Source organism: Schistocerca cancellata, chromosome 3, assembly GCF_023864275.1.
Source record: "Schistocerca cancellata isolate TAMUIC-IGC-003103 chromosome 3, iqSchCanc2.1, whole genome shotgun sequence".
In the NCBI taxonomy this organism is placed as follows: domain Eukaryota; kingdom Metazoa; phylum Arthropoda; class Insecta; order Orthoptera; family Acrididae; genus Schistocerca; species Schistocerca cancellata.
The window spans coordinates 153,705,592-153,991,628 of record NC_064628.1 but is presented as its reverse complement, the minus strand read 5'-3'; the positions used below and the strand labels follow the sequence as shown (position 1 = coordinate 153,991,628).

The following is a 286,037-nucleotide window of genomic DNA, read 5'->3' as shown; positions in this document are numbered from 1 at the left end:
TTTTCTTTTCTATGATATTCACAAATTATTATTGTCTCCTCCATGATTTTAGTTCTCCATGACTTTCCATGAATTAAAATTGCCTACAATGTATCAGTGAACACTGCACTGTTGAAAAGTTTTTTTTTTTTTTTTTCCATCTGCTTCTCATTGAGCTCGTGTAGCCGAGCTGAATTTGCATGCGGACAAGGTTTATACAACAAGAGCAATACTTGGGAAATGGGAAATGCTCACTGTTCTTTTGATGATGGCCATTTGAAAGCATTGGCAGGACCATGGGGTATAATAAACAGGGTGTATACGACACGGGACAACCGGAAGATCCAGGAAAAACCTGGGAATTTTATCATCCGGGAGAAAACTGGGAAAAACCCGGGAACTGTTTAGAACTCTGGGAATTTTTCATTGTTTCAGTTTTCAGTTAAATTTTTGTGATTTTGACTGGTAAGAACCAGTACTCTAACAAAGGATATTACTGTATCCCGCTATTACAGAATAATGCCGCAGCAACAAAACGTGGACGAGAGGAAAAAAAATGAAAACTTAAGTTGCAAAGGAAATGCGCCGTATACAGCAACAAAACACAGTGCTCATACAAGCGTCTGCCAACAGCAAAGTGTGTCAAAGGCTTTAGGAAGACTATAATGTACCTCCTTTCACTTCTGGTTACAGAAGTATGGCTAGGCGCCACTACTTAAAATCGCCCCGGTTTGGAAACGTAATAAATCTGGCGCTGATGCCCAGAGCAGTCTGAGTTGTGGTGGTGAGATGGGTCGTCTCCATGTGACCTGTGTTTACGTTCAGTGATTTTGTTGTTTCTTCTTCGTTTATTGCCCTCACGTGAAATGATAACAAACGGATTTTTGCGGCCAGGAGTTATCAAATTAATTAAAATACGTTCGCATAATTACGGAAGGCTAAAATATGTTATTAGTTTTAGATTTTATTTACGCTTTCCTGACAGTCGAGCATTAATCGCCTTGCAGAACTATGAAGTTATTTTTGTCGGTTTGCTAAAGAGATTTGTGTTTCATTAATCTTTTCTGCTTTATTTGAAATGAAGTGTTTAATTTCACATTATTGGCTAATTTCAACTGTTCGCTGCATTTCAAGTGCACATATGGCACTATGCCATAATAAAGAACCAGACATGAGATAATACAGTATTGGTACTCCAGGAAAATTTACATACGAATCTGGACATATGATTGTGCTTTTTAAGCCGAATGATGCATTTTAGTATGGTTCACGAAATTCCGATGCTCTTTAAGTATCCTCTGATGTCTTGTTTCTTTTATGACATAATGTAAGATCTTTTAATGTTTTACACGTACGAACATATGCGTTTCCTGCGTCATCGTAGCTGCATAAGCGCGGTGACGCCTATTATCTGGCGCTCTCTTCCAACTGCTGAAACGAACCTATTTCTAACAGGTCACAGGAAAATATTGCGAATGGTGGTTTGAAAAGCATTACATTCAAACCAAATTTCCTTTTACGCAAGATGAACTATGTGCAAGAATGTACGATGAATTTCTTAAATCACAAAGCGTTTAACTCTCATTTAAAAATCAACTCTTTGAGGACGACCATTTAGAAGAATTTTGAGCCCTGAAGATCAGACATTTACATCGCTATTAAAAATTTTACTGGCACATTTGTGTGATGCACCTTAAAGTGTAACACGAGCAAAAAAGATCAACATTATATGTGGAAGCTTAGCTTCTCTTCCAGCTTATTAATCTTCGAGACCACTATTATATGTGAATGCTATGTATATTAATTTAAACCATTAACTTTTCTTATTTGTGTGTTCAAAAGCGCATCGCAATCTCGATTTCAGTGCTTCAGAAAGTGACATGCTGTGTTTGATGGAATTCAAATTTATACCTTCGTAATACTGAAATATGCAGCGTACATGTTGCTGCACATCAAAGGTCTTTCAAAACGTGTTTTCCCCCCTGAGTTTCATTTTCTAAAGTGCCGGGAAATTCTACGTTGGTATATAAAACCATAAACATTCAAACAATTGATGAGTTTTACAGTGCCGAGGAAGAGTATAATGTCACTTAACGCAGAAAAAGTGTATTTTCACCCGGGAGAAAGTGTATTTATAACCGGGAAAAATCTGGGAATTTTTTTTCCTTGTCCACGTATACACCCTGATGAAGGATACGGTTATATTTTGTAGCTCATGAGAGACACTTATCATCTGTCCCACACACTACTGATTGTCATATACACAAGAAATGAAGTGGCTCACTACAAAGTCTATGAAAGTATACTGTATTCTCTGCATTCCACACACAATAACAGGCTGCATTCCATGGAGAACCATTCTTGCAACGTATGTGCCACTACAGGATGCAACGCAGTAGTGACGTGATTGAAGTCCTACCACAGGCTTCATAGCAGACCACTCTTCTCTCTTTTTTAAACACAATCCCCTTAATGTACTTTCATTTAGAATTACAGAGATTCATGTTTATTAATAATGTTGATAGGTGTGTACAAATCCAGTAGCATCTCTTATAGCATCAACAGCTTCATGCTGGAAATTAAACCTTGTTGCAAGATGTTTACAGAGACCTCCTACCCCATCACATGCACTTTTTCCATGACCTGTTGCTGAAAATATCCATTTTTTTCTCTTAATTCCTATACTACAGTGTTGACCACACTCATAAAACTGAAAGTGGTTTTTAATATGAGATGCTGCACCGTCAGTCACATAGATATGTTTAGGAAATGCACAGGCTCTAGATGCTACACCATAAATTATTATGCTGACGGTGTAGCATGCATGTGCACACTGTCATGAATTAGATCATCACTTACAATAGCAGAACAGTATGATGTTCCAAGGAAGTGAGCAACACATGTGAATATTGATACCTGTGATGTGTGCCAGACATAACTTTGAATTTCATTTTGCAAAGCAACAGACCAGTTCCCAGCAAAGTTGAATTGAAGAACTAATGTGTCAGTATTCTGGGATGTGGCTGGTTTTACTTCTGCTATGGCATCTCTCTGAATCCTCCAGATATATTGGTGATATTCCTTTCATGACCCATTGTCTAACCTCTGTGAAAAAATTTCTCTGGCTCCACCAACTGTCTTCTCTCCCACAATGCATAGGTTACATTATTGTCAGTATCCTAAAGGTGTAATGCTTCAACAGTCATCACTTCAGCAGCACCAGAAAACATTGCACACACCTGTACCCAACATTTGTCTTGTGGCTCTTGACATATACCCAGAAGTGTCAGGTCCATCTCTGTGTACTTCTTTCCTGTGCCACTGCTTATTGCAAAACAAACAAGTTTCACATTAGTGCAGTAAATACATTTGCATACTTCCTTCACTGCCTGGAATTTTACCCATTTTGGTTGTAAGAAATAGAATTTTGTGAGACCAATTTTTAAATTCGTGTGCTCCTTTTTCATTAGGAGATAAGCTTCTCTTATTAACCTTATCATATATCTCTTTATCTTTTTAACCCTTTCACTAACAGAGATAACATCAACCTAGTTAGGGTTTCGCCTGTTGCAATGTTTGTCATCACTTAGGTAATAATCCAGAGCAATAGTAAGAATACCATCTTGCACTGGATGCCCACAGTAAGAATCCGGGCATACCCAAATACCGTCCCAACTCTTTATTTTACAAGCTTTTGAAATCAAATAATATAAGGATGTGGGTATGTATTTCTCTATCTGCTGCCTAGCATAGCTGCCTGGTATCAGTGTCTGTAACCGAACTCAGTACAAGTGGCTGCCGAGATAGCCGTATTTAGGTTTTGAAGCCAAACATCACATTTCATGCACATATTACTATGTTCAGGTTCTGCACCAAGTGTGTCTACATTATGTATTTCACAAAGTTTTGAAGAACTACTTGTGTAAAACTTGTTTCAATTTCTTCCACTTTTCTTTTTACATACTGTTTTCTTCTTGTGCTTCTTACCATTCCTGAACGTTTAAGGTGGGATATAGTAGGGGCTACAGCAGATGCGCTAATATTCAATGCATCAACAATTTCACACCCAGCAATATAAATATCTGCACTGTCTTCTTCACTTTCTCATTTGGGTGACAGTGATCATTCAGGTGGCTTGTCACAAAATTTCTTCTTGCAGTGAGTGTAGCAGTTCCTGCACAATACCGTTACTTGAGGACCAAGATATTTCTGCAGTACCTCTGACAGATTTCCAACAACTGTGAAGTATTTTTCTCTTTTCCCAAACATCACCTTCTTGTGTCTTTCTTCATAGTCCACACACCTCACTCTTACACTGCTGTATTTCCTCACTGACATTGTATCTAACAAAAAGTTCAGACAAGACACAAAACTTGATGCAGAATAGTTGCTCGTTTGTTATAAACAGAAGAGCACTGGGCACAGTGTTGCCAACATGCATATTTTACACTAGAAATTCAGTGATGTGAAATCTGCAGAACGTTGAAAAATTTTTAATACTTTACACAGAAAAATATTGCCCTCTGTGTTTGCACTGACTACTAACGTATTAACCAAACAATATTTTATGTAATTCTCAAAAGTTGTTGGATGTGGTTTTTCGAGTAAATCGTTAATAAAAACTCAAAAAAATGCAATTTTTTACATTTTTCATAATAAATATTTGTATAGTATAGATAACTGGAGCAGAGAAGATACTGCTTATAATTACATCAGTAGTATGTGGTAATATAACAGAAAAAATAGCGTTCTGTGACTTTCCAAATTAAAAAAAAATTATTGGAAAAATTAACTTAAATTTCATATTTTCATCTAAAATTTGTAATTTAAAAGAAGCCCATTAGTGTGCAGGCTGTCAACTAAATTTCAAGACACTAAGAGAGCTTTAAAGCAAAAAATCTGCCAGGTCTCCAGTACTTTTGATTTATTAGTTACTTTTTTTTGTTCTCTAATGTTTTAAGGGTTATTTCAGAAAGTAGATTTTTCAAAGAGCCATACCATTTACAGAAATTAAGCTAAAATGAAAATACTTTATTTCTTAACACTTGTCATGTAGAGGTCTAACATATATTTTTTCAAGAGAAATGCATGACCACAGGTTGACATGACCTGTATGATTTGAGATGAAATCACCCAGTAGTGTTCTGAATGCTCTGCTATAAATGCCATAGCTAATGTGAGCATTAAATGGGATCGTAGCAAGTTGTTTAGTGAATTTCGATTCCATTTGTTGAGTTGTCGTTGCTGATTGTGATGGTAAGTGATAAATTCTGCATAAGCAAGTGAGGGACATAATTTGCAGGATACACACTTCTTCAAGCTGAAAGCATAGGCATGCACATACCACAACTGTCACTTGGAACCATCAACAATGCAATCCCTGTCTGTGCCTCCACATGCGCAAACCACCATTGTTCATGGGTCGGAGTGTAGTAGCATCAAAGCAAAATCGTACACCCCATTTATAAAGTGGAGTAGCATGTGATCATTCATTTTCTGGATTTTAAGTAGATCTGGACTGAGTTGATTGATTTGTATGACAACAACGCCTCATCATATGATATAGTGGTTAGATGGTACAGACTTTTCCAGAGGGGTCAAAGAAATCTGAATTCCAAAGAAAGAATTGGCAGATCACCTCACTGTGAAAAACTGTAAAACACAAGAAAAGCACTAGTGATAATAGCCTGGTGTATTCATAATCATGATGATAGTGGAAAAAGTGAAACCAGTTATGGATCCATTTTCAGCATCTTGCACAACATACTGAACATGGTGAAGGCCATGACCAGCTGGGTTCTGCAACAGCCCACATCCATTCAAAAGGCCCACCAAATGAAGGCGACAGTGGAAATGTTGCAGCTGTGTCAGGCCAGTCATAATGGCTTCATAGCTGCTTGATCACCCTGAGTGCCAGGTTTATCTCTATCACTTGAAGTAAAGGAGCACAGCAAGCAGCATAAATGCGAATTTACAGCTGCTGAAAAAAGTGAAGACACAACCATCATTGAACAAGTTGATGCCAAGAGATTTTTGTGTGATACTATTAGAATATGTTTGTAAGGGGCAAATTGCCACAAGCAGTAACAGCTTCCAGTGAGGTAAACAATATGAGTGAGTCCAGCTACAGAGACTAGCTGCTGTGTAAAAAGAGAGGAATGGATAATGTAGACAATTTTAGACCTATTTCTACGCCATCAGGCTGTGTATGTAAGGATAATTGATCATTTTATTTCACACGATTTGCTATCAAGAGTACAGTTCAGCTCTATAAGCCCTTTAACAACTGAAAATGCTATATTCTCTTTTCTCTGTGAGTTACTGGTTGGGTTAAACTAAACATTTTGAATGCTAGGCCTATTTTTTGATTTAACTAAGGCGTTTGATTGTGTTGATCGCAAAATATTGCTCCAGAAGTTGGACCATCATGGAATACGAGGAGTAGCTCACAATTGGTTCACCTCTTACTTTAGCAACTGACAGCAAAAGGCCATTATTCACAGTGATGAGAATGGCTGTGATGTGGGGTCTGAATGGGGTACGGTCAAGTGGGGGTGCCCCAGGGATCAGTGTTGGGGCCACTCCCATTTCTTATTTATTTAAATGATATACCCTCTAGTGTTACGGGTAACTCCAAAATATTTCTGTTTGCTGATGATACTAGCTTGGTAGTAAAGGATGTTGTGTGCAACATTGGCTCAGTTTGAAATAGTGCAGTTCATGACATAGGTTCAAGGCTTGTAGAAAATAAACTAAAGCAAAATCACAGGAAGATGCAGTTTTTACAGTTTCTAACACATGATTCAACAAAACCTGATGTTTTAATTTCACAGAATGGGCATTGTTGTTGTTGTTGTGGTCTTCAGTCCAGAGACTGGTTTGATGCAGCCCTCCATGCTACTCTATCCTGCATAAGCGTCTTCATCTCTGTATCTACTTCAACCTACATACTTCTGAATCTGCTTAGTGTATTCATCTCTTGGTCTCCCTCTACAGTTTTTACCCTCCATGCTGCCCTCCAGTACTAAATTAGTGATCCTTTGATGCCTCAGAACATGTCCTACCAACCGACCCCTTCTTCTAATCAAACTGTGCCACAAATTCCTCCTCATTAGTTATGTGATCTACCTATCTAATATTCAGAATTCTTCTGTAGCACCACATTTCGAAAGCTTCTATTCTCTTCTTGTCTAAACTAGTTATCGTCCATGTTTCACTTCCATACATGGCTACACTCCATACAAATACTTTCAGAAAAGACTTCCTAACACTTAAAACTATACTTGATGTTCACAAATTTCTCTTCTTCAGAAACGCTTTCCTTGCCATTCCCAGTCTTTATTTTATATCCTCTCTACTTCGACCATCACCAGTTATTTTGCTCCTCAAATAGCAAAACTCATATACTACTTTAAGTGTCTCATTTCCTAATCTAATTCCCTCAGCATCACCTGATTTAATTTGACTACATTCCACTATCCTTGTTTTGCTTTTGTTGATGTTCATCTTATATCCTCCTTTCAAGTCACTGCCCATTCCGTTCAACTGCTCTTCCAAGTCCTTTGCTGTTTCTGACAGAATTACAATGCCATCAGCAAACCTTAAAGTTTTTATTTCTTCTCCCTGGATTTTAATTCTTACTTCAAATTTTTCTTTTGTTTCCTTTACTGCTTGCTCAATATACAGATTGAATAACATTGGGGATAGGCTGCAACCCAGTCTCACTGCCTTCTCAACCACTGCTTCCCTTTCATGCCCCTCAACTCTTACAACTGCCATCTGGTTTCTGTACATATTGTAAATAGCCATTCACTCCCTGTATTTGAAACCTGCCACCTTCAGAATTTGAAAGATAGTAGTCCAGTCAACATTGTCAAATGCCTTCTCCAAGTCTACAAATACTAGAAATGTTGGTTTGCCTTTCCTTAATCTATCCTCTAAGATAATTTGTAGGGTCAGTATTGCCTCACGTGTTCCAACATTTCTTCAGAATCCAAACTGATTCTTCCCAAAGTCAGCTTCTACCAGTTTTTCCATTCGTCTGTAAAGGATTTGTGTCAGTATTAGTATTTTGCAGCTGTGACTTATTAAACTGATAGTTTGATAATTTTCACACCTTTCAACACCTGCTTTCCTTGGGATTGGAATTATTACATTCTTCTTTAAGTCCGAGGGTAGTTTGCCTGTCTCATACATCTTGCTCAGCAGATGGTAGAGTTTTGTAAGGGCTGGCTCTCCCGAGGCTATCAGTAGATCTAGTGGCATGTTGTCTACTCCCGGGGCCTTATTTTGACTTAGGTCTTTCAGTGCTCTGTGAAATTCTTCATGCAGTATCGTATCTCCCATTTCATCTACATCCTCTTCCATTTCAATAACATTGCCTCACAAACATCACCTTTGTGTAGACCCTCTATATATTCCTTCCACCTTTCTGCCTTCCCTTCTTTGCTTAGAACTGGTTTTCCATCTGAGCTCTTGATATTCATACAAGAAGTTGTCTTTTCTCCAAAGGTCTCTTTAATTTTCCTGTAGGCAGTATCTATCTTATGCCTATACTGTTATTTAAACTAGTTGTCACTTGACAGGCAATGGGCTGCAGGGCTCATTTCACCTCAAATCGTTCCGCACGCATACTCCCAGATATTTTACAGAAGTAACTGCTACCAGTGTTTGTTCCACTATCATATAATATTACAATAAAGGATCCTTCTTTCTATGTATTCGCAATACGTTACATTTGTCTATGTTAAGGGACAGTTGCCACTCCCTACACCAAGTGCCTATCCGCTGCTGATCTTCCTGCATTTCGCTACAATTTTCTAATGCTGCAACTTCTCTGTATACTACAGCATCATTCGCGAAAAGCCGCATAGAACTTCCGACACTATCTACTAGGTCATTTATATTTATTGTGAAAAGCAATGGTCCCATAACACTCTCCTGTGGCACGCCAGAGGTTACTTTAACGTCTGTAGACGTCTCTCCATTGAGAACAACATGCTGTGTTCTGTTTGCTAAAAACTCTTCAATCCAGCCACACAGCTGGTCTGATATTCCGTAGGCTCTTACTTTGTTTATCAGGCGACAGTATGGAACTGTATCGAACACCTTCCGGAAGTTAAGGAAAATAGCATCTACCTGGGAGCCTGTATCTAATAGTTGGGTCTCACACGATCGCTGTTTCCGGAATCCATGTTGATTCCTACAGATTAGATTCTGGGTTTCCAGAAACGACATGATGCGTGAACAAAAAACATGTTCTAAAATTCTACAACGGATCGACGTCAGAGATATAGGTCTATAGTTTTGCGCATCTGCTCGACGACTCTTCTTGAAGACTGGGGCTACCTGTGCTCTTTTCCAATCATTTGGAACCTTCCGTTCCTTTAGAGACTTGTGGTATACGGCTGTTAGAACGGGAGCAAGTTCTTTCGCGTACTCTGTGTAGAATCGAATTGGTATCCCGTCAGGTCCAGTGGACTTTCCTCTGCTGAGTGATTCCAGTTGTTTTTCTATTCCTTGGACACTTATTTCGATTTTAACCATTTTTTCGTTTGTGCGAGGATTGAGAGAAGGAACTGCAGTGTGGTCTTCCTCTGTGAAACAGCTTTGGAAAAAGGTGTTTAGTATTTCAGCTTTACGCGTATCATCCTCTGTTTCAATGCCATCATCATCCCGGAGTGTCTGGATATGCTGTTTCGAGCCACTTACTGATTTAACGTAAGACTAGAAATTCCTAGGATTTTCTGTCAAGTCGGTACATAGAATTTTACTTTCGAATTCAGTGAACGCTTCACGCATAGCCCTCCTTACGCTAACTTTGGCATTGTTTAGCTTCTGTTTGTCTGATAGGTTTTGGCTGCATTTAATCTTGCAGTGAAGCTCTCTTTGCTACCGCAGTAGTTTCCTAACTTTGTTGTTGAACCACCACTGTGCGATTTGCTGGGGGGGATTGCCCCTCCTCTGCATCAGACCATCCCCTCCTCTGGTTTTAGTTTATGCACCCCAACCTGGGATGTTTATTTCCCACGCACTGGAGTAAAACTTTACATATAATTTAAATTTGTGGAGCCGAATACTGAAAGTTTTTAGTAAGTCTTAATATTAATACTATTAATATGTTTCAGTTTTCTAACATCAGCATAAGTACAGCTTTTCACAAATGTGCCTCTACTTTTTGAATTCCTCTCGTATACCTGTATGTAGATGATTATGTAAGCAAGCTTTACCTATAATGTACTTTTAAGGATATAACAAGGGATGGCTTTTCTGCTAGTGCATACGCGTAAATAGTGAGTTTCGGCATTAACATCTATTTATAAATAGCTGTTTAACAATGCGTAATGCCACGGTCCAAGCTAGTAACATATATAATTCTACTAAACCCCTAAGACATCCCTCCCACTGGTAAAAGCACAAATCGCATCCTGTGAACCACGGTGGGTTTTTCCCGTCCCTCACAGTTGTACTCGGCACGTACCTGTCTAAAACGCATTTTACGATTGCTTTGAACTTTTTCCATAAACACTCAACATTGTCAGTGTTGGAACAGAAATTTTCGTTTTGATCTGTTAGGTAGTCTGAAATCTGCCTTATATTACTCTTGCTAAACAGATAAACCTTCCTTCCCTTTTTATATTCCTATTTACTTACATATTCAGGGATGCTGCAACCGCCTTATGATCACTGATTCCCTGTTCTGCGCTTACAGAGTGGAAAAGTTCGGGTCTGTTTGTTATCAGTAGGTCCAAGTGGTTATCTCCACGAGTCGGTTCTCTGTTTAATTGCTCGAGGTAATTTTCGGATAGTGCACTCAGTATAATGTCACTCTATGCTCTGTCTCTACCACCCATCCTAAACATCTGAGTGTCCCAGTCTATATCTGGTAAATTGAAATCTCCACCTATGACTATAACACGCTGAGAAAATTTATGTGAAATGTATTCCAGATTTTCTCTCAGTTGTTCTGCCACTAATGCTGCTGAGTCGGGAGGTCGGTAAACGGAGCCAATTACTAACCTAGCTCGGTTGTTGAGTGTAACCTCCACCCATAATAATTCACAGGAACTATCCACTTCTACTTCACTACAGGATAAACTACTATTAACAGTGACAAACACGCCACCACCGGTTGCATGCAATCTATCCTTTCTAAACACCGTCTGTGCCTTTGTAAAAATTTCGGCAGAATTTGTCTCCGGCTTCAGCCAGCTTTCCGTACCTATAACGATTTCAGCTTCGGTGCTTTCTATCAGAGCTTGAAGTTCCGGTACTTTCCAATGCAGCTTCGACAGTTTACACTTACAATACCGATTGCCGCTTGGTCCCCGCATGTCCTGACTTTCCCCCGCATCCTTTGAGGCTGTTGCCCTTTCTGTACTTGCCCGAGGTCATCTAACCTAAAAAAAAACCGCCCAGTCCACGCCACACAACCCCTGCCACCCGTGTAGCCGCCTGCTGCGTGTAGTGGACTCCTGACCTACCCAGTGGAACCCGAAACCCCACCATCCTATGGCGCAAGTCAAAGGCTTCCTCTGCAAATATTGCTTCAATCAAAATATACCAGATGAATCAACACTGTGTAAGGGTCTACGGATAGCGCGCCGCCGTACTGTACGTTAACACGCACTCGCCAGCCGTCCTGTCTGGAATGCTGACAATTTTCTTGGTCAATAGACGCGCGTCCGGGCGCACTGCGACGGAGAGGAGAGTACGCGACTGGCCGCCGTCCGCAGCACGCAGTATTAACTAGCACGGCCTCGGGCGCAAAAATGTCTCTTTTTTTAGCTCACCATGGAGCCTTTCGATACGACCGTAATTAGCCGGTGTTAGGATGTCAGACACGGTGATGATGGGTGCGCGTAGCGTGCGTGTTTTACAATCCGCCTTTGTTAATAAAACTGTTTAAACATACTTCTCGTGTTTGCGTATTGCTGTACCTCAACGACCCACCGCTTACAAATCCTTGACAAAATATTCGTGTAATCATCATCCGAGGCAACAACACCAACTACCCACTTATAGTTGTGGTGTTAGCATGGGGTTAATTATGGAAAATCTACAGTCCTGAAGATGTGCAGTACAACGTGAACTTCGAGCAGCAGCAGTGTGAACATCTTCCGACTATGCGGGACGTCCAACACTGGAATTCAGGTTGGTCTACTCCAGTTTGGCTAGAATACGAAAGACAGTGATGAATTTTTATTTTAAATTTGAGTGCCTCATTGGCGTTAACTTAGACAAAATGTCGCAATCCAGTCAGAGTAACGTTGTCGATCTACAAACCGTTATTAATGAACTGCAAGGAGAGATTCGGCAGTTAAAAGCAGAAAGAAGCGAGTATAACATTCCGAGAGACTTGGAAAATGATAGTTCATGCAGTACAGGTACAACTACAATAAAGAATTTTTCATTATTGCCATAAGTACCAGTGTTTAGTGGGAAACCCGAAGATGATGTGAAAGTGTTTTTTCGTAAACTTGAAAGTGCCACCCCGTTAGGATCATGGACAGATTCCGATAAGCTAGTGGTTGCCAAATTAAGAATTCAGGGAGCAGCACAAGATTTCATTAGCGCGGAGCCTACTTGCATGAAAACAAGATTACAATGAGTTTAGAACGATTGTTGTTCAGAGATTTAAACGCAAAAACGCGATCAGATTTTACAGAGAGCAGCTTCACAGTTTGCGAATGCGACGAGACGAATCTATCGAGCAGTTTTCTAACAGAATCCGAAACATCAACGCTCAAACGTACGAGTTAGTAGAAGATGAAAATGAAAACCGTATTCAGTTGTTCGAAGCCGACCAGATACATTCATTAATGGGTCGCACGGAGAGGAAGTAAGCAAAGCTGTCTGATTGGCGCGATGTAAAACGTTTCAGGAAGCAGTAGAATCAGCTGTTGGTTTCGTTGAAGCACTAAGACGACCGAATGAGATGCAGAAACAAGAACGCAGAGTTTTCAACACAACGTTACAATGCTACAGATGCAGTAAGCTGGGTCACAAGCGTAACGATTGTAAAGAGAATCGAATCTGCTATCATTGCGGAATGCAGGGTCATGTTTCTAGAGATTGTTGCAACAAGAAGAAAGGTAATGTGAACAACAGACAATCTGCCAGGTCTTTAAACGAGTACGGGTACATACGCGCCACCGCTTAGTCCGTCACTTGCCAGAGACAGTGATTCCTGTTAGTTCCAGCGAAAATCAGACAGAAAATGACTTCATGATAGGTGCTGTATATCGTGGGAGAAACTTCAAACTACTTAATGACACAGGAGCACAGACTTCATTAATGTGGTGTTGCATAGATAAACGGGATAAATTGAAACCGCCACTGTTAAAAGTGCCAGGGTTAAACGAAGGAAAGCTACATAACTATGGAGAAGTTGACGTAGAATTAATTCTTGGGCAAGGCCAGAATGAAGGTGAAAATAAAGATAAATACACAGTAAGTGTGCAAGTAGTTTCAAACAACGAAACGCGTTATGACAGTGTACTTGGATTTGATTTCTTGTCCGCTAACGAGGCAGAGAGAGATGTTTGTCGCAGAAAGAAAGATCAGACTAGGCCGTAGCAACTACAACCTAGGAAATCGTTGTTCAGATTCTACTCAAAGGAGCAGCAATACTGACGTTAAGGGAATGGACCACCCAAACGATGTATCAGTTCAAACCGTCCGAGTCGATGTTCAAATTGATCAGCCTCAGCAAATTCTCAAGGGAGCAGGAAAGACTATCTACGTTGAAGTTAAGTCACCCCGATGCAAGGAGGGTACTTTGTTATTAATTGATCGATCCAAGAATAGTGAGTTATTGGATAAAATGCATTGTTATGTTGTTAGAAGTGTATGTGTCGCTACAATGGTGAGACAGAATGTCGCAAAAGTCCCGGTTACAATAACGAATATGAGCAAAGAGGATGTTGTTTTGCCACGAGGAACGAAAGTTGCTGAAGTGTCGAAAGTAAGTAAAAGTCACGTAATACAAATTGCAGATGATGTAACAAATGCTGCAGTTATAAACACAGATTTTTGTAACAGTACCGCAAAATTGCAACGAGGAGACGAAGTTAATAATGAACTGAAGCGCAAGATTTGGAAAAAGATAGAACATTTGACAGTTGACGAACAGAAGACCAGTTCACAGTGCATCCAGATGATCAAGCAAAAACTTCATTTGTAACAGCAACAGTAGTATACAAGTATCTTCATATGCTGTTTGGACTTTGTAATGCTCCAGCTACATTTCAACGCCTAATGGATTCAGTTTTATGAGTCCTCACCCCAGCACAAGCACTTGCTTACCTTGATGATCTAATAATTTTTGGTGAAAACATGAAGCAGCATACTGAGAGACTACAAGCTGTTTTTGAGCGTATAAGAAGCGCAAATCTGTCTTTATCAATAGATAAATGTCATTTTGCACAAAGTAAAGTTAACTATATTGGCCATGTTATAACCAGTGAAGGTGTTCGACCTGATCCAAAATTAATTGAAGATGTAAAGGATTTTCCTGAACCACAACATTTGAAGGAACTACTATCATTCTTGGGATTGTGAACTTCCTACAGACAATTTATAGCCAGTTATGCGAATATAGCACGTCCAATGACGCAGCTACTGAAGAAAGGAGTCACATTTAATTGGTCAACAAAGTGCAAAAAGGTAATGGAAGAACTTAAAACTGCTCTAACCACAGCCCCAGTGTTAGCCTATCCGGATTTCAGTAAACCCTTTATTCTTTCAACAGATGCATCCAATTTTGCCATAGGTGCAATCTTGTCTCAAGAAGTTGATGGTCATGAACATCCAATATCATTTGCTTCCAGACAATTAAACAAAACAGAATGTAATTATACTACTACTGAGAAGGAGCTTTGTGCTTTGGTTTTTGGTATAACACATAACAGATGTTTCTTAACAGGAAGAGAATTTACCGTTCTTACAGAACATGCCGCACTTAAATGGTTAACCAAGTTCCAGATTAACAAGATGAACATTAAGACTAAGTGAGTACCAATTTAAGGTTATTCACCGACCTGGTAAACAACATGTGAATGCTGATGCAATTAGTCGAAAAGTCAATGTTTCTGTTACAATGAGTCGAGAAGAAGAGTTAAAGGCAGCTCAGGAAGAAGATCCACAATGCAAATTATGGAAAAATGATCAACGTTTTGTCGGAATAGATGGATTATTGTATAAAATCACTAGTAAAGGAAACCGCATAGTTATTCCAGAAAGCATGAAAGAGCAAATCATGAGAGAGCAACACGATTCTCTATTATCAGGACATTGCAGTAAAAAAGAAACAAACATTAAAATAGCTCAAATGTTTTGGTGGCCGAGCCGCAAAGCTGACGTTTTAGAGTTTATTTCGCAATGTGATTCCTGTAAGAGACGGAATGATGTGGGAAAAAGCAGAGCACCATTGCAAGAACTGCCAGTAACAAGTGAATGAGTAGGACTAGAAATCGTAGGACCGTTGCCTAAGACTCAAGGTGGAAACAAATACATATTGACAATGTTAGATCATTTCTCTAGATACCTTCTCATTATACCAATACCTGATCAGAGCGCTGAGACTGTAGCTAAAGTTTTTGTAAAAGAATGGTTTCTTAAGTTTGAATCACCATTAAGTATAATTAGTGATCAAGGAACGAATTTCATGAGTGAACTACTTAAACAGACTTGTAAGTTCATGCAAATAACTCAGTTAAGGACTACACCAGCACACCGTGATGGAAATGGAAGAGTCAAGCGAGTCCACAGAACAATTAATAAACTGGTTTGCCATTATGTGTGCAGCAAACATGACAATTGGAATGTCTGTTTACCGTAATTGGTAAGTTGTGACAATGCCAAAATGCACAGCTCAACTGGCCTAAGACCACATGAGATCGTCTACGGAAGAAGAATGCATTACCCTTGGACTTTGGCACGACAGACTGCCGGAATCAGCAATAAACACGTAAGGGATCTAGCACGCAAGCTACAGGAAGTATGGAGGGGAGTGAAACAGCGGAATCATCAATCCTTTCTTCAGCAAGCAAGACAACACGACCGCCAAGCACCAGTGCCACAGATCGAGTTGGAAATCTTGTGTACCTGAGCAACGTGGTGTTAAAGAAGAGTCAAGTCAAAAAGTTTAAGAAGTTTTCGAAAGGACCATATCAATCTTGGAGGTGTTGTCGCCAGTCACTCTTAAGTTCCAAACTGTCCTTTCGTTCGATTGTCATCACGTCAGTCGTGCAAAGCCATTTCTGGGTATAGTTCCTGTAGTGTCGCAAGACGACGAGGACCGACCGAGAGGCAGACCTGCTGCTCTCAAACCCAGGAAGCGAGAATCGCGAGGTCGCACTCCAGACTTCGAGGCTGAGGCATCGCCATGTTGCGAGCGATCCTGTTCCAGATACCCCTACAATCTGCGTAAACCTGTGTAGCGTGTGATAGTGCAATGCATGTGTTTATTTCAGCCATGTGCTTATGTGAATGTGTTGTGAAAATTTAGTATTGAAGCTATTGTGCGAGTGCACATGTGAAACTAAAGCTTTTATTCCACAGATTACCACCAGAAACTCATTTATTTTATGTTCATTGTTAACTATAATATTTAGAACTAATTAACCATGTTCATTTTTATTCTAATGCTTGCTATGATAGCGTATTCTAATAATGCTATAGTAATAGTACCATAGAGTACAGGTGTTTTGTTTGAACTGCGATCAGACATGATAGTTTCAACAAGTAATACAAAACTTCTCCTCAAGTATAATCTGAGTGAAATCCAGCAACAGTTCAGTTCTGTAAAGAAGCCAATTGACCTAATCTGTTCTGTTAAGGGTCATGATACAATTTCGGAAATGGGTATATCTTGGTATAATAACTGGATCACAGCCAAAATGCAGGTAGAGTCTACATTTGCTTATTATGAACAAGAGATTTACTGTTTCTAAAGCTTTTACCACACAAAACTTTAATTAGGCTTAAACGGTTTGATTTTGGAGGGAGTATCCTTCGTACTGTATTGTGTACTTTAACTAGTCGAGATCTAATGGAAGTTAAAGGCAAAATATTAGCTCTTGAACAACAGTCCAGTACAGATTCAACTAACCTCTCTAATGAAATTATCATATTAAAGAATATGCAAAGAACCATTACTAACCACAGAGTTTTCATTGAGCAGATTTTAAAGCAGTTTATCTCGCATTTCCACGTACTTCTAATGAAACGAACGCAGATATCCAAGAAATAGTCCACGGATTAAATGCTTTGAGTGCACACTTAGATTTAAACACTCTTTTGTTAAGGATTACTGATAGTTTATCAAATGCTAGAATTGATGCCCTTAGAACTGCCTTAGAAAGTAGTTCAAATGATTGTTTGGGCAGTGTACTACTACATCCCGAACAATTTTTGGAGATCCTACTATCAATTGAACGAAATCTAGATGCAACATGTACTATGATTTACCCTGTTAACTCTTACAATTTATATGTTTACATAAGGATAATGATTGAAGATGAATTAACTGTTATTGTTTCTGTTCCCATTGCTAGATCAAAGAATAATTTTGAAATTTATAAGATCTATACTTTTTCTGTGAAATGGAGACAGGTAGGATATTCATGTAAAGTATGTACTGAATTATTATCTACTGATCAGCAAGGATTGAAGATATTTTGTGTCCCTAAATGAAAATGATTTGCATATGTGTAAACGTAGTCGTAAGTTAATTTGCCCTGAAACAGGAGTATTCTTAGACAGTAGAGTGTACAGCTGTGAGAAAGAATTGTTTATGAATCATCCCCCAAGAGATGATTGCCCTAGAATTTTAACGCATCTTTATCATCCATTTCTTAAACGATGTTCTGAAGGTATAATTTTCGCATTTAACTCCACCCTTGATGTCACATTTACATGTAAAAACTATGATACACCTGAGCTACCCTTTACACTAAAATTGAACAATAGTGGATTAATCTTGAATGCCACATATTGTGATTTATAATGTGAACTATTTGATATGCCTAGTGTATCGAAAACTACATTTCATGCAACTGGACATTTGCCATTAACGAGAATGTTATCTGTTTATTACAATGATTCATATATATCAACTTATGGGAAGCATTCCTTATCTAGTTTTTCTGAAGACAATAATTTAATTAGGGACATCCATGAAAATGTAATCTCTTCCAATAATGAGCTAAATTTCATTGAAGCAGCAAATAGAATTAAGTCCTTCGATTCCTCCAGTAAGGTTAATGCATACTTGATTCTCAGTATTGTGTTTTTATTGCTTTTATTAATTTGTCTTTTGTCAACAGCATTTGTGATGTATGAAATTGTCACCTTGAAGGCACACTTCTCTGTACTGAATGTTACTGTGTCTGCAAATGAAATATATGTTGCAATGCCTTCTGATGCCACAAATGGCGGAACAGATTCATAACGCCCAGGAGGTCGTTTGAGCCACCTATGGTTGGGTCGTTTGAGCCACCTATGGTTGGTCTTTTTCTCTGGGGAGAGTGATGTAAGGGTCTACGGATTGTGTGCAGCCGTACGTTACGTTAACACACGCTCGCCAGCTGACTTGTCTGGAATGCTGACAATTTGCTTGGTCAGTAGACGAGCGTCCGGGCACACTGCGGCGGAGAGTACGCGACTGGCCGCCGTCCGCAGCATGCAGTATTTACTAGCGCCGCCTCAGGCGCGAATATGTCTCTTTTCTTAGCTCCCCATGGAGCCTTTCGATAAGACCATATTTAGCCGGTGGTGATGATAGGTACGCATAGCATGCCTGGTTTATAATCTGCGTTTGTTAATGAAACTGTTTAAACATGCTTCTCAGTGTTCGCGTATTGCAGTACCTCAAGGACCCACCTCTTACAAATCCTGACAAAATATTCGTGTAATCATCATCTGAGGCAACAACACAAACTACCCCTTATAACTGCATAAAAATTACATACCGACAGTTTACGTAAATGATTTGGAAGAAATATGCAATGAACTCAAACACAGCATTATCTGGATTTCATTTGATGAAACTATTGACACTTGTGGCTGTTACATTGCAAATTTAATTGTTGGTGCTTTAAATGAAGAGCCTTCTTCCTATCAAGATGGCGACGCATATAGATGTGGTAGTAAATCGGTCCATAAATTGCGAGTATTTAGCGTCAATGAGGTGCAAGTTATGCGACAAAATCGTATCAAGTGGCATTAGAATTTGTTCAGTGTTGCATATTTGGTATCATTCGCAGTGCTTCGCGAAAATAAATCAAGAAAACATCTCATGTACGTGTGGAACAAAGTGTAACGGACGTCTGGCAGCGAGTGAAATGTGCCGCGCAAATCGTGAAATCATAGTACTCGAATCACTGCAGAAAGAACTGAAAGCCACAAGAGAACATGCTCTGTTGTTGGAAGACATTATTAAAAGTCTATCTGACCCATCACATAAAGAACTCGGTCAACTTCAAGAGTACAGTGAACCAAAGAAATGTGCAAGACCTAAATTTGTTTCCAGTGCGTTAAAAGTTCCGTTAAGAAATCGATTTCAACATCTTATTACGGATTGTGAACTTAAAAATGTTGAAACAAGCAACTCACACCAAAACTACGAATCGGAATCGGCGGACAGGAAATTTACAAAGCGCAATAAGTCAGTAAAACGTAACTGTCTCGATATTGCAAACAAAGTGACTCCTAAAAACTTTAGTAGGCCTACAGTTTTGCTTGCTGACAGCCACGGAAGAGGAATTGCAGGAATTCTTCGTTTCCAGCAGGATCTCAATGTGACAAGTGTTGTGAAACCTGGAGCAGGTCTAAAAGAAGTTTTGAAAAGCTATAAAAACAATAATCACGTGACACAAAGTGAATGCATTGTAATATTGGGCGGTGCAAACGATGTATATAAGAATGAACTAATAGTAGCAAACAGAGTGCTAAGAGATGCGCTACGTACAACAGAGGATCAAAAAGTTATTGTTGTAGGCATTCCACACAGATATGACCTTACTGAATCTTCTTGTGTGAACAGAGAAATCCAAAAAGCAAACAGGATGTATGAAAAGATCTGCAAGACCACTTAAAATGCTTTTTTCCTCAGTATTGACGATCTTGAAAGACAGCACTTCACAACACATGGTATGCATTTAAATAAATGGGGCAAATCGCTGCTCAGTCAAAAGATCAAAATGGTAGTGGATATTGTTTCTCCTAGATGTAAGAAAAGTGATCCTATTCCACTACCACTGGTAACGGATGCCTGCAAAGTATCTTCCCTACCATGTACTCCAGTTGCAGCAGTAACACAACATCAGGTATCACTGATTACAAAAGAATGTGCTGGGAGAGAGGAAGCTGTAACTACAGTTACAACAGGTAGAACACCTCATTCAGGAACAGCAAAAGTGGCAGCATATTCAGCAACAAGTGTACCAACAGGTGATCCAGCTGTCCATTCTGCAGCAACATTTGAACTACCTACAGTGGGAACCCATCCACTTAGATCATGCCATGAACAAGAAGATGCGAAGAGACCTCAAAGAGTAGAAGCAGTATCAAGTGTAGTGGGCAAACGGAAAACTGTACCTCCAATACGTCTAAATGATTTTTTAGTAGAAGGCAGCAAGGGGAAGAAGCCCATAAAATAAATAGTGCCAGAGATTTAATAGCCTCTCAGCAAAATAGTGCATATGTAAAGAAAGACAGGTTTGGTTTTATAATCTGTTATCTTAACATTGAAGGAGTAAGGGATAAAGAATTTATTGTCAATGACTTTGGATTAGAAAATAAGTTTAATATCTTTTGTTTAAGTGAACACTGGGCTAGAGAGAGTGAACTTACATTTATTAAATTTGATAATTATATTCTAGCCAGTAGCTACTGCAGAAAATTGCATTTAAGAGGTGGTGTGGCAATATATGTTAACAAGTCACTTAGCGGTACATTCAATAGATTAGATCTAGATTTTCTGTGTGATGAACAGAACTTTGAAGCTGCTGGCATAGTAATAGACAGTTTTAAGTTAGTTGTAATTTCCCTGTACAGGTCACCTAAGGGTATAACCAATGTATTTTTAGAAAAACTGGACCCGCTGTTACATGTACTTACAGATACTAGATGGATACATTATGATATTGTGATAGGTGGAGATGTGAATGCTGAATTCGATGTCACAACACAAAAACGTACTGTCACTGAACTCCAAAACCTACTAAGACAGTGCAACTTACATTCAGTCAATAACAAACCTACAAGAGAACATGCATGTCTTGACAATATTTTTGTAAATTTTAAAACAACAGAAGAATCATGTTTTGTGACAGTATTTCCATATTCTGATCATGATTCAGTATCTTTAAATTATACAAGTAGGTTCCCTCTTGATAAGAGTTATGTAAATAAGCTTGTCCCAGAAGTTGTGGTCACTAGACCCGTCACAGATGAGAAAATTGACAGGTTTCGTACGTCCCTTTCTAACAGAGATTGGTTTGGCCTGTGTTATGATGAGACACATTATACTCTAAGCAATTATCTGCCAGCAAAGGTACTATTTGATAGGTTTCTCAAAGCATTTTTGGGACACTTTAATGACTGCATACCAATAAAGAAATGCAAAGTAACTGACAGAGTCCTAAAAGCAAAAGTTTCAAATAGACAAAATACATGGTATACAAAAGAGCTGTCTACTATGAAAAATCAAGTTATGTTGTTGTACAATATTTATAAAAATCTGAAAACCGACCATGCTAAACTAGCCTATGTTAGATCTAGGAATGAGTACAAAAAAGCAATTGTGGAAGCCAAACAAGCACACAATCTCAGAAGTATTGAGAAATCCAGCAATAAGTGCAAAGCAGCATGGACTCTAATAAATAGTGTCGCCAAAGATAAAAGAAGTGACAAAATTAGTATCTCTCCCCAGGAATTTAATGACTTTTTTATTAAATCAGTTGAGGAAGTAGGAAGTGCTATAATTAAACCTGAAATCAGCTCATCACAGTTGCTGTCAAAAAATATTGCTAGGTCATCAACAAACACAAGTACCTTCAATTTTTCTGAGGTCTCACCTGGTTTTGTGTTAAGAATAGTGAAGCAGTTAAAATCATCAGACAGTGTAGACATATACGACCTGTCTTGTAACATGCTTAAGAAAGTAATAGACTGTATAGTGTACCCCCTAACATATTGTATAAACAAGTGTATACTGGAGGGGTTTTTCCCTCATGAGCTTAAACTGTCTAGGGTAGTTCCAGTACATAAAAAAGGAGATAAAAATTCTGTCTCAAGTTACAGGCCAATATCCATAGTCCCAGTTTTCTCAAAAGTTCTAGAATGCATAATTTACCAACAATTATCTGTTTACTTTGATAACATAGGATTAATAAGTGGATCACAGTATGGCTTTAGGAAAAGCCTGTCAACCATTGATGCCATAGACAATGTTGTTAAATACATCCATCAAGTATTTGAAGATAAATGCTTTGCCCAAGTGACTTTTTGTGACCTAAGCAAAGCCTTTGACTGTGTAGAAAATACACTACTACTCGAAAAAATGGACTTTTACGGTGTTAAAGGTAACAGCCTTAAGCTATTAAGATCATATTTACAAAACCGTAAGCAAGCCGTCTGTGTTGGGAAAGAAATGTCCAGTATAGAACAAGTTGAGGTAGGTGTTCCGCAGGGATCCGTGCTGGGCCCTTTCCTTTTCCTAATAATGATAAATGACCTGCCATCATTTATCAAATCCAGAACAGTACTCTATGCTGATGATACAACATTTCTGAACAGCAGTAATGATCTTAATAGCCTTAAAACATGTGTTACAGAGACAATTGAGCAAGCTTCACTCTGGTTTAAAGCAAATGGGTTCTTGCTTAATGAAAGCAAAACCCAGCAGATGGTATTTAGTTTAAAAGACAAGTTTCCATCAGATGATCCTAGTTGTGTTAAATTTTTGGGGGTATATTTGGATGATAAACTTTCTTGGAATCCACATATTAAGTATATTAGCGGTAAATTGTCTAGGGTAATCTATTTGTTAAGGCAATTAATGCACTGTGTACCTAAAAATTATGTTAGAGTATCTTACTACTCATTTTTCCAAAGCATCATATCCTATGGCATTATTTTATGGGGAAACTCCACTTGTGTGCATGATATACTATTGCTGCAAAAGAAAGCTATTAGGATAATTACAGGCTCACCATACAAGGCTCATTGTAAACCTTTGTTTACTCAACAAAAAATCATGACAGTAATAAACCTATATATTTATTATGTTTTAATCTACACAAAAAAGAACTTACCTAAAGTAAAACGCAGGGCAAATATACATTGTTACAGCACTAGGACAAACAGCTCTATCTATACGCCCTACCACAGACTGTCAAAATCAGTTAACAGTTATGAACTTATGGGCCACAAATTTTTTAACAAACTTCCACAAGGTATACAAAATTTACCAGAGCAACAATACAAACAAACACTTTATGACTGGTTAGTTGTAAACCCATTCTACAATGTAAAGGATTTCATGACCTGTGATATTAAACTGTAAAGTTCTTAACAATTCTGTCCTTCTATAGCATGTACTGTACTCTATTGTATTATATGTATGACTTTGTCTATTGCTGTAATGGCTTAAAGACAATAAAATTATTATTATTATTATTATTATTATTATTATTAGTGGTTTGCAAAAAACTCCAAAAAGTAAATCTTTCTACGATCTCTAGATTTGTGAATGAGGGTATTAAAAAATATTTTCAAGATCTTCTCCAGATGAAAGGATGTTTGTGTTTGTTTCAGATGCTGCTCCCTATATGATCAAAGCAGGAAAAGCCCTCTGAGTATTTTATCCCAATTTGATTCATGTGGCGTGCTTTGCTCTTGGAGTACATCACCTAGCTGAAGAAGTAGCGTACATTCCACGTTTGTGAACGTAAATAAACTTAATTAATCCACAAAGAAAGTGTTTCTAAAGGCTCCTTCTCGCATCAAGACCTACAAAGAAAAACTACCAACTGGGCCCTTACCTCCCGAGGCAGTGGTGACTCGTTGGGGTATGTGGGTCGAAGCTGTGTTGTTTTACAATGAACATTTCGAGGCCATTACAAGGGTAGTAAACGAATTCAATAGTGGTGAGGCTTAGGCAGTTCGCCAGCGCAAGGTAGCTTTTAATGATTCTGGTATTAAAAAAGACATTTCTGTGATTAGCACTCATTTTTCCCAAATACCTGCAAGTATTAAAAAGCTTGAAACTCAAGGTTTGGCGTTGAATGAATCTAATCAGTTAATGAATAAAATTACTCTAGTGGACTCCTCATTGCCAGAGGTATTCCCAAGAAAACTTAAAGAAAAGTCTGAAAGCATTTTAAACAATATCCCAGGCTTTGAACCCTCATGCCGAATTGATGGCTTTATTAATGGGATGGATGAACATTTATTAGAAACAATAAGTGTAAACATAGGACCCAAATTCAGATACTGCCCAGTTACCTCAGTTGATGTTTTGAGTAATCGAAGACACAATCTCACTACCAAATATTTGGAACAGCACTTGGTCGTTCCCCCCCATGAACCATGGACCTTGCCGTTGGTGGGGAGGCTTGCGTGCCTCAGCAATACAGATAGCTGTACCGTAGGTGAAGCTACAACAGAGGGGTATCTGTTGAGAGGCCAGACAAACATGTGGTTCCTGAAGAGGGACAGCAGCCTTTTCAGTAGTTGCAGGGGCAACATTCTGGATGATTTACTGATCTGGCCTTGTAACACTAACCAAAACGGCCTTGCTATGCTGGTACTGCAAACAGCTGAAATAAAGGGGAAACTACAGCCGTAATTTTTCCCGAGGGCATGCAGCTTTACTGTATGGCATGCAGCTTTCCTGTATGGTTAAATGATGATGGCGTCCTCTTGGGTAAAATATTCTGGAGGTAAAATAGTCCCTCATTCGGATACTTGGGTGGGAACTACTCAAGAGGACGTCGTTATCAGGAGAAAGAAAACTGGCGTTCTATGGATCGGAGTGTGGAATGTCAGATCACGTAATTTGGTAGGTAGGTTAGAAAATTTAAAAAGGGTAATGGATAGGTTAAAGTTAGATTTAGTGGGAATTAGTGAAGTTCGGTGGCAGGAGGAACAAGACTTTTGGTCAAGTGAATACAGGGTTATAAATACAAAATCAAATAGGGCTAATGCAGGAGTAGGTTTAATAATTAATAAAAAAATAGGAATGCGGGTAAGCTACTACAAACAGCATAGTAAACGAATTATTGTGGCCAAGATAGACACGAAGCCCATGCCTTCTACAGTAGTACAAGTTTAGATGCCAACTAGCTCTGCAGATGATGAAGAAATTGATGAATTGTATGATGAGATAAAAGAAATTATTCAGGTAGTGAAGGGAGACGAAAATTTAATAGTCATGGGTGACTGGAATTCGAGAGTAGGAGAAGGGAGAGAAGGAAACATAGTAGGTGAATATGGATTGGGAGTAAGAAATGAAAGAGGAAGCCATCTGGTAGAATTTTGTACAGAACACAACATAATCATAGCTAACACTTGGTTTAAGAATCATGAAAGAAGGTTGTATACATGGAAGAATTCTGGAGATACTAGAAGGTATCAGATAGATTATATAATGATAAGACAGAGATTTAGGAACCAGGTTTTAAATTGTAAGACATTTCCAGAGGCAGACGTGGACTCTGACCACAATCTATTGGTTATGAACTGTAGATTAAAACTGAAGAAACTGCAAAAAGGTGGGAATTTAAGGAGATGGGTTCTGGATAAACTGACTAAACCAGAGCTCGTATCATAGAGAGTTTCAGGTAGAGTATAAGGGAACAATTGACAGGAATGGGGGAAAGAAATACAGTAGTAGATGAATGGGTAGCTCTGAGGGATGAAGTAGTGAAGGCAGCAGAGGATTAAGTAGGTAAAAAGACAAGAGCTAGTAGAAATCCTTGGGTAACAGAAGAAATATTGAATTTAATTGATGAAAGGAGAAAATATAAAAAAGCAGTAAATGAAGCAGACAAAAAGGAATACAAACGTCTCAAAAATGAGATCGATAGGAAGTGAAAAATGGCTAAGCAGGGATGGCTAGAGGACAAATGTAAGGATGTAGAGGCTTATCTCACTAGGGGTAAGGTAGATATTGCCTACAGGAAAATTAAAGAGACCTTTGGAGAAAAGAGAGCCACTTGTATGAATATCAAGAGCGCAGATGGAAACCCAGTTCTAAACAAAGAAAGGTGGAAGGAGTATATAGAGGGTCTATACAAGGGCAATGTACTTGAGGACAATATTATGGTAATGGAAGAGGATGTAGATGAAAATGAAATGTGAGATACGATACTGCGTGAAGAGTTTGACAGAGCAGTGAAAGACCTGAGTTGAAACAAGGCCCTCGGAGTAGACAACATTCTATTAGAACTAGTGACGGCCTTGGGAGAACCAGTCCTGACAAAACTCTACCACCTGGTGAGCAAGGTGCATGAGACAGGGGAAATACCCTGAGACTTCAAGAAGAATATAATAATTCCAATCCCAAAGAAAGCAGGTGTTGACAGATGTGAAAATTACCGAACTATCAGTTTAATAAATCACAGCTGTAAATACTAACCCAAATTCTTTACAGACAAATGGAAAAACTGGTAGAAGCCGACTTCGGGGAAGAATAGTTTGGATTCTGTAGAAATGTTGGAACACGTGAGGCAATACTGATCCTACGACTTATCTTAGAAGAAAGATTAAGGAAAGGCAAACCTGCGTTTCTAGCATTTGTAGACTCAGAGAAAGCTTCTGACAATGTTGACTGGAATACTATCTTTCAAATTCTGAAGGTGGCAGGGGTAAAATACAGGGAGCGAAAAGTTATTTACGATTTGTAGAGAAGCCAGATGGCAGTTATAAGAGTCGAGGGACATGAAAGGGAAGCAGTGGTTGGGAAGGGAGTGAGACAGGGTTGTAGCCTCTCCCTAATGTTATTGAATCTGTATATTGAGCAGGCAGTAAAGGAAACAAAAGAAAAATTCGCAGTAGGTATTAAAATCCATGGAGAAGAAATAAAAACATTGAGGTTCACCGATGACATTGTAATGCTGTCAGAGACAGCAAAGGAGCTGGAAGAGCAGTTGAATGGGATGGACAGTGTCTTCAAAGGAGGATATAAGACGAACATCTACAAAAGCAAAACGAGGATAATGGAATGTAGTCGAATTAAGTCGGGTGATGCTGAGGGAACTAGATTAGGAAATGAGACACTTAAAGTAGTAAAGGGGTTTTGCTATTTGGGGAGCAAAATAACTGGTGATGGTCGAAGAAGAGAAATTTGTTAACATCGAGTATAGAGAATAGAAGCTTTCGAAATGTGGTGCTACAGAAGAATGCTGAAAATTAGGTAGGTAGATCACATAACTAATGAGGAGGTATTGAATAGAATTGGGGAGAAGAGGAATTTGTGGCACAACTTGACAAGAAGAAGGGACCGGTGGGTGGTACATGTTCTGAGGCATCAAGGGATCACTAATTTAGTATTGGAGGGCAGCGTGGAGGGTAAAAATCGTAGAGGGAGACCAAGAGATGAATACACTAAGCAGATTCAGAAGGATGTAAGTTGCAGTAAGTACTGGGAGATGAAGAAGCTTACACAGGATAGAGTAGCAAGGAGAGCTGTATCAAACCAGTCTCAGGACTATAGACCACAACAACAACAACTTGGTCGTTTATGTTTACGATAGTTGAAAAATGTAAAATAAATTGCCAGTGAAGCTTTGGTCCAACAGTATTAATTAAAAGTTAACGCTGTCCAAACAAATTCATGATGGTATGTTATTGCTTAAATAAAATATTACGGAGTTTTTGAGCGTGTCCCTCCGCATTCGATTATGGGGGAACTCACCTGGAGGTAGATATTTTTTCAAAATGCAGAAAAAGGCAATACGCATAGTATGTAATCTAAGACATAACAAATCGTGCAGACACCATTTCAAAACAAATGGCATTATGACACTGCCCTCTGCTTACATTTATAACATCGTCTTATTTGTCAAGTCATACCTGTTAAATAATGACTGCACACTAAAATTCAATGGAGATATTCATAACTATGCAACAAGGCAGCAATCTGACCTACATATGATTCAGTCCAGAACTACCTGCTACCAAAAAAGTGTATTAACTGTTGGGATACAAATGTATAATAATTTACCCAATGAAATCAAAGCAACAAAGAACCCAAGAGCCTTCACACATAAGTTAAAAAAATATCTCTTGGACCATTACTTTTATGCAGTTGATCATTTTTTTGAAAGGGGTTAAAAATGTAAACAATATGATAAATGTTCAATTAGGTCTGAAAATTATATACTGTGCATGTCTATGAAATATACTGGATTATTATATACTGTGCATGTCTGTGAAACACACTGGACTACTTTACTATTACATTTGTATTGGCTGTTTGTATTTTACCATACAACATTTGTATTTACTGTTTTGTTAAAGATAGCTAACTTCCTCATTGCAAAATAATGTAAAATCAATTTATTAAATATTACTTGCAAATATGTTCCCTTGACCTGTCCAATATCGTATGTACAACCTTACAATTCTATGATTTGTATTAACTGTTTTGTTTAAGATAGATAATTTCCTTGCTACAAAATAATGTAAAAATCAATTTGTAAAAATTACTTGTAAATAGCTCTCTTGACCTATCCAATATCATATGTACAGCAGTACAATACTATGATTGCCTGGATCAATAAAAATACAATACAATACATCTCGAAGTTGGTTCTGTACATATCGATTTTTTTGCTGCGACTCACTTGCATCGCATCCGCTTGTTAACTGACAAAAATAGCAAAGAAAGAATGATTCTTGAAACACGGTATGCGTCCCCATTTTGCAAATTTATAGAAAATAATCCCAGAAAGGCCCCCCTTCCTAACCTCTACCAGAAAGTATTCAGAAAATGATATCAGCGTTCTAAATGCTCCCATTTTTCGCATGGTCGGCGCTCTTCCTTGTAATTGATACACACAGGATGGGCTTTGAGATACACTGCACACAGTAATTACTATGTTTTTTAATTATTTGATGTTTCCTATTTCGACACTTTTCATGGATTTTTAACGTTTTTTATGCATATTTTATGGTTCTTATGATGGATATAATCCGGTCTCTACTAATTACGTATTGCACGCAAAATTCCTATTTTCGTTTCGTTCCAAAACTAAATTCTTAATTCGACATTCGAACGATTGTTCATAAAGATTCCTTAAATTAAGAAAACATAAAGGTTTAATTTTATAGGACAAAAATGAAAAACCAGATACTCTTCATGTGGACCACAGTCTAACATATGTTAGACTGTGATGTGGACTATGTCCATTGTTTTAAACCACAGATGTAGTCTCACATGAACCAGAGTGATAGATGTCGTAGAAAGATAACAACAATCATTTTCACAGCATTGAGCACACAATACAAATGGTGCTTGTTTACATTTGCCACTGTACCATTACAATACGAACCTATCAGGACCAAAGACCTTGTAAAAAATAACTAGACTCACTGATGGCGCTGCAGTCGCGGGATAATTTGAACCTTCGGCTGGACGCCATTATAGTGGTTGTAGTCTGATGTGTTGTGTAGTACTGTTGTTTATGAAGACCCTGATTCAACGTTGTTTATTTGCTGGGGCGTACATACAGTATTTGTTACTCGTAATTCTACTGCCTGTACGTTCCAATCAAAAGAAGTACAATGGTGAAGAGTTGTGCAGCGATTAATTGTACAAATAAATTCGAGAAAGGAACGAATATTACATTTCACAGATATGTGGATATTTTAAGTTGTTTTGTATGTCAGTGCACTTGCTTAGTAAATATTTTTGTACCACGGTATTAGCATAATGTCTGTGCATATATTTGCAGGTTTCCTTTCTCAAAACCACAGCTGTTACAAAAATGGTTACACGCTGTCAGAAGGCAAGATTTCCGACCGACAGAATACCATTTTATATGTTCCGATCATTTTGAAGAAAGTTGTTTCCTTGAAAATTACGTAAATCACAGAAAGCTGAAAGATGATGCTGTTCCATCCATCTTTCGTTTTCCAGACCATATACAGTAGAAGATAAATTTTTCTTTGTGAACCACATTTTATTTTAACTATAAAAGTTCAGTTGCAAGCAACACGAAATTTGAGTTAGCAGGTTTTTTATCGTTATAAAATGCAACTGTGTGCGTGTAATTGTAATCGGATTTCACAACTTCTCTCGATAGAACAGTTGTTGAGTTTTATTTATTATATGAAAAAACCACACATATAAACTGAAGTGTACATCTTCGAAAGTAAATATTGTGACTAATGCGATACTGGATGCCTGCCTGAAGTCTTGTTTGTTGTAACTGGCTGATCGGTAGTGTTTTCATGGTCTAGGTTAGGTTGAAACTTGATAATTTGGTCGTGAGTTGCCAAAGCACTACGCCATATATAACGCACTTTTCGTCATAAAATCTAAAGCAAGGTAGAGTCAGAAAATATCTATTAACATAGTGGGCAAATCTTCGAGTATTTTGATGCATTTGCGTACATCTATCGTAAATGAACTACGAAAAATGCTAGGGGTCCAGTGCATAACTTTTAGCTACGGCAGATTCCATGTACTACGTAACATAAATTCATAAACAGTGACTAGTTGCTGTTTGTTCATAAATTAAAAACTATATTGTAGTAACATATTTAAATGAGGCATTATGTTTGTGACATAACTCTAGGGAAGGCATTTTATAACCATAAGCGATGTATAAACATTCGAAATCCGCGCGTCAGTTTACCACTCTAATGGCCGCCGGCCAGCTATTCAATTTGTCCGCTCTTCACAGTCGACCACTCGTGCGGTTGTGGGGGCCTGATCAGGACTGACCTGGATCCAAGGATTTTTAGCGAGAAATAACGAGACTGTTAAACTGCCAGACGTACTGGAACTAATGCAAGCAGCTTTTTCGCATGTCACTGCCGAACGCTGGGAGGGTACAGAACGGCTCATCGTAAAAGAAGAGGAGAAAATGCGGCACCTGGGTGGCTTCGTGGATTCTTTTGTTGTTCGACTCGTTATCAACGTAGCAGATGACAGTTGCAGAACTGAAATGTATTTCTCGGATTTGGATGAGGAAGAAGCTAAGAGGTTACCAGACGACTGACTGTAATTAATACCTTAGTGGCTTCAGTATTCAATAAAACTGTGAAATCCGTGCAGTATGATTTTGCATTACATATAGCTCTCTCAGAAAAGTTACCCTGTGTTTAAGCATTGCTCTCATATGCAAGAAATTCAACCATACTCTTGATCCTACCTTGAACATGGTTCTGTTCTCGTTTCCTCGTATAAGATGACGGAGATGTTGTGTGTACAAGTGAGTAGTGTTCCTGCGAAAAACGAAAATAATATCGGTAAAAGTACAGTGTGTGTGAATTGTAAGGACGAAATTATTAAGTTAAATGAGGGTATTTCTAGCCTTCAGCAAATCGTGTGTATTGAGTAGTGAGATGTCAGAACTTCGAAAAGAAATAAGTGAGTCATTAATCAAACAAACGGCCAGTTCTCTTCCGCAAAAAAACTCTCACGAGTGGACAAATATACCATATAAAAACAGAGGTGTGGATACAAAAGCATCACCAGGGAGTAAAAACACGAAGCAGTTGGCTGTTAAAAACAAATTTCAAGTTCTTTCCGTGAGTGAAGAGGCGGATTTAGGCCTAACATCGGTAAGGGAACATGAACTTTTGAACAAACTTTGTAATCAGAATGGTGATACAGGCTCTGAGTTCAGCATTAACGCAAACAATGAAGGTGCGATATTGAGCATGCCCTCTATTGTACATAATAATGGGGCATCTATTGCACGTAGTAATGAGAAAGACACTATCAATCAAAACGTACAACAGTGCAAAGACGAAAGTAATGTATTATTTTTAACGGACAGTCACGGCAGAAAAATGACGAGACTATTCAAAGAAAACACGAAATACGACGCAACAGGTTTTGTGAAGCAAGGAGCAACAGCAAAAAACATCATTGGTGTTGATTTACAAGACAAAATGTCGGGGAAAAAATGACTATGTCGTGGGTATAGCGGGTGCCAATGATGTTGCGAAAAACGAAGCAAACAACTGTCTCACTGAACTAAAGAAATTCCTAGAACGCAGTAAACAAAAAAATACGATAGATGCAACATTACCACACAGATATGATCTAATGTATCACTCGTGTGTAAATAAAGAAATTCGTAAAATTAACATTAAAATAAAACAGATGTTTCTTTGTTTGGAAAATGTAGCGTCCTTGATATAGGCAAATTGGACAGATGCCAGCATACCAAACACGGAATGCATCTAAATTATGAAGGAAAAAACGTTGTATGTAAAATGATAAAAGAAATCATTGCGAACAGAGAGAGAGCGAACAGAAAAATTCCATGTACCGGTATGGGACCAGTCTCAGCAAAAGAAAAAGAAGCATCCTCAAAAGCAGCAGAATCGTCAGTGGCGGAACCAACAGCTAAAACAGCATTTTCAGCGGTAACTATTGCCCGTCCTACACGCAACAGAAAACAAACTCAGCGTTTTTTATGGTGAGTAACACGAGAGATGAGGATTCAAAGTTGCGTGAAGCATCTCTCTCGTGTGTTCAATATGAGTTTTCCACACCCCAAGCAATAGTATCAACTAATGTACTGAAAAAAGCTACTCCTAGCAAACATCGCGCAAATGCAGAGGTGAGAAAAATCAAACTTTGTCTTTATTCCACCAAAATATATGTAGCCTCAAGAATAAAATAGACCAGTTGCTAATAAATTTAAAAGACGAGTGTGAAAGTGAGCCTGATATACTGTGTTTCTCAGAACATCACATTATGAATGGGATCCACATGATACAGATTGAGAACTTTAGTTTAGCTACTCATTACTGTAGATCTGTTATGGAAAAAGGTGGTTTGGCAATATTTATAAAAAATAATATAGTGTATAAATCCCTAGATTTAAGCAAATACTGTGATGAACAACATTTTGAGGTGTGTGGCATTGAGTTAACAGCAGATAGTGCAACTGTTATTGTTCTGGCTGTTTACCTGGAAATCTAAATGTATTTCTAAGACAAACGGAATCACTTCTGGCCCACCTATGTAGGAAAACTAAATCTATCATTGTTATGGGTGACTTCAATGTGGACCTTTTAACAGAAAATAGAAACAAGACAGATTTTGAACATTTAATGTACTGTTACAATTTAGTACCACTTGTGAACACTCTAACTAGAGTAACTGCCAGCTCTAGCACTTTAATAGATAATGTATTTGTAGATAAGGATATTTGCAATAATTTAACCATGAAAAATATTATAAATGGTCTCTCTGATCATGAAGGGCAATTCCTCACTCTAAACCAAATGAATGTACAAAGAAAAGAAAATTTCATTTGGAAAACATTTAGGATTATAAACAGACACACCACTGAAACCTTTAATCAGCAATTACGGCTTGTGGACTGGTCTCCTGTATATGCTACAGTTGATGTTAATTCAAAATTTAATATATTTATCAATGAAGTTACAAGCCTTTTTGAAGAAGCGTTTCCTAAAAAATCAGTGAGAGAAAACGTGTTCAAATCTGGAAACAAGCCTTGGATTACTAAAGGCATCAAAATCTCTTGTAAAACAAGAAGAGAACTATATGCTGCAGCCAGGAGTTCAAATGATAACAGTAGGATTACACACTACAAAATCTACAATAAAGTTCTGAATAAGACAATTTAGGCAGCAAAGAACAAGTGCTTGAAGGCAGAAATTGACAACTCGAGCAATAAAGTAAAAACTATCTGGAAATTTGTAAAGAAGGAAATGGGGAAAAATGCAGTTTGTAGTGAAAATATCCAAATCAAAAGTGAGGGTAATCTTGTTAGCGATCCAAAAACAGTTGCAGACTCATTCAACTACAATTTTTTAACAGTAACAGAAAAAATAGGTTTACAAGGGTCCATGAAGCAAGCCATCAATCTTTTGAAAGCTAGAGTACCTGGTTTAGTGCAACACATGAAGGTAAAAACAGTCACTGTTCAAGAAAGTGAAAGAGTTATTAAATCCCAGAAAATAAAAACTCTGCTGGAATTGACAACATTTCTAACAAATTATTAAAATACTGCTCCAGCCATGTAAGTAAAGTCCTTTGCCACATTTTTGATGCATCACTTAAGCAAGGAATAGTTCCTGAGAGGCTTAAGTACGCAATTGTAAAACCGCTGTATAAGAAGGGGGATAAGACGGATACTGCTAACTATAGGCCAATATCACTACTGACAAGCTTTTCAAAAGTTTTAGAGAAACTAATGCATGCCAGGATAGTTAAGCATCTCAGTGAACACAATAGCTTCAGCAAAAGTCAGTTTGGATTTCGGAAAGGTTTCTCAACAGAAGATGCAATATTTGCATTTACTGGCAAACTCTTGGAATCTATCAACAAAAAACTGAAAGTGATTGGCATATTTTGTGACCTAACAAAAGCATTTGACTGTGTAAATCACCAAATTCTTTTACAAATAGCTGCACATCTCGGTATAAGTGGTGCAGCAGGGAAATGGCTCGACTCATATCTGTCAAACAGAAAACAAAAAGTTGTAGTAGATAGTCAAGATGGTGTCCCAATATCTTCAGAATGGGGTACCATCACATGTGGAGTGCCGCAGGGCTCAGTTCTGGGCCCCCTACTTTTTATTATATTTATAAGCGATCTTCCTCTCTCTACGGAATATTGTAGATTCACCATTTTCGCAGATGACACTACACTACTTATTGATAATTCGGAAGATAAGCTTGAGGTAACGGCAAATAAGGTTTTAAATGAAACGGTGAACTGGTTCAACATTAATGGTCTTATTTTAAATTACTGTAAAACAAACTACATTCAGTTCCCCAAAACATCCAAAGATGAGGAAATATTTGTAAAGGTAGGTGAGCAGACAATAAACAGGGTAGATACCTAGGCTTGCATATTGATAGCAAACTGAATTGGTCCAACCACATCGTGGATCTGTGCAAAACACTAAGTTCAGCAACATATGCATTGCACATTGTTTCTTCTTATAGGAATATGGAGACCATGAAGTCATCGTATTATGGTTACTTTCATGCAATTATGGCATTTGGAATTATATTTTGGGGAAATCAGCCACTGGCTAAAAAAGTACTGTGTGTACAAAAAAGAGCCATAAGGATCATGTGTGGAGTCCATCCTAGAGCCACATGCAGGAATCTTTTTAAGAAGCTTGAAATACTTACATCCACTGCGCAATATATATTCTCATTGATGTGCTTCATAAGGAAAGAAAAATCCATCTTTAAGCTGAATAGTGCATATCACAGTCACAATACTAGAAGGAAACATGATATCCACTATGAACAGCCAAATCTAAGTATGGTGCAGAAAGGAGTCCATTTCAGTGGCTGTAAGATTTTTAATGCTATCCTTTCAAGAATTAAGTGTTTGATAGATGATGATCTCCTGTTTAAAAAAACCTTAAGGCAGTTCCTATTGCAAGGATCATTTTATACATTAGAAGAGTTCCTGAACTACAGTGTTTAACATCTCTTGTATTGTAAATTGCAAATATATGCCCAAATTTGTATTTGTAATACTGAATATTTTTATTGTAAACATATATTTTGCAATATTTATTTCTTTGTAACACTTATTATTTTGTAATCTTTATCTCTCTCTAAAACGTATTTTTGTTGTGGGACCTAAGTTACTGTTGACTGATTTTTGTTTTGTAATCTCTATCTATATCTAAAATGTATTTTCTTTGTAGTGGGACCTAAGTTACTGTTTACTGTTTTTGTTTTGTTTTAAATTCTGGCCAAAAGCTTGTAAAATTGACACGTTCCATATCCTGTGATACTGTCACAACATGGATCACCGGAACAAGAGATAAATAAATAAATAAATAAATAAATAAATAAAAAATTTGAATTTTGTAATTTCCATTATGGTTGGATAGGTTAAATGTTTCTTGTTCCTGCAAATTATTAATTGACCTTTCGTTCTTTCTTCCTCATATGTCATAAAATATGCAACAAAAATAGTTATTAGTACAATTTCGATCTCCAATAATGGATTCTAATTTTTATTTTACTTATACGTAACATTTTTCGAGATCGTGGTCACTGTTCAGTCACCATTTGTAAAAGTATGGGAAAAGGATTTGGAAATGACAAGGGAAATGTTATTTAAAGGGTTTAATAATTTTTTAAGATTATTCTGAAATATATTATTGGATAAAGGAGGAGTTTTGGCAGTCTGAACAATCACTGTAGCTAAAGAAAAAAATTGAATAATAAGATTTCGGTATGAATACATAGCTATAAATATTTAAAATGTTCTTATATTCCTTCAAAAAGATTTCTTATACCTCTTCAATGTTGCGCTGTCGTGTTGGTGTTTCCCTCCATTATTACTGGTGTCCTTGCAGGTACTCACGATCATCCAAACGTTTATTACAATGTAGGCTACTTTCATGGACTAATAAATAAATATTCAAACAACTTTTTAAAACTGTCCCGAATATATTTTCACACAAAACCTTTATGTAATACATTCACAAGGTTAATAATGCTTGGCATGCGTACATATGCTTCTGGTCTCTTTCAGATCTCAACACACAAATAGACAGCAACTAATTAATTAGTGCATGCTGGACTGCTCATTTATAATCATTTCTGGCCTCGCTGTCTTTTATCGTTGTCACAGATGTTGTCCCTATCCAGCGGCAAGAGCATGTTTTTTCATTGACTTAAAAATTACTGCTACAAGACCCATCAGATGATCACAAAGTATCAACAGAAGGGGCTACGTTTGATGCTCATCATAGTGAAGAGGATGAAGCAACATGACAAAAGTAAAAGGATGCACCTCTGCCACCATACAAAAGACCAGTGACAAGATCTAGATCCAAGGTGCCATAGTTGGTTACAATGAGGACTTCTGAAACAGCAGGTCACTGTTTGCCTATGAGAGGGAGCAGTGCCACGAGCTGTGGTGCCATTAGTATTGTGTTGTTGTTAGCATCACTGCCTGGCACGCTGCGGGTCACCAGTTCAAAACTGACCACAGTCATTATTTATCATTGCGTATTTGTCATTTCTGGAATGTTCTTCAAGTATCTTATATCTGTGTTTCTATATTTGTGACTCTGGCCTTGGCAGCCAGTGTATATGTTCATGTGTGTGAGATGCATTTGCATGAATGCATGTATCTATATTGTGTAATTTGGATGAAAGCGTATTGTGGCTGAAATCTTGTTTAACTGTCTTTTTGTTATGCCTATCTGCAACTTAACATCTTCACTATATTGTGAGTAGCAATCTACCTTTTTAATAATATTGTCATTATTCTGTCCTGAATTTTCCATTGTTATATTTGTACTATTTGTATATCTGAAATATTCAGTGGTTGTATAATTTTAGCTTCCTAGAATGAGTGATGTTTGTATAAATAACTGCAATCTTTGTCTGGAAGATCAGTTATTTTCTGTCTTTACGTTGGTGTTCTAATAAATGTGCTTTCAGTGCCAGGTGTTGTTCCATTGATGATCCAGCTCTGGATTTGGACTTCAGGATGGTTGCTGTAGTTGCAGTAGGTACAGTCGGTAGGTGTGGGGAGGAAGTGGAGAGGAGTGGAATAGTGGAGAAATATAGAAAGAAAAAAGGACTAGTGGATGCATTGGTGGAATAGAAGGCTGTATTGTAGCAGGGAAGGAGGGAGGTGGGTGAAGGTCAGGGACTAATGGAGGTTGAGGCCAGGATGTTATGGATATAGAGGATATATTGCAGGGAGATTTACTATATGTGCAATTCAGAAAATCCACTGTTGTCAGGAAGAATCCAGATAGCACAGGCTCTGAAGCAGTCACTGAAGTGAAATATGTGTTGGGCAGCATGTTCAACAGCTGGGTGGTCCAGCTATCTCTTGGCCAGACTTTATTTGTTGCCATTCATGTAAACAGACAGCTTCTTAGTTGTCATGCACACAGAAAGCAGCACAGGGCTTGCAGCTTAGTTTGTAGGTCACAAGCCTGTTTCACAGGTATCCCTGCCTTTGATGGGGTAGAGATGCCTCTGATTGGACTGGAGTAGATGATGTTGGGAGGGAGTATAGTGCAGGTCTTGCATCTAGATTTGTCGCTTCAGCATGATTCATGAGGTAAGGAATTGGGAGCGGGTGTGGAGTAAGAGCAGACAAGGATATTGCATAGGTTGGGAGCGGAGGAGCGGTGGGATGCCACTGTGGGACGAATGGGTGAGGTAGTGAGTAGGATATTTCTCATTTAAGGGACAATGAGACATAGCTGAAACCCTGGCAGAGAATGTGATGCATCTGCTTCACTCCTGTGAGTACTGAGTCATAAGAAGAGTGCTCTTTAGTGTCCAGTAGATGACTGGTGGCACAAGGAATGGGACATCTGTTTCGGGTCAAGATTGAGTTATTTCTGTCTGTGAAGGCCTCAGTGAGATCCCTGGTGTATTTGAAGAGTGACTGATGTTCACTGCTGGTGCAATGACCACAGGTCATTAGGCTGTATGGAAGGGACTTACTGCTCTGGAATGGGTGACAGCTGTTTGAGTGGAGGTATTGTAGGTGGTAGGTAAGTTTGATGTGGATGGAGATACTGATGTAGCAATCTCAGAAGTGGAAATTGACAAGGAAGGTGGCTTGTTGGATGGAGGAGGACCAGGTGAAGTGAATGGGGGAGAAATTGTTGAGGTTCAAGAAGACTGTGAATAGGATGCTACCACCCTCAGTCCAGATCATAAAGTTGCCATCAGTGAGTCTGAGCCAGATGAGAGGTTTGCAGTTCTGGTTGGTTAGGAAAGATTCATCTGGACAGCCCAAGATTAGAGACTAAAGCAACAGAATACTATATAATGGGTGGAGAACAAAGCATAGAACTATAGATAGAGAGATGCCAAATGAAACATATTTGGCTGTCAATAGAGCAATGTGTGAACTGCTCAGTGACTACTCTAGCAGAATTATGACAAATAATCTTTCACAAAGGCCAAAGAATTCTGGTCATGTGTAAAGTCGCAGATAGGCTCAACAAAAAGACTGTCACAAATAAAGCTTATGGCCAGCAAAGCCTTCATCAAAAATAGATGAAACACAGACACACTCACGCAAACAAAACTCTCACACACGACTGCAGTCTCAGGCAACTGAAACCACTCTTCGAGCAGCAGCACCAGTGCATGATGGGAGTAGCGACTGGGTGGGGGTATGGAGGCTGGGATGGGAGTGGCGGACAGTGAAATGCTGCAGGTTAGACGGAGGGTAGGCAAGAGGTGGGTAAGGGGTGGGGGATAGCAGAAACGGAGAGAAGTAGAAAGGCTGGGAACGGTGGCGGAATGAGGAACAGAGAAGGGGCTGGGTGTCATGCCTACATAGAATGCAGCACATTGGTTGCAGCTTAGCTTGTAGGTCACATGACTGGTTGCACAGGTAGACCTACCTTTGATGGGATAGGTGATGCTTGTGACAGGACTGGAGTAGGTGATGGTGGGAGGAGGTGTGGGGGCAGGTCTTGCATCTAGGTCTATTACAGGGGTATGAGCCATGAGGTAAGGGATTGGAAGGAGGGATTGTGTGCTAATGGACGAGTATATTGTATAGGTTCAGTGGACGGCAGAATACCACTGTGGGAGGAGTGGGAAGGATAGTAGGCAGGACCATTCTCATTTCAGGGCACAAAGAGTTATGTACGGAGTACAAAAACCCCAATCATCTGAAAACCAACTCACACTTTTCTCACATAACATACTGTAAAATTTGGATCAATGCAGTTAAGTAGATGCAGCATTTCTTGATTTCCAAAAAAACATTTGACTCAGTACCACATCTATGCTTAATATCAAAAGTATGATTGTACGGGGGGTACCATGCAAATTTTGTGACCGGGTTGAGGAGTTTTGGTAGAGAGGATACAGCAAGTTATCAGATAGAGAATCATCAACAGATGTAGAAGTAACTTTGAGTGTGCTGGAGGGAAATATATTGGGACCCTTGCTGTTCATGTTGTGTGTTAATGCTGTGGACAATTTTAATAAAAAGTTCAGACTTTTTGCAGATATGCTGGTGTTGTATTGTATTGTATTTTTGTATTCTATTTTATTGGTCCAGGCAATCATAGTATTGCACAGTTGTTCATATGGTGTTGGACAGGTCAAGAGAGCATATATACAAGTAATTTTTACATTATTTTGTGGTGAGGAAATTATCTATCTTAAGCAAAACAGTCAATACAAATCATATTGGACAGGTCAAAAGAACATATTTGCAAGTAATTTTTCATAGACTGATTTTACATTATTTTGTAATGAGGAAATTATCTGTCTTTAACAAAACAGTAAATACAAATGTTGTATAGTAAACTAGAAACAGCCAATACAAATGTAATAGTAAAATAATCCAGTATATTTCATAGACATGCACAGTATATAATAATCCAGTATATTTCATGGACATGCACAGTACATAATTTTCAGACCTAATTGAGCATTTATTATAATATTGTTTACAATTTTAACCCCTTTCAAAAAGATGATCATTGCATAAAAGCATTGGTCCATGAGATATTTTTATAACTTGTGTGTGAAGGCTCTTGGGTTCTTTGTTGCTTTGATTTCATTTGGTAAATTATTATACATTTGTATCCCAACATTTAAAACACTTTTTTGGTAGCAGGTAGTTCTGGACTGAATCATATGTAGATCAGATTACTGCCTTGTTGCGTAGTTATGAATATCTCCATTGAATTTTAGTGTGCATCATTGTTTAACAGGTGTGACTTGACAAATGAGCGATAATATATATGTAAGCAGAGGGCAGTGTCATAATGCCATTTGTTTTGAAATGTTGTCTGCATGATTCGTTATGTCTTAGATTACGTATTATTCGTATTGCCTTTTTTTGCATTTTGAAAATATATCTACCTCCAGGTGAGTTCCCCCAAAATATGATTCCATAGTGTAATGTAGAATGGAAGTAAGCATAATATACATGTATGAGAACAGATTTTGTGACTGATTTTTTGAGTATCCTTAAAATGTAATACACAGTTGATAGCTTTTTTAGATATAATTTGTGTGAGTCTCCCACTTAAGATTTTCTTCAAGCCATATGCCAAGAAACTTGACAGAGTCCACACACATAAGCTCTGGGTTATTTAGAATCACATCAGACATTTTTTGTTTTTGGGACGAGAGTCTGACGTTGATGTATGTTGTTTTCTGTATATTTATAATCAGTTTGTTCTCATTGAACCATTTGCTGAGTGACGACATAGGCGGTTTAATTTTTTGGTTGTGGTCCTCTGTATCAGTACCTGTTATTAGTATACTCATGTCATTGGTAAATAGTGTGGTATGTCCTGTAGCAAGCTTTGTGCTTATGTCATCAATGTATAGCACAAACAGTATGGGTCGCAGAATTGAGCCTTGTGACACACCATATCTAATAGGCATTGTGTCAGAGGTGTGGACAGTACATTGATGGACGGTTGTATTCTTTTTTTCAAAATTAATTTCAACTTTTTGTAATCTCTTTGACAGGTAAGATTCTAACAATTTGTTTGCAATTCCTCTTATACCTTTATTTGCTAGCTTCTTAAGGAGTATGGTATGGTCAGTTACATAGGCTTTGGATAAATCTAAAGAGATACCAGTAGAGATTTCCTTATTATCCAGTGATTTTAGGGTTTTGTTGAGATACTCATAAATAGCTGTGGCAGTCATCTTTTGTTTTCTAAAGCCATGCTGGTGTTTTGTTAATAAGGATAGTATATTAGTAAAGTCTTCCAATCTGGTGTAAAATAATTGTTCAAATATTTTTGAGAATGAGCTGAGTTGTGCTATGGGCCTGTAATTGGCTGCATCATTTTTAGAGCCCTTTTTGTGAAGTGGAGTAATTTTAGAAGTCTTTAGTAGGTCAGGGAAAACTCCATTTGTAAAGATGCATTTATTATGTGGGTTAGGGGTTCTACAATGGATTCTCCACATTTCTTTACAATTAAATCAGGAATGTTGTTACTGCCACTGGAGTACTAATTCTTTAGTTCTTTTATAGCTGTAAGCACTTCAGTATTGGAGACTTTGTGAAGAAACATTGATGCCTGTACTGGAATGGTTTCCATTAGTGTTTTGTGTTGAGTAATTGATCTGTGGCAGTTTTTCTTTATCAGGTTTTCTGCTATTTTGCTAAAGTAGTCATTAAATTCATTTACTATTTTGTGGGGATCTGATGTGACTTCATCATTTAGGTTTAGTTTTAATGTTTTGTTTATAACATGCTGCTTACTGTTTGTTTCATTTTTTACAACTGTCCACACTATAATGAAGTACTCTCTGAGAGAAGCTGCATAGATATTCAATCTGATCTTGATAAGATTTCAAAGTGGTGCAAAGATTGACAGTTTGCATTAGTTCAAATTGTAAAACTGTGCATGTCACAAAATGAAAAGATATAATATCATGTGACTATTAATATCGAAGAGTTACAGTTGGAATCAGTAATTTCATACAAACACATGAGGAAATCAAATGAGCACATAGATTCAGTGAAGGGTAAAGCAGGTGGTAGACTTTTGTTTAGTGGTGGAATAATGGGGGAATGCAATCAGCTTACAAAGTGTAGTGCATATAAATCACTCATGTGACCCCAATGTAGAAAATTGCTCAAATATGTGGGACCCATACCAAATAGGATTGACGGGATGTTGAGTGTGTACAGAGAAAAGTGGTACAAATGGCCACAGGTTTGTTTGATTCATGGGAGAGTGTCACAGAGATGCTGAAGAAACTGAAATGGCAGAATCATGAAGACAGACATAAACTAGGCTGAGGAAGCCTATTTACAAAGTTTCAAGAACCGGCTTTAATGATGACTCTAGGCATGACACAGTCCCTCACATATCACTCTTATAGGGATTGTGAAGACAAGATGAGACCAATTACAGCATGTGTAGGTCATTTAAGCAGTCAGTCTTTTCACACTCAATATGTGAATGAAATGGGAAAAGATCCTAATAACTGGTAAAGTGGGAAATACCCCCTGCCATGCATTACATGGTGGTTTGCAGAGTACAGATGTAGATGTAGATGTAGAAACTGAGCGGGATAGTGCAGTGGTTAGCATGCTTGGAGGATAGTGGTTCAGACCCACATCCAACCATCCTGATTTAGGTTTTCTGTGATTTCCCTAAATTACTTGAGGCAAATGCTGGGATGGCTCCTTCGACAAAGGCCATGTCCACATTCCTTCTCCAGTCTTCCCTAATCTGAGCTTGTGCTCCGTCTGTAATTACCTCGTTGTCGATGAAACATTAAACACTAATCTCCTTCTCCATAGATGTAGAATTAGAAATAGGTTAGGATAAGATGGTACAGTGCAGGTACCAATTGCTGTACAATGTATTTGTTTGTAGCCATATTATACATGCTATGATGAAGTACTATGGGTGAGTATATAGTTGGTCACAGTGACCAAGAAGGAGGTTGTCAGTTTGTGGTCAGTCAGGCATTGGAATGGTAATGTTCAAAAGCAACAAGGTTATGGGCATTGGGACTGTTAGTGTGGTGGATGATGGAATTGACAGTCATGAGCAGGCTGTTAAGTGGTAAAGGTGTATGAACTTTGGTGTGTTAATGGAGAAAATGGTGGTATCTTTTATACAGGAAAGTAAGTTATTTTTAATAAGCGGAAAGTGTTGTTCCATAAGGGCAGAGATTCTGTCTGAGGGGCACAGCAACTAGCCACAATAGGGCATCCTGGGCAGTCGTATTTATACACAGGGTGTATCAGAAAGAATCATCCGATTTGGCACATCTATATTCCTGAAACCAATAAACATATGCAATGAACTTTGTTTTTTGATGAGTGGGGGACTCAGAAAATACCTTTTCAAAGGTGTTCAGTGTGCCCCTCTGGAGCTGCACTTCATATGTCAGTGTGGTATTCAAATTTTTCCTACACTGCAGTGAGCATGTCATGAGTTACAGCTTCCACAGCTGCTGTTATGCGATGTCTCAGTTCATTCATTGTTGTTGGTAACAGAGGCACATAAACATATCTTTTATAACCCCCACAAGAAATAATCACATACAATCAGCTACAGTGACCCTGAAGGCCAGTACTGTAAGGCTGAATCATTTGGTCCAGTATGACCAATCCATCATTCAGTAATCCTTTGATTCAAAAATTCTTGCCCTTCCAGATGCTAGTGTGCCACTGCCCCATCCTGTTGGTAAATGAAGTCATTTGAATCAGTCTCCAACTGTGGGAAAAGAAAGTTCTCAGCCATTTCAAGATATGTGGCTCCTTTAACAGTGTTCTCAACAAAGAAAAATTGGTGATACACCTTTTCCCATGAAGCTGCACAAAATACATTAAATTTTAAAGAGTCCCTCTCATGTTGTATAACTTTATATGGTTGCTCCATATCCCTTATTCTCAATACCAAGTGTGGAAGAAAACTGTCATCCTCCATCTTGCCAAGAACGAAATTACAGAACTCCACATGTTGTTGTTTGTCACCTCCACAAAGAGTTTGCAGTAGCTGAATTTTGTATGGTTTCATGTGTAAATATTGGTACAACACATGCCAGATGGACATCAGGGGCATGTTGAGCTCTTGAACTGCTCGGAAAACTGATTTCTGTGGACTTCTTGTGAAACAATTGTGGATATCTGTGTCAGACACCCAGGAACGGTCTGATGATTTGCCTTTAAGCAAACAACCTGTTTCCTGGAATTGTTCATGCCATCCTCTAATGCTCTGTGCTGTAGGAGGATCCACACTATACCTAGTATGAATGTCATGCTGAACATTTATTACTGACCCTTATGGCACAAAATGTAGAACTCAAAATGCTTTCTGTTGTCCTGACACCATTTTTACTGGAACTGAAGTAGGTGCACACTGCTGCTACCTAGCGGGAACCAAGTAAAACTCGAGAGTTTGCTCTTTCCTACAGTATGTTGTACACGAACATATCTCAAATAACATGATAGTTATGATTTTTTTTAAAAATTGGATGATTCTTTTTGATACACTCTATATTTTAGGAAGCATGTATAAGGTAGGAGAGTGGGGAGTATTTGGGGTGGGATCAGGGACTCAGGGGGAGGTTCTGGGATGTATCTAAGGATCTGAGGAGGACTGGAGATCCTACTGAATTTCTGGGGTGGGGTCACTGTGGCCAGGGCTTATGTGTGGCTGTATCTGACAGCTGACAAAGTCGTTCTGCCAGGTAAGCCATGTGGCTCAAAACACAGTAGTGAAGCATTTGTTTGCAGGTTGTTTCTACACAGTTGTATCAATGTCTTCTCATTTTTATTAGTTCCTCTATGTGCAATGAATTCATCAATAATTTTCCTGAGTTTTCTGTTTTTTCCTAACTGTGCACCAAAACTGCCCATTAGAATTTTCATATGATTTTGTTGAATTTTGAAGATTATATTTCCTATCACATCTCATAACCTGTTTACTTTTTTTTGTTTTCTTTTATTTTTATGGCTGAACAGCATACATGCTTCAATTAGCGTGTAAATTTTATTTGCACATTTCAAGGAAATTGTCATCAATCTGTTATCCACAGGCTTTATGTTGAACATGGAACTAAGAACGTTTCGTGGAACTGAGAATGCAGCGCACAGGATGAGTGTATTTTTAAGAATTCTTTTGTCTGTTTTACTTTGGACCAGGGATTTCAAAAATCCGTGGTGGTGTCATCTAACAGTTTTGCCTATTGAACAGCTAAAATATTACATTTTTCATTTGTTAATTGTTTCTCCTAGTCTGTAGAGCTTACACGGCTTTAGTAGTGAGTTGATGCTGATGGTACAAAAGGAAATTTTGAGTCTGAGCTTGTGTTGGCCAGAAGATTCTGATTTTGTATATAGTGTCTCAGTGTACTGTGCTCAAAATCTGATAAACTAGTTGTGCCATTGATGGTGGAGAATGTGTTGCTGCTTGCAGTAATTTTGTGATTATTAAAATGCTCCATTGTTGTACTTGGAATTACAGGGTTGAGTCTGTAGAGAAAAAAAAAAGTTTAATTGTGGAGGGGTTAGTTCCATACCTGTGGAAAATGGGAACTGAGCACATTGTTACTTGATCCAAGTTACAAGCACAGAGGGTTTTGTTAAATGAGATGCATGTTCCAGCCACCACACTGAGATACATTCCATCTGCCTTCACCATTAACATCTTTTGCTATCACTATAGCAAAGGATCTTCACAGGGTTCTGTTACTTGGACCAGCTGAACCTTCTTTTCACCCTCCTCCTTCGTCAACACTTTCATGATAAGGTCCCCTGGCTTCATGATTAGTGAAGTAGAGTTTTACTGTACATATAATCAGGAAAAAACTTTTCATTTAATGTTGTCAGGACAATCACTCTCTCCTGATCATACTTTATATAAAAATCATCTCTTTCTAGTGTCATTATGGTAACTTGTAAGAAGTATATATTTTTTACAGTGTTTGGTAATGCTTAGAGACTAAAAAGAGATGCAACTAACTGAAGGAAACAGGAAAATAAACTGTTCAGAATTTGTGAGGAACCTTAAAAGTGATAAAATTCAGTACACATATTATTTTTTGTTTACTAATATTGTCATTTAATTTTATATACACATTTTTAGTACAGCATTTAAGTGTACTTAACAGTTTGTAGCTCTATATACAGAAATTAAGTTTTTACTTTATGATGCATCATAAAAAATGACAGTTGCTGTACATTAAGAAAAAATAATTATCAGCCTTACTCAATGTCACATTACACACTGACTGGCAATAAAGAATTATTGTTTCAAGATAATGGATCCCTCAGGCAAGGGGAATGGATGTCCATGTTCATATACTGTCTTCCCTCGAACAACAGTCCGCATAACCATTCCATCCAGCTGCATTCCAAGGTAAGGTGTTGTCTACCAAAAGACACAAAATTTTTATTGATCATTGTACATGCAGGTGTTATAAAGATTACTCAAAAGCCATCTTTGTTCCCTTTGTATTTTTAAACAGAAATTTTGGAAATTCTGATAATTTAGAAAATATATTTTTGATTGATTACTGAGAGCCACTTCATGTCACATTACACAAAAAAGAATAAAATGTAGAAATATAACTGATGGAAAAATACATTTCTCTGGTCTATAGGTCATAGTTGTAAGTAACAACTGAATGGAACAGCTAAAATTCAGATTCTACAATATTAATATGCTGAACACAATTGATCACTAAAAGCTTAGTTCTCTTAATTAGACAAATCAGTTTGCAATTTCTGACAGAAAAACAGATCTTCCCAAGAAAACCTATGACAATTTCTGCGAATTTATTTGAAAATAAGTGTTCACAGACAGCTGTCCACATTGAGCATGCACAGTATTTTGTTACCGATTGTACATGCCATCAGAACATTAGGAATCAAGTGCTTGTGCCAGTGCATGTGTCACTTTAATATATCAACTTCCAGTGTGAAGTTTCAGTGCACTGCATCTTAGTGTGAATTTGTTTCATTTTATGACTTTACATCATGTTTCAGTTGCCAAATTTCTCATTTTCCTCTGGCTCGTGCATTTCTTGTTAATTTTTACATCCAGGTACAGTTGTTCATTTACTCATTCACTCCCTCATGTTCTAATATCACAAATCTTGATATTCTACTAATACTCTACTCAAGGACAATGTCAGCTATTTTCCCCAGTCCTTAATAAATGCTCTTAGATCCAATTATAAATGAACTACATTATATGAAATAGTCTGAGATTAGCAGTAATAATACTATTACCTGCAAGGTCATCAATATACAACCTGAACAGCAGGAGCCACAAAACATTGTGCTGGGGCACGTATGAAGTTACTTTTATATTTGTCAATGACCGTCCGTGCAAAATAACATACTGCATCCCCCTACCTAGAAATCCTCAGTTCAATCACAAATTGTGTTTGATACCCTTATGGTCATAGTGTCATTAATATGCACTATTATGACAGAGAGTTAAACTGTCTGGATGCCAAGAAATGCATCTACCTGACTGCCTTGATCTATGGATTTCAGGATGTCATATGAGAGCAATGTAAGTTGGGTTTTGCATGTCCAAGATTTTCAGAATCCACACTGGTCAAATCATTCTGTTCAAGATATCACATATAATGTTATGTTCCTGGGTTTTACAACACATGTATTCTAGTGATATTGATGGCAGTTTTATGAATCACTTCTTCTACCCTTCTCAAAAAAAGGTGTCACCTGTTCTTTCTCCCAATCACTAGGACAACTTTTGGTGTGAGGCTCTGTGGTATATTATGGTTAGTAATGCCTGATGTTGTCAGGAATGGAGAAAGCAATCTTTACGTAATTTAGCATAATTTATTATTTTAATTCTCTTATGTAAATTCAATCTAAAAAATATTAAGTTTAACATATTATGGTTAACCAAGTGGCTAAGTCGACTGTCAATGTTGTGTAGAATCTGATATAGATTTCATCCGTCCCTGAAGCTCTATTCAGTTTTAATGATTTCAACTGTTTCTCAGTGACACTTATGTGTACTACTTCTCAACTCTGCAGTAGTTAGAGACTTAAATTGTGGCATTAGTTTTGGATTTTACTTTGTATAGGAATGCAAGGAAAACTAATTCAACATTTATACTTTTGGTTTGTTGCCTTCAGTTTCAGTACCAGTGCAATCTGCAAGTATCTGGACACTAACTTAGGTGTGCTGACAGTCTTTACATTTGACCATAGCCTTTTTTTTTGTGAGAGGTCTTTTGATAAGATTCTGGTGCAGTATTTGTCGAAGGCTTCATGCATTGCACATTTGACAGCCAAATACATTTCCTTGAGTATCTATCTGCAGTCCTATGATTTGGCCAGTAGTCACTGTTTTTTACAATTTCCTTTACTCAGACTGTATGCTATGGAGATACCCTCCCATCATGAACTGTTGTGTTAGGTACATAACTGTACTGTTCTTGGTCAAGTTTATTTATTTTTATTTATTTATTTATTTAGCACCTGTATTATCACATTCATGATATTAGACTTGTCAAAGTTCAGAATAGTATAAAATATTACATATTTACATCATGTACAAAATCTTATCATTAGTATCAACACATCTTTATAACAAAAACATTATTCTACTTAAGTAGATTATAAAATTATATACATACATACAGATACAATAAAAGCTAGCAAAACCCCTTGGTTGATTTTACTAAAATATTAAATACCAGTACTTTAGTTAACTAGGCATAGTAACATATGGCACAAAAGCTAGTTCCATAATTAGATACATACATGGATGAAGGAAGTTTGGTTTTATCTAGGAATGGTTGATAGTTATGAATTTTTGTGTAGAGAATTATGAAGCAGACCTACAGATTTGAGCAAAATTCCAGGTATTCATTAATGCTGTAGAAGCTGTTGTTAATTAGTAGATATTTTAGTTCTTTTTTGAATGTATTAATGTTTGGTATTTTTTTATGCTCTCTGGCAATGCACTGTACAGAATTTTTGGTTTGTAAACAGCACTGTCTTGATATATTGATTTTCCATGCACATCCCTATGATAGTTGTCCCTGTTCCTTGTTTGATAATTGTGGATCTCACTATTCAAAGCTGAAACTTGAAGGTTTTTAATGAAGCAGATGCTTTTATCTGCACATACACAGACACAAGCAGACATATGTCTGTTTGTGTCTGTGTATGTGCGGTTGGATATGTGTGTGTGTGCGAGTGTATACCTGTCCTTTTTCCCCCTAAGGTAAGTCTTTCCGCTCCCGGGATTGGAATGCCTCCTTACCCTCTCCCTTAAAACCCGCATCCTTTCGTGTTTCCCTCTCCTTCCCTCTTTCCTGATGAAGCAACCGTTGGTTGCGAAAGCTTGAATTTTGTGTGTATGTTTGTGTTTGTTTGTGTGTCTATCAACCTGCCAGCACTTTCAAATAAATTTATACATACATATTTCTTATTTTGGCCTTAATTGTGTAAACTATTTAAATACTTTCAGATATTTACATAGTAAATAAAAATTCATCAACACTATACTAACAGTTCTGTACCAAGTAGCCACTCACTGCAGATCTGAATTTCAGTAAGCCAGTTATTGCCTTAATATTTTTAGGTAGTTTGTTGCACAGTTTTTTTTTGTGCTTGCAGAGATCCTTTTTGTGTTAGTGTTGTATGTGCAAACTGCACATGTGAATCTTGATCATTCCTTGGGTTGTATGAGTGGATATGTTTGTGTTTTGGAACAATTTTGTTGTTGTTGACTATGATTTTCCTTATAAACATTATTGTTTCTAAGATATATGGACATGGTAATGAAGAATATGAAGCTTTTTAAATGAAGGTTTGCATGAAGATTGAGGTCCTGTACATTTCATAGCCTCTATAATTCTCTTTTGTGCAATGAAGCAGCTTTTGGTGGACAGTGAATTACCCTAGAAGTTAAACATTGTCTTAGCAGAGATTCTGTTTGGGCTTAGTACACATTTTTTTGTGACTTGCATTGATGTGCAGCCAGAAAGAATTTTAATTCTATAACAGGGTGTATAGAACCTGGGACAACCGGGATAAACCAGGGAATTTTTTCATCCAGGACAAAACTGGGAAAAACCCGGGAATTTTTTGGAATTTCAGGAATTTTTCATTGTTAAAGCTTTCAGTTAAATTTTTGTAATTTTGACTAGTAAGAATTGATTCTCTAGCAAAGAATGTAACTGTATCCTGCTACTGGAGAATGATTCTGCAGCAATAAAATATAAATGAGAGGAAAAAAAGTAAAACTTTAATGGCAAAGGAAATACCATTTACAACAAAAAAACACCCTGCATGCACAAGCGTCTGCAAATAGCAAAAATATGTCAAAGGCCTTAGGGTGAAGAGTATGTAATACTCCTTTCTATAATAGTGACGTCACAACTGTTTACATTAGGTTCGTTTGACCAGTTGCCAGTGCGCTCATGCGCGTCCTGCTACTTGGAATGTAGCTGTTGGCTGTATCAGCAGTAGCAGCAAGCAGCCAGATGCTAACAAGAAATATTTTTCTCGTGCACCCTAGTTGCCAGGATCGCGCATGTGCAGAGTTGTCTAAGTTGTAGTGGGGAGGGGGTTAGTCTACACGTGACCTGTGTGTGCGTTAAGTGTTTTCGCTGTTTCCTCTTTGTTTACAGCTCCCATGTCAAATGAAAACAAAACGGGTTTCTATGGCCGGAACCTATCAAGTGAATTAAAATACATTCACATAATTATGAAGGGAAAAATATATTATTAGTTTCAGTTTCCTGATTTTATTTTATTTCCAAGTTATTAGCAGTCAAGCATTAATCGCCTTGCAGAACAGTGAAGTTATTTTTGTCAGTTTGCTAAAGAAATTTGGCTTTATTAATCTTTCCGCTGAGGCAATCAATTTATTTGAAACGAAGTGTTTCATTCCACAATATTGGCTAGTTCCAACTGTTTGCTGAATTTCAAGTGCACATTTTCATCTTACGCCCCCCTATGCCATATGTCGCTGAATTTGAAGTGCATGTTTTCATCTTCTGCCATGTATGGCATTATGCCATAGTAAAGACCCAAATATGAGATAGCACAGTACTGGTACTCCAAGAAAATTTACATCCCATAAATAACACTGAAAAACTAAATATCAGATGGGACCTACTTCATTGTGAATCTGGAAAAAACCAATGTGCACTTCAAGCCGAATTATACATTTTAGTATGATCTATGAAATTCCGATGCTGCTGGAGTACCTCTGATGTCCAGTTTCTTTTATGGCGTAATGTAAGCTCTCTTAGTCCTTTATACATATGAACATGCGGGCTTCCTACACCACTGCAGCTGCACACATGCAATAATGCCTTTTTTCTGGCGCTTTCTGGCAACTGTTAAATCGAACCTATTTCTAACAGTCTCAGGATAGTATTGCGAACGGTGGTTCTAAAAGCGTTACTTTCAAAGTTGATTTCTTTTTACGCAAGATGAATTATGCTACGTGTGAGAAAGGGGGCGAATTCCTTAAATCACAGAGCATTTAAAACTGAACACTTTGAGGACCAGCCTCTTACAAGAATTTCGAGCTCAGAAGACTAGGCATTTAAGTCATTATTTTAAATTTACTGGCACAGTTGTGTGATGTATCTTAATGTATAACACATGCAAAAAAAGATGAATATTACATGCAAAAGGTTAGCTTTTCTTGTATCTATTCTATGTATATTAATGTAAACCATTAACTTTTCCTTCGTTGTGTGTCTGCGCTATGTAACAGTGATCTTGCTATTGGCTGACTATAACACATCTCCTATGCTCTGAATACCTGCTGTCATGGGCTGGTGAGATCACATGGTATGAGATATGAGTGGTTTACAAAAGGACATTGCAATCTCAATTTCAATGCTCCAGAAACTAACATGCTCATTTTGGTGCAATTCAAATTTATACTTTCGTAATAAGAAAATATGCGGTGTATATGTTGCTGCACATCGAAGGTCTTTCCAAAACTTCTCTCATTTTTTTTTTATCAAAAGTCTTTCCAAAACTTCTCACCCAGTATTTTTTTTTTCCCCTACGCCAGTGTATAAAACGTTAACTATTCAAAGGAGTGATAAGTTTTACAGTTTCGAGCGAAAAATCTACAGAAAACCTATTGTCACTTAGCACGGAAGAGATGTATTTTTACCCAGGAAGAAGTTTATTTTTTTAAATGGGATATCTGGTAAAAATCTGGGAATAATCAGGGAAATTTTTTTCCTGGTCCACGTATACACCCTGTATAACAAATGGTATTTAATTTACTACTCAGATGTTGTGTACGGTTCTGCCATCCTAGGTCATCTTGGATCCAAACTCTTAGAAATTTGGTGCTATTTACAGTTTCAGGTCTCTTGCCTAACAGCTCTATGATTGCAGTTAGAGGCTGTTTACTCTGCGCTGTGTGTAGATGCATAGTACTTGTTCTCTGGTACTCAGGATCTTCATGACATCTGTTGAAATGGCAGATTGAACCATAACTGCTCATACTATCAGAAATAAAATTGTAAAAGCATTCCAGCACATCTTTAAATGTTGGTAGAGTTCGAGAGCTGAAGTAGAAATACAGATAATTACTGACATATATAATGTATGTCTTTAAGGAGTGTCAGATGAGGTGTAGAAAGTAATTCAGGGCTTGATGTGAATGTCGTGTGACTAGGGTCTCCTGTCGGGTAGACTGTTCGCCAGGTACAAGTCTTTCAATTTGACATCACTCCGGCGACTTGCTCATCGAAAGGCTTGATGAAAGAATAAAAGCCTAGAGCTGACAGTGTTTCAATAGAAGTAGTTACATCTGAATCAAAGTCAAAGGAATTTCAAAATTGTCTAGAAAGGAATACAAGTCCTAAAACCTGGAACAGTGCTGTAATTGCTTTGGTTCAAAAGAAAAGAGGCAGACATAGGTTATAGATGTATCAGCCTCCTGTTTGTAATTTACAAGATATTCACCAAAATTATCCTAACAACATAGAAAAAGAGAGTAGGTTGTGATCAGGTTTAGAAATGAATGTAGCACTAAGAACTATTTGTAAGTTTTGAGTAAAATCATAGAATGGAGCAATGAATATAAATTAACATTTTGTTTGGGATTCATAGATTTTGAGAAAGTTTTTGACTCAATTTCTGCAAAGTATGACCAAACAGTCCATGAGAAACAAGAGAGTTATTCAATGTAAGTTAACATACTGATGAATATGTACATCAATTCTTCAGTTTTCATTATACATCATAAGGATACCAAGAAATTCAGAATTGAAAGAAAAGTCATGCAAAAGACCATGTCACCAACAAATATTCTCAGCAGGAAGTTTTTGCATCGTTTGTGTGAGGTAACATAGTAGAAATTTGTGTTAGTGGAGTATTTCTGAACCACTTTCGTTGTGCTTTTGGTGCACTAATTACTTCTACTGCAGATAAACTTCAACAATAAATGGAAATTTAATGCTGCAAGTTTTAAAGTAGGCCCAAAACCAAATATATAGGACTAAAGTAATGTTAAATGATCACACTGAAAATAAAATAATACAAATTAACAACAAAGTCATAAAACCAATTGACGAGTTTCTGTATGTAGGGCAGTTGAATACAAGAAACTGACTGACAGCAAAAGAAATAAGTAGAAAAGTAACATGGTTTGATGTGCCTGTTGTACAGTAAACAGTTTCCAAAAAACTTATGATGTGTGTGAAAAGGAAAGTGTGCAGTCATTGTGTGTTTCCAGTTTTGCAGTGAGACATGAACTTTTATGAAAAAGCTCTTCAAAAACTAAAGGTTACTTTGGAACAGTGGAAAGATGAATGGTGAGGGTTAATAGGACAATTTAACAAACAAATGAATTAGGGTGTAGCTTGGAGTGGAATATGTAATAATGATAATAATGAAAATGAAATGTAGGTGGATGGAATAGGTACTGAGGTGAACAGATGGCAAGTGATACAAGGAAGTCCTCTGTCTTGATTCCTAGAGATTAGAAAAGATCGAGACAATGGTGTAGTGAAATACGGGTAAATGGTGTTAGGAAACATACAGGAGCAACATAGATGAGTATAGAAGAAGAGCATACTGCATGAAAAGATTAGAGGAGTCTTTAATATGGCAGTGGAAGGCAGATAGCTGATGATATGTGCTGTCACACTTGAGTTCTGTCACAGTGGGGTGAGCAGTTATTTGCAGGGAGATAGAATGAGATAGAGAGGGCAGGAGGGGCTATTGAGATAACAATATCAGTGTACAGTGTACAGAAAATATTGTACCTTGAAGTGATGATTTTTGTAGAACTGGGATGATAATTGGTGGATCAGTTCCCAGTTGTGATTAAAGAGGCTTTACCATGAGCCCCTGATGTATGTAATACAGATAGTCATTAATAAACATACTACTTTTGCAAACAGTTTATACACTTTGCACCTACCCTGAGTGCTATATAATGTTTCTTCCTGATTGTGTTCACATGAGATACTTCAACCATCTCTCTCAGCTTTCAGTTGAAGCATCATACTTCAGCCACTTCCCTCAGAGTTCAGTTGAATCATCAGCTGTTGTATCTGTTAACCTGTTGGTTGTAAGAGCCAGTTCCCCTACAGTAGCTAAGCACTTCTTTGTGTGTTTTCTCATGACAAAAACAATTTGTATCCTTTACTTCTGAATGAAATAATGAATACACTGATCATCTGAAGTATCATAAGCAGACATAACCAACAATGAGATGAGGCAGTTGCCTACCAGTGTGTCATTGTATTTCATTCCATGCGCCTCTCTTTAGCGATGCTGTACTACCACCAGTTACTTGTTTGATGACAGTTTTCTGCACTGTCCTGGACTGTTTTCTAATCTCAGAGCGTGAAGAAGGAACATATTTTCATACAGCTGTGCTGGTCTAATCCGCAAGGTTCTGTGGTCTGTTTCTGTGGTAACACACACATGTTATCACCTTGGCTAGCTGGCACTTCCACTGCCATGGAAGCAGCTGTGGTTTTTTTTTTCTCCTGTACCAATCATGTTGTCAGCACTGGTCCAGGAGACAGCAGACCTGTACTGGATGCTGCAGTCTCTAATTCTGTGCAGGACTCATTCAAGCCATCACTACGTGCTTGCTACACCATCACTAGGCTCAACATGGGGACCACCACCAGAAGGCATCACTGTTTGACAGGGCAGGACTTTACCAAGGCCTGTGTGTGCTGGCACTGACCAGCATCACTATGGCTCACTGAGATACCAACTGCCAGAATATAACCTGGAGTGATGTCTTCCCTGGGTAGCTGAGTGGTCAGCACGACAGAACGTCATACCTAACACCTGGGTTCGACTCCCGGCTGGATCGGAGATTTTCTTCTCTCAGGGACTGGGTGTTGTGTTGTCCTTATCATCATCATTTCATCCCCATTGACATGCAAGTTGCCGAAGTGGCATCAACTCGAAAGACTTGCACCAGGTGAATGGTCTACCCAATGGGAGACCCTAGCCACATGGCATTTCCATTTCCATTTACCTGGAGTGATCATTTGTGTCATTCTCTCATTTGCACTGTTTATGTCCATTAATAGTACTCAGCTCTCATGAACTGAACTTTGCTACAATCTTAAACTGTTTTTTAATGTGTTCTTTGTACTTGTATTTGTAATGACTGTGATGTACCACGAAGTTTGTATTGTTATTAAGCTGTCTAACTGTTGTGCATACTTTTCACATGTTCTTAGTTACTACACAAATGGTGATGAGGACATTTTGAACTTACATGTGTGTCTGTGTCAAGTGCTACAATGGAAATGAATACTTCAGTGGAAATTGTACTCCAAAACCTACTGCAACAGCAAGTGGAGGACCAACAACACTGGAAAAGACAGCAGCAAGGAAACATGACCGTGTTGGAAGAGGCTAATGCAACTTCTTGCCAAATAGCAACAATAGTCAGCCCATCTGCTGCTTTTTCCAGCACGTGATGAATAGGCCAAGGATTGGGAGGCATATGAAAATGGTTATGGTGACATTTTGCTGCATTCAAGGTAATGAGCGATGACATCATTATAGCTCATTTTCTGTTGCAAATTGAGCCCCACACATGTTGCTTATTGTGTAGGTTGGCTCCCCTCACGGAACAGACATTGCTGTCATTCAAGGAAATGTGTCATTTACTAACGACATATCATCACTGCCATTTCCATATGATAACTTCTAGGGTTGAGTTTTATCAATGCAAGAAGCAATCTAACCAGATGTACCTTGGTTAGCCAGTAGAGCTATAGGACCTCAATAGGAAGTGCAGATTTGTTACTTCAAAGTATAAAGAGTCATATGCAGATACCATGATCAGTGATACAATAATTCATTTGACACTAGATAAAGAGACCTCCCAACTGCCATTACAATTTGATAACCCCACTTTCAAAGGAGTTCTAACACTTGCCCAATCATTTGAAATTTCATGAGTGACTGGGCACCATTTAGAGTCACCGAGTGAGGTGTTGCAGTGGTTATCACCCGGGACTTTCATTTGGGAGAACAAGGGTTCAAACATGCATCTGGCCATCCAGATTTAGGTTTCCCACAATTTCCCTAAATCGATACAGGCAAATGCCAGGATGGTCCCACTGGAAAGGCAAGGCTAGTTTCCTTCTCCATCCTTAACACCATCTGAACTTGTGCTCCATCTCTAATGATCTCAATGTCAATGGGACGTTAAACCCAATGTTCCTTCCTCCCCATTTAGAATTATGGGCAGATGTAGCTGCAGTAACCAGTGACTATGGCAAGTGCTCACACTATATCACATCCAGTAAGGCAGAAGCAGCACCAGTGCAGCATACCCATAAACATGCATTGGCTTATCCATGTCACCAGCGGCCTCAAGTGAAATCTACCGCTCACTATCCACTTCCATCTTGTCCTGCCTGTTTCATCAAACATGACTGTATTGACTGTCTGAATCATTGATCTCAATGCAATAAATGTAAAAAGTAGGGGCACATTGTGACAGTGTATAATTCAATGTCAGTTCATGCCACAATGCAATGTGGGTAACCAGTGGATTTAAATATTATGCCTGGTGTGCAGAACCCAAGAAACAGTGTCAAATAAATGATTTATAGCTGTGAGCTTTAACAGCAAGCCCATACAAATGTAAGTAAATACTGGCACAGCAGCATCTCTCATTAACACTTATATGTATCTGCACCTCAGTGCCCCAACTTTGATAACCAGTACACACAGGCTTGTTAGCTACAACAAGCAACAGGTCCCCACAAAAGAACTATTTACAGTGGACACTGCTTACAAAAGTGTGATGCATCAATTAACATGTCTTAGTGGTTAACAGTATGTCAGCTGAGGTTTATTCGGGTTAGGTGTATTCACAGCTTTCAGATTTACAGTTTCATACTGAACAAATATGATTTCAGTACAACTGCCATTCCAGGCACTAGAAGGCTGCAAAGGCTTTTCCAACATTTTTCAGCAGGGCTATGCGAAACTAGAGATTTCAATATTCATTTCACCCTGAAACCATGAGCACAACCACATTTCTTTTGGGCACAACTTGTGGGGAATTTGTTTTTTGTGGAAGTTGAAATATACCATGACTGAACTAAAAGTATTCTTCGAGTACCATATTAGTTCAAGAGCAGAGAGAGAGTCTGATAAATTCCCTTAACCAGCATTATTCTTTGGAGAAGTAGTTTTTGGAGATCGATCCAGAGAAGAAGATCAGCTGTGTATACCAAGTAAGTCAAAGTATGGGTGAGAGGTGGGAAGTTTGCAAATGAGCTCCACATCACTTCTTGTTGTCTAAAGCATTAGAACTTGGTGACTGGTGAAAAAGGACCAAGAAAAATGGGAATTAGCGACAAAAACGAGAAAAGTGGATGTTGCAGGTAGCCACAGCAACCGAGTATAACCAGATGAGAAAGCCATACAAAAAACATGAATGCAGCAAAAAATTTGTGAATGCAACAAAGGGAAAGATGTAAGGAAGTAATAACATCAAAAGAACAGAAAGAAGACCTCAATGTATTAGGCTAAGAAGAGATACGATGAGAATAATTTAACTAAGAAGATCCAGTGTGGGGAGTATACAGCTCTCACACACATCACGCCGACGCCAATGCAGAAACCAGCAACTGACGACACCGGCACCAGATGCTGTTCACCGGTGCTGATTCCACACCTGCTCACCGATTCAGCCTAAAACTCTACACTGTGTGAGTGTAAAACAATAATTGTTTGAGTATAAAGTTGAAGAAACTGTTCAGTAGACTGTATTTGTGTATTTATTATACTTCGAATTATTTTTTTAAATGCATACTAGATCTAAAATTGGTAAAACCATGGAAAACATACAGTTAGTTGGAGAAACTTCAGAACCACCCATGGCAATGAAAGTGAGTAAGGAGGTGCCAGACTGGTCAGAATTAGTGAATTTGATCAAAACTTTAAATGGTAAAATAGATGACCAGAGGACAGATTCAACTGCTCAAAATGCTTCTTTAAGAAAGGAATTAAATACAACTTTAAATGCTCAATGTCTTAAATTAGATTCAGTGAATATCCAATTAAATAATAAATTGGATGTTCAGAATGTTAAGTGCTAAAGTAGATGAACAAAGTAAGGAATTTAGCCATTTACATGAAGGCATGTGAAATTTGAAAACTGAATTTGATGCTTTAGCTAATAAAGTAGAAAATTTTAAAATAGATTTGAAAGGTGAACTAACTAGTTCTTTAAGCAGCCATGTAATCACCTGTTCACTCACTTTAACCAGAGACAGAATGAGCGATTTCAGGATTTGACAAAGAAGTTATAATTTGATATTGCAGATAAATGTAATAAAGTAGAATCTGAACTTAGTGAGATGTTAGGATCATTTCAAAACGTTTGTAATGTTACATTTGATGCTGTAAAGCAAAGATTGCACAATTTGAGAGAGAGTGTTGAATAACAGGATAAGTTAATACCAATAGTCCAAACACAAATTGCAGGCATTAACACTTGAGTAGATAATGTGGAAAGAAACTTTAAAGAGAAAACAGCAAACTCAGACTTAATAAATATAAGTAGTCTGGAGGAACAGGTAGAGGAAATAATTGACCGAAAAGTTGCTGCGAGAGTAATCTCTGAGAACATATCTCCTGTCTTATCTTATGAACTCAATGATACCAAGAAAGGTATGGATGAATTATGGAAAGAATTCAAACTTATTCTGGACTAGGTAGATAAAAGGATGACTTCTCCTAACGTGTTATTGACTCGTGAGGTAATGACGGATTTACAATAGTGCACAGAAAAACAAATATCAGATTTGTGGGACCTGAAGTATTACAATAATATGTGGGGAACAATGAGAAAGTTTTCTGACTGGCATTTAACGTGGGTGAAGTATTTAGATAAGCCAATGGAAGAAGAGGGGTTAGTTTGAATTTTAAACAGATGCTTATCTATCTATGCAAGAAAAGACATCTTGTGTAGCAGCTGGAAAACAGTAGAAGAATTGTCCTTTGTGGACACACTTGATGCCTTAAGTAAGGACCACATTGAGAGCATACACCAAAGTGAAAATCAGAATTACAAAAGGAATAGTAATAATTATTTAAAAAAACCATGAGGCCAACTTAGCAACAGTGCAACAGAAATAATGGCAATGATAATTATCAGAAGAAGCATCTAACTTCGAATTTAGGTCCAGTAACTTCACAGGAATTTGTGCCAAGAAATAATAGAGCACAAAGTAATAACGTAGTACACCAATTTGGTAACCAACCAGTGATTACTAATAATTAGGAAAACGCAGTGCGATCTGGATCCGGGGCCAGGGCCCAGGGCCCAGGTCGTAGAGATACACTAGAAGGCCTGGTTCATAATAAGTATGTTAATTTCATGCACAAAATACCTACAAAAGAATGGTTGTTACTGGAAGAACCAAGCTTGACTACCAGCAATCCACCACCAATAATAGCAGGAACTATGGAGACTTTGAAGTTAACATATTTATAGACTCAGGGAGTGAGGTGTCACTCATTTCTAGCATGTTCTTTAACACATTACAGACTATAAACATTATTTAATTCTGTTACCAGTAACTGGAGTTTACATAGTTTGCATAATCGGAATGAAAAGTAAGGTTGTGAAACATGAAACCCAAGTGACCTGCCACATCAGAAATATCAGATTTCATCAAACACTTTTAATAGTAGAAAATATTAATAGGGTGTAACACTGTGCCAAGATGTGCTAGCCGTGCACCAAGGCATGTTTAGCCACAGGGTGATCCTCGTTACCAACAAACACTGTCTGCCTGTGTCCATTCATGCGAATGGACAGTTTGTTGCTGGTCATTCCCACATAGAAAGCTTCACAGTGTGGGCAGGTCAGTTGGTAAATCACGTGGGTGCTTTCACACGTGGCTCTGCCTTTGATTGTGTACACCTTCCGGGTTACAGGACTGGAGTAGGTGGTGGTGGGAGGGTGCATGGGACAGGTTTTACACCAAGGGCAGTTACAAGGGTAGGAGCCAGAGGGTAGGGAAGGTGGTTTGGGGATTTCATAGGAGTGAACCAAGAGGTTACGAAGGTTAGGTGGATGGCGGAAAGACACTCTTGGTGGAGTGGGGAGGATTTCATGAAGGATGGATCTCATTTCAGGGCAGGATTTGAGGAAGTTGTATCCCTGCTGGAGAGCCACGTTCAGAGTCTGATCCAGTCCCGGAAAGTATCCTGTCACAAGTGGGGCACTTTTGTGGTTCTTCTGTGGGAGGTTCTGGGTTTGAGGGGATGAGGAAGTGGTTCTGATAATTTGCTTCTGTACCAGGTCAGGAGGGTAGTTGCGGGATGCGAAAGCTGTTTTCAGGTTGTTGGTGTAATGGTTGAGGGATTCCGGACTGGAGCAGACTCGTTTGCCACGAAATGTGTAGTGCTTCGAGAATTATTTCCATGTAAATTCTAAAACCATTTGGCCTTCCTCCATTTTGAACCCACAATATTTTAAGTGGAAGTGTAAGAGAGACGAATCTGGCTTACTGCACATTGCATGTTTGTGTCTGCAGGTCTAAAACAGTCATGAGCAAAATGTGGACGCGGTGGCTGAACGGCGGCCAACAATTACCTGCTGTACAATCCATAGAGTTTCAGTGTATGTGTAGAGAAAAGCCTGTGCTATTCTTTGCTGGTTTAGTGACTGTGATGGTTGTTAAGGACAAATGAAGAAATGAGATTAAATTTTTAAGCAGTTCATGTGTTGGACTTGCTAGAAGCAAGACATGTTCATATTTTCTGGTGGTTATTAAACCAACCCTGTTGTAAATGTAACTTATTAGAGTCTAATGTTTGATGACTTGGTTGACTTGTGCGATTTCGAATATTTGTATGAGAAATGGTAATTTGTTTTTTGTGGAAGTTGAAATATACCATGACTGATCTAAAAGTATTCTTCGAGTACCAGATTATTTCAAGAGTAGAGAGAGAGTGTGATAAATTCCCTTAACCAGCATTATTCTTCGGAGAAGAAGTTTTTGGAGATCAACGTGTCTGGCTATCCAGAGAAGAAGATTGGCTGTGCATACCAAGTAAGTCAACGTATGGGAGAGAGGTGGGAGGTTTGCAAACCAGCTCCACATTGCTTCTTGTCATCTAAAGCATTAGACTATGCCCATGCAGCCATGGCAATACATCCACTTGGATTTTGCATGCCCCTTTCTCAAGGCAAATTTGTTAACTTTTATTGATGCATATTTGCATTATCCATACATCATCTATTGCCATTCCACAGCAGCAGAGATCACTCTAAGACCCCCCATGAAGATCTTTATGATCAGAAGGGACTCCCTCCCCTTGCACTCAGGTGACAGATATTGTGCAACAGATTGTATCCCAAACATTTAATGATTTTTGTTCTAAGAATGACCTCCACCACAACAAAGCACCACTGTTTCACCCCATTAAAATGGAGCGGCAGAATGTCTAGTTCAAATGTTCAGAATTCAAATGAAGAAATTTGTTGGGGATGCCCAAGAGGACAGTACACCAGCACTCTTTCTTAGCACTTTCCAGGCCACATCTGTTGGAGAGAAGAGCCCAGCAGATTGATTGCATGGTTGCTAGTCATGTACCCAGGCGCACCTGTTGAAATTGGTCCCCTCACCAGCTTCAGCACCAGTGTCACTGAGATTCCGACTGTGGACCCCAGTAGGGGCCCACATCTCTGGCCAGCAGGCGAACTGGAGTCCTGCAGTCATCCATAGGCAGCAGAGGGTGTGCAGTAGGCGGCAAGCAGAAGGCCGATGAAAAAACCATCTGCGAATCTGTGTGGAAATCAATGTCTGACACTCTTCTTGCTACTACTTTTTACCTCAGAATTTGGATCTAAGCCATCTGACATCTCCAATAATCATCCTGGTCAATGAACCCCATCTGATTCTTCGTTCTGCTGTGTGCCCACACTCCCACACAAGGGCACTCATCAGGTGACTTTTCCAGTACTTCACTGGACCTCCCACAGCCAGAGCTATGGGGGAGTCTATTGTGGGAGGTGCAGCATAAGGATTTGTAGGAGCCACCAAAGCACATTTCCACCTCCACTTTCTGGGAGCTGGATAGCCATATAGCTCCAACCCCAGTGCCAAAGCAACCAGCCACCACAGAGCCATTACACGTTCAACCACAGTTGAGCTGCTTTTCCAAAGGCCAGTTCCAGCCTTATCTTGTGTTTCCACTGGCAGGGATCAGCTCACCACACAGGATTCAGCAGAGCCCAATGACCTGAATGCCATGGATGTCAGCTTCATGGGGTCACCTCAGCAGCACACAGCACAGAGGGGTCTGGTTGCTGATGGCTCATCATCATCTTACCGAAGGAGGAGTAATGTGATAACACACCCATGTTAACACCCTCAACTTATCAGCACCTTTCTCATCACTAAAACAGCCACAATTTTGCCCACACTAATTGCATTGTCATTGCTGGTCCAGGAGGCACCAGACCAGCACTGCACACCGTCTCCACTTCCACAGTGCACCTATGCAGGCCACCACTCTTGGGTCATCTGCACTGTCACTAGTCTCAGCATGGGGACCAACACCAGACAGCACCACCAATGACCTCATCTAGGCCTGTGCACACTGACATCAGTCAGCACCACCACAGCCCCTTGAGACACCAAGTATCAGTATATGAGCCAGAGAAGAGACCGCTTCTGTCATTCTCTTATTTGCACTGTTATGACTATTACTAATACTCTGCTCTTGTGAACTAAGCTTTGCTACAGTCTTGGACTCCATTTTTGGTTGAGGTCTTTGATCTTTTATTTGTAATGCCTGTGGTGTACCATGAAGTTTGTGTTGTTGTTAAACTGTCCAACTATTGTGCATACTTTTCCTGTGTGCTTGGTTGCCACAGCTTCCAAGATATCCACTATGTTTTAAAACATGAAATATTCAGTCTCTTACATTAAATTGTTTGCATAAAAGATGTATTTTCAGTGCATCAACACCATTAGGTCTCCATTTAATTGATACATTAGATAACTTGATACATGCAAATAGGTCATTAGGTGTAGATTTAAAATAAAGAGTGTGGAAAAATTTCTTTACTCTTTTTGTAGAAACATTGTATCAAAAGAAGATCAAAAGGATTTTCCCACTTACTGATGTATGTAATTAGTTTCCAGTAAAAAAGATCTTCATTCACAGTCACACTGAAGAACAAACTTTGGTGGTAGGGGTTAAGACTACTGTTATGGGAGATTTACTAGAGGATACTTAAAATGGAATTTACTATCTAAATCAATGTTGGTTATGAAAATTCAAGAAATATAAAAATTCATTTCTGCACTGTTACATATTTTCTTTGTGTTCAGTTCAGCTTTTGCAATATCTCTGTCACTTGTTCCACGATAATACACTCTGTATACTGAAGTGTTACAAAATATTATTTGTTATCACTGAAACAACACCCCCACCGTTTATGTTGCTGTTGTGAAATCTGTATCACAGAAATATCAGTTGCTCAGTGATTTCTCATGTCACAAATACACTTATAATTTTTTGCCTGAAATAATATTATACACAAAAAAAATTTAATCTCTGTTTTATAATCTAGATGGTATAAGTGAAATATTTACCTTGTTCTTGAATTCAATAATTGACTTTGTTACCTGCAAAAAAAAAAAAAAAAGGTTATTTATAAAATTGGCAAAAAGGTAAAAGAATGCTTTTGATGTCACTGAGTTGACAATAATAGTAATCATCTTCAGGACTTCATTTGCTTGACAAGATAGAGGAAATAAAAAAAAAATAAAAAAACATTAAAAATTGGTTATGGCTGGTATACTCTTTAACAACACTGCTAACTGCCTCACAAAAATTATAACAACACACATTAAAAAGTTATGTAACAATAAAAATTAAGTAATTGAATTGTTATAACATTTTAACACTTTTAGAAATGAAAAAAACCTTATCTGCTCAAGTTGCGTAGGGCAGGTTCTTCAATTGCAGAACTATAGTTTTAGGTATGTAAAATATTGACACTGGCCCAGAAGGTGAGTGTGTTAAACTGTACATCTGCTTAAACTGCTTGAATGTCAAATGCTTAATTCATTGTTGAACGTTTTTACAAGCAGTCATTAACATCCAATAAATAATAAATCATTAATAATGAAAGGAACAAAGATAACCACTCACATGATTGAAAAACTTTGCTGGGCTTTCTGAAAATGTCATTATTCCGAGTAAAATAACAAAACATGCACACACACACACACACACACTGCTACTTTCTTCCAGCCAACAACATTGCCTGCTGCTGCAATTTGATTGAAGTGAGGGTTGTGTCAGATGGAGTGGGAATAAGAAGGCAGATAGGGGAAGAGAAGAGACAAGGGAATTCAATAGTAATGTGGCACTGTTGAATATGCCCTGACCTATCTGTGGGTTATGGGCTATGCTTGTGGCACACAATGAAATGAACATGCAAGTAGTGATATGAGGAGAAGGTAGGAGATGCAGAACAAAGGATTACCCTGGAGAGAAAAGTAGGAATATAGGTTAACTGAGTGAAATGGGAGGTGTGGGAATGGGATTGCTAGGATGTAGGCCAGGAGAGTTGCAGGGTCAAACGTTGTGTTCTATGGACTGTTCCCATCTATGTAAATAAAAGAAGCTAATATTAGGAGGGGGCCCATATAGTATTGTGAAGCAGCCATTGAAGTTGAGCACATTGTGTTCAGCACAAAGTTCTGTGATACAGTAGTCATTTTAACTCCTAATCATAATTTTCTGGTAACCATTCATTCAAGGTTACATGTGATTAGCAATTATGCCACTTAATAGGCTGTGAAGAATCTACAGTAAAGTTGTTATATGGCCTGACTGCTTTTATAGCTGACCCTAAAACTGGTAGGTTGTGACAGACCTGTAATAGCACATAATTGTTTGGTGTCTAGGATAGGTCTTGCAAATTGATGGTCTGCAGGAATATGACTAATGTGGCTAGTGGCTGGGAGTGTATGTTATATAAGTATAAGTATGGAGTGGAATATTTTGTAGAGTGGATGGACATGGGATACCACCTTGGGAGAAGAGTGGGAAGGATGTTCCTTGTCTCAAGGTGTGGTGAAAGATAGTTGAAGCCTAGGTGCATGGTGGTGTTGAATTGCTCCAGTCTGGTGTGATATTGGTTAATGAGAAGTGTGCTCCTATGCTCCTTTGCAACTGATTTGTATGGGGAGTAGAATTAAGGGCATATGTGGATATGGCATGGTAAATCTGTGGACTGTATTTGGAAGGTTTTACCTGTCTTTGAAGCCTTAGTACAACCTTCAGAACACTGGGCAAGGGATTGCTCGTCATGACAGATGTGATGTCCATATGTGGCCAGACATTATGTTTTGGTATGTAAGGGCTGGTAGCTATTGAAGAGGAACTGTTGTTTATTGTTAGTAGGTTTAAGATAAACAGAGGTTTTTATGGAGCCATTGGAGAGTTGGAAGTCAGTTTCCAGAAAGTGACACATTTCACTGAAGAGGGCAAATTATGATTGATTGGAGAGAAGGTGTTGAAGCTTTGAAGGAATGAGGGTAGAATGTTTTGGTTCTGGGTCCATTCCATGAAAATATCATCAAAGAACATGAATCACACAAAGGGTTTAGGCTCTTGGATGGCTAGGAACATTTCATTTAAGTCTCCTAAACAGACTGTCAACTGAGGAATAATGCAACTGTCCATGGCCATGACATCAGTTTGTTATTCTTCTGCTCTGGGTAGAAATGGGGTGTTTTAGATTTGTTTTATTTGTTCACAAGTGCAGCTGTTGCCAATGTAGTGAACATAAGATTTGTACATCACTTAACTTTATTATACCCTTTCTGTTTTCATACAGTGTTGCTATGCAATAGATGAACTATATTTAACTTCATCCTTATCTCTATAATATTTGTGTTTCTCATCTGTTCAACCACATTTTTAAATTAAGCAGTGCTTTTTGGAAATTGACTGATGATATTCCCTGGTAAACTGTTCCATTCTTCTAGTGCTGTACTAATGTAATAACATTTGCCTCCATTGTTGTTCCATGATTTCCTACTTATTTTATCCTGATGGCCTTTCCGTCTGTTATACAGGGTGAAGCGAAATTCGTGAACTTGGGCTTCGCTGCCCAACACCTCGCATGCCAGCGATAAAAAAAAATCTCTCACCCAAAATTTCATCTGGTGAGTATATCTTGCAGAAAAAGGACGTTAAAGGGTGACAATCTGGCAACACTGTAACCACATCTATTTTGACTACCTCTGTCAGCACTAATTAGTTGTACTATGCAGTTGGTGCAGTATATAAAGTTTTGCGTTAGCATGCAGGAGGTCGAGGGTTCGATCCTGGGTTGAGGCATATGTTTTTTATTTGGTAAATGTAGTCCAGGTGGTACAGCATGTGGCATCTTAATCATCAACAGCAATTGCAGCAGGACCCTAGAAAACATTTGCACTTACCTACTACAGTTGTAGAAAGGGAAGAATGATCAGCTTTGTAAGAAACCCTTTCCACATTGTGGGTGTAAATTTATTCGCAGCACTTCATGTAGTAGATATGAAACCAGCTTTCTTTGTACCTTCCTCCAATGGTCCCATAGGTTAGTACCAACTATTATTCTTGCCTCATTCTGGTCCATTACAATTTATTAGGGCCTTAAGTTACCAGTAAGTCTAGCAATGTGCTTTTTGAATAATGTCCAAACTCAGTTACTATTTCTACATCCCTACAACTACATCCATACTCCTCAAGCCACCTGACAGTGTGTGGTGGAGGATACTTTGAGTACCTCTATCGGTTCTCCCTTCTATTCCAGTCTCGTATTGTTCGTGGAAAGAAAGATTATTGGTATGCCTCTGTGTGGGCTCTAATCTCTCTCATTTTATCCTCATGGTCTCTTTGCAAGATATATGTAGGAGGGAGCAATATACTGCTTGACTCCTCGGTGAAGGTATGATCTCGAAACTTCAACAAAAGGCCATACTGAGCAACTGAGCGTCTCTCCTGCAAAGTATTCCATTGGAGTTTATCTAACATCTCCGTAACGCTTTCGCAATTACTAAATGATCCTGTAATGAAGCGCACTGCTCTCTGTTGGATCTTCTCTATTCTTCTATCAACCCTATCTGGTACGGATCCCAAACTGGTGAGCAATATTCAAGCAGTGGGCAAACAAGTGTACTGTAACCTACTTCCTTTGTTTTCAGATTGCATTTCCTTAGGATTCTTCCAATGAATATCGTCTGGCATCTGCTTTACCGACGATCAACTTTATATGATCATTCCATTTTAAATCACTCCTAATGCCTACTCCCAGATAATTTATGGAATTAACTGCTTCCAGTTGCTGATCTGCTATATTATAGCTAAATGATAAAGGATCTTTCTTTCTTTGTATTCACAGCACATTACACTTGTCTACATTGAGATTCAATTGCTATTCCCTGCACCATGCATCAGTTTGTTGCAGATCCTCCTGCATTTCAGTACAATTTTCCGTTGTTACTACCTCTCGATATACCACAGCATCATCCGCAAAAAGCCTCAGTGAACTTCCAATGTTATCCACAAGGTCATTTATGTATATTGTGAATAGCAGTGGTCTTATGACACTCCCCTGTGGCGCACCTGAAATCACTCTTACTTTGGAAGAGACCTCTCCATTGAGAATGACATGCTGCGTTCTGTCATCTAGGAACTCTTCAATCCAATCACACAATTGGTCTGATAGTCCATATGCTCCTACTTTGTTCATTAAACGACTGTGGGGAACTGTATCAAATGCCTTGCAGAAGTCAAGAAACATGGCATTTACCTGGGAACCCATGTCTATGGCCCTCTGAGTCTCATGGATGAATAGCACGAGCTGGGTTTCACATGATCGTTTGTATGTGTTATCACCATGGTCCCACTAATTATACCTTTCAACATTGAGTCTGGTAACAGCATGCTGTTTAGTACATATCTCAATGCATTATTATTATTATTATTATTATTATTATTCTACTGATAGGATTGTGGAAACATCATGTCTGTTACTCTTAGGGAAACAGTGTAATTCAAACCCAAACATTTCACAGTTAGCAATGTTGGGATGAATCATGCAGAACAATATCTGTCAGAAGGGTAATGTGCATTAGGTGGAACAACGCACAGGACTGATAGCATGTTTATACTGTATGTGCTGTCCACCAGACAGGGACTAGTTGCAAGCGGAGTAAAGTGCCCGTGACAGACTCCAATGTACATGTGTGCACATATTGAATTTTCTCATTGTAAATCACTAAATCAGTGTTGCAGACATATGGCATAGACAGACGATGTATATGTGAATATGCTTCTGGTCCTTCATGCATCTGATAACTGGGCTGGTGTTGCTGCTAGTGAATATGCTGCTAGATATCCTCATTGATTCCATCCAGAAAAAATGTGTTTTGTCATCTGGAAGTGTACCTTCAGGAGTCAGATTGTCTCTTTCCACCATTACATGACAGAGGTCATCCACAGACTCGCTGTACCCCAGCTGCTGAGGAAGCTGTTATGGAGGTCATACACCAAGAACCTCAGCAAAGTACACATAGCATAGCAAGGGAGCTGTGTGTCTTGGCAAAGTATGGTCATTAACATGCTGCATGAGCATGGGCTGCCCTCCTATCATTATGCTTTCACGCAATACCTGCATCCTGCACATTGACATCAGAAAATGCAATTCTGTGAATGGTTCCAATAACAACAGGAAACCAATGATGACTTTGTGAACAATGTAATTTGGTCAAATGAACCAGCATTCACTTGTGAGTGTGTCTTCAATATGCACAATGCCCACCATTGTTGTGAGGTTAACCCACACATCACCCACATCTGTGGATACCGAGTTCACTTTGGTATCAATGTCTGGGCTGGAATATTGGGCAAAAGGTGGTTGGGCCCTACATGTTACCTGACTGGTTGACTGCATGAAGGTATCATATATTCCTCTCAAACTATCTGCCTGATGCGCTGGAAGATTTTCCACTACATGTTCAGCAGGGGATATGGTTCCAACGTGACGGTGCACCTCCACACTCTGGAATTAATGTGCGACTGTATTTGGACAGAACATTTCCAGGGAAATGGCTCGGTTGTGGAGGTCCAGTTGTATGGCCACCACTTTCACCTGACCTAAATCCCTTGGATTTCTTCCTGTGCAGACATCTGAAAGTGCACATGTACTCTACTCTGCCGAGAAATGTGGAAGAAATGGTAGCGCATCTTCATGCTGCTCTTGTTAATGTGGATGCACCTTGGGTGCAAAGGGACCAGAGCTGTATGATCTGGTGAATTGCACAGTGTTTGGATGTGGAGGGAGGTCGCTTTGAGCGTCTGTTGTTCTGAGGACAACGTATTCTGTTGTGAAGGTCATGCGGTGATTAATATGGACATTTTCATTGTCATTGGTTGCTAACATGCTATGTCTGAACACTCATATTACATGTAGTATGAATGATGGGTACATGTTGTGTTACTGTACTGTGTTGTAATCTTTAAAATTTCGAGACTGATATTGTTTTTGTAGTTATTCTGTCCTATGACAGGTCATTTGTTTCAACTGTCTATTTCTTATTTGTCTAACCACGTGTTTGTTATGTCAAGCATTACAAAATGTTGTAAATTTAGGATTCGTGTGACCTAAGAAATGGTGTATATTACAGAATAAAAAGTCAGTATGACATTAGCAATTAAAAAAATCCACCCCAAACCAGGATCGAACTCTTGACCTCCTGTTTGCTAACCCAAAACTTTATACACTGCACCAAATGTACAGCACAACAAACATGTGTTGATAGAGGTAGTCACCATACATATGGTTACAGTGTTGCCAGATTGCCACTCTTTAACAACCTTTTTCTGCCGGATGTACTTGCCAGATGAAATTTTGGCAGAGATATTTTTTTATTGCTGGCATGTGAGGAGTTGTGCTGCAAAGCCCAAGTGCACGAATTTCACTCCACCCTGTATACCCCAACAAAGACTACATCTACAACTATGTTGTGCAAAGTACTGTATGTGCATGCAGAGTGTATGTTCCATATTAAAGCACATTACACTGTGTGTGGGTACAGGAAGAACGATTGCTTAAATGCCTCTGTGTGCACTGTCATTATTCTAACGTTGTCTTTCCAGTCTTTACAGGAGCAATGCACAGGTGGTTGTACTATTTAGCTACATTTATGTTTTGCTGCTTGTTTTTAAAACTTTGTATGTAGACTTTTGTAAAGTAGATAGTGGCTGTCTTCAAGTGTAAGCAAGTTAAGATTTTCATCATCTCCATAAAACTCTTTCATGGGTTGAAAAAAACATAACCATTTTGTTGTATACATTCAATATTCCCAGTTAACACAGGGCTGAGCAATATTCTAAGATGGGTGACAGATGCATTTTGTAAGCTGTCTCCATAGTAGACTGATTGCAGTTTCTCAGTTTATGAACTTACGTCTAACACCAACTTTACCTATGACAGAACATATGAGACCATTCCTTTACATACCCATACACATTGTTACACAGAGATATTTGTATGCAAAGACTGATTACAAATGTTACTCTTTGACATTGTAGTCATAGGATATTATGTTTTGTATTTTGTGAAGAGCTCCTATTTACAATATTGAGGTCCAGTAACAGTGAGCAAGTGTGTATGAGCTGTTGTGTGAATGTGTGGGAATTCTACTTCTGAAGCAGACCTGTGTCTGAAAGCTTTGAAATATTTCTAGTATTTATTTTTGTTGTTCCTGTCTGCAACTTGGTGCCTACTCTACTTGTTTTAGTTACCCTCTGTAGTTTGGTAATCTTTGTAGCTAAAACCTCCTAATGGTCATTGATACCAGATTCAACATGGACATTTTCAAAGAAGTTACATCCATCTGTTTCCATAAATATGCTTCCCAAATATCTGTTCTAGGCGTCATTTCACAGGTTGTCATGAGATGCCCACCACTTACTAAATTGTAAGTATTCCAAGAAATTTTTGGATGACTAAAATCTTCTGCAGTGATTACAGTATATTTTGGAAAGATATGTACCAGCAAGCTTGGTTTTCTGTTACATTTAGAGGTAAGCCTGGCTGGTGGATAACATTATAAATTTGTGCCCAGTCTTGATTCTGAATCTTGTTCAAACTGTGTCACTTGTGGTTTCTATTAGCCTATATGCTACATATTCTTATACATCTTCACTCTCATATACTAACAAATTCCTTCCAAATACAGGACTTCTTTGTATGATGTGATGTATGACATGAACTCACTGCAGTTATTTAATCATTTCTGTGGCACCACTTGTCCTGTAGTCTCCCATTAAATACATGTCTCTCATTCATTGTGCTCACTATCCCTTGCAGCATACTTCAACTGGGAATTTACAAGGGGCATGTAGTCTATCTCCTGTTTGCCTTGCTTGTACATTTTGCCTCATCTGCATGTAGCCCAAGGTGTAGTTTCCTACCATGTGATGTTACATCAGGTATTAACCTTGTTGTCATAGGGTGATGTTCTCTGATTCCAGCTTGTACTTGTATCTTAGAGCACTCCTGCTATTTGTGTAGGTGAGCTAATCAATCTTCCTGAATGTACTAACATCTGATTTTTCTGGATCTCATTTCTGAACATATCTAGGTCTTTCTGCAGTATCTCACAATTTAGGAAATTTTAGTTTCTTATACATCATCTACAAACAGTCTTAACTCAGATTTTATCCTGTCCCCAGTATCATTCACATGAAGTGGATACTGCAGTGGCTCTAAATTACTATCTTGTGGTACACCTCTCTCTGTCATCACTATCTTTGATATGAAGTCTCTCAATATCACCCTGTGCTTTCTGTTGTGTAGATGTACTATCCCCTACCACACTAATCTTGCATCAGTACCCAGCCCTTGTAATTTTGTTAGCAATACCATGTAAATAAAGCTAACAATCCTTTTATAGTGATCAGTGGCTATACTGTAAAGTTACCCTCTCCTATCAATTGCTTCTGATAAATCTTCAAGTATCTTCCAGTTCAGGTTTTTCTGAACTGTTCTGATGCTCTACCATGAGTCAGTTAACTTGTGTCCATTCATGCTGTTCTTCTTTGTATATGATATATACTTCCAATTACTCCTATCTGGTTCTAAACATTTGAGCAGTATCCTAGAACTAGTCACATGAGTGTATTGTAAGCACTCTCTAGACAGGCTGTATTTTCCAAGTATCTTACCAGTAAAATGAAGTCTACTCTCTGATTTACCTGTGGCTGAGCTTATGTGACTATTCCAAGTTGGTAACAGACGAAACACACTGCCACACAGTTGCCCCATGGCACAGTGGGTATTTATTGTGATTCAGAGGGATTATGTATTGCAGTAGCTATACTTCCCTTATTTTGGTAACATTGCAGCTGCAGCATGAACTTTTGGCTCTACAAATGGTTCATTTACATATGTAACTTCATAGATTAGGTTCACATTTATTTTTTAACACAGGCAAAAACATCACCATGATTTATTCTTGTTCTCCATAGCTAGATGCCAGTTCATAATAACACAATAAACATAATTTTAATTCTTTGTGGTTAAGTCAGGCCACATTTATGAAAACCATCCTGCAGTTAAAGTTTTCCAGTTAAGTCTGAAGTTCAAATAGGTAGACTATTTTAAAGGCCACCCATTAATTTGCAAGATCATTAATGTTTATGCTTGGGGGTTATCTACTTTGAGTAATTTACTTAGCAAGTAATGTAGTGTGTGATATGGGGAGCAATCACATTCAGAGCAACTTGTTACACTGTTTAGACTGAATTGTTCACGATATTGCCTGTTATAAGAAAAAATTCATAGATGGAGTATGGGAACAGATTTAACATTACATTATTTATATTCAATACACATTTTCTTACAATTTCTCTGAGTGATCTTAGTGCAGTGAATCACTTTTTATTGCCACAAAATTTAGTCCTTCTGTCCTGCAAAAACAGTACTGATATCCATAATGCTTATGTATTTGAAGTTCCTGTAGTGTTCTTCATTAGCAGCTGTGATCTTGGAATAAGGATGTGAACTTGCAATAGAATTCCATAGTCACTGCCAGAAAACATTTGCTACTAATAAAAGCAGCACACAACTTGTATAGTGTCAGAGACTGTGGTCATGTGTATGTACGTTGCATTTGCTTGTGTGTGTGTGTGTGTGTGTGTGTGTGTGTGTGTGTGTGTGTGTGTGTGTGTGTGGATGTGTGTGTGTGTGTCCATCTGTCTGTTGTCTATTTTTGACAAAGGCTTTGTTGGCTGAAAGCTTATTTTGTGACAGTCTATTTGTGATGCCTACCTGCAACTCAATATTAAAAGAATTACAATATTAAGTCAGCTGTCACTAAACAGCTTGTCCAGGTGATAATCTGTTTTCTGTATTAATGAACTGTGTGAGATGTGGTTGGTGTATTTAATCTGTGTTAAAATCTTTTTTTCTTTTACTGCATAAATAATAATCTTGAAATTATAATTCTGTTATTGTGTGAGACATTGGTGATGTGTGAGGAGTGCCACAATTATTAACTCTTATAATGTAGTTTTGAGTTAATTATCCAATCAGTTAACAATAGTGTTGTTATAGCAGCTGGGGTGTGCTACATCAGTGAAGTTACACATGCAAAACAATTGGGTAATCCAGAAATTCTATGGCCATGGCTACATTAGTCTATATTTACTCCAGTGGTAAATGAGTCACAAGGGATCACTTAGTCAGATCTTTGTACTATTATATGCAAATTTTGAGGACTTGTTGTAGAATTATTTATAGTGCCAAATAAAAGTTACAAATATTTGCTGTTGTCTATAGACTGCTGGAAGGTATCAGAAAGATGACCAATATTTCTTTAAAATCAAGTATCCAACATGTTTTTCAAGTCTGTACAGTTCCATGCCAAATTCGTCAATATCATTCATGTTTCTTGCTTGTGTATCAGTAGAACATTCAGAATTATTGGATAAATGACAATATTGTAAAAGTAGTACGTACAGTAAAAGATACATCAGGATCCCAGATGACAAAGTCAGCATCCTTGCCCTCTGCAATGGACCCTTTCCTATTATCTAGATGACACATCTGTGCTGCACCTTTGCAGAGAAATCGTGCTGCATCCAGCAAGCAAAATCCTCGTTTACGTGCTTGTGTCCAGAAAAGTGGTAGTCCTGTTGAATTTGGTTGTGGTCAGTAAAGTTTGTGACTATATGACATCCTTATAACTATTGAAGCAAGTAAGAAGCACTTTATGTTTACTCAGTGAGAAAAAGATACAGGAGCATATGCTGAAGTACTGGATTATCTGAATTCATTGTGAGTTTAAAATTCACCATGCAATTTGATATAGTTTTGTAATTTGTAAGTATTCTCATGATGTAAATAAGATGTTACAGAATATTTGACAGAATAGACAATATGACATCACAAATGCCTTTCAAGGACGCAAGGAATTTTGTATCTGGGAATTGCTCTTGATACTTACTGTGTTATAGATCTTAGACTCTTAGCAGTCTCAGCTTGAAGGCTCAGATCTTCATTCAAATTTCTGTAACTTTTACATTTAAGACTCATTGTGGCCTAAACTACAGTTATCTTTGGTTACTGTTTTTAATATAGTATTGAATGTCTGATATTTATTTATTTTTTATCGTATCCATAAACAAAATACATTGTAAGGATCAGGTGAAATAGTATTATCTGTACTGATAAACATACATATAAATTACTAAACCGCTAAACTGGAATGAGGCTGCAATTGCAGTTTGCCTATCTAACAGCCTCCAGGACAAAAAAATTTACATTTTCAATTTTTCTCATAATTATTCACTGAATTTAAAATGCCTTTGTAATCTACTCATTAAGAGGTATAATTATATGTCAGTGTGTTAACATAATAAGAAGAACACTACAGTCAGAAATAATGTGTTTGTCTTGAGGCAGTGCAACTGACAGCATCCAAATACCTTGACTATATTCATCACATATTTGAGAATGAGAGCACTGACTCACTTCCAACAAAATTTACACATAATATCAATCCTTTGAAAAACTCTTTCTCACTGACACCAACACAAAATTATAAAAAGAAAAAAAGTTTATCGCTTACTACATTTTCACAGTTTGTGCAGTCAAACTTCAGCATCAGGCATGACATTTTAATTTATAATTTATTTGCTACCAGTTCTATTTCCAACACAGTTTGCAGCCAGTGTCCACATATACTGCTGAATGTACATGCAAAATTATGTTATTGTGCAACACATAGTTCAGAAGATACGATTTCATGAACATTAAGATGAATGAAAAATTAACTTTTGCTTAAAATGGAGCACAAATTACCCACACTATGTTCATCCAGTGTTTCATAATGAGAGCACTTAGTGGCTTTCAACAAACTTTAAGCATAATATCAAAACTATCCTAATACCTTTTCATGCCTACATGTTTAAAGTCAAATATTTAACACATTAACTCATTTGTAGGTAATCAGATGTTTGGAACTCTTTTATACATGGGACTTTGTAGCAGTTTAGTAACTAGGGTATTTAGCAAATTATAACTTTGTGCAATGATATGCTAAGCTCGTTTCATCTTAAATGACAATTTTGTTTACATCCTTTATGCCATGTGTACTTCTATATGTAACTTCTATTTCTTCTTGATACAGTAATTGGACTGCAGTAGGTTTTAAACTGTAGTGAACATAAAATCATTTATAGTATAATAACAGTTTTCTGTAAAAAAATTTGAGATGTTTTTCAGAAAATATTTTTATTGTTTTGTGGCAACACACTACAGTGTGTATGTGCCTGCCACTTGTCTGCTTTGACTGTTGTCAACAGCCGAGGACAAATAGCACAGTGCCAGGTTGGGCCTCAAGCAAATGCGATTCCAAGAGCTGGAGTTTCTGTCTGCCATGCACTTCCATGCTGCAGCTTTGGGTTTTTCCAGAAAGGCTCACCACAGAAAGTGCTCCCTCGCCAGCACTTCCAGCGCCGATGCCTACCAACTCACATCTTCATTTAAATGGAACAATGCTTTTCTGAGTGTTAATTCTGGAGTGTTTTATTTTAGAAGCATGAACATTTGATTGCTTGCCATGACAGTCTCCAGATTGGTATAAGTGAAGGAAAGACAACACTGGTAAGTCTTTACCACACACTTTGGCCAAACTGTAATTGCTGTTATCTGCAAGCATTATCAAGAGCTAGTGGCAGAGTGCTTCATTTACTCTTAATACAGAGCAAGTTTTGCAGTTGATCCTTATGCATCACCAAGCAACTTCATTTTCACAGCTTACTACTTCCACCTCATGGAATCCCTTTTACTAATGTTTATGGCATTGTGGACTGTATCACTCTTGCCATGCGGATTATCAAAGGAAAGAACATCTGCTCCAGTTTGGGACTTCCCTTCCAGTGATAACTAGTCAATTTCTTCCACATGGTAGAAGATTTGCCTGTTTCTTTTTTGTCTCATGTAGGTTATGGTATTAGTGTGTAAATATACCCTTGCAGACGGCATATTTCCCTCACTACTGTAGCAAGAGAATTTAATTGTATTGTTTCTGGCACACATGATTAAGCTTAGAGTAAATTCATCTGTGGTCACTCTGTCCACCTTCTTTTGTATTGTGTGTGTGTGATAGCGTTTTGTGGTCACAATGACACTGTGTGTGCACAGTCTGCATATAACTATGTGCTGACATATTTGTCTAAGTTAAGCAGACCACCATGAGGATGTTCACAAGTTATATATTGTGTAGTACCTTTTCGATATGGTTGTGTGGGATAAAGGGTGCTCACAGCTCATACTGCAAACATCCAATGTGCGTCACCTACCACAACTTAGTCATGGTTTGGCATTTGCTCTTTGGTAAGCCAGGTACAGGCACCTTCTTGTAATCATGCTTATGCCAAAGGGTTATACTGCATGATAAGGATACCTTCAACCTAATATTTAGTTTTGCTTTGGTTTGCACACTAGATGCAGGTGCATGTGTATATTAGTGTCCAAGAGGAGAGAAGTAGTGCTATTTATGGGACAGCTTAAGTTATACATTATCCTATGTAATCCTACTACATGTTATATGTAGTTGTTTCCAGGTCCAATACAGGAACCATGAAAACATTTCTATGTCTCGTTATTTCATTCTACAGACCCAATCCTTCATGTGCTAGTGCCTGACACAAGGTGAGCTCATGTGTAGCAAGATAGTGAGGAATGTATTTCCCACAGTTTCTGTCTCTCAGGCTATGATGTTCGAATTCTTTGTAATTTTATAGAAACAGCAATGAACAGCCTCTAAAACCAGATCATTACACAACGCACAGTGCTGTATTATTTCAGAATAGCTTTGCATTTCAGGCTCATTTAACTGTCTTTAGCTGCTTCATCACACTTTGATACACAAAGAGCAGACAAAGGTATAAATGAATTGTAATGATGAGAAGAAGTGATCACAACAGCTGACCTTGACACACTGCTGTATGTAGATGCTATTATTCATTACAATATATACAATATATACAATTTGGAGAAGATGAACTACCTGTTAGAAACAGAAACATTTTAGCAATGTATCAAGAACTGTGCTAATTAAATATGATGGATATTACAAAATATTACAACAAATTAGGAGATATTTCAGGAAGACATCTCTGAACTACAGCTGAAATGCAATACTGATCTTTTTATTTGATGGCTTGTTTTAATTTTGAAATATAGAGTCACATCTTTGAGCTAATAGCAAAAGGAGAGGATTTTGTGTAGAGCAATTCTCAGTTACTAAGAAGGAAAAACATGGAAGGTTAATCTTCTTAAAAGATAATAGTAAGCATATATTTTGGTATGAAATATTCTTTAGGATACCTAGTCCTCAGCAGAACTTACAGACTGCACAAATTGCCTTTGGTAGCTAGAATTTATTGTAAAAATGTCTGATTACCAGCAAATTGCTTTGGGGATTCCAGTTTTTTCCTCTCTCATATTTTTTTTCATCTTCAACTCATTTGAAAAGACAACATATCTCTTTTAACTCTTCAATCATCAGTATGTTATTAATGGACTTCAAAGGTAATGCTGGTGTTTGATGTTTTGAAATTGTTGGTAGGGGATTAACTATTAATTCTGAAAGAGCAGATTTCACTGTAGAAAAAAATGGTCTTTATTTACTGTAATGAGCTGTTACACATAAAGCTCCATAAGGAAATCAGAGAAAACCTAATTCACAGTTACTAGTGTTAACAATGATTTTATCTATTCACTCACTACAGATTCAATTGACCCTGATTTTACTGTGCAAATGCTGGCCTATTAACAGTTGAAAGTGTAGTAGCCAAGTAATACTTGAAACCTATCCAAGTAACACAAATATGGCTTTATTCATAAACCTCTGAACAATAATGGAAATAATCCTCTCATGACTCCGCATGTAACAAGATGAAAGAGTCATACAGATGGTGCAACATAAGTGATATACAGAACAACTGATGTGAGCAGTACAATCTAAAAAAAATGTAGTGAGAGTGTCAGCACTGTTCCATGCATATATAGACACGAGTCACCGGTAGATGGCATGGTGAAGATCATGCTGTTTACACACTTCCTACTGGTGGCCCCTAGTGGCCACCCCATGCTGATACAATTGGCAGTTGATTTAAGTACACCTTTGCAGTGACACTACAATTTGTGCACATGCAGTAGTAGCAGGATACAGCACACTTCTCTATTGTGTGAAGAGTGTGTTCAAGAGGAGGAGACACTGGTAGCCCAATGAAAGACATAACCATTAGATCTGTAACAGCAGCAGCTGGTGCCAACAGTGAAGGTGAAACAAAGTGTCAGGCAGGCACCGGAACATTGGGCTGGAACTTGTGGAAGCACAGGCATGCCCGAGGGTGATGGCCCATGTGGGAACCAGTGACAGAACCAGAGAGGAGGGTCGCCAAATCTGCATTGTCATCAGCATGCAGGTCCCAGTGCTGAGGAGGTGGGGCAGGAACCACTGATGACAATTACTGAGGTGATGAAGGCGAGGGTGCCAGAGGAGGCAGCCCGACCAGAACAGCAGGCTGTGGCAATGGACCCGAGGCCAGAGACAAGTTGGTGCCAGCACCAGGAAGCTGAAACCCCAGGCTGCCGCACATGGAGGAGGCAGCCAATGGGATAGGGGAACTTTCACAATAGGAAATGACAGGCTTGAGGCATAGGGAGGCAAGACAGGCTGCGGTGATGGGGGCTGCACTCATGAACCAGTAGCTTCCAGCAGCAAGCAGGGGTGCAACTGATCAAAGTGGTGTGCCACCAGCCTATCAGCTGGGGTGGACATCACAATGACAGTGTCCCAGGCATTAGACAACAGTGACTGGAATACCCTTGGGCTGGTGACTAAAACTTCACACCGACACCAGCGATCCTGCTGCAAAGTGGGCAGGTGAACCTGATTGCAGCAAGTGCAGTGCAGGCTACAGAATATTGAGGAACATGCATGGCTGCTGTCTGAGAAGCAACTCAGCCAGGATTTACTTCCCCATAAGTGTGAAGCAGGATATAAAATGTAGACTGGCGGTGGCAAGGAAAACATTTCTGAAGAAGAGAAATTTGTTAACATCGAGTATAGATTTAAGTGTCAGGAAGTCGTTTCTGAAAGTATTTGTATGGAGTGTAGCCATGTATGGAAGTGAAACATAGATGATAAATAGTTCAGACAAGAAGAGAATAGAAGCTTTCGAAATGTGGTGCTACAGAAGAATGCTGTAAGTTAGGTGGGTAGATCACATAACTAATGAGGAGGTACTGAATAGAACTGGAGAGAAGAGAAATTTGTGGCACAACTTGACTCGAAGAAGGGATTGGTTGGTAGAGCATATTCTGAGGCATCAAGGGATCACCAATTTAGTATTGGAGGGCAGCGTGGAGGGTAAAAATTGTAGAGGGAGATCAAGAGATGAATACACTAAACAGGTTCAGAAGGATGTAGGTTGCATTAGGTACTGGAAGATGAAGAACCTTGCCCAGGATAGAGTAGCATGGAGAGCTGCATCAAACTAGTCTCTGGACTGAAGACCACAACAACAACAACAAGTGTGAAGCAATAGGTCCTCACAAAATGGAGAAGGCCATCATCTGCTGAATAATACACAACAAACTTTTTCATTTGGGAATTTAACATATGCACTAGTTGTTCTGCCTCACCATTTGATTGAGGATGGAATGCTGGAACTATAACATGATGAAAGCCTTGATGAGAACAAAACAATTGAAAGGTGTGAGAAATCAACTGGGGCCCATCATCAGAAATCAAGGTACAGGGCAATCTCTCAATAGAAAAACCCTCAAAGGCATATGAATTGTGACCTCCATTGATGTTGACAAACACTAGAGAATGTAAGGAAACTGGGAACATGCACCACAGCCATGGGCCAATAGGAAGTAAAGAAGGGATCTGAAAAGCCTACATAAATGCATTCCCATGGCTGCCGTGGAATGGGCCAGGGAGACAGAGGTGACCTGGGAGCTGCCTGTTGTCATGCACACTGCTCACTAGCTGTAGTAAAATAGAAAATTTCGCCATCAATCCCTGGCCAAAAAACATGTCCTGGTTAACAGTTTAGTGCATGAAACTCCCCAAAGGTCCTGGAGAAGGTGTAGAATCTCACTCTGTAATGCAGCAGGCATGACTATTCTGGGAGATAGGTCTTCTGTGGTTAACAGCAAAATGCCATCAAAAACTGAGAGGTGATACCATAAGAAAAAATAGTTGTGCAGGGGGTTTGAAGCCCAACCAGGCAATTTATCCAGCCAGCCCTTTTGAACAATCTGAACCTTTTGATGAGGAACCAGTAACTGCTGCGCACTAGCTTGTAATTGGAAGCTCTCTGCTGCAGCCTGCATTTCAGTATCAAGATGGAAGCAAAGCAATGATTCATGATCAAAGTTGGGATCAAGACCCATAGGAAAGGGGAGGGGGGGCGGGGGGGGGCAGGGTGTCCGCATTGGCATGTTAAGCATAGGTCAAAAATGAATGTCATAATTGTAGTGAGACAAGAACAGCACCCAGCACTGTAGACAGTGTGCTGCCTTGTCAGGCAAAGAAGTGTGAAGGTTAAACAGGGTTACCATGGGCTTATGGTCAGTAATATGGTGAAACTTGGACCCACTAAAAAATAATATGAAATTTCTGGAGGGAATAGGCTATGGCAAGAGCCTCTTTTTCCACCTGAGAGTAACACTGCTGAGCTGCAGTGAAGATTTAAAGATGAAAGCAATAGATTGTTCAGAGTTGTTTGCATATCGGTACACTAGAACTGAACCGAGGCGATACTGTGGGGTGTCAGTCACCAAAACTATGTGCTGTTCTGGAGAGAATGTACCTAGGCAAGAGGCCAAGAGTAGTGGGGTGCAAGGCACACCAAAAGGAAGGTGCAAACATTGATAGAGCACAAAGGAGTATTCAAAACCAGAACTCACTGAGACTCTTCATCCACAGGAACCTGCAGACATGCTTCAGAAAAATCAATTTCAGAAAAGTTGTGGACATCCAATATTTTCGCCACCAGTTCCTCGTGGCATGGGAGAGCATAGGTATCCATGACTGACTAAGCATTGACAGTAGTACTGAAGTCACCACAGAGTCAAAGTTTCCCCACCAGCTACAACCAATGAAGATGACCATTCGCTAGCCATAACAGATTGCACCACCCCTAGCAACTGAAGCCTGTCCAATTCTGCGTTCAGTTGATCTTTCAGAGTGACAGAAATAGGATGTGCATGACAAAACTGATGCCGAGCAGTGGATTTCAAAGAAATTTGAGCAGAGAAATTTGTATCATACCCTATTCCATACAAAAACTCAAGTTGAGTATATGGAACCTGGTTGGACACAAGGTGAACTGTGCCAGTGATAGGAAATCCAGATGCCTGAGGTGTGTCCATCCTGAACAAGTTCTCAACACCAAGGTCAGCAACCACTAAAAATGTGATGGAATGAACAACTGACTTCTAAGAGGCAGATGCTGTAAATTTTGCATGTAGCACAATATTCTGTTTATTATAACTGACCAGCTTCTGTGTGACTGGTGACCGAGGTGGTGATCCTAAACTCACATAGGTTTGAGAATTCAATAACATCATTGCAGTATCTGTGTTGACCTGTAGCCAGACAATTTGGTAAAAAAATGATAAACTCAATAAACAACCAGGAGAAGTCAGAAACATTGGAGTCACACAGTTTATGCCCATGTCCATATCCTGAGCAACCTTCGGTGAGTGACATACAGGGATGATGTGGCCTATTTGGAGGCAAGCATGAAAAGTAGCCCAGTACTTGGGACATGCCATATGTTATGCTGAACAAAATAAAGTGAACAGGATGGAAACAGAGAACACTGATGCTGGCATTGTGAGGGTCATGGCTGCTTGGGTTGGCCTTGGTCTGCTTGGTGCTGGGCCCACATGCTCACCACCATCACTGCCACTTCCTCATGCAAGCTTTGTCACTCCATGTTTCAGTTTGGTTACATGGTGCCTGAGAAATTTCGAAAGATTGTGCTATTTGCTGAACTTCTGTGAATGAGGAGTTTTCAGAGAGTAAAGCCTTCTGGTGTCCTTCCTTGTTCGGAGATGAACAGGTAATTGCATCACGCACCATAGATTCTGCATAAGAGTCATTATAGGTGTCAGCCACAAACTAACACTTATGGCTAAGGCCGTGAAGGTCAGCTGCCCACATCCTATATCACTGGTTTTGTTTCTTGTGCCATCAGTGAAATTCAAGTCATGTCACTATGACATCAATATGTTTTTGACGATTGTTGGACAATAAAGTGCACATGTAAACAAAAGTGAGAGGTACCAGTTCTTGTAAAGGGACAAGCTGACACAGTAATTGATACAACTTGGGTAGAATCTATGGAAGGAATCAGGCTTTGCGCAAGTTCGAGTCTGTCACATTGAAAGCCAAAAAATGCTGTCTGAGTCTCTTTTTGTAAGCTTCCCAATCATTGGGTGAATCATCATGTGGAGAAAAAGTGGGTGGATAGACCAATGGAACAGTACCCTGTCTGTTAATGGAAGCCAGGAAATGGGTCACTGCCAAAGTAAGGTGTTCAATCAGTACAGGTAGCACAGTGTCCATAATGGCTAAACCTGATGAAACTGTACTTAAAGACTGCATATGCGGAAACCATTCCAAATTCATCACCAATTGTGTAGTAACCAAGTAATACATGAAAACAATCCAGGTAACACAAATGTGGCTTTATTCATAAAGCTCTGTTCAAGAACAGAAATAATCGTCTAATGATTCCACACATAAGAAGACAAAAGAATCATATAGAAGGTGTAACATAAGTGATTCATAGAACAACTAATGTGAGTGGTACAAAGTAAAAGAATATAATGCAAGTGAGTCAGTGCTGCTCTGTGAATACAAAGGCATGAGTTGCTGGTAGACAGCTTGGTGGAGACTGTCCTGTACGTGCACTTCTACAGGTAGCCTCTAGTGATCAGCATGTACTGATGAAGTAGGATGTTGATTTAAGTACACACACACTGCAGCACTGCAATTTGTGGACTCACACTCATGTTCACTAGTAGCACAATACAGCAGAAAGATAGAGAATAAAGGAGTTAATGAATAGTGCTGATGATTAACACAAACATTACCACAAGGGGCATAGGCTGTTGTCCCATTTGAATTTGATTAGTGTGGGAACTAAACATCAAGTTGCTATAAACTGCCTAAAAATTTCTTCTATAAATTTTGAATCTCCTTCCTTCGCCATCTTTAATACAAATTTCACATGACATTTGTTTATAAATATGTATTTCTTACATATTTATGAAATAATTTCAGCATTGTGCAATGGAAATTAAATTTACCTAACTGCAGCGATGGAATTCCACCCCAGGCACGAAGAAAATCACCTTCATCAAAATATTTTACATCTGGTGTACTGGGAGAATGATCCGAGACAACAAAGTCTATCTCTCCAGAAGTCAAAGCAGCCCACAGTCTTTCCTGCAATATGATTCAGAGCTCAATGTGAGTTGTATAAACAGAATCAGTTAACAGCTAAGAAATGCAGTAAGAAATTGAGTCACTGAAGTATGGGGAAGTGTATTTTGTTTGAACTTAATTAAGGAATACATAGGTTAGTATCTAAATGACAACAATACATTGGATAATATCTAAATACTGACAAGTGGAGTGTCAAATGTTTGAGTTGTTGTTGTTTTTCTTCTATTATTTTTACATGCTTTCACAAATGAATTTTCAAGTATGATTGTTTGTCTTCCAGTATTGGTACATATTTTTCACAAGGTATATATTTTCATAAACTATCTTGATTTTAACAATATTTTGAAAATGCCAGTACACTCTTTGATTCATGAACGTCTTGCGTGCATTTGGCAGGTTCAACACAAATGTTAAGTTCTAACTCTAATGAGTTTTCAGCAGAACTAAAAATCCAGAAAAAACCATTATGAAATTTGCTCTGAAATAGAAACAACTGTAAAAATATTAAAAAATGGGAGCTAAATAGAAAATTAAAAATATATCTAATATTTTGTTTAGGAAGTAACATCAATTGGCATTAAGCACTCATCATTGTCACTTCAGATTAACTGCCATACTTATTTAAGCATCATGTCTTAAAAGTGAAACAATTATGCTTATCTTCCCTTTATGAAGATAAGTGTTTCAAAGTATGGTTAATGTGCTGGCATAGCAATTGACTTCTAGTGACTATACTGAGTGCCACATGACATCTTTATGTGGTTACTTCAATCCTCTTCATAGAATCCTTCCTGGTATTTACCTTATGTTATTTAGGAAATCCACAATAAAGACTTAAATCAAGATGGCAAGACACTGATTTAAACCACCATTCTCCTGAATGTGAGTCAATTGTCTTACCACTACACATCTTTGCTCAGAAGACAATCTTTACTCCACTTAAAGACATATGTTTAGTTAAACAATGGAAACTCCAGGAAGGAATATCAACAATGTAGGAAAAGTTAGATTCCTAATTACTGTAACGACCATACTTGAACTGCAGACAGGCACAATTAAAAGATATTTACACTAGGCTTTCTATTTTTTTTATTTATTTCATGTTCCATAGATCCTGGAAGCGAGTGAATTGCAAGGATATGGAACATGTCAAATTGTACATAGTTCAAGCATAACTTGTATAAATAAATATGATAAGGATACAATGTAAATAAAATCAATAGACAACAGCACAATCAATAAACAGAAAATTGTTTTTCACATATTAAGGATGAGTAAAATATATATATATATATATATTTGATCTCTGCCCAAACTCTTTGCCTTTACAAATGTCTGCTTGTGTCTGTGTGTATGTGAATGGATATGTGTGTGTGTGCGAGTGTATACCTGTCCTTTTTTCCCCCTAAGGTAAGTCTTTCCACTCCCGGGATTGGAATGACTCCTTACCCTCTCCCTTAAAACCCACATCCTTTCGTCTTTCCCTCTCCTTCCCTCTTTCCTGACGAAGCAACCGTTTGTTGCGAAAGCTTGAATTTTGTGTGTATGTTTGTGTTTGTTTGTGTGTCTATCGACCTGCCAGCGCTTTTGTTTGGTAAGTCTCATCATCTTTCTTTATATATATATATAAATATGTCTGCTTGTGTCTGTATATGTGTGGATGGATATGTGTGTGTGTGCGAGTGTATACCCATCCCTTTTTCCCCCTAAGGTAAGTCTTTCCGCTCCCGGGACTGGAATGACTCCTTACCCTCTCCCTTAAAACCCACATCCTTTCGTCTTTCCCTCTCCTTCCCTCTTTCCTGATGAGGCAACAGTTTGTTGCGGAAGCTTGAATTTTGTGTGTATGTTTGTGTTTGTTTGTGTGTCTATCGACCTGCCAGCGCTTTTGTTTGGTACGTCTCATCATCTTTCTTTTTATATATATATATATATACACACACACACACACACACACACACACACACACACACACACACACACATATATATGATATGGAATGTGTCTGCTTGTACACACCTGAAATATATCTTACGTAAATGAAAGAAAAAGATACAATGAAAATAAGATACCAACTAAACAGCACATTCAATTAACAGAAAGTTTTTGTTTCACCTGTTAAGGATGAGTAATATATACAGGAATCAAGATAAGTTCACTATTCCAAGGGAAATACAGAAATACCAATAAACAATTTTCATATGCCTATTCAAAACAAAATTAATTACACTATTTATACAACACTTGCAAGTTTAGTGATTATATAAATTTTCTTTCACATATTCATCAATTGTATCAAAAGATTTGTCTATGAGGTACTCCTTGAGAGTTTGTTTGAATGCTGGCAAATTATTGTTAAGGCTTTTGATGTGTGGTGGGAGAGTGTTAAACAACTTAATTCTGGAGTAGTAAGCTCCTTTTTGAACCATAGTGAGACTTTTCAATTCAATATGCGGACTGTTTTTGGTCCTTGTGTTACAGTCATGAAATTGGCTGTTATACTTGTAGATAGAATGGTTATTACAGACAGAGGTCAACAAAGAAAAGATATACTGTAAGGCGGTGGTAAGGATCCCCATCTTTCAAAACAAGCATCTACATGAGTGTCTGTGATGGACACCACTCATTATTCTGATGGCTTTTTTTGTGCAGTGAAAATTTTCTTTGTGAGAGGTTGGTTCCCCAACAATATAATAGCATATGACATTAATGAATGAAAATAGCCAAAGTAAGAAGCCTTAATGGTATCTACATCAGCCACTGAAGCAATAACCCATAGTGCAAATATTGTTGAGCTAAGTGTTTTGTAAGGATGAAGAATGTGTGTTGACCAATTACATTTGCTGTCTATATAAGCACCGAGGAATTTTGTAACCTCAACTTTTTGTATTGCTTGATCTCTACACTTAATGTTAATTTCTTCCAGATTTCTTTGCGGAATATGGAATCTCATATAAAGGGTTTTGTCTGTATTGAGTGAGAGACAATTTGAAGAAAACCAGTTTATTATATCATTGAAAACTTCATTTGTAGTTTGTTCAAGATCGTTGTCTGTAAAATCATCATTTAGAATTGTAGTGTCATCTGCAAAAAGAGTAAATTTACTCTTTGTATCAGAACAAAGTGGGAGATCATTAATGAAGATGAGAAACAGCAGTGGACCCAAAACAGAGCCTTGTGGCACACCACAACTTTCTGTGCCCCACTCAGACGAGGCAGGTTCTCCGGACGTGCCATTCAGCATTACAGTCTGCTTTCGGTCCTTTAGGTATGACTGGAGTCATGAACCAACGGTACCACCCAAACCATAATATTCTGTTTTTTTCAAAAAAATTAGATGGTTTACACAATCAAAGGCTTTAGAGAGGTCACAAAAAATACCTACTGGAGACATCTTTTTGTTCATAGCTTCCAGAACTTGACTGGTGAAAGAGAATATTGTTTGTTCTGTACAAAGACCTGCACGAAAAACAAACTGACTTTTGTTTAGGATATTGTGGAAGCTGAGGAGATTGACAATCAACCTGTGCATTAGTTTTTCAAGAATTTTTGAAAAGATAGTTAAAAGGGAACTTGGGCGATAATTTGTAACATTGTCTTTCTCACCTTTTTTAAAGAGTGGTATCACTACAGCTAGCTTTAGCCTGTCAGGGACAATGCCTTCTGGCAGTGATGCATTGAATATGTTGCATAAGACTGGACTTATATATTTATAGTAACATTTCAATATTTTACAGGAAATATTGTCCACACCTACAACTTTTTATTTTTTAATGAGGTAATAATTCTTTCAATCTCTTTTACTGTAACATGAGATAAGGATACCTGCGGCTAGTCTATCACTTGATAGCTTTTTGTAGAAGAGCCAATGATTCATCCGCAGAACCTTTACATCCTGTCTTCTCTGTTGCTGACAAAAAGTGCCTGTTGAAGATTTATGCAGCAATTTCAGGTTTCTTTACAATACTGGTACCTTGTTTAAGTTCTATGGGTGTCCTGTTCCCTGTTTTTTGAGTTTCCCGCTTTATTACATTGCAAATTGTTTTTATTTTGTTGTCAGACTTATCAGTTTCAGACTTAATGCACATTTTTTGACTTATTTATTACCTTATTTAGGATGCTGCAGTAAAGTTTGTAGTGCTGATGTTTTTTTTTTTTTGATCATTACAAGTTTTGAGGGAATTATATAGCATCCTCTTTGTTCTGCAGGATGTTTTTATCCATGCAGTGATCCATGACTTACTGATAGTGCTTACGTGACTGTTTCTAATGATTTTTTTTTTTTTTAGGAAAAGTGGCTTCAAAAATAGACATAAAATCATTTTGAAATGTATTATACTTTTTGTTCACATCTGCTTCATTGAAAACTGGACTACAATCTATCTCTTGCAGGCTGTTGTTGAAATTTTTGATGGTATCATCATTTATTACCCTAAAAGATTTCCAAGAATTCTCAGAACTGTTGCACAGATTGATGTCAGTGAAAGTAAGCAACTGACCTCCATGATCAGAAAGGCCAAGAATTGGATGTACACTGATATTTTTGACTCTTGACTTATCTATAAATTTATTGTCAATCAGACTTTGACAGTTCTTGGTAACTCTAGTTTGAAAATTTACTACTGTCATCAGATTATAAGAATCAACTAGATGTTCTAAATCTGCTTTAACATTGCTTTCATTTAGGAAATCTACAGTGAAATCACCTGTAAATATTAGATCCTTAGATTTTGAGTACACTTGGGATAAGACAGAATCTAACTGTCTCAGGAACACATTAGTGTTCCCTGAGGATTTGGCCACAGCCATCATCAGAAAAAGAGAAACACACACACACACACGCCATTCATATACACAAGCAAGCACAACTCATGCACACATAACTGCCAATTCTGGCAGCTTGGGCCAGAATCTTATGTTTAATTATTATGATGAAATTTGAAAGCTATGTTCTGTCCAATAATTTCAGCTAAGTATAACATAGAAATGTGGAAATGTGACATAAAAGAGATGGTGGGAGTGGAGATGGTGTTTGTTGCCATGTATTCTAGAGACCATCTACAGTTCATAAACTGTATTTAAAAACGGGTCTTAGTGTAGAAACAAGATTTGAAGTATCAGCAGTAAAGCTAGCTAGTGCGAGTGTATACCTGTCCTTTTTTCCCCCTAAGGTAAGTCTTTCCACTCCCGGGATTGGAATGACTCCTTACCCTCTCCCTTAAAACCCACATCCTTTCGTCTTTCCCTCTCCTTCCCTCTTTCCTGACGAAACAACCGTTTGTTGCGAAAGCTTGAATTTTGTGTGTATGTTTGTGTTTGTTTGTGTGTCTATCGACCTGCCAGCGCTTTTGTTTGGTAAGTCTCATCATCTTTCTTTATATATATATAAATATGTCTGCTTGTGTCTGTATATGTGTGGATGGATATGTGTGTGTGTGCGAGTGTATACCCGTCCCTTTTTCCCCCTAAGGTAAGTCTTTCCGCTCCCGGGACTGGAATGACTCCTTACCCTCTCCCTTAAAACCCACATCCTTTCGTCTTTCCCTCTCCTTCCCTCTTTCCTGATGAGGCAACAGTTTGTTGCGAAAGCTTGAATTTTGTGTGTATGTTTGTGTTCGTTTGTGTGTCTATCGACCTGCCAGCACTTTCATTTGGTAAGTCACATCTTCTTTGTTTTTACGTATATTTTTCCTACGTGGAATGTTTCCTTCTATTATAACTATATATATATATATATATATATATATATATATATATATATATATATATATATATATATATATATATATATATATATATATATATATATATATATATATATATATACCTAAAAACAAAGATGATGTGACTTACCAAATGAAAGTGCTGGCAGGTCGACAGACACACAAATGAACACAAACATACACACAAAATTCATATATATATATATATATATATATAGAGGGAAACATTCCACGTGGGAAAAATATATTTAAAAAGAAAGATGATGAGACTTACCAAACAAAAGCGCTGGCAGGTCGATAGACACACAAACAAACACAAACATACACACAAAAATCTAGCATTCGCAACCAACGGTTGCCTCGTCAGGAAAGAGGGAAGGAGAAGGAAAGACAAAAGGATATGGGTTTTAAGGGAGAGGGTAAGGAGTCATTCCAATCCCGGGAGCGAAAAGACTTACCCTAGGGGGAAAAAAGGACAGGTATACACTCGCACACACACACATATCCATCCGCATATACACAGACACAATTAAAGGGAACAGCCATGGGTACCAGGATGGCCCCCTCATACGCCAACCTATTCATGGGTCGCTTAGAGGAAGCCTTCTTGGTTACCCAGGCCTGCCAACCCAAAGTTTGGTACAGATTTATTGATGACATTTTCATGATCTGGACTCACAGTGAAGAAGAACTCCAGAATTTCCTCTCCAACCTCAACTCCTTTGGGCCCATCAGATTCACCTGGTCCTACTCTAAATCCCATGCCACTTTCCTTGACGTTGACCTCCACCTGTCCAATGGCCAGCTTCACACGTCCGTCCACATCAAACCCACCAACAAGCAACAGTACCTCCATTATGACAGCTGCCACCCATTCCACATCAAACGGTCCCTTCCCTACAGCCTAGGTCTTCGTGGCAAACGAATCTGCTCCAGTCCGGAATCCTTGAATCATTACACTAACAACCTGAAAACAGCTTTTGCATCCCGTAACTACCCTCCCGACCTGGTACAGAAGCAAATAACCAGAGCCACTTCCTCATCTCCTCAAACCCGGAACCTTCCACAGAAGAACCCCAAAAGTGCCCCACTTGTGACAGGATACTTTCCGGGACTGGATCAGATTCTGAATGTGACTCTCCAGCAGGGATACGAGTTCCTCAAATCCTGCCCTGAAATGAGATCCATCCTTCATGAAATCCTCCCCACTCCACCAAGAGTGTCTTTCCGCCGTCCACCTAACCTTCGTAACCTCTTAGTTCATCCCCATGAAATCCCCAAACCACCTTCCCTACCCTCTGGCTCCTACCCCTGTAACCGCCCCCGGTGTAAAACCTGTCCCATGCACCCTCCCACCACCACCTATTCCAGTCCTGTAACCCGGAAGGTGTACACGATCAAAGGCAGAGCCACGTGTGAAAGCACCCACGTGATTTACCAACTGACCTGCCTACACTGTGAAGCGTTCTATGTGGGAATGACCAGCAACAAACTGTCCATTCGCATGAATGGACACAGGCAAACAGTGTTCGTTGGTAATGAGGATCACCCTGTGGCTAAACATGCCTTGGTGCACGGCCAGCACATCTTGGCACAGTGTTACACCGTCCGGGTTATCTGGATACTTCCCACTAACACCAACCTATCTGAACTCCGGCGATGGGAAGTTGCCCTTCAGCATATCCTCTCTTCTCGCTATCCGCCAGGCCTCAATCTCCGCTAATTTCTAATTTCAATCTGCCGCTGCTCTTACCTCACCTGTCTTTCAACATCATCTTTGCCTCTGTACTTCCGTCCCGACTTGGACAAATGTCTGCTTGTGTCTGTGTATATGCGGATGGATATGTGTGTGTGCGCGAGTGTATACCTGTCCTTTTTTCCCCCTAGGATAAGTCTTTCCGCTCCCGGGATTGGAATGACTCCTTACCCTCTCCCTTAAAACCCATATCCTTTTGTCTTTCCTTCTCCTTCCCTCTTTCCTGACGAGGCAACCGTTGGTTGCGAAAGCTAGATTTTTGTGTGTATGTTTGTGTGTCTATCGACCTGCCAGCGCTTTTGTTTGGTAAGTCTCATCATCTTTCTTTTTAATATATATATATATATATATATATATATATATATATATATATATATATATATATATGCTTGTGTCTGCGTATATGCGGATGGATATGTGTGTGTGTGCGAGTGTATACCTGTCCTTTTTTTCCCCTAAGGTAAGTCTTTCTGCTCCCGGGATTAGAATGACTCCTTACCCTCTCCCTTAAAACCCAAATCCTTTTGTCTTTCCCTCTCCTTCACTCTTTCCTGACGAGGCAACCGTTGGTTGCGAAAGCTAGAATTTTGTGTGTATGTTTGTGTTTGTTTGTGTGTCTATCGACCTGCCAGCGCTTTTGTTTGGTATGTCTCATCATCTTTCTTTATATATATATATATATATATATATATATATATATATATATATATATATATAGCTGCTTGTGTCTGTATATGTGTGGATGGATATGTGTGTGTGTGCGAGTGTGTACCCGTCCTTTTTTCCCCCTAAGGTAAGTCTTTCCGCTCCCGGGACTGGAATGACTCCTTACCCTCTCCCTTAAAACCCACATCCTTTCGTCTTTCCCTCTCCTTCCCTCTTTCCTGATGAGGCAACAGTTTGTTGCGAAAGCTTGAATTTTGTGTGTATGTTTGTGTTCGTTTGTGTGTCTGTCGACCTGCCAGCACTTTCATCATATATATATATATATATATATATATATATATATATATATATATATGATATGGAATGTGTCTGCTTGTACACACCTGAAATATATCTTACGTAAATGAAAGAAAAAGATACAATGAAAATAAGATACCAACTAAACAGCACATTCAATTAACAGAAAGTTTTTGTTTCACCTGTTAAGGATGAGTAATATATACAGGAATCAAGATAAGTTCACTATTCCAAGGGAAATACAGAAATACCAATAAACAATTTTCATATGCCTATTCAAAACAAAATTAATTACACTATTTATACAACACTTGGAAGTTTAGTGATTATATAAATTTTCTTTCACATATTCATCAATTGTATCAAAAGATTTGTCTATGAGGTACTCCTTGAGAGTTTGTTTGAATGCTGGCAAATTATTGTTAAGGCTTTTGATGTGTGGTGGGAGAGTGTTAAACAACTTAATTCTGGAGTAGCAAGCTCCTTTTTGAACCATAGTGAGACTTTTCAATTCAATATGCAGACTGTTTTTGGTCCTTGTGTTACAGTCATGAAATTGGCTGTTATACTTGTAGATAGAATGGTTATTACAGACAGAGGTCAACAAAGAAAAGATATACTGTAAGGCGGTGGTAAGGATCCCCATCTTTCAAAACAAGCATCTACATGAGTGTCTGTGATGGACACCACTCATTATTCTGATGGCTTTTTTTGTGCAGTGAAAATTTTCTTTGTGAGAGGTTGGTTCCCCAACAATATAATAGCATATGACATTAATGAATGAAAATAGCCAAAGTAAGAAGCCTTAATGGTATCTACATCAGCCACTGAAGCAATAACCCATAGTGCAAATATTGTTGAGCTAAGTGTTTTGTAAGGATGAAGAATGTGTGTTGACCAATTACATTTGCTGTCTATATAAGCACCGAGGAATTTTGTAACCTCAACTTTTTGTATTGCTTGATCTCTACACTTAATGTTAATTTCTTCCAGATTTCTTTGCGGAATATGGAATCTCATATAAAGGGTTTTGTCTGTATTGAGTGAGAGACAATTTGAAGAAAACCAGTTTATTATATCATTGAAAACTTCATTTGTAGTTTGTTCAAGATCGTTGTCTGTAAAATCATCATTTAGAATTGTAGTGTCATCTGCAAAAAGAGTAAATTTACTCTTTGTATCAGAACAAAGTGGGAGATCATTAATGAAGATGAGAAACAGCAGTGGACCCAAAACAGAGCCTTGTGGCACACCACAACTTTCTGTGCCCCACTCAGATGAGGCAGGTTCTCCGGACGTGCCATTCAGCATTACAGTCTGCTTTCGGTCCTTTAGGTATGACTGGAGTCATGAACCAACGGTACCACCCAAACCATAATATTCTGTTTTTTTCAAAAAAATTAGATGGTTTACACAATCAAAGGCTTTAGAGAGGTCACAAAAAATACCTACTGGAGACATCTTTTTGTTCATAGCTTCCAGAACTTGACTGGTGAAAGAGAATATTGTTTGTTCTGTACAAAGACCTGCACGAAAAACAAACTGACTTTTGTTTAGGATATTGTGGAAGCTGAGGAGATTGACAATCAACCTGTGCATTAGTTTTTCAAGAATTTTTGAAAAGATAGTTAAAAGGGAACTTGGGCGATAATTTGTAACATTGTCTTTCTCACCTTTTTTAAAGAGTGGTATCACTACAGCTAGCTTTAGCCTGTCAGGGACAATGCCTTCTGGCAGTGATGCATTGAATATGTTGCATAAGACTGGACTTATATAATTATAGTAACATTTCAATATTTTACAGGAAATATTGTCCACACCTACAACTTTTTATTTTTTAATGAGGTAATAATTCTTTCAATCTCTTTTACTGTAACATGAGATAAGGATACCTGCGGCTAGTCTATCACTTGATAGCTTTTTGTAGAAGAGCCAATGATTCATCCGCAGAACCTTTACATCCTGTCTTCTCTGTTGCTGACAAAAAGTGCCTGTTGAAGATTTATGCAGCAATTTCAGGTTTCTTTACAATACTGGTACCTTGTTTAAGTTCTATGGGTGTCCTGTTCCCTGTTTTTTGAGTTTCCCGCTTTATTACATTGCAAATTGTTTTTATTTTGTTGTCAGACTTATCAGTTTCAGACTTAATGCACATTTTTTGACTTATTTATTACCTTATTTAGGATGCTGCAGTAAAGTTTGTAGTGCTTTTTTTTTTTTTTTTTGATCATTACAAGTTTTGAGGGAATTATATAGCATCCTCTTTGTTCTGCAGGATGTTTTTATCCATGCAGTGATCCATGACTTACTGATAGTGCTTACGTGACTGTTTCTAATGATTTTTTTTTTTTTAGGAAAAGTGGCTTCAAAAATAGACATAAAATCATTTTGAAATGTATTATACTTTTTGTTCACATCTGCTTCATTGAAAACTGGACTACAATCTATCTCTTGCAGGCTGTTGTTGAAATTTTTGATGGTATCATCATTTATTACCCTAAAAGATTTCCAAGAATTCTCAGAACTGTTGCACAGATTGATGTCAGTGAAAGTAAGCAACTGACCTCCATGATCAGAAAGGCCAAGAATTGGATGTACACTGATATTTTTGACTCTTGACTTATCTATAAATTTATTGTCAATCAGACTTTGACAGTTCTTGGTAACTCTAGTTTGAAAATTTACTACTGTCATCAGATTATAAGAATCAACTAGATGTTCTAAATCTGCTTTAACATTGCTTTCATTTAGGAAATCTACAGTGAAATCACCTGTAAATATTAGATCCTTAGATTTTGAGTACACTTGGGATAAGACAGAATCTAACTGTCTCAGGAACACATTAGTGTTCCCTGAGGATTTGGCCACAGCCATCATCAGAAAAAGAGAAACACACACACACACACGCCATTCATATACACAAGCAAGCACAACTCATGCACACATAACTGCCAATTCTGGCAGCTTGGGCCAGAATCTTATGTTTAATTATTATGATGAAATTTGAAAGCTATGTTCTGTCCAATAATTTCAGCTAAGTATAACATAGAAATGTGGAAATGTGTCATAAAAGAGATGGTGAAAGTGGAGATGGTGTTTGTTGCCATGTATTCTAGAGACCATCTACAGTTCATAAACTGTATTTAAAAACAGGTCTTAGTGTAGAAACAAGATTTGAAGTATCAGCAGTAAAGCTAGGTAGTGGTAAATAATGAGTCTTGCTGCAATAAGGCTGTGCAAATCTTGTTGTATAGCTGACAATTTCTTACAAAACAGAATAAGTGGTTAATATTGTGTTTAAGAAATATAAGAATTTAGGCATTGCTTTAACCGGTGATTTTACTGAAGGCTCCTTGAAGCTCACTAAAAATTATGAACAATTAAATGATGTTCAACAGATCTTTGCACTTATAATTTGCCAGACACATATGATAGGCTAACTGACAGTGCCTGTAGAGAAAATAACTGTACCAATTTAGTGATTCAATGAATTAATATAACAGATCTTTACGTCTGTGATAACTTTTACCAAATAACTGAACTCCTGAGTATCAATGTGGGCTTTGTTTGCGATGCGGCAAGCACCAATTTGTGGGTGCAAGTCATTGACAGGTGTCTGGGAAAGTGCAAAGATGACCTGCTTTGCAGATCTGGTAATTGGGTTGCCTGCATGCAGTTGTGAACTAATTCAATTTGACAATGCAGAGATGTGGTATAACAATGAAACTTGAGTACAGCACAGCATATAGGTGCAATTTATAATTGTAAGGATTCTGCAAACTGTTAGTATGCTTCCCTTTACCAGTAGGACACTGACACAAAGCAAAACATGCAACAAATTCCAATTGCTTCTCTGGTAACATATTGTGGGAAACATACATCTCAATAGTAGACAAAGTGTTAAAATGTCAGAGATTGGTCAGTAACATTTTCTGAATATTTTGGCATAAGAGACCTGCCATCTCTAGTGGGTTATTACATTGTAATAATGTGGTTATCATTTATACACATTGTTACCCAATCATCCCTGCTTCTGTGAAATACTTGGACAACAGTGAAAATGCCTGTAATTTGTAACCATCAAAAATTGTAACACAAAACACAGAATAATGCAAGAAGACATCAAATGCAAAAGCACTATGATGTGTTTACCACAACTGTGAGATCAGCTCTGAATAGCTAGGTTATACTGCTTATAATTTAAAAGTAGTATGTGTGATACATCATTTTAATGTATTTCATGTATGACTAATGTTAATTAACAACTTACTACCATCACTGTGTAACATTACACAGCATAATAATTAGACTTCAAAGGATTATAAATCAGTGGAAACTTACTAAATGACAAAATAATTTTTCATTATATAAATAAGTTATATAATAAGCCTTCAATAAAATTGAAACAGTGTATGTTGTACAAAATAACAAAGATTTAGGAATGAAGTTACCACAATTACAGATAAAGGGAATATTAATTTAATTTTAATGAAATTCACACATTGTAATGTTAATTGTGAAAAATATTCATCTTACAAAATTTAGCATTGTAAAACTGTGCATTTTACAAAACAGTTTATTTCAAATATGTTTTTGTTATCTGTTGATCTTCACATTACACATTAAATTATTTGTATTGATTTCTTTTCATTGTAATTTACATGTAACATTAATTGTAATAATACCTCAAATTGAGTGCATTTTCAAGATATTACATAAGTGAGTAAGGCTGTGACTGCAGGTTCAGTACAGTTATGGCTCAGATAAATGTCAAAGACTGGGTTTAAATGTATCAGCAAAATGTAATTGATGATTGTGAAAAATTCTGAATTTATCTGTTGCATCAGGAATAAATTACAAGATGTATACAAATATTGTCAGGTTATTGTTTTTATGGCCAAGAACCCCAGACCTGTTGATTTACACAGAAGAGAAGATTTAATATTATTTTTGTTCGAATTGTATCCAAGTAGTTGCTGGCAGGTGTCAATATGTTTGGGTTGCTGTATCAACCAAATCACCAGTTAAATGTTACTGTATTTTATATTTCTGCAAAAGGCAGATAATTTTCTGTTGAAACATTTGGCTAATTATGGTTACTGGTGTGTTAGAAATGGGGCTCATTTGCTGGTATAATTGTATAATATTTTATAAATGTGACACTAAAATTGTTTTGCACATTTGGTTAAAAAATGAAAACATTGTATAGAGAAAAAAAACCAGGAAAGGGATGAGAAACAGGAATGAAATAATGTGTAAGTAGTGGACTGGACTTCGACTTTAAATAAGAAAGGAAATAGGTACCAGAACTTGTTATTATTTTACTCCATGCTCATTTTAATGTGTAATTCTGAGAAACATTGTACAATATTTTCTTAAATTTTTTAACTGTTTGTAAATTGAAATATTAGTATGATGAAATTAAATTTCAAATTGAGTCACAAATGATAAGGAGGGATGATTTTGGATTAACTGGAAAGGAAATTTAAATGCTCATGAAAGGACTGAAGGAGATACAGTTTAATCATAGAATCATAAAAATGATAGAATTGGAAAAATTTTAAGTCGAACAGACAGTTAAAAAATAGGCTGAGTTATGAACTAGAAGTCCAAATCAAGAAATTGAACAAAAAAACCAGAAAGAATAAAAAACGAAAGAATTGGCAAAATTTAAAGTCAAACACAGCTAGAAGTCCAGATCAAGAAATTGAACAAAAAACTGGATAATAGAATTAATGTGCTAAAAAGTGAATTGTGTAGTCACATAGTGGAAAGAAATAACAAAATATTGCATGCAAGAAAAGAACTAGGAAGTGAAATTCAGAACAATAATGGTGAGCTTGCAGAAGCGGAGTCAGAAATCCTTGAATTAAAGTTTGCTGTTGAAACGAGGAAGAAACAGTCAAATATTCAGGTGGAATTTGGTTTAGAAGTTGAGAAAAGTGCTATATTTAATGATGAAAATTGTGATGTTTCTGTACCTGATGTCTGACATACTGGTAATCATTATGTGATAGCCAATGTTTGGTTTGAAGTAGATGATGCTGAAGAGGAGACAAAAGGTTTTCTTGTTTTGATATATGAGTTTCTGTCAGAAGAAAGTGAAAGTGTAGTATCTGAAATGTCAAAAGGAGATGAATTTTCAATATTAAATTTAGAAAACTAGTCAAAGTCCATTCCACGTAAAGAAACTTTTTAGAAAAGAGTGTCTAAGTTTTTGTAAACAACTGCAGCTTGATTTGTGGGAGAAGTATGAGAACAAATTTTGGTATCAGTTTAAAAGTAATTTAGTTGCAGTGTAGTGCATTATGCTGATTCAAATAGCAGTAAGTCTAGGCTAGAATGCTCTTTCTTTCTTATTTGACATTTGAACTGGTTGAATTTTGGTATATAGGATTATATGCTAGGGACTGTGTTGCATTATGAGAATTTGATCTAATAACATGCTATCTTCCATACTTTGGTATGGTTTGCACTGAAGTATTTTGTTTATGCTCTGTAATTACATTTCATTTAGGTTTGCTGTAATGTTGAAGGTTTATTTTATGTAAACACTCGGAAGGACATACACATATTGTATGTCATGTGCTTGGCATGCATGGGGCCTCAAGCTGTTGTAGCACTTTTGCCATTTCGGTTTTCTGTGGTGTCTTTCATCTTCTACCTTTTCAGTTTGTTAAAGCTATGTCTTCCTGTCATTGCTATCCATTTTCTCAGGTTTTAGTCATAGATTAATTATTTTAGAATATGATCTCACAGTGCTTAAAAATTTGCAAAACATTATGCTTAATTAATGAAAGACAGTATGTAGCTTAATTCCATGTATAAAATTCCTTAATAGCATTGCTTCAAGTTCGAGCAATAAATATTTTTTGCTGTAATTGTACGTTGTTTGGTTTGGCTGTACAGCTTGCTATTTCTTTTGGTTGCACTCAAATAATAATTATGCTTTGTCTTATGAAATTGCAATTACAATAAAGTTAATAATTGGGGAGACAGGGAAACAAGATTTGTTGCCTCTACAGTCATGCTACAGTTTTTTTTCCTATGCCATTTGTACTTAGAGGAATTTATTAAGTATTAGATTAGATAAGGAAAAATGTTTTGTGCAGAGTGAGGCCATACCAAGTAATGAAGAATCTTGTCCAAATGAGAACAAACTAATACTGAATACATGCTATTAATGAGGATGAAAATGTGATGTCTTTTGTGAGACCTTGATTAGATAGATAATGACACACTATTTTTCATATTGTTGCAGTTAGGTGAGAGGTAGCTGTGAATTGAAGCATTTAAGATTTATTGTGAGATGATATGATTATGATGATGTATATTGGATTTTGTGGAATATTATGGTGATGTTGATCATGATGATGATTATGAGGTCTGAGGTCTCAGGTCTTAAATATGTTATTTACTATTATGAAGAATATGATAATGAAGTTATGGTTAGGGATTAGTTGTCATGAAATAGAATGGATTATTTTTATTGAGTCATGTGGAATGTATTTTCACTGAATATTTATTGAAGATGAGGTGTCATGCTGCTATCCATCATGAGTACCATCTGAGAGATATTATAAATGAGTTCTGACACACAAAGGCACTACAGTTAATGAAGAATCTAACAATGGAACTGGGGGATCAATATTACTGGAGTGATGAAAATTCTGATTATTATGGTAAAATTTAGACAAGTGAATTACACTTTTACAGCACTATTGTGGAGTCATGTTTCTGAAGATGACTACAACTTAACTTTGTGTTTTGTACACAGTAGCAATTAGTTGCCACTTAATAATAAACACCTGGAGATTATGATACGTTGTACATCATTAAAACCACTATTGTTCACTATTATGGTGAAGAACTGACTTGTTTACATGGTGATGGATATGGGAATGTTGCTAAATGAGTAAGCTATTGATCATTTTTCTGCCTCTGTTACTAATGAAAATATTACTCAGTAATTTAATTCATATGGATAATCTATATGTAAATATGCTTTGTAGTTTTGTGTAATAATGATGAATTTCTTTCAGCATTGTGATGTTTTGTGGATCATATGCATTACACTGTCAATTTTTGACACATGTGGTGCCCACAGTTGACATAAATGTATTTGTTCCATCTACATTAAGTATTCAAGTAATTAGATTAGGCTAGTACCAATGAAACAATTTTTTTTAAATGCATGGTTATGAAGTTGAGCTGATTCTTTTCACACTGGAGTTACTTTTCTATGTTAAGCAATGATCATATAAATGTTGTGTTATCTTATGTATCCATAATACATTTACTGTTCTTTCATGCATACTTCATCTTGTATGCCTAGGGTTGATTCAACATAAAAGATGTAGCATGATTCATAGAAGGAAAGGGATGTGGAGTTTATTCAAATTCCATGTAGGAGATGAAAGTAGATGAATGGTTCCAAGACACAAGAAACAACAGAGAAAAAAGAAGATGAAGACTAATTAATTATTTTCCTTAATACATAATGTACAATGAACAATTATATAATTAGGTATGTTTGAAAATAAAAGGCAAACAGTTACTATTTATAGGTGCTCATCCAGTTTTGCCAGTGTCCACTAAATACTGACACGTAAAAAATTTTTTTTCACTTTTCCTATTTTTTTATGTCATATGCATATTCCAGCAGACTATCATGTATAAATTTAATGCATGGAATTCTGGGTGTGTGTGTAAGCATGTGATTCAGCTTTTTAGTGCACATTGTCATACATAATATACACATCACAAAAACTTTTGCATCACCACAGTTCCGAGAGTTCCAGAACCTGTACAGAAAATTGGAATAGAGATCATTTCCACCCTTTTTATTGCTCATGAAAACCGCACATTGTGTGTTTCACCATCATGCAGCGAGACCTTCAGAGGTGGTGGTCCAGACTGCTGTACACACCGGTACCTCTGATACCCAGTAGCATGTCCTTTTGCATTGATACATGCCTGTATACTATCCACAAGTTCATCAAGGCAGTGTGGGTCTAGATTGTCCCACTCCTCAATGGTGATTTGGCAGAGGTCCCTCAGAGTGGGTGGTGGATTACATCGTCCATAAATCACCCTTTCCAATATATACCAGGCATGTTCGATAGGGTTCATGTTTGGAGAACATGCTGGTCACTCTAGTTGAGTGATTTTGTTATACTGAAGGAAGTCATTCGCAAGATGTGCATGATGGGGGTGTGAATTGTTGTCCATGAAGACAAATGCCTCATCAGTATGCTGCCAATATAGTTGCACTATTGGTCGGAGGATGGCATTCATGTATTGTACAGCTGTTATGGCGTCTTCCATGACCACCATCAGTATACGTCGGCCCCACATAATACCACCTCAAAACAGCAGGGAACCTCCACCTTGTTGCACTTGCTGGACAGTGTGTCTAAGGCATTCAGCCTGATCAGGCTGCCTCCAAACACGTCTCTGACTATTGTCTGGTTGAAGGTATATTTGTCACTCATCAGTGTAGAGAATATGATGCCAATCCTGAGAGGTCCATTTGGCATGCTGTTGGGCCCATCTGTACCATGCTGCATGGTGTTGTGATTGCAAAGATGGATGTCGGGAATGAAATTGCATATCATGCAGCCAATTGCCCACAGTGTGATTCGTAACATGGCATCCTGTGGTTGCACGAAAAGCATTATTCAACATGGTGGCATTGCTGTCAGGGTTCCTCCAAGCGATAATCCGTAGGTAGTGGTCATCCGCTGCAGTAGTAACCCTTCTGCGGCCTGAGCAAGGCATGTCATTGACAGTTCCTGTCTCTCTGTATCTACTCCATGTTCGAACAACATCGCTTTGGTTCACTCCTAGATGCTTCCCCTATTGAGAGCCCTTCCTGGCACAAAGTAATGATGTGGACATGATCAAACTGTGGTATTGACCATCTAGGCATAGTTGAACTACACACAACATGAGCTGTGTACCTCCTTCCTGGTTGAATGTCTGGAACTGATTGGCTGTTGGACACCCTCCATCTAATAGGCACTGCTCATGCATGGTTGTTTACACCTTTGGGTGGGCTTAGTGACATCTGTGAACAGTCAAAGGGACTGTGTCTGTGATACAATATCCACAGTCAATGTCTATCTTCAGGAGTTCTGGGAACTGGGGTGATGCAAACCTTTTTTCGATGTGTGTAATCTTGTCATGTAAAAATATATGTGCGACCACTTACTAATTTTCACCTTAAAGCACTTTATAATGTCATTAAGAGTAATAATTAGACTTCAAAGGTTAGTAACTCAAAACAAACTTATTACATGATGAAACTGTTTGTTCATAATTATTAGCCTTCAGTATGAGTTGGAACAAGTGGCACCCATATGATAGGTCATGGGGGGCTATAGAGATATTTTTAATATCTTGGAAGACAAATGGCAACTTGTAAGTACCCATAAAAATTTACAAATCTGAACCTGTTAAAAACCTTGGTAAAATTGACTTTGAAATCATTTTCTTGAAACAAAAATACCTGACTATGCTACATTTTTTGCTTACCCTGAAAGCTAGGGGAAGCTGCAGGGCCCCACACCTTGACACTGCATTTTAGTGCCAATGGATGGAACAGTGTATTTTGTACAAAATAATGAAGATTTTGGAATGGTATAACCACTATTGTAAGGCGTTGCATGTGAATTTTTTGTATTGAATTTTTTTTGTTATCATTTGCATGTAATATAAATTGAAATAGTACTGAAACTGAATTCATTGTTGAGATGTAATTTAAGTGTATAAGGCTGTGAATTCAGGCTCAGTACAATTATGGCTTAGATGATTGTTGTATTTCACACTACAATATAATGTCAAAGACTGGATTTGAATTTATAAGTATTATGGGACTGATGATTGTGAAACACTCTGGATTTATCCATTGCATCAGCAAGGATAAATTAGAAGATATATGCAAATACTGTCAGTGTTTTTTTTATTCTGACAATATCCAAGTAATTGGTGACCTGTTGTTATACACTATTAGCCATTAAAATTGCTACACCATGAAGATGGCACGCTACAGATGCGAAATTTAACCGACAGGAAGAAGATGCTGTGATATGCAAATGATTAGCTTTTCAGAGCATTCGCTTAAGGTTGGCGCCGGTGGTGACACCTACAACGTGCTACCATGAGGAAAGTTTCCAATCGATTTCTCATACACAAACAGCAGTTGACCAGCGTTGCCTGGTGAAATGTTGTTGTGATGCCTCGTGTAAGGAGAAGAAATGTGTACAATCACGTTCCTGACTTTGATAAAGGTCGGATTGTAGCTTATCGCAATTGCGGTTTATCGTATTGCAACTTTGCTGCTCGTGTTGGTCGAGATCCAATGACTGGTGGCAGAATATGGAATTGGTGGCTTCAGGAGGGTAATATGGAACGCTGTGCTGGATCCCAACGGCCTCGTATCATTAGCAGTCGAGATGACAGGCGTCTTATTCGCATGGCTGTAATGGATCGTGCAGCCATATCTCGATCCCTGTTTCAACAGATGGGGATGTTTGCAAGACAACAACCATCTGCACGAACAGTTCGACAATGTTTGCAGCAGCATGGACTATCAGCTCGGAGACCATGGCTGCAGTTACCCTTGACGCTGCAACACAGACAGGAGTGCCTGCGATGGTGTCTCAACGAGGAACCTGGGTGCACGAATGGCAAAACGTCATTCTTTTAGGATGAATACAGGTTCTGTTTACAGCACCATGATGGTCTCATCCATGTCTGACGACATCACGATGAACACACATTGGAAGCGTGTATTCGTCATTGCCATACTGGCGTATCACCCGGCGTGATGGTATGGGGTGCCATTGGTTACACATCTCGGTCACCTCTTGTTCGCATTGATAGCACTTTGAACAGTGGACGTTACATTTCAGATGTGTTATGACCTGTGGCTCTACCCTTCATTCTAACGCTGCGAAACCCTACATTTCAGCAGGATAATGCTCGACTGCACGTTGCAGGTCCTGTACTGGCCTTTTTGGATACAGAAAATGTTCGACTGCTGCCCTAGCCAGCACATTCTCCAGATCTCTCACCAGTTGAAAACGGTTGGTCAATGGTGGCCGAGCAACTGGCTTGTCACAATACGTCAGTCACTACTCTTGATGAACTGTGGTATCATGTTGAAGCTGCATGGGCAACTGTACCTGTACACGCCATCCAAGCTGTGTTTGACTCAGTTCCCAGGCATATCGGGGCTGTTATTACGGCCAGAGGTGGTTGTTCTGGGTACTGATTTCTTTGGATCTATGCGCCCAAATTGTGCTAAAATGTAATCACATGTCAGTTTTAGTATAATATATTTGTCCAATGAATACCCGTTTATCATCTACATTTTTTCTTGGTGTAGCAATTTTAATGGCCAGTAGTGTATGGTTTGGGTTGGCTTCAAATGGCTCTGAGTACTATGGGACTTAACTTCTAAGGTCATCAGTCCCCTAGAACTTAGAACCACTTAAACCTAACTAGCCTAAGGACATCACACACATCCATGCCCGAGGCAGGATTCAAACCTGTTTTGGGTTGATGTGGTAACAAAATCACCTGCTGAATGATACTGTAACATAGATTTTTGCAAAAGTCTGATAATTTTCTGTTGAAAAAAATCAGTTATCTTTGATACTCATCCATTGCATTCAGTGAATACATACACAAGGTGCATATCGGTCTACTCTTGATCAGTAAATCTATCCATACTGTCATGTATAACTGTTAATGGCAGATAAAACCCATTACTCATAAGGGAAGAAGCAAAAGCTATATCATCTCCTGTAGGACAACCACTTTTGCACTGGCTACAGTAGCAAAGGCTCCAATGGAAATCTTTTCTCTTTATTTTGATGATAATCTGGTGGATTAACTGTTATGTAAACCAGTGTTCACTTCATGAGCATTTGTAGACTCTTACAGATCTTGTGACATGCTAAAAACAATCTATAATGCACGCACACAGCTAAGTAGTTCTTTCAGTAAACTGTACTGTCTTCATAAATAGTACAATACCTTGTTATTCCTCTGTAAGAACTAGCAGAAATGGAACTACTGACAGCTGGTACTCCAGCATGTTTCTTGCAAGAATTGTATCAGAAAAAAATTTGGCATTAATTAGAACATGACCAAAGAACAAACCAGTTATTCCCTCACATGTTTTGCCCAATAAACAGTGGACTGTAGCTTGAAGTCTCTTCAGCTTTACAAAAGCTGTATCATGATCTATTATCATCTCCACAATGCATAAAGGTGGAAAGATTGACTGACACTTGTGGTCAGCTACATAGTAATTACAAAATGCTTGCAGAAGAATGACAAAATAGCTATTAGCAGTGTTTTTTTAATGGTTTCCAAAGGAACATTTCTTATATACATCAAAATCTACTACAAAAATAAAGCTTTGTCTAGTGTGGAGAGAATCTGCTGCCAGTACAAAAGGAGAGGAACTGGGTCCAGTCCAAAAGGAGGTGAAGAACAGAAACAGCACCTGTCTCTGGCATCATATGTGCTGAACTACAAAAGACAACAAACTTTTCATAGAATGTTTAACCATCTACACATGAATGTAAAGTATGCTAAGGTGGTCTGTATGTCCTGTGAAGATGATGACAAGGGATGAACGTTTAATACCATGTGTCATGTAAAATGTTACCTGTGTCATTAAAACTTTGTGACACTTCATGTTCCAAAATCAGTTATCTGAAAACAAAGAATGATTAAAACAGCACTGAATATATTATTTCACTTTTAAAAGGGGATATAATTATACAGTTTTAAAAATAACTCCATGGAATGATGAAGTATTGTGTTGTTATTTATATTTTAGTTTTGTGTCAAATGGACCTGATGAAAGTGTCTGTGTGTCTTAAGGATTAAATAATAAAAAGTTCAGCACCAAAGAAACCATAAAAATCATTATTTTGCTAAAAGAGATAATGTCTTTATTGAAATTTTAAAATAAATTAGCATATTTTGCACTTGGAAATATTTTTCATTAAATTTACTAGAAGATAAAGATGTTAGTTATGCTGAAAACTTTCGCTGTGGTGTTGTATTATGGAATTATCTTCTGGAGCAAAGCAGTTAAAGTAAATTAAGTATTTACGCAGACAAATTGAGCTATAACATATATTAAATCACTAACCACAAGTCTCGTTGGGATTGTTTCGTAGAAATAGGAACACACATTCAGCTGCTAGTACACTTTCTTGCACTGATGTAGGGCCTTGGTAGCTAGTAAGAACAATCTATTTGAGCTGAACTATGACTTATATGACTGTGATATGTCCTACAGTTTTTTTTTCATATAGACTGAATTTCCTTGTTAATGGTTCAAAGTGGAGTTTTGTATTCTGTTGTTAGCGATTTCAACAAACTCTCAACACACACAAATCAAGATACTGTGATTCCTCAAAATGTTGCAAATTTCTTTTTAACACTCCTTTAAATTATATGTTTATATACATTTAATGACTGAAATCTCCTGCTAGTTGCATGCCAAATGGGTGTGTTCATTGCAAACAGGCTTCTGTTGTTACAAACATTGATAACTGTTAATTTTTGATTAATACTAAAATTGTCTTTTCCAGAATTTGGTCCACAACCAGACTATATGTCTTGAAAGAGAATATATTTTATCATAGGTTGTATTCTGTATTTATAATTATACTCTTCAATTTGACTATTTTCCAAATCATTGGTCATTCTGAAATATGAATGTAATCCCAAAAGTAAAGTCTCCTATTTTTTATAAGTACGTAGACCTGTTTATTTATACAATGGTTTACATCAGTTTACAGCTTGAACATTTAGCTATTTTTCCACATAGTCACCATTTCTGTTGATGCATTTTTGTAGATGCTGTGGCAGTTTTTGTACGTCCATGACATACCGGCTCACCCCCATGCTGTTCAGAAAGTTATGAACCTCTTCTTTCACCTCATCATCGGAGCTGAATCGCTGGGACCACAATTAATGCTGACAAGTACTGTGAGATTCTGAAAAAACTCAAATGGGCAATACAGAACCAGAGAAGAGGAATGTTAAGCAAGGGCATACACATTCTCCATGACAGTGCTCGCCCACACATCGCTCAGCAAACCGTTACTCTCCTACAACAGTTTCAGTGGAACATAATCACCCACCCACTCTATAGTCCTGACTTGGTGCCCAGTAACTATCCCCTGTTCCCTAGGTTAAAAGAACATTTGGCCAGAAAGCGATTCAGCTCCAACAACGAGGTGAAGGAAGAGGTTCATAACTTTCTGAACAGCATGGCAGCGAGCTGGTATGACATGGGCATACAAAAACTGCCACAGCGTCTACAAAATGCATCACCAGAAATGGTGATTATGTCAAAAAATAGCTAAATGTTCAAGCTGTAAACTGTTGTAAACCATTGTAGAAATAAACAGGTCTTATATTTGGGATTACCCTTGTGCATATCATCAAAAATGATGTTGCATACTACTTCATAAAATCAGATATTTTTATATTTGAGGAAGTTGTTACATAAACTGGAGCCAGTGGCTTCTCAGTTGTGTGTGACACATTACACAAAACTGAATAGAACCCTCACATGAACTCCACAGTGCAAGAATTTGTTGACAATGAGACAATGGCTAACATCATCATAGATCCTAGTTTCTACATGTTTACTTCCACTGTCATTTGCAGAACAGGTACACTCTTCCAATGCTTTTGTATCTTATCCTTGCAATTTTCCATTTTCAGTAGCTGATGATGGAGCTTGTTATTCAGGAAGACTACCATAACAATATTTGTATGATGATATTATACATCTAGACAAAAGATACTTATGACTCACTCTGTTTTGTAGTTCACGAATTGGTGGGCAGCATTTGTACTGTGTTGCTTTATCTGGAATTGCTTCAGAATTCAATGTGAGGTAGTGGAAACATGTCTCCACTGTGAGAGGTAATCCTGCTTGTTTTGCTTTGTGTATGAATGGAAGAGCATCTGCTGCAGATAAATGAACCACATGACACCTTACTCTGAAACCATTATAAAACTGAATTAGCAACTCACATCTAAATCAAAGGTTGTATTTGACTGTAATACATAACATGAATAATGCATGCTAAAATAATTTAAGTAAGCCACATGAGATGATATGCACAAATGTCTCCTTAATGAATGAAGATGTCAAATGATGTGGAGCTAGAAAATATGTGCAATAGCAGAGAATATAGTTATCATTTGTTGTTAAAAATCCATTACATTTATTATACTACTTTGACTATCTTTTGTAGTAGTAGCATACAACAAAGTTCTGATCTGTTTAGGAGAAGAGAAATTGTAAACACCCATTTTGGCAATAATAAAATTTTCTCCATAAAGAAAGTAATATATGAGATCACAAATGTTATTGTGACAGAACTAAACATGAAAAATATCATGTTAGTAAACATTGTGTGACCGCTTAGAAGTGTGTGCCAAACTAGGCTTTAATATGTTTACCTGCCTTTCACTGGCACAGCTCGTTTTCAACCTACCAAAACTGGCTTATTGTATGTAGTCATAAAATTTTAATGATCACTTTGAAAAAGTCAATATGTGATCATAGAACTTGGTAATGGCATCCAGCCTGTTCTTCATGTTTGACCTTCCATGTGACACATTTTTCGTTATGATACATTACATGGCAGAGACCTTAATTGTGAACATCTCCATACTCACTGTTCAAGAAATGTTACTCCTTATAAATGAACATGTTATCATTCTGGAAATACCTGCAGTGGAATGGCTTCTTCATTTGAGGAAACAGGAATAAGTTGATGGGTGACATCTCAGGAGAGTACAGGGAGTGAGACAAAATTTGATAACCCAAAGAAGCAGCATAGGTGACTGTGTTCCATTCAGGATGAGCTAGGACACTGTCATGGAGCAAAAATACCCCCTTAAACAGCTTCCCATGACACTTCATCTTGACAGCCCCCCAGAAACTCATCAAGAGACTTTGGTAGTATGTTACTAAAATTGTTTGTCCTTTACCACCATAGTCTGTTGGCACCTCCACACTCAACATTACATTGTGCAGTTATGGTTAGGTCTCTGTATTATTCTGTATGTTTCCACTGCTGGCTTGTTCCTTTGTCTTTGAGTTAATGGGGGTACACCCAAACTTGTCCATGGTGATTAGATGGAATGCCCTGACACTGTTGTAACATTTCACTGCTGTCTGTGTTTGGTGGGACTTCTCCTAGTTTTTCACAGAGAGGTTGTATGCCAATGTGTCATATAACCTACCTTCATAGCCAAGGTCGCTAAAACACACTTTGTTTGAGTCCTGGTGGTCAATGAAATTTTAACTGCCAGTATTTGTCCAGTGAAGGGTGGAGGGGTAGTGATGTATAGTTCCTTATCACCTTTCTTTGCAAAATGTTGTGGATTAAATTCCAGATCTCTGCAGTATCTCATGAAGTGAGGCTTGGTGGTGATCTATCTGTCAAATGGGGAATGATAATTTCAGCAGCTCCCTTGATGCCATTTGAGAGGAATGAGCTATGTGTCAGCACTGGGTTTTTCCCTCTCTCTCTTCTCTTATCATCATCATTATCATCATCATCATTATCATCATCATCATCATCATCATCATCATCATACAATACAAACATAACAGTACAACAATATGAAAAAGATAGTCTGCTAATACTCATATAGAGGAGGCACTGAGTCACAGACAAACACAATGAAAAGACTCTTAACATGTAAGCTTTTGGACATAAAGACCTTCCAAAATAGAAAACACATACAAATTTGGAATGGAAATCCATGATGGATTAATGACTATATTATGTAAAGGATAGACTGACACTCACCATATGGTGGAGGTTAGTGGGGATGCTGAGTCACAGACAGGCACAACAAAAAGACTGCCAAACAAGTAATCTTTCAACCCAAAAGCCTTTTCTGAATTAGACAATATACTCCTACACTTTCATGCAAATGCAACCCACACACATGACCACTGTCTGGCTGATGAGGCCTGTGTCTGGCCTTGGCAGCCAGACCCAGTTGTGTGTGTGAGTTGTGTTTGCATGAATGTATGTGTGTGTGTATGTGTCTGTGTGTGTGTGTGCATGTGTGTACATTGTCTAATTCAGTAGAAGGCCTTTTCACTGAAAGTTTACTTGTTTTGCAGTCTTTTTGTTGTGCCCGGTTGTGACTCTAGATCTGCGCATATGGTGAGTAGCAGTCTATCCTTTTCATAATACTGTCATACACATTCACACAAGCACAAGTCACATACATGGCACTCTCACTTGCTGGCAGGGCCTGAATATGGACTGTGATTGTATCTGACATGAGCAGTGATCTGGGTTGGTTCATGGGGGTAAGGAGGAGGTGTGGAGCAATGAGGAGGAATAGCAAAGTAGGGGTGGGGTCAGTTGTTAGGCTACTTGGAGTAAGAGCATCCAGGGATGTGGTGGGGACAAGATAGGGCTGCTAGGTGCAGAATCGGGACTCTGATTTTTATTGTGGTGGGGTAAGAGACTGGGGGGGGGGGGGGGGAGCAGAAGAGAGGTGTAGAGAAGGGGAAGAGACTTGTAGGTGCATCGGTGGAATAGGGTAAGGTTTAGCAAAAGGGGGTGGTTGAGGGGGGGGGGGGCAGAAGGGGGGATTATGGGAATCAAGGACAGTTGCAGAGAATTCTCTGTTGTGCAGTTCAGAAAAGCTGGTGTTATTAATAAGGATCCTGATGGCCTACGGACTGTGAGGCAGTCATTGAAACCAAGCGCATCATGTTGGCCAGCATATTCAGCAACTGGGTGGTCCAGCTGTCTCTTGAAGTGCATGATGTTGGCCAGCATGTTCAGTAACTGGGTGGTCCAGCTGTCTCTTGGCCACAGCTAGGCAGTTACCATTTATATGGACAGACAACTTACTAGTTGTCAATCAACACAGTAGTTGCAGCTTAGTTTGTAGATCACATTGCTGCTTTTAGAGATAGTCCTGCCTTTGATGGGATAGGAGGTGCCTGTGACAGGCCTAGGGTAAGTAATAATGAGAGGATGTATGGGACTAGTCTTGCTCCTAACATTATTCTGTACACACACCTATTATATCCACATAAACTCTACAAATACATATGCAACACATCTCGCACATATTCACAGTGAAAGAGGCCAATGCAGGCAGAGGAAGAATGACCTTTCTGATAGACAACTGAAGCTACCTTTTGCGATATCCCAGCCAACAATCCCATATAACATTTATGTTATTACCATATCATATGATGCATTGCTGCTGTATACTTCAACCAACTCAGTGTTTATTGTTGCAGGGTTGTTCCCCTCCAAATGCAGAAAGTGACATACCACATATTACATATAAAAGCTCTGGTACAATGTGAATACTTTAGGCATAAAGGAAACCACTCATTGAAAAGCAGAAAGTAAAGAGTAGTCGACAGGCAGACACAAAAAAAGAAAGGAAACTCAATAGCTTTTGGAGTAATCCTGTTTCAAGCTAGAGTACAAATAGACAAACACACACACATACCTTTCCTAAAATGGCGCCAGCTAGACTTTAACAGTACCCCTCCATTTCATCAGTGAGCTGCGCCATTTTCTTTTGACTCCTATAGCACAACACTTTGGTACTGTACTGCAAGAATTTCAGTGAATTCTGACCTTCCTAACAAAAAATTCTTGGTCTACATAAGTGATTTATCCTGACCATTGGAAGACTCTTAAAAAACTGTAACATTTCCTGATGACAGAGTTATATGGACAAAGGGGCCATGCATATTCATACCACATGCAGCCAAAAGAATAATGGAACAGACCAACAGATGGTTCACAGCAAACCTTAATCTTGTGAAAACTCCTGTGCAAAATTTTCTTACAGGTTCAGATGTAGATGTCAATGGGGATACAGCATGTGAAGTTCTTGAGCATCCAGATAGATAAATAAATTGAAGTGGCACCAGAATGTGAATACATTAACCTGGGAATTGTGCATGCAAATTCAAGTGGCCCACCAAAGAAGATTGAGTGAGAGACCAATGCAAAAATTAGACACGGGATAGTAGTAATGATCGAACCTGATTTTAGACTGTGAGAACAACTGACACTAAATGTATCTGGTAGGCCACTTGAATCTGCATGCACAGTGACTTGACTGGGTGCTTTGAATGCTAATTAGCTCACAAATGATGCAATGTATTGAACTTTTTCTTAACAATTATATCTCAACACAGCCTATCCTTCAAACCCCTTACGAGCTTTTCAGGCTCTTTCTAACCATCCTATACATACTTCGTAATGGTATTTGTGGCTAATAAAATGATCAATTTTTGATGAACTTAGCAAGTTACAATGGAAATACTAGAAATAATAATCATTTAGACTATTTATCCCACACCAGGGCTCAGAATCTATTTTTATATTCTGATGCAAAAGTCTTTAAAAGGTTGCTATCAAGCAAGAAATTGGAAATCTCTGAACATTCAATACTAAAGTAAGAGAATACCTTATTAGTCAATATTTCTGTGATTTATCAGAAAATTTGTATTTGTGGATGTAAATTGTGGTTATCACTGGCGTTCATAATATATAACTTATGGATATAGGAATGTGTAGACAGCTGACAGTGTGCTTCGTGAAGTTTCATAAATGCATTGTGTTAGGTATTACATAAAAAGGAGAGCTGATTAAAGTCAGATGTCAGTGGTTTTTAACTATTAATGTGATTAGATTAACACTAGTCATAACTGACTTTTAGTACACAGGGTGTTTCAAAATGAACAAACTGGTTTTAAGCTGTTGTGGCATTTATTATGTTCAACTTACAATTGTAAATAATGCATCAAATGAAAGAACAACGCAAACAGTTTTGTTTTTATATGTGTGTGTAATGGGAAGAGTATGGAATGACAAAGAGTGACTGAAAAACGTGTTGAACAAGTGCGAGTCTTTCACACTTAGCCCGGGGAAAGTTTATGGGCCTTTCTTTCTTGGTGAATCAACTGTAGCTGATGTTTCTTATCTTGATGTGCTACAGCTGTGGCTCGTGACTCAATGGGAAGAAGCAGATCAACACATCTTTATTTGGGAGCAAGATGGTGTGCTGCCTCACAGTCATATCTCAGTATGCGACTGGTTAAACGAAGTTGTATCCGACTGGTAGATTGGGCACAAGGGACCAGTTGACACAGCATTTTATGCATGACCTTCACATTCACACATGATCTGACACAATCATGTGTATGTGCCTCCGATGCCAGCTCAGCTATCTGACTGTAGAAACAGTGTTATTGCAACAATTATTCCTGACACATTGATAAAGGTTTCTGAACAACTTGCCTATCAACTCGATGTGTGATCAGTGTTCACACTGAATAATTGTAAGAAAAAAATTGTTTGTGTTTGTGCTACAAAGCCTTAAGACCCATATAGTCATTTTGAGACACCCTGTATTTTACAGAAGTAGTTTGCAGTGGATACTTCTTCGAGCTAAAGTTCTATTTAACCAATTCCATGTCCCTGAAGGATTCACAATGTGATTAAAGGAACAAGACATAAGAATAAGTGAAAGGATGAATGAATAACATCTTGTGTGGCCTTAAAGGTCAGTGCTATGCTGTACAGTATAAAGTCATTAAAAAATAAATATTCAGCCAGAGTCGACGATGTGCCAGACTATATTATAAAAGTATCAGCTGAACAGATACTCGCACCACTGCTAGATATATGCAATTCTTCACCATCAAGTGGTATTTTCCCACAACAGTTAAAAACTGCAAAAGTTGTACCCCTTTACAAAAAGGGCGATCGGCAGCAGATGGTCAACTATAGGCCTGTGTCACTCCTATCAGGTTTTTCAAAAATCATTGAAAAACTAGTTCTGCTACAACTAACTGATTTCTTTAACAAAAAAATATGATTTCAGGATGTCAGCATGGCTTCAGGCCTCAGTGCAGTACTGAAACAGCCACTTTTAGCCTCATAAATCGTATTTTAAATTCAGTGGATAATCACGAAAATGTTTTGGGGATTTTCCTGGATTTAACAAAAGCATTTGATCTAATTGACCATGAAATTCTCCTAAGAAAGTTAGAGTGGTATGGTGTAAGAGGCCTGCCACACGAGTGGCTGAAATCCTACGTAGAAAATCGCTCTCAGATAACAGAGGTAAAACACATGGGAAAAAACGAACTCCAAGCTTATCAATCAAAAACTTCCACATTAACCCACGGTGTACCACAGGGCTCAATTTTAGGTCCCTTTCTCTTCCTAATTTTCATAAACGACTTCCCCCTACACGTTCAACACTCCGAACCAGTGCTATTTGCAGATGACACAAGCATATTAATTGAAGGTGAAAATGAAATGGCTCTAAGTTTAAATGCTAAAGTCACAAGTGAAAATGTCTCAGAGTGGTTTATGAGGAATAAATTACTGATAAACCCTCAAAAAACAGTCGTCTTACACTTCCATACACAACAAAATAAAAATCCATTAAAACCAAACATGTCAATGGCAAACCAAAGAATTAACAGTGTCACTGAAGCAAAATTTCTTGGCATCTACTTACAAGACAATCTTAAATGGAATTCCCACATCACTTCATTAAATTCTAAACTATCCAAAATGACTTATGTAATGAGGATTATAAGGAACAACACAAGTCCTGAAACAGTTAGAGCAGTGTATTACGCTTGCATACACTCCCTATTAAGATATGGCATCATATTCTGGGGAAATTCTCCTCATTGCATAACCACATTCCGGAAGCAAAAAAAGATTGTGAGGGTAATGAAAAATGCCAACACCCGAAAATCATGCAAATCATTCTTTAAAGAACTGGGGATTCTACCCCTACCATGTATCTATATACTAGAAGTTGTAATGTTCCTAAAAAAAGCATGCTAAAAAATGGAAATGTATTTATTCAAAATAAATCTGTACATGAACACCATACAAGGTCAAATAGTGACATACACAGACATCATTGTTATACCACACTGTGCAAGAAAGGTGTATATCACTCAGGTTCAGATTTGTTTAATAAGCTGCCAAGTAACCTAAAGGCCATAAACAAAATCCATAGCTTTAAAAAATCTGTAACATCATATCTCTTGGAAAACTGTTTTTACTCAGTAACAGAGTATCTTGAAAAATAAGTTGGTTGTAACAATATAAAAATGTAATGTAATAATATAGCAATATAAAATGTAACAATTTATAAATGTAATGTATACACCAATGTAACAGTATATTAATGTAATATCATTTTGTCCAACATCTAAGGTATGGTATATGTACCACAAAGATTCAGGACGTAAATAAATAAATAAATAAATAAATAAACTATAAGCCAGTAAAACCTCAAAGGAAGAGGAACTGTGATAACAGCTTCCACTGTTGTCATTGACTTGAAAAGGTGGAATATCGCCATATGTGTAAGTATAGACATGATAGAATCAGCAGCCATCAGCACTAGTGTTTTTCATACCATTGCAATCTGGCTCATTCAAACAAAATGTTAAAACATTGAAGTGTATGTGGAATATGAGTGTAGGAAGAAGACTTACAGGGAAATGAGAGGGTCCTGATACGCACAAAGTGACCACAGCATGGAATAACTGCTATCCTGACCACATGGCTATAACAGACTAGATAACTTTACCTACATTGTTGCTCAACAATGCTGCACTGCACTAAGAGTAGACATGTCTGCATCAAGTCTGATAACACTCGCTGCAGGCTGGACTAATAGCATTACATTGGCTTCTGTTGTCCAGAAATCAGAACTATCTCAGGCCATAATAGGCATGTGAAGGCTGCAAGTGTGGTGTTGAGTATCAAATGAAAATTTTTCTGACTAATGTATACACTTACAGTAATAGTCAGATATGTGTTAGTTGTTATAAAAGTGACCACAAGCTGACTTGTGGTAATGCAAACACTTATAATAGACAAATTCCAAGGCTGTTAGTTTGATACATAATTAGACATTACATATGGTTTTTACTTCTATGTGTTGAAGACAACTGGAACAGCAACTTCTATGGCAACTGGGATCTAGAGGCAGCATTACAACCTCCTCTTCAGACAACTCGACATAAGATATTTCAGCATGACAATACATGTTCACATGTGCATAAGAATTTACCAGCCTTTGACAAAGAATGACAGGTGGCAGTAGTCTTGAGGGTGGTGCAGTTTCCTGACAGATCATTCATCAAATGTGTTTGGTATATGCACAATTTAAGTTGCAAAAGTCGGTGTTGTAAGTCCCTTATTGGAAAAACAGAATAAGATGTAAAGAGAAGCAACATCAAAGAATACTACAGAACTCAGGAAATGTAGGGGTACAAGCCACTATCAACATGTTTGCAACAAACACCTAGAACAATGACTATTCATAAGGAATTCCATAAGATATTGGCAGACTACTTTACAAGCTTATGAGACTTTATAAAACACACATGACTTATGAAGACCATGACTACAAACCAGCACACTAGGGTGAAACATTAAAATTCTGAAAGGAGATTGAACATTACAGAATTTTGGAAATATGCTCCAAAAGAATGAATTCAAATCTCAAAAAAGAAGTTTCAACAAAGAGACTTGACTCAAATTTGAACATCTTGCCTGAGTCACACATTAAGCAAGAAATGTAGCTGGCCTGAGTCACACATTAAGCAATAAATGTAGCATGAGATCATACATAACTCTCGTTAAACCCTGACATCTATGAACTTCTTTTGCTTGTGTAAGGCTGATTATTATATATGCTGAAAACTTGTATATTCAAATCCTTACCACAAGTTTTCTTCAATTCTGACAGCCAGTTTGTAAGTGGAAACACCTAAGTACTAAGCACAAGGGGTTCATATGACAAATAAGAAAATTAATAGTCATTAAACTTTCTGGCAACATGTTGCTTGCCTCAACACTGCTTAAGGGCTTTCAGTGCTGCAAATACATGACAGTATCTCAAATTTCATTCACTCACCTTCAAGTTAATAGCCTGTACAGTACTTATTTTGTTTGTTTATTTACTGGAACTTAATACACATGACTGCATTAATGATTCCACATTTTCTGTACTCCCAAATCTTGTTTTTGTTGTTTCATTAATGGTCTTCTTTCTCTTTATTTCACTCTATTATTATTATTTTCTTCAGATCATTGCAAGTGACTGAACAGCTGATGAGATGTAAATATTACTCAATAATACACAAAAAATAAATGTAGCATACACATCAGAAAATCACATCACACTACCACTCTGTTGATCTCTTCACAGAAAACCTTCATTGTTCTGTAAGTGGCTTGTATTATTATTATAAAAGGAATTAAATCATAGGCCAACAAAAGAACATAATATCATGCAAATATAAATCACTAATGAAACATTCATTTTTTGAATACACAAGACAGTTACCTGCCTCCCCCCACCCCCCACCCCCCACCCCCCCCACCCCAACTACCCCCAAGAACCATGGACCTTATCATTGGCGGGGAGGCTTGCGTGCCTCAGTGATACAGATAGCCATACTGTAGGTGCAGCCACAACAGAGGGGTATCTGTTGAGAGGCCAGTAAAATGGATGGTTCCTGAAGACTATTTGTAGGGGCAACAGTCTGGATGACTGACTGATCTGGCCTTGTAACATTAACCAAACGGCTTTGCTGTGCTGCTACTGTGAATGGTTGAAAGCAAGGGGAAACTACAGCCATAAGTTTTCCCAAGGGTGTGCAGCTGTATGGTTAAAAGATGATGTTGTCCTCTTGGATAAAATATTCTGTAGGTAAAATAGTCCCCAACTCTGATCTCCAGGCGGAGACTACTCAGGAGGATGTCATTATCAGGAGAAAGAAAGCTGGCATTCTACAGATCACAGTGTGGAATGTCAGGTTGCTTAATCAGGCAGGTAGGTTAGAAAATTTAAAAACAGAAATGGATAGGTTGAAGTTAGATATAGTGGGAATTAGTAAAGTTTGGTGGCAGGAGGAACAAGACTTGTCAGGTGAATATAAAATCAAATAAGGATATACAGGAGTAGGTTTGATAATGAATAAAGGAACAAGAACGTAGATAAGCTGCTATGAACAGCATAGTGTAACCATTATTGTAGCCAAGATAGACATGAAGCCCATGCCTACCACAGTAGTACAAGTTTACATGCTAACTAACTCCGCAGATGATGAAGAGATTGAAGAAATGTATTATGTGATAAACGAAATTATTAAGATAGTTAAAGGAGACAAAAATTTAATAGTCATGGGTATTGAAGGAATAGTAGGGAAAGGAAGAGAAGGAAAACTAGTAGGTGAATATGGACTGGGGAAAAGGAATGAAAGAGGAAGCCAACTGGTAGAATTTTGATCAGAGCATAACTTAATCATAGATAACACTTGGTTTAAGAATCATGAAAGAATGCTTGTAGCATTACATGAGTATGTTCAATATAGTCAGACCTACTTTGTGTCACATGAGTGTAGGGGAGTCGAAACAAGTAGTGACCCATGACGTCATATCAACTTGAGATTTTTTATACATTTAATTCATTTCTAAATTTTATTGATTATTTGAAGAGTAAATAATTTAATTATGTACAGCATTTAATAGGTAATGAGTTTTAATGAGATAGATATAAATATGTTTTGACATAGCAAATCAGTTTGTTGCATTATGCATGATAGTTTTCTCTCCTTGTAAGAACAAAAACTTCTGTGTTGCTCGAGTGCACGATCAAGTAGTGGTCAAGTGCAGATCTGCTGTAACTTTCATGAATGGGCATAGAATTGTTAATTTACAACCCGGAGCTGATTTAAAAATTATTCTAAGGAACCATGGCCCAATTTTGGTGCAAACAAATTGTGCCCAAATTCTCAAATATCGCCGTGGAGTTTAAGATATGCGCTGGATATCGGGCATTATCGTTCCATGGAGGATTCAGTAACATTAACTACAATCTATGGACATTAGCTTGATAATAACTATCAAACACTTATATGAGCAGCATAGTAATCGTCTTGATGCTTAAAGCAAGCGAGAAGCGATTTACTGTCAGGATACTACAAATATTAATCATTGCATAGATAGCTTGTTGATACATTGCTTAGCAACTCATAAACAGACAGTGATAGAGTTAGTGAAATGATCTTTTAAGTATCAATGACCACTACACACACACCAGAAACTAATTACTCTTAATTATGAGTGACTTCTGGATTGGATGAGGTTTTTCTTTTTATTTCAGCTAATTGGTATTAATGAACTTCTTTTGAGGCTGAAACTTCATCAATGGTGTCACACTCATTCAGTTTAGTAGAACGATAGGAAGATGCTACTATTTATAGTTTTAAAAGAAAAGAGAGCACATACCTGTTTTTCTTTTGAGAAATGTTCGTACTTCAGTCATCAGTCTTCTCAAACCAGAGGCACAAGTGATGCTCCCTCACAGCACTACAACATCGTAAACCACCACACACATGTGCCCCATTCTCACTACATTTCTGCATTGAAAACCCTGAGGCTATTTAGTCTGTATATTAAGCAAGCAGTAAAGGAAAAAAAAAAGGTAAATTTAGAGTAGGAATTAAATCCATGGAGAAGAAATAAATACTCTGGGGTTTGTTGAGGACACTGTAATTCTGTCAGAAACAGTAAAGGGCATGGAAGAGCAATTGAACAGAATGGACACTGTCATGAGATGAACATTAACAAAAGCAAAATCAAGGTAATGGAATGTAGTAAAATTAAATCAGGTCATAGTGAGGGAGTTAGATTAGGAAATGAGACACTTAAAGTAGTTGATGAGTTTTGCTGTTGGGGGGGGGGGGGGGGGGGAGCAGAATAACTAATGATAGTCGAAGTAGAGAGGATGTAAACTGTAGACTGGCTATGGCAGGGAAAGCGTTTCTGAATAAGAGAAATTTGTTAGATATAAGTACCAGGAAGTCTTTTCTGAAAGTATTTGCATGGAGTGTAGCCATGTATGGAAGTGAAACATGGACAATAAATTGTTTAGACAAGAAGAGAATAGAAGCTTTTGAAATGTGTTGCTACAAAAGAATGCCAAAGATTAGATAGGTAGATAATGTAACTAATGAGAAGGTACTGAATAGAATTTGGAATAAGAGAAATTTGTGGCACAACTAGGCTAGAAGAAGGGATTGGTTGGTAGAATACATTCTGTGGCATCAAGGGATCATCAATTTAGTATTGGAGGGTAAAAATCATAGAGGGAGATGAAGAGATGAGTACACTAAGCAGATTTAGAACGATGTAGGTTGCAGAAGTTGCTCAGAGATGAAGAAGCTTGCACAGGATAGAGTAGCATGGAGAGCTGCATCGAACCAGTCCCGGGACTGAAGACTGCAACAACAACAAAACAGTTACCTGTCTCCATGTCTCTTGTAATACCACTGATGAATTATATCACATTATCAATATACCTACAGTCAGACGTGTTGCAGTTCGCAGATAGCATCTCCAGCTGGCAGGTCATATGATCCTGTCAGTTGGATGTTCTGTCTCAGTTTAGTCCACTAGCTTATGTGTTCCTTTCCATGACCAGCCACTGTATTGACACCTACTCTGCACTACATCAGTTATTCTTTGGACTTTTCGCATTATGGCTGGCCTGCTGGTGATGATAGAGTGTATTTTTCACCCATCACTATTAAGTCCTATCCTTACAGACTGTGATACAGTTTGAGCAAGTGATTGTTTCCTGGCTTGCCAACAAGAATCTAATTGTTTCATTTGTAGTCCTGGAAAATTCATAGGGTCAGTAACTTTATAACCATGTGTCATTATTTTGTTTTTTAGCATATTCAGCAAAGTGCTAACAAATGATTTTGTGACTTTCTGACAACAAGTAGAATTATGAATGACAGAAGCAAAAAATTGTCTTCAACACTATCAGAATATTTATATTAAACTTTGATTTATGATGTTCCAAAGCATAATAGTGATGCACATAGATAGTCAATAGTGAAGATTCAACCACTCTGTTGATTCCCTTTTCCTGCAAACAGCAGAATGTCAAAATCATGTGGAGATTGGTAGAAAATCCTTAGGCTGGCTGAAATGAACCTTTGGGATGTCCATAAGAGCTGTACTCCATGGAAGCAACATCTCCAACCTCAGCTACATGGAGCTAACTAGAATTTCAAGGCACACCATTAATACTACCCACTACCTTTTGAAAAACATCATGCCATATTAACAGCTCCAAAAATGTTGACAGTCATTATTTAAATCTTGCAGGAAAGATTTGAAATATATCCTGATAATTTAAATTCTGTAATCCAGTGTTAAAAGATATATTGTAATACATATTTTGGGGTGACTCCAAAGTCCTTAACTATGAGCTGTCTCTGTCTGAAATTTAGCAATACCTGGAGATGAATCTTCAAATGACAATAAAACGCTCATAAAATTTATATGTACTTGATGTTTGAATGACGGCATGAAATTGTTATAGTAAGACTGAATTGTTTGACATCAGCATTGTTGATACAGAATTGGAAATCTTTTCCAATGGATATATTTAGGTTTTCAGTTCATGTACATGATAAGCCACAGCCAGGTCAGTTATGTATAGAAACTAAATAACAACACTACAAAATGACTGTTTATTTCTCTATGAATACCGTAGTGGAGACTTACTTGTATTTGTCACAGAGCTCGATAATTTTCTGTATAGCTCTAACTTCCATTTCAGGAGGTCTCGTTCGGAGGTATGTCTTATACTCAGTTGGAAGCCCTAAATTCATGATATACCATCACTAATCAGTTTTTGTAAGTAACGAAAAAAGAAATTTCATTAAAGTTTTTCATGTTGTATCTAAAACTTACCAGGACCATTTTCATCTTCTTTTGGCAGTACACATTCTGCATGGAACTGAAAAATAATAACTTTGTGTTAATTTTTCCTTCTACAGTGCAGATCAGTGGCAGACAAGTGCTGCAGTGCATTTTGAAGGAGCTGACTGAATAATTTGGTGTGAGAGAACAGGTGTGGATCAAGGAAACGGTTCCGAGAGGAGGGTACTAGTTCATTATTGTCTCCACCCCTCCCTCATCCCAGACATAACTTCTCATTTCCATCACATTTAACATATCACATATATCTATATTTTAATAATAATTACAATACAATATAAAATTTGTTATAATGTAACAATCATAATTAGTTAACATCAGTGTTTAGTACATTGTGTTAGCGTAACGTCCAAGAAATTGCAGTTCAGATGAATATAGCATTTGCAAAGCAGTCATCCAGATATTTGATAGTTGTATGAATAGCAATGTTGAGGAAACTTCACATGCAACAAATCTCCTAGAGAAGCGACACTAGTTGTCTATATGCAGCAGTTATGATGATGCTGCTCTCCTTATCTATGACACTATCATCATTACATGACATACTAAATCCCCTTTTTATGAAATTGTCATGCCTCCATCTCCCCCCTCCTCTCCGCTCCCCACTGCTCCAATTAGACTAGAATTTTACCTGCTATTGAAACGAAAGAACTAGTCACGGAATAGTAGATTTATGGCCATTAAAATCCAGTCACAATGTAGCCCCAGAGCCACAAATTGGTTATAATCAAAAGTATCTTAATGATCTGAATTTTGTGCTGTTTAAAAAAAAAAAAAAAAAGGTTCAAATGGCTCTGAGCACTATGGGACTCAACTGCTGAGGTCATAAGTCCCCTAGAACTTAGAACTACTTAAACCTAACTAACCTAAGGACATCACACACATCCATGCCCAAGGCAGGATTCGAACCTGCGACCGTAGCGGTCGCGCGGCTCCAGACTGTAGCGCCGAGAACCGCTCGGCCACTTCGGCCGGCTGTGCTGTTTTCAAAAATATCCTAACAACAAGTATTATTTATCAAAAAAATTACATTAAATGTGAAGCTTACAGTATTTCTACATCTAAAATATGTAATCTTTGTTGTCAGAAACACAGATCTCTAATTCTGAATGAAAATGTGAACTTTGCATCAGAATAATTCTTTGTCTATCAAAATATGTGAAATTTTGATCACAGAAAGTACATTGCACTACTGTCATAACTTAATTACTCTAAGATTAAAAGAAATGCATATTGGCACTTCTGATAAAACACAACCATAGTTTGGAATCTGTACCATACTTTCCAAGCACAAAGAACCCTAAAATTAAATATTTCCAGCCATAAATTGTCTGTATCATTTATCAAAATACACGTTCTTGCTTATTGGCCCAACTAAAATAAATTATAGATTAATTGCTGAACATAATTCTATCCTTGTACTACCCAACAAATGTATCAAAATACATAAAAAATAATTCTATATCAAAATACATAAAAAAATTCTATAACATTACAAAACCACACATTTTCACTACTGTTGATTTCACATATGGTCTGAAGTACACTTGTCAATGATGATTAACAAAGTAAGGAATGTTATTCCCACATCTAAATTTGTGAAACACTCATCTCTAAAACTGATATCAAAACACACCAAATACTATAGTGACCCAATGCTAAGGTATTAAATTTATCTCGCTCTACAAACCGCTTGGCATGTTCTGCTATTGCACAGCAGAGACTACATGATACTTCACCCAATACAGCGCCATTTTATAGGAAAATTCTAACAATTTACCCAATGTTATATAAAAGATGTAACCAAATGCTGCATGTTACAGCAAAAGTGTAGCAAAATGACATATTTATCGCCATGCTATAGCAGAATTGGATCAGATTGCCCCATACATCACCATATTACAACAAATTTGCAACAAACTGCACTGTACATCAATATTTTACAGCAAAATTATATCAAATTGTCTCATAAAAACACCAGTAGCTGACAGTGTGTATCAGCTACTGGGGGTCGGGGATGTCAGGTACTGGAAGTGACAACTACTGGGGCTGCCATTCCATTCCATTTTTTAATGGTCAGTATGATTGAAATTCGAAGCCATTGCATAGTGCCCCATGTTTTGACGTTCTGCACGCATGAAATACCGATCCATTCTGCTCTGTTCCGTTTTTTAACGGCCTGTGTGAATGAAAAACCGATTCTTTACTATCCATTCCATTTTTTGGTGCTCTGTGTGAATGAAATTCAATATCGTGAGTCTCTGAGTTGAGGTTCTGCACTGGTTGAGAGCTTATATACAACTAAACTTGATTATCTTCCAGACTATTTATCGGGCTTAGCTGTCAGGATTGTCAGAATGTCGTTGACTGATACAACCGGTGAGGTCAACATGTCGTTTGAGTGTAGTCAAAATCAATGCACTAGAGTACTCTTTCAGCCCAGGAATAAACCGATTGCTCAGTACACACAATAGAACAACTTCCTTTGAGTAAGCCTCTTAGCCTGCAACAAATGAACCACACATTTTCGAACATTGATTTTATGATCCTATTCTCCCCATTTGAGGATTCATTTGAGATTCATGTTGAACATAGGTAACACAGTTCTCAAATCCAAATTACAATAAGCATATTCGACAAAAAATTAATCAGCACCCAGGAGACATGACGGTAACACCGAGTAACATCGCCTATATATTTTGTAATGACCTCAGTTCAGCTAGGAAAGGACTTCACAAGTTTCTTCAGGTACGCTATATCCAGCTGAAGCCACTTATTAATGTTTGGCTCCCGTAGAGGGAGCAAGCGGTGGGGTTGTTGACTGCTGTGCTCCACCCACTGTTCCAAATAGTTCCAGATATTTCCTGTGGCATCAAGGTCGCGTAATTTAGTGGATCACTCAAGGTACGACAGGGTGCCTGAGTGTTCATCAATCCGGGAATATCTGCTTGCAGCCCTGTGCCATGGCATTTACCATCTTGGAAGGTGGGATTGTCCACAGTTTACACATCGTGAAGATTTACAGGAAAGGGCAACACAATTGTTCACTGAGTATGTTCTCATTAACCTGAATGGCTGAAGCCAAGTCATTGTACGAAACATCCACAAAACATCGAAATATTTCACTATATGAAAAGAGACAAAATTGAGGGCCATCGGATCACACCATGAGTCTTTAGTCAGCCACTATCCAGTTTGTGTAGTTTGTCCCATTGAGGATGTGCAGATTTATGTGCCATTATGAGAAATGGCCTTTCGCGAGGTATTGGACTCAAAATGTCCCAAGTAGCTCTAGCTCTCTTCACTTTGTTCCCTAGGAAACTGATAGAGATGTACCCGCATTCGCTGACAGCAGCATTCCTGTCGAGTTTGTAAGTTATTTTCATTGATAAGGTGCTACACTCATTCGCCGTTGGTTGGAACCACTTTACAACTATACTGCTCTTACATCATGTTGCTTGGCTGCAGTTGGTTCACCATTCCTTGCAGGCATGTTGGTCAGTCTACGTAGCACACACACACACACACACACACACACACACACACACACAAAAAAAAAAAAAAAAAAAAAAAAAAAAAAAAAAAAAAAAAAAAAAAAAAAAAAGAACACGCAAGTTCATTTATGGTTCTTACGTGACTGTTTTTCGGAAACAGTCCCTTAACAAACGTAAAATCATACTGCAAAGACCTGTTTGATTGGAATAATTAACTGATACTAAGAGATGTGATAATATAACAGTACTAGCGACTGTCAGTAGCTGAGTAATGCAAGTTGCTCTTTGTTTACTCTTTTATTCGAATTTGCATGTCCTATATAAATGGGAGGACACTAAAGGCAGATTGGAATTAAGCAACAGCACTGTGGAGTCACGTAGGTCACCACTCTTGGAGAAGTTCTCAGAAGGGAGTGCCGGGAGGCACTCAGTCAATGGTTCGCAGGCTGCTGGACAGTCTTTTGCAGTGCTGCTGCTGAGCACCTGAGGCACTGCAGGAAAACACAGGTAACATCTCCTAAGGGACAAGGCATTCAGTCGCGACCATTTTTACAACCTAAAAGTGTCTGAAAAGGAACTTTTTTTTTAGCAAAATCCAAGAAGACACAAAACGTAGAGAGCTGTATTTTCTCTGAAAAGTGTCAGATGCTACTGATGCTGTCTAGAAAATGGGGTGGCGTCCCACAGGTTTTGGACATTTGGAAGGCATGAGACGCCATTGAATGTTGACTTCACGAAAACCAAATGTTTACTCAACATACGAGCTGCCAAGATTGACTGATATGAATAAAGTAGAGGTTAGACAGAGAATGTCCACTGTACCAATGTACCACCTCTTGGACAGAAAGAGATGGAAGGAGAGTGAGATGCCTTTTTTCAGTGTCAAATGGTGGGACGCATGGTTAACTGCCTAAACAATAGCCCAGCCCAGGAAAGAAGAGTAGCATTTTCTAAGGAACATTTCTATCAGTCAGCACTCAGAAGATCCATAGCCGTGTCAATTAGAAAAAAAAAGAGCGAAAACACGGAAATGCGAGTTTTCCTTGTAGTGAACACTAGATACAAAACTACTTCTACTCTGTTTCCAAGGAGGGCCTTCAGGAATTCATCTTACAACTTCTTCATAGAGAGCCGTCGTCATTTCATCTCTGAGAGTCTTGGCTGCCAGAGTCCAACAGATGTATCGAGGGACATAGAGAGATTTCGGGCTGATCTGCGCTTAGCTGTTGGCGAGGGTCGTTGGCGCGCCACCAATGACTGATTCTGCAGCCACTTCAGACTCCACCTACAATTTTCTATGGTCAGATCGAGCCACAGCTGCGAGACGATGTGTAAGGAATTACAGCCATTTTGTAGAATTTCATAACTTCAGGCTTCACTTTGGAGAGTTGAATTCAGATTCAACGATCATCTTGCTTTCAACTCTGACCAAAAGTTCAACGCATTCCCTTCATCAGTCCTATCTGCCTTTTCTACTAACGTCACGACAATCACAGTACAACATATCATTGCTTGTCAAATGATTTCTTCAACGGAATAAACCGAATTAATTGTGAGTCTTGTCTCATTTAATAGTTATTTAATTCGTAATCCATTATTCTGCATGGTGGTTAATTGACTTATGTCAGATACAGGGTCCAGCTTTCACACCTCCAGCTTTGAATCACATGACTGTACGTCAGCAAGGTGATCATGGGAATGTCCAAAAATAATAGCTCCTTTCTGTCACGGCACCAAATTAGCCCATTTTGCTGTGCTGATGGCAAACAACAAACTGGCTCATCACACTGTTTCACTGCCTTGTTTATGTCAGCTTTGAAGGGTCACGTGATAGCCTGGTACCCGTTATACACTATATACAGTGCTCAAGCGACAAAATGTCTTCGTTTAAGCAGGGATTTTCACTTGCCTCGAGATGCCTGGGTGTTTGTGTTGTCCTCATCATTTCATCATCATTCTTGAAAGTGGCGAGAATGGACTGAGCAAAGGTCGGGAATTTGTACGGGCGCTGACAACCGCGCAGTTGAGCGCCCCACAAAACAAACGTCATCATCATCATCATCATCATCTTCGTTTAAGGTAGTGACTAATATTTAGTCCGGTGAGGAACTAGAGACATGTGATCGTAGGAACATAGTGGGTTACCGTGAAGACATGACTGATTGATAATTCGTACAGTAAACAGTTTTTTTTTAACACAGGTGTTAAAATTATCAAAATACAAAACTGAATGAAAAGTCGAATAGCCACTGCAGCTGTATTTATTCAAGTCAATTATAGACTCACACAACCGGTTTTGCAACTTTTAAGCTGCATCTTCTCAGCCATCCCCAGTTGATTAAAAACCATCGTCTATGATGAATGACATGTCAGCGCTAAAATCACGAACTGTCATAATTTTACTGATAAAAATATGTTCCTGTCGGTCACTGTCAAGAAACAGACAATGCCACTCATAGACGTTATCCAGGGATTTACTGGGTCCAAAATCCGACACTCTCACGTTTGTTTATCACCACCACAGCAGCTGACTACATAAGCTACGAGAGTCCTGTGTATTTGTCGAAGCGTGTGCTGTGGCCTCTGTTCGGGTACGGAGACGGTATGAGGACTGAGAACTTCGCCTAGCTACGCCAATGGTTACTCTGCGGCATTCTGTAACAACTCTCCACAACATATGAGATATACACCAGAAGATCCGGCTTAAAAGTTGCGAAACCGGTTGTGTGGGTCTGTAATTGACTTGAATAAATACAGCTACAGCGGACTTCTCGACTTTTAATTCAGTTTTAAATTTCAACAGTTTTATCACCTGTACTGAGAAAAGCTGTTCATTATATGAATTGTCGATCAATCGCCTACAACTGTTTTAGCTGTGGCTGCCCCAGTTTTAAAATTGTCTGTACTGTGGAGATGCAAAAGAAAAAGAAGAGTAGGTGTCGAGGTCTCGGTACTCACCGCGAACACGGCGTCAGTGCCTTGCAGCTCCTGCATGGCGGACTCGACACGCGTCCAGTCGACGTTCGGGAAGCTCTCCTCGCCGCTGGGACACAAGAAGCACTTGAAGCCCACCACGCCGGCGTCCACCATGGCGCGCAGCTCGCCCTGCACATACAGACGCCCCGTTATCTCTGCAGTTGGAGACAAGGCACAACGTTACTGGATTCTGCCCTAGTACCCAGAGGTTAAGTGTAATCGAGAAAACTGGAAACTGGGAAGGGAAATGGTGAACATACACTGTAAATACAAGCAAAGGTTTGTTCACAAAACAGCTCTGCTATACGCATAGTGAGTACTCTCTGCTTCGAATAGCGACGAGATTCAAAGGTATCGTAAAGCAATGGGGATTGATCCACAACGTTCCAGTCGCTTTTCTCATTCGTTCTGAGTGAAGCTCCTGTTGGAGTTTACAATTTAATTACAAAAAGAGGCCAGATGGACCTGATTTATCACAGTGAACTCCTAATGCTTTGAAGTAGGACAGACAGAGGCCTCAGCCTCAGTAGCGTAAGACGCCCTCGTCACCTGTTTAATTTGACACAATGTTGTTCAACTTTGGCCTGTACGTGGTCGAACAAGGCTAACTATGCTGGAATAGGAGATTTGTTTTGGTCATCTACCTTCTGTTTTTATTTTATTTTATTTTATTTTTTTTTTACGGCCCACTATCACTTCTTGTGTCGTCAACCTCTTAATCCAGGAGTAGCATTTACACCCAACGTACTCAAGTATTTGTTCGATATATTCCAATCTCTGTCAGTCCTATAGCCCTGGCCATTCTTCTTTTCAAATTTCACCACATATTCCCCCAATTTATTGTAGAACTTACCCCCTTCTTATCTGATTAACCCACCTAATTTTCAAAACCCTCATAAAGCGGCACATGTCAAACGCTTCGGTTCTCTTCTTTACCAGTTTTCCCACAACTCGTGCTTGACTTCAACAAAATGATGTACTCAAAAAAAAATTCTCAGGAATTTCTTACTCATATTAAGCCAATGTTTGATAATCGTATCCTTAATTTGTTCGTGAGTGCCCTCTTTGTCTGAGGTCGTCTGCTTTTTATGTCCTCCTCGGGTCGTTTGTCAAATGCTATTTTGCTTCCGAGACTCATTCCGTTGGTCTACTGCGTGGTTCCCAATTTTGACGTTAAGGTTATCGCTAATCTCATTTCGACCCACATTCTACCGTGTGGCTGCTCTAACGCCTGAAGTCAGCCAAACACCGCCTGAAGATGTCGAAGGGGTTGCCTAACCTTCAGGCGCTGCACCCGCCATGAGGCTTAACGTCTGTCGAAGTTTAAGATAAGTACATTTGTAACGTGCTCGACTAAGGTGCGTGGATGGTACCTAGGGTGTTGCTAAAATGGGGGGGGGGGGGGGGAGGGGGTCCTGCCGCGGATCACGTTCAAATTTCGTAGAATTGTTCTGAACGGTCGTCAGTGGTTCCAGTCTGTACAAGAGAGCAAAAATTGCGGTCGTGCTGCTCTCCAAAGGAGTGACATCACGTTTAATGTAGGTGCAGCCGCACAGTGTTCTTAGAGAAGGATTGAAACTTCTGAGGGTCTCAGCAGTGTCAGTTGTCAAAAACGTCGTCCTGTTGCTCTTCGCACTACGAGCTATCGTTTTCGATCGCGAAATGTGTTGGAATCAAGGGGTGGTTTCATCGACGCCTTTTTTGTAAACCTCTAAGGCCTTTTCCTTCCTATTTTGAACGACGGTGTGCCGGAATGTTTTCTTCGACCACTCACAAGAAAACTGCGTGATTTCAACGCTGGGCCTAAGCCCTTCTGACCTCTAGTGTAGAGGCGTAAAAAGAAGGGATGAAATATGGGTAAGAGGGGCTGCGGCGACCGTGACTTGGTGTGACATGTCCACAGTGGCGTTGGACAGAATTGTGGTGAAAGTTGGTGCTAATGTGACGTCGTTAACCCACCTCCAAGTATTTAAAGCTGCACTATTGTTAAACCTTATTAAAATAAGAAGAATCAAATAAGTTTCGCATTTCGTACATGTACAATTTCATCTTGTGAAAGTACGACCAGTCTTAGTAACAATGTGGGAGGTCATTAGTAAATGGCAGCAAAAGTATATGAATCCACATTTCGATTTAGTAAACAATTGCCACTTTAATTCTGATGCTTCAGTACTTCTTAAGAAACTTATGTAGCATTCTTTCTTTTTAGTATGTACTGTCGTTTACACGTGATAACTTGTTTCTGAGCATTTCCTTTACGACGTATGTGCCCCACGATAGATTATTAGAGAACCAGTGAGAGTTTTTTGCATGTTATTTGCATGTACAAATGTCTCACAGTAAAGGGAAGCCTGTTAATGGTCTGCACAATTCTTATAATTACTTACTGCGTCTGTACGTTTTGATGTCTTGACGCTTCACTGTTAACCCTACGTTCTGTATCGCAGCTTCGAAATAGTTCGCGCCCGCTGATAGGCAACCCACCGAACAGATTTTCAAAATGGGCAGCTGTCATACCCTTCCGGACAATTCGTGTCAATGAACTGCACACACGTGTTACGTTTGCCGCGTCACAAACGGTGCATATATTGAACATCTGTAATGTGAGTTGCAAACTGTGAAAAGATTCTCTATTTTATAAATGAACACACCGTCATTTAACTGTATTATTTTTTGTTTAATAAGACCCAGGTTTTGGCCTTTTATGCCATTTTCCAGTGACGGAGTTTATGTCATTAATTTCTTCAAAATGGCCTAAAAGACAGAAACCTGGGTTGTAATTAAATAAAGAGTAATACAGTCAAATGGTGGTGTATTCATTTAGAAATTGTAATATGACTGTTGCTCAGCGACATCAAAGATTTTTTATTCACTGATGTGTCTGTTTTCTGTACGTCAGGTAGTTTTAGTGTGGTCTTATAAAATTTCAGAGGTACCTGTGAATAACCTGTATGACCCATCCCTCCTCACGTTGGAAAGCGAAACGACGGGAATTTTTTTTTCATATTTTTGCTTCTGACTACGACATTAATTAAAATAACCTGTGGAAAAAATGTCGTGGAAAAGTTAAGACGTCTGTAAAACTAAACTAAATCCTATATATAGAATAGAGTTTCATTGCTAGCCGTGAAACCCAGTGCTGTGTGATAAACGCTGTGGAGTTTTCACAGAATAGGTATTTCTTTGTACTGTTGACAATACCGCAACAGTTGCTGTCAAATAACACACTTCTCCATGTCATAAGTAGGATATTCATTGTGCACATTTTGCTTTTTTTCGTTTGACGTGAATACTTGAAAACTGACGTATTGAAAAACGGAAGAATGCGACCGATTTACGACAATTTTTTGCTTCAGGATCACTTCGTAACAATAGTGTTCACATTGCGGTTTTCGTTATTTGAGTGCCATCGTTCGATGTGATCGCTAACAACTCCGTCAAGATATACAGGGTAATTCAGCTGCCCCTTCCGATGTGGTTTTATGCAACCCGCCTTTTTGTAGGAAATTTAATGTCGTTAAACTTTTTACTGGGATACGTTTTCGCTAGAGGCTGTAGTTTTCGAGTTATTCAAGAAAAATATACAAAGTGACCTTCGAATGCAACCTCACTCCCACATTCAGCCTTCACCGGTCAGCATTTCTAGTATGTTGTTGATGGCATTCCGTCTACCAATGTACAGAAATTTGCTACTGCGCGAATTATCATTGGCTGGTGTTATTACGCTTAGTCGACCACTTGCAAACTGTGAAAGAGAACTGACGTTTGTCTAAATTTTACCTAACAATTGTGTGAAGTTTGACAGCATGAAATAAACAATTACATCGTTGTATTCGTCAGGCCTTCTGACACTGTGCTTGTTAGGGTTAAGTTTGGATGGAATTGTCAGCGTGATTACTTTTCGCGTAGCGTTTACAAAAGTCATTTTTTCTTTCATTACTCTTATGTGAACATTTAAACTGATGATGTTAACGAAACAGTCACTATGCCCGGAGGCGTCATAGCCCAACAAACAGAAACCAAAAATGTCTAATATCGGGAACAGTTCGCGTAGTTGAAAATTTTTGTACAGTGGTAGGATGGAGTGTCACGAACAACAAACTAGAAATCTTGACAAGTGAGGGGTGAGCGTGGGGGTGGAGATGCATTTGAAGGTCACTTTTGTACGTTTTTCTTGAATAACTCGAACTCTGTGGCCTTCAGCGAAAATGCATCCCAGTATAAAACTTAACTACATTAGATTTCCTACAAAAAGGTCCTGTTCATTTTTTTCTGTAGGAGGAACAGTTTGCGCGCAAGCGAACGAGAGAATATGAAAATCTAGCGCGTGGTAATGAAGGCCAGATATATTGCGTGTTGCATAAAACGACATCGGTAGGGCCAGCTGAATACCCTGTATAACTATTCCAGTTAAGCACTCTGAACATCTTGAAGTCGTTTGAGATATGGCTATGAATTATACTTCATCTGACATGCGTTGGGTGGTATAAGAGAATGATGAAAATTAAATCGGCTGGTAAGATAAGAAATGAGGAGGTTCTCCGTAGAATCGACGAGGAGAATAATACGCGGGAAACAATGTCTAGAAGAAAGGAGAGAATGATAAGAGTTGTAACGTCAGGGAATGGCTTCCGCGTCACTAAAGGAAGCCATAGAAGTCGGAAATTGTAGTGGTAGACAGAGACTGGAACATTCTTCTCGTTCCTGGGCTTTATCTCGTATCTGCACCTTGTCGGCCTGTTAATTTTCCTATGTGGGAATGTTAGTGGTAGAGAATGATAGGATTCAATTCCGGTCGCCACCCTCCTCCTCCACTCCTTCCCCACCCGTCTGTGGGGCTAAATTTTGTGTATTACAACTGTCTGCGCGTAGTGTGTGAACGTTTTTCTAATGTGTGCGTATCGTCTAAGTGAGGCGGGATGTGGATACCAACCCAACATTCACCTTGTCGGTTGTGGGAAACCGCCAAAAAACACATACAACCTGGCTGGCACACCAGCAGTCGTCGCCGTTAATCCTCTGGGCGGATTCGATTCGGGGCCGGCAAGTCTCGCCGAATCCTAGAGGCAACGTGCTAACTCGCGCGGCTAAATACAGCCTGGAATACACTCAGGACATAATCATCATTGCTGGATGTTGATGCTACCTACAGATGCAGGTGTTGGCACAGGAGGGGAAGAATAAATTGAGGCGGAACAGATCAAACCCAGTCAGAAGATCGCTGACTTCCCCGCTTTGTTCACTCAAATTCCTGAAGAGAGAAATGAATATTTAGTGGTGTGGCGTGTCCAGGTCTACTGCAGCAGGCATGTTGTTCCTGGTGCATAGTAATGGACACTTGCTAAAGATCATTACGTGGCACAGTCTGCAGTATCCCACTCACAGGGTTTGTGCAACTGGCACATATGCTAACTAGCCAGTGGGTCAGCGTTTCCACTGTGATGTTTGGCTCACACCTGTTCTAAACCAGATATTCATCTTTAGGGTTCTGATGCTATATGCTCTTCAAGCTTGTCTGGTAAAGCACATTGAGTGAAGCACAATTCCTCTTTATTGGTTTGGAAACACAAAAACATTCTACTGTCTTTTGAAAAGACAGAAGTCTGCATGTGATTGCGAATCCGCTCAGTGAAAGATAAACAGTTCCATTGGTGTACTTTGTTACTGTAAAAGACAGGCCACCTTAAAATAAATATGTACTAGGAGACATCACACATTTAGAATATACACCGCATCATAGTTCTGTGTTGTGCTACTAAGACATAATTTGTTGAAACTAGTTTACAGAGTGTGTATTCAGGCTGTTACATACTGTGAGATTTAAAACTTTCCCGGTGTACATATTGTTTCACAAAATTTTGGGTGAACTGCCGGATGTTTGCAACTTCCTGCCACAATATTTCGGGGCAGAGTCTTCTGGCCATCTTCAGGTGATACTGGCGAAAACTCCCTGAGCTCTGGTATTTAAGGACTCTCCGGCACGTGCGTAGTGGATTCACTTGGCGTTGCGCGTGCGCTACTAGAGTGCGTTCGATTCTGCTGCGCCGCGCGCCCTCCGTGGAGAAAACTCGCTGCATCGATATCAATTCGATTGTCTTCCTGTGGTTCCATCACAGAACTACGCCGGCTACGGAGGACACGAAGTTTTTCGACGATTGGATTCCATGCCGAATTCAACTGGAAACCGTCGTCACGATTAATAAGAGACTCATTGTCAGACAGCCGTATTTCCTCGGATTCATTAATAATAGAACTCCAAAAGTTAGTGGTATGGACCATAATTTTTGTCCGAAAGAACAGATACAATCTTCATATAGTTAAGGCTAACCGGGCATTGACCTTCTTCTTCTGTGCGGATGCACACGTATTGCCCGGACTCTTACGGGACTCGGTAAGATTGTCTGCCGGGAGTAATGAGTGTAATGGGCGGGGGCACCACGAATGTAGTGTGTGAACATTAAGTTGGGAATGTGGGTCTCACGGGGAGCTTGCAAGGGATAAGTCCCTGCAGTCGCACTATCCTCTGTGCCCTCGGTGCTACGATGGATAGAGCGTCTGCCATGTAAGCCGGAGATCCCAGGTTCGAGTCCGGGTCGGGGCACACATTTTCAACTGTCCCCGTTGATGTATATCAACGCCTGTCGGCATCGTAGGTTTTTGATTTAATTATCATTTCCTTCAGATGTAGAAAGACGCCTACCAACTTCCGTTTTTATCGCACAACTTCTTCTTGGTGTTGGGATTTTATTCTCCTTTAGTGTGTTATTTATCTGATATGAATCAGCTAGAAGAGGAGCGTGATAATTCGTTAGTATTTTACATTCCCAAAATTACCCTTTCACGCCGCACTTTACATGTAGACATACTCCTAAATGTGGAAGATAATAATGGCAAAGACAGTATTTTGAATCTTAAGAGATACTACCTGTTTAAACCCTAAACCGACGTAACAGAAACGAATGAATAAAGGTGGAAAGACGTCAAAGACGCCCATATGCTGGAGTAAGGGTGTACTGTGCTCCTTCTCCTCCCTCCCCCCTCCCCCCTCGCCCTGACTTTCAGGGAACGGAAAAAATATAGTTTAGTCAGGGTTTTCTCTTCAAGAAAATGATTTAAAATCCGGTATTACGATGATTTTTAACAGCGTCGGAAATGGAACTTTTTTATGGGTGCTTGAAACTCCTCATCCCCTCCCCCTCCCCCCCCCCCCACCTCTTAAAACTTCCTTTGGGTGCCCTTGAAGACATCTCCTGGAGTACTTTTGTTAGAGCTGACAAGAATGTTATGCTTTGACAATTTGTTTTATTATAATTCACTCGCAGTGGGCAGCTTTCTCGTTTCTGGACTATTTTTAAACTCTTTTTGTATCAGTTTTATGCATGACTATTTCTCACAAGTCCACTATATGAGTGGTTCCCAACATTTCTGAGATCTTTGCTCCCAAGCGTAATCAGATGTTGGCTAGTACCTGCCCCCTTCGCCCCACCATCAACAACTTTAGCGCCTAACTGAACATTAGAATGAAAAAGAATTTTCTTTGAACGCTTTTATTTTTTAAATGATGGAAGATAAATGATGTTTAGTTTTCGTAAATGTCTTAATAAACTCAGAAATAATAGTCAATGAGACAATTGGTACCGTTTAATTCTAAACCAAATTTTATTTATGTTTATAGAAAGATAAAGTAATTCTCAGTCCATCGTCAGCGCTATCTACAACTCCTCAGAAAAGAAGCCTAATTATCCACATTGATGGTGTATAGTTATTGCAAAACGTGCTTCCTCTGCACCACTCGTCTCCCTAGTGACATTGCTTCACTCACGCCCTGCAGCCACATTTTCAAATCAACCAAGTCAAAGCTTGTACACTATTCCTACTGCTTGTGTACCACTAGATTCCTGGACTCCTTACCCCTGAAGTGTTAGAAATGGGAAGACTTTAGGCTGCCAGTGCTTTGCTCCTGACCACTGCGGCACAGTAGTGTAGTAGCCATTACATAGTTACAGTTGTGTTGTGATCTCAGTTAGATAGTTTATTGTAGCGAAGTGAATAATGAAGCAGTTTCTGGTCCATAGCGGGAACTACATACAATCCGGAGAAGGAACTTTCATGAGATATTTGAGCATATATGAATGAGTTTTACTGTTACAGATGGATATACAAGGTATATGTGCAGTAGGTGGACGATGTGAGAAACAAGGGAAATGTTCGTACATTCGTTTCACAAGCTGTAACCTCCACCAAATCATTTCACGGTTAATGCTTGCATTTGGAATAAAAAAATGTAATTATTGGTAATTTATGTAATCAGTATTATAGTTTCACGGAACAGTGATGATAATAATAATGATCTTTTGAAAATAGTTCAGTTTCGAGACCCAAACACTACCTAACCCTTTCTCTTTACCCCATAGAAAATTTCATTTTACCCCTCAGGGGGTAATTAAACACAGGTTGGGAACCAGTGCACTACATGATGGTAACTGGACAGGGTGGTGGGCCGTCCTCCTGCACAACTACAGCTTGATGACAGGCGAAAGTAGCAAATAGTGGGTGGTGGATATGTCGTGATTTCAGAAATTTTAGAAATTTTATATGATTGTGGCAACTGCCCGAAACAAAATAATTGCATTTGGTGCAAAAAAAAAAAAAAAAGAAGAAAGATTGGTGGTCAGTGGTGAGATCTATAGTGACGGTCAAAAACCAGAGTGCGACTAGGACAGTGGAGGAAATTGGCCATTTCTTTTGCTATTTAGGGCAAAGATGGGAAAGTAAAAATTTGGTTAACCAAATGGTTTTCGAAGCCCGCGCTTCCAAATGAAAGACCTCTGCACCTCGTCGCTCTAGTGTCGGAACAGCACGGAAGCAGTACTTGCCTTGTTGTCGGGTACGACGCCTCCCCACAGAGCGACGTCTACGTGCAGTTTGCCTCCAGATGCTTCCAGTTTCGCCTGCAGGTTGTCCTTGGTCGTCGTCGGCGGCCTCGAATTCCTGACAACACAGACGTCTTCTCACTTAGGTGCTACACGCTATCGAAACGCCTTTGCCAAACCACATCTGGAAACAAATATCTCATCCAATGGATGCAGCAGTGATCATCTCACGTTTATTGATTTCAGCTTAGTGCATTATTTTGAGTTTTGTTCGGTCTGGGGTGCGCAGCAGCTTGCTCACTAGCGTCAAAGAAGAGTAAATGAAAGATAATAAAAATTTATATTTAAGGAAATTTGAAAATAACAATAATAATAATCAAAACGAAAGACTAATATCAACGGAATTCTAAATTAGTGCAGTCCAAAGTCCTACCGCATACAGTATAGTGAAAGGTCATTACGCTAGAAACACTCACAACAAATAAATAACGTACGTACCCGAACGATGCAGATAACATTTTGAAGGTTGTTTAGAAATACTTTCTGTATCTTTTGGTGCAATGGACCCGTGGTCTCCGGCGGTCCGTTATAGAATGCAACTATTATTTATTCGGTTTGGCATACAAATTAAATTGTATTTATGATTTACTGGGATTGTTACAGAGTTTGCCTGTGATTTTATGAAAATACGTTCACAGTAATGAGGAGGTCTGTACTGTGTAAACACAAAAACGTAGACCACAGAACAGAGAATAATGCAGTAACCCCCACATGAAACACGTACATTTCTGTCATCATGCGTTCAGTGTCTTCTGTCAGTAAACAATGAAGTACATTACAATTAACAGCCCAAGACGTGCATATTGGCGAATTCTTCATCAGTAAACCTGCTGTGTATGACTGTTAACGTACAACTATGGCTGCCCGTAAAATAAACCCGACACAAAACCAAGCGGTACTGAATAATAGCTTGATGGCGAAGAATGAAGTTGGCATTACTTCACTCAACAGCGAGTACCGTGAATGAATGGATCGAGTTTGTTTCTAAATAAGATACTCACCGCATACCGTCGACATTTATGTTACTGTGAGATTTTCATTGCAGTACATATGCAAAGATAAATGGCCGTAATAAATCAAAGGAAATCCAACGAGTCATCAGTGAGCAAGGATCAATTCTGTTGAAATATTTAGATGAACAACCTCCGAAGTTTTGAGGATGGGGATTGAGGTCACCCTGTGGAATTGCTGAGAAAGATACAAAAATTGTATACTGAGCACAAAAAACGAAATTATTTAATGATGTGCTATGTAACGTCTCAGTTTCATTTTAATGCACCCAGCGTAGGATGTATATTTTCATTACAGTATATTTTTAGTACGTTGTCCTATGCAATTTTTAGCAAGGCAGCGATTTGCCTTTTTCTCTCTGCGGATACGCAGACAGTATCAGGGAACAGTTGTCGATCATTAACAAAGAAGCTAGCAGTCTTTTGTGAAATATGTGATTTACGCGTTTAGTCGCTGTTTTATGAAAGCATAGTTTAATGTAACATTATTGTGACATATGAAGTATTAGCCACGATGAGAATGTAGAGAGTACTTGTTGAAAGTTAACATCTGCAGTGCTCAAAAATAATTTAAGAACAAGGTACGAGATTCTCTCTTTCGTAATTTGACAATAACTACTAATCCCTTAGATATTTACGTTCGCGGAGCTAGATGCCGAACAATGATGGAAGAGCACGCACAAAATAATTGTTCTCATGTCTCGTATATGGTGATCAAAAAAGAAAAATATTAATTATTACTAATTTACGACGTTCAAACTTTATAAAAATGTTTTTATCAAAGTATGAGAGCTGTAAGTTGCACATTCAATGCTATCGCTCAAAATGCAGTATTTCGTTGGCATATAAGGCGAACACCGACAGATAGTGTACTGATGTTCATAGGCACTCACTTACTGGAGGAGGAGCCTAAGTGGCCAATACCTTAGTAGGAGATGAAGAGTACTAATTCCGCCTCAGAGGCCGAGATTCCCCGTTGTCGCGTTGTGTTGTCTCGAATTCGTATATGGTCTATTACCAAAAGAATGACGCATCTTTTCATAGATTATGTGGGTGAAGTGGACGGTCTGGTTTGCTGTGTCGTGTTGTTTGGCTTAAGTGATTGCAACTTATTGTGCCTGACTTCTAATCACTTACTCCCTAGCGCCTAAACAACAAAGTTAATGTGTACAAGAGTGCAGCATACTACACCACATTAAGTGTTCTTGCGTGTCGTAGTAAATTCATTGCTTCGAATTCCCACGTGGTCTGTTACTCAAAAGAATGAGGCATTTTTCCATAGATTATGAGGGTGAAGTGGATGGTTTGATTTGCTGTGTCTGTGGTTCTGGACACTGAATGGCTTGGTGTGGAGAGGGGATTGTTGGGCAAATGAAAAATTTCACACAACGCAACTACCTCTTGACTTTGTGGCTGTAACCTGTGGCCAAGTGATCAGAAAGCTGTCACCGCATTCTGATGCAAGAAGCTTTAGAGAGGCAGCGTTGTCATGACGGAAGCCTCCGCCCTGGCGCTTAGGCAAGTATGGTACCTACTCTAGCTCCGCTGCCTGCTGCTTCGTGAATTTCGAAAATTGTCAACGCAGCCTAGTACAGGGGCGGGATTGTCGTAGTGGTGACCTGGACTACACCACGTCCAAGTCTTGCGCTGCGCCGCTTTCGGGGCCTACGTGATTAGGAATGATGGCCTGTCAAGACGATGCAGGTCGGCCCCGGCTATGCAACGTCTGTCATCGTCTGCAGCCATTTCCGAGAGGTACTTCACGGCAACCGTTGACCAGATGAGAGTCATCCAGCCGTACCTGCTAGACGCTGCGATTAGGCCTGATGCTTTTTGGAAGGGGGGGGGGGGTTACTTCCAGATGCGGCCCATCAGCTGGCTGACTTCTGAACGCTTAGACGGGTATTCAGGGTTCGCACCTGCGCCTGCCTCTTGCCGACCGCCACCTGCCCTACGTGCTCACATTCTGCTAGCACAGGCTAGCGACCGCGGGCAGCTGTCGCTACATGCTATGCCGGGGTCTTTGGGTAGCCTCTGCTCTCGGGAGCTTCCTGCACTAAGCCTTGCAGTCGCGCTAAATGTCTTGACCAGCTTGCAATGGACGTTGCTGTCGCTGTGTCCTTGTCGCCTGCCGTGCTTCATGAGGCGCTGTACCCTCCAAAAGTGTGGACAACGCCTTATCACCGCTGTCGCCTGCCTTGCCGGGCAGCTCTCGGATCTGAGCTAAGCGCACCACTGTCTGGAGCTAGCTGTGCCGTCGACTGCTTAACGCAGCAAGACATCGCTTCAACTGCTATTTTGCTTGTGAATAGTGAAAGGTCTATAGTTCTCTCAACGTTCCTATGAGTTTACGGAGGCCATCCCCCTTCCACTAAGTATCTGCTTCCCCGCCAATCATCTTGCGTCATCGTCACGGCCTGCAAGAAGGTCATTATAAACTCAGCCCATCCTTACCCCGTTGTGCCTCATTGTCTCCAGTATCCCCAAGAAACCGCTTGTCTTTGCGTCATAGACACACACTTATACGTGGAAGATTACGATGGTAAAATGTACACGCTACATAAGGAACATAACCTGTTTAATCTAGTCCAAAAATGAGTGACCACAAAAAAATGGGAAGGTGTCCCTTGAGTAACCTTGTTCGAGGACCCATACCTGTAGAAACAGAGTGTTTTGCCTAAGTGTTTAACAAACTGCCCGTAAACGATACGCTGTTGTGTTTCTGGGCCGTCAGTTTCCCTGCTGTATTAACGTCTCTATTCAGGCTACACCGCACACTTTAAGATGGAAATTCATTCTATACCCGTCAATAGCAACGTTTTATGCAAGAAGACAACATCGTGTTTCGGCTGTGTCTCCGTACTGAATATACATAAGACATTTTACATTGCATTTATTGCACAACTTACTGTAAAAAAGAGCCTTGAACATTAATGTGTTTCATCACCATTGCCATTCCATAAAGTAACTCTGAAAATACGTAACAATCGCAGTAATGGTCTGTCGGGAACACATCGACCGTGTTAATTAATATTCGGATAAAACAGCTACAAGTCACTCACAATTTGATTTTAATATCGATGTGAGTCGTCAGATATGAGTATTAGATATTCACTGCCCTGGTGCCAACTTGCTACGATTTTAACGTACAGTTCGGTATCACCGTCAGACACAAACCATCCAGCGCAAGAGATGTGACTGAAAGAAAATGCTATTAATACCATTACTTGAGCTCTCGCAAAAGCACTTATTAAAGATACTTTCTTTTAATCACACTTATGATATTAGCTTTTCACTTACTATAAAAGTTTTCAGTTGACCAATCTTGACACTTGCATTTTTTTTAAGTGTGTCTGTTAGGCATTAGCCAAGGTCGCAGATTTTACTATAAACAGATAGTGAGGGGTATATGAGATGGAAGAGGTAATGTAAGAGAAGAGAGACATGAGTAAGACGGCCGAGAAAATTCTTGTTTGAAAATGATGACGAGCAAGAAAGTAAAGAGAACGTCGTGTGCAGACAGGTTAAGTTGAGAATTTATAATATCAGAAGCCATGGAAAGTTTGATGTTAAGTCAAGCTTGCTTATTGTAGACAGAATAATAACATGGAAAATCTAATCGCCTTCATGAGGTTCAAATAGCTAAGATAGAGCAAAACTAAATAACTACCTGCAACTGGAAGACAATCGCAAATGTTCGAGTTGTATTACTTCATTGTAAAAGGTGGATGTTCAGTTAAACTATAACGTCATAAAATACCAATTTCTCACAAATTTGTTGAAACTGTGTAATGTGTTTTTAGCTAAAGTAATGAGAAGTACGAGTAGTAAGAAAGGTGCTGCGAAGCATTGCATTAACAGCCGCAGGCTGACAGCCCCAACTGTGACGACACGTGGGTCAGAATAACATACACTTAAGGGGATTGCGAGATGAGGTTAGCCTCGCTCAGCGGAAAATTGCATCAAGCAGCGATAATGACCATAGGAGGCAGGTCGATGTCACCACACCAGCGGAAGTATCTTGTTACAGGTGATGTGACTCGGGGCCAAGTTTTAGAGAAAGAACTGTGCCTTGGAGCGATATAAATATGTCTGGATTTTGAGGCAGAAGGCGTTCTCTCGTCTCCGGGGTCCAGCCAAGCGGGGCAGCGGGACGACTGGTCGTCGCCAGCAGGAGCCACAGGTCTGAGACCGCTCTGCGCCTGCCGCTGTCAGCACTGAGCTCCCCATGTGACTGGGTACCATAGCCGAGCCGTGACACGTCGTATATTGGAGTCAAATGAGGCATTCTTTACTGTCAATAGTATTTCCGCTGGGACTACTGGCCTGTAACCACCACTCACTCACCCTCTTGAAAGCAACTGCACTCATCATAAGATAAGCCATTTTCTAGGGATAGTTTTGGAGCCCTTGTTGTTCATATTGTGCATTAATGACTTGGAATATGATGTTCTGTTTGAAAGAAAAAAAGGGCTGCATAGATATCAAATCATGGTTTGACAGTATTTCAGAGTGATTAAAACACTGGATAGCATTATAAAATTTTGAGTGATCTTAAATTATGTACTTCACAAAACGCAGAAAAGTGGAATCCTAAAAAGTGGTTCAAATGGCTCTGAGCGCTATGGGACTTAACTTCTGAGGTCATTAGTCCCCTAGAACTTAGAACTACTAAACCTAACCAACCTAAGGACATCACACACATCCATGCCCAAGGCAGGATTCGACCGTAGCGGTTGCGCGGTTCCAAACTGTAGCGCCTAGAACCACTCCGCCACTCCGGCCGGCATGAAATCCTATAACTACAAAAATGAGTCACAACAGGAATCAGTCGACTCATTTTTTTGGATTTTTGGATTTTTAACAGTTTTTAGAGATTTGAACTGGAATGCTCATATAAGCTTAACCGCAGTCTTCGATTCATTGACGAGATACTGGGAGAATGCGATCAGTCTACAAAGGAGACTGCTTACAATTCACTTGTGCCCTTCATCCTAGAATATTAACGCAGTGTATGCGACGCACCCCAAACAGGACTAATAGGGGATGCTGACCGTATAAAGAGAAGTCCGGCACTAATAGCCACAGGTTTATTTGCTTCACGAGGCAGCAGTGGCGGCTCCTGGCTGAAAAGTTAGATGAAGAGCTAGCAGGAAAGAAAAATATACCTATATTTACACAAACCTATTTTAATAATTGAACTTACCTATTTCTTGTACACCGAATCAATCCTTCGATCCTTTAAGGCTGTAAACTTGTGGGTGATATCTTAATAGAATGCGTGTGAAATATTAACTTTTCTAGAAGTTCTTTCTGGATTCAAATATTCACCAAAGAAGAAATTTCTCTTCTGAAATAGCATTCTTCAGGTATGTTCTTTACGCTTCAGGCAAGTTTAGAAGTATCCGTAAAAAGCTCCTTATCCTTATTAGGCGTTTCTAGCTCCTTTCCGGTGGAAATCTTTCTATAGTTCTCATGGGCATAAAGAGCAGAGGGTTCGTTTCTTAAGCTAAATCTCTTGGAGAATACAGACCCAAATAAATTTTTCAAGTTTTAAAGTTCACTAGAAGGGAAACATGTATTGTTCAAATTTTGTGGACTGATGACCTCAGATTTTAAGTCCCATAGTGCTCAGAGTCATGTCAAATTTTGTGGTGTCGGTAAGGTGCACAAACAGATTTCTTTCAAAATCACGAAATCGCTCATCCATTCCCAAAAAAGAAACGTGACCCAAAATTTCGTAATAGAAGGCTCGATACATTTTGACAGATTCGTCCGAGAGAGGGAATTGTATACTTGTGACAGTGTTGCCCTTTTGAAAAATAATTAAAAATACTATTCGTTCTTCTTGTTTTTTAGCATATCATAAGTAGTCCTTACTTCATATATGCAGTAGATAACGTCCGGGGACCTTTTCTGCAAAACATTAAACAGTGTATGTGCCAAATAAAGTATGTCATGAAAAACTGCTGCCAGAAATGTAAATTCAGAATTTTTCATGTCGTTCAGGAAACCTCTGGCAAGCTGAGTAGAATTAATATCAGACACTTCATAACAGCATATGGTTTCGAAAACCTCTTTCTGCTTTTCCCGTGTTCTACAATTATATGCGATAGTTTCGAGCTAGAGGTCCAGCAGAAGTAGCGAGGAATAAAATTTACATCTACCTCACCGCCGTGCCCCCTCCGCAGAAAAACTCAAGCGGATGACTCCAAGATTCCTTATAGTAACCATACAGTTATGCTCGGCCTGCGGCTCCGCCCAAGAAGTTGAGCTGCGAGAAAGAGAGGTGAGCTGCGAGAAAGGCGGGCTACTTACCTTCGCCTGGCTAGAATCGCGCTCCTGTAAAAAACAGGGAAATACGTTTGGAGTGAAAACCTGCAGTCACGGTAAGATAAATAAACGTTTTTGAACTGTTATCAGATAAAAATATTAGTGAATTGCCACTTCATCTGAAATGCCCGAAGAGCCCTCTCCACGAGACAGCGGCAAGGAGATATTGGAAAATGAGAACTGGCAGATGCGTAAAGCTAGGCGCCACATACCCCAGGAAAGCCTACATACAAATCTTCAAGAACAAGTATTAAGTGAAGACTCAAGAGATTTTTTCGTCATTGTTCATACGGACCGTGAAGTCAAAACTAGATTAGTTACAACACGCAGAGTGGCATTTAAGAAGTCTTTTTGCCCACGCTCCTCATGTGATTGATTCGGGAAGAAGCCAAAAATTTGGTCGTGACTATCGTATTAGGTAGGCTCTATATGGACTTCACAGTCGTTTGCTGAGTACGATTGTAGTCATAGACGCAGATAACAGCGAGGATCTCTACCAGACAACAGTGATGTTGCACCCAGCGTGTTCGCACGTCCCTGTTAATACACAGCGCATTTGCTGTCGCAAAACGTGTGGGCGACAGCTGCAATTAACGCATAAATCAGCTGACCACTAGTGACGCAAGTAAACCAACGTCGTTTAAACTAAAGAACTAAAAGCAACTGCAAACATAAGCTGCCACCGCCGTGTCTAGCGCACTAAGTGCATTTGTCCTTCCGTGCTTACGAGGTCTGTTAGGGAGAAATTCTGAGTGTAAATTAATCCTTGTATTCCTTGGATATTTAACAGTAATGAAGCACCTCCACTGAAAAAGTCTTTAGGCCATGAATTAAATGAAGACATCGCATGAATTACAAATTTGTTGATTCCATTTGTATTTTCTCCACTGAACTGACAGCAGTTTAGTATATTTCACAGCCTGGTTACCGAGGGGAGAGGGGCACTAATGCAGGGGCGGGCAAACGTTGCACGCGGCTCGTGAGTGCACAGCGCTGCACGTGTGCTGCTCGCGTGCAATCGTCGAATGGGGCAGTGGCGACAGCCGGCAGGTTGCGGCAGTGTAGTACAAGGCTAAGTCGCGGACGTTGATGCGAAGCGACCACTACGTAGTGAACGTTGTATTTCAAGAACCGGAAAATTCAGAGTGAATCAAGGAAACGGAGACGTGGAGATTTGCTATCTTTTCAAAAGTAATGGGAGAATCGTTTTTTCTTTGTGCAAAGACGTGAAAATTCCTAATGTTTAATATGTGGCAGTATTCTCGCTGGTCAGCGGAAGTTTAGAATTGAAGGCCATTATAATAAATTTCACAAGGACGAGTACAATTTATTGTCGGATTCTGAGCGGATGGGGAAATTGACTGAGCTTAAGAAGAGCGACCTGACGATATTAGATGCATCTGTCCTAGTTGCCGTTGTCACGAGAGATCTGCGACTTTCTCTCGTCATGTCTCTCATCTAACTGATTTAACATTTTATGGAGCACTGTTTTCAATTTTTCAGGACGACAACAATAATAGCCCAGCGGTACGTGCAAGCTATAAAATTGCGCTTAATATAGTGAGAGCTGGAAAACCATTAGCTGAATTAATAAGCCTCGGTTAAGAGCAAACATAAGTGATGAAAAGTTACGTAACTGTTTGCGTTTGTCTGTATGCAGAAATTTTGTTCCAGATATTAAACGTATTGTAAACTCCACCTGTGATAGTTAAATAAAACGTATCGTAGTTAATAGGTACTCTTTCAAACCATGATTTATTTCAAGCACTCCTGCAAACCTTATTCCATCATTCAATAAAGCAAGCTAGAAAAACAAAACGCATTACAGAGGAAGGAGTGGACAGAAGGTATGGTGGGGAGGGGAGGTAAGCGGGTGGCCAGCTTGCCCCTGTGTGCACGCAGAACATCTGTTAACTGCACGCGTGCAAGTGCACCGCACACGTGCAGGATTCCTGCCCGCCCCTGCACTAATGCCTCTTTCCAAACGTTCATTTCAGTGTTCGAAGCACCTTTTACACTGAGGTGACAAAAACCATGGTATAGAGACATGCAGATGTACAGCTTCCGGTAGTATCACGTGCACAGGGTGTAAAACGGCAGTGCGCTGACGGAGCTGTCATTTGTACTCAAGTGATTCATGTGAAAAGGCTTCCGACGTGATTATGGTGGCATGACGAGAATTAATAGATTTTGAACGTGGAATGTTAGTTGGAGCTAGCCACATGGGACATAACATTTCTGAAATCATACGATAATTCAATATTTTGTTATCCATAGTGCCAAAAGTGCGCCAAGAATATAAAATTTCAGGCATTACCCCTCACCACGGACAACGCAGTGGCCGACGGCCTTGACCTAACGACCGAGAGCAGCGGCATTTGCTTAGATTTGTCAGTGCTAACAGACAAGCACCACTGCGTGAAATAACAGTAGAAATCATTGTGAGACATACGGCGAACATATCGGTTAGAAGAGTGCGTCGAAATTTGGCGTGAATGGGCTATGGCAGCAGACGACCGACGCGAGAGCCTTTGCTAATAGCACGACATCGTCTGCAGCGCCTCTCCTAGACTCATGACCGTATCGGTTGGACCCTAGACGACTTGAAAACCGTGGCCTGGTCAGATGAGTCCCGATTTCAGTTAATACGAGCTGATGGTAGGATTTGAGTGTGGTGGAGACCCGACGAAGTCATGGAATCAGGCTGTCAACAAGGCACTGTGCAAGCTGGTGGAGGCTTCGTAATGGCGTGGACTGTGTTTACATGGAGTGGACTCTGTCCTTTGGTCCAGCTGAACAGATCACTGACTGGAAATGGCGATGTTCGGCTACTTGGAGACCATCTGCAACCATTCCTGGGTTTCATGTTTCCGAACAACAATGGAATTTTTATGGATGACGATGTGCCATGGCACCGGGCCCTAATTATTCGCGATTGTTTTGAAGAAAACTCTGAACAGTTCGAGCGAATGATTTGGCCCACTCAGATCGCCCGACAAGAATCTCTTAGAACATTTATGTTGCATAATCCTGCACCTGCTACACTTTCGCAATAATGGATGGCTATAGAGGCAGGATGGCTCAATATTTCTGCAGTGGATTTCCAACGACTTGTTGACTCTGTACCACGTCGAATTCCTGCACTACGCCGGGCAAAAGGAGGTGCGACACGATATTAAGAGGCATCTCATGGTTTTTGTCACGTCAGTGTAAATTCGTCATCTTTGACACCTGCTAGCGCCTTTGTGAAATAGCGTTATATATTGCCGACATGGGCAAGACCTTTCCTTTCAATTTCCTTTACATCCGACGGAACAGGGAGAGGTGCGATGGTGCTAAATCTAGCTAACAGGGCGCGTGTGTCAAGGTCCCATCTTTGCGAAGACGAAAACTGAGGAACACAGAATGGAGCGTGCACGACAGCGTTTATCATGATGCTGGAAACCTCTCAGGAATTCGAAAATTGTACACATTTCGTGCCAAACGTCTTTGAACCCATTCCATAACCTCCAAATAGATTTTCTGGTTTATTGTCTGTTTTTGAGGGACGAGTCCTGAGGGCACGATCCCTTTTATATCAAAAGAACAAATCGTCTTGGTCTTCACATTCGATTTCTCCTGACGAACTTTCTTTGGAGGAAATGAACCAGGCGACTTCCATTAAATTGAGTGTCATTTATTATCTGGATCGTACCCATAGGGTCCTGGCTCATCGTCTATCATGATTTTGTTGAAAAAATTATGATCGTCTTTGAATGCATTTATCGTCTCATCGTAGGCTCGATCACGGTATCACTTAGATCCCCAGTGAGAAGTCTGGATACAAACTTTGCTGCTAGTCTTCACAGTACCAAATCAACATTCAAAATGCGCTGAATTGTGTTGTAGGACAGTCTGGATTGTGTTGTAGGACAGTTCTTCGATTTTCTTGCACCAATGTTCACTGATGAGATTGCGGACTTTGTCAATGTATTCCTCGGTTCGAGCAGTTGAAGGAAGACTGGAGACACGCTGCTCTTCAGTGGCTACTTTCCTCTTTTTAAACAGGAAACCATTCGTACGCAAGAGTTTACCAAGAGCGCGTTCCTTGTACACTGTTTGCACCACCACAACAGTTTCCACTGCGTTCGGGCAAAGTAAAAACAGAAAACTTCAGAGCCGCACCTTCTCCATGACTGTCAGCCCTTTCTTCTTGTTGTGAGGGCACCACAGACACACACAAGGAACTGTCGCGGAAACTACGCTCGTCGTTGAAGGATGACTCCACTTGGCACACTGACTCAAGAGAGGTCCTAAACACCTTGCTAGCGGCGCAGCCTGGTATAAGTACACGATGCACAGCATTACGACTCCTAATTACCCTTGGGTCGCCTTCCTCTAATTTCAGTCATCGTCGATGAGATAATGTTGATCTAGCTGATGATTTGTTCGGGCTCGGTTTTACGATCGCGCGGGGCTCATAGCGTCTCTGAACTATGGGGTCTCTATGCAGCAATAAGTACTCATACTTGTGTATACATATTATTTTCCTTCCATACCATATGTCAAGATAACGTTTCATAATATTTTATTTCACTTATTTGCTCACACGCAGATTTTACGCGATCTGAGTTCTGAACCACTATCCAACTAACATAAGGAACCCGAGTCAAGACGTTAAAATTAACTATCACAATTGAGTTTTATTATTTATTACGAATACCACTCACAATTTTTCTCCGAATGTGCATCTGACGCACAATGTTGTACGGAAGTGAATCATAGATTGTGATAAAAGAAGAGACTCGAAACATTTGAGACGTGGTGTTAATCGAAGTGTGCTGAAAACTGCACGAACTAATCGGATAAGGAATGAGGAGGATCCTGTAGAATGGGCGAGGAAAAAATATATGAGAGACACTGACAAGAAGAATTAACAAGATGATAAGACAAACGTTGAAAGATCAAAGAGGTAGCTGCAGAGGTAAAAGCTGTAAAGAATGGTAGAGACTGGAATATACCCGACAAATAATTGAGAATGCTGTGTGTAAGTGTGTTCTGAGCTGAAAAGTTGACACAGCAGAGGAAATCATGGGGTTCCGCATCAGGGCAGTCAGGGAAATGATGACTAAAAAAGAGAGGGATGTTCATTAGCTAGCTGTTGAGCTTTCAGGTTACGGGCATGTAAAGCAATTTTACATTAAGTGCCAAGAGAAGCTCGTAGACGAGACCTTGGCTACATTACGGCCATTTAAAAATATCCATTATTTTCCCATGTGGAAAAGATAGCACTTAGTTCGAAGTGGTTCAATTAACAGGGTACAAACTAACAGTTTTTATTCAAATTATCCATTTTTTTAAATCGCAGTTGCTATGCTCAGCGTCCAGAGTGGACAGCGCAAATTTGCTGGTAACATAGTTTCTATTGTGTTTGTTTTAAGTTTGTGCTGTACATGAGCACTGCAGTAAGGAAGAGAAAATGCGCTAAAACGAGCGGATTGGGGTTTAACGTACCGTGGACAACAGGGTCTTAAGAGACGTAGCACAGGTTTGGATTGGAGAACGATGAGAACGGAAATGGGTCTTATCCTTCCCCAAGGGACCATTCCGGTTGTCTTAAGTTATTTGTGGAAATCACGGAAAAATTAAGTCTGGCTGGGCCAAAGGGGGCTTTAATCCTGTATCTTAACTACAGTGCCACCTCCTACTGTGCAACCGCGCTCGATAGGACAGTGCTTAGCGCGACTCAAAGATATGGATGACTGATCTGAAAATGGTTTGTCTCATCGCAGTGAGTAGCTTGCGATTGCTCATTATCATACGCTAACGTCTCACACTCAAATATGCAAAGTTTATTATAATGTTGTTAAACTTTTAATTTTGTTACTTCGAGAAGAAAATAAAATACTGCAAGAATAATAAAAAAAAAAAATGCTACGCGTAAATCAAGCTAATGAGTCGATTTCTCAGTGCGGAAACTTGCAGTGAATTAATACAATATTTCGTACTGTTTATGCTCTGATGAACATTTGTGGCGTATCCGGACACAGCACGAGTAGGCCGTTGCCTCACGTAGTGACCCAAGAATTCAACTGTCCACTTGTTTCCGCCTAACACGTTAAAGCTGCAGCGATGCTGTGCAGTTACACAGCAAAATTAGTCAAAAACAGCTTCAGTTACGGGTTCGAGTCCGGTCTGGCACAAAATTTAAGTTTTTAGTCCTGTCAACAGACGCCCAAATTTATAGCCTTCCATCATTACGTAATAGAGACGAAATGTATATGCATTAGGTGGTATGAGTTAGAACTGTGGAAGCCAGTACGCTCGGCTTCTGGGGGAATTTCTTTTATGGCCTGCAAAAGAAAAAAAGTCGCTCTATATTTAGTCGACTTTACTCGGATCTTCCAAAGGGATCATACACAGCAGCGCACTGATTTATTTTAAGCTGTGTGTGAGGCAGGTACCAAAAGCAAAGGCAAATGCTCACCTAACCCAACGAAAAACATCTGCAGATACACACATAAAAAAAAGTTTTGCATCACCTCAGTTCCGAGGGTTCCGGAACCTGTGCAGAAAATTGGAATAGAGATCAACATAAACATCATTTCCACCCTTTTTATTGCTCATGAAATCCACACATTGCATGTTGTATCACCATACAGCGAGACCTTCAAAGGTGGTGGTCCAGACTGCCGTACACACCCGTACCTCTAATACCCAGTAGCACGTCCTCTTGCATTGATGCATGCCTGTATTCGTCGTGGCATACTATCTACAAGTTCATCAATACACTCTTGGTCCAGATTGTCCTACTCCTCAACGGCGATTCGGCGTAGATCCCTCCGAGTAGTTGGTGGATCACGTCGTCCATAAACAGGCCTTTTCAGTCTACCCCAGGCATGTTCGATTGAGTTCATGTCTGGAGAACATGCTGGCCACTCCAGTCGAGCAATGTCGTTATCCTGAAGGAAGTCATTCACAAGATGTGCAAGACGGGGGCGCAAATTTTCGTGCATGGTGACGAATACCTCGCCAATATGGTGCCGATATGGGTGCACTATCAGTCGGAGGATGGCATTTACGTATCGCAAAGCCGTTGCGGCAACCAGCGACGTACGTCGACCACACATAAAACACCTAAAACAGCAGGGAACCTCCACCTTGCTGCATTCGGTGGACTATGTCTAAGGCGTTCAGCCTGACCGGGTTACCTCCAATCACGTCTCCGACGGTTGTTCCGTTGTAGGCATATACGACACGTTCACAGAGAATGTGGTGCCAATCCTGAGCGGGCCAAGTGGCATGTTGTTGGGTCCATCTGTACTGCGCTGCATGGTGTTGTGGATGTAAAGATGGACCTCACCATGGACGTCGGGAGTGAAGTTACGCATATTGTAGCCTATTGTGCACAGTTTGAGTCGCAACAAGACGTCCCGTGGCTGCACGAAAGCATTATTCAACATACTGGCGTTGCTGTCAGTGTTCCTCCGAGCCATAATCCATAGGTAGCGGTCATCCACCGCAGTACTAGCCTTTGGGTGGCCTGAGCGAGGCATGTCATCGACAGTTTCTGTCTCTCTGTATCTCCTCCATGTCCGAACAACATCGCTTTTGTTCACCTCGAGACGCATGGACATTTCCCTTGTTGAGAGGTCATCCTGGCACAAAGTAACAATGCGGATGCGATCGAACTGCGGTATTGACCGTCTAGGCATGGTTGAACTACAGACAAAATGAACCGTGTACCTCCTTCCTGGTGGAACGAGTGGAACTGATCGGCTGCTCTTGCATGGTTGTTTACATCTTTGGGACTGTGTCTGTGATACAATATCCACAGTCAACGTCTATCTTCAGTTCTGGGAACCGGGTGATGCAAAACTTTTGTTGATGTGTGTATATTCTCGGACACATAAAGAAGAGATGTAGAGAATATCTCATGTCTTGAATGTTTCCAGACTGAAATTTTAACTCTGCAGCCGGGTGTGCTCTGATACGAAACATCCTGGCAGATTAAAACTGTATTCCGAACCGAGACTCGAACTCGGCACCTTTGGCTTTCGTGGAAAGTGCTCTACCATCTCTTCTTTTTTTTTATTGTTACCGTTTTTTCGATATTTATCGTTGCACTTATTCGCTGCAGATGTCCCAGGACACTAGTTCAAGTTCATTGTTGAGCCATTGACTCAGTTTTTATTACAGAGGGTAGCTAACCCTCTGATCAAACACGCTGAGCTACCGTGCCGGCAAATTTATGCCGCAGTCAGGACTGGACTGCAGTTTAGGGACCTTTTGCTTATTGGATTTTACTGTTATTATTTCGCAGAAATAGTCTGCGAGTCTTAGATCTATTACTGCTACATCACACTTTTCCCTGTCCATACTTGTAACCACACATTCAGTTACTTATACAGTCATCGTAGTAACAATTGTTGCACTATTGACGACCTGCCGATACCGGACAAGCAACTTTCAAGTACAACGTCTGATCTGTACATAAATATGCATAATGGATGTACGAGTTGTCCTGGTTGACGACATATGGAAGTTTGGGTCTGGCAGTGAGTCGTGCATGGATAGCCAAATGGTACAGTCTGCCTTTGACAGGACAACAGAGCGGATGCGTCCGTGTTTTCCGGGTGCGGAGCGCGAGCTCGCCTTGTTTACATTCTGTCGGCCGTTGTTTAATGCCGGCTTACTGTATACGATACATGGCGAACTGTTATCGTAAATTTACACTCCTATTTACTTTCTGTAACGATTATGCCCGTCCCAAAGCACTCGAGCTGCTTCCTGCGAGAGGAAGTGAATATCCTGGCAACCGACATTACCGGCATCCATTTGTGGATCGTGAGCAGCACGGTCTATGTTAAAATCATTAACGACGCGGCGTGCGAACGAATCCTACGTGAGACCAAACAGGGGCTCCGCTTCTGTCATGCTGATGGGAATGTGGGGTCAGTAGCCGTCGACCACGCGGGCTTACGTATGCGTACGGTACGCATTTTCGAATTGCCATTCGAACTTACTGCTGAGGAAGTCGTCGCAGCACTCCGACCATACGGCACTGTCGACGGCCACACTGCGGAGAAGTGGACACGGTTTCGGACATATCCTGTCCTAAACGTCATCCGACAGGTCACCATTGATCTCCGAAGCCACGTCCATCCTACTTACAGATCGGCGGATTAATTATATACGACGGCCAGCCTCGGACCTGTTTCGGGTGCGGTAAAGAAGGCCACCTTAGATCCGAATGCCTACAACAGCGTATTACGCAACTTCCAGCTGCCGAAGGACCACCCACGTCGCAACCTGCGGTGCTACCGGTGACCTACGGCGCTGCTTTAGCTTCCCCTACCGCTTCGCAATGCCGCCCGATTGCCATTGAACTCCGAAGCTACGTCCATCCTACTTACAGATCGGCGGATTAATTATATACGACGGCCAGCCTCGGACCTGTTTCGGGTGCGGTAAAGAAGGCCACCTTAGATCCGAATGCCTACAACAGCGTATTACGCAACTTCCAGCTGCCGAAGGACCACCCACGTCGCAACCTGCGGTGCTACCGGTGACCTACGGCGCTGCTTTAGCTTCTCCTACCGCTTCGCCGCCCGATTGCCACTAAGGACGCAATAAACGAGCCCGACCAGACCCCGACGGAGAGCGCCTCGGACGGCCGCCGCCTCGGCCGGCCATCGACGCCTCTCCGACGATGCCGACGCGACTGGCCGCTGACACTACCCTCGGCAACACGATGGAGATCGACTCGCTCATCGTCCCTACGGTGGCCTTCCTGCCAGAGCGACCCTTCCGTCGTCGGACACGGAGGGTCGCATACGGAAACAACGTTCTCCGAAACGTCGCAAGAGATGGCGCTGCATCATTTCCGGCCAAGAAGAGACGTTGCAAGTCGAGGATGACGCAACCGTCGACGAGTACGACTCCCCCGAATCCGCTACTGCCGACGAAGACGTTATGAGCTCGGAGGCATCCATCGGTGTGTGTGCGCCCGTCTCCCCGACGCCCTGTACGGATGCTGAACTAATTAATCGACATATCACAGCCGACACTACACCACGAACCATTGCATCACCTTCAGCAGACAGAATGGACGATACACCGGTTACGGGACCCTGGCTCGTCGGGGCCGATCCACTAATTATACGTTCCCGAGAATACCCTGCGGGTGAAAAGATAACGTTCCACTGCGACGCCCACGCCCTTGCGCTGACGCCAGAGGGGACCAGCCTCCAGCAGTCCGCCACCAGGCTTACCGGATAGCAACCATCAACACCAACAACATCCGTTCCAGGGTGAAAATCCGCCTTATGCAGGAGATTTTCTGGGCTTCTGGTATTGATTTCGCTCTTCTGCAAGAAGTTCACTTGGCCAGTCTCCCGGATATCAATGGCTATACCGCCCACGCCTTCGTGGGGGATCCTAAGGGCCGTGGAATGGCCATCTGCATCCACCACGGGATTTCTGTCACCGACGTCGCCTTCCTTCCATCAGCTCGGGGCATGGCACTCACTGCCATGGGGACAAGCATCATTGATGTCTACCCTCCTTCAGGCACTGACCAACGACAGAACGGGCCCAGTTTTATTCAGAGGAAATCACCTCCCTGTTTTTAGGGTGATATGACCGCTGCCTACTAGGAGGTGATTTTAACTGCGTTCTGCACCCCAAAGATCAGATTCCACACTATACTACCTGCCAGGAACTACTATAGTGGTGCGGGACCTCCTGCTTCAGGATACCTGGGAAATTCAACATGGCGACCGTTCTGGCCATACCTTCCATACCAGCCATTCCACACCCCGTCTAGACAGGATATATGCCTCAGAAACTCCTAGATCTGCGATACGGGGCGCTGAACGTTGGTCATTGGAATTTCCCGACCTCCTACCGCAATCTGTATGGCGCTGCCGTGCACCATGGAAACTAAATACTTCTCATCTGCATGACCTGACTCGTCGTCAACAAGTCACGGACACGTGGACAGCCTACGAATGACGCCTTCTACGCTACCGCGTCGTCGGCAGATCAACAACACACTGACCACGCCTCAAGGAACGCAGGTGAGCAATCAGAACGACATCGTCCACGGATTCGTCGAACACTACCGTCGTACTTATAGTGAAGAACATGCTAATACTGAAGTAGACGACTCTTTTTGCATTACGTCACGCGCACCCTACCCCACACGGTGGCGGATGCTTTCACAGTGGCGGTCGCGCGAGACGAAGTCGCCAACGCCACCGACAAGGATGCAGTCAACAGATTGCCCGGCACTGACGGCTTACCGATTGAGTATTACCGTGCCTTCCGGGACCTCATGGTACAACAGTGGACGACTATGTTTCAAGAACTGATGACATCTGACCAAACAATCCCACCCGCATTTGTTGAGGGCGTCACAATTCCGGTCCACAAACCAGCCTGTGGTTCGACGGTCACGAGTTACAGACCACTCACCCTACTCAATGCCGATTACAAGATTTTCTCTCGCTTACTGGCAATGCGTCTCCCAAAAAAACTCCTTCATATCCTCTCCCCAGAGCAAACGACGCCTGGAGGACAGGTTAACACACAGACTGCCACAGGGGAATATCGCAACTTAATTGCGATGGCGGCGGCCTGCAGACTCCGTACAGCGGTCGTCGCTATAGAGATCGATAGCGCCTCCGATAAAGTGCGCCATCGTTTCCTGTTTCCGGTGGCGTCCTCCGGCGTCTTTTCAACAGTGCCAGTTCACGTGTCCAAGTCAATGGACGTGTAGCGAGGCCGGTACATACGGCAAGGGTGCCCCTTCTCTACTCTCCTGCATACCACTGCCCTTGAGCCCCTCATTGGGGGCTTGACAACCAAGCTCTCTGGCCTCACCCTTCGGCAATACTCTTTTCGCTGTCGGGCATATGCTGATGACCTCCTCCTCCTCATTCGCTCCGGCTCTGAGAGTCGAGCATTCCTCGAATTGATCACATGTTATGGGGCTGCCGCTGGCAGTGCTATGAATGTCGCCAAATCTTCTGCAATGCACGTTGGACGAGGCCTCCAGGAAGGTGAAGTGGCACGCCTGCCGCTTGTGCGGATTTTACGGTACCTGGGAAGTAGCTTTGCCCCCACGGTCTCCCGCACAGTGGCAACGAATTTCCGTCACTTGTTACACGTCATCCGAAACGACGTCCGCCAGAACCTCCTGCGCCGCCAGGACACACTTCAACGCGCTGAGTTTCTTATTCGTTATGTGACATCAAAATTCGTCCACATCGCGCAAGTTTTCCCACTGCCGACAGCGATTGGGCGCAACCTTCAGGCGGCCTTTGGCTATTATCTCACGGCTGGTTCCATGTTAAATGTCCGTTATGAGACACTTACCCTGTCCCCACGGGATGGTGGCCTCTGGTTCGTCAGTGTCCGTATGCGAGCTGCGGTCTTGTGTATGAGTACCGTCTGAAGACAGTGGACCAGACGGGGCAGATCTCTAACATGCAGCTTGCTTTAGGTCTTCCTGCCTGCTTCCACCTCACCACTGATGTTTGTCGGTCACATTGTGCCTCATTTGTCTCACATTTCGGCCTTTTACGTCGACTACAGTTACACACATACCAGTCTGCCAGATACGCGCCCACCTAGGACTACGGATTTTTATAGCCTACTATAGCGCCGTTTTCCTTGGAATGTGATGGAGACATTCCTCCATTTACTGGTTCATAGTGTGAACTACCATCCACCAGCCCTTCCTCCCTATGGACATCCGGGCACTGTGGTATCATATAGTCAACAGGAAATTTGCCACGGAACAGCGACGGCACAACATTGGATTGTCAGATTCCCCTCTTTGTCTGCTTTTCCAGCAACTGGACACTGATGACCACCGTCTGACATGCGCCTCTTCGCACGATGTCCGGCGCTTCGTTCAGCAAATCATCGCCTGCTATCTCCGAGTGCCACCAGACACAATCGAACCTCGAATGTTTCTAAACCTGGAGGACAAACATTTTCCCGCCGCCAAATGTCATGCAGTTACGTGGGTCAAAGGGTGGGCGGCCGCTTATCTCGTTCATGAGGGACCTAAATCGCGCCTCGACTTCTGGATCTATTTACGGAAAGCCCACGCAGCTCTCGAAAACACGCCACGTTACCGAACATTATTTGCTAACTATCTTCGAGGGGTCTTGGTTACACCTCCACTAAGTTGGGGGATGCCTGGAGCTGAGGAAACCTACCCTCCCCCTCCCCCCTCCTCCCCCGACGGTGTCTGAGTTTAAGTCGCCTATGATCGATTCTACCTCTGACCTCCGCGGATGGGAGAGCGCGTCGTAAATTGAGCGGATTTTACTTCTGTTTCCTTTCTTTTTATTTACCCAGCACTTATATTTTTTTCTCTGTCGCTGATGTATGTTCCACATAATTTCATAATAATAGTGAATATTACAAAAACAAAATGCAAATAAATAAACAACAACGCTTTCCACTTCTGTTGATTCCTGTGTCCCACCGGTCCACTATCCCATAAAATAAATAAATAAAGATGTTAGAGCAGTTGCCCGCGAAAGGCAAAGATCCCGGGTTAGAGTCTCGGTCCGGCGAAAAGAAATTAAAAAAAAGGGTAAGACGGCCGCTCGCGATAAGCTGGAAATCCGGGTTCGAGTCCCGGCCCGGCACAAATTTTCATTGTCGTCATTCCATTATACAGCAGATGCTTGTCCTTATTCGCAATTGCGAGTTCATTTCATGTATTTCATAACGGTTGTAGTTGCCGCAGTGCCTGTTCCTTTGGTCATGCATGGATGCATGCAAATCTTCAATAGCACGGTGTTAACAGAACGCACAAGACGCACGTTGTCATAGTAGACCAAAACGTAAGATCACGACCAAAGGCGTGTTAGTGTGGTTTTGTCCCAAAGAAATAAAAATAATTGAGCAATAGATATCGAATAAGTTATTCCATGGACAGTACGTCGTGTTTCAAAAGTACGACTATGTATCTCACACGGCGTACTCCAAAACTGGAAGAAAGCCAAAGACAGGACGGGGTCCCAAGGTCGCGGAGTGATCGTGCCACGCTAGGCTACAGGTTGTAGAACGGGTTCCAGTTATCGGAAAATGCCTCACGCAGTTCAGTATACGTCGGCCAGCTGCAACAGCAGCCGCTGATGACCGCTACGTTCGCGTCTGTGCGCGCCAAAACCGTCCGACTTCCCCAAACGTCGTCGCTACCTGTCGTCGACTAGTCTGTGTAAGTACTTTTCCCAGATGTCTTTCGGAAATAAGCTAACGTCCCAGAAACCGATATCCACCATTAAATACATCATCGCAAGAGAAAAGAGCTCAGTGGATATCTCTTGGTAGTGTTTCCTGATATGCTTAACTAAAAAAAAAGGCTCTTTTACCGTATCACTCTGTATCACTACCTGTGAGTGGTATGTAGATGGCAATGTTACTTCACGGTCGCTTTTTTCTTTGGAGTCATTGTGCTTGTGCGCCGGACCATGCATATCCAAGAGATGAAGCGGTAGCATCCTGTATCGATAGACACTTCGTGTAATACGCAATGTCCAACCACGTACGACATTTCAGTACTTGGACAGGCGTCAACATTATAAGAATGTGTACGAGTAGTGGATTGCGGGCGTCCACTTTCATGAAAATCCCGCTGCCGCTGAGAAACACTCATAAAGATGTCCTTGTAGGACTGATACGTGGTTTCTAGGGCAGCATACACACAAAGAAAGTAACACACAATAGTGAGTAGAAAAATATATTATTCACCTTTGGTAATGCTTGTTACAGCAATTGTAGAATTCAGGTTTAGCCTGTCTGTTCAAATGGTTCAAATGACTCTGAGCACTATGGGATTTAACATCTGTGGTCATCAGTCCCCTAGAACTTAGAACTACTTAAACCTAACTAACCTAAGGACATCACACACATCCATGTCCGAGGCAGGATTCGAACCTGCGACCGTAGCGGTCACGCGGTTCCAGACTGAAGCGCCTAGAACCGTACGGTCACACCGGCCGGCTGCCTATCTGTCCTGTTTTGGCTACAGTTCCATGAACACAAATTAATAATTTTCTCTGAACTAAAGTCAGAATAAAACTGATCTTCTGTGTTGACGTACTATTCGATGAACAGTTCCAAACTGACAGTACTCAGTTTAAATTTCTAGGCAGGTGACCTCTGTCCACACACGGCAATTCTTAGCCGGCCGTCGTGGCCGAGCGGATCCAGGCGCTTCGGTCTGGAACCGCGCGACCGCTAAGGTCGCAGGTTCGAATCCTGCCTTGGGCATGGATGTGTGTGGTGTCCTTAGGTTAGTTAGGTAAGTAGTTCTAAGCTCTAGGGGACTGATGACCTCAGATGTTAAGTCTCATAATGATCAGAGCCATTTGAACCATTTTTCGACAATTCTATTCACTGTTCAGTTTCTACTGAAGACTAACCACAGTCTATTTATCGACCACTATTTCTATCTCACTCGACGACTTTGGAAGACAACAAACGTTCTGCAGGAACTCCTGGCAAAACACTGACTGACTCACAACTTGCAAATGACAACTTCGGCTTGTGCACGTTACTTAATCGCATGTCTCTACCTGGTGGGGCGGCGACTCCAGGGGGCGTGATTCTCGCGGGCAACGTGATTGGTTTGCGTGCAGCGATGTTGTTGCTGCTGACGGACGTCCACGGTACTTCTGGAATCAACTGTCGGAAACTCTTTTTATGTGGTAGAATGGAGTTGCATATAGCGATCACAAAACTAAATCCTGATGATAACCGATGGGACGCTTTCCATGGTAGCCAGACTAACACAGGATCTTTGCCGCGAGCTCTACAGGGGTTGTCTAGTGCTCTCTGAAGACAAGAATCACGGATACCAGCAATGGAAGTTTTTCACACATGCAGATATTAGTAGCACAGGAAGTGCGATACCTACATTAGTGTCCACATTCCTTTTTAGAAGTTAGGTGCAACCTTTCACTTTTAACAGAGACCTCAACGAAACGAAATAACAAAAAGAATGCAGTAATGATGGCTAGAATTTATCTTGTCGTCGACATCGAGGTCATTAATGTCGCAGCAATAGCTCAATTAGAACAGTATGGAGAAATCTGACGATTTAAGCAAATCCATCACCATTTCAACATATATAAATCTGTTAATAGCCAGATTTCGTTTGTAGGATGCGGTATTATTTGAAGTTTCCTTTAATTCACAGTAGGACATTCCTTTCCTCAAATTTGTTAGCATGCCATTTCTTCTGTCTTTGTTTGTTTACCTTTCTTTTTAGTGTGTGGGGAAAAATATTTCCTTAGAATGCATCCAGCCTATTTCACTTTCCAATTTCTGACACACTTCCGAAGAGTTTTTGTTTCCTCTACTCTTCCTATATTTCGTTCTGTACTTCGTCAATCCATTTCACTTCCTCCATCCTCCAATCAGATTTTAAAGTTTTCCAAATATTCTTCCCACTTCTTCCCTACTGTCGAAATCTAAGCCATGTTGAAGCAAACTTTGATCGATTCCTATTATTCTTATTGACAGTAAATTTTGTATTTATTTAGATATTTTTCCTAAATAATAAAATTAATTTAATTTTTAGTAGTCGATGTTGGTTGGATAGTCTAAATGTATGCTAATTACCTCTATTATCTGCCGTTAAATAATCAGACACCTTCCAAAGTAATGAACCAGAAATTCAACTATAACAAAATGAAACAAGAATCATAATTAACCAGGTTTATTGCATTAAGGTGACTCATAGATTATCTGACAAACAACAGCATTTCCAAAGTAAAACCGTGGCATATCTGACTAAAGGGTCTGGGGTAAGATTCTAATAATTTTGTATAAAAAATGAGAAAGTTACGTTTGTGGTGCTGAACGTAATTATCGTGATTTTAGTGTAAAAAGCAGACAGAGAAGAGTATGCGTTGCAACTGTGGCCAGATGTGAAAGTATATTTGTTATACGAATCTGAAAGCAAGCCTTCATGGTGAAGCCTGACGTTATTGAAATTCTATAAAAATGACTGTCCTTATGGCCTATCTCACTGCCACTGCTCGATCTCACCATATCAGTCCGTAGGTGGAGTCTAAAGCGGCTGCAGAATCAGTCATTGGCGGTCCATAAGCGGCTAAGTTCAAGGCAGCCCGAAAGCTTTCTAAGTCCCTCAGTTCATCCGCTCGGAGCTAGACCCTAGCAGCAATGAAGGCCAAATGACAGTGAAAACTCCTTGAGGTTAATTCATTCTGTACTGACAGATCCTTAAAAAGGAAGTCTCGTATTTCCGTATTTTGCGCTCTTTACTAGGGAGAACTCATGTATGGTGCTCTCCAAGGTTTAATCTTAGACCCACTATTGTTCCTCATATATGTAAACGATAGTATACAACAAGCAGAATTAGTTCTTTTTGCAGGAGACATTAGTATTATAATCAGTCCAAGCATATGTACAGAAAGAGAAGAAATCGTAAACAAAGTTCTTAAAAATTTCATCGACTGGTTTCCTGCGAATGGTCTTACTCTCAATTTTAAAAAGACAACATATTCAGTTCTGCACATCTAGAGACACTACACAATGATAAGTATAACACATGGTGAGGAAATAATAAATGTGGTGGAAACATGAAAATTCTTAGGGGTCCATATTGATGAGAATATAAATCGGAACTTCTAAAACAAATTTGTGGCTACATTTGCGCTTAAACTCGTTGCAAGTCTTGGGGTGAGATAAATCCGAAAGTTGACATATTTTACATGTTTTGATTCATTAATGTCGTATAGAATAACGGTCTGGGGTAACTCGTCTTTCAGAAAGAAAGTCTTCTTTGCACAAAAATCTGCTATAAGAATAATATATGATGCTCAGCCATGCTCATCTTGTAGACATCTGTTTAAAGAGTTGGGCTTTCTGACTACTGCTTCAAAGTATATATATTCCCTCATGAAGTATGTTGCAAATAATCCACTACAGCCGGCCCCGGTGGTCTAGCGGTTCTGGCGCTGCAGTCCGGAACCGCGGGACTGCTACGGTCGCAGGTTCGAATCCTGCCTCGGGCATGGGTGTGTGTGATGTCCTTAGGTTACTTAGGTTTAAGTAGTTCTAAGTTCTAGGGGACTTATGACCTAAGATGTTGAGTCCCATAGTGCTCAGAGCCATTTGAATCCACTACAGTTCAAAAGGAACAATGAGCCAAGTAATTACAATATCAGAAGGAAAAATTACATTCTTTACTCTACATTAAGGCCATCTTTAGCACAAAAAGGGGTGCACAATGCAGCAAAAAAAGTTTTTGATCACTTACCCAGTGATATAAAGTGTCTGACAGACAGCAAAGTGAAACTTGAGAGCAAACTAATAAAGTTTATCCTTGACAAGTGCTTCTATTCCGTGAAGATTATCTGTTTCTGTAATGTGTGCAAGTAGTGGGTAGGAATTACTATAAAAACCCTCAGAAATGTTCAGAATGTAACCCTATGAGCATATTAATTTGTGATGAGAGTGTAAAATGACACGTTCCACATCATCGCAATGTATCATGCGAAATGATCCATGAACATGTAACTAACTAATTTTGTTCAGACTGGCTGGGCTATCGATCTTTCGAATGCCAACCAGTAAACAGAGTCCTTGAAAGATGCGGATCCCCTTTCCCGTGTCTTGCTTCAGCTGATTAAACAGTAACAAAGTTCCTACTATTTTCTGCTGAAAAGAGGAATCTCATTTTCTTTCTATCTCTTTCTGTGGCCAGTGAAGTGGGACCTCAGCAGCACACTCGAGTTCCTCTCTCCAATTTCCAGTTTATTTACATTAGATCCTGACAGTTCTTACATCGCATAAATATTTAGTTTTTGTGGATCCAGCGTTCAGCGTCATCCCACACTTACAGAGCCGTCCCAAACTGTCGGCTCTCACTCCCTTTTCTAGCTATTACCTATGGCGTCTGGCATTTTGTTCACAATGGTACCTTTCCAGGCGTTGCTAAAAACAGCATTTTTCCCCTTTCCACCTTCGAGTCATAAAAACAGTCACCGCTGGAGGTCTTACGTCGTGAGAGATCTTTGTTGCCTTTAGAGCACGCGGAAACCAGTTGCGGCATTGCAAAGAAAAGTCTTGTCAACCGAGTGGCAATGTCCTGAAACTCTACCAGTGCGTCCTTCTGGGAATTCCCATGGGGATGGTCTCGCTGTGTGGCTATGCCACCTCACTGCTCACCTGAGTGCTGACAGCTCATTCAAACGTGCTTAGAAAATAGCTTTGTACTTATATAAACCATGCAGTTCTGAATACAAATGTAAATTACGTTAATTAACTACTGACAATTACTGGTACTGATATGCATTATATTTTTCATTGTTTATTAATTATCCGATCTTTATATTCTGATTTTGTATTAGTTACGGGACATTTTGGAAAAATAGTCACATAATATCATACAAACTTCTTTCCCTGTCGTATTATTTTTATTGGCCTTTATGTCTTTGCTATTTTATTTCCTTTTGTCTTGGGAGTGTTGATAGGTCTTGCAATTATTTCTAATGTTTTCTTATTACTGCCATTATTTTCCAAATGCGGTCATCAATTTCTGGTAGGACTTCCACTCTAATTCCTCCTGTTTTTGTTCTGCCTGTATAATTCAAGGAATAATCCACATGTCCGTCACTATACATATTAAATATGGCTGGACACATATGCACAAACATTATGTCATTCCTCTCGTAATAACTATTTGACCTAAGTAAAGATTCTTTAATAGTCTTCTACCCTTCATCTATTCCTATTTCTTTCAAAGTTTTGATCATGGTTTTTCGTTTTACCCAATCAAAAGCTCTCCTCAGGCTATGATAAACAAATCCCCTACTGACTTTCGTCATTCTTTCCATCGATATACTCACACATTTTGTGCTGCCTCTTATTCCCCTTTCTCTTCTGAATCTAAACAATCGTCTGGAAAGATGTTCTCTGTCTTGTATCCCATTCTTCTCAGTTTTATAGGTGCAGGATCTTGGTGTTAAGAGATATAAGACTAATAATTACATAATACTTACATTTTTTAAAATACTAGTCACAGAAGCATAAGACGAGGTTGTTGACTGTGTATTTGAATTTGTCCACTTTGCTTGGCAATCTCTTTGAGCGACAGATTCATGAAGCTAAGTATTCTACGAAAATGTTGTACAATTTCTACTATTTTATTAATATGTGGAGTATCTATAACATTTAGTAAGATGAAAGTAAGCACAGCGCACCCGAATTTTGTTTTTATTGTATACTTCCCCTTATTTCTTAAATTTTGATTGAATGACGAAAAATAGTGACAACGCGTGATATCTCAATTGTTCTCTTGGCAATATGAAGTGGAGTGATTTTCTGTCACGTACCTCGCTTATGGACGAGTGGCGTGAGGACTGTAATTATATCGTTTGAGTGACTTTGGCGAATGTGTGTGTCTTATTAACGAATATACACAGATATTGAGAGACTACTGTGAAGGACGTATAAATACCACGTATTCATGTGAGACAGCGTTATCAGTACCCGACAGAGATGGAAATACACTCCTGGAAATTGAAATAAGAACACCGTGAATTCATTGTCCCAGGAAGGGGAAACTTTATTGACACATTCCTGGGGTCAGATACATCACATGATCACACTGACAGAACCACAGGCACATAGACACAGGCAACAGAGCATGCACAATGTCGGCACTAGTACAGTGTATATCCACCTTTCGCAGCAATGCAGGCTGCTGTTCTCCCATGGAGACGATCGTAGAGATGCTGGATGTAGTCCTGTGGAACGGCTTGCCATGCCATTTTCACCTGGCGCCTCAGCTGGACCAGCGTTCGTGCTGGACGCACAGACCGCGTGAGACGACGCTTCATCCAGTCCCAAACATGCTCAATGGAGGACAGATCCGGAGATCTTGCTGGCCAGGGTAGTTGACTTACACCTTCTAGAGCACGTTGGGTGGCACGGGATACATGCGGACGTGCATTGTCCTGTTGGAACAGCAAGTTCCCTTGCCGGTCTAGGAATGGTAGAACGATGGGTTCGATGACGGTTTGGATATACCGTGCACTATTCAGTGTCCCCTCGACGATCACCAGTGGTGTACGGCCAGTGTTGGAGATCGCTCCCCACACCATGATGCCGGGTGTTGGCCCTGTGTGCCTCGGTCGTATGCAGTCCTGATTGTGGCGCTCACCTGCACGGCGCCAAACACGCATACGACCATCATTGGCACCAAGGCAGAAGCGACTCTCATCGCTGAAGACGACACGTCTCCATTCGTCCCTCCATTCACGCCTGTCGCGACACCACTGGAGGCGGGCTGCACGATGTTGGGGCGTGAGCGGAAGACGGCCTAACGGTGTGCGGGACCGTAGCCCAGCTTCATGGAGACGGTTGCGAATGGTCCTCGCCGATACCCCAGGAGCAACAGTGTCCCTAATTTGCTGGGAAGTGGCGGTGCGGTCCCCTACGGCACTGCGTAGGATCCTACGGTCTTGGCGTGCATCCGTGCGTCGCTGCGGTCCGGTCCCAGGTCGACGGGCACGTGCACCTTCCGCCGACCACTGGCGACAACATCGATGTACTGTGGAGACCTCACGCCCCACGTGTTGAGCAATTCGGCGGTACGTCCACCCGGCCTCCCACATGCCCACTATACGCCCTCGCTCAAAGTCCGTCAACTGCACATACGGTTCACGTCCACGCTGTCGCGGCATGCTACCAGTGTTAAAGACTGCGATGGAGCTCCGTATGCCACGGCAAACTGGCTGACACTGACGGCGGCGGTGCACAAATGCTGCGCAGCTAGCGCCATTCGACGGCCAACACCGCGGTTCCTGGTGTGTCCGCTGTGCCGTGCGTGTGGTCGTTGCTTGTACAGCCCTCTCGCAGTGTCCGGAGCAAGTATGGTGGGTCTGACACACCGGTGTCAATGTGTTCTTTTTTCCATTTCCAGGAGTGTAGTAAAGAAAGGAAGACGGAGGAGGTGATGAAACTTGCACTCCTCTCAAAGGAAGCAAATAGTGCTGCCCGTCTTCTCTCCGAACACAAGGACGCATCGCCGTAAAATCTGCGAGGACCCTCACACAATGTGGTTTGACTGTTGTGTGATCTGGGGATTAGGAGTTGAGTATAACCATCTGCTCCCCTCTTTCCAGACAAATGCTGGCGACGAAAATTTCCTATAGTGCCAAGAGTCGAAGGGGCATCTTCTAGGCCAATGGACACTGCGTTTCCATGCATTAAGGATTATGCTATAAGCGTTGTTGCCTTCAGTACAAAGTCTGGTTTAATGAATTTTCCCAAACCAGTCTACCCTGTGCAAGCCTTTTCATCTCTGCACGACTGCTGCAATCTTCATCTATTTGAGTCAGGGATTTTCTCTGCCTCGTGATGAGTGGGTGTTGTGTGATGTCCTTAGGTTAGTTAGGTTTAAGTAGTTCTAAGTTCTAGGGGACTGATGACCATAGATGTTAAGTCCCATAGTGCTCAGAGCCATTTGATTTTTCATCTATTTGAATCTGCTTACCATAGTCATTCTCTACAAATTTTACTCCTCCTACCTCTCTCCACTTCAGGGTGTGTCTCATCAATCAATTCATTCTTTTAGACAAGTTGTGATATAAATTTCTTTTTTTTTCCCAATTCGATTCAGTAGCTCCTAATTAATTATCTGACCTAGCTATCTTATCTTTAGCGTTTTCCTCTAGCAACACATTTCCAGAGCTTCTATTCTCCTCTAGTCTGAGCAGTTTATCATCCAAGTTATGCTCCCATAAAAGGTTAAATTCCAGACAAATACTTTCAGAAAAAAACTATTTAACACCTAAATTTTTGTTAGATGTTCACAAAGTTCTCTTTTACAGTAGTGTTTTTCTTGCTGTTGCCAATTTACATTTTATATCATCTCTATTTTGTAACGGTTTTTTAAATTACCACCACCAGTCACAAACTTCGTTGACTATTGTCTTACTTATTTATTATCGACATGTTTCGAGGGAATACCTGCCCTTCAGGCTAAATGGCATTACAAAACAACTTTACAATATGGTTATACTGATGTTACATAGTCTTTTCGTAAATGCTGTGGTTATCTTTGTTCTTCTGGCGTGGCTGTCTCGTTGTGATGCTCTGAGGTGTTTCCATTTCCGTGGCTCTCTTGGCTTTCTTGGTCACTGTTCACAAATTTTCATTAACGTAACAGTAACTTGGAAACACGATGTGTGCTCTAAGGAGCCCACAAAAGTAAAGCTTTGTCAATTACCACAAATATGAAGACATATAATACCGTCATCTGCCCTGTAGTACTGTATGGTTCGGAAAGCTAGACGCTTACCAAGAAAGAAAGAGAAAAGCTGAATGTTGTAGAAAGAAAAGTGATAAGAAAAATCTGAGGACGTGTGTTGGAGAATGACGCCTGGAGAGTTCAAAAGAACACTGAAATTTATCAGTTAATGAAGCAACTGTCCAGAAATTAAAAAGTCGGAGACTGCAACGGGCTGGGCATATGGCTAGAATGGAAACCAGTAGAATCCCTAAAAAAGTGTTTGAGGATACTCGCAATTGGTGGAAAGATGACATAGAGAAGGACGTCACAGCATTAAGAATCTCGCCTAGGTGGAGAAATTCAGCGAGAGATAGTAGACGGTGGAACCGGATTGTTCATGCAGTGCGTGGTCTATAGGTCCCGTGATTGCTGAAAAGAAGAAGATTGTATACTGAACGCCGCTTGTGCTATACATTGTTGATGTCATGTGAATATATACAAGAAAATAAATGTTGTAGTTCCACTGTACCTTGAATCTAATTTATGTTCTTAGAAATTATATCGAACTCATGTTAGGTATTGTAAATCTTGAGGTACCGATGCCACGGCCCATTTACTTGGGCCTGTTTTGAGGTCATTTAAATGATTAATTTTTATCAAAATAATTAGCTTTTCCATTGTGTATCAATTTTAATAAGTAGTTGGGTTCGTGGGAGCTACCTGTCTTAAGTAGCTCCAGGTGGAGCGGACACCTTTTACCGAACTTTGTACGAAGCTGGGTCGGTATCTTGCAAGCATTTCTGCAACACACTATCAATTCCGTTCATCTTCTCTTGTTGGTCCTGCGTCCTTTGCAAACCTCGAAGTTAATGTGTCTTCCACCTCAACTTTAATTCCCTTTCCAAAGTTCTTCTTGGTGAGTACCAGTTATTGCTTTTCGTCGAACAAGAATAAGCGGCAATTTATTTCTGAAAAAGTCGGTTCAAAATTTACAATGAATGCTTGTCTTTGGTCATCAGTTGGAAGAGTTTATACGTACTGTAAACCATAATGCAATGGTTGCTTGTCTTTGGTCATCAGTTGGAAGAACCGTGTACGCGTATTGTTAGCTGTAATACAAAGAGTGCTCATCTTTGGCCATTGGAAGAACTGTGTGCACGTACTATAGGCCGTAAGGCACTTGGTAATAGATTGTTAAAAAGGAGCGTACTGGCACAAGATAGAAGCACGTCGGGTGAGATGAACGGCGTTGCTGGAGGATCTCGGAGAGGGTGGAGGGGACGGCGTCCCACACGTGGGTGACCTGGAGCGTCGCGATTAGCTGCTGAAATGAGGATTATGAGCGACATACGGCCGGGCTGGAGGCCAACGTCCAGGCACAAAGGGCTTAAATGGTACGCATCTGGGGACGGGAGAGGGGTGGGGGGAGAGGGGGCAGGGAGGGGGAAAGGCGTAATTAAAGTCTGCAGTCGGCTGGGAGGGGCGACGAGGCGGCGACACGCGAACCCGGGATTACGTCCGTCTGCGGCGCTCAAACTCCGGCCGACTATTGTCTTTATTACAGACTTACACGCGCAGGCCGGCATCGCTGCGGGCCAGATATTCGGTAAATAAACCTCGGCGAAGGCGAGCTGCCTTTCCTATCAGGGCAGAACCGTCCAAAGCTACTTTCCTCCTAACGAGGGAAACTCTCTGTTGGACTCCCTCAGATTTAGTGCTAAGATTGCCCAGTGGATAGCCCATCAAAAATTGAACGCAGATCAGGGATGAAAACGAAACTGTGAAAAAAGAAGTAAAAGAGAAACAGTGAATGGTCCAAGTTCAAGATGTGCAACATGGAGCGTATTGCAAGAATCACGGCGTCCAACAGTATTGGACTGCAAAGCGAGAGATCCGTGTTTAAATGTCCCTCGTGCCCCATTTTATTTGTGTCTGCGTCGTGGTGTAACGTCCGTTTGCAACAACGAGGCGTAGGGAAGGGACCTCGAGACGTACGTACCTCATACTCGCGTTTTGGAAATTTTGGCTGTTGCATCCCTTTGTTGTAACATAGTTCACACCCGTTTATTTGTTGTTTCCAGTTCTGTGAGAGGTCTATGCGGCATTTCGCCTTCTCTCACCATTCATAACATTTACGTGCGACAGTAATATGTTCTTACCACATGACTACCAATGTACGGCCGGGATGGTTCCTCTGAAAGGGCACGGCCGACTTCCTTCCCCATCCTACCCTAATCCGATGTGACCGATGACCACGCTGTCTGATCTCCTTCCCCAAACAACCAACCAACCAATGTACGGTATGACAGTTGCCAAGACAACAGAAGGAGAACAGACACATCATTGAGCGGGCGGAAAGTTTCATAATTTTGTGAAAAAAAGGAAAAGTGGGCACGAGTAAGATTTGAACACGGATCTCCCGATTTGTAGTCCAACAGCGTGGCCACACAACCACGACACAGTGATTCTTGCAATACGCTTGATGTTGCACGAGCTTGGACGGTTCACTGTTTCTATTTTGCTTATTTTTTCACAGTTCAGTACACCTTCTTCCTGTTTTCATGCTTTATCTGTGTTCTGTTTTTGACGAGCTACCCACTGGGTATTTTTACCACTAAATATGGGGGGGGGGGGGGGTCTGATGGGGAGTTTCTCTTGTAAGTGACTTCGCCAGCACTGAGACCGTCAGGCAGCAGTGGCGTAGGTTAATACGCCCAGTGGATCGTATTAGTTACTTAGATGTACCACGGCTGCTCTAATACGATACGCTTTTCAAACGTTTCTGAGAAATCAAGGCTCAAAGTTTTGCGAGCCTATAACAGCACCTTCCTTCGAGCAGCGGCTCTACCGTAACCGACTACAGCTGCGATTACAATGGCACTAACATGTGGGCATTCCATCGAAGACTTAAACTGGCACGAGTATTGATCTTTTCAGAACAGGACTTCAGTGTGTGCAACCGTTCTCATAGTCTGAACGTACAAACTTCGGATGACGGTCGCCGGAAATTCAGTTTTCTTCGGTCGAATCGATTGACGCTCCCAGATGCAAAGCGTAGATTGTGAGAACTTTTCAAATTCAGTACAAGAAGCGAGTTCCTGGCATCCCCAGGAGATGAAATTCATTGCTCAAAGCATTTAGACGGTCAAGAATTTGATCAAGTGTACAGTACAAGAAGCGAGTTCCTTGCATCCTCAGGAGAAAAAATTCATTGTTCAAAGCACTTAGAAGGTCAAGAATTTAATCAACTGTACCCGTATGTAGTCTACTATTAGAAAGTATACTATTGTTATAAGTCTTCCGATGAAAAGTTTCTCGCTGCTCTCATTGCTGCTTCTCATTATTTTAGTCTTTCTTCGATTTACACTCAGTCCATATTCTTTACTCGTTAGACTGTTCATTCCATTCAACAGACCTTGTAATTCTTATTCACTTTCTCTGAGGATAGCAATGTAATCACGAATCTTAACTTTGATATCCTTTAGCCCTGAATTTTAATCTCACTCGTGACCTTTCTTTTAACCTCGTCATTGCTTCCTCGACTTAAAGATTGAACAACAGGGGTGAAAGACTACATCCCTGTCTTGTATTCTATTCAATTCTCGCACTTCTTTCTTTTCAAGTCTTATTGCTACCTCTTGGTTCTTGTATATATTAATATTACCCGTCTTTTCCTTTAGCTTGTCTCTGTTTTTGTTGGGACTTTCAGCATCTTCCACCACTTAACGTTATCGAACACTTTTTCCAGGTCGATAGATCATATGAACGTGTTTTGATTTTTCTTCAGCCTTGCTTCCATTATCAACCGGAACGCCAGAACTACCACTCTGGTGCCCTTACTTTCTCTAAAGCCAAACTGATCGTCGTCCAACAGATCTCCAATTTTGTTTCCCACTCCTCTGTATATTATTCTTGTCAGAAACTTAGATTAATAAACTGTTAAGCTGATTGTGCTATAATTCTCTCACTTGTCGGCTCTTGCAATCTTGGGAATTGTGTGGAAGATATTTTTCTGAAAGTCTGATGGTATATCCCTAGTCTCTTACATTCTACACACCAACGTGAATAATAGTTTTGTTGCCACTTCCTCCAATGATTTCAGGAATTCCGATGGAATGTTATCTATCTCTTCTACCTTATTTGATTTTAAGTCTTCCAAAGCTATTTTAAATTCTGATTCTAATACTGGATCCCTTATCTCTTCCCTATCGACTCTTGTTTCTTCTTCTATCATGTCATTGGACAAACCTTCCCACTCATGGAGGCTTTCAATGTATTCTTCCACCTATTCGCTGTCTCCTTTGCATTCAACAAAGGAATTCTCATTGTACGTTGCATTCTTAATGTTACCGTCTTTGCTTTTAATTCTGCCGAAGGCTGTTTTGACTTTTCAGTATGCTGAGTCAGTCCTTCCGACAATAATTATTTCGATTTCTTCACATTTTTTATTCAGCCATTTAGCCTTAGATTCTCTGTGCTTCCTATATATTTCATTCCTATGTGACTTCTATTTCTGTGTTTTGACTTTCCGTGAACTTTTTTGTACTTCCCTCTTTCGTCGATCAACTGAAGTATTTCTTCTGTTACCCATGGTTTCTTCGCAGTTACCTCTTTGTACCTAAGTTTTTCTCTTCAACTTCTATGATTGCCCTTTTTAGAAATGTCCATTTCTCTTCAACTGAAATGCCTACTGAGCTATTCACAAGCGCAGTAAAAGATTTTTAAATAAAATAAATGTTATTAACATTCCATTACGTTATTGTTCATGTCCACATATTTGCAACGCTCTTCCGGTAGAAGTCTGCGATTTGTAGCGTGTGACATGGCGGTGTCTAACGTAACTATGTTGTTGCGTGAGAAACAGCGTGTGTAATCGAGTTTAGAATTCGAAGAGTTTGTCCACTCATGGAGCAACCCTCTCCTTCATCATGACAATGAGCGCTGCATCAGTAACAATCTGACAACTTGGGTTCACTGCCATCCCTCATCCACCATACATCCGATTTTCTAGAAGTTTTCAGGAGTTTCCAAAAATTTCCAAAAGTTAAAGAACACCTTCGAAGACTTCGCTTTGGTAGTGATGACACGATGCAAGGAGAGGTAAGGTTGTGACTTAGTCGAAAAGTCAAACTTTTACAGTGACGGTATCTACGAGCCGGCCGGGGTGGCCGAGCGGTTCTAGGCGCTACATTTTGGAACCGCGTGACCGCTACGGTCGCAGGTTCGAATCCTGCCTCGGGCATGGATGTGTGTGATGTCCTTAGGTTAGTTATATTTAAGTAGTTCTAAGTTCTAGGGGGCTGATGACCTTAGAAGTTAAGTCCACAGTGCTCAGAGCCATTTGTACCATTTGGTATCTACGAATTGGTCTCTCGCTGGGAGAAATGTGTTCATCCCCGGGGTGACTATGGTGTGAAATAAATACGTAGACCTGAAGGATAAAGGTATAGAATGTTAATAAAATTGGTTTTATTTAAAAAGTCAAGAATTTTCATATAAAAAGTTCGGAGGTATTATTTTTCAGCACGCTTTCGTAACAATTAACTGTTAACGTTAGCTTATAATTATATAACACATGTTCTGTGGCTGTTTAACCATTTCAGCCTCATATCTATAGTTAATGCAGCATGTCGTCTGCAATACAGGCAAAGTCTGTATCGAAAATTTTAGGCCTAGATTGTAATCTCAAAAAAATTATCTGTTGAAGTGAGAAGGAATTGTAGTGCACCATTTTCCGTTTGTGGTAGATGGGAATTAGCTGTCTGAGAATTACTACTACTGCTTACAGATGTTTTTATGTGAGTAGGGCGATGATTCTGCTGTATGAGGTGGTTTGCAAATCCAGTGCATGTGTTTTCACGTTTCAGTGCTTTAGGTGCTCAGAGTATCTTATTTTTTATGTTTGTCTTTCACAGAAATGGTGAATGACGGTCACTGAAGCTTAATTCTCGTATACTACATCTGTTTTGCTGAATTCATTTGAACTTGTGCAGAATGTTTGTAATCTTGCTTCTTAGTGTTTCCACGAATTATCTTGAGTATATCATAGCCTAGAACGTTCTCCATTCGCCTCTCATATTCGTAACACTTGTTTGGTTATTCTAATAACCGATGAACGAGCGTGCAATACCATCCATATTCTTTCATTGGGAGGTACAGATCATTCAGATGCATTCAGCGGCGTCAAAAGACATAATGCAGCTCTCGTCTCCAAGAATGGAGCTGTCGTGGCGTCTAACCCGCTCAAGGGGATGTAGATTCTAACCTTCGTGATTCCGCCAAAAACTGTCGAAGGAGATCGCTTGCATTGATATCAAGTTGCCGTCCGATATTACCGGGCGACCTGTGGCGACGGCGTCTGGTGAGTGTTGTCGGTGCCACTATGATAGCAACCTTAAGGCGGCGGACTAGAAATCTGCTCATATCGCGTTTCCTAAGTCCACGATTCACTTGCATATATTGCTGCGCTCCAAATAAAAATTATCAGAAATTCCTTCTTCTTTTGACCAGAAACTTGACTGCATGTCTTGCTGAGTTAGTAATGCGATATTTCTCGCGCTTATCTGCCCTAGATATATTCGGGATTGTGTGGACGATATTTTTCAGAAAGTCTGGTGATACCTGTCCAGATTCACAGATTTTATAAACCAACTTGAATAGTCGTTTAGTTTCCACTTCCCCTAATGATCTTGGGAAATTCTGATGGAATGTTATACATCCTTTCTGCCTGACTTGATCACAAGTCTTCCAAATCTGTCGGAATCATAGACTGTAATACTGGATCACCTACGTCTTCTTTCTCGATTTCCATTCATTCTTCCATTACGTCATCAGGTACTTCTTCCGCCTTTCCACTTGTTTGCTCTGTCCTTTGCGTTTAACAGTGGAATCACCATTCCACGCTTAATGTTGACGCCTTTGGTTTTAATTTCAGCGAAGGTTATTTTTAGTTTTCTGTGTATAGAAATCAGCGCTTCCAATGATCATTTATTTTCTATTTCTTAACATATTTGCTGCAGCCATTTCGCCATGAATGCCCTGCATTTGCGATTCATTTCATTCCTAACGGATTGATACTGCTGTATTTCTATTTTTCCCTGAAAATTTTTGTATTTCTTTCTTTTGTCGATGAATTGAAGAATTTCTTCTGTAACGCTTAATGTTGACGCCTTTGGTTTTAATTTCAGCGAAGGTTATTTTTAGTTTTCTGTGTATAGAAATCAGCGCTTCCAATGATCATTTATTTTCTATTTCTTAACATATTTGCTGCAGCCATTTCGCCATGAATGCCCTGCATTTGCGATTCATTTCATTCCTAACGGATTGATACTGCTGTATTTCTATTTTTCCCTGAAAATTTTTGTATTTCTTTCTTTCGTCGATGAATTGAAGAATTTCTTCTGTAACGCAAGATTTCTTGGCAGTTACCTACCTTGTACCTATGTTTTTCTGTCCAACTTCAATGATTGCCCTTTTTAGCGGTGTCAGTTCCTCTCGAACTGCAGTACCTGCTGTGATAATCACTATCGCAGTATCTACAGCCCGAGATAACTTCAGAAGCACACCATCATTCCTCAGTACTTCAGAATTCTACTTTTTTCACACTGGTTCTTCTGGACGAGTCACTTCAGTGTTCTCCTCATCATTACTAAAGTGTGATTTGAATCTGTATCTTCTCCTCTGTGTGGCTTACAATTTAAAATCTAATTTAGGAAACTGTCTCATCATAATATAGTGCAGTTGGATTTTTCCCGTACCTCCACCCTTTTCGAAGTATACCTCCTTCTCTTGCGATTTTTGAACAATGTACTCGCTAATACTAGCCCAAGTTCACTTAGCAGAACTCCTCTATCATTCTACTATCGAGTATATATTCTTCAAAAAAAAAAAATGGTTCAAATGGCTCTGAGCACTATGGGACTCAACTTCTGTGGTCATAAGTCCCCTAGAACTTAGAACTACTGAAACCTAACTAACCTAAGGACAGCACACAACACCCAGCCATCACGAGGCGGAGAAAATCCCTGACCCTGCCGGAAATCGAACCCGGGAACCCGGGCGTGGGAAGCGAGAACGCTACCGCACGACCACGAGATGCGGGCTATATTCTTCCATACCACTGTCTTCTATTCCTTCTCCTAAATCGGCATTCCAGTGAGTCATGATTATTACATAACGAATTACACCGTCAGTATCATATAATTTCTTTCTTAATTCATATCCTGCTTGTGACACCGGCATGTATACCTGAGCTATTGTTGTTGGTATTGTTTTGCCGTCGATTCTGTCCTACCTACCTATTTATGACGAATCCTGTCTCCATTGATATTACAGTATACTGTATTCGTCTGGACAGAAATATCTTCTTTAAGTATCACTTGATTGACCATAGCTATCTCTAGACTGAGCCTTTGCGTTTCCCTTACCAAATACGAGGTGTGTTTTTTTAAGTAAGGTCCGTTTGAACATAAGTACACAACGAAAGGTTATTTCAAAAAAGTTAATTTATTTTCAGAAAGTACATACTTCACTCTTTTTTTCGACATAGTTGCCAAGTTTGTTGAAACACGTATCATACCTCTCAACCAATTTTAAAATACCCTCTAAATAAAAACATGCCACCTGCTCCGATAACCAAGAGTTCACTGCCGTTTTCACGTCGTCGTCATCATTGTAACGGTTGCCACTGAGGTTTTGTTTGAGGTGGAGGAACAGATGGTAATCGTTTGGTGCAAGATCAGGACTGTAGGGTGGGTAGCCTAAAACTTCCCAGCCATAACTGTCCAATCAATCGCGGGCCTGAGCTGCAGTGTGAGGTCTTGGATTGTCATGGAGAAGGACAATTCCCTTTGTCAGCATGCCGCGTCTTTTGTTTTGAATCGCTCTGCGTAGCTATCTTAGGGCTTGGCAGTATGCTTCTGCATTGATAGTGGTTCCTCGTTGCATGAAGTCGATCAACAAAACACCATTCCTATCCCAATACACCGACGCCATGATTTTGCGCTACGACAGAGTCTGTTTGGCCTTCACCTTTACAGGAGAGTGTGTGTGTGTCTCCATTCCATGCTCTGTTGCTTCGATTCGGACGTGATAGGCGAAACCCATGTTTCGTCTCGTTACGATCTGACTCAAGAAGCCTTCACCTTCTTCGTGCCAACGAATCAAGAACTTCATCGCACACTCAGATCTTTGGTTTTTGTGGTCCTCTGTTAGGAGTTTCGGGACCCAGCGGGAGCACAGTTTCCTAAACTTTGGGTGTTCAGAAACAGTGTTGTAAAGCACTGATATCGACACGTCAGGAAATTCGTTTGAGAGACCTGTTATTGTGAAGCGCCTGTTTTCACGAACCCTCGCTTCAGCTGAAGCCACCAAATCGTCTGTAATTAAAGAATGGCGACCGGAGCGGCCCTCATCGTGGACGTTGTCACGGCCATCTTTGAATTCTCGTACCAACTTACGCACTTTGCTTTCATTCATAACACTATCACCGTACACTTCGCAAATCTGTCGACGAATTTCTGCAGCAGACAGGTTCCTTTCTGACAAAAACCGTATCACTGAGCGAACTTCACACTCGGCGGGCGACTTGATAGTCTTACACATTTTGAAAGCACACAACAGAACCGTACAGCTTAGTTACTGAGCTGAAACTGAGCACAGTTGTTCCCGAGGCATGCCGGTACATGACGCAGGCACGCGAACTACTAGTGTCTATAACAAAACGGACGATACCTAAAAAACACGCCTCTCTTGTGTGTCTTTAATACAGTGGTTTCCATTGCTGTCTGCATCCTCATGCCGATGATCATTGCTGGTTCTTCGGCCTGTTAGAGGCAGTTTCACACCCAATTGCCAAGAGGGTGTCCGAAATCTCGGTCCGCTCCTGTCGGCAGAATGAGTGCAGTTCGTCAAACGAAGTCTTTCGCCGACAACGGTGATGAGTTTTGTCGAGAATGTGAGCAATGGCTGGGATTGAACACAGTTCTAAGGACGATTACTAGCCGAAGATGCCACTTCTGTACCACAGAAGCATTATAAAATGGAATATTCACTTAGGGTCAGTTGGTGGTAAAGCAGACAGCAGACTTCGATTCATTGGAAGGGTGCTGAAAAAATGTAGCGAATCTCACAAAACACTCTTGCGACCCATTTTAGACTGTTGCTCATATGTGTGGGACTCATACCAAATCGAACAGGATGTGTTGAACGTATAAAAACGAGGAAAGCACGTATGGTCACCCACATTTTTGTCTAACCCGAGGAAGTGTCGTGAGCCGGCCATTGTGTCCGAGCGGTTCTAGGCGCATCAGTCTGGAACCACGAGTCTGCTACGGTCGCAGGTTCTAATCGTGCCTCTGGCATGGCTGTGTGTGATGTCCTTAGATTAGTTAGGTTTACGTAGTTCTAATTCTAGAGGACTGATGACCTCAGATGTTATGTCCCATAATGCGTAGAGCCATTTGAACCATTTGAAGAGTGTCGTGGAGTTACTGACAAACCTGAACTAGAAGATGCTTGAAGATAGGCGCCAACTATCTTACAAAGACCCACTTAAAAAGTTTGAAAACCAGCATTAAGTGAGGAAGCTACGACGACCCGCTACCTACCGTTTCTGTAGGGACTGCTAAGATTACAACAGACCGCTAGACTAATTACCCCCAGCAGAGAATCGTTTAAGGGGAGTTGGAATGCCTTGTACCGATAATCAAAAATCGCAGTACCAATGGTAATGAAACTTTTATAGGACTGTCCGTGTTATTTTTGTAGTTTTTCCGAAATAATTTTAATTATACTTTACATCATGTTTATATTCCAATTCAGTAGACTCAATGTGTCTATGTTTTAACTCCCTTAAAATTTGAATACTCTGCTCCAATTGGTTCCTGATATTTGGGGAATAACGCACCAAAAACGTAAATTTTTAGAAATCGCTTAAAAAGTTTGAAATGACTAAAACTTACTTAGCACGTGTTTTATTTGTTACTTCTACTCACCCAGAAGCCCCATGCGCCTTACTGTGTATAACCTTTTCGATAATTTTCAGTGCATCTAATTTTTTATCCCTTCTGAACACCTTGGTGGCCGTATTTGCTCCACAGTGGTGCGTTATCGATGTGAACCTTGTCCATTCGTTGAAGTTCTCTGATGCAGTTTACTCCAGGAATTTTCACCGTACCAATGCTGCCGTTATTAAAGACAGTAACTCATCACAGACCCCCTCCCATTTTAGTGCCTTCTTCTAAACAAAAGCATGTTTTGGTGTGCTAGTCCATATGACACTGGTGAAGGGCTAATTTGGATTCTGTGTCTGCCCATGCAGATACTTCTTCAGTATGTCAGAATGTGCCAGGTCTCTGTACAGGTGCTTTACGACTTTCTAGACAGCTGCTGGGATGGAATGTTTCTGCTTGTATGTAGTGTCAGTTCGTCGCTTGTCCTCGGAGGATGCCTTCCGTTGTCGAACGCGAAACGTCAGGGGAGAGTTTTATGTATGGACCACGGCATCTCAGCCCGGAAGTGTTACGTGATGACAACACCTGCCGTGAAAGCCTTCATTCTATGTCTGATATTGGGTGTTGCGTGACTTGGACAATGAATCTGGTCTGAGAGAACAGAGTTGATGTATTGGTTGGTCAATTGCTGACAGTTTGTGGAAGGAGGTAGCTCATATTGCCTGCCGCATTCTGATCAGTTCATCAGTGTTAGTCCTAATGGTCGTCCCGTACTACTGTTGTAATTCATCAATCATTTTATCTACCAGCCTATCCCTTATGGTTTTACCATCAGAGTGTTTCTTGTTCCTCAAACTAGTTTCAACTTCTTAACCTGACATCCATCCTCTTCTGGAAATGACCCACAAATTCCAGTTTTGTGATACCGTATCAGTATAACGCCTGACTGCTATTACACTGTTGTATGCTTCTCAGCCCCCATCGCCTAAGAACTTAGAATAATAAAGTCGTTTCATTAACGAATCGACTGAAGATTTCAGAAGCAGCATAGATATCCGTTGCACTACTTATTCATAGTTCCTATCCCAGACATGTTCTGCTTTGTCCACTAATTTACATTTATAACAATGTTTTGTCGGAATCTGAAAGTCAATTAACCTTTCAGATACCAATACATGTCACTGTAGCGATAGAGTTATTAGAATTTCTACATACTAAATGGGTCTTCACTGTGGAAAGCTACTTTAATGAAAATAGAAACAATATAATTTCGCTCTTGTAATACTGCAATCCGTTGCCTCCAATGTAAAAAGTTTCTTGATGTAGGCAATGCATGAAACATTTGTAACATGTTAATCAGGCAAAGATGACATTAAAAAAAATAGCCATATGCGTGTAGGACGGGCCCTCTGAGGGCTCTGTAGAAACTTAATTATGTGTACAGACAGTTCATCCATGCCAGGAATCGAGAATCTCGACAATTTTTGTCTGTTATCGACATTGATACTGGCAAGGTGTCGGTATCGAGAATTCCAAAACTTTCGAGAATGTTTTAATTTTAAGTTTGAAGTCGGATAACAAATGACAAAACAAATATTTTTTCGTATAAGTACAAATTAATAATTTTCAGATTTTTTCCCTCTACTATTACTGTGAAGCATTGCTTCCTGCCAAATTTCATGATTCGAGGTCGACGCGAATTACGTACAGGCTTTAATCAGTGAGTTTGCGAGTATGACATATGTGACATAAATGGACGTATCTTCTGACTGCATTGACTTAGAAGGTAAACATTTTTTATATCATCAAGGGCCCGTAGACCTTAGTATGTGACATAAATTTCAAGTGTACCTCTACCTGTTCCTGGGAAAAAGACGTCTTAACAGACGGACAGACAGACAGTCGGGTAACAAATGACGAAAGAAATATTTTTTTCGTGTGATATAATTACAAATTAACACTTTTCCGGTTTTTCTCTTTTTTATTGATACGCCTTGCTCCGCGCTGAATTTCATGATTCTAGGTCAACGTGATGTACCCTATAGGCTTTAAAGAGTGAGCTTGAGAGTATCAAAACATGTAACATAAACAGCCGTACCCTTTGACTGTATTGACTTAGAAGCTTGCATATACTGCACCATCAACGGACAATAGACCTTAGTATGTAATGTAAATTTCAATTTGATACGTCTAAAAGTTCTTGAGGAAGTGGAGTCTTTAACAGACGGACGGATAGACAGACAGTCGGATCACAAATGACAAAAAAGATTTTGCTTGTGACAGAATCACAAATTAACAATTTTCGGATTTTTTTCCTTTACTTGTGCTGTGAAACCTTGCTCTTGGCCAAATTTATTGATCCTGGGCCAAATGCAAATATACTATGGGTTTTGACAACTGAGTTTCCAATATCAAAATATGTAACATAAATGGCTGTATCGTTTGATTGCACTGACTTAGAAGCTTCAGTTCATTACAACGCGAAGAGAGGTTATACTTCAATGTGTGGTATAAATTTCAACTGGATGCGTCTGTCCTTCCAGGAGAAAGAGGGCTTTTAAGAGCCGGACAACGAAGTGATCCTACAGGAGTTCTGTTTTTACCGACTGAGGTACGGAATCCTTTCCATGCGACTTCATATGATTCAGTCACCATTTTATTAAGAAAACTGCCAATTTTCTATTGAAATGAAAATAAAAAAAACGACAAAAATTTCCTTCTAATTACTCTTCAACAGTTATTCATCTAAAGCAACATGGCTACTCTGCAAATCACATTTGAGTACCTGGCATAGTGTTCATCGGACCACCTTCACATTAATTCTCTGTTATCCAACTATCGAACAGCGCGCGCGAAAAACAAACAAGTATATTTTTCAGTGCGAGATCTGATTTCCTTTATTTTATTGTGATGATCGTTCCTCCCAATGTATGTCGGCATCAAACAGGTATTATTGCGTCCGGAGAACAAAGGTGGTGACTGAAATTTCGTGAGAGAATCCCACCACAACGCAAAACGCCTCTCTTTTAATGATTTCTACCCCGAATTCTGTATTATGTCTGTGACATTCTGTTCCTTATTGGTTGGGTTGTTTTGGGGAAGGAGACCAGACAGCGAGATTATCGGTCTCAGCGGATTAGGGAAGGAAGTCGGCCGTGCCCTTTGAAAGGAACCATCCCGGCATTTGCCTGGAGCGATTTAGGGAAATCACGGAAAACCTAAATCAGGATGGCCGGACGGGGGATTGAACCGTCGTCCTCCCGAATGGGAGTCCAGTGTCTAACCACTGCGCCGCCTCGTTCGGTCTCTGTTCCTTATTTCTCGATAATACAAAATATGCTACCCTTCTTTGAACTTTATTGATGTGCTCCGTTAATTCTATCTTGTAAGGATCCCACAATCGTGCAGCAGTACTTTAAAAGATGATGGTCAGAGGTAGTGTAGTCAGTCTCTTTAGTACATCTACATCTACGCAGATACTTCGCAAGCCACCATACGATGCGTGGCAGAGGATACCCTGTACCTCTACCAGTCACTTCCTTTCCTGTTCTACTCGCAAAGAGAGCGAGGGAAAAACGACTCTCTATACGCCTTCGTATGACTGCTACTTTCTTGTATTCACCTTCGTGGTCCTTATGTGTACTGTATGTTGGCGGCAGTGGATCGTTCGGCAGTGAGTATCAACAGCCTCGAAAAGAACGTCGCTTTCACTCCAGGGATTCCCGTTTGAGTTGCCGAAGCATCGCCGGGACACTGACGCGTTGCTGGAACCTGCCAGTAACAAATTTAGCAGCCCGCTTCTGAATTGTTTCGATATCTTCCTTTAATCCGATCTGGTACGGATCCCAAACACTCGAGCAGTACTTTAGAATAGGTCTCACCGGCGTCCTGTATGCTGTCTTCTTTACAGAAGAACCACACTTTCCTAAAATTTTCCCGATAAATCAAAGTCGGCCATTCGCCTTCCCTACCACAGTCCTCAAATGCTCGTTCCATTTCATATCACTTTGCGATGTTACGTCCAGATATTTAAACGACGCTACTTACGCTGCGTCCGAACATTACGGGTTTGTTTTTCCTACTCATCAGCTTTAGCTTACATTTTTCTACTCTACTCGGACGCTGCTAAGCGTCACCTTGTATCCTCCTACAGTCACTCAACTTCGACACCTGACAGAACACCGCAGCATCACCTGCAAACAACCTAAGATGGCTGCTCAGACTGGACGACTCCGGTCGGTGTATGTCTTGTTTGATCCACTGAACCCATGCAGCCTTATGTCCAGCTGTGAGCAGTGGCCTGTTGCGAGGAACACAACCCAAAAAAAACATTGGTTCCTCTTCCCTTCGTAATGTTCGCACGGAATCTGGTTGAGGTGGGGCAACGTTCAGTGGCAGCAGCGGTTTCTGTCGCACTTGAAGCTGATTGTGTCTCCTACATCGTTTACATGTACAGGGTGTTTCAAAAATGACCGGTATATTTGAAACGGCAATAAAAACTAAACGAGCAGCGATAGAAATACACCGTTTGTTGCAATATGCTTGGGACAACAGTACATTTTCAGGCGGACAAACTTTCGAAATTACAGTAGTTACAATTTTCAACAACAGATGGCGCTGCAAGTGATGTGAAAGATATAGAAGACAACGCAGTCTGTGGGTGCGCCATTCTGTACGTCGTCTTTCTGCTGTAAGCGTGTGCTGTTCACAACGTGCAAGTGTGCTGTGGACAACATGGTTTATTCCTTAGAACAGAGGATTTTTCTGGTGTTGGAATTCCACCGCCTAGAACACAGTGTTGTTGCAACAAGACGAAGTTTTCAACGGAGGTTTAATGTAACCAAAGGACCGAAAAGCGATACAATAAAGGATCTGTTTGAAAAATTTCAACGGACTGGGAACGTGACGGATGAACGTGCTGGAAAGGTAGGGCGACTGCGTACGGCAACCACAGAGGGCAACGCGCAGCTAGTGCAGCAGGTGATCCAACAGCGGCCTCGGGTTTCCGTTCGCCGTGTTGCAGCTGCGGTCCAAATGACGCCACCGTCCACGTATCGTCTCATGCGCCAGAATTTACACCTCTATCCATACAAAATTCAAACGCGGCAACCCCTCAGCGCCGCTACCATTGCTGCACGAGAGACATTCGCTAACGATATAGTGCACAGGATTGATGACGGCGATATGCATGTTTACTGACGAAGCTTATTTTTACCTGGACGGCTTCGTCAATAAACAGAACTGGCGCATATGGGGAACCGAAAAGCCCCATGTTGCAGTCCCATCGTCCCTGCATCCTCAAAAAGTACTGGTCTGGGCCGCCATTTCTTCCAAAGGAATCATTGGCCCATTTTTCAGATCCGAAACGATTACTGCATCACGCTATCTGGACATTCTTCGTGAATTTGTGGCGGTACAAACTGCCTTAGACGACACTGCGAACACCTCGTGGTTTATGCAAGATGGTGCCCGGCCACATCGCACGGCCGACGTCTTTAATTTCCTGAATGAATATTTCGATGATCGTGTGATTGCTTTGGGCTATCCGAAAATACAGGAGGCGGCGTGGATTGGCCTCCCTATTCGCCAGACATGAACCCCTGTGACTTCTTTCTGTGGGGACACTTGAAAGACCAGGTGTACCGCCAGAATCCAGAAACAATTGAACAGCTGAAGCAGTACATCTCATCTGCATGTGAAGCCATTCCGCCAGACACGTTGTCAAAGGTTTCGGGTAATTTCATTCAGAGACTACGCCATATTATTGCTACGCATGGTGGATATGTGGAAAATATCGTACTATAGAGTTTCCCAGACCGCAGCGCCATCTGTTGTTGAAAATTGTAACTACTGTAATTTCGAAAGTTTGTCTGCCTGAAAATGTACTGTTGTCCCAAGCATATTGCAACAAACGGTGTATTTCTATCGCTGCTCGTTTAGTTTTTATTGCCGTTTCAAATATACCGGTCATTTTTGAAACACCCTGTATAAGGAACAGTAGAGGACGTATAACTCTACCTTGGAGAACGCCCGAAATAACTTCTGTTTTACTCGATGACTTTCCGTCAGTTACTACCAACTGTAACTTCTCTGACAGGAAATCACGAATCCGCTCGTATGATAGACGATATGCCATAAGCACACCATTTGGTTACAAACCGCTTCTGAGGTAAGGTGTCAAAAACCTTCTGCAAAATGTAGAAATACGGAATCAATTCAAAATTCCTTGTCGATAGCACTCAAAACGTAGTGTAAGTAAGGAGCTAGTTGTGTTAGACAAGAACGGTGTCTTCTAAATCCGTACTGCGTATGTGTCAATATACTGCTATATTCGAAGTAACGCGTAATGTTCGGATACAACTATGTTCCTGAATCCTGCTGCATATCGACGTGAATGATATGGGCCTGTAGCTTACTGGATTATTCCTTTTGCCTTTCTTGCATATTGGTGTAACCTGTGCAACTTTCCTGTCTTTGGATACGGATCATTCATCAAGAGAGAGGCTGTATATGATTGTTAAGTTTGGAACTGTTGAATCAGCATACACTGAAAGGAACCTAACTGGTATACAATCTGGACCAGAAGACTTACTTTTATTAAGTGATTTAAGTTGGCTGCTCGTTTTGGCAGCTATTCTTGATTGGAACTTTGGAATATTTGATTCGTGTTCTTTGGTGAAAGAATTTTGGAAGGCTGTGTATTTGGATTTTCTGCCCAGTTTAGAGACAAGGTTTCGGTGTTGGCATTTAAAAAAAAAAGAAAAGAAAAAACTAACTAAACTCCGTCCGAACACGCCTTGGAAGGCCCGTCGGTATCGACCGTCAACCTCAGCCCACAGTCGCCACGGGATGCGTATATTGAGGGGCATGTGGTCAGCACACCGCTCTCAATGAAATAGCTCCTCAGTTAGCCTCGCAAATGCTGAGTGCACCCTGTTTGCCAACAGCGCTCAGCAGACGGCATGGTCACCCATCCAACTGCTAGCCCAGCCTGACAGTGCTTAACTTCGGTGATCTGACGGGAACCGGTGGCCGTTGGCCATCTCGCACCGAAATCCGCGTTAAATTTCGAACTTCTGTAAGTGATCGACACTCTTGGTGGGTTTTGCGTTCGTTTAAGTTTGGCACTTTCATTCGTTGTTACTACAACAGTGTTCTCACCTGTTTTATGTACCATGCGGGATCAGCTCCGTCGTTTGTTAATTTATTTCGTATAAATATCTCAGCTGCTGTCGATACTATTTCCTTGAATTCAAGCCACATCTGGCCTGCACTTACACTTTTAATTTGGAAGGAGTATAGATTGTCCCTCAGGAAGGCGTCATCCCACGTTGTGTATTTAAATAGAACGGCAGGAAGTCCTTATGAGTGGTAGAACGATAAGCACACGATAAGTACGCTGTGCCACGCAGTTCGCAGTGGTTTGCTGAGCGTCCTGTAGGCGTAGGGGCAGCACAGAGGAGCGACCGCAGCGCCAGCGCCAGCGCACTCACAGCGGCATCTCGACGAGGGTGGTGACGCCGCCGGCGGCGGCAGCGCGCGTGCCCGTCCAGAAGCCCTCCCAGTCGACGCGGCCCGGCTCGTTGAGGTGCACGTGCGAGTCCACCAGGCCCGGCATCAGCACCAGGTCGCCCACGTCCACGATCTGCAACACACGCCAGCGCTCTCTTCACACGCTCTCTCCTTTGAAACCGTCACGCAATCATTTTAGAGGTCAAGAACAAGGCGGAAAGTTCCCCCGATTGCCAGTACAACATAGAAATGCAGTTATTTTCGGTGTCGTCTGCTTCTAGGTCAATATACGTCGTCCGCCTTTTTTTCCAGTTAGTTGATTCCACGCTTGAAATACACTGCGAGCGGTAATCCAAATACGCCTCTACAGAGAACTAAACCTCAATATCTACATACATAGCTACATGATTACGTTGCAATTCAGAGTTAAGCGCTGACAGAGGGTTTATCGAAACTCCTTCAACTTATTTCTCTATCGCCCCACTCTCAAAGGGCGAGTGGGAAAAACGAACACTTAAATCTGTCTGTGCGAGCTCTGATTTCTCTCATTTTATCATGATGGTTACTTCTCCCTGTGTACGCGAGCGCCAACATAATAGTTTCCAAAAGGGAGGAGAAAGCTGGTGACTGAAATTTCAAGTGAAGATCCTCCCGCAGCGAGAAATATCTTTGCTTTAAAGACTGGCAGTCCAATCCACATACCATGTCCGTACCACTCTGTCCTCTATTTCGCTATAATAGAAAACGAGCTGTCCTTCTCTGAACTTTTTCGACGTCCTCCGTCAATCCCATCTGATGCTGATCCCCCACCGCACAACAGTACTCCAGAAGAGGGCAGACAAGCGTGGTGTAAGCATTCTCTTTGGTAGTTCAGTTGCACTTCCTTAGTATTCTGCCAATAATTCGCAGTCTCTGGTTTGCTTACCTCACAACGTTCCAAAATAAGTTATTCGTAACTGTATTCCTAAGTACTTAGTTGAATTTAGTCTTAAGAATTCCGTGATTTATCGTCTAACCGAAATTTAGCTGATGTCTTTTAGTACTCATGTGGATGATTCCAGACTTTTCATTATTTAGAGTCATTGCCACCTTGAATACCATACAGATATCTTGCACAAATCATTTTGCAATTGGTTTTGAGCGTCTGATGGCTTTACAAGACGGTAAATGGCAGTATCAGCTGCAAACAATCTAAGAGGGCTGCTCATATTGTACCCTAGGTCGTTCATGTAGATCAGGAACAGCAGAGGGTCTGTAACACTTCCTTGGGGAACGCCAGATATTACTTCTTTTATACTCGATGACTTTCCATCAGTTACTACGAACTGTGACCTTTTTTACAGGAACTCAAGAACGAGATGACACTCTATAGGACTCAATTTGATTGGAAATCGCTTGTGAAGAAATGTGTCAAAAGTCTTCTGAAAATCTAGAAATTTGGACTCAGTCTGAAATCCGATGTCGATAGCAGTCATTACTTCGTGGGAATAAAGAGTTAGTTGTGTTTCACAAGAACAGGCGTCTCCATGCTGTCGCCCCTGGGCCGACACCAGTCCGCGAATCCCATCAACCAGGCCCGCGGTGACGGGTCAGACGTGCATGGTATCCGGCCCGCCGTAATTTTTTTTATTACACCCGAGTTTTGCTTATCGAGCACTTTCCGTAACGAGTGATTAGCACCAGTAGAAGAAAACATGAGACACAGACTGGCTTAACGAACGATGTTTCGCGTAATAAGTCTGCTAAGCGTTTTTTCAGTCTTAAATAACCATTTTCGTTCTCTTTGGCCACTGTAAATGAACACTAAGTCACTCGTTCTGCTATAAAACACCGATCGGTAGTAAGCTGTATTCAGTCAGCTGTACAGATCACAAAGCGCCTCCCGCCGCAATTGTTGTCACCCGTACCACTGCTCGGGCTTCCTCGACGGTGTTACAAACTCACTGCCAGCCCCGGATCTACGATATTTCCGAACTGGGCAAAAATTTGATAGTGGCGCCCCCCTCCCTCCTAGAGCGTTTGAGATAGGACGTGAAATACAAAAAAAATCGATTTTTCATAAATACATTCATTTTGTGGCGCACATCTTTTTGAAGAGTTTGATATGTGCAACTTATATGTTAGAGGAAATGTAAAACGTGTTATTTGGTCTTAAGTGTGTCAAAGTGCAGCGCCACGCCTCGCCACACAGCATTCTTCTATCGCACTTCATTGTATTTTGCTCTGTGGAACACAAACGTGTGTGTTTTGTAATAGAAGCCATCATACATACATTCAGCACAATGGAAATTAAAATGTCCTATGGTGCCTCTACTGCTCCCAGTCGGCCGGTTTGACATCCTGCCCCCCTTAGAAAAAACCTCACAGTTACCACTGGTGGGATCATTTGTGACCGGGAGAATGAGAACTCTTCATAAAATTTACATTCTTTATTGCTTATTAGCTAGTAACGCTCACTTTTGGGTGAAATAAAATTAAATAAAGGAGAAAAAAGCAGTAGAGACAAGAGACAAGCAAGACAGTACACATTTCTTCAGTCCATAGGTCCCAGCATTTTTTTTTCTCTCTAATCTTGCTACAGCTTTACACGACGTGCTTTCCTTTCTACGTAAGACTCTATTATCTCATCAAACGTTTTGCTCCATGGAAAATCAAAATGATGTTGTGCAATATTGAAAAAGCTGTTAATACGAATAGTATCTAAGAGTGGTGTGGTCTGTCCACCTAATTACGTCTATTTTGTCACTGCCTGCTAGATTGAACGAAATAGGTCTTCCTAACATTGCAGCAATTGTAACACGTGCCAAATAAGCGAGACTGTTTTGACACAAATGGTAATTTTTATGTACCTCGCTTACATAAATAACAAGACAGAATTTAATTCACGAAGTACCAATATGAAATGCCTGTAATTCCTGCTACAATCAAAAAGGTTTATCTTAGGAAATAGTTTTATATTTCATTCTTATACTCCAGTTTATCAAGCATGAGATAGAAAAGTAGTAGTACGAAATTTTTATGTAAATTTGGAATCATCATATCCTTCCATATAGCTTGTGAGATGTCCCCGTTTCTTCTTCTTCATAGTTCTAACAAACAACCTTGGTCGTGTCTAATTCAGTAACTGTTCAAGCCATTGTCAAAACTTGTACTCCGGTTAACTTTACTAACCAAGCAAGAGTCACTGGTTCACTTATCCCGTGTTTACTCTCCGGTTAGGCATTATTACGTGCTCGTACAACGCATTTTCCGCGCTATTTCCAGAATGCTTAAATCGGGTGCTAACTGGGGACCGAACAACTGGTCCTTAGAAGTGTAGCCGTCTGATTAAATTTTTTGTCAAAATTTCATTTTATTGGATACACAGAGAAGATAATATCTAATCTTTGTTACCTGTTACTCCTGTTAAACGATTATTTCCGCCCTAGTAGTCTGAATCTAAGGATTTCGTAAATAATTATAACAGCGCTCATCACTCGTACACCCAGTCAACCGCATAAACAAACAGCTATTGGTACACACCCGTCCGGGTTTACTCGGCTCAGCTCGTATAGCCCCTTCCCCCCCCCCTTTTTTTCGTTATTGCATTTCGATTTCCCCACCCCCACCCAGAGGGGGGGGGGGAGCTGGCAGCATCGTTTAGGCGGCTCTACAGCCTACAGAAAAGTTGAAATACATAATGAGAATATAAACAAACAATAAAAACAGGTGATAAAACGGTGACATTGTAAAAAACTTTAAAATGGTGTAAAGTTGTGGAATTTAAAATATAAAAACACAGCGTTGACGATGCGGATGAAGACACACAGTAAGTAGACAGGCACAATTAAAAAAAAAAAAAAAAAAACACGGCGATAGTCTGGTTTCTGTTCGCACGAGATAAAAAAAAAAACAACTAACGCCCTTTTGTCTGCGTGAAAGTTTCTTTATTTATAGATGGTAGCATTCAAAAATCAACTTATGTTTCGTTCAGAAATAAACTTAGAATGTGTTCAAAAAGTAACTGCGATGCGTTTCAAAATCATATGAACAGTCAGTAGGTCAACGTGCACTGGATGCTAGATGCTTTGTGAAACAAGGTTTTTTTTCTTCAAGAATATGAATGTGGAGCCACCTGAAATTGCCGTCTGTTGCAGATACCCTGGTCCCCCCACCTAGATCCGGGCCTGCTCTCTGCAACGATATTGCAAAATTTTTCTTCGCTGGCGCTTGGTAACCTTTCCCTTGCAGTATTTGTTAATGAATTACAATTATGATTTGTCGTTGGTTCATTAATGATGCTCATAAGGTAGTAGCTATGCGCGCTACGAATATTCTATGTCTCTTTTTCGACAAACTTTGAAGCGCAGGGATAAACAAATATCTTAAGAGATCTTTCTTCTAAAATAGGATGCACTGACTATAAATAAACTACAATACTACATTGTAAATCTGTTTCAGTTCCTATTTGTGGAACGCATTGACCTATTCTACATGTATTCCTAGGGAAAAAAAGTGTTTCCCGTTACGAGTGTTAATTATGAGTAATATTTAGGAACGAATTATCCTCTTTAAGTGAAATAATAATGTTAGGGCCCAGATACGTGAATCATATAAACATAAAGACTTACTAAGTAGAGAAGTTTTTCGCGACGATGTCGCATCTTGTGAAAATAATGTAAAATTTACAATGCAAATAATACATACCAAATTCACACTATAATCAGTTGTCTTTATTTTATGACCAATTAAGATACTAAGTAACTGACATATATAATGTAACTGAACATTTTAACTGTAATTAATTACGTGAGGTTTCCAATTTACATAATGAAATTAGCGATTGTAATGATGATTAGTGAGATTTATGTAGCTGTAACTTCTCACTTACAACTGTTTGCTGTTGTGCATCAAGTTTACTATTGAAAATTATTAGCAGCGATTTGAAATGTTTATGGACTAATTTTCAGTTGTATAAATTTTTGCATATTTTATTTAGGAGAATTTTTTTCATAGATAAATAATGCCGAAAGGGGAAAAAAGGCGCTGACAAACTTATGCAGTTGATCAAACTGTGTGAGTGGAAGACTCCTATGAAATTCGAGCAATGTTGAATTTAAATATTTGTCTTTATAAAAATCGCTGGATTGCAAAACAACAATTTCGAAGAATTCGGTTCTGACTAAAGAATTCAGCTGGATTTCTCTTGAAGAGAATTTTAATTTAATTAAATACTCTCTGTTAAACACACCCTATCTACACTAAGGAACTGTACTCACAAAGCACAAAAGTCCCACTATATTTTCTTTTCAGAACACACATGTTGTCGTTACCCACAAGATGGTACAGCACTACTGTACTAAACGTCTCTGCTCTTCGGAAGACGTCACAGTAGTGACAGTACAGTGCGTTGTAAGTGGTCACATTGACTGAACGTAATTATAACGACACATATTCCAGTCTAACTCAGGCATGTACAAGCATTAGTCCACAAATATCTGTGCCTGAGTTGGATTGGAATATGTGTCGTTATAATTACGTTCAGTCTACATGACTACTTACAACGCACTGATGATAGCTGTACTGTCAGTTGAAATCTAGACGTGCAGTGCAGTAAAAGAGACAAATGTTATTACGACCAATGCTGACCTTGTTTCTGTCCTTGTCAATTATTTATTCACTGCCGGTTTGGGTCATAAATCATCTTCACTGTGCGCTATATACAAACGAAACAAAACAAATGACTAAGCTACACGTAACAACTGGGTTCAAAGTTTTCTGTTATCATTGTCATCGACACACCACCCACATTCATCAGCCACTGACAGAGAACGTCAGGATGTCATCTCTAGCTACAAAATTACTTTTATTAAGCTAGATAGGTTCAGGATCAATCAGTAATTATCACATGAGTGCATCTAATAACTACAAGGATTGTCTGATAAATTCCTTCGAGTATTCTTCTTATTTCTAGTTATTGCTGGTGGTGAGACATAATTGTTGGATACTCTTTGTGATACAATAAAAATTCGAGATCATGCTCTGATGGCCGGCCGTGATGGCTGAGCGGTTCTAGGTGCTACAGTCTGGAACCGCGCGTCCGCTACGACCGCAGGTTCGAATCCTGCCTCGGGCATGGATGTGTGTGATGTCCTTAGGTTAGATGGGTTTAAGTAGTTCTAAGTTCTAGGGAACTGATGACCTTAGAAGTTAAGTCCCATAGTGCTCAGAGCCATTTGAACCAATTTTTTCGTGCTCTGATGGTTATGCTGTAATCAACAACATTATAAAGTTTAAAGAAACAACTTTGAGAGGTTTGGCGGATAAATGTACCAAGCATGGGTCGAAAAGGAAGAAAATTTCATAATTACACAGGGGTATCCCAGCTGCCCTTATCGCAAATGATATGTTAAGTGCATTTTCAGATAAGCTCTGAATAAATAAGGAAATATATTTATGATTTTCTCTTGGCTCAGCATCTACAGAAACGAAAAAATTGAGTTTCTATCAGTATTTTCGGTTATGTGCTTGGGAAATTGCTATTTCTCTAATTTTAAAATAAAAAAGCAACAAACTTGTATCAGGATGGATGTTTGAATCTTACAGATCGATTAACTGAACAAGTGCATATTATTACAGTAACTTCTCAAAACTTTTCAACATTATTTATACATTGTGGTATTTCTAATAAAGATTTTGAAAGTACTGAAATGTCATTCTAGGAGTAATTTTATTACAAAATACATGATAACAGTGAGAGAGTAGAATTACTAACTGATTTCAGCTTTTGATCTAATGTTTGTCCTTTATAATCTATTAAGGGATACACAATTTCATATTTTGTCCATGAATCAAATATTTTACATTGAAGTTAGAGACAATTCAGTTGTTAGATAGTTTAGCTCCTGTATACAAATTTCAGAATTGTGACATCGACTTTTTAAGTGTGACATTGCGATGACCACGGCGTTAGTATTTAGCAAAATTGAGCTTTTCTTTGTTTTTTATTTGCCCTCTTCCCGCTTCAGAAAAAGTAACTGATTCAAAACTGATTTTTTTCGCAAGTAACAGTGATAGTTAAACGCTGTGCAACGATGAGCTGATTCACTGATGCTGTAAAACTGAATTATTTAAAACATCAAAAGCTGCCCTAAATTTTAGTTTTAAAGAAAGCAGAATAGAATTCAGTGACAACCCATCAGAAAAATCTCCAGCGTACTCATTCTTTATATCGACGCCAACGTAATGAAAGAGAGAGCTCAAGGTGCCAACCATACGTCATAGCAGGAAAAACCAACTAGCGAGCCATTCAGTGCCGTCGTTTTATCAGAGAAACATCTTGCGGATCATTCATATACATTTCGGGAGTCGAAACCACACACTAACTTATCGACGGCATAGCTTTGCTATTCAAGCGCACTACATGGATCGACTTCACCACACTGTCATTTGCCTCTTGTAATCAACATTGTGTTGATGCGGCAGGACTGACGCCCATGTCATAAGCAATATGGTGGAGTCCTACCGGCCGGTTTGTCTTCATTAAATGAGAGCGTAGCCCGATGTCATCGGGCCTCGATTCACTGTCGATCACAAGAAGTGAACAGTTGGATGAGCACCAAGCAGCCAATTCTGATAACGGATCTCCATATACAACAAGGTTCAGCTGACGCGACAACTACTGCCAATTGACCACTTCCAAGAGCGAGAATTCGCCCGTTGGGTGCTGGAAAACCAATATGTGTATGATCATTTTGGGAGGAATGTCCATCTTTAGCGATGAGGCGGATTTGAAACTGGACAGTTACGTTAGCAAGTATAACTGTCGGATTTAGTGCGACGCGAATCCTCAAATAATCCGTCAACAGCCGATGCATGCAAGACGCTTTGCTGTTTGCTGCACATTTTGGGCGTATTAAGTGACTGGGCCTTACATTTTCCAGACCGCCATACGTAATACAGTGACGGTGAATAACGTACGTTATCAGAACACGATAAGTGAGTTCCTTTGACCTCAACTGGAGGTGTTTGACCTCGAAAATAGGAAGGTGGCATCACCTGTTACGCCGCGCATTGTTTCAGGAGAAAATTCTGGGTTATGTCATGTCACGACTTGAAGACGAGAATTAGCCATCAAGGTCTTGTGATATGACCTATGAATACCTCCTGTGAGGTTACGTGAAGTCACGCGTTTACACAAACAAATACTAAACGATTTCCGAGCTAAAGCGTCAAACTGAGAGCGTTCATTAAGATAATCGATCCCGAAATGCACAAAAAATGTTATTAAAATATTGTGTAGAAAAGTAGGAGTTCATTAATAAAATTAGACGAACATTTGTTTTCCATGCGTAACGACATTGCATATCGCTGAATTGTAATAAAGATATTTCTAATCTGAAAGTAACTAACGCATTTTTTCAGAAATTTAATAGTGCATTTTCATTGGGACACTCTATCAACATACGATGAGTCAGAAGAATGTTCAGAATTCTGACTCCTAACTTTCATCGGCAAAGTTCTTTCCTCCGGGATGCTCAAACCACTGGTCTTAGCTTCGTCGGCCTTGATAAATATTCAATAAGATGGATATTATATAACTATTCTCCTTATTCTTTTCTTCTCCCTGGGACACTGGTCCTGCCGAATGAATAGGAGAAGAGGCTCAGTGAAGTTTATTAGTGAAGGAGATAAGAGCATACCCAGAGTCTTACTTAAGCGGGAAGAGGAAGGGGGTGCGGGGCGAAGGGAGTCATGTTAGATTAGCTTGCAATGACGAAATAGTTTTGAGGTACGCTTGCTACTAGTCAATATCTATTACAAGTTCCGGCTTTCTTCAAATTGATACTGTGCTGACCCGTCTGACTGATAGGCGCGATTAGACGCGTACTGCTTTGACACGGGGTGCAAGTCCTGACACAGGCGAGGAGATAGCGACTGGAGCTGTTAGTTTCATTGCTTTTGGCACTTAAGTTTTTATTGCTCGCGAAATTTAAGTGCTTACTCTGGGACCGTGGCCATTAAAAATCCACTTGCGGCATGTGTGTATCGCCACGGTGTACACTCAAACGCAGAAAATTATTTTATGACTGTCACACAAGCAAAGTCCATACCAATAAAGATACAAAACAGACAATGGCACCACATGAAAGAGAAAAATGAGGCAGCAAATACATCTAAATATAGATGTAAAAGTACTTTAGCTATTGACCATGCAAGGTATGTATGTACCAACTGAATTTCAAAATTGATCCAAACAGCTTCAGTGAAGCCAACAGGTGGGGCCAAGCGGTTGTAGGCGCTTCAGTCTGGAACCGCGCGACCGCTACGGTCGCAGGTTCGAATCCTGCCTCGGGCATGGATGTCTGTGATGTCCTTAGGTTAGTTAGGTTTAAGTAGTTCTAAGTTCTAGGGGACTGATGACCTCAGATGTTAAGTCCCATAGTGCTCAGAGCCATTTGAACCAGCTTAAGTGATAGTGACGAACAAGGTGTCAAGAGATAGCTCTTGAACAGAGCTACCTGAAACTAGCTTCACAATTTTAATCACAGCAATACGATTTCAATTAAAAGTTATAATGTTGATTCTTAGGCTTAAAAACGCGTTAAGTACAAAATAGTTTGCAGAACAATAGCGGTAGCGGCATAGGCTTATTAGATAATAGAGTACGACAGATGCCTGTTGATATATAATTCTCCTTGGGTTTAAAATAGTTAATAGCAAAGAATACAAAATGTAATAATTTCTCTGAATAAGATGTCAATAGCCAGAAAAGTAAATACGCTACGTGATCAGAAGTATCCGGACACCCCCAAAAACATACGTTTTTCATATTACGTGCATTGTGCTGCCACCTACTGCCAGGTACTCTATATCAACGACCTCAGTAGTCATTAGACATCGTGAGCGAGCAGAATGGGGCGCTCCACGGAACTCACGGACTTCGAAAGTGGTCAGGTGATTGGGTGTCACTTGTGTCATACCTCTGTACGCGAGATTTCCACACTCCTAAACTTCCCTAGATCCACTGCTCCCGATGTGACAGTGAAGTGGAAACGTGAGGGGACACGTACAGCACAAATGCGTACAGGCTGACCTCGTCTGTTGACTGACAGAGAGCGCCGACAGTTGAAGAGGGTCGTAATGTGTAATAGGCAGGCCATCACACAGGAATTCCAAACCGCATAGAGATCCACTGCAAGTACTATGAAATTTAGGCAGGAGGTGAGGAAACTTGGATTTTATGGTCGAGTGGCTGCTCATAAGCCACACATCACGCTGGTAAATGCCAAATGATGCCTCGCTGTGTTTAAGGAGCGTAAACATTGGACGATTGAACAGTGGAAAAACTTTGTGTGGAGTGACGAATCACGGTATACAATGTGGCGATCTGATGGCATGGTGTGGGTATAGCGAATACCTAGTGAACGTCATCTGCCAGCATCTGTAGTGCCAACAGTAAAATTCGGAGGCCGTAGTGTTATGGTGTGGTCGTGTATTTCATGGAGGGGGCTTGCACCCCGTGTTATTTTTGCATGGCAATATCACAGCATAGGCCTAAATTGATGTTTTAAGCACCCTCGTGCTTCTCACTATTGAAGAGCAATCCGGGGATGGTGATTGCATCTTTCAGTACGATAGAGCACCTGTTCATAATGCACGGCTTGTGTCGGAGTGGTTACACGACAATAACATCCCTGTAATGGACTGGCCTGGACGGAGTCCTGATCTGAATCCTATAGAACACCTCTGGGATGTTTTGGAATGCCGACTTCGTACCAGGCCTCATCGACCAACATCGATTCCTCTCCTCAGTGCAATACTCCGTGAAGAATGGGCTGCCATCCACCAAGAGACCTTCCAGCACTTGACTGATGCCTGCGAGAGTGGAAGCTGTCATCAAGGCTAAAGGTGGGCCAATACCATATGGAATTCCAGCATTACCGATGGAGGACGCCACGAACTTGTAAGTAATTTTCAGCCAAGTTTCCGGATACTTTTGATCAGATAGAGTATCTCAAAAAAATTTTAATACCACCACTGAAAACCTTGAGAAATTTTACTCCTAATCCGTGTGTAGTACTTATAATAATGATTATTTTAATGTAAGTTTTATTGATTACTAAGTTCATTTGTAAGCAATGGAAGACATTCTGTAAGATTTACTCATCAATATTTCACACCTCAAAGGAATAAGTACGCGAATGCGAGTCATCTAAAGAGTTTAGATACGTACTGTTAATAGTAATGACAGCAGTATGTGTGTTTTTTGCAACAGATCGAGGCTGTTAAAGAACAGCGGTCATGTTGTTCTGGGTCAGTTGGTTGTACGAGCTCACTGAGTCGCGCAGTGTGCGACTGAACAGCATATCAGTCGCGATTATGAAATTTTTTGGATATTGTAGGAATTCTGCGGGAGTTCGGGAAGTTATACAAGTTTTGACAGCCACGTTTTTGGACTCTGGACAGCAGTGTGATCTTAATGACTTGTAAAATTTCTTCCTGGGCTCGTGAACTTTTGCTCCGTGCAGCGGCATGGTTTTAGATACTTGTAAAATTTCTTCATAGGTTGCAAAATTTCCCACAATCGATTTTTCGAACTTTTAGCTTCGAACAGCAATGTAATGTGCCGGGCTTAGAACATTCTTGATCGAGTTCATGGATAAGTCACTCATTGCACTCGCAGTTTTAAGCAAGGTCTAAATAAACATTTTAATTACCAAACAGTAGCCAGCTTGTGTTGAGGACATTTATCTAATTCGCCATCCATAATTACGCATGTAATTTAGTTGATTTATAGAACATTAACAGAACAATAACAGGATAATATGACATGTGTGTGATCGTGTTCTAGGCATAAAAAATAGGTCACGCGCTTTATTAGCCACTTTTACACGAAGTGAGTGAAAAATAGAGAGAATAGTAGGTCGCGTACCTGTTTATCGGGGCGGGTTGTAACACATTTTTTTTCTTCTAGAGGGTGTCGGATGGCAAGTGCCCTCTCCTGCCCTTCTCTGGACACGCTGTTGGAATGAAAGCCCTAGTGAAGGAGATTTGTCATTTCTTCACACATACTCAGGAATAGGAATGCCTGTGAACTAGTGAAATACAGGTACGAGTCTCCCAAGCCAGTACACAGTTTTAATTCATCAAATAGTCACCAAATACTCGGCATGAGTCAAAAACATTTCGTTTCTCTTCCGCGATAGATTTGACTGCGGGCTTGTCATTGGTACAAATGAATTCTCGGTTTAAATTCAACCGTACAGGAGGCTACGAATTCCTGTGTGGAAAATACCATTGCTTGGACATTAATTTCTCGAGTAACTCTGCGTGAAATACTGGATTTTTTTCACTGGTACGCAACATTATACATGACAGGATATTTTCTTTCCTTCCAGTGTAGCTAAATATTGTGAGGTAGTAATTAACAGAATATGCTACCCACCTCTGTGTTGTCTGCTTTGTCCATTTTTATGTTTGTAAATTTTTTAATTTTTTACTGCGCAGCTTTTAAGTGTAGCTCTGATATTTCCAGTCTTTTTCCTCACTCTTTTATTCGGCGGGTTTTTAGTCAGCGAACAAAATTTTCCTCGTGCAGTCCAGACCAGTGGGCAGAATATTTAAATTTAGCTCCACAGTGTTTAAATGTCCAGCAGACTCATTTTACGCTCTTGCGGGTTGAAGGATTCTTCCAATAGAATACACTTACAGTGTATTAAGTTTTTAGCAGCTGCAACTCACTGTCTATTGTCCGAGATGGTATCCAAAGTCCTCTTTTTCCGCATTAAATGAGTAATATTTTACTTTACACTACTCACAACGTGGAGCTGCGACAAACAATAAAGACTGTAATACGTGTGGCCACACGTCTCTCTGTACGTCCCAGCACTGAGATCACTGTACAATGCTATCCGTGTGCATAGCATACGTTCCTTCTGTCGATTATATCGCTTCAGCGAAAGTCTACAAGAGGCAAGAAGCATCTATTTTTATTTGTGTATTTATTTTTTTACGTTCTGGACGGAATCATAGGAAACGAGAGCGATGAAAGACTTTCAAATGGGTAACATTCGAGAAATGTTAATTAGAGATAAATTGTAGAAAAAATTCATTTTAAATTTGTTTACACCATAACCGGTTTAAATCAATGATCCTCATCACTTGATGGCGTTATTTAAATCTACATACTGCAGCACGTCAGCATTTAATCTAAGGCGACAGTAAGTGTAAACAAGCAAGCACCATATTGTAGAAGAAGCAGACAATATAACAAACCGTTAACACTCAGTAATTATATCAAGTAAGGTTAACTGTAGTTTTCTCCGTGTGGCACTGTATAAATTTCATGGGGATCTGTGTGAGATTTTATCTTTACTTTGCGCTACCCGCATATTAATCTTAGCACATCTTGAGGCAGAGGTATGATGACATTACTATACTGACACCTTAGTATAAAATGAGGCACAACTATAAAATTTTCTGCAATTTCTGAGACAGACGTATATGATAAGTTACTGTTGTGAGACGGAGGAAGAATAAATCATATTCTTAACTCAATGAGATTAGTTGCTGTATCTGTTGTGGTCTTCAGTCGAGAGACTGGTCTGATGGAGCTCTCCGTGCTACCCTATCCTGTGCAAGATTCTCCACCTCCAAGTACTTATTGCAGCCTACATCCTTCTGAATCTGCTTAATGTATTCATCTCTTGGTCTCCCTCAATACCCTTCACGCTGCCCTCCAATACTAAATTGGTGATCCCTTGATGCCTCAGAACATGTCCTACCAACCGACCCCTTCTTCTAGTCAAGTTGTGCCACAGAATCCTCTTCTCCCCAATTCTGTTCAGTACCTCCTCATTAGTTACGTGATCTTTCCAGCTAATCTCGAGCATTCTTCTGTAGTACCACATTTTGAAAGCTTCTATTCTCTTCTTGTCTAAACTATTTATCGTCCATGGCTACACTCCACACAAATACTTTCAGAAAAGAATTCCTGACAGTTAAATCTATACTCGATGTTCACAAATTTCTCTTCTTCAGAAATGCTTTCCTTGCCATAGCCAGTCTACATTTTATATCCTCTCTACTTAGACTATCATCAGTTATTTTGCATCCAAAGTAGGAAAACTCACTCACTACCTTAAGTGTCCCATTTCCTAATCTAATTCCCTCAGCATCAACTAATTCAATTCGACTACATTCCAGTATCCTTGTTTTGCTTTTGTTGATGTTCATCTTATACACACCTTTCAAGACACTGTCCATCCCGTTCAGCTACTCTTCCAGGTCCTTTGCTGTATCTGACAGAATTACAATGCCATCGGCAAACCTTAAAGTTTTTATTCCTACTACATGCATTTTAATTCCCATTCCAAATTTTTCTTTTGTTTCCTTTACTGCTTGCTCAATATACAGATTGAATAACATCGGGGCTAGGATATAACCCTGTCGCACTCCCTTCCCAACCATTTCTTCCCTTTCATGCCCCTCGACTCTTATAAATGCCATCTGGTTTCTGCACAAATTGTAAATAGCCGTTCGCTCCCTGTATTTGACCTCTCCCACCTTCAGAACTGGAAAGAGATTATTCCAGCTGACATTGTGAAAAGCTTTCTCTAAGTCTACAACTGCTAGAAACGTAAGTTTGCCTTTCCTTAATCTGTCTTCTAAGATAAGTCGTAGAGTCAGTATTGCCTCACGTGTTCCTTCATTTCTACAGAATCCAAACTGATCTTCCCCGAGGTCGACTTCTACCAGTTTTTCCATTCGTCTATAAAGAATTCGTGTAAGTGTTTTGCAGCCGTGATTTCTTAAACTGATTGTTCGGTAATTTTCACACCTGTCAATACCTGCTTTCTTTGGAATTAGATTTATTATATTCTTCTTGAAGTCTGAGTGTATTTCCCTGTCTCATACATCTTGCTCACCGGGTGGTAGAGTTTTGTCATGGCTGGCTCTCCCAAGGCTATAAGTAGTTGTAATGGAATGTTGTCTACTCCCAGCCCTTGTTCGACTTAGATCTTTCAGTGTTCTGTCAAATTCTTCACGCAGTATCATATCTCCCACTTCATCTTCATCTAAGTCCTCTTCAACTTCCTTAACATTGCCCTCAAGTACATCGCCCTTGTATAGAACCTCTATATACTCGTTCCACCTTTCTGCTTTCCCTTCTTTGCTTAGAACTAGTTTTCCACCTGAGGTCTTGATATTCGTACAAGTGGTTCTCTTTTCTGCCATGGTCTCTTTAATTTTCCTATAGGCAATATTTATCTTACCTATAGTGATATATGCCTCTACATCCTCACATTTGTCCTCTAGCCATCCCTTCTTAGCCATTTTGCTCTTCCTGTCGATCTCATTTTTGAGACGTGCTTCATTTACTGCATTTTTGTATTTTCGCCTTTCATCAATTAAATTCAACATCTCTTCTGTTACCCTCGTCGTTTTACTTACTTGATCCTCTGTTGCGTTCACTATTTCATCTTTCAAAGCTACCCATTATTCTTCTAGTGTATTTCTTTCCCCAGTTTTTGTCAGTCGTTCCCTAATGCTCTCTATGAAACTCTCTACAACCTCTGTTTCTTTCAGTTTATCCAGGTTCCATCTCCTTAAATTACCACCTGAGTACCTAATGAATCTGATATTTAACTTTTATGATATTAATTTCGTACCTCTTTGTGTCTCCTGTCATATTACAGTAATGCCGTCTTCTTTAGGTACTAGGCACTGCGTCTGTTTTAAGCAGTCAAACCTATTGCAAACAGCTGAAGTTTATATATTCACTAAATCCAACTCTCTGATCCATGTCTCACAGTAATTCTGCTTTAGCTTTCCTTCCTTAAGTCCCATTCCTTGCCTTTATAATTTTTGAATACTGTCCATGTTTTATAGAGTTGATAGGTTCGTTATTAATGCTCTTCTACGCGGAAATTCGACACCGGTATTGTCCATTACGGTTACGGTAACTGAATCAATAGTGGTTTGTCGTTATAGTGCTATAGATCTGCTTTTTCACTTACTTGCTTCTCAGTTATATGTCTTTTGGGAGCCAATTTTGTGTAGTGCTGGTGGGCTGCGGGTTGACTATTTTCTGTCGTTTTTTCTGCCTTGCGACTCCGTGCTTGTGAGTGGCTCCTCGCTTGATTGACACAAGCAGACGAAGTTGCAAACCATCCCAAGTTAAATCGTCTGCAGCATCTGCCTCACTTATTCTATCAGGCATGAGGCATAGTTGGCTTGCCGAACATAAACTTTTCCAGATATCATGGTAACTACACTTGACAAACGGAGACAGAGAATGAAATAGAAAATTTATTAACAAATGAATATACACTGATGAATCATAACATTATGAGCACCTTCTTAATAGCTTGTTTGTCGATCTTTGGAACAAAGTACACAACTCATTCTGTGTATCAGGGATCGGACAGTTTGTTGGTAGGTTTGTGGACGTATGTAGCATTAGATTTCTACGCACACGTCATGCAATATTCGTGTAAATAACGAGCCTCTAATTTGCGCACACGGTCATGGCACTCGATAGCGACCAAGATGAGTTCCATAGAATTTACATCAGGCGAATTTTGTCGCCGAGCCATCAACGTGAGTTAACTATAATGATCCTCAAACCACTGCAGGACGTTTCTCGTTGCGAGACACGGACAGTTATTCTGGTGAAAGATAACATCGCCGTCGGGGCAGACACCAGGCATGAAGGGATGCAGGTGGTTCGCAGCAGTCAGCGTGTCTCGATTACTACCACGGGTCCCATGCAAGCGCAGAAGAAAGTCTCCCATAGCGTAATACTGCTGCCACCAGTCTGCGTCCTCGGCGCGCTGCACGTTTCGAGCCGCCGTTCACCTCGATCACTGCGTTTGTGGAGACGGCCTTCGACCTAGTGTGGCAAAAATGTGATTCACCCGGAGAGCCGACACGTTTCCATTGTTCCATGGTGGAATCCATATGGACTTGCGCTCACTGCAATGGTAATTGACGATATCGTTGGGTCAACATGTGAATACGTAGGGGTGGTCTGCTGCGGAAATCCATGTCCAACAATGTACGATGAACGGTGTGCTCTGAAACACTTGTGCGTGCACCAGCATTGTTCTCTTTCGGCATAGATGCTACGGATCACCATCTATCCTACGTTACAGAGCAGACAAGCCTCAGAACCCCACGTTCTGTGAAAAGTCGTGGACGTCCAACCATTTAGCGCCTATTCGTAGTTCCCCCGTCGTTCTACGTCTTTCCGTAGATGCTCATGACATAGCACATTCGACCAACTTCGCTGTTTTCGAGATACTCTTTCACAGACCCTCTTCAATAATAATCTTCTCTTTGTCAAAGTCGTTTATCTCAACGGATGTACCCATTTGCAGCCCTTATCTTCGCTACTTTGATCCCCCGTCCCTGTCTACTCCGCTTACATACTTTTGTTACCTCGTCACGTGCCCGCAACTCCACCAGTCGGCGTCCAACGTCGTAGTGGGCAGTAGTCGTAGTGTTTTGGCTGATCAGTGTATTTACAGGGTGTTTCAAAAATGACGGGTATATTTGAAACGGCAATAAAAACTAAACGAGCAGCGATAGAAATACACCGTTTGTTGCAATATGCTTGGGACAACAGTACATTTTCAGGCGGACAAACTTTCGAAATTACAGTAGTTACAATTTTCAACAACAGATGGCGCTGCAAGTGGTGTGAAAGATATAGAAGACAACGCAGTCTGTGGGTGCGCCATTCTGTACGTCGTCTTTCTGCAGTAAGCGTGTGCTGTTCACAACGTGCAAGTGTGTTGTAGACAACATGGTTTATTCCTTAGAACAGAGGATTTTTCTGGTGTTGGAATTCCACCGCCTAGAACACAGTGTTGTTGCAACAAGACGAAGTTTTCAACGGAGGTTTAATGTAACCAAAGGACCGAAAAGCGATACAATAAAGGATCTGTTTGAAAAATTTCAACGGACTGGGAACGTGACGGATGAACGTGCTGGAAAGGTAGGGCGACCACGTACGGCAACCACAGAGGGCAACGCGCTGCTAGTGCAGCAGGTGATCCGACAGCGGCCTCGGGTTTCCGTTCGCCGTGTTGCAGCTGCGGTCCAAATGACGCCAACGTCCACGTATCGTCTCATGCGCCAGAGTTTACACCTCTATCCATACAAAATTCAAACGCGGCAACCCCTCAGCGCCGCTACCATTGCTGCACGAGAGACATTCGCTAACGATATAGTGCACAGGATTGATGACGGCGATATGCATGTGGGCAGCATTTGGTTTACTGACGAAGCTTATTTTTACCTGGACGGCTTCGTCAATAAACAGAACTGGCGCATATGGGGAACCGAAAAGCCCCATGTTGCAGTCCCATCGTCGCTGCATCCTCAAAAAGTACTGGTCTGGGCCGCCATTTCTTCCAAAGGAATCATTGGCCCATTTTTCAGATCCGAAACGATTACTGCATTACGCTATCTGGACATTCTTCGTGAATTTGTGGCGGTACAAACTGCCTTAGACGACACTGCGAACACCTCGTGGTTTATGCAAGATGGTGCCCGGCCACATTGCACGGCCGACGTCTTTAATTTCCTGAATGAATATTTCGATGATCGTGTGATTGCTTTGGGCTATCCGAAACATACAGGAGGCGGCGTGGATTGGCCTCCCTATTCGCCAGACATGAACCCCTGTGACTTCTTCCTGTTGGGACACTTGAAAGACCAGGTGTACCGCCAGAATCCAGAAACAATTGAACAGCTGAAGCAGTACATCTCATCTGCATGTGAAGCCATTCCGCCAGACACGTTGTCAAAGGTTTCGGGTAATTTCATTCAGAGACTACGCCATATTATTGCTACGCATGGTGGATATGTGGAAAATATCGTACTATAGAGTTTCCCAGACTGCAGCGCCATGTGTTGTTGAAAATTGTAACTACTGTAATTTCGAAAGTTTGTCTGCCTGAAAATGTACTGTTGTCCCAAGCATATTGCAACAAACGGTGTATTTCTATCGCTGCTCGTTTAGTTTTTATTGCTGTTTCAAATATACCGGTCATTTTTGAAACACCCTGTATGAAAACCATTTGACTGTTAATTCACTTTTTTTTTGTAGCCTGTTATAGTAAAATCCATGGTTAATTTCACCCTTTGACAAGTACAGACGATCTTTTTTCTCTGTGGAATATGTAAGTAAAAATTTTGCTTGAAGATTAAGTTTCGTTTTATAACATATAAGTTATTTACTATTTTTGCGCTACTGACATATCCATGCGATCTGATATGTTATTTGAAACTTGTTGCCTCGTCTTTGAAAACTATGTATGTTGATATGTAAGCAAATATGTGGGTGGGATTACATTATGATATCAAACACAAAAGAAGCCAACAAAATTCGCCGGTTTTAGCAAAAAGCTACGTATATTCTTCTGCAACTCTGTTTAGCAAGAAACTACATATATTCTTCCATAACTGTATATATTCCTCCAAAATGTAGCAAATGGGAACTAAGAAAGCACCATGGCTCCCAAAGATACGCGTTTCTGGTGTTTTGACTTCACAACGAAGAGAGTTACGTAATAACTAAAGCCCTAATGATTAAGTTTTGACTTTCAAATAGACATTGGCAAAAACGCCATTGAAAAGGTAGTACACGGATCTTATTATGAAGTTTTCAAATCTTATTTAGACTAAAGTACCGTCAGTTTTTGGGCGTATGTATTATGTGCTGGCCGGCCGAAGTGGCCGTGCGGTTCTAGGCGCTGCAGTCTGGAACCGCGAGACCGCTACGGTCGCAGGTTCGAATCCTGCCTCGGGCATGGATGTGTGTGATGTTCTTAGGTTAGTTAGGTTTAACTAATTCTAAGTTATAGGGGACTAATGACCTCAGAAGTTGAGTCCCATAGTGCTCAGAGCCATTTGAACCAATTTTTATTATGTGCTAACAGTTTATACAAACCTGGAATCGAATCTGAATTCGTTGATTTCCAACCTCAACTGTTCGCCGTGCTTTGAACTCTTCATGGAACTATTCACAAATAACAGAAACAAAAGCGTAATTATGACGGAATGTTTGTATTGATCGCATGATCCAACAAAATAAGACTTGCGAAAATATTTGCTCAGTACAGAAGAATAAAACTCAGCCAGTGAAATGATGCAGACTGACAAGATGAAATGTAATAGAGTGCCTCAAAGTGTGAACATAACGTGATAGAAAAGTGAAAGACGGTTAAAGAGTGACCCTGAAAACTATGACATAAGTTTATACCACGTAAGTAAGAAATATGTTTGATTTTATCGGTCGGTTCAAGGCGATACGACAGATATGGAAGTACTTGGCAGAATGACAAACAAGACGCATTTGCTGCATATAGATAACTTAGTCGCTGTCGTAATTATATCTCGTGAAGGACAAACACCAGTCTACAGCTTGACACTTAAGTGTGTAACTTCGGTGCTGTTGAGACATATTTACGTAATCTTTCATGTGAACGAACATTAGCGCTGATACAAAACACCGAAAGGACGATAACTTTACGCACTATGTTTTAGAATGGGAAGAGTATTAAAATTATTGACGGTATGCTAAGTATGGGAGCAATATTTGCTGTGGCGGACAAAGATGGGAAAGGCAGTCGGCTGAGGTCGTTTCTAGGAGTCATCCCACCATTTCTCTGAATCGATTCAGGTAAACGACAGCAAATGTGGTGATGGGAGCCGGATGGAGAATTTTTTGAACACTGTTGCTCCTGGGGAGAAGTGAAATGTTTTAACAACTGGGCCTTCTCATTATGTTTACTGTTTTGTCTGCTAGGAAGGTAGTCTGCGGAGAGAGCACAAGGACAAAGCTTTCCTGAACTGGACTACGAGGGCGTGCCTACGTGAGCAGGTGCGGCGAACCTCTTTACAGGTATTTACACTTCATTTCGGCGTTAAGTGCAGATTTCAGAAGAGGTACTGGAGTCCCTATTGAAGGCGTGTTGCTTAATTACTCACAACCCCAGTTTTACGTGCTGGAGTGATGTATTACTGAAACATCTACATTTTCATTGAATATTAATTAGTAGGCGAAACTGAACATAGGTAAAAGTACAAATCTCTAAGGACAAACGGCGAATTTACATTTACTGTCACCACCATTGTTAAAATATTCCATTACTTCCCTAACATATCTGAAATAATTCCTAAGTGGGTCCTTCAGTATCAGCACAGATATTCTATATAAATCTTCGATACTTAAAAAATACTAACAATGGGATTAAAAACAAAAAAAGTTTTACCGTTTTGAGTAGAACGAACTAAAGAGTAATTGAGATACTGCCAAGATATCATGCAGGTGACACTGAAAAACTTCCCATAAGGCAAAAGCAGGCGCATCTGCAGATGGCGTAGGGTGAATAGTTACTTCGAACAGACTAATGTCGCGCCTCCAGTTCCCGTGAAGGTGCCAGATCAACAGAGATTGCTACATTAATAATTCTCTTTCAGTGATTTTACAGCCAGCGTAAATTGTCCATAAAATCAAAAATAGTTTTAGAGAGTTTTCAGCTTCACAAAAGATAACTACAAACGAAAGGTAAAAAATGAAGCAATATCTACATCTCTCTCTGCAGACCTGTTTGAAATCAAGTAACAATGTCAATATAGAACTGATTAAATTACAGAATGTTGTACAGCAAACAAAAGAAAAGTACACGAAACCAGAGGGAAATAAGAGGAAGTCATGGATAACGGATGAGATACTGAGTCTAATGGAAGTAAGGAGATTAAATAAGGGAAACCCAACGGAATGCAGGGAGATAAATAAGAATAAAAGAAGAAAAATAAGGGCGACACAAGAAAATGAAAAAGTGGAGCAATGCGAGGAAATCAAGTTTCATCAAAGTAAGTATGATAGTTTCAATGTACACAAGAAAGTCAAAGAAATAACAGGGAATATATAGGAAGAGCATCAGTGAAAAACTGGTGGATGAAGCAGGAAACTTGATGGTGGAATTAGAAGACAAGAAAAAGACATGGGAAAATACAGGGCTATTACAAATGATTGAAGCGATTTCATAAATCACTGTAGCTCCATTCATTGACATATGGTCACGGCACACTACAGATACGTAGAAAAACTCATAAAGTTTTGTTCGACTGAAGCCGCACTTCAGGTTTCTGCCGCCAGAGCGCTCGAGAGCGCAGTGAGACAAAATGGCGACAGGACCCGAGAAAGCGTATGTCGTGCTTGAAATGCACTCACATCAGTCAGTCATAACAGTGCAACGACACTTCAGGACGAAGTTCAACAAAGGTCCACCAACTGCTAACTCCATTCGGCGATGGTATGCGCAGTTTAAAGCTTCTGGATGCCTCTGTAAGGGGAAATCAACGGGTCGGTCTGCAGTGAGCGAAGAAACGGTTGAACGCGTGCGGGCAAGTTTCACGCATAGTGATGTGAAAGATTCAGTCTTTAAACCTCCTCTACCAAGAAACGTGCCAGAACTGCGAGCTCGCATCAACAATGCTTTCGAACTCATTGATGGGGACATGCTGCGCCGAGTGTGAGAGGAACTTGATTATCGGCTTGATGTCTGCCGAATCACTAAAGGGACACATATCGAACGTTTGTGAATGCCTAAAAAAACTTTTTGAGTTTTTGTATGTGTGTGCAAAGCATTGTGAAAATATCTCAAATAATAAAGTTATTGTAGAGCTGTGAAATCGCTTCAATCATTTGTAATAACCCTGTATATAGAAAGTTTATTTCACGACACTAGATGTGCTTTTAATTCAAGCACAAATGAAAGAAGTGGCACAGATATACTAGAAGGTGAGGTTCAAGCAGCCATCAGCCAGATGAAGGACAGAACGGCTGTGAGACCAAATAAAGTAGAAGCAGAGTTCTTAAAATTGATAGATGAAAATCATGTAAAATGGTTAACCAAAGTTTTCAGTCAAATGTATGTATCTGGAAACATTTGGAGTTGGTGAAATCAGAGTTCATTATTCTGCCCAAAAAGCCAAATGCAAATCATTATCGTACGACGAACTTAAGGAGCCATATCTTGAAATTATTTTTGAGGGTGATCCATAGAAGAATATAAGGACTATGTGAGGAACAGGTAGCCTCTAATCAGATTGGGTTTCTTAATGCCGTAGGTACGAAGAATCCTTGTTCAGTGTACAAGTATTGTTTCAGAGTTGTAGAGACGTGAATAAATGTATTTGCTTGCCTAATAGATTACCAGAAGGTTTTTGATAGAGTAAAACACAACAAATTGATGAAGAATTTGAGAAATATTGGAATGGAGGACAGAGATCTGCGAATCATCAAGAACATGTACTGGAATCAAACAACGTTATTGCGTATTGATGGAGAACACACTGAAGCATTCAAAATTCTCAGGGGAGTAAGACAGGGATGCCACCCATACTAATTAATATGTACTTTAGAGAATCCCTGGAATAAATAGAAGAAGGAATTCTGATAAATGGAATAAGATTAAAGAACATTCGATATGCTGATGATATATTGTATTTGATGACACTATTCAAGCGTTGCAATTATTAATGGATAGAATCGTTAAAGTTAGCAGTCAGCATAGGGTTTAAATATACACCACAAAGACAAACATCATGGTCGTAAGTAAGAAAAATATTACAGGAGTAAACTTAGTCATAAACCAAAGAACTACAGAATGGGTAAAACAATATATATACCTTGGAATCATAATAAATAAAAATTACGATAATCCACAAGAAATGAAGATTGGCATCCGGAAAACAAGAAGTGTTTTTCAGAAAATGAGTGCTGTCTTAAAAGCCATAACCGAACTCTAAGAACAAAAATCTGACTGTTACACTGCTACTTATGTTTTGCCTCCTATGAGGGGTAGAGACATGGATCTTAAATAAATATACGGAGAAGAAGCTGGAGGCCTTTGAATTGTGGTTTTATAGGAGGATTTTGGGATACCTTGGACACAGAGAATGACAAACGTAGAATTTTTGAGAAGAATGAACACAAAACCTAAATTAATCAAGATAGTGAAATGACGAAAGTTGCAATAGTTAGGATACATCATGCTTAATACGAATGTATATGATTGGCTACAAAACAATAGTTCAAGTGAAAATCAACACCAAAAGAAGACGAATATCTTGGTTTGACAACCTTAGATGCTGGTTCATTATGTCAGGACTATTCCGTGTTCCTACCAACAAGAGAAGAATAGCCATCATAATCGCCAACATCCGAACCGCATAGGCACTGAAAGAAGAAGACATCTACATGAATACTCTGCAGTTCTCGCTTAATTTGCTGGCAGAGGGTTCTGCGAACCACTTTCAGACTATTTCTCTGCAGTTCCACACAGCTGGTGGGAAAAATGACCACTTAAATCTTTCTGAACGAGCTCTGACTTTTATTGTTTATTATGATGATCATTTCTCCCTATGTAGGTCGGTGACAGTAAAATGTTATCGCATTCGGAGGAGAAAGTTACTGATTGAAATTACGTGAAAAGATCTTGCCGCAACGAAAAGCACCTTTGTTTTAACGACTGCCATCTCAACTCGCTTATCACGTCTTTGACACTGACTCTTCCCGTATTTTACTTTAATACGAAACGAGCTGACCTCCGTTGAACTTTTTCGATGTTCTCGGTCATTTTCATCTGGTAAGAATCTCACACAGCACATCTACTCTTGCAGAGAACGAACAAACGTAGTGTAGGCGGTCTAATTAGTAGATCTGTTCCATCTTCTGCGTGTTCTGCCAGTTCTTTTGTTTACCTTTTCCACAACATTATCTATGTGATCGTTCCAATTTAAGTTGTACCTAGTTGCAATTCCTAGGTATTTAGATGAACTAACAGCCTTTAGATTTGTGTGATTTATAGTCGTAATTGAAATTTAATGGATTTCTTTTGGAACTCATGTGGATGACCTCGTATTTTTCCTTATTGAGAGACAATTGCCACTTTTCGCACCATTCAGATATCGTGTCTAAGTCATTCTGCAATTGGTTTTGATCTCCTGATGACTTTACTAGACGGTAAATAACAGCATTATCTGCAAACAGTTTAAGAGGGCTGCTTGGAAGAGGCCTGTAACACCTCCTTGGGGAACGCCTCATATCTCTTCTGTTTTACTACGTACTGTAACATTTCCGAGAGGATATCACGGATCCAGTCGCTCGATCGAAGCGATACTACATAGCCTCGCAGTTTGATTAGAAGTCTTTTTGTGAGGAACTGTGTCAAAACCCTTCTGGAAATCTAGAAATATGGACTCAATCTGAGATCCCCAGTCGATAGCACAAATTACTTCATGCCAATAAAGAACTAGTTGTGTTTCACAACAACGGTATTTTCTGAATCCGTGCTGACTGTGTGTCAATAGACGGTTGCTTTTGAGATAATTCATAATGTTCGTACACAGTATTTGTTCCAAAATTCTACAGCAAAACGACATTAATGATATGGGCCTGTAATTCAGAAGATTACTCATATTTCCTTTCTTGGGCATTGTTGTGACTTGCGCAGCTTTGGGATCTTCTGGTACGAATCTTTCATCTAGAAAGTGGTTGCATGTGATTGCTAAGAATGGGGCTGTTGCATCAGAATACTCTGAAAGGAACCTTTTGGTACGCTGTCTGAACCAGAAGACTTGACTTTATTAAATGCTTTATGCCACTTCTAAGTTACTCATGTTGGCAGTTGTTCTAGATTCAAATGCTAGAATATGTACTACTTTTTCTTTTGTGAAGGAATTTCTGAAAAAAGTGTTCAGTGACTCCCTTTTTGTGATCCCGTCATCGGTAATACTACCACTGGTATTGTGCAGCGACTGTGCCTTGCCGCAGGTGTACTTTACATACGACCAGAATCTCTTTGGATATTCTGCCAGATTTCGAGACAGAGTTACTTTGTGGAAGCCATTAAAAGCATGTCACACTGAAGTCAGCACCAAGTTTCGAGCTTCAGTAAAGCATCGCCTATCTTAGAGATTTTGTGCCCTTCTAAATTTACCATGTTTTCTTTGTTGCTTCTGCAACAGTATTCTCGCCTGTTTTGTGTATTATTGGGATCAACACCATCTCTTATTAATTTACTTGGTACCAATCTCTCAATTGCCTCAGATACTATTTCTTTGAATCGAAGCCAATCTTGTCTACACTTACATAGTTAGTTGGGAAGGACGAAAGTGAATATTTATCTGCTTTTTTAATCAGATATTCAAGATAATTTTCGTGCATTGTTCCGTCTTAGTTGCACATTTTAAATTAGATTACACCTTTCGATCACTCTGGACCTTCTTCAGATCCAACTAGTTGTGTCAGCAACCCGTCTTGTCTACTCAGAACCACATACCAGAGTATATTTTGCGTTTACTTTTGACGGATTTGAATGTTGAGCTGGTCAGTCTCGGTACAACGATCTTGTGGTCAATAACCCCTGTATCCGTTACGATAGTCCCTATTTACTCAGGAATATTCTGCATGGACGGAAGACAATGGCTTTCGAGCGATATCAAACCAAACAGAATTCGAGAATTCGTTTAAACATTTAAAGTGAGAAATGAAAATTAGAGATAAGACCCGGAATCCAAATTGGATTATCTGTCTTTAATGAGCAGTCTCTTTAACCCTTAGGCTATAAAACATGCCTCCTGAAACGATCTAAACTCTCTTACTCTGAAGTTCCCTTCGCATTTCCTAATTGTTATTTGGGTAGAGACACTCTGTTATATCTATATCGCACTGGAAAGAGCCCTCGACGAGGGCCTGGTGATCGTGCAGAGTAGTTCGTCTTTTGGAAAGAACGACATTTTGTCCGTACAGAAGAGGACTATGATTGTTGAAACGCTTATTTGGGCGGGGCGTCCGTTATGTTGAAAACGCATGGGTAGCGTTACGTCCAGTGGAACGCCTTGATAAGACATATGCCACTACTGAATTGGTCGCTAGAATAATTGGTCACTGATGTTCAAAAATTCTTAGTTATTGAAGAGTTTCAGGTGCGGCCCGTCATCAGGACATTAAAAAGAAAAGTCTTCATACAAAGCACGGAGGCACATACGTCTCCGTCAGCATAAATACCAACCCACTATCCGACCGGGAAGAAGAGACCTACAGCTAAACGTGGAATCCGAAGAACGTGTCGTTGCTGGTGACTCATTACATCGTTGAGAGTTGAAGGCTACATTAAAGGCGAACAGAAAATTTCCATTCTCCGATCGGTATTCGATTTCACGACTTCTCAGTTTCAGGGGACGAGCTTTACAATTTATATATATATTTCTACGCCGTTTTTCTTGTGCAGTTATGTGAAAATGTCACATGACATGTCTCAAATTCCATCGCTGAATTCTTTCCTCTTTTTTTTAATTACTGAAAGCGGTCAGTCACCTGCGTTGAAATACAGAACCACTAACACACAGCAAGTCTCCGTGGTCTAGCGGTTGCGTCTTTGATCAGTAATCAAAATGTCCTCGGTACGAACTCAGCCACCGCTTAAACTCTGCATAAAAATCGTTAGCTTTGGCGGCCGAAAACTACGGCAAAGGAAGTCACCATAATTCTGCCAACGGTCTTGTCAAAGAGAGCGGAAGAGCGAACAGAGATTCAGGGCACTCTCTTGCTCTTGGGGTGGGAAACTGCTCCTAAAGGTGGAAGAATCAGCAATGATCAAGGGTGTGAGAACTCAGAAGACAATGGAAACCACTGGATTAAAGGCACATAACGTGTATCAATAAGGCATGTAGCTTCAGTGTCAGAATGATATCTCCGTTGGCAAAAGATTCCGGAATAGTTCCCTATTCGTTTCTCCGGGAAGGGACTGACAAGGTGACAACGAGAAAAATATTGAATACCAAACGATAGGATAACGTTCTATGAGTCCGGGCGTGGAATGTCAGAAGTTTGAACGTGGTAGGGAAAGTAAAAAATCTGAAAGAGGAAATGCAAAGGCTCAGTCTATGTGTAGTGCGGGCCAGTGAAGTGAAATGGAAAGAAGACAAGGATTTCTGGTCAGATGAATGTAGGGCAATATCAGCAGCGTCACGAATGGTATATCGAGAGTAGTATTCGTTATGAACAGAAAGATAGGACAGAGAGTGTGTTACTGTGTACAGTTCAGTGATAGGGTTGATCTCATTAGAAAAGACAGCAATCCAACACCAACAAAAATAGTTTAGGTATACACGCCGACATCGTAAGCATAAGATGAAGAGATACAGGAAGTATATAAAGATATTGAACGGGTAATTCAGTGCTTAATGGAAGATGAAAATCTAATAGTCATGAGGGACTGGAATGCGTTTGTAGACGAAGGAGTAGAAGAAATGACTACGGAGATATGGGCTTTGTGTTAGGAATGACAGAAGAGAAATACTAATTGAGTTTTGCAGTAAATATCAGTTAGTAACAGCGAATACTCTGTTCAAGAATTACAAGAGGAGGAGGTGGCGGTACGCCACATAACGTCATAAAAATGATATTGAATAACTTCGTAAATAAAAAAAAAACTGACGTCGTAACGAAATAAATATGATCTGCGAATGTAATTGCAATCTCTGTTCCTTTTGCACAAGCATCGCTCTTTCTCTCTCTTCCCTTTTGTTTCTTCGTAGTGTAAGAAGCCATTTTGAGATGAGGCACGAAAACGTGTAAGTTCCATGTAATATTTTCCCTAAATATAATCAAATATAACTTAAAAGTGTTGTAAAATGTTATTTATATCTGCTCCTACACTCATGAAGCGGCAATATCAATGTTTTTATGCAAATTTTCTAAGGGAACATTGGTGCAGAGGTCAGCGCTATTGTTCTGAATGATATCGGCCCAGAGTCGTAATAAATATCTTAATATTTGCTAATTTTGACAAATAAAACTATATGTAAATGTAGGAGAATTCTCTTGATTAGCGGTTCTTCCTTTGAAACAGTAAAAGTAATCGGTTTCTCCAATATTGAATCATATTTGAGTAAAGTGATTTCAGTAAATTTTTTTGGATCCCCGCTTAACGGGAATTGCGAGAATCTCCTTAGCGTTGCACTTTCATAAAAATAAACAATAACTATCAAAACTCAATCTCAATAACAAAACACACTACAGCCATATGTCTGAATCTTACGAGGTGCATTTTAATATAAAAACATCGTGTCGGGCGAACTGCGAGACGTACCACACCTGAGTCACTGACGTAAATAATTTTCCAGTTATGAAGTGGCCAGAATAACACTAACTCCAGCTATTCATAACATATAAATACCAGTACATAAAAGAACCACCACCGAGGTACTTGGAAAAGGCTAGAAGACACAGGACAGTTTCAGTTAGATTACATCACAGTCAGTTATAGATTCCGAAATCAGATACTCGATTGTAAGGCGGACCTAGGAGCAGATAGAGACTCAGATCACAATTTAGTAGTGATGAATACGGTTAAAGTTTAAGAGACTAGTAAGGAGGCATCAATACGCAAATAAGTTGAATACGGAAGTATTAAGGAATTAAGAGTTATGCTTGAAGTTCTATAAGGATACATTCGGGAATATCTCAGCAGGCAGTTCAGTTGAAGAGGATTGGACAACTTTAGAAATGACAGTCACAGAAGTTGGAAAGAAATACATAGGTACAAAGAAGAAACAATGGGTAACAGCGGAAATACTTCAGTTGATCGACGAAAGAAGGAAGTACAAAAATGTCCAGGGAAATTCAGGAATAGGAATTATAAGTCGCTTAGGAATAAAAAAAGTAAGAAGTGGAGGGAAACTAAGGGGAAATGGCTGAATGAAAAATACGAAGAAATCGAAAATGAAATGTTTGTCGGAAGGACTGACTCAGCAAATAGAAAAGTCAGAGCAACCTTAGGTGACATTAGAAACAAGGGCGGTAACATTAAGAGTGCAATGGTAAATCCCCTGCTAAATGCATAAGATGCAGTGGAGAGAGCGGATAGGTGGAAAGAGTACACTGAAGGACGCTATGAGCGGGAAGACTGGTTTGATGTGGTAGAAGAAAAAACTGGAGTCGATAGGGAATAGGTAGGGGATCCAGTATTAGAATCAGAATTTAAAAGAGCATTGGAAGAGTTAAGATCAAATAAGGCAGAATTTCTAAAACTACTGGGAAAGTGGCAACAACACGATTATTCACGCTGAAGTGCAGAATGCGTAAGTCTGGCGATGTACCATCCGACTTCCTGTGAAATACCTACACAGTTTCGAAGACTGCAAGAGCTGAGAAGTGCGGAAATTATCGCACAATAATTTTGACAGCTCGTGCATCTAAGTTGCTGCCAAGAAAAATGTACAGAAGAATGGAAAAGAAAACTGAGGATGTGGTACATGACGATCAGTTTGCCTTTAGGAAAGGTAAAGGCACCAGAGAATCAGTTCTGACGCTGTGGTTGATAATGGAAGCAAGACTAAAGAAGAATCAAACACGTTCATAGGACATATCGACCTGGAAAAAGTATTCGACAATTTCAAATGGTGCAAGACGTTCCAGATTCTGAGGAAAATAGGGATAAGCCACAGGGACAGGCGGGTAATATACAACATGTACAAGAGCCAAGAGGGAATAATAAGAGTGGATGAGCAAGAACGAAGTGCTCGGATTAAGAAGGGTGTAAGATAAGGATGTAGTCTTTGGCCCCTAGTGTTCAATCTACAGATCGAAGAACCAATGATGGAACCAAAAGAAAGGTTCTAGAGTGGAATTAGAATTCAAGGCGAATGGATATCAATGATAAGATTCGCTCATACATTGCTATCCTGAGTGAAAGTGAAGAAGAATTACAAGATCTGCTGAATGGAATGAACAATCTACATAGTAAGGAATTTGGACTGAGAGTAAATCAAAGAAAGACGAAAGTAATGAGAAGTAACAGACATGAGAACAGCAAGAAACTCAACATTAGGATTGATGGTCACGAACTAGATGTAGTTAAGGAATTCTGCTACCTAAGCAGTAAAATAACCCATGACGGACAGAGCGAGGGGTACGTCAAAAGCAGGCTAGCAATGGCAAAAAGAGCATTCCTGGCAAAGAGAAGTCTACTAGTATCAAACATAGGCCGTAAGTTGAAGAAGAAATTTCCGAGGATGTACGTTGAGAGTACAGAACTGTATGGCAGTGAAACACGGATTGTGGGAAAACCGCAACAGAAGAGAATCGAAGAATTTGAGATGTTGTGCTAGAGAGGAATGTTAAAAATTGCGTAGACTGGTAAGGTAAGGAATGGAGAGGCTCTGCGCAGAATCGGAGAGGAAAGAAATATATGTAGACCACTGAGAAGAAATAGGTACAGAATGATAGGGCATCTGTTAAGACACCAGGGAATCAGGGAATGCCGCCCATGGTACTAGGTTGTAAATACGGTAGAGGAAGACAGGGATTGGAAATATATCCAGCAAATAATTGAGGACTTGAGGACTAGGGTGCAAGTGCTACTCTGAGATGAAGAGGCTGTTCATCTTGTTTGCGTAATTCTTCCAGTTAGCTTATGTACTATACCGTAGCAGTTCTTTTTACATATTGTTCAAGATTCATCGAGCTATGTTACTTGGAAGTGAAACATCATGAGAGCTACTTTCGTCAATAAGTTTTGCATACTAGAGCTTTTAATCATTCGGATCTAAGTTGGAGTTGGACTGTCTTATATTTCTCACCCCATACATTTTTGTTCGAGACTTGGTCCGTACATAACTTTAAATACGTCAGTTTTGGTGAGCGCAGAGGGAGTCATTGTATAAATAGCGAGAATCCATGAATTCTTGACTCGTGTTCATAAATATAACTAGATTAAAGTTGTTTAAAAAAACGTTCGTTAATTCTGCCTCCTCCTTCCACCACCTAAAAGCCATGCTTTCGAATTCAGTGATGGAAATCACGAGCAAAAAAAAAAAATTCAGAGAAAGGGGAATTATCAAAAAAATAAAGAAAAATTGCAGAATGAGAGAAGTGCAGGGAGAGCGCGTGCTACGCACCGTGGCGCCCTGCGGCAGGTAGGGGGCGTCTGCCTTGCCGGCTGCGCGGTCGCTGGCGGTGACGATGCGGTGGATGCGGCCCTCCGGCGTCACGTAGATCGACGCCTCCTGCACGCCCTCGTCCAGGACGACGCGCTTGCTCCGAAACAGCTGCCACTCCGACATGCTGCGGCTGCGGCTGCTCGCTCTGCTCCTGTCGGCACCCATCCACCACAGCGTCACCGGCGCCCTTCGTAAAATCACGCAAAACTTTCATTTATTCAGTAATGATCTATAGGATGAAACTCTTCTCTCTGTGTTTGCTTACAAATAAATATATTTTTGGAAGGGGTCTGCCTTGAGCAAAACACAATTTTTTTTCTTTTCTTCTATTTCCTATACACTTTTCGCTGAAAAAAATGCTCTTTGCTACTTGTACACGTATAAGTTCGAGTTTTTAGAGTTCCGTACCGTAATCTGTGAAAACGGGACCCTTATAAAGGATCACTTTGTTGTCCATCTGTCCGCCAATCTGTCTGTCGTCTGACTCTTAAGACCCCTTTTTCTCAGAAACGAATGGACGTATCAAGTTGAAATTTATGTCACATACTACGATCTATGGTGTCTTCACGGTGTAAAAAATATAAACTTCTAAGTTAAACAAGCATAAGATATGGTCATTTACGTCATATATTGTTATTCGTAAATTCACTCACCAAAAGCTATAGGATTGTTACCGTTGACTTAAAATCAAGAAATTTGGCAAGAAACAAAGTTTCACCATACAGCTAAAGTAAAAAATATGAAAATTGTTAATTTATAATTATATCACATATACTTTTGTCATTTTTTATCCGTCTGTCTGTCTGTTCGTCTGTTAAGACACCCTTTTCTGAGTAACGAGTACGTGTACACAATAGAACATAATGTCACGTACTAAGTTCTACGGTCCTTCGACTGTGTAAAAAATGTAAGCATCTAAGTCAGTTTAATCACAAAATACGGCTGTTTATGCCACATACTTTTACATTCGCAAACTCACTCATCAAAACCTGGAGGGTACTTCCCGTTGAAATGGAGTCATAAAATAAGGAAAGAAGCAAGGCTTCACATACAGCTGAAGGAAAGAATTCGAAAATTGTTAATTTCTAATCATATCTCACATGAAAAAAAATTGCGTGTCATTTATCCAACTGTCTTTCTCTCCCTTTTTCCTACGAATTACACGAAAGATTTAAACTTAAAATATTCTCGCAAATTTCTATCTTACCAGTGTCGATATCGGTAACGCGTAAAAATCGTCATGGTTGTTAATCCCCGGGACGAATGAACCATTTATATACATATAACTGAGTTTATGCGGAGCCCTCGCAGCGCGAGTCCTATTCGCACTTGGCCAATTCTCTGTACATACGTTTTTAAAAACTCGAATTTATATGTCTACAAAAAGTAAAGAGGATTTTTGCCATTGTTTTATAGGAAGAAAATGAAAGACCACTGATGGTGCTGAAACTTCAGCGAAACTTATCTGAGTAATAGAAGAGAAGAAAAAAATTGTGTTCTGCTTACGGCTGATCCATTCCAAAAACAAACTTCGTTTATTCAGTTGGCCACTGCGGACAGGGTAGAGCCTTTGGGGAATATCTTATATTAAACCAACATACCTAGTATTTTACAAACTAGACTTACACTATATGATCAAAAGTATCGGGACTCCCCAATGTAATGCGGAATTGACCACTAGATATTACGAAGGGAGGATCCACCAATTCAAACGGAGGTGGGGGCTATTCTGTTGTGACTAGAGAGGCAGTAAAGGCAAAAGACGTCGATAAGGAGAGGTCAATGACTTCGAAAAGGGACCAGTTATTCCTTGTCACCTGAGTAACAAATACATAAGGGACATTTCATCCCTTCTAAAGCTGCCCAAATTGATTCATGGTGGTGTGATTGTAAAGTGGAAACGCGATGGAACAACAAGAGATAAACCGAGATCCGGCAGAGCTCATATACAGAATGTCAGGGATCGTCGAGTGTTACGTTGGTGAAAAAATTCGCATCAGTTCAACAGAAGGAATTACTCTTGAGTTCCAAAGTGGTATCAGCTCTCCATAACTCAGAACCTTTGAGTAGGGAGTTAAAAAGAATGGGATACAGTCGTAGAGCAATTTATCATAAGACATACATTTTTCTAGTCAATGTTGAGCGACGATTGGGCTGATTTACAAAGCGAAGTCACTGGGCAATTGGTGACTGAAACCGTGAATGAATCAGGCTATACCCTGTGAAAATGCGATATAATGCTTTGGGCTTGGCGAATGCCTGGAGAGCGTCATTTGCAATCATGTGTAGTGACAACGGTGAAATACGAAGCAGGTCATGTTGCGGTATGGTGATGTTTTCATAGTTAAACAATGTTTTAAAAGTGCTAAGAATGGGAACACATTTTGCAGCATTGTGTGATGCGTACGGTAGACGATGGTTGTATCGGCATGACAACGCACTAAATCAGAGCAACATCTGCGAGGCAGTGGTTTTTGGACAATACCATTCCTGAAATGGACTGATCTGCCAAGAGTCCCGACATGAACGCAATGGAGCACTATGGGACGAGTTAGAAAGTTCCACTCCGCTTCATACCCCAAGTGTCTAACATCACTACCTTCCCTAGTTTCGGCTGCTGAGGGAGAATGGGCTGCCATTCCTCCACAAACATCTAGTCATTTTATTGAAAGTGCCTCCAGCAGAGTCTAAAGCGTCATAAAGACAAAGGATGGACGCAACTCTTGCTAATGTCCACTAACAGGATGCCTTTCATCAGATAGTGTACGTATTTTAGCGTAACTTTTAACAACAATACAAATACGTTCACAGGGATTCCATACGTCGAACTGGCTCTTCTCTAAATAAAATTTATGTACAGTTACTTAAATATACACCGCAAGCAACTGTGCCCTGCATGACGGAGGATATGTCGTGCCAAAACTATCGATTTTCTTTCCTATCCCATTCGCGATCTGAACGAGTGCAAAATTACTGTCCATAAGCCTCTGTAAACGCCATAATCTACCTTATTCTCATGATCGCTACGCGAAGTGTGCGATAGTGGCACCACAATCGTCAAACAGTCTTTCCCCAATACAGGACGTAGCAAACATGGTTTCCCATGAGCTAACTGACTACCCAGGGTTTCAACTCAAGTTTGCCGGGCGTTTCTGTTACACTTTCGTGTGCGTTTTACCGAGCTGGAACGATCCTATCAGCGCGTTGGACGTCTATTGCAAAGTCTGCTCGTTAACGAATCAAACATTGGAACAATAGAACTGGTCGCTTGTATACGATCACCCTTACAGAATCCTTCTCAGAACCCATTCAGCAATTCTGTCTTCCTGTCCCCTTTCCTTATACTAATTTTATGATCGTTACAATTCTGCATTATAGTTTCTTAGTATTACTCCTCAATACTTATACGATAAGATTTGGTCAATATGTGCACCAGAAAACTTGTAATCAGACAGTCAGGGTTCTTTACCTTTCTTTATCTATGTTACATTTTACTGTATCCATATTTAAAGGTAGCTCTCATTCATTACAACGTGTGAGAAATTTGTCACAGTCTTTCTGCAATTAATTATGATCTCTCGAAATACGATACTTTTTCTGGAAAAACAGCATAGTAATTAAAATATGTTATAGTGTTGCTATCCTGTCAGATAAATTTTTTACGTATATTCAGCACAGCACATATTACGCATCCTCGACGAGCACCCGATTACTTTGGTTTCTTTGCATCATTCTCCTCTATTAGTCAAATCACATATTTGCAAAGATACTCAGTATGTTTATCTTCGTTAGTAATCGAAGGTACTTTACAGAGTCGAGCGCGTTTCGCTATTCTAAGGAGACTGAATCTACCTGTTCAACTGAAGCGAACTATGGGAGCAGCACCTCCCGAATACTAATTTAGCAACTTGGCGTTGCAGCTCTGATTCACAAAGACATTATAATTTATTTTTGTATAACGAGTCGATATAGTATTCTTGTCGTTCGGAATATGATGAATATACTCTGTAGTAGCTTTATCATTCTCTGCAGTGCTGCAGCAAGAGGCTAGTTGAAGAGATGTGACAACACGACGTATTGGAATCAACTGTTACAGCTTGGATAATTTCAAAACCCCGTCGCGAAGATTTCTCCCAAAGCAGAGAACCTGTTGCCCCCTTCGTCTAGCAACGAATAGTAAATCTACGTTCAGCGTTTCAGCGCTCTAACCTCGACGCAGGATATTAGTTGCCTGTCCATCAGCCATCCATCAAAACAAAATATTATTGCTGCCTACACCGTAATTCGTGCGCTGCTATTTTTTTCCATGTCCTTTGATTCACATGTGTTCTTTCAATTATTATTGTATTTACTTACTATTGTTCATGTTGCAAACTTTTTTATCTGAATACAGTTTGTTTTGATCTAGGAAGAGACACTTCAGAGATGTGGAACGCTTAATGCCTTTAATTTCTGTAGTACGACTTGCTACACCACCAAATGAAGTGCTATGGACGTTGAAAGTTACTGACAGACTTGCTTTACCGATGTGTGCTTAAATTCTTAACAGAAAGCTCTTGGATGTAATTAAAAGTTGGCACGCATAACCGAATTTTATAAAATTTTTTTTATCTAGTTCCGTACATTGCAAATTACAGAACAGTTAGAAACATAACGCGAATTCTAGTGTTGTGTAATTTTAACGTACTGAAACATACGTTGAGATGGGGAATGAAAACTTGTAGTGAATTGTTGCTACGGTTTAGATGGATATAATGTGCTTCCTAGCACGTATGATTGTAAATTACGGCAACTGGAACGCAATATATGAAAAAGATGAAAATCCTTCTCTGTGGACAGCAAACTGCATATGTCAAGGGACTGGATCAGTATTTTAACTCCACAGAAAATTTGCAGCGTGTGTAAAGAGTGAAATACCGTGTGAAGCGTCAGAAAAATGCAAATGGAGAAAACGTAACGGGAGTGTCCTAATACGGCAAGGTAGTAGCACATCTGACAACGAATCGAACAGTGATTGAATATAAACACAAGATCGGTGATCAGAGATAAAAAAGTCGCGATCACAATACATCGTTTATATTTGTGTCCAGTTAGGTAGTTGAGATTCGAAATCTTTACGTTTTTCATATATTAATCCAACAATAATGGCGCGTTATTAAAGTATTATTGCTCTCTAGAACGAAGAACATCCTAGAGCTGTGGATGGTTTGCTGGAGGACCTCTGAAGTTTCACAAAGCGAAATATATTACACTGAATTGACACAAAGAAGAAGAAGACTAGGAGTGTGCAACAAAACGAATGGCAACGGCAGCGGCGTAGAATTTTGTAAAATTAATTAACATTTGAAATTATAGTGAGGTCTGCGTAGCCAAAACTTAATATTTAATGATATACTAACTAAATGTTCAAAGTACTTGTAATGCAAGCGGGCTCTCTAATATTTGCACATAGGTTTGGGAAGTCTGGCTGATCATTATGACGCTATAAATTGTAATATTGACATAAGATGACAAAGTTATTGTTTGCATGCGTCAGACAACTATAATTTGGAGACTGACTTGGACAAATACTGCATGACGAAAAAGTGAATCAATCAGAAGACGTGGTCGAATGTCATTACACGTTCGTAAAGGTACACGCTATCGACGTGTATGTAAGTGATTACAGTTTCATTCCTCCGTGAAGTAGACCAACCACCGGAGAGCTTTACTGTTGTTCGTGTTTAGCGTTGTTACGAGGCCTGTTAGCGTATCTAAGGGGCGTGAAGAGCGTCAGATATTGAGAGACTACTGTGAAGGACGTATAAATGCCACGTATTCATGTGAGACAGAGTTATCAGTACCCGACAGAGATGGAAATAGTTTCATCATAGGTCTCCAGTTGGCCGACTGATCGAACCGTGCAGTACCCAGATTTGTGGGGTATTCAGACATGTCAGTGACCCGATGTTGGCTTGTCTGGCAACGTGAGGGTAGACGTACTCATCAGTGTTCCGGTCGAAGACGTCTGATTATCGCAGGGGAGAACCGTCGTATTGTGCACCAAGTACATCTTAACCCCTCACATCCCTGACTGTCCCGAACAAGTAACTGACTCCGTACAACATTCTGTGTCATATCGAACCACTGGTCGGAAATTAGCAGGTGCCGGATTAGGGAATTACTGTCCCATGCCTAGGTTGGCGTTAACACCAAAACACAAACGGCTGCGACTGGAGTGGTGCCGTGAACAGAAAGCATGGAGGAATGGCTCTGCACTACCCTGGATGACAATAGTCAGCGAGTAATGCGGCGACCTGGGGAAATGTGCCGTTCTTCCAATGTTTTGCAGGGCACAGTGGCGTACTTCTGGCGTCACAGTGTGGGGAGCCATCGGATATGTATGTAGGTCACGGCTGGTAGTGATTCAGGGTACTCTGATGGGACAAGGGTACGTCACGGACATCCTGCATCCGGAGCATTGCCGGCTTGGGTGGCCGAGCGGTTCTAGGCGCTACAGTCTGGAACCACCTGACCGCTACGGTCGCAGGTTCGAATCCTGCCTCGGGCATGGATGTGTGTGATGTCCTTAGGTTAGTTAGGTTTAAGTAGTTCTAAGTTCTAGGGGACTGATGACCTTAGAAGTTAAGTCCCATAGTGCTCAGAGCCATTTGAACTATTTGAACCGGAGCATTACCTCTCATGCGCCACTAGGTCGGTGCCATTTTTCAGCAGGACAGTGCTCGTTCACACATGGCACATGTCTCTATATGAAATGTCTGCGTGATGCCGAGGTTCTCCCGTGGCCAGCAACATGTCAGGATCTGTTGCCAATAGAACGTGTAGGGAATCAGTTCGGACATCAAATTCGACCCAGGATACAGGGATCAGCTACAACACCTGTAGGTCACCTTGCGTCAGGAAACTTTATTTCGGCTTTTTGTCTCTTTTGTCATCCTAATCAGTACATGGATCTAAGCCAGAGGAGGTACAACGTCATACTGTTAAGGGGCTCGTACTCCCAAGTTCCTTTTGAGTTTGACTTAGTTTTGAAAACACTGAAGTAACGTTGCACCCTCTCTCAATCCGTGAAGTTTCATTTCGTTCACTCCTCCCCTTCTGGGTGCTTCACTTTTTGTCAGGCAGTGTAGTTTATCTGTTTGCAGGCGTAGGAGATGCATTCAAAAGCGTTATGTGTCTCTGAGACGTGCTAAATATAGAGAAAAATTATGGTAATAATTACGTCCATTTTCACTTTGGTCAAGTTATGAGATCCATTGTTTGCTATAAACGCAACACAGTTGGGTGACCTGGGAGAAATCTCCAGCTGATGGTGGCGACGCATATTACTGTCTTGACACACAGCCAAGCTGCTCCAGAAGTAGCGATTACGTCAGACGCTACCTCTCAGTGCAGCGTGTTTAGCGCGCCGCAGCACACGCTGAGCCGAGTGCACATCTGCTGATACTGTGAACACTTAATGAGACTGTATTTTCTGGGAAACGGTTATTTCTATATATACTGTTTCGTGTTTTACAAATGCGACACCTGTTTTTCTCGTCAGTAATTTGTATCGTATTGAGAACTTCATCTCGAAAAAAATTATTATTATATTAATTACGGCGGAAGGAATAGGAACGACGTTTAAATGTTGCAGAATGCATTGCTTACATTTGTAAATAAAGAAGGGGAGTTAGTGCCTTAGAAAAGACTCAGAAATGGGCTACATTACGTCTCGAAGACTACTGTCAAACTCCATGTCAGGCAACGTAGTTGGGACAAAATGAATAATGCTTTGTTCACTGCCAGTCATATATTTCTTTTTGTTACATCTACATCTACACGAACGCTCTGCAAACCAAACTTAAGTGCCTGACAGAGGGTTCATCGAACCGCTTTCACACTAATTCTCTATTATTCCACTCTCGAACAGCGAGAGGAAAAAAACGTACACCTCGATCTTCCCGTGCGAGCTCTGATTCCCCGCATTTTATTACGATTATCGTTTCTCCGTATGTAGGTCAGCGTCAACAAAATATTTTCGCATTCAGTGGTGATAGCTGGTAATTGAAATTTCGTGACAGGATCCAGCCGCAACGAGAAACGTGTTTAATGGTGTCCACCTCAAATCCTGTATCATGTCCGTCACACTCACTCCCCTATTTATCGATAATGCAAAGCGTGCTGCTCTTCTTTGAACTTTCTTCATGTACTCCGTCAATCGTATGTGGTAACGATCCCACACTGCTCAACAATACTCCAAAAGAGGACGGAGAAGCGTGATGTAGGCAGTCTCTTTAGTAGATCTGTTGCATCTTCCAAGTGTTCTGCCAACAAATCGCAGTCTTTGTTTCGCCTTCCCCACAATATTTTATAAGCGTTTTTTCTAATTTAAGTTGTTCGTCATTGCAATTCCCAGGTATTTAGTTGAATTTAAGGCTTTTAGATTTGACTGATTTATCGTGTAATCACAGTTTAACGGATTCCTTTTAGCGCCTATGTGGATGACCTCAGACTTTTCATTATTTTCACACCATTCCGACATCTTTTCTAAATAGTTTTGCAGTTTGTTTTGGTCTTCTGATGACTTTACTAGTCGATAAACGACAGCATCATCTGCAAACTATCTAAGACTGCCGCTCGGATTGTCTCCTAATTCGTTTATATAGATAACGAACAGGAAAGGGCCTATAACAGTACCCTGTGGAACGCCAGAAATCAATTCTGTTTTACTCGATGACTTCCCGTCAGCTACAACGAACTGCGACCTCTCTGACAGGAAATCACTTTTCCAGTTGCATGAACGGTATTCCATAAACACGCAATTGTGAGGTACAGCATCAAAAGCTTCTGGAAATCTAGAAATAAGGAATCAATTTGAAATCCCTTGTAAATATTAGTATGCTATAATGTTACTACGGAAGCACGTAAGACAACATAGCCTACACAGGATTGAATTTTGTGACACGTTCGATCATATCGATCACCTGGTCGGTAGTGTCCTGCAGGCACCTCTTCTGCAGTGTCAGCGAGTTGTTTTGTCTGAGAGTGCACAGGAAGTTTGACAGCTTTTCGTTCAGGTGGGGCGCAAAAGCACGACTGGTAAATTGCTCGCGCGCTGCCACTGAGTTGCTCAATTTTGATTGAATTTGACACAGTTAAACATGGAGAAACATACCCACACTCATTCACTATGAGAAACGGTTCGTGAGTAATGCGAACAGTTTCATTTCTTCTTTTTTTCCTTAATATAGGTAACATTGTATGATGATATAAGATCACCAGACAAAAAGTTGAGTCATCCCACTGCGCACGCACAGATGATTCGTTAAGGCTTTACAGTTAGGGAAACGATGAAGTGACGTATTCAACCGCGCGCGCACTGCCTCTGCGTGATCATAAAGCAGTATCGATTAGTAAGACATTTATATTTCAAGCGGAAGTTATGTGTAAAAATGGGTAAATGTAAGGACGTGACAGAGTGACAAAAGGGACAACGTGCTTGGCAGTGCCCAAGGCCATACGATGTGTGAAGCTGCTGGATTTGTTGGTGTTTCGCGGCGGGTTGTTCAACGTATCTAAAAGCAGTGGTGTAACTCGTGGCCAGGAAGCACGAAATTAGAATTGTAGTCGGAAAAATATTCTGACTGAGTGGATCCGGAGGCGCGTTTCGCAGCTTGTGAAACAAAATCACTCCCAAACCAGACAGGAATTGCTGCAAGCAGTGAATGAAGGCCCATTCCAACGTGTTAGCGAGAGCACAATGCACGGCAATTGCATGCAGTGGACGTTTAAACCTAACAGCAGTTTCTGCAGGAATTGAATTAAGATCCATTCCAACCTGTTAGCGATAGAACATTGCGACGGGAATTGCCCGCAATGAAAAGTTGGGATCGGTCACCTCGCAAGAGGCCATTGCTCACTCAGGGACATAAAGACTACAACAGCAAAGTTCATCGGGCTGGAGGAACATGTGAGTGGCTTTCTGAACACTCTCCCACCAGATCCTGGATGCGACGTACCTGCGCAGCCTAGTGGACTCACTTCCTAATGGAATCCACGCGATTATCAAGTCGACAGGCGGAATTACACAGGATTAAGTGATGCTTGTAATGATTCCTCTAAGGGCTACATTGTTTTGTCCTGTGAGCTTAGCAATAGCTGGAAGAAACAAGGGAATGAACGAAAATTGGATCTCTTCGATATAATTATAATTAGAGTGTTCAGGACAAGGATACAGGACGAAATAGGAAAATTTTGTTTAAGGAATCGCCGTGGTACTCGTACGACTCGGTTTATGAAGGACAAAACGAAAAGTTTTGTGAGAATCATCGCACGAAGATCTGCGGAAATGATCAAGACTCAATTGCGTTCTGGCCGGCTGGATGACATGAATGTATGCGCATGAAGTCCTTACGTGGTTTCTATTGCCTTTTCTGCAAAAAGCTTTTTTTGCATTATATACCTACAAGTGATAATTCTCGCACCATATGTGGATATAAATCTTGTTTTATATTTATTTCGCCGTCCTCAGATCGTATTTTCCTTATTAACCATGCTGAAAACTGAATCGAGTCAGAAATGGCGATCAGCGTGATACGGTCAGCCTGATTTGTGGGAAAATCCCCTCACTAAATTACGCTTATAGGTAAGTAAACTAAGAAAGCGAAACGAAGAAACCGTAATTTACGTGAAGTGGTTGACGTCATACACGAGATAATAACAGCGAGACCTCCATTGCTTATCCAATTCTGAGGTCCGACATAGCCACTAAACTGACAAGTTATTATTTCATAACATCACTGAATGAGACGGATAAAAGTTGATTGATAGAAGTTAGGTAATAGAATGAGACACAACTCTGATCTAAGTTAAGTAATGGAACAGAAGCAGAAAACTACAAAAGTTTCTTATACGCAAACCGTTTACGAGTTACGAATATCAGGTTAGAGAAATGATGTGGAAAGAAAATGCTTTACCGACATTCTTTTCTCGAAGAAATTCGCATTTAGACTATAATAAAGGAAGTAAATCGTGTGTAACGTTCAATATTAACAGTAACAAGAATACAGTACGATTCCCATGAATGTATCGTGTCTACATCGCATAGGTCTAGACAGGATACATTTATGAAAGTGCAATAAGGCTGCAGACCAATAGGCCTCGTTTTCGAATCGATTTCCTTTATGTACAGGGCAGAACGGTTAATTTCCCTAATATTTTATCTGTTTCTAAATAAGAAGTGTTGCAGTTGCGGTCTCAGGCGCTGCAGTCCATGACTGTGCGGCTGGTCCCGGTGGAGGTTCGAGTCCTCCCTCGGGCATGGCTGTGTGTGTTTGTCCTTAGAATAATTTAGGTTAAGTAGTGTGTAAGCTTAGGGACTGATGTCCTTAGCAGTTAAGTCCCATAAGATTTCACACACATTTGAACATTTATTGCACTTGATGAAAAGATTATGATCGTTTGTTCCTTTTTCTTTGATTCACACACACACTCTCTCTCTCTCTCTCACACACACACACACACACACACACACACATACACACACACACACACACACACGCACACACACGCACACGCGCGCGCGCGCGCACACACACACACACACACACACACACACATATATATATATATATATATATATATATATATATATATATATATATATATTGGTCATTATATACGGTCCGCCCTTTCATCTCAGAGTAACACTAGCAACTTATATCCTCAGTTATCCTCGTATGCTGGATATATTCCGGTCTCTGTCTCCTCTACAGTGTTTACTCTCTACAGCTCCCTCTAGTATCTTGGAGGTATCTCCTGATGTCTTAGCAGATGTCCTATCATCCTGTCCCTTCTTCTTGTCAGTGTTCTCCATATCTTTCTTTCCTCTCTGCGCAGAACTTCCTCATTCCTTGTCTTATCAGTCCACCAAATTTTCAACATTCATCTCTAGTACCACATCTCAAATGCTTCGATTCTCTTCTGTACCGGTTTCCCCACAGTCCATGTTTCACTACCATACAATGCCCGGCTCCAAACGTACATTCTCAGAAATTTATTTCTCAAATGAAGACATATGCTTGATACTAGTAGATTTCTCTTGGTCAGGATTTCCCTTTTTACCAGTGCTAATCTGCTTTTGATGTTGCCCTTGCTTCGTCTCATGAGTTATTTTACTGCCTAGCTAGCAGAATTCCTTAACTTCATCTGCATCGCGACCATCAATCCCAATGTTAAGTTTCTCTCTGTTCTCATTTCTGCTGCTTCTCATTAGTCTTTCTTCGATTCACTCTCAATCCATATTCTGTACTCATTAGACTGTTCATTTCACTTAGCAGACCTTGTAATTCTTCTTAATTTTCACTGAGGGTAGCAATATCATGATCGAATCTTATCATTGATATCCATTCACCTTGAATTATAATTCCAATCTGGAATCTTTCTTTTGGTTCCATCATTGCTTCTTCGATGGATAGACTGAACAGTAGGGGCGAGAGGCTACATTCCTGTCTTACATCCTTTTTAATCCGAGCACTTTGTTCTTGCTCTTCCATTCTTATTATTCCCTCTTGGCTCTTGTACATTTGTATATTACCCGTCTCTCCTTGTAGTTTACCTCTATTTTTATCAGAATTTCGAACATCTTGGACCATCTGACACTGTCGAACGCTTTTTCCAGGTCGATAAATCCTATAAACGTGTCTTTGTTTTTCGTTAGTCTTGCTTCCAGTGTCAACCACAACTTCAGAACTGATTCTCTAGTCTTTTTACCTTTCCTAAAGCCAAACTGATCGTCATCCAACACGTCCTCAGTTTTCTTTTCCATTCTTCTCTTTATTATTCTTGTCAGCAACTTGGTGGAATTACCACTGCATGCTTAATGTTACCACCGTTGCTTTTAAGGGGGAATTGTATGTCCTATGCCGCCAATGTCAAATTATCGAATTTTGTGACCCATTATCTGGGAAACTTTTTGAGACACCAACTTACAATTTTCCTTAATTATTGAATGCACCTTTCTAGATATACTGAACTAGAGTTAACACTAAAATTGTATTGTGGGGCATGTTATCGTTTTTTCCCAACACTCAATTTTTTGATAGAATTTTGTAAATAAATGAACATAAAAACAAAACAACTCAGGATATTTCAATTGTTCTAGTTCCATATGTGTTGAATCTTACACTTGGCATGCTGCGAAAATTCCATGTCTCTACCATCAGTACCTTTTTACAAAACGGATCATTTATTGCAAAAAATGTTGTTAAGAGATATTGAGGTTTAAAACTTTTTTTATTACAAATTATTTTATGCACTAGAATTGCCCTGGCCCATAGTCTGTGTCTTCTTCAATGTCACAACAGCCCAGTGCTTGCCTCCTCCTTTTCTTTCTTGCTTCTTTTGTCATTTGCTGAGCAAAAATGGTTCAGATGGCTCTGAGCACTATGGGACTTAACATCTGAGGTCATCAGTCCCCTAGAACTTAGAACTACTTAAACCTAACTAACCTAAGAACATCACACACATACATGCCCGAGGCAGGATTCGAACCTGCGACCCTAGCGGTCACGCGGTTCCAGACTGAAGCGCCTAGAACCGCACGGCCACAACCGGCCGGCTTTGCTGAGCAGCTAACTCTGCTTCACGTACACGAAGCTCATTCGGTTCCCGTAGTCCTTTAGCTGTGTTCTGTCCAAATCTTAGCCCTAACTTCTCCAGAACATTAAATATTTGATACTTCCCACCGTTAAAAGTTATTACAGCATCAGACACTGCTAACTTTAGTGTCATAACGCCCACTAATACATTTTAGGCACACAGCACCACACAACATTATTGAAGCATTGATACACATTCTGGGTCTTACCATGTAAACACTTGTTTACTAGCTCAGGATTTTCCAGATCTATGTAAATAGGTTTTATTGCCTCCATTACTGCCAAAGGAAGAGAATCTTTATGTGTAAACTCATGCAGGGTGACAGAAAATTCAGCTTGCCTATATTTACCCAAAGTGTTTGGTGGAGGTGGACACAAAGCATGACATGGCTTTTCATCGGTTGATATATTAATATATAATATACTGTAATATACTATAATAATATATAATATACTGTACTGGAGTGGGAATAACAGGTATGGAAGAAATGGCGTGGCAGTGATGGTGAATAAGAATGTACAAAGCTGTATTGAAAATGTGAGATATATATCAGACAGGATCATAATCTTAAACCTGAGGTTCCAAAAAGAAACACTAAAAGTAATACAGATTTATGCATCTCAAGTGGGATGTAGCGAAGAAGAGAAGATGGACTTTGAAAATGTGTTAGAAAACCATATAGAGAGTGCTAATATAGTGATGGGAGATTTTAATGCACAGGTAGGCAAAGACAGAAAGGGATTTGAGCAAGTATTGGGATGTTTTGGATATGGAGGCAGAAATGAAGAAGGGGAAAGACTCCTGGATTTGTGCCAGAGGAATGGAATGAAAATAGCAGCTGGTTTATGAAGAGAGAAAGTCATGTTATCACCAGATACAGTTGGGATGGAAGAACGAAGAGTGTAATTGATTATATTCTAATAGATAGGGAATGGGGAGAGAAAGTAACAAATGTGAAGGTAATTCCAAGTGTGAGTGCAGATGGAGACCATAGATTACTGGTGGGACAGTGGAAAATGAATCAGTGTGTGAAAAATAGAAAACAGAAGAAAGTGATGAGGATAAGGGATTGGAAATTGAAGGAGAGTGAATGTGCTGAGAAGTACAGGGAATTAATAACACAAAAATTTCCAAAAGAAGTTTTCTGCGATGTAGAAAAAGAATGGAGTTTATTCAAAGACACTTTAGTCGAAGCAGCACAGAAAGTTTGTGGCAGAACATCTGGAAAGGAAAAAATAAGACAGACAAGTTGGTGGGATGATACCACAATCCAAGCAGTTAGAAGAAAAATGGTGGAAAACTAAAAATGATGAAGACCATAAAAGATATATAGAGGAAAAGAAGAAGTGCAAAGAAATAGTGGATACAGCAAAGAAAAAGGCATGGGAAGAGTTTACAAAAAACTTGAAGAAGACGTGAAGAGCAATAAGAAAATGTTCTATAAAATGATGAAAAATAAAAGGAAGGCTTCTGAAGTACCAGTAAAGATGGAAACAGAGGACGGTACCATTATTGAAGATCCATGGAATATAAAAGATCTGTGGAGAGAACATTTTAAGAAGCTGTTAAACGCTGAGGAGCATGTAGGTTACCAAACTTTAAAATATAAACTCCTATCAGCTTGAGTAACAGGATGGTAAGATACATAGTTAGTCACAAAGAATCGCTGGAGGGATAAGTGTAGAGATACAGAGAGATTAAAAAATATAGCGTAGCATACAAGTGCAGCGGAAAGGATTGCTACAAAGAAATAAAAACGAAAGAAGCAAGAACAATAAAATAAGCAACTTGTATACAAAGTTCTCAAAATATATGAAAGGTACTGTTGGATTCCCCAATATGTTATCGATGAGAATGTAGTAGTTTCCAATTACATAAATAACAGATGGCTAGCTGTAACGTCGCTGTGAATAAAATTTACGAGTAAGAATGGCGCCTGGTAAATCGGTATCGCGAGTTCCCAAGTCAGATTACGCAATGCGCCTCTCAGCTGACAGCCATTTCGCAACATCAGAAGCAGATAATGGACGAGGAGTTCCCGCAATCACTGCTAATGTGGGTTACGGGATCAGCACGGCCAAGCTGGGGCTTGGCTCAAGTCACTGGGTCATTAACTGTCCAATTCGCTTAGCGGGGAATCATCCCTAAACAGCTTTATCAGACGCATGTTCCGCTAAATTTTGAGGACCCTTGTTGCGAATCGTAAATGAAAATGATTTTATAATTGAAAGCGTGGGAAACAATGGGATAAGGTCTTACAATCTAAAAGAACCAGACGAGACAGAGTTGTTGCAATTGTTAAAGCTGTTACCTTCAACAAAATCGTACTAGACGAATGAAGCGAGGCATACATTCGTATGTTGTAGCTAGTGAGAACTGGTCAAATAGAACCGCACAGAGTTCCGAAAACGCTGAGGGAAGTGTAGGAGTATTTGAAATGTTATGGCGTGGAACAAAGTTTCAGATTTATCTAAAATATGAACAAGCAATGGGAATTATTTTGAACAGTATATCTGGCGCAAATTACGCAAAATGAAAATCTTGCGTGCAAGAAAGTCACGTTAGGTCAGATGAACTGGATCGGGATATGCGATAATTGGCAAATTATAGTAAAGAAAAATTTAGAATGATATAACATTGCGCGCACTACAGGAATGTAGAATCAAATTATCCTTAGTATTCCTGGATCATGGTTTATTATATTTGCTGAATTATATCAAAGGTAAGATTACCTATATTACGAACCAATGCAAATCGTACCAGCCTCGAGGCACATTTTAGCAGCTAGTTACTCATGCCGTGATCAACAGATAAAATGTGTGTTTAAAACGGAAATACGTTGCTATTTTGTACAGTTCAATTCTTCCAATCACGCAGTCCCTTGTATATTTTACCGACTCAGAGCAGAGTACAAAAGGTCGTTTCACTGCAATGTATCAGTGACTCTTCGACATGAATAAGCGTCCATATGCCGCTCTTTATACTCCGCGCGATGTTAACTTCATCAGTAATTTGCTTTGCCATGAAAACTACCGACAGTGTTGTGGACAACACGTCGTTGTTGGTGCATTAAAGAGGAGTGGGTTTTAAATCTCCATCTGGAAATTCAGACTTACATTTGCCACACCTTCCTTAAATGATTTCACGTGAATGCGGGTATAGTTTCTTTGGATAGGTCGCAGCAGATTTCTTTCTTATTCGTGTCCAGTACAGCAACGTTTGCGACTGTAACGGCCTAGACGCCGTCGCGGTACTAATTCTAAACTTCATTCCCCTCTCCCCCCTTTCTTCTTAATGCTGGAAACCTTTATTGACAGCTATTGAGAATTATTGTGCGCCGCCGTCTTTTAGACATCGAGCACAACTAACGTTCACAATGATACAAAATTGTTAAGGCTTTGTGCCCACTTGTTGACAAACTGCCTATTGGCTTCTGTCTCGGGTTCTTCGGCCGACGTTCATCTAATGATTTTTCTGACGTTTCGCCAGCACGAGTGGCTGGCATTGTCAAAGCTTCACCCTCCATTGCCGGTGGTGAACTGGAGCCGAGCTCGCGGCCGCAGACTATATGTACCTGGCGCGCCAACATCCGAGGGCTTCTCCGCGGTCATTTCCGGTGCGGTAGCTTGTAGCAAGAGGAGAACCGCACCGGAAATGACCGCGTAGAAGCCCTCGGACGTTGGCGCGCCAGGTACATATAGTCTGCGGCCGCGAGCTCGGCTCCAGTTCACGACCGGCAATGGAGGGTGAAGCTTTGACAATGCCAGCCACTCGTGCTGGCGAAACGTCAGAAAAATCATTAGATGAACGTCGGCCGAAGAACCCGAGACAGAAGCCAATAGGCAGTTTGTTCACAATGATCCTACATGTAAGACGGTCTGTGAGTAAGGGTAGACACCAACAATTAGGAAGCCGTCTGCATCCACATCTGTACCCTGGAAACCACTATGGAATGTGGCAGAGCGTACTTCGCACTGTATTAGTTACTAAAGCTTCTGCCTAATCAATTCATTTGTGCAGCGGGCGAAGAATGATTGCTGAAAAGCCTCTATGGGGGCTGTAATTAGTTAAATCTTGTCTTCGCGATGCCCACGTGAGGTACACGTAGACGGATGTAGTGTATACCATCTTCGTAATCTTCGTGACGCTCCCTCATGGGTCAAACAAACCTGTGACTTTTAGTCCTGTTTCGCACGGGTCCCAAACACGTGAGTAACATTCTAGGAGGAGTCGCACAAGTGTTATAAGAGCAATCTCCTACGTAGACGGATTGCATATTCCTAGTAACCTGCCAATGAACTGATATCTTTTTTATGAAATAGAGAATGGGGAAAGAAAAAGAAGTGATCAGTAGGATTTCGCAACTTCCAGCCGCACAGGGCATTGTTCTACTGCAATGGTGAAAGTTAAAAACTTGTGCCGTACCGGGTTTCGAACCCGGATTTGCCGCTTCTCGCGAGTGGTTGCCTTTACCGCTTCTTTTTTTTTTAATTAGTCATAACATTCCACAGTAGTACATAATTTTCAACTGACATTTAAAAGTAATAAAACAAATTAAAATTCGACCATCCAGACACGGTTCCTTCCCGACTCAAATTTCCAGGTTATCCGACGATGCAATGTAGCGTCCCGCGTCCATTAACCCCCTACTCGCAAATTATTGATTCTCTTACGAGCTCGGGCTGTATTAGTGCATCCGCACTGATATATAAGAGCGCAACAGCTCCTTGACCTTTATTTCAGTGCGGATGCATTTATATCGTCCGAACCGGCGACGTCATCAAGAGTGGTGTCTGTTTCGTTTGACAGAGTTTATATCTGCGATAACAACGGTATAGTAACTGATGGCAGTGCCACTAAAGCAGAGTTATTAAACGCGGTTTTCCGAAACTCGTTCACCAAAGAAGACGAAGTAAATATCCCTGAATTCCAATCAAGAACAAATGCCAAGATGAGAAATATAGAAGCAGATATCCTCGGTGCAGCAAAACAGCTTAAATCACTTAATCTACATCTACATCTACATCCATACTCCGCAAGCCACCTGACGATGTGTGGCGGAGGGTACCTTGAGTACCTCTATCGGTTCTCCCTTCTATTCCAGTCTCGTATTGTTCGTGGAAAGAAGGATTGTCGGTATGCCTCTGTGTGGGCTCTAATCTCTCTGATTTTATCCTCATGGTCTCTTCGCGATATATACGTAGGAGGGAGCAATATACTGCTTGACTCTTCGGTGAAGGTATGTTCTCGAAACTTTGACAAAAGCCGGTACCGAGCTACTGAGCGTCTCTCCTGCAGAGTCTTCCACTGGAGTTTATCTATCATCTCCGTAACGATTTCGCGATTACTAAATGATCCTGTAACGAAGAGCGCTGCTCTCCGTTGGATCTTCTCTATCTCTTCTATCAACCCTATCTGGTACGGATCCCACACTGCTGAGCAGTATTCAAGCAGTGGGCGAACAAGCGTACTGTAACCTACTTCCTTTGTTTTCGGATTGCATTTCCTTAGGATTCTTCCAATGAATCTCAGTCTGGCATCTGCTTTACCGACGATCAACATTATAAGATCATTCCATTTTAAATCACTCCTAATGCGTACTCCCAGATAATTTATGGTATTAACTGTTTCCAGTTGCTGACCTGATATTTTGTAGCTAAATGATAAAGGATCTATCTTTCTGTGTATTCTCAGCACATTACACTTGTCTACATTGAGATTCAATTGCCATTGCCTGCACCATGCGTCAATTCGCTGCAGATCCTCCTGCATTTCAGTACAATTTTCCATTGTTACAACCTCTCGATACACCACAGCATCATCTGCAAAAAGCCTCAGTGAACTTCCGATGTCATCCACCAGGTCATTTACGTATATTGTGAATAGCAACGGTCTTATGACACTCCCCTGCGGCACACCTGAAATCACTCTTACTTCGGAGGACTTCTCTCCATTGAGAATGACATGCTGCGTCCTGTTATCTAGGAACTCCTCAATCCAATCACACAATTGGTCTGATAGTCCATATGCTCTTACTTTGTTCATTAAACGACTGTGGGGAACTGTATCGAACGCCTTGCGGAAGTCAAGAAACACGGCATCTACCTGTGAACCCGTGTCTATGGCCCTCTGAGTCTCGTGGACGAAAAGCGCGAGCTGGGTTTCACATGACCGTCTTTTTCGAAACCCATGCTGATTCCTACAGAGTAGATTTCTAGTCTCCAGAAAAGTCATTATACTCGAACACAATAAATAATAATAAAGGCAAGGCCTCCGGCCCAGATTGTATACCAGTCACGTTCCTTTCGCAGTATGCTGATGAAATAGCTCTATATTTAGCAACTATATAAAACCTGTCGCTCACAAAAAGTTCCGTACCTAAAGACTGGAAAATTGCTCAAATCACACCAATACTCAAAAAGGTAAATAGGAGTAATCCGCCGAATTATAGGCCCATATCACTAACGACAATTTGCAGTATGGTTTTGGAACATATGCCGTGTTCGAACATTATGAATTACCTCGAAGAAAACGATTTATTGGCACATAGCCTGCACGGATTCAGAAAATATCGTTCTTGTGAAACACAACTAGCTCTTTATACTCATAAAGTAATGAGTGATATAGACAGGGGATGTCAAATTGATTCCATATTTTCAGATTTCCAGATTTCGACACCGTTCCTCACAAGCGTCTTCTAACCAAAGTGCGTGCTTGTGGAATATCGCCTCAGTTGTGCGACTGGATTCGTGATTTCCTGTCATAAAGGACACAGTTAGTAGTAATAGACGGAAGTCATCGAGTAAAACAGAAGTAATATCCGGCGTTCCCCAAGGAAGTGTTATACGCCCCCTACTGCTCTTGATCTATATTAATGGCATAAGAGAAAATCTGAGTAGATTGTTTTCAGATGATGCTGTCATTTACCGTCTCGTAAAGTCATCAGATGTCCAAAACGAAATGCAAAATGATTTAGATAAGATATCTGTATGGTGCGAAAAGTGGTAATTGACCCTGAATAAAGAAAAGTATGAAACTATTCACATGAGTACTAGAAGAAATTCTCTAAATTTAGATTACACAGTAAGTCACACAAATCTGAAGGTTGTAAAGTCAACTAAATACATAGGGATTACAATTGCAAATAACCTAAACTGGAACAATAATGTTTTGTGTAGAGCAAACCAAAGACTGCGATTCATTGGCAGAACACTTAGAAGGTGCAACAGGTCTACTAAAGAGACAGCTTACACCACGCTAGTCCGCCCTATTATAATTGCTGTGCGGTGTGGGATTCACATCAGGTGAGACTGATGGATGACATCGAAAAAGTACAAAGAAACGCGGCTCTTTTTACGTCATCGCGAAATAGGGAAACTAGTGCCACAGACATGATACGTGAATTGGAGTGGCAATCATTAAAACAAAGGCGATTTTCGTTGCGACGGGATCTTCTCATGGAATTTCAATCACCAGTTTTCTCCTCCGATCGCGAAAAAATTCTGTTGGCACCCACCTACATAGGGAGAAATGATCATCACAATAAAATAAGAGAAATCAGGGCTCGCAAAGAAAAATGTAAGTGATCGTTTTTCTCGCGCGCCGTTCGAGAGTGGAACGGTAGAGAGAAAGCTTGAAGGTGGTTCATTGAACCCTCTGCCAGGCACGTTATTGTGAATAGCAGAGTAATCACGTACACGTAGGTGTAGATATATGATTTAACGTAGATAACTGCTCCGTACGAATACTTTCACCCATTTATATATATGAGTTGGCCGATTCCAGTTGTGACTCTTTCAAATGGTTCAAATGGCTCTGAGCACTAGGGGACTTAACAGCTGAGGTCATCAGTCCCCTAGAACTTAGAACCACTTAAACCTAACTAACCTAAGGACATCACACACATTCGAACCTGCGACCGTAGCGGTTGCACGGTTCCAGACTGAAGCGCCTAGAACTGCTCGGCTACCCCGGCTGGCTAGTTGTGACTCAATCATGTTTTACTCACCAGATTTTTGGTTTTGTGAAGAGCACAATTTTACATTCCTCAGCATTAAAGTACGTTGTCAGTCTTTGCATCACTTTCAAACCTTATCAAGATCTGACTGAATACTTGTGCAGCTTTTTTTGATATGCTACTTCATTATAGATAACTGCTTCAGCTATGGGAATTCTGGGGTTATTGTTCATATTATCTACGAGGTCATTAGGATGAAATACCAACAGCAAATGTCCCATCACAGTTATCTGGGGCACACCTAAGGTTTTTTCTGCAAATGTTGATGACTATCCTTCAAGATAACATGCTGCATTCTTTCTGCCAATAAATCCTGAATTCAGTTACAAATTTCGCTTGATACCCCAAATGATCGTACTTTTGATAGGATCACAGCGCTGAGCAACTTGTATTTATTATGGCAGTCTTGCGATTGCAATCAGGATATCGCCATTTCTCCTCCACTTACCTTCGTACATACATATACCACACGTGTCGGCGAAGACGGACCCTGAAGATCATGCGCCGACCTTACAATTTTCCTCCGTAGATGGCTATCTTACGCACGTTGGATCCATTTCTCATAGACATGCAATTGCTAAAGATCCTTTTGCAGGTCATCCTCCCGCTCCCTGCCGCCGTTGGATAAGCAGCTGCAGCAGCAAGTCGTATACTCCTAGCTCACTCATTTGTTACATAGTTTAATTCTTAATTTCTTTGCGTGTTTTTGGTACTTGTATTGTTTAATTCATAAATTTCGGGCGTATTATAGTATTTGAGAGTTGTAGCATGGCGTTTTAGTACGTGAATAGTGTAAATTCACGTAGTCGTCTGTCTTCTGTTTTTGTTTTGAACGGCCAGTGTCGGTTGGTCACAGTCAGTGTGCTCCCTGCCGCCGTTGGATAAGCAGCTGCAGCAGCAAGTTGTATACTCCTAGCTCACTCATTTGTTACATAGTTTAATTCTTAATTTCTCTGCGTGTTTTTTGTACTTGCATTGTTTAATTCATAAATTTCGTGTGTATTATAGTATTTGAGAGTTGTAGCATCGCGTTTTAGTACCTGAATAGTGTAAAATCGCGTAGTCTCCTTACGCCGCCGAGCAGTGTGTCAGCAGTGCGCAAGTAGCAGCATTACTGCATTTACTAGGCAATCTTGTATTTTAATAACCGTTTAAATTTTGTGTCGATTTGTTTGCGCTCTCTGTAGATTAGTTCAGACGTTCTTTGCACAACAGTTTTTAGCATGGATAGGGACTGCAACTGCTGTGTTCGGATGCAGGCATCCCTTCGCTCCCAGCTTCAGGCAGTGTTGGCTTCGGTCACACAGCTTGAGGCTGTTGCCAATGGGAATCACTGTGGGGGTCCGGATGGGGGTTTGTCGGGGACGGCCAGCTCGTCCCACGCATCCCCCGATCGGACTAAGACTGTGGTTGCCATGGATACTGCCCGCATTGAGGCTGATCCCTCACCTGTGGTAGAGTGGGAGGTCGTCTCAAGATGTGGCAGGGGGCGAAAGACATTCCGGAGGGCTGAACGGAAGGCCTCTCCAGTTTGTCTGACGAACCGGTTTCAGGCTCTGTCTCAGGCTGATACTGATCTTCGGCCTGACATGGCTGCTTGTCCTGTTCCAGAGGTTGACCCTCAGTCTGCAAGATCCGGGCGGTCGCAGAGGGTGGGCTTACTGGTAGTTGGGAGCTCCAACGTCAGGCGCGAAATGGGGTCCCTTAGGGATATGGCAGCAAGAGAGGGGAAGAAAACCAATGTGCACACCGTGTGCATACCGGGGGGAGTCATTCCAGATGTGGAAAGGGTCCTTCCGGATGCCATGAAGGGTACAGGGTGCACCCATCTGCAGGTGGTCGCTCATGTCGGTACCAATGATGTGTGTCTCTATGGATCGGAGGAAATCCTCTCTGGCTTCCGGCGGCTATCTGATTTGGTGAAGATTGCCAGTCTCGCTAGTGGGATGAAAGCAGAGCTCACCATCTGCAGCATCGTCGACAGGACTGACTGCGGACCTTTGGTACAGAGCCGAGTGGAGGGTCTGAATCAGAGGCTGAGACGGTTCTGCGACCGTGTGGGCTGCAGATTCCTCGACTTGCGCCATAGGGTGGTGGGGTTTCGGGTTCCGCTGGATAGGTCAGGAGTCCACTACACGCAACAAGCGGCTACACGGGTAGCAGGGGTTGTGTGGCGTGGGCTGGGCGGTGTTTTAGGTTTTATGGCCTTGGGCAAGTACAGAAAGGGCAACAGCCTCAACGGGTGCGGGGCAAAGTCAGGACATGCGGGAACCAAGCGGCAATCGGTATTGTAAGTGTAAACTGTCGAAGCTGCATTGGAAAGTACCGGAACTTCAAGCTCTGATAGAAAGCACCGAAGCTGAAATCGTTATAGGTACAGAAAGTTGGCTGAAGCCAGAGATAAAATCTGCCGAAATTTTTACAAAGGTACAGACGGTGTTTAGAAAGGATAGATTGCATGCAACCGGTGGTGGAGTGTTCGTCGCTGTTAGTAGTAGTTTATCCTGTAGTAAAGTAGATGTGGATAGTTCCTGTGAATTATTATGGGTGCAGGTTACACTCAACAACCGAGCTAGGTTAATAATTGGCTCCTTTTACCGACCTCCCGACTCAGCAGCATTAGTGGCAGAACAACTGAGAGAAAATTTGGAATACATTTCACATAAATTTTCTCAGCATGTTATAGTCTTAGGTGGAGATTTCAATTTACCAGATATAGACTGGGACACTCAGATGTTTAGGACGGGAGGTAGGGACAGAGCATCGAGTGACATTATACTGAGTGCACTATCCGAAAATTACCTCGAGCAATTAAACAGAGAACCGACTCGTGGAGATAACCACTTGGACCTACTGATAACAAACAGACCCGAACTTTTCGACTCTGTATGTGCAGAACAGGGAATCAGTGATCATAAGGCGGTTGCAGCATCCCTGAATATGGAAGTAAATAGGAATATAAAAAAAGGGAGGAAGGTTTATCTGTTTAGCAAGAGTAATATAAGGCAGATTTCAGACTACCTAACAGATCAAAACGAAAATTTCTGTTCCGACACTTACAATGTTGAGTGTTTATGGAAAAAGTTCAAGGCAATCGTAAAATGCGTTTTAGATAGGTATGTGCCGAGTAAAACTGTGAGTGACGGGAAAAACCCACCGTGGTACAACAACAAAGTTAGGAAACTACTGCGAAAGCAAAGAGAGCTTCACTCCAAGTTTAAACGCAGCCAAAACCTCTCAGACAAACAGAAGCTAAACGATGTCAAAGTTAGCGTAAGGAGGGCTATGCGGGAAGCGTTCAGTGAATTCGAAAGTAAAATTCTATGTACCGACTTGACAGAAAATCCTAGGAAGTTCTGGTCTTACATTAAATCAGTAAGTGGCTCGAAACAGCATATCCAGACACTCCGGGATGATGAAGGCATTGAAACAGAGGATGACACGCGTAAAGCTGAAATACTAAACACCTTTTTCCAAAGCTGTTTCACAGAGGAAGACCGCACTGCAGTTCCTTCTCTAAATCCTCGCATAAACGAAAATATGGCTAACATCGAAATAAGTGTCCAAGGAATAGAAAAGCAACTGTAATCACTCAACAGAGGAAAGTCCACTGGACCTGACGGGATACCAATTCGATTCTACACAGAGTACGCGAAAGAACTTGCCCCCCTTCTAACAGCCGTGTACCGCAATTCTCTAGAGGAACGGAAGGTTCTAAATGATTGGAAAAGAGCACAGGTAGTCCCATTCTTCAAGAAGGGTCGTCGAGCAGATGCGCAAAACTATAGACATATATCTCTGACGTCGATCTGTTGTAGAATTTTAGAACATGTTTTTTGCTCGAGTATCATGTCGTTTTTGGAAACCCAGAATCTACTATGTAGGAATCAACATGGATTCCGGAAACAGCGATCGTGTGAGACCCAACTCGCTTTATTTGTTCATGAGACCCAGAAAATATTAGACACAGGTTCCCAGGTAGATGCTATTTTTCTTGACTTCCGGAAGGCGTTCGATACAGTTCCGCACTGTCGCCTGATAAACAAAGTAAGAGCCTACGGAATATCAGACCAGCTGTGTGGCTGGATTGAAGAGTTTTTAGCAAACAGAACACAGCATGTTGTTATCAATGGAGAGACGTCTACAGACGTTAAAGTAACCTCTGGCGTGCCACAGGGGAGTCTTATGGGACCATTGCTTTTCACAATATATATAAATGACCTAGTAGATAGTGTCGGAAGTTCCATGCGGCTTTTCGCGGATGATGCTGTAGTATACAGAGAAGTTGCAGCATTAGAAAATTGTAGGGAAACGCAGGAAGATCTGCAGCGGATAGGCACTTGGTGCAGGGAGTGGCAACTGACCCTTAACATAGACAAATGTAATGTATTGCGAATACATAGAAAGAAGGATCCTTTATTGTATGATTATATGATAGCGGAACAAACACTGGTTGCAGTTACTTCTGTAAAATATCTGGGAGTATGCGTGCGGAACGATTTGAAGTGGAATGATCATATAAAATTAATTGTTGGTAAGGTGGGTACCAGTTTGAGATTCATTGGGAGAGTCCTTAGAAAATGTAGTTCATCAACAAAGGAGGTGGCTTACAAAACACTCGTTCGACCTATACTTGAGTATTGCTCATTAGTGTGGGATCCGCACCAGATCGGGTTGACGGAGGAGATAGAGAAGATCCAAAGAAGAGTGGCGCGTTTCGTCACACGGTTATTTGGTAACCGTGTTAGCGTTACGGAGATGTTTAACAAACTCAAGTGGCAGACTCTGCAAGAGAGGCGCTCTGCATCGCGTAGCTTGCTCGCCAGGTTTGGAGAGGGTGCGTTTCTGGATGAGGTATCGAATATATTGCTTCCTCCTACTTATACCTCCCGAGGAGATCTCGAATGTAAAATTAGAGAGATTAGAGCTCGCACGGAGGCTTTCAGACAGTCGTTCTGCCCGCGAACCATAGGCGACTGGAACAGGAAAAGGAGGTAATGACAGTGGCACGTAAAGTTCCTTCCGCCACACACCGTTGGGTGGCTTGCGGAGTATAAATGTAGATGTAGATGTATCGCTTCCTAAGTCTTACACTTGGACGAGTTTCATCAGGTTTTCCGGTAAGCACGGCTTTACTCAGCACGTTCCTGACCTAATAATGTGCCCTACCAGGCTTATTCTCCGCGCTTTCATTTTCTGCACGATATTCGGTTCGTTCATAAGGTCTTACAGTTCCTGGTTCATCCTACGTGTCAGTGTGTTATCTTCGCCTATTGGTTCAGAAGAGATCTTTGTCATGGTTTTCTGTTCTAAGATCAGTAGGTTCTCTTCATCTTTTTTGTGGTGCTTAACGCTTCTGACAAAGGTACTATCATTGCATTATAGGCTTTAAAGTCGGTCTTAAGTGAAAGATTTTTTGATGGCACTATTATCTGTTTCAGATTGAAATGAGGTTTAGATCCACTGAGAATACGTTGATCAATTTCTTGATATAGATTATTATCCCTGTTGAACCAGATGCCAACGTATTTAAAATTTTCACTCTCGTTATATTCAATATTCCAACCTGTAATGGGGCGTTGTTAGGGACTTCTTTATGGCTGTAATGTCAGCGCATCCCAATAGTTGTGTTCTTCCATTTCGATTTATTCCTCTACCTTCTCTTTTACTTTTCCGAAATACATTCTCCAATACCATATTAAAAAGCAATGGTGAAATAGCATCACACCTGCTCTGATGTTGAAACTTACTTTTTGGATACTGGAAAAAAAATTTCCGCTACCTAAATTCGAAACGGATACTCCAGGCTTCAGAGGCACCGAGCTAAACTTTGTTAGAGCCCAAGAATGTTAAAGTACGTTAATTCCAAGAATTGATCGAAAAACGAAAGAAATTTTTAACGCAATGAGTGCCTACATAAGCCAGAGGAACGCGCGAAAGCATTTCTCACGGGTTTAGTATAAGATGACTTGTAAAAGGCGTCATGCGTTTAGGTAATTGGTTGATTCTTTAGGAAACTTGTGCAGGAACATACCTTTGCAAATTTTCTTAAATCTTACTTTATAGTGCATCAAATGATAGCCAACGATAGCTAAGGACATTATCCTGTCTGCGAGCAGTGTTTGTGGCTCATTTAGAGAAGCGGGAGAAGGTTTCAACTGGTTTGATCCAGCTGGGCCTTTTAAGCAGTAGGATAAATCCGGCTTCCTTTCCTATCAGCGGAGCGTTTGAAGAGCAGTTCGTTCACTGCCAGAAGCAATCGATCCTATACTAACCTGTAAGTGTAGACGGTAAGGAGAGGTTAAATTGCGAATAGAAACTGTGTCTTTCATTTTGAGATTTAAAACGATAGTGGGCTCGTTCTTGTTTCCGGTCCGCAAAAAAGAAACAATAAACAAACGTAGAAGTTAAGTCCCATAATGTCAGAGCCATTTGAACCATTTGTTGTTACCTTTATGATGTGACGCTGATAGATTTTGATTGGCCTATCACTTCACCGAGACGAGAGTACTTGCTGAATTTCGTCTTTAAGATATTTCGTGTAGATTATTAAGGCGCAAAGGGCTGATGCGATCTGGCACAATTCATACTTTGTGTGATCAATTAACCAATTCGTAATATAACCACTGACACAGACTGTGTTGAGAGGTGTGATATTTAGGCACAGTTTCGTATCTAGATGAAGTAATGTAGCTCGAAACAATCGTAGACTGAACGTGTTTTCTTATTTGATTCTCTTCTGGTATCGAGAGCGATGATAAATCGGTACTGACGTCATCTGGAAAAGAAGAGCGTAATCCCTCGCGTGAATGCAAAAGCTGGTGTCAATGTGAATTTACGAAATCGTGGATACTGGCTGATGGCTCGACAGCTTTCATGCCATGCGAGCCGTCATACGATATTCGCGAAGCAAAACAGAGGCTGTGTTTGACGCAGACAATGAACGTTCGCTGATAACAACCGCACAAGCGGTCGAGGTCGCCGTGTTGTTTACAGGAACGCGACGATAACTGGCTCTGCTGTTGTCTTGATCCACTGCAGCAGGCGCCTTTCATTTACTTGTATCCACACTAGCCTGCCGCGATTAAGATGGTTGTTTTTGGAAACGACTGCAGTCTCGTACCATGCTCGTTTTCACTATTTTCAAGTCTAGAATGAAAACAAAGTTTTATGATGAAGTTCCTAGACGAAAATCTAGGTTCAGTTTCTCCAATAACTGGCACACGAAGATCTACCACTCCAGCGACACTGAGGGTGATTTGTATAAAATTACCTGTGCGAGTGAATGCTGCTCTTATTTCCCGCGACAGACACAAAGTTAAAATAAAATTAAGAATAGCTCTAAGGCAAGAATCACCGAATTAGAAAGCGAAATCTTACCAGTCTAGGTATCAAAAAGATTAGTAAATGTATTGGGTCTATGTAAAATCTGTCAACGTATCAAGGTCATCTATCTATACCCTTACCGATCAGCATGGAAACGAAACGGAAGAGCCGGCTGGTGTGGCCGAGCGGTTCTAGGCTCTTCAGTCTGGAACCGCGCGACCGCTACGGTCGCAGGTTCGAATCCTGCCTCGGGCATGGATGTGTGTGATGTCCTTAGGTTAGTTAGGCTTAAGTAGTTCTAAGTTCTAGGGGACTGAGGACCTCAGAAGTTAAGTCCCATAGTGCTCAGAGCTATTTGAACCATTTGAAACGGATTATTAAATGGAAGTTGTTGTTGCTGTGGTCTTCAGTCCTGAGAATGGTTTCCTGCAGCTCTCCATGCTACTCTATCCAGTGCAAGCTTCTTCATCCCCCAGTACCTACTGCAACCTACATCCTTCTGAATCTTTTTGGTGTATTCATCTCTTGGTCTCCCTCTACGATTTTTACCCTCCACGCTGCCCTCCAATACTAAATTGGTGATCCCTTGATGCCTCAGAATATGTATTACCAACCGATCCCTTCTTCTAGTCAAATTGTGCCACAGAATCCTCTTCTCCCCAATTCTGTTCAGTACCTCCTCATTAGTTATGTGATCTATCCAACAAATCTCAAGCATTCTTCTGTAGTAGCACATTTCGAAAGCTTCCATTCTCTTCTTGCCTAAACTATTTATCATCCATGTTTCACTTCCATACTTGGCTACACTCCATACAAATACTTTCAGAAAAGACTTCCTGACAGTTAAATCTATACTCGATGTCCACAAATTTCTCTTCTTCAGAATCGCTTTCCTTGCAATAGCCAGTTTACATTTTATATCCTCTCTACTTAGACCATCATCAGTTATTTTGCATCCCAAGTAGGAAAACTCACTCACTACCTTAAGTGTCTCATTTCCTGATGTAATTCGCTCAGCACAACTGATTTAATTCGACTATATTCCAGTATCGTTGTTTTGCTTTCGTTGATGTTCATCTTACATATACCTTTCAAGACACTGTCAATTCCGTTCAGCTGCTCTTCCAGGTTCTTTGCTGTCTCTGACAGAATTACAATGTCATCGGCGAACGTCGAAGTTTTTATTTCTTCTCCATAGATTTTAATTCCTACTCCAAATTTTTCTTTTGTTGCCTTTACTGCTTCCTCAACATATACATTGAATAACATCGGGGATAGGCTACAACCCTGTCTCACTCTCTTCCCGACCACAGCTTCCCTTTCATACCCCTCGACTCTTGTAACTGCCATCTGGTTTCTGTACAAACTGTAAATAGCCTTTCGCTTCCTGTATTTTACCCCTGCCACCTTCAGAATATGAAAGAGAGTATTCCAATCAACATTGTCAAAAGCTTTCTATAAGTCTACAATTTATAGAAACGTAGGCTTGCCTTTCCTTAATCTATTCTCTAAGATAAGTCGTAGGGTCAGTATTGCCTCACGTGTTCCAACATTCCTACGGAATCCAAACTGATCATCCCCGAGATCAGCTTCTACCAGTTTTTCCATTTGTCTGTAAAGAATTCATGTTAGTATTTTGCAGCCGTAGCTTATTAAACTGATAGTTCGGTAATTTTCACATCTGTCAACACCTGCTTTCTTTGGGATTGGAATCATCATATTCTTCTTGAAGTCTGAGGGTATTTCGTCTGTTTCATACATCTTGCTCGCCAGATGGTAGAGTTCTGTCAGGAGTGGCTCTCCCAAGGCTGCCAGTAGTTCGGGGCCTTGTTTCGAATTAGGTCTTTCAGTGCTCTGTCAAACTCTTCACGCAGTATCATATCTCCCATTTCATCTTCTTCTATCTCCTCTTCCATTTCCATAATATTGTCCTGAAGAACATCGCACTTGTATAGACCCTCTATATACTCCTTCCACCTTACTGCTTTCCCTTCTTTACTTAGAACTGGGTTTCCATCTGAGCTCTTGATATTCATGCAAGTGGTTCTTTTTTCTCCAAATGTCTCTTTAATTTTCCTGTAGGCAGTATCTGTCTTACCCCTAGTGATACATGCTTCTACATCCTTACATTTGTCGTGTTGCCAACCCTGCTTAGCCATTTTGCACTTCCTGTCGCTCTCATTTTTAAGACGTTTGTATTCCTTTTTGCCTGCTTCATTTACTGCATTTAATTAAATAGAGGTAAAAATACGAATATAAACCTTCGTATACGGTTTTACCGATGGAAGTCCTGCAAACCCTCAAAAGGACACGAAAAAGATATAGGCTCAGAAATAATTTCGTGAAACAATCAAAGATGTTCGATAGCCGGTCGAAGTGGCCGTGCGGTTCTAGGCGCTGCAGTCTGGAACCGTGAGATCGCTACGGTCGCAGATTCGAATCCTGCATCGGGCATGGATGTGTGTGATGTCCTTAGGTTAGTTAGGTTTAACTAGTTCTAAGTTCTAGGGGACTAATGACCTGAGAAGTTGAGTCCCATAGTGCTCAGAGCCATTTGAACCATTTGTTCGACAAAACAAAGACGCTGAATGTTACGGCGTGTCAGACTGTCACTAGTTTCCAACCTGCGTCAATTAGCGCTGGGGGTAAAATGAAAATTTCTCATGTTTCGAACAGAACAAGTTAAGAAACTAAATTATTATTAAAATAATAGTTATATCTCCATTTCGTGAGTCTTTAATATTTATAGAATAAGTAAAATATAACTACCTAGGATTTTCAAGTCAACCATTATTGCTTAGATAATATAATTTTTTCTGCCGACATCGTACGTTTGGTGTTCATTGATAAGTTGCTTGAACGCAGCCATATTCAGATACTCTAACAATAGAATAAAAAAAATCCTCATAGTTATCATCCATTTATTATCCAGTACTGAATACAGGCCTCTTCTAGATATGATACACGCTTAGCGTCCGCTGCTTTCCTCGCGTACGCTGTATGGTCTAATTAAGCCCATACGTGTTTCTCACCGAACGTGCTTCTCACCAATAAGCGATCCCGGTGGCTGGGGTCGGATAAACTTTCATCCTCTAACACATATTTATTTATTTTTTACCGAGATAACGAATTGTTACAGTTTTAATCCCCTATTTCGCCTCCTTCCAGAAACACTGAAAAAGGTTTTTTTAAATTTCTGACAGAAAAACCAAATACCAGGTTTCGTAGTTCTAGCTTCAAAATAACGACATATTTTCAAAAAACCTTTTATCCCTTGTTTCACACCCTCAGGGGTGGAATTTCGAAAAATACCTTCTTAAACGATGTATACAGTGTAAGATTAACACCCTGTACAAATTTTAAGAGTCTGTCCTTTGATGTTTTTGCTGGACGATGGTGATTTCGTGAATCAGTCAGGACACTTCCTTTTACATATATGGTGCCCAGAAACTGTCCGAAAAGCTTTTAAGGACAAAATAGGTTGTGTTGGAAACAACTGTTATGAAAACATTCGGTATTTTCCGCCGTTTCTGAGTTCTTTAGCATTGAAGTTAGCCAGTCAGACCGCTGCGGGCGACCCGCCAGATGCAATTAGAGCCATTTGTTTTCACAGCGTAGATGATTACACACGAGACCGCTCAGCCTTTGGCTCGGTTTCGATCCTTCCTACTGACCCATGTCCAATTTTTGTACCGCTCTTTTGTGTAGTTTTATGAAACCAAACGAAGGACACATCTGGCGACGCCGTCTCTGGCGGGCCGCTTGAGTTTGCGCGGCGCAACAGTCTGACTCGCAAACTTCAATGCTAATTACCTCATATCGAATTTTTTTCTCAACAGTTGTTTCTCGGTACAACGTACCCTGCAACACTGTTACAAGCTTTTCACACTGTTTCTTACCAATCTGAATGGAGATTACGATCTTCAGATCCAAGATGTCTACTCGTTTCCTGATGTCATCAATCCATCTTCCATCAGGTTGTCCTCCAGGTCATTTCTTATCACGAAGAATCCAACTAAGAATATACCTAGTCCATCTCCCATCATTCGATCTCGCTATATATTCAGACCATCTCCATTTCAGTGTCTCAAGTGTTCCCATCACTCTTACAACAAGAGCATTTTCATTTGTCCATTTGTTCTTTTTATCTGTCACTTCTTGTTACGGCCAACAAGTGTCTTTCGATTGCTCATTGGGTACCCCCTATTTTTGAACAGCCTACGCATTTAGCGTCCATGCTTCACTATCACAGTACCATTGTGAACGGCGGAAGAAAACCCCTTTAGACTACCCGACTAAACCTATCACTGGGGTCTCCCATCCAACAGTGTCATACATCTTTACTATCTTTTTAGTATTGTAACTAACTGGTCACAAACTTTCTGTTTAATGCACATGGGGAGTTTACTTTTGTGCAGAGCAGTCAGTTTCTGAAATGAGCCACAAGCAATTTTTACACGACTGTGTTACTTTAAGTGTCCTTAAGCTTGGTATCTGCAGTTTTTACAAGTATATAAATTCATCTACTGTTCCTATAATATCAACATTAATGTTTATTATTTTCCTCTGTACTGACTGTATATTACTTTGATTGTAGTGTAATTAATTTTTAGGTCTAACGTCATGCTAGCTCTTTTCAGTTCCTTCATACTTTACTGAAATTCTTCTGGAATCGAAACATTGTTTTGTTTGAAACTTTCTGGCACATTAAAACTGTGTGCCCGACCGAGACTCGAACTCGGGAAAGGATATTGCGGAGACATGGCTTAGCCATAGCCTGGGGGATGTTTCCAGAATGAGATTTTCACTCTGCAGCGGAGTGTGCGCTGATATGAAACTTCCTGGCAGATTAAAACTGTCTGCCCGACCGAGACTCGAACTCTGGACCTTTGCCTTTCGCGGGCAAGTGCTCTACCATCTGAGCTACCGAAGCACGACTCACGTCCGGTACTCACAGCTTTATTTCTGTCAGTATCTCGTCTCCTACCTTCCAAACTATACAGAAGCTCTCCTGCGAACCATGCAGAACTAGCACTCCTGAAAGAAAGAATATTGCGGAGACACAGCCTGGGGGATGTTTCCAGAATGAGATTTTCACTCTGCAGCGGAGTGTGCACTGATATTAAACTTCCTGGCAGATTAAAACTGTGTGCCCGACCGAGACTCGAACTTGGGACCTTTGTCTTTCGCGGTCAAGTGCTTTACCATCTGAGCTATCAAAGCACGACTCACGCCCGGTACTCACAGCTTTAGTTCTGCCAGTATCTCGTCTCCTACCTTCCTACCTACAGAGTGAAAATCTCATTCTGGAAACATCCCCCAGGCTGTGGCTAAGCAATGTCTCCGCAATATCCTTTCTTTCAGGAGTGCTAGTTCTGAATGGTTCGCAGGAGAGCTTCTGTAAAGTTTGGAAGGTAGGAGACGAGATACTGGCAGAACTGAAGCTGTGAGTACCGGCCGTGAGTCGTGCTTCGGTAGCTCAGGTGGTAGAGCACTTGCCCGCGAAAGGCAAAGGTCCCGAGTTCGAGGCTCGCTCGGGCACATAGTTTTAATCTGCCAGGAAGTTTCATATCAGCGCAGACTCCGGTGCAGAGTGAAAATCTCATTCTGGATTGTTTTGTTTGCTTCGCATCCATATACCTAATGAAATTATTAGAACGCATTTTTTTCGTTAAAAGATGATGTCATATTTTGGCTCACTTTATATCAATTTGTTAATAAAGGAAACGAATTCCAAATATACATTTTCCCTTCTAGATCCTTTGGATGGTCTCTGTTAAAGACAGGTCTGACGCAGCTGTCTTGTGAAGCGACTAAAGCCACAGCTTGTGAAACGGTTGTATGAACAATGAACGATATTTGAAATTCGTTCGCCATCAGTGATGACGGCATCTTAACGCAATCGGCCACTTTTTCTTAGCGCTTCCATTTCAGTGAACTGAATTGATACCTCACTTATCTCTAATTGTTTCGCTAGTCGGTTGTTTTCCTGCTGGTCGAGCCGAAGTAACAGATACTGCATTTATTTCCAAACTGGGAAGCCATGAGAATTTCTTTGGAGAAATAAATACGATTACTTTTGGATTGCAAAAAATTATTGTGAATAAATCGATAATGCAAAATGAGGTTGCCAGTTTTCATAGTGAAATGGATCTGTAACGATGTAGAGCGGAAGTTGAGAATGTTTTGATGTACTCAGAATTGATAATAAAGACTTCCTCGTACGATGATGAAAAGAATTTAGCACTTATCATTAGTAACAAATTACATCAGCAACAATTATTCTTATTTGGAAAATCGTGAAGTTAATTCCTGAGTTCTAAGACCGTCTTCACAGAATGAAGAAATATATTGAAATAGAAAGATTCTGGCACTGTTTATCTAAGAATACGACACCTTGGAAATGTATTTCATTAAAACAGAAGTGGCAATTTTTTGGTGAAATGTTAGTACCGAATATCCATCATTACCGAAAAAGCTTAGTGAATTCTGATGTAATCGTCAAATCTTACAAGTATATTGATCTACATTGCAGGGATACGACTACCTCGATAAATTCAAAGAATATCGTATCTATCAGGCTGTTAGTTTGAGTTCTTTGTTAAGGGGTAACGCTCATGAAACCGACCGAAAGCCAATTTTTTATTTATTAGTAGAAGTCATGTACAATAAGTTCCCAACGTTTCAACGGTGAAATCGCATCCGAAATCCCTGAAAAATAATTAAATGTGTGACGTGACCTTCCTATCACGCTCACTTTTTGAAGCAACACTTCAATACTAGCTCTGTGAACAACGATTTCGTGGATTAATTTCAAGGAAACTTGCCCGGGATACATCTAGAAGGCTGTGATATATACTCTTTGGTCTTATAGATCAGTTTTGACTCTGTTATGTATCTTAGAAACAATAACAAACCACCTGTTTGTTTATGAAGAAGCAATTCTTGCTTTGCCTTGTGCTACTGATGGAGATTTACTCAAGTGTTCGATTATGATGCAGTTCTTTTAACGATGGGTACGTTGTGAGAATGAAGGTATTAGAGTGAATAGGCCTTAAGATAGGAAATTTGACTCAAGACATTTCGGGAAAAATAGATTTACAGCGCCTCTCTGCAGCTGAAAAGTCAATTGAAGGCCTGGTAAAGGAAAGAAGGCAAAAAGCAAGAAAGCAGAAGAGATGCCTTGATGGGAAAGAGAAAGACTCTGAGCACAAATCTAAGGCTTCGGAATAGGGGAGATAAGAAAAAACGTTAAGTTGAACTTTAAATTGCATTTCGCGAAAATTAAGTTTTTGAAGTTTATGTACGTTTTTCTCAGTCTCTATGAAGGCTGGAATTTTGAAATTATGTACACTTATTTCTATAAACCCAATAAATATTATCTCAAGCTGAGATATGGGGCTAAGAGCTTGGAAATTTGCATGAATTTTATAGTATTCTTACACAATTATAATAAAAAATTATTAAAATTCTCTTATCTGATGAATTCAAGAAACGTCCAGGAGATTCTCTTATTCTGTGGATTCAAAAAACGTCGTGTGAGAAGCTTAATATTTGCAAGGAGATGAATCAAAGAAAATTTTGTAGAAATGTCTTTAATAGTTTTTGAGAAGAAGATACATATATTAATTTTGAAAATAAATTTTTCAAATTTCGTAAAAACGTTAAATATGTTTAACTGAAGAAACTTAACAGTAAATGTGTCAATTTCAAATAAAACTTGGTATAAAATTTCATTGCCGTTTCTTCAAAATGGTTGATTGGATGCATCTTTTAAATAGTGTATGTTTATTATAAAAGTCCCCCTTTAAGTACTAATTACCAATTTAGAGCCCTTGCTAATTTCCAAGTGCACAGATGTATATGGAAACTTCATCCTTGTAAATATATAACAAAAATCACATGCCATACACAGTTACACATGGTATGAGTGTCAATGGACATAGCTCTGAAATAGGTAGCCAGAAACCACATATACTCAACTGTTGTTATTTACGTGAAAATGGTTAACAGCTTGCCTCCACTTTTTCCCAGTACTGAAAAATTAGTGTATTAGATCAGTAGATCTGTCAGACGTACGACTGCATTCGCGATTTAGAAAAAAAAGTCTGTTTAGGAGGATGTGCTATGAAACGACGGACTGTGCGGGGTACTGTTATTATGAAGTAACAAAAGTTATCGTTCACGCAAATAAAGCGTTTAAGTGCGCTGCTTTATTTGTTATGATCTGAATGTAGTCGAGAATCGGTCGAAACCGATGACATTGTGAGACATTACAGTGATAAATATAGTATAAAACCATTATTAGCATTTACATTTCATGTACATGAACGAGTAACGAAAGTAATGTATTGTTTGCTATTTTAGCATTTAATTAGTAACCTGCAACGGTAATCTTGCGGACACTTACAATGTTCATACGATTTGTGGATCTGAAAAGAATTTGAATATAATCAGTGTTGTAGTAACTTCTAATTGGTCATATTGTTGCAGTTCGATTTACAATAGAAAAGTGGTTGAGGACAGTGCGAATGTTTTTATCGTTGAATTTCGCGAAGGGGATGTATCTACAAGTCAGTTTACAATAAAAAAGAGATAGGAAGAAACGCTATTGTCATTAATGAAATAAAAGTTGGTGGACTCTCTACGGTGAACGACCGCGTCCCCAGCACGTTATCTGTTTACACGCTCTTTGGGCCGGTAACTAGATTACAAGCCGACACGGCAGTGCCGGTGTATACCGGTGTTTCGGGTTCCTGACCGAATAAGGTGGCGTAGTGCGTGAAGCCATAGGACGCCTGTTTGTGAGACTTAGGTTCATGTCACAACCGAGCAGTCCACATACAGTAAGTTCTCTGTGGTTTGTCTTAATTATTTCTGTCTGACGCCGGAACGGTTCAGTCAACAGAACTGTGACGGATTTATTTCCCCATTCTCAAACAGTGAGAGGTAGTGATTCAGTAACAGTGATGTTGACTGGATTATAACCTTCCAATATTTAACCTTCTTGTTTTCGTTATTTCTCACTGCGTTGACAAAATACCAGTTTGGCTGCACTGTTGAAAATCTTTGTCTTTCCTAATTTGCGATGACCGTCTAACATTAGAAAACAATGAGTTCATTGATTCCTTTCATAATCTGGTTGTTGTTGTTATTGTTGTGGTATTCATTCCAAAGATTGATTTGAAGCAGCTCTCCATGCAAGTCTCTTCACCTCTGCATAACCGCTGCAAACATATATGATAGTGAACCCGCTTAGTGTATGGAAGCCTTGGCCTCTCTCCACAGCTCTCCCCCCTTATACTCCCGACCATTATGATACTGACGACTCTTTGATATCTCAGTATTTCTCCTTTCCGCTTGGCGCATGAATTTCTCCCCCCGCCCCCACCCCTTCTCCCATCCAACATTTCAATGTAGTGCTTCTTTATTAGGTATTCGATCTACTCACTGAAACTTCAGCACTCTTCTATAACACCTCAAATCGGAGCTTATATTTTTAGAATTCGTTAATTTTAGACTCAGTCACATTCTATATACAGTAATAACCAGTGTCGATCTACAGTGGAGTCTTGAATGTTGAAATTTCATTTCTTCAAACTTCTAGTTTCATTCTGTGTGAACTATTTATCATCTGTCGCGGTATAGCTCTTGAAGGCTATATAAATACAATGACGGGAAAAAAACCCAACATCAAGAAAGAGGTGTGCGACATACACGGAAGATGACAGACGTGTTTCTGCGTGTGAAATATGATGTCTGTTCAGATTTTGTACCAAGCGCATAGGAGTGATTCTAGTAGCGCCACTATGAGGATGCAAATAAGGTTTGCTTTTAACACACGCTGTAAAGGTCATGAGCGTTAGTTACCTTTGAGATTGGACGTGGTGAGTTGATGTTACTCAAGAAAGCCTTTAGGGCGACAACGACAAAAAAATGGTTCAAATGGCTCTGAGCACTATGGGACTTAACATCTCTGGTCATCAGTCCCCTAGAACTTAGAACTACTTAAACCTAACTAACCTAAGGACATCACACACATCCATGCCCGAGGCAGGATTCGAACCTGCGACCGTAGCAGTCGCGCGGTTCCGGACTGAGCGCCTAGAACCGCTAGACCACCGCGGCCGGCCGACAACGACAACATTATCAACAACTCACTGAGTTTGAACGAGGTCGTGTAATAGGTCCACGAGAAGCTGGATGTTCTTTCTGCGATAATGTAGAAAGACGTGGCAGGAATGTAGCCACAGTACATGTACGGTCGCAAAAATGCCGGACTACGGACCGCCACGTGGCACTACCAAGAGTGAAGAACATCGCGTTCGGTGTATGGCTCTGGCCCATCGTACTGCATCTGCAGCAGCAATATGAGTAGCAGTTCACACCACAGTGACACAGTGAACTGTTAGAAATCGGTTACTTCAAGGACAGATCCGAGCCAGACGCACTGTAGCGTGCATTCCACTGACTCAACGCCATTTGCGCCTTAAGTGGTGTCAAGTGAGAGCACATTGGAGGCCATAGTGGACCTCTCTTGTATTTTCTGATGTCAGAGGGTTCTGCCTCGGTGCCAGTGATAGCTGTGTGTTGGTTACGAGCGGGGCAGTTGAGGGCCAGCATCTAACCAGTCTGCGTGCTAGACGCTATTGAGGGACACCTGGAGGCACGGTCTGCGGTGCGATTTCGTATGACAGCAGGAGTACTCTTGTGGTTATCCCACGCACCCTGACTGCAAATTTGTGCGTCAGTCTGGTGAGTTGGCATCTCCCTTTCATGGATAGCAGTCTAGGAGGGGTTTTCCAATAAGATAGTTCGCCCACATACCGCCGTTGTAACCCAACATGCTCTCCAGAATGTCGATACGTTGACTTGGCCTACTCGATCACGAGCATACATGGGACGCCATCGAACAACTTCAGCGTTATCTACAACTAGCATTAACCGCCCCTGTATTGGTTTAAGTGCAACATGCATGAAAGTCTATCCCACAAATTGATATCCGGCACATGTAAGACACAAAGCATGTACGTTTGCATGCTTGTATCAAACGTTCTGGCGGTTACACCGGTTATTAATGCACCAGCATTTCACATTTGCAGTGTCTTATCTCGCCCATACATTAACCCATGGCCTTTCAATGTCAATCACTTAAATATGTTACCTAAACAAATGTAGTTCCGAAATTTCATTACTCTGCGTTAATTATTTCTTCGTGTTGTAATTTTTTCGTCAGTGTATATTTATTCGTTTATTATTGCCTTTTGTTAATTGTATTTAGTTTTATATGTCAATAGATTCAAAGAATACATCTGAAAATATGTGTTTCAGTGTATTTGTATTTATATTTACTAAAAGACAGCCTTTTTCGGCTACCGAAACTGAACAGTCGAGTGACTGTGTGGTGACGAGGAGAACAGATTGCTGATGTGACTGCTTGGCTAGTATACCGATAAAATATTTTTATCAATGTGTGCACTATATCGTGTGAACAACCGGAAGACAGTGATTAATACTGAGTAAAATATGAAATGGGGCACCGCTTTTATGCGTCAATCAACTAAGATTGCAGTGAACGCAAATGGGTGGGTCACTGGTGCAACGGTTCTTTTGGACGACATCGGATTTGACCTTTCCGAGGACTGAACTTTGATGTAAATGGCCTTTGAACTGTGTCGTATCAATAATTGAATCATATAGATCATTGGACTTTTTCGCATGTGCCATGGAGTGGGAAATTTATAGAGGAAAGTAACTCCGTAAATACGTCACTGCCGTGCGTACTATGAAACTGAAATTCCACGAAATTAAGCTCAAGATGACAGCTACAACAGTAGAGGAGTCTATTATTACCTGCAACAGAAGTATAACACATGTGAGGACATTATTTTCGATGGAGAATCTCTACATACCAGCATCTGCCCACATCGTCGCTACACTATCTCAGAATCCTGCAACGAGTTGAGCTACAAAAATTTCAGGCTCTCAATTGCAAAAATAAAGTACTACCTCTTTTCTCTTTAAAGTAAAATGTTGCAGTCGTAATATTGTAATTTGCCCATCTATAACAACACTGCATTGCCTAGTGCCTATATACAAATGTAACGTTTGCTCCACATCCCTCCCTGCAATTTTTCTACTATTTAGTAAAATGATAGTCACACCTACTCCCATTTAATAAGTGCATTTTCCGTGTTTCACGGATTCTCTTTTTTCACGTAATAAGTAAGTAACTTTATGAAGTGAGCAAATTTACAAACCACCATTATAACGAGTGCACGCCATCCCTTTCGTAAGTGAACTGAGCTCTGACTGGACTAGAACCGCAGCCAACACGGTATTCGAATCTGACAGCTGGTGTACACGTGCTTGCAGCTGGTTTGTTTACAACGTTACGAAAGTTGCATGGGTTGGGCAAGTCAGTGTATTTCAAGTAACTGAGCGAATTTCTTGGTCCGTGGACATTTATTATTAAACAAAATTGCTACTCTTACTATATAATTGTGTTGTTACATTCATATATGGATCACTTTTACTGGGATATTGGACATGTCATAGTGTTTCAACTTAAGAACGAGAGAAAATTGATATATAGAAGCAGTCATATTCTTACAGGTCTAATCTGACAATGACGGAACAGGCAGACGTTCTGATTAAAACCGAGAAACCTCATACGATTTATCCCTAGTGTACACTGTGGTGCTGCGAAGCTATTGTTTAATAATATAAAATACTTGTGCTACACTGTTCATTCATTTCTCACTACGTCAGCGCACATAGTATAAAAACATTATTTCATAATGTAATAAAAAACACACTGTCACCTGTTATCGAAACCATAGAACGATGCTTGTTTCCCATTTTGTGTATTCTTGAACTTTCGATTTGTTTGCCTGAAAAACTGAGTCAGTATCCCTCTATAATGGATGAGATACTGAGCTCACAAAAGGTTAAGGTTTTGGTAATCACTTAGTGTACGGTCAGGGACAGACATCTGAAAAGAACAAAAAGTGACAAAATAGCGGAAGGTGATCGTACTTTTCTTGAATTGAAATATGGTTGCATTCTCGTAAGTTACTGCTGAGGCGGCCGCGCGGAGTGGGCGCGTGGTTAGAGGCGCCATGTCACTGATTGCGCGGCCCCTCCCGCCGGAGGTTCGAGTCCTCCCTCGGGCATGGATGTTTGGTTGTACTTAGTATAAGTTAGTTTCAGTAGTGTGCAAGTCTAGGGACCGATGACCTCAACAGTTTGGTGCCTTAGGAGTTCACATACATTTGAACACACACTACTGAGGTCAACACCATGCCTCAGTCTGTATTGTCGAATAACAGCTGTCGAAATGTATGGCAAGCATTATGGCTTCGGGAGCTACTAGATGCCATCAACTCGTTTACCAATGATTACAGACGACTGCTAAGGAAACTGCTTTATAAGTGTGACAAAAACTCAGCACTCTCATAGCACAGTATTCCAACAAACCGTGTGTCACATGTGCTCCATAAGGTCCAGATCTTCTTTACACTGCAGTGGACCGGATCGTCTTCATCGGCCTTCTCTTTTCTGACCTCTCGAATGGCAACTTACGCAAAAGAGCCATTTGAAAACAGACACTAAATGACTTCAAACAGTCAGTAATGGAGAGCTATGGACGTGTATACTGATCACTATTTAAACCATACTCGCTCTCTCCTTTTAATTAATGCGTTGGCAAACGGAAACTCCCATTAAAAATCGGACCACTTTCACAAAATACTGGATGTTTTTAGTAATTTGGTTGTATTGCCTTCAAAAGTCAATTATTTACTACTAGCACTAAAAATATCTGATATAAATTTTAAGTTTTTTTATTATTCCTTTATCGTAAGGCACGTTATCGTCAAGGTAATGTACTACATTTCAGAAAGTATCGAAGGACAACGATGAAAAACATTTTTTTTTAATTAGTCTGAAGTTCGTGGTTTTTTGTGGGTTCAATCTTAGTATGACAACGATAAAAACATATCACCTATCACGTTTTACCGATTTTAATGATATATATTTTTCGTTTCCTATTGCAGTTATGGTGAGCTTGCAAGAGACATCAGGGGAAAATTATAAATTTCTTAAAGAAAGTAAAGTTCTCACAGTTTAGAAATAAACTTGGTGATCAAGATACGTCGTGAGTTCCTGATGCGATTCTGTAACATATCGGCGTATCTCGCACCCTTGTTGTCCATCACCATCTGTTCACTGGTTTTTACACTCGTTTTTGGTTTCAATAAAACGCCATGTCATTTCAGGCACGTGAGCCACGTTTTACTTCCCCACCTACATTATTCCGCGAATCAGTGAATTTTCAAACGTTAAGTACTTTTAGATCGCGTTGTATGTAAGTGACCCAGTGGACAACGTAGAAGGCTCTATGCTGTTGTTAGCGGATGATTTGGTTGAATATACAGAAGGCTAGAGAACTGAGGAGAAATTCAGGAAGACCTGCAGTGGACCCACGCTTGGTGACGGTTGACTCTCAAAAGTCGGCTGGTCCCGGCGGAGGTTCGAGTCCTCCCTCGGGCATGGGTGTGTGTGTTTGTCCTTAGGTTCAAATGGCTCTGAGCACTATGGGACTTAACTTCTGAGGTCATCAGTCCCCTAGAACATAAAGCTACTTAAACCTAACTAACCTAAGGACAGCACACACATCCAAGCCAGAGGCAGGATTCGAACCTGCGACCGTAGCGGTCGCGCGGTTCCAGACTGTAGCGCCTAGAACCGCTCGGCCACCCCTGCCGGCCGTTTGTCCTTAGGATAATTTAGGTTAAGTAGTGTGTAAGCTTAGGGACTGATGACCTTAGCAGTTAAGTCCCATCAGATTTTACACACATTTGAACTCTCAAAAGTGACAAATAGAATGTTTTTACGCATAAATAGGCACAGAGCCCCATTATTGGTGAATTACATTTTTGTCGAAGGATCACTGGAAACAGTCGAATTCAATCAATATCTATGAACATGAGTATGGAGAGATTTCAATTAGAACTGCTCCATCAAACTAATTTAGTCATTTAAAGAATCCTCAGGAAGTATAGTCCATCCACGAAGGAGTTAACTTACAAATCTCTCATTCGACCATAACCTGAGTTACGCTCTTCAATGTGAACACTTAGCAGGTAGGATTGATAGAGGAATAAAGAACCAAAGAGCAATAGTGCGTTTCGTCACAGGCCCATTTGGTAAACAGCGGAATGTTCAGAGATGTCCTTTCCTCTCAAGTGGCAGGCGCTGCGAGAGAGGTCTTGTGCGCGGCTGTGTGGTTTACTATTAAAATTCAGGCAGCGTGTAGTGCTACATGGATCAAGCAATAGAGTACGTTTTCCTGCCTACATCGCGCGAATAGACCATGAAGTGTGTTACTAACAGTCTTTCTTCGTGCAGACCATTCATGTCTGGAAAATAAGAGAGAGGAGGTGACAGTGGAACAAGGCATACACCACAAGGTGGCTTGCAGAGCACGGTGTCTGAGAACCACGCTTGAGAAGAACCAGAAAGTCTCAGAGAACCAACTGAATTGGTCTCTTAACAATGGCAGCAGCAAGAGCCAACATGCGTTCAGGATCAAATTCCCCGCATCTGCCATGTGCGCTGTTTACAGTGGCTCGCGGATGTCTGCCAAGGCTGGCGAGGTTTGTGCCAGAACCGCCCACTACAGAGCGGCCGCAGAGGGACTGTATGTCAAGGTCGCCCAGCGACCGGGAACGAACAGGTTGTGGCAGCGAACGGCAAGTGCGCGTGCTGCGACTTACGGCGCTGGATTGCTGGGGTGGGGCGGCGCAGTGACTGCGAACGGTGCGTGCAGAAGCGAGGAGAGGTGAGGCGCTGCCTGCCGTCGCGAGGCGATCTGCGGACTGCCGTGGGAGCCGGACTGCGGCCGCGGCCGCCGCGTCGCTCGCAGACCGCGAGTCACGTGACCGGCGTCCGGTTATCAGGCGCCTCCGTCTCTTGTTAAGCGTCCCCTGCCCCGCCTCCGTCGGCAGTATCATTGCTGCGATTACATACAGCTGGAGACATCGTGTGATTCGCAGACGATCTCTACATCTCCCACTGCATCTAGTTCTACATTTCGCAAGCCAGCTTATGGTGTGTGGCAGAGGATACTTCGTGTAGCAGTCAGTTCCCCCCTCTCGGCCCTTCCCTCTCTACTCTGTTCATCTACATCAATATGATAACTGATTACTGTACTCTGTATTTCACAATTAAGTGCCTGGCAGAGGGTTCATAGAGCCACGTTCAAGCTATTACTCTACCGCTCCACCCTCGAAGAGCACGCAGGAAAAGCGAACAGGTAAATCTTTCGTTGCGAGTTCTGATATGTCTTATTTTATAACGACGATCATTTGTCCCTATGCAGGTGGGTGACAATCAAATATTTTGTCATTTAAAGGAGAAAGCTGGTGATTGAAAATTCATGAGAAGATCCTGCCACAATGAAAAGCGCCTGTATTTTAATAATCACCATCCCAATTCGTATGTCATATCCGTCGCACTCTCTTCCATGTTACACGATGATACAAAACGAGATGCCCTTCTTTGAACGTTTAAGAGTCGTCGGTCAGTCCTATCTGATGTGGATCCCATACCACGCAGCAGTATTCCGGAAGAGGACGGACAAGCTTTCTTCCAGGAGTGCTAGTTCTTCAAGGTTCGCAGGAGAGCTTCTGTGAAGTTTGGAAAGTAGGAGACGAGGTACTGGCGGAAGTGAAGCTGTGAGGACGGGGCGTGAGTCGTGCTTGGGTAGTTCACATGGTAGAGCACTTGCCCGCGAAAGACAAAGGTCCCGAGTTTGAGTCTCGGTCCGGCACACAGTTTCAATCTGCCAGGAAGTTTCATATCAACGCACACTCCGCTGCAGAGTGAAAGTTTCATTCAAGCTTGCTGTAGGTTGTCTCTTTAGCAGACCTGTTGCATCTTCTAAGTGTTCTATCAATAAATCGCAGTCTCTGGTTCGCTTTCCCCACAACGTTACGTATGTGATAGTTCCAGTTTAAGTTACACGTAACTGTAATCCATGAATATCTATCTGAATTCCAACAGTTCGTGTTATTCACCGTGTAACTGAAATTTAGACGATTCCTTTTAGTATTCATGTGGATGAGTTCAGAATTTTCAGTGCCACTTTTCGCACCATACAGGTATCTTGTGGGACCGATGGCTAAGTCTGGCCCCCCTCCCTCCCCCCTGCCTACCTCTTAAACCAACCAGCCAGATATCTTGTCTAATCATTTTTCAATTGGGTTTGATCGTCTGATGACTTTACAAGACGGCGTTTATGGAGATCAGGAACAGCAGAGGACCTATAACATTTCCTTGGGGAACGCCAAATATTGCTTGTATTTCATTCCATGACTTTCCGTCAATTACTACGAACTGTGACTTTTCTGACAGCAACTCACGAATCCAGTCGCACAACTGAGACGATACTCCGTAAGCACACAATTTGATTGACGTCACTAGAGGAATGGTGACAAAAGCCTTGTGGAAATCTAAAAATGTGGCTTCAGTTTGACATTCCTCATTACTTCGGGAGAATAAAGAGCTATTTGTGTTTCACAAGAACGATATTTTCTTAATCCGTGTAGGCTATTTGTCAATAAATCGTTTTCTTCGAGATAATTCATAATGTTTGAACACAACACTCGTACCAAAATCCTGCTGCAAATCGACGTTATTGATATGGGTCTGTAATGTCGCTGATGGTTCGGAGGAAGAACGATTGTTGGAGGGTATCCGAGAGAGCTTGAGTCGCACTATTCTTATTCACTCTTTTTTCGAAAGATATGCTGGAGGGGTAGCAGTATATTCATTTAGTCTTCTAGGAACGTACGCTCTCGGAATTTTGACAGTGAACCACACCGTGATGACGAACGACTCTACTGATGCCGCCGAAGTTGTTTGAGTATCTCTGAGACGCTTCGGTTTACTGAACGAACCTGTGACGAAATGCGCTACTCTTCTTTGGATCTTCTCTGTTTTCTACCTGGTTCGGGTCCCAGACGGTCAAGCGATATTTAAGTATCGATCGAGTGAAGGTTTTGTGGGCTATGTCCTTCGCTGGTGGACTACACGTCTTGAATATCATTCTAATGAACCTCAGTCCGACGTCTGCCTCATCTGCGATTAGTTTTATGTGTTCTTCGTTCTACTTTAAATCACTCTGTACACATAGTCCGAAATATTTAATTTATTTAGTTGCCTCCAGTGATCAACCGACATTCGTATAATACCATAATAATGAGCCTTTCCGTCTATTTATTTACAATAAGTTGCATTTGTTGATGTTGAGGGTGAACTGTGTATCCATGTACCAAGCGATGATTCTCTGGACTTTCTATATTTCGCTACAGTCTTCTAGCATTGCGTCTACTCTCTATATAAAAGCATCATTCGCCAGATGCCGAATTAAGTTGTGAACTTTCAAAGTAGCCTAAGAGCTGGTATTGTTGAGGGAGTACGCATTAAGGGAGTATTCACTGAGCTGACCAACTACAGCTTAGTGGCGAACCGGTATTCGAACCTAGGCACCTTCTTTCGTGTGAAATATTATCTCAAGCAATCCATCAGGGAACTCAACACATTCTTAACCTATTCTATTTCTCTCCTTCCATTATGAGCGCCCCAGAGGGAGTTCCTCGAACACAGCAGCCCTAGCACTCCTGGAATAGAGGATGGAGCAGAGTGTTGGGTTTTACTGTAGTCACAGTGTTGTCATTAGTGTTTGTCTCCAGAAGCACTGCAAATGAATGAAGAAAATGGCATCATTTTACTTACCTTTCCGTCACATACGAGGCACTTGCTGCAATCACGGTGTCTGCGAATCATACTAAAATGTCCTTTAAAAGCTGAACCCGATTGGCAGTCCTGGAAAGGCCCCAAGCAGACATGATTTTCGTGCGCTCTTCTATGCATGCTACGAGAAATCCTTCTGTCCTCGAATAAAATCTACGTTTAAGAAGGCCGGGATACACGCTTTTCACAGAGATGCAAATCCACCATAGGCTGTAGTAACCTCTTCAGTCCCAGGAAAGAAAAGAAAAAAAGAAAGAAAACTTACCTTTCCGTCACATACGAGGCACTTGCTGCAATCACGGTGTCTGCGAATCATACTAAAATGTCCTTTAAAAGCTGAACCCGATTGGCAGTCCTGGAAAGGCCCCAAGCAGACATGATTTTCGTGCACTCTTCTATGCATGCTACGAGAAATCCTTCTGTCCTCGAATAAAATCTACGTTTAAGAAGGCCGGGATACACGCTTTTCACAGAGATGCAAATCCACCATAGGCTGTAGTAACCTCTTCAGTCCCAGGAAAGAAAAGAAAAAAAGAAAGAAAACTTACCTTTCCGTCACATACGAGGCACTTGCTGCAATCACGGTGTCTGCGAATCATACTAAAATGTCCTTTAAAAGCTGAACCCGATTGGCAGTCCTGGAAAGGCCCCAAGCAGACATGATTTTCGTGCGCTCTTCTATGCATGCTACGAGAAATCCTTCTGTCCTCGAATAAAATCTACGTTTAAGAAGGCCGGGATACACGCTTTTCACAGAGATGCAAATCCACCATAGGCTGTAGTAACCTCTTCAGTCCCAGGAAAGAAAAGAAAAAAAGAAAGAAAACTTACCTTTCCGTCACATACGAGGCACTTGCTGCAATCACGGTGTCTGCGAATCATACTAAAATGTCCTTTAAAAGCTGAACCCGATTGGCAGTCCTGGAAAGGCCCCAAGCAGACATGATTTTCGTGCGCTCTTCTATGCATGCTACGAGAAATCCTTGTCCTCGAATAAAATCTACGTTTAAGAAGGCCGGGATACACGCTTTTCACAGAGATGCAAATCCACCATAGGCTGTAGTAACCTCTTCAGTCCCAGGAAAGAAAAGAAAAAAAGAAAGAAAACTTACCTTTCCGTCACATACGAGGCACTTGCTGCAATCACGGTGTCTGCGAATCATACTAAAATGTCCTTTAAAAGCTGAACCCGATTGGCAGTCCTGGAAAGGCCCCAAGCAGACATGATTTTCGTGCACTCTTCTATGCATGCTACGAGAAATCCTTCTGTCCTCGAATAAAATCTACGTTTAAGAAGGCCGGGATACACGCTTTTCACAGAGATGCAAATCCACCATAGGCTGTAGTAACCTCTTCAGTCCCAGGAAAGAAAAGAAAAAAAGAAAGAAAACTTACCTTTCCGTCACATACGAGGCACTTGCTGCAATCACGGTGTCTGCGAATCATACTAAAATGTCCTTTAAAAGCTGAACCCGATTGGCAGTCCTGGAAAGGCCCCAAGCAGACATGATTTTCGTGCGCTCTTCTATGCATGCTACGAGAAATCCTTCTGTCCTCGAATAAAATCTACGTTTAAGAAGGCCGGGATACACGCTTTTCACAGAGATGCAAATCCACCATAGGCTGTAGTAACCTCTTCAGTCCCAGGAAAGAAAAGAAAAAAAGAAAGAAAACTTACCTTTCCGTCACATACGAGGCACTTGCTGCAATCACGGTGTCTGCGAATCATACTAAAATGTCCTTTAAAAGCTGAACCCGATTGGCAGTCCTGGAAAGGCCCCAAGCAGACATGATTTTCGTGCACTCTTCTATGCATGCTACGAGAAATCCTTCTGTCCTCGAATAAAATCTACGTTTAAGAAGGCCGGGATACACGCTTTTCACAGAGATGCAAATCCACCATAGGCTGTAGTAACCTCTTCAGTCCCAGGAAAGAAAAGAAAAAAAGAAAGAAAACTTACCTTTCCGTCACATACGAGGCACTTGCTGCAATCACGGTGTCTGCGAATCATACTAAAATGTCCTTTAAAAGCTGAACCCGATTGGCAGTCCTGGAAAGGCCCCAAGCAGACATGATTTTCGTGCGCTCTCCTATGCATGCTACGAGAAATCCTTCTGTCCTCGAATAAAATCTACGTTTAAGAAGGCCGGGATACACGCTTTTCACAGAGATGCAAATCCACCATAGGCTGTAGTAACCTCTTCAGTCCCAGGAAAGAAAAGAAAAAAAGAAAGAAAACTTACCTTTCCGTCACATACGAGGCACTTGCTGCAATCACGGTGTCTGCGAATCATACTAAAATGTCCTTTAAAAGCTGAACCCGATTGGCAGTCCTGGAAAGGCCCCAACCAGACATGATTTTCGTGCACTCTTCTATGCATGCTACGAGAAATCCTTCTGTCCTCGAATAAAATCTACGTTTAAGAAGGCCGGGATACACGCTTTTCACAGAGATGCAAATCCACCATAGGCTGTAGTAACCTCTTCAGTCCCAGGAAAGAAAAGAAAAAAAGAAAGAAAACTTACCTTTCCGTCACATACGAGGCACTTGCTGCAATCACGGTGTCTGCGAATCATACTAAAATGTCCTTTAAAAGCTGAACCCGATTGGCAGTCCTGGAAAGGCCCCAAGCAGACATGATTTTCGTGCGCTCTTCTATGCATGCTACGAGAAATCCTTCTGTCCTCGAATAAAATCTACGTTTAAGAAGGCCGGGATACACGCTTTTCACAGAGATGCAAATCCACCATAGGCTGTAGTAACCTCTTCAGTCCCAGGAAAGAAAAGAAAAAAAGAAAGAAAACTTACCTTTCCGTCACATATGAGGCACTTGCTGCAATCACGGTGTCTGCGAATCATACTAAAATGTCCTTTAAAAGCTGAACCCGATTGGCAGTCCTGGAAAGGCCCCAAGCAGACATGATTTTCGTGCGCTCTTCTATGCATGCTACGAGAAATCCTTCTGTCCTCGAATAAAATCTACGTTTAAGAAGGCCGGGATACACGCTTTTCACAGTGATGCAAATCCACCATAGGCTGTAGTAACGTCTTCAGTCCCAGGAAAGAAAAGAAAAAAAGAAAGAAAACTTACCTTTCCGTCACATACGAGGCACTTGCTGCAATCACGGTGTCTGCGAATCATACTAAAATGTCCTTTAAAAGCTGAACCCGATTGGCAGTCCTGGAAAGGCCCCAAGCAGACATGATTTTCGTGCGCTCTTCTATGCATGCTACGAGAAATCCTTGTCCTCGAATAAAATCTACGTTTAAGAAGGCCGGGATACACGCTTTTCACAGAGATGCAAATCCACCATAGGCTGTAGTAACCTCTTCAGTCCCAGGAAAGAAAAGAAAAAAAGAAAGAAAACTTACCTTTCCGTCACATACGAGGCACTTGCTGCAATCACGGTGTCTGCGAATCATACTAAAATGTCCTTTAAAAGCTGAACCCGATTGGCAGTCCTGGAAAGGCCCCAAGCAGACATGATTTTCGTGCACTCTTCTATGCATGCTACGAGAAATCCTTGTCCTCGAATAAAATCTACGTTTAAGAAGGCCGGGATACACGCTTTTCACAGAGATGCAAATCCACCATAGGCTGTAGTAACCTCTTCAGTCCCAGGAAAGAAAAGAAAAAAAGAAAGAAAACTTACCTTTCCGTCACATACGAGGCACTTGCTGCAATCACGGTGTCTGCGAATCATACTAAAATGTCCTTTAAAAGCTGAACCCGATTGGCAGTCCTGGAAAGGCCCCAAGCAGACATGATTTTCGTGCACTCTTCTATGCATGCTACGAGAAATCCTTCTGTCCTCGAATAAAATCTACGTTTAAGAAGGCCGGGATACACGCTTTTCACAGAGATGCAAATCCACCATAGGCTGTAGTAACCTTTTCAGTTCCAGGAAAGAAAAGAAAAAAAGAAAGAAAACTTACCTTTCCGTCACATACGAGGCACTTGCTGCAATCACGGTGTCTGCGAATCATACTAAAATGTCCTTTAAAAGCTGAACCCGATTGGCAGTCCTGGAAAGGCCCCAAGCAGACATGATTTTCGTGCGCTCTTCTATGCATGCTACGAGAAATCCTTCTGTCCTCGAATAAAATCTACGTTTAAGAAGGCCGGGATACACGCATTTCACAGAGATGCAAATCCACCATAGGCTGTAGTAACCTCTTCAGTCCCAGGAAAGAAAAGAAAAAAAGAAAGAAAACTTACCTTTCCGTCACATACGAGGCACTTGCTGCAATCACGGTGTCTGCGAATCATACTAAAATGTCCTTTAAAAGCTGAACCCGATTGGCAGTCCTGGAAAGGCCCCAAGCAGACATGATTTTCGTGCGCTCTTCTATGCATGCTACGAGAAATCCTTCTGTCCTCGAATAAAATCTACGTTTAAGAAGGCCGGGATACACGCTTTTCACAGAGATGCAAATCCACCATAGGCTGTAGTAACCTCTTCAGTCCCAGGAAAGAAAAGAAAAAAAGAAAGAAAACTTACCTTTCCGTCACATACGAGGCACTTGCTGCAATCACGGTGTCTGCGAATCATACTAAAATGTCCTTTAAAAGCTGAACCCGATTGGCAGTCCTGGAAAGGCCCCAAGCAGACATGATTTTCGTGCGCTCTTCTATGCATGCTACGAGAAATCCTTCTGTCCTCGAATAAAATCTACGTTTAAGAAGGCCGGGATACACGCTTTTCACAGAGATGCAAATCCACCATAGGCTGTAGTAACCTCTTCAGTCCCAGGAAAGAAAAGAAAAAAAGAAAGAAAACTTACCTTTCCGTCACATACGAGGCACTTGCTGCAATCACGGTGTCTGCGAATCATACTAAAATGTCCTTTAAAAGCTGAACCCGATTGGCAGTCCTGGAAAGGCCCCAAGCAGACATGATTTTCGTGCGCTCTTCTATGCATGCTACGAGAAATCCTTCTGTCCTCGAATAAAATCTACGTTTAAGAAGGCCGGGATACACGCTTTTCACAGAGATGCAAATCCACCATAGGCTGTAGTAACCTCTTCAGTCCCAGGAAAGAAAAGAAAAAAAGAAAGAAAACTTACCTTTCCGTCACATACGAGGCACTTGCTGCAATCACGGTGTCTGCGAATCATACTAAAATGTCCTTTAAAAGCTGAACCCGATTGGCAGTCCTGGAAAGGCCCCAAGCAGACATGATTTTCGTGCGCTCTTCTATGCATGCTACGAGAAATCCTTCTGTCCTCGAATAAAATCTACGTTTAAGAAGGCCGGGATACACGCTTTTCACAGTGATGCAAATCCACCATAGGCTGTAGTAACGTCTTCAGTCCCAGGAAAGAAAAGAAAAAAAGAAAGAAAACTTACCTTTCCGTCACATACGAGGCACTTGCTGCAATCACGGTGTCTGCGAATCATACTAAAATGTCCTTTAAAAGCTGAACCCGATTGGCAGTCCTGGAAAGGCCCCAAGCAGACATGATTTTCGTGCGCTCTTCTATGCATGCTACGAGAAATCCTTGTCCTCGAATAAAATCTACGTTTAAGAAGGCCGGGATACACGCTTTTCACAGAGATGCAAATCCACCATAGGCTGTAGTAACCTCTTCAGTCCCAGGAAAGAAAAGAAAAAAAGAAAGAAAACTTACCTTTCCGTCACATACGAGGCACTTGCTGCAATCACGGTGTCTGCGAATCATACTAAAATGTCCTTTAAAAGCTGAACCCGATTGGCAGTCCTGGAAAGGCCCCAAGCAGACATGATTTTCGTGCACTCTTCTATGCATGCTACGAGAAATCCTTGTCCTCGAATAAAATCTACGTTTAAGAAGGCCGGGATACACGCTTTTCACAGAGATGCAAATCCACCATAGGCTGTAGTAACCTCTTCAGTCCCAGGAAAGAAAAGAAAAAAAGAAAGAAAACTTACCTTTCCGTCACATACGAGGCACTTGCTGCAATCACGGTGTCTGCGAATCATACTAAAATGTCCTTTAAAAGCTGAACCCGATTGGCAGTCCTGGAAAGGCCCCAAGCAGACATGATTTTCGTGCACTCTTCTATGCATGCTACGAGAAATCCTTCTGTCCTCGAATAAAATCTACGTTTAAGAAGGCCGGGATACACGCTTTTCACAGAGATGCAAATCCACCATAGGCTGTAGTAACCTTTTCAGTCCCAGGAAAGAAAAGAAAAAAAGAAAGAAAACTTACCTTTCCGTCACATACGAGGCACTTGCTGCAATCACGGTGTCTGCGAATCATACTAAAATGTCCTTTAAAAGCTGAACCCGATTGGCAGTCCTGGAAAGGCCCCAAGCAGACATGATTTTCGTGCGCTCTTCTATGCATGCTACGAGAAATCCTTCTGTCCTCGAATAAAATCTACGTTTAAGAAGGCCGGGATACACGCATTTCACAGAGATGCAAATCCACCATAGGCTGTAGTAACCTCTTCAGTCCCAGGAAAGAAAAGAAAAAAAGAAAGAAAACTTACCTTTCCGTCACATACGAGGCACTTGCTGCAATCACGGTGTCTGCGAATCATACTAAAATGTCCTTTAAAAGCTGAACCCGATTGGCAGTCCTGGAAAGGCCCCAAGCAGACATGATTTTCGTGCGCTCTTCTATGCATGCTACGAGAAATCCTTCTGTCCTCGAATAAAATCTACGTTTAAGAAGGCCGGGATACACGCTTTTCACAGAGATGCAAATCCACCATAGGCTGTAGTAACCTCTTCAGTCCCAGGAAAGAAAAGAAAAAAAGAAAGAAAACTTACCTTTCCGTCACATACGAGGCACTTGCTGCAATCACGGTGTCTGCGAATCATACTAAAATGTCCTTTAAAAGCTGAACCCGATTGGCAGTCCTGGAAAGGCCCCAAGCAGACATGATTTTCGTGCGCTCTTCTATGCATGCTACGAGAAATCCTTCTGTCCTCGAATAAAATCTACGTTTAAGAAGGCCGGGATACACGCTTTTCACAGAGATGCAAATCCACCATAGGCTGTAGTAACCTCTTCAGTCCGAGGAAAGAAAAGAAAAAAAGAAAGAAAACTTACCTTTCCGTCACATACGAGGCACTTGCTGCAATCACGGTGTCTGCGAATCATACTAAAATGTCCTTTAAAAGCTGAACCCGATTGGCAGTCCTGGAAAGGCCCCAAGCAGACATGATTTTCGTGCGCTCTTCTATGCATGCTACGAGAAATCCTTCTGTCCTCGAATAAAATCTACGTTTAAGAAGGCCGGGATACACGCATTTCACAGAGATGCAAATCCACCATAGGCTGTAGTAACCTCTTCAGTCCCAGGAAAGAAAAGAAAAAAAGAAAGAAAACTTACCTTTCCGTCACATACGAGGCACTTGCTGCAATCACGGTGTCTGCGAATCATACTAAAATGTCCTTTAAAAGCTGAACCCGATTGGCAGACCTGGAAAGGCCCCAAGCAGACATGATTTTCGTGCGCTCTTCTATGCATGCTACGAGAAATCCTTCTGTCCTCGAATAAAATCTACGTTTAAGAAGGCCGGGATACACGCTTTTCACAGAGATGCAAATCCACCATAGGCTGTAGTAACCTCTTCAGTCCCAGGAAAGAAAAGAAAAAAAGAAAGAAAACTTACCTTTCCGTCACATACGAGGCACTTGCTGCAATCACGGTGTCTGCGAATCATACTAAAATGTCCTTTAAAAGCTGAACCCGATTGGCAGTCCTGGAAAGGCCCCAAGCAGACATGATTTTCGTGCGCTCTTCTATGCATGCTACGAGAAATCCTTCTGTCCTCGAATAAAATCTACGTTTAAGAAGGCCGGGATACACGCTTCTCACAGAGATGCAAATCCACCATAGGCTGTAGTAACCTCTTCAGTCCCAGGAAAGAAAAGAAAAAAAGAAAGAAAACTTACCTTTCCGTCACATACGAGGCACTTGCTGCAATCACGGTGTCTGCGAATCATACTAAAATGTCCTTTAAAAGCTGAACCCGATTGGCAGTCCTGGAAAGGCCCCAAGCAGACATGATTTTCGTGCGCTCTTCTATGCATGCTACGAGAAATCCTTCTGTCCTCGAATAAAATCTACGTTTAAGAAGGCCGGGATACACGCTTTTCACAGAGATGCAAATCCACCATAGGCTGTAGTAACCTCTTCAGTCCCAGGAAAGAAAAGAAAAAAAGAAAGAAAACTTACCTTTCCGTCACATACGAGGCACTTGCTGCAATCACGGTGTCTGCGAATCATACTAAAATGTCCTTTAAAAGCTGAACCCGATTGGAAGTCCTGGAAAGGCCCCAAGCAGACATGATTTTCGTGCGCTCTTCTATGCATGCTACGAGAAATCCTTCTGTCCTCGAATAAAATCTACGTTTAAGAAGGCCGGGATACACGCTTTTCACAGAGATACAAATCCACCATAGGCTGTAGTAACCTCTTCAGTCCCAGGAAAGAAAAGAAAAAAAGAAAGAAAACTTACCTTTCCGTCACATACGAGGCACTTGCTGCAATCACGGTGTCTGCGAATCATACTAAAATGTCCTTTAAAAGCTGAACCCGATTGGCAGTCCTGGAAAGGCCCCAAGCAGACATGATTTTCGTGCGCTCTTCTATGCATGCTACGAGAAATCCTTCTGTCCTCGAATAAAATCTACGTTTAAGAAGGCCGGGATACACGCTTTTCACAGTGATGCAAATCCACCATAGGCTGTAGTAACGTCTTCAGTCCCAGGAAAGAAAAGAAAAAAAGAAAGAAAACTTACCTTTCCGTCACATACGAGGCACTTGCTGCAATCACGGTGTCTGCGAATCATACTAAAATGTCCTTTAAAAGCTGAACCCGATTGGCAGTCCTGGAAAGGCCCCAAGCAGACATGATTTTCGTGCGCTCTTCTATGCATGCTACGAGAAATCCTTGTCCTCGAATAAAATCTACGTTTAAGAAGGCCGGGATACACGCTTTTCACAGAGATGCAAATCCACCATAGGCTGTAGTAACCTCTTCAGTCCCAGGAAAGAAAAGAAAAAAAGAAAGAAAACTTACCTTTCCGTCACATACGAGGCACTTGCTGCAATCACGGTGTCTGCGAATCATACTAAAATGTCCTTTAAAAGCTGAACCCGATTGGCAGTCCTGGAAAGGCCCCAAGCAGACATGATTTTCGTGCACTCTTCTATGCATGCTACGAGAAATCCTTCTGTCCTCGAATAAAATCTACGTTTAAGAAGGCCGGGATACACGCTTTTCACAGAGATGCAAATCCACCATAGGCTGTAGTAACCTCTTCAGTCCCAGGAAAGAAAAGAAAAAAAGAAAGAAAACTTACCTTTCCGTCACATACGAGGCACTTGCTGCAATCACGGTGTCTGCGAATCATACTAAAATGTCCTTTAAAAGCTGAACCCGATTGGCAGTCCTGGAAAGGCCCCAAGCAGACATGATTTTCGTGCGCTCTTCTATGCATGCTACGAGAAATCCTTGTCCTCGAATAAAATCTACGTTTAAGAAGGCCGGGATACACGCTTTTCACAGAGATGAAAATCCACCATAGGCTGTAGTAACCTCTTCAGTCCCAGGAAAGAAAAGAAAAAAAGAAAGAAAACTTACCTTTCCGTCACATACGAGGCACTTGCTGCAATCACGGTGTCTGCGAATCATACTAAAATGTCCTTTAAAAGCTGAACCCGATTGGCAGTCCTGGAAAGGCCCCAAGCAGACATGATTTTCGTGCGCTCTTCTATGCATGCTACGAGAAATCCTTCTGTCCTCGAATAAAATCTACGTTTAAGAAGGCCGGGATACACGCTTTTCACAGAGATGCAAATCCACCATAGGCTGTAGTAACCTCTTCAGTCCGAGGAAAGAAAAGAAAAAAAGAAAGAAAACTTACCTTTCCGTCACATACGAGGCACTTGCTGCAATCACGGTGTCTGCAAATCATACTAAAATGTCCTTTAAAAGCTGAGCCCGATTGGCAGTCCTGGAAAGGCCCCAAGCAGACATGATTTTCGTGCACTCTTCAATGCATGCTAAGAGAAATCCTTCTGTCCTCAAATAAAATCTACGTTTAAGAATGCCGGGATACACGCTTTTCACAGAGATGAAAATCCACTATAGGCTGTAGTAACCTCTTCAGTTCCAGGAAAGAAAAGAAAAAAAGAAAGAAAACACGAAACTCTACACGTTCTGTGTGTAATTTTTATTATAAATATGATATATAAAATCGCAATGGAACTGAGTGCATGCAGTGTTGCTTTTGCCTTCAGTGGTACCATGACAAATGTGAGGATCTAGGGGATGATTACGATAAAGGCGTTTATATCTGTGGTCAGTATGAGCAGTTTAATGTTTTTGTTCGAACCAAAAGACAACTTCTGATTTATCTTTCTGTATTGAGTTCAGTAACTGATTTACTTGCTTTGATTTTTACTTTTTGTTCATCTTTTTCCTGTTGTTATTATGTGTCATGTATGCTGTCTTAGGCGAATTATTATTCTTTGGATTTTGCCATTTAGGCAGCAATATTATTACAATGTAGTAGATCAATGTGTGATGTTAATAAGTAGTGGTTTTGCGCATTTTATGTTAATGATTTCTGGTTTCAAGCAATTAGGATACCATTCATGGATTTAGGATAACATTATCAACCTTGTTAATCATTTAAGACCCATTGTCACAGAATTATTTATACACTTTTTCATTACATTTGTAAAATTTGAAAATATCTAGTACAATAAAAAATATTCTAGAACTTCAGTCCGTCTCTCTGCGTTGTAATTTAAATCACCTTTCTTCATTTACGAACATTGCTCAACACAAGTTGAAAAATATCGCGGAATTAGGCATCCTTACCCTACCGTTCTTAGATTGAAGTGGCTACAGTCAGGTGCTCAAGTTACGTATGTGACGCCGATTCTTCTTTGGATAATACGGAATGACCCTTCTGAGTAGGATGTATATCACGTTGTTCTTGTAATAAGTAACTGTGAGTAAAGAGAGGTGACCTACACGTAGTCTTAGCGGCCTTCTCTTTTGTGGTCAGAAATATCAGTGCTACACCAAATCAATTCAATGAAGAATTTCAAACGAAAAATCATGTGCTAGTTTTCCTAGCTGACGTGAAAGGTGCCATATGATCATGGGGGGGAATATGGAGCAATGGAGATTTATCGACTTCTAGCAAATGGATTTTTTGTATGTTGACACTTCGGATCGTGCAGAAGAGAAGCCACGATGGCGATGAGCGCGGGAAGTCAGAGGACAGAAGACGGTCACATACAGTGACGTGAAGGTGCCAGACGATGTTAAATGGCCCCAGCACAGAACGGCCGTCGCTATTCTCCGTATATACAACGCACAGCACAGTACTTTGTCTACACTGGAGGGCTACAACAGGTTCAGATCCGTCTGCGAAGATTCGACGCCGTCTCCTGGTGAATGGTCAGGTGGGACGCACCCTCAGTGCCGACTGTCACTACGCAGAAAGCACAAACTCCTGAGCCTGCAATAGCCACATGGACGTCCATCGTGTGCCGAGTGCCTGACGGTTGTGTTTGTGGACACATCTGCCTCCGACCTGTACTACACTGATCACAGTAACGGTGATAGTCGCTAAAGCGTTGACTGCAATCTGTCTGCCTACGCTATACAGTGACACAGCGACAATCCAGATTTCGTGGTTTGTGCCGCTGTTGGAAGAAAAGAAGGAAGATCAAGGTTTAATGTCTCGTCAGCGTCTAGGTCTAGCGCCATTGGTAATAACACACGACAGTTCCATGCGACTCAGACTGAGGAATAAATAGACATTTAAAGTGTTGGAGGATGGGTAAACTAGCAACCGTTTTGTTGTGTAGTAGTACTCCTTCACGCACTTCTTCATCGTCTGTGTGTGCTGCAGTCTCGCAAATCCGTCTCCTCGTTACTACTGTAATAACAGCGGCCCGCCCATCTACCCGCGCGGTCTAACGTGCTGCTTCCCGAGCGGGAGGGCGTGTCCGTCCCTGTAACGAATCCGCCCGGCGGATTAATGTCGAGGTCTGGTGTGCCGGCCGTCTGCAGATGGTTTTTAAGGCTGTTTTCCATCTGTCTCAGCGAACGCGGGCTGGTTCCCCTTATTCCACCTCAGTTACACTATGCCAGCGATTGCTGTACAAACACTGTCACCACATATTCCTTTACCACGCAGACATTTGGGGTTCCACTCGTCTGGTATGAGACACTCCTGGGGGAGGGGGGCGGGTCCACTGGAGACGAACCGCACAATAAGCCTGGGTTCGGTGTGGGGCGGCGGTGGAGTGTGTCGACTGCTGTGGTCTGTTGAGAACCACTGACGGATACGGCAGGATGAAGCATGTCCGTTGTTTGTAGGTCCCCAGTTTAAATACACAGTACATACACTGTAATAACAAAAGATTCGGATACCCTCACGCTTTTGATAATCGCAGCTAGCTGAGGGCAACTACACTCCTGGAAATTGAAATAAGAACACCGTGAATTCATTGTCCCAGGAAGGGGAAACTTTATTGACACATTCCTGGGGTCAGATACATCACATGATCACACTGACAGAACCACAGGCACATAGACACAGGCAACGGAGCATGCACAATGTCGGCACTAGTACAGTGTATATCCACCTTTCGCAGCAATGCAGGATGCTATTCTCCCATGGAGACGATCGTAGAGATGCTGGATGTAGTCCTGTGGAACGGCTTGCCATGCCATTTCCACCTGGCGCCTCAGTTGGACCAGCGTTCGTGCTGGACGTGCAGACCGCGTGAGACGACGCTTCATCCAGTCCCAAACATGCTCAATGGGGGACAGATCCGGAGATCTTGCTGGCCAGGGTAGTTGACTTACACCTTCTAGAGCACGTTGGGTGGCACGGGATACATGCGGACGTGCATTGTCCTGTTGGAACAGCAAGTTCCCTTGCCGGTCTAGGAATGGTAGAACGATGGGTTCGATGACGGTTTGGATGTACCGTGCACTATTCAGTGTCCCCTCGACGATCACCAGTGGTGTACGGCCAGTGTAGGAGATCGCTCTCCACACCATGATGCCGGGTGTTGGCCCTGTGTGCCTCGGTCGTATGCAGTCCTGATTGTGGCGCTCACCTGCACGGCGCCAAACACGCATACGACCATCATTGGCACCAAGGCAGAAGCGACTCTCATCGCTGAAGACGACACGTCTCCATTCGTTCCTCCATTCACGCCTGTCGCGACACCACTGGAGGCGGGCTGCACGATGTTGGGGCGTGAGCGGAAGACGGCCTAACGGTGTGCGGGACCGTAGCCCAGCTTCATGGAGACGGTTGCGAATGGTCCTCGCCGATACCCCAGGAGCAACAGTGTCCCTAATTTGCTGGGAAGTGGCGGTGCGGTCCCCTACGGCACTGCGTAGGATCCTACGGTCTTGGCGTGCATCCGTGCGTCGCTGCGGTCCGGTCCCAGGTCGACGGGCACGTGCACCTTCCGCCGACCACTGGCGACAACATCGATGTACTGTGGAGACCTCACGCCCCACGTGTTGAGCAATTCGGCGGTACGTCCACCCGGCCTCCCGCATGCCCACTATACGCCCTCGCTCAAAGTCCGTCAACTGCACATACGGTTCACGTCCACGCTGTCGCGGCATGCTACCAGTGTTAAAGACTGCGATGGAGCTCCGTATGCCACGGCAAACTGGCTGACAATGACGGCGGCGGTGCACAAATGCTGCGCAGCTAGCGCCATTCGACGGCCAACACCGCGGTTCCTGGTGTGTCCGCTGTGCCGTGCGTGTGATCATTGCTTGTAGAGCCCTCTCGCAGTGTCCGGAGCAAGTATGGTGGGTCTGACACACCGGTGTCAATGTGTTCTTTTTTCCATTTCCAGGAGTGTATGTATTTGATCCAACACAGTGTCGCTGGATTTGGAATTAATAAACAACGATAAAATTAACTAACTAATATACTGAGAGAGGACGAGTTTCTCTGTCATCTATTTTTCGCATCCTGAGCAGATGTTGATGGAACCTGGTAGGGTGCTAAAAGCATGAGGTATTTTTATGATTCTTAGCTCATAGAAACGGATTGTTGGGAGTTGAAAGCAATTGGTGGCGAGCCCATCCCTTAGTAAATCTTGCTGGACAGGCCCACAGCCGTACAGGGCAGACAGAGCAGCCCTTCGTCGAGACAGGGCTCTAGCAGAAAAATGCCGCGATACCTGCTGCGGCGCCAGCAGAAGCCTGGGCACGGGCGATGGTCTATCCAGAAAGTCTATCGGATGGAGTCGTAAAACGGGCACTGTGTGCAGAGCCAAGCGTGATAAAAATTCACATGTTTCCGTGTGCGCTGATAGTGCGAGTAGGCCAGTGAACCATTTCCATGCCGGCCGAAGTGGACGAGCGGTTCTAGGCGCTACGGTCTGGAACCGCGCGACCGCTACGATCACAGGTTCGAATCCTGTCTCCGGCATGGATTTGTGTGATGTCATTATGTTAGTTATGTTTAAGTAGTTCTAAGATCTAGGGGATTGATGACCCCAGAAGTTAAGTCCCATAGTGCTCAGAGCCAATTTTTTTAACCATTTCCCTCAGCCACCTCTGTTGTATAAAAAAACTCTGGCATCTGAGAAACGTTTAGTGATTACACCTCATTTATTACTCTCCATAACTAGGACTAACAAGCTCCAAGGCACAGGTGATTTAGGGAAAGATCTTTGAGATTGTATCTGTTCACTTGAATACCATAGCTGAGATACTCATATTCAGCCAATATGATCAGCGATCAAGTTGAACTGTGCCTTGACGAAAGTATTATATTTTAAACAAATAACCCAATCACCTAAAACTTACTGCAGGCCTAAAATATCTTGTTTTTACTTTGACTGACAAAATATTGAAACTAGTTTTATTAGTATTTCCCTTTTAATGTTTCTAGGGCGTTTGCACAATGGAATAAACATTTCTTGATATGACACGTTTTGCGTTACGGGTGTTAATTGTGCGTTCCCAAATTTAATAAAGACTCACATAAGATATTTAAATTTCAAGCCTTGTAAACTACACGACAAAACTTTGGTAACATTTTAATCTGCAGGTTTATGCAGGATGACTTTTCTATACATACGAAAACAGCCTCCACAAGAAGTATGCATAATATACAAACGTAAATTCCTCTTTCATTTTTTGTTTGGCTGATGGTTTAGTCATTAATTAAAGTCCAAGTTTTCGTTTATAAGAACAACCATCAGAAACCACCCGTGGAAGGAGCTACTGTGTGGGAGACTTACCATATTATAATGACAATATATGGCGGTGCAACGTGTATTTTATCTACTGTATATTACAAGCGAAATTCTTAGTAAATTTGTATCTTTACCGACAAGTGAAAGAAGTGAATCAATACGTTAATGAAATAAGCAACTCGTCAAAACCGTTTTGTTAATGGGATGGTGTTGGTATTGATATGATTTTCGCATACTTAACTAGTTGTTCTAGTACACTAAACATATTTTGCACCACAATCGCTCTCAACCAGAGCGGCGCTAACTCTCGATCGGTGAGAATTTGAGAATCTTGGAGTCAGAAATTTGAAAAAAGACCGAGATTCAGACATGATAAGTTAGACTATGGAAACGAAGCAAATGGACAAATTCTGACAAATTCGAGTACGCTGCAAGTGAGCTGAACTCCTGCTTACGACAAAATTTCTGAAGCTGTCACCAGAAAGTGTGATATCGTCAGTTCACTGATACTGTAAGAGACATCAGCTCATATTTTCGTTTCAAACACTCTCTATGATCATTCTGATATTTTTTGTTGAAAAAAATATCTATTACTGCTTTTTCTTATTGGAACCATAGAAAACTATTCGGTTATTGATTGCCAACTGAAGTAATGTCTGTACGTGAATTGTTCATGTCTCTGAAGGAATTTATTATTATTAGGCAACGAGTAGAATAAAGTTGAAATTAACTGTCAGCCATTAAAGTGATGTACTTTTATTTTTTTTAAAGTATTACGCGATAAATTTAAAAGATCAAAATAACTTAAAGTGAGAGTAGATGCGTGGATTTCTGTGACTACTCTCACATGCTCATTATCAATGTAGAATATCTTGGTCAACTATATTATTCATATCGTTGACTTGTTTACCAATTCACGCGCAGAACGCTTTCGTTGTTAAAAAATGATCTGAGAGTCATACTAATGTCATCACCGACAACGAACCCACTTCAAGGTAAGCTTCAACTGTTACTTCCTGGCAAACTCAGTCATTCTTCGGCTATTCATTCACTCGCTGAAAAAAAAAAGAATCGGCGGATCGTTCCAGTAGATAATGAAACCAAGACTCAAGGGAAATCAGGAAACATTCATAGGATCTACTGACCGAGAGAAAGGGTTCGAGATCGTAAAATGGTCCAAGATGTCCAAAACTTTTATGGAAATAGGAGTAATCTATTGCGAAACTCAAAGTGGTTGATATACAATGTGTACAAGAACTAAGAGGGAACGATAAGACTAGAACGCCAAAAAAAAAAGTGCTCGGATTAAGAAGGGTGTAAGACAGGGATATAGACTATCGCCCCTACTGTTAAATCGATACGTAGAAGAAACAATGACTGACGTAAAAGAAAGGTTTGAAGGTTTCTTTTATATTTGCATATTTACCAACTTCCATAGATTCAGTTTAGTCTATGTCGATTACCCGCAAGAAGTGTTTGCTATTGTTTGTGAAGCCACTGATCGACTTTCGTTAAATCGTCTGCTACGGTAATGTATCTACTCAGGTTGTTTGGCGCGTGAATGGCGTCGCCAATGAGGTACTCAGGTGCACAGTCGTTGACCATGCTTTGCAAGTTTCGAAGAACAATATTTGTGTCTTCTTCCTATCCCGTTCGTGCCTGTGGTATATTTAATTGGCTCTATTTGCACATGCCGAGGGAGAAAGAGAGAGCTATATACACATTTATGAATGGATATGTGAAAGCAGGAATGGTTTATATATGTGAGATATTTTATTAAGACGAAGCTCTCTCGTACGGAGACTATTGACAACAGGCAGCATTTTTGCAATCATAATTGTGGGGTGAGTCACGTGCTATTGTCGAGACTTATCTGGGTCTAATGTTGAATATTGTAGGAGACTGGTTTGCGAATACGACTCAGTTTCCATTCTGTTTAAGAAATGCAGTTACCTTACGATCGTGTTTAGCAAGTCAGTTATTTATTCACCAAATGGGTTGTATGTGTCATACGTGATTTTCCATCGTACGTTGAAGAACTGACGTTTGTGTTGGTCGGCTAAAGACAGCACGTGTTTCATGTACAGGATGGTTGTGATTAAACTTTCTCCAAATGGGAGGACCACCATAAAAAACGAGTGATCGTAGGTCACTGAAACTTTGTGGAAACTTTTGTAAAAAGATGCAAAAGAGAAATAACGAATAAACTACGGGAAAATTCAAGGTTTAATTTCCACACAAGAGTGTGACGTTTGTTAATTACGTATCGTGTTTATGTTCCAGGTTACAATAGTCGTTCAATGTGGTGATCATCAGCATCCAAGACAGCCTGTAACCGCACTAGAGATACCAATTCAGAATTGTCCGCAGCACGTTTTGAACGGTGGACCATGGAATGTTCAGATGTCGTAACACAGCTGGTGCACTGCTCGAAGATCGTACATTGTGTCCAGCATTCTCAACCATGGTAATTTATTCAACAATTTATGGTGCCATTGGCCGTCGGACCCTCCAAGGAGCAATTCCTAAATCGCAGTTAATTCGAACTTCCGAATCAGTCTTCATTCCCAGTGGGGAAAGTTGACCTCTTCGTATTCCTTCAGTGCGCCGAGACTCGCGAAGAACAGCAACACTATTGCTGTCGTTTTGATAAAACAGCCTTACGAGAAAAGCTCTGCTCACCTCGTCCAGACCGAAGTTGACTGCGTGCAACTGTAATGCATACTGATGCTTGTGTTTCAGCCCTACGTAGCCGTACCAGTAACAGCTTCTGGCGGCAAGTCATGGCACTAGCAAGCAAATCCTGCAGCGCACAGTCTGGTCAACATTCCTATAAAGTTGGATATCCATATTGTAAATACACTACTGGCTATTAAAATTGCTACACCAAGAATAAATGAAGGTGATAAATGGGTATTCATTGGACAAATATATTATA

The 286,037-nt window shown here is 40.5% G+C and overlaps 1 protein-coding gene across 1 annotated transcript; it reads right to left on the bottom strand.

The window, feature by feature from the left end:
• Positions 1-46,712: 46,712 nt before the first annotated feature.
• Positions 46,713-264,970, bottom strand: LOC126174773 (allantoinase). Its single transcript, XM_049921114.1, has 12 exons — positions 264,846-264,970; positions 220,041-220,233; positions 188,054-188,205; positions 138,934-139,048; positions 130,040-130,186; positions 123,561-123,606; positions 123,372-123,468; positions 109,538-109,724; positions 85,098-85,236; positions 75,210-75,382; positions 64,774-64,806; positions 46,713-47,048 (listed from the first exon to the last, which is right to left on the bottom strand). Exons 2-12 carry the CDS (start codon positions 220,203-220,205, stop codon positions 46,923-46,925), a joined length of 1,380 nt encoding a protein of 459 aa, XP_049777071.1. The 5' UTR covers positions 220,206-220,233; positions 264,846-264,970; the 3' UTR covers positions 46,713-46,922.
• Positions 264,971-286,037: the final 21,067 nt, after the last annotated feature.

Excerpts from the sequence above, each read along its gene's own strand:
- LOC126174773 (XM_049921114.1), bottom strand. The coding sequence starts at position 220,205 with ATGTCGGAGTGGCAGCTGTTTCGGAGCAAGCGCGTCGTCCTGGACGAG. Across the intron at positions 109,725-123,371 it reads GAGCTCTGTGACAAATACAA|AGTAAGGTGTCATGTGGTTC; the intron begins GTAAGTCTCCAC and ends TAATGGTTTCAG. Across the intron at positions 47,049-64,773 it reads TTATTGAATTCAAGAACAAG|ACAACACCTTACCTTGGAAT; the intron begins GTAAATATTTCA and ends GTCTTTTGGTAG.